Source organism: Elgaria multicarinata, chromosome 3 (assembly GCF_023053635.1).
Source record: "Elgaria multicarinata webbii isolate HBS135686 ecotype San Diego chromosome 3, rElgMul1.1.pri, whole genome shotgun sequence".
Classification (NCBI taxonomy): Eukaryota; Metazoa; Chordata; class Lepidosauria; order Squamata; family Anguidae; genus Elgaria; species Elgaria multicarinata.
Genome location: NC_086173.1, coordinates 63,611,326 through 63,898,514, shown reverse-complemented (window position 1 = coordinate 63,898,514; position 287,189 = coordinate 63,611,326). Strand labels below are relative to the sequence as shown.

The 287,189-nt window shown below is 44.2% G+C and overlaps 10 protein-coding genes across 14 annotated transcripts; 3 read left to right on the top strand and 7 right to left on the bottom strand.

Moving 5' to 3' along the window:
* Positions 1-18,110: 18,110 nt before the first annotated feature.
* On the bottom strand, positions 18,111-35,388 carry LOC134395372 (low affinity immunoglobulin epsilon Fc receptor-like). Its single transcript, XM_063121536.1, has 11 exons — positions 35,310-35,388; positions 32,924-32,965; positions 31,234-31,359; positions 28,318-28,443; positions 27,525-27,587; positions 25,642-25,704; positions 24,320-24,382; positions 22,909-22,998; positions 20,645-20,814; positions 19,267-19,379; positions 18,111-18,316 (listed from the first exon to the last, which is right to left on the bottom strand). The coding sequence occupies exons 1-11, from the start codon at positions 35,386-35,388 to the stop codon at positions 18,184-18,186; spliced, it is 1,068 nt and encodes a 355-aa protein (XP_062977606.1). The 3' UTR covers positions 18,111-18,183.
* Positions 35,389-43,510: 8,122 nt separating this feature from the next.
* LOC134396715 (C-type lectin domain family 17, member A-like) lies at positions 43,511-65,876 on the bottom strand. Of its 2 annotated transcripts, XM_063123265.1 has the most exons (10): positions 65,664-65,876; positions 64,536-64,646; positions 63,777-63,839; positions 60,620-60,688; positions 59,558-59,683; positions 58,214-58,339; positions 56,593-56,718; positions 52,753-52,904; positions 50,905-51,014; positions 43,511-44,822 (listed from the first exon to the last, which is right to left on the bottom strand). In XM_063123265.1, exons 1-10 carry the CDS (start codon positions 65,746-65,748, stop codon positions 44,693-44,695), a joined length of 1,098 nt encoding a protein of 365 aa, XP_062979335.1. In that variant the 5' UTR covers positions 65,749-65,876; the 3' UTR covers positions 43,511-44,692. The 2 variants fall into 2 exon arrangements, with proteins under 2 accessions (XP_062979335.1, XP_062979336.1); XM_063123266.1 differs by lacking the exon at positions 64,536-64,646.
* Positions 65,877-85,075: 19,199 nt separating this feature from the next.
* On the top strand, positions 85,076-133,489 carry EVI5L (ecotropic viral integration site 5 like). Of its 3 annotated transcripts, XM_063120505.1 has the most exons (21): positions 85,076-85,244; positions 97,438-97,664; positions 100,313-100,502; positions 101,102-101,326; positions 104,966-105,040; positions 105,933-106,058; positions 106,366-106,509; positions 107,910-107,999; positions 110,993-111,090; positions 111,606-111,666; positions 112,240-112,293; positions 113,309-113,341; positions 120,964-121,104; positions 121,826-121,954; positions 122,510-122,650; positions 123,305-123,463; positions 124,257-124,403; positions 124,887-124,982; positions 125,907-126,002; positions 126,774-130,496; positions 130,550-133,489. In XM_063120505.1, the coding sequence occupies exons 2-20, from the start codon at positions 97,483-97,485 to the stop codon at positions 127,083-127,085; spliced, it is 2,499 nt and encodes an 832-aa protein (XP_062976575.1). In that variant the 5' UTR covers positions 85,076-85,244; positions 97,438-97,482; the 3' UTR covers positions 127,086-130,496; positions 130,550-133,489. The 3 variants fall into 3 exon arrangements, with proteins under 3 accessions (XP_062976575.1, XP_062976576.1, XP_062976577.1); XM_063120506.1 differs by lacking the exons at positions 112,240-112,293; positions 113,309-113,341; XM_063120507.1 differs by lacking the exons at positions 85,076-85,244; positions 97,438-97,664; positions 100,313-100,502; positions 101,102-101,326 and adding an exon at positions 103,958-104,066.
* Positions 133,490-134,143: 654 nt separating this feature from the next.
* Positions 134,144-153,602, bottom strand: LOC134394783 (transforming growth factor beta receptor type 3-like). The gene is made up of 17 exons (XM_063120508.1): positions 153,580-153,602; positions 152,488-152,617; positions 150,720-150,892; positions 149,312-149,428; positions 148,681-148,849; positions 147,434-147,593; positions 146,828-146,984; positions 146,086-146,275; positions 143,686-143,930; positions 142,012-142,161; positions 139,349-139,666; positions 138,664-138,796; positions 138,243-138,317; positions 137,804-137,914; positions 136,744-136,788; positions 135,854-135,959; positions 134,144-134,872 (listed from the first exon to the last, which is right to left on the bottom strand). The coding sequence occupies exons 2-16, from the start codon at positions 152,567-152,569 to the stop codon at positions 135,874-135,876; spliced, it is 2,211 nt and encodes a 736-aa protein (XP_062976578.1). The 5' UTR covers positions 152,570-152,617; positions 153,580-153,602; the 3' UTR covers positions 134,144-134,872; positions 135,854-135,873.
* A 4,295-nt stretch (positions 153,603-157,897) lies between these two features.
* On the bottom strand, positions 157,898-194,066 carry MAP2K7 (mitogen-activated protein kinase kinase 7). 2 transcript variants are annotated; one of them, XM_063120509.1, is made up of 12 exons: positions 193,939-194,066; positions 189,171-189,218; positions 174,985-175,129; positions 172,791-172,857; positions 171,929-172,042; positions 171,468-171,587; positions 171,249-171,356; positions 170,356-170,535; positions 169,595-169,675; positions 168,612-168,754; positions 167,577-167,622; positions 157,898-166,778 (listed from the first exon to the last, which is right to left on the bottom strand). In XM_063120509.1, exons 1-12 carry the CDS (start codon positions 194,060-194,062, stop codon positions 166,641-166,643), a joined length of 1,314 nt encoding a protein of 437 aa, XP_062976579.1. In that variant the 5' UTR covers positions 194,063-194,066; the 3' UTR covers positions 157,898-166,640. The 2 variants fall into 2 exon arrangements, with proteins under 2 accessions (XP_062976579.1, XP_062976580.1); XM_063120510.1 differs by lacking the exon at positions 189,171-189,218.
* Positions 194,067-197,251: 3,185 nt separating this feature from the next.
* Positions 197,252-203,449, bottom strand: LOC134395371 (volume-regulated anion channel subunit LRRC8D-like). Its single transcript, XM_063121534.1, has 2 exons — positions 203,347-203,449; positions 197,252-198,453 (listed from the first exon to the last, which is right to left on the bottom strand). Exons 1-2 carry the CDS (start codon positions 203,369-203,371, stop codon positions 197,252-197,254), a joined length of 1,227 nt encoding a protein of 408 aa, XP_062977604.1. The 5' UTR covers positions 203,372-203,449.
* Positions 203,450-208,302: 4,853 nt separating this feature from the next.
* On the bottom strand, positions 208,303-219,406 carry LRRC8E (leucine rich repeat containing 8 VRAC subunit E). The gene is made up of 3 exons (XM_063123264.1): positions 219,235-219,406; positions 212,190-212,328; positions 208,303-210,989 (listed from the first exon to the last, which is right to left on the bottom strand). Exons 2-3 carry the CDS (start codon positions 212,325-212,327, stop codon positions 208,749-208,751), a joined length of 2,379 nt encoding a protein of 792 aa, XP_062979334.1. The 5' UTR covers position 212,328; positions 219,235-219,406; the 3' UTR covers positions 208,303-208,748.
* Positions 219,407-245,390: 25,984 nt separating this feature from the next.
* Positions 245,391-254,234, top strand: LOC134396713 (CCN family member 1-like). The gene is made up of 5 exons (XM_063123263.1): positions 245,391-245,617; positions 246,461-246,674; positions 250,523-250,849; positions 253,198-253,403; positions 253,894-254,234. Exons 1-5 carry the CDS (start codon positions 245,564-245,566, stop codon positions 254,200-254,202), a joined length of 1,110 nt encoding a protein of 369 aa, XP_062979333.1. The 5' UTR covers positions 245,391-245,563; the 3' UTR covers positions 254,203-254,234.
* A 3,091-nt stretch (positions 254,235-257,325) lies between these two features.
* Positions 257,326-264,445, bottom strand: LOC134395370 (sterile alpha motif domain-containing protein 1-like). The gene is made up of 2 exons (XM_063121533.1): positions 264,086-264,445; positions 257,326-257,361 (listed from the first exon to the last, which is right to left on the bottom strand). The coding sequence occupies exons 1-2, from the start codon at positions 264,443-264,445 to the stop codon at positions 257,326-257,328; spliced, it is 396 nt and encodes a 131-aa protein (XP_062977603.1).
* A 7,288-nt stretch (positions 264,446-271,733) lies between these two features.
* LOC134395369 (proline-rich protein 36-like) lies at positions 271,734-280,959 on the top strand. The gene is made up of 5 exons (XM_063121532.1): positions 271,734-272,204; positions 272,828-272,882; positions 274,673-274,827; positions 275,946-278,501; positions 280,547-280,959. Exons 1-5 carry the CDS (start codon positions 271,814-271,816, stop codon positions 280,957-280,959), a joined length of 3,570 nt encoding a protein of 1,189 aa, XP_062977602.1. The 5' UTR covers positions 271,734-271,813.
* Positions 280,960-287,189: the final 6,230 nt, after the last annotated feature.

Sequence of the window (287,189 nt, the reverse complement as noted above, 5' to 3'; positions counted from 1 at the left end):
TATGTATCTCTGTGACTGTCTTCCTCTGCAACATCTCTCAGACCAATACCCACACTAGTCTTCTTTTCATTATCACCTCGAGTTCCATCTGTGGACAGGAACTGCTGTGCTATGACCTAAGTGAGCATTTTTTTCTTTCACAATTGTTTTATCTAATCCAAGAAACCATTTGAAACAACATTTGGAAGGAAGAGAATGGAAAGCAATATCATGCTATTTTGGTGAAGCATGCTATTTTGCGGAAAACTTCACTAGAAGCTGAATTCTAATCTTAGCTGCTCTGCATGTGTACAGGCAGCTTCTTTTTCTGATGTGTTACTATTTGCAGGTATAAAAATGCATAATTATCGAAGGTCTTCTAGTGGAATCCTTTGCTGTGATCTTACACAGTGCTGCCATGTCCTTATATTTTTTAATTTTTTATTGCATTTGTATACTGCCCCATAGCCAAAGCTCTCTGGTAAGTTCACATAAGATAAAAACACTTAAAAACAATATATAAAAATTAAAAACTACAAAAACATGCAATATATACATACATTTAAAACCACTATAACAACTTTAAAAACAAGCCAAAAACAGACCCATTACATATTGCTAAATGACTGGGAGAAGAGAAAAGTCTTGACCTGGTGCTGAAAAAAAATGACAATGTCAGCGCCAGGCAGGCCGCATCAGGGAGATTGTTCTACAGTTAGGGGGGCACCACAGAGAAGGCCCTCTCTCTTGTTGCTGTCCCCCGAGCTTCCCTCAGAGTAGGCACCCAGAGGAGGACCTTAGATGTTGAATCTAGTGTGGCCTGTTTTTCAGACTACATGAAATGATCTCTTTGTAACCAAAGAGCATCACAGAACAGAACAGACATTTGCTACCATGGGGCTTTTGACAGCTTATATAGCAGGGCTAATCCACCCTTGATAGGCCTTTCCCTCACCTGCAGAGTTTGCAGTAGTGTGAAGGGTTAGTTGAAACATCAGGATCTGTCAAGCTGGTCTTTGTTGGTCCTGCAAATAGCCAAACAGTGTCCTACCCAGGCTAAGCTGCTGATATGCCTCATGTTCCAAAACTTCATCAGATTTTCAGTCCATTTTCTTTTCTTGAGACTGAGCTTTTTAGCCTTATTCATCCCAACCCAGTGCTTCAAACACAGGTGAGCCATGTTCATTTCCAAAACCTTTCCCAGCTGCTCTTTTTTAAAAAAACAAAACAAAACATAATACCTTATTCCAAATGCCATATTCCAGCCTTCTCCAACCTGGCACCTTCCAGATGATTTAGACTGCAACTCCCATAATTCCTAACTAGCATGTTCATGGGCCATTTTGCTTTTTTATATTCATTTGTTTTCTTAGAAAGATGGCATTAAAAGTCCATAAATGAACTTTCAGGCTTTCCCCTACACATCAGGAAATCACTGCCATGGACCACACCAATAATAAAATTAATAATAATGCAATTTGATGGCTTCTTTAAATGTACCATGTAATTTTTACAACTTTAATCTTATTTGTCATCACAACAATCCAGCATGGCAGACCACTATTGTTTCCATTTTACCAATGATTAAGGAAGAGTAAGAGAGACAGAAGCGTCCCTAAAATTACATATGCAGTGAGTAAATAAGTTGTCCTAAGAGATTAGTCCCGGTTCTGCATCTATGTCTACAGTTGCAACTATATGTTGTGTGTAGTTCTGATTATTTTTGCTGAGGTTGTTTTAAAAAATAAATTCAACTGAGAAGAGGACTGAGGGTTAATCCTTTCCATGGCATCCATTTGCCCCTACCCCCACCTAGCTACTTTCCCAATCATGAGGGGAAGAGGGCTGAATGGACAATTGCTGGCAAAGAAATAAACATCTCCTTTCCCTTTAGCACTTGTCTTGCCCATTGTTATGGAACCACCTTAGTAATTGTTGAGTTAAAAATAAAGGGGTATGTTATACGTCACTAATCTTGTTCCTTTTGCAAGGCAAGGAAATTGTCTGCACCATCTGTCACTTCTGTTATGACCAGTTGCTACAGCCCAAATAGCAGGGACTCATCCGATGAGAAATAATGTCTATATATTGTAATTAGTGGTTGATTTCATTTCAGATTGATAATAATTGCTCTTTTCCAAGTCCTCATCCTGGAATACCTCTAGCTTTATCATTGCCTGATGTAGCTTTTCCTCTCTCAGCAGCTCACTCTCCACACTCTGGAGACTGTTTGAAACTGCTGAGAATGGCTATTGTCCCCTTCAGTCCACAGTAGGCATGGCACAAGGGTCCTCATCCAATCCTGGCTCAGAATTAAACCAAGTACTTTGAAATATCGAAGTCGAAACCAGGCTCAAGCCTTCCAAGCCATGAACCTACTTTCACAACTGCTTAGCACTCAGAAAAGGAAGTCCTGCAGTGTCCCACCAGACCTAGTGTTGGTGCTGCTTTGTGCCATTAGTGTGCATGGGAATGGAAAGACACCGAAGAGGCAAAATCATGGTGAAATTCACTTGTGGTGGGAAATGATGATGGGAGCTGAAAGCCAGTCCCACAGGTAATACATGTGATGGAGACATTTGGCCCCAAGCCATTATTATTAGTAGTAGTAGTAATAGTAATTGCCCCCACTATATGTTTCCAGTCCCCAATGTAACAATGGTAACATCTCCAGTATTCACAGATTTAATTCTGGGAAGAAGAAACCCTCGGTGACAGCAGTTCAGAAGCATTGGAAAACACAAAGTATTGCTGTTAGAAATGTATAAAGTCATGTTGGAAGCAACTAATATGAGTGAGTCACAGTGCAGTCCTACACATGTCTGCTCAGAGGTAAGTCAATAAGACTTACTCCCAGGCAAATGTGTATAGGATTGCATATTCGGGGGGGGGGAAACATCAGGAGAAGTAATTTAATGCCACAGTTATAGAATGGAAATTGGTATGCGATAAATGATGGGGGTTGTGGGAATGATGGGGTTTGCAGTCCAACACATCTGGAGGGCACCAGGTTAGGGAAGGCTGGTGTAGGGTTTATTCAGTAAACTCCAGCTTGCCAGAATGTTTTGAAGCTGAGGAAAATAATAGACACTTCGCGGAGGAGTGCAGCAATGGCAGCTGCTGTTAGCCAGGCCTCTAGCTTTTACCACTGGTACTGAGTCCTGAAGGCTCCACGTTAAGGAGAAATTCCAGTGGTAAACTGCTACCCACCAGTCTGTACTCCATTCTCCCTGTCCCTACCTCCCATGATTTCTGGGGCCTTGGTTGTATACCACAGTAGCCAGCAAAGGGGAAAAGGGTGTCCACCAACCTGAAATTGAAGGCAAAGGAGGAGACATCAAAGGTGTGCTGGAAATGATTTATTGGCCCAATGCATTTCATATCTTGCTGTTCTTCTGGGTCTTAATTTGTTCCACATACTCACTTACCTGGGAGTAAGCCCCACTTACTTCTGAGTAGACAGATGCTGGGAAATAGACTTGTATTATTTACTATTATTACATTTATATCCTGCCTTTTTTCCTCTTGGAAGGAACCCGGCAGCTTACATAGTCCTCTTCCTCTCCATTTTATCCTCCCAACAACACTGTGAGGTAGGTTAGGCTGAGAGTCAGTGACTGGCCCAAAGTCATCCAATGAGCTTCATGACTGAGTCCCAAGTTCCAGGCCAACACTAACCACTACACCACACTATCTCAGGGTTGTCTTTAATGTTAGTCCTATTTAGAGTACACTCTTTGAAATGAATGGGACTTAAGTTAGACTATCATTGAATACAATCCTCATGGTAACTTTTGCCTGGGAACTTTGTGAAGAAGTGGAACAGAAATTGAAATCAAGCAATCCTGTCAGCATTGTGATTGGGCAGCCCTGGTATTTTTTAGCTACAGAAAACAAAAATTCACTGTTGCCACATACTCAAAGGCAGATGGCTGAGAACTGAAGAGGAACTTATTTCTACAGCTTCCAGAGAACTGGCAAAGCCTTGTCTCGTGATCCCAAGAGGACAGGGAAAGGCAGGAAGGAAAGCTGGGTGGGTGGGTGGCACATTCTGCTCCTGAAGCAGCCTTAGTTGGGTTAATAGCAACAGCAGCAGCAGCAGCCTGCTCTATATCCCATTGAAACCCACTGAGCAGACCCTGGATGGCCAGCCAAGACTCACAAGCTTCTTGGAGTCCCCTCACTGATGTATTTGCAGTCCTCTGGATTATACCTTGTCCTTTTCTACAAGGAGACAACAGGAAGCCCGTGTGCTGGTTCCTAAAGAAGGCCTAATAACACTCTTTGTTTAGCAACTTTTCCAGTACTCTGCTGTGCAATTGCTAACCATGCTGAAAGGTGCATAATTATCCTCTCCTTGATTTTATTCATTTTATTGCATTTATATCCTGCTTTATAACAGAACCTTCTCAGGGCAGCTCACACAATACAATAATAAAACAAGTACAATAATAAAAATCAAAAATGCTGAGGGAGAAGAAATGTCTTTGTCTGGCACTGAAAAGATAACAGTGTAGGCACCAGACAAGCCTCCTTGGAGAAGGCATTCCATGAATAGGGTGCTCTCTTTTGTAGCCACCCACCTAACTTTATTTGGCAGGGGCACCCAAGGGAGGGCCTCTGAAAATGACCTAAGAATCCAGTCACATATGCATGGGGGGGGAAGAGTTCCTTTAGATACATGTGGAGGAGGAGAGTAATTTTCCTAATTTATCCTCCCAACTCCAACTCCACGTTGCTTGTCTTTCCTAGTATATATGTGACATAGGGAATTCATGTAGAGGTTCAGTGGGACAGAACAGCAAAGATGAAAAATTAGGAAAATAGTTTCTTACCTTTCTTCCACATCAGTTGCAGATGCTTGGGGTGGGTTCTGGTAACACCTTTTACCAACTATTGTGGAATATGTACATTCAAGTGGGTTTAACAACATAGTTCATCTTTGTCAGTGAGTTTATGGGGAACTGTGAGGCCAGCTGTATAGCTCCCCCCCCCCCCCCCGCTTCTTGATCAACCTCGTGAGTTTGGGCCATGGAGCTGTTCAAGGCAATGAAGAGCCCCTGAGTCATCCATTGGCCAGGTGTGCAGACAGGCCTGTCTTGTAGCCTTGCTGGGACAAAGCTCCTGCCTGCTAGGCAGCCAGGCTTGGTAAACAATAACATAGAAGATCAGCAGCTGTTGTTTCAATGACCAGCTTCACAAGTACTTGGAAACAGAGCTGCTGTAGTCTCCCCCTATGCCAAGATATGAACTCAGTAATTGCTCCCATAAAGCAACATGTTTGTTCCAGGTTAACCCTTCACCTGAATAAGAAGTGGCCTAAATGAAGAGCAGCAGGTAAGCTTGCGGACAAGAAAGAAATGTCCCTCCCCCAGTCTGCTACAAAGCAACCTGTCTCTTACAAATGCTCAGGTTCACCAGAGCTGGTTGGAATAATAATAATAATAATAATAATAATAATAATAATAATAATAATAATAATAATAAAATCAAGTGCAGTCTCCTTGAGAACCAATTTTTAAAAGATCCACTCTGCTTAATCCTAAAGAAACATTACCAATATGTGAGATTTAGATGCAAAAAAAAAAAGGGGGGGGGGAAGCAAAGAACCCCACCCCATCCTAACATAAGAGCCATGCTGAATCAGACCAAGGGTCCATCTAGCACAGCACTCTGCACACAGTGGCCAACCAGCTGTTGACCAGAACTCATAAGCAGGATATGGTGCAACAGCACCCTCCCACCCATGTTCCCAAGCAACTGGTGCACACAGGCTTTCTGCCTCTGCTACTGGACGAAGCACATAGCCATCAGGGCTAGTAGCCATTGATAGCCTTCTCCAGGAATTTATGCAACCCCCATTTAAAGCCATCCAAATTGGTGGCCAACACCACATCTTGTGGTAGTGAATTCCATAGTTTAACTATATGCTGTGTGAAGAAGTACTTCCTTTTATCTGTCCTGAATCTCCCTCCAGTCAGATTTATGGGATTAAACAGTGGTCACACCATAGATTTGTATAAAGGCAGTATGATACCAGCAATTCTCAAGGATGCCCAGGGGAGGCTGGTGGCTCCAGTTTCGGTGGGATTTTACTTACAACCTGCCGGAACTCTAAAGGAGCTATTCAAGGTGCTGGATCCATTTGGGGCTAAGATTTAGCACCTTGGATAGTTCCTTTAGACTTCTGGCTGGCTGTAACTAAAACCCAGAATGGAATCTCTGCACCACTGAAACTAGAGCCACCAGCCTGCCCTGAGCATGTCACATAAATCAAATCACCAACTCCCATAACCAGTGCTATGCTTCTTTGTCTCTTCCATCATCTCTCCCTCCTTCCCCCCCCTCCCCACTTCTTGTGCCACTGTTCTATTCTTTTGGCTTTTTCTCTCTGTCCAGCTCTCATAGAGGAATTGCTTTGTTATGCAATGAAACCTCTTATCCAATCACCTGAAAGTGGGATGACTCCTTTAATCTCAATTTCTCAATCTCTGTTGGCTTTACAATGCAATCCTCATGCATGTTTATTACTCAGAGTTAGGAAAGGGTACATAGAATTGCAGCCTTAGATTGAGGGGAGGCATGATAGCACTCTTCAAATACTTGAAAGGATATCACACAGAGGAGGGCCAGGATCTCTTCTTGATCATCCCAGAGTGCAGGATGCAGAATACTGGGTGGGCTCTCCCACACTAGAGGCATTCAAGATGCAGCTGGACAATCATCTGTCAGGTATGCTTTAAGGGAGAGTCCTGCATTGAGCAGGAGGTTGGACTCGATGGCCTTATAGGCCCCTTCCAACTCTACTATTCTATGATTCTATGAGTGTCTACCACCTCCCTATGCAGAATTCAAACTACTTTTTTTTTAAAAAAAAGACAGTACAATGATGCATTGTATCAGCAGCAACATTGCTAAACATGCATGTAGTGCCAACATTGAGCTAAATGCTAAGCAGAGCACAGCCCCAGCATAGAGCTCTTCAATCTGCATATGATGCAGAAGATAGGAAAGTGGGAAAAATCAGGTCTTTAGGAGACATTGCATAGTTGGGAGAAGTCAGGTGACCACAGAGGAACAAGTAAGATGAGAGTAGAAGGATACAGAAAAGCCTTTGTAAAAGAAGGTGGTCAGGAAGAACTTGAAGGACAGCAGAATCGCCTAAGGAAGACAGAGCAGAATCATTTCCAGGCAGCCAGTCGAAGGCATCTAATGAAGGTAACGTATCCCATTGAAGTGATGAGCCTCCCAAACACAAGGGCCTTAGCTAGACCTAAGGATTATCCCAGGATCGTCTCGGGGTCATCTCTGTTCATGTAAATGACACACAGGATATCCCAGGAGTAGGCAGGGACAACCCCGGGATAAACCATAGGTCTAGCTAAGGCCAAGGTTTCCAAAAGCCAAAGAAAAGGGTAAAGATTTCAAGGGGATTGGAGGAAGTCAGAGTTGCAGGATGACTACCGGGAGCATGAGAAAAGGAGATAGGGAGAGAGAGAGACTTTTAAACTGATGATTAGGGATTAATACTGGATTGCTATTATTTATTTTTTTAAAAACCACCAACCCAATTATTTGTGCATTTTTCCAAAGACCTGCCTCTTCTATTCCTTTGGAGTATAATTAATACATCCTGGGCAGTGGAAGACGAGGGAGGAAAAGACCCCAGGTAACTGATCCCACCAGAAAAGGACAGCTGATAAGGGCTCTTGGATTTCCCTTCCATTAATACTATTCCTGCTATGTTGTGCAACCCAGAGATCCACACTCATCCTTTAAGTTCCCTGATGCAGTGGGAGGGATCATAGCTGAGAAGGAGAAGCACGTGCTTTGCGTGCAGAAGCCCCAGGTTCAATCCCCAACATCTGCAGTCAAAAGGATCCAGTACCAGGTGCTGGGAAAGAGCTCTCTTGGCTGAAGACCCTAAAGACCCACTACCAGTCAGTGCAGATGATACTGGGCTAGATGGACAAATGGCTTGGCCTGGGATAATGCAGCAGCTTCTTCCCAGGTAGGATGCAGATGGCAAGATCAGGGAAGGCATGAAAAGGATAAGTGTGTGTGTGTGTGTGTGTGTGTGTGAACGCGCCAGTCTCCGTCAGAACCAGCCAAGGAGCTATCCAAACTGCTGAACCCTATCCTAAACTAGTTTCAGCACCTTGGATGATTCTTTTAGAGTTATGTCTGGTTCTGAATGAAACGTGGAATGGATTCACAGCCCCACCAAATTCTGAACCACCATCCTCTACTGGTGCTGTGTCTCCCATTGCAATGGGGAATTTAGCGATACAGAGCAAATCACTGGTTTGCAACCTGGAGTACTGGCATTAAATGATGGTAGTAGGTGTGCATCATCAAATTTTATATATTACCGAAAATCCATAAACCAGGGAGCCCTCCTCCTGGGAGACCTATATTGTCTGGCTGTAATTCTGTTTTGGAAGTCTTATCCATGTATGTGGATCATTTTTACGCCCCTTTGTTGAGGAAACATCAGCATATTTAAGGGACACAAAGGATTTCATTAATAAGATTGAGGGAATGTCTGTTCCGGATCAATCCATCTTGGTTACGTTGGATGTTAATTCGTTATATACTAATATTCCACATGATGAATCACGTATGGTCATAACAACTGTTCTTGATAAAAGATCTAATCCTCATCCACCAACGTATTTTCTGCTTAACCTTGTGGATATTATATTAGAAAAAAACTACTTTAGGTTTTCAGATCAATTTTATTTTCAGATAAAAGGAGTGGCTATGGGCAGTCCATTTGCCCCGAGTGTAGCCAATCTGTTTATGGCACATTTGGAGGATTCTGTTATTTGTAATCCTAATAACAATCCATTTTACCAGGAATTTTTTTTCTATAAACGCTTTATTGACGATATTTTTCTTATTTACAAGGATGAACACACAATACAGGAATTTTATAACTGGATGAATACCATTCACGCGAGTATAAAGTTTTCATCACATGTGGATAAATGTGAATTATCCTATCTGGACACGGTGGTTTATCGCGAACAAAATATATTATATATTAAGCCTTATACAAAACCCACCGATAGAAATTCTTTGTTGCATTTTTCATCATACCACTCACCATGTCTATGGAGAAATTTACCTTATGGACAATATTTGTGTTTGAAAAGGAATTCCTCAAAACCACGAGACTACATGAGAAGCAAACTGGATTTAAGACATCAACTTGTTCACAGAGGTTACCCTATCGCAGTGGTCCATTCAGCAGAAAGAAAAGCAGCATTGGTACCACGGGCATCCCTAATATCACATAGGGTTACTCTTTCTGTCAATAGATTTAACATGTTCATTCACTTATTCTCGATTGGTGTATCCCATTATTAACATTATTAAAAGACATTGGCACATTGTCAAAGAACTTCCAGGATGCAGTGATTTTCCTTATTTTGGTTTAAAACGCTCCAGGAATCTAAAGGATTTACTGGTACATACTGATGTTGACCAGCCCACAATGAGAGTGGACCCTACTTTTGGGCATTTTAAATGTGGAAGATGCTCTGTGTGTGCATTGACTCTGGAAACGAAAACTTTCATACACCCTGTGGATCATCATCGCTTTGATTTGGGCCATTTTTCGAACTGTGCCACTAAAAGGGTTATTTATTTGATTATTTGTCCTTGTGGCCTTATTTACATTGGGAAGACGACACGTTCGGTTCGGACGAGGATCTTGGAACATAGATATAAGATTAAACATCAGATTATGGAGGCACCTCTTGTGCAACATTTTATGGAGATGGGACATGGATGTAATGATTTTAAGTTTCTGGTAATTGAACGAGTTTATGCACACAAATACAACTGGCAGTGTTATGACAATGTCTTGCTTAGAAAGGATGCTCAGTGGACATTTAGGTTAAATACAGTGGCCCCACAGGGTCTAAATTCCAGTCTGGATTTTTCTTCTTTCTTGGGAACTTGAGTCTGAGCGGTAGATATCACTTTAAGAACAGAAGCCTCGGTTGTGAGATCTATGCTGTGGTTCATTATTTAATCAACTGAGCAGACGCTGTTGTCTGCCAGCTGAAAAACGGAAAACAATGTGACGAAGCGAAATACGGTTTACTGATTTTGGTATGTATGTAAGGTCTTAATTTTGTGTTGTCTTCCTGGAATGTTAAAGGAGTATAATGTTGTGCAATGTCACAGACCTTTGCCTGTTTAGGAAAAATATAACTAATTAGCTTTTTGTATATCGTGTAGATATAATTCCGGAAGATGGTCTCACCTTGAAAAATTTATTAAAGAGAGATTGCGTGAGCTTTCCACTGCCTGTTGGCGGTAAGTTATCTGAATAAAGCAAGTCACGGTGTTCTTATCTTGTGAACCAGCCAAAAGAATAATAAGTAAATGAGAGTTGTTACTGTGCAGTAACTCTAATCAAATGTGTTTACTTGGAATTGTTATTTTTTGCAGAGTACAAAGACCAACGTTTTTGAAGAAGATACTTCGAAACAAGGAATAACATGAACCTTGTTGACTAAATTTGGTCTTAATATACTGTTGTGATTAGATTAAAGTGTTTGTTGTCTATGGGTCTGATTTTCTGCAATGATTGTTTAAAATTTGGGTTGAAATGATTGTTAAGTACAATTGAATGCTATTGATATGTAATGAGATGCTACACTGATGTGGTAGTTAATTGTTGTAGACTTGTATTAGCATTGGATTGTAAATAGTTATTTTAGTAAAAACAAATGTGTATAATTTTTTGAATGACAATTTAATTCATTAGGTTTATTTTGTTTCTACGGTGGTCGCCTTTGGGGTTCCTTTTGTTCAGCTAACATTCTCACCAGGCATCCAAATATCGGTAGGAATTGAGGATACTAGAGGTGGGGGGCACTGGGCAAAACCAACATTGTCATCAGCCAACTAGTTTTATAGCAGCCTGTTCAAGAATGTGTATATAAATGAACAAACATAACCATTTGCAATACCACCATAAATAAGAGATTCTCTGAAACCTGGTTTACATGATCACTGCTACCGCTATATTGTTTTATTTATTACATTTTTATACTTCCCAATAGCCGAAGTTCTCTGGGCGGTTCACAAAAATTAAAACTATGAAAAGCATAATAAAATGACCAACAGTCTAAATACACAAATACAAAATACAATATAAAAAGCACAACCAGGATAAAACCACACAGCAAAATTTTATATAGATTAAAATACGGAATTAAAACTGCAAAGTTTAAATTTAAGTTAAATTAGGTGTTAAAATACTGAGAAAATAAAACAATCCGCCATGGTTTGTTTAAGTCTCAGTGAGCCGCAATACATGCTGGGTGGGTGTTTGGTTTTTTAAAAAAAATTAAGCTGTGGCTTGTCATGTGGTCTAAATCTGGAGAGCATGGGATATGCAAGGGTTAAAAAATTCTCACAAAACCCAACAGACCAGGGATTATGTGAGGGTTGTTTAACCCTCTCATGACCCATGGTCCCAGGTTTCCAATGACATGACAAGCTGTGGCTTGAATATTCAAAATGGCTGCTGGCACGTTCACAACCCACCATGGCTTCACTAAGCTACTGTCAGCTGTTTGATCACGCAAACTGGCCCTTGTGTGCCAGCAATCATTACTGTTTGTGAATAGAGCCCACTCTTTATGTTGATTCAAAATAGTTTAAAGACACAATCCTATGCATGTTTAGACAGAAAATAAAGGCCTACAACTCCCGGGAAACTCTGGGAGTTGTAGGATTTTTTCCTGTTAAACATGCATAGGATTATGCCCTGATTCTAGAATCTTTGCTTTTAAATAATTAGCCGCTAGGTGGTAGCATTGCTACATTTTCTAGTACTGGTGCAGCTTCATAATTTGCAATTTGTTTCACTAGTATAAACACTATGCTCAGTTGTCTCCAGTATTCATAGTTTACCATGGGCCCTGTTGGTGCATCTGTAGCGCAGGAGTAGACAACCTGGTGCCTACCAGTTTTGGACTACAATTCCCATATTCCCACCCAAATGGCCATGTTTCCTGGGGCTTGTGGGGCTTGTAGTCCAATACATCTCAAGGGCATCAGGTTGCCTACCCTGGTTTACTTTTGCTGCTGGAAATTTAGGATTACTCCAGATCAAGGTCTGTTCCCATGGGAGTAACACAATGTAAACCGCCCAGAGAGCTTCGGCTGTGGGGCGGTATATAAATGTAATGTAATTAAATAAATAAATGTTCTCAGTGCTTTATCACTGCTAGCCATATAAAGTCCCCATCCTGGGCAGAGACGGCCTGATGTCAGCCCTGGAAACCACTTGATTAGATTACGGCAAAGCGCTGTATGTGGTGCTGCCACAAAAATATCCAGGAAATGCAATTAGTACAAAATATGGCAGCCAGCATATTGACTGGAACTGGGCATTATGGACATATTACACCAGTATTGTACCGTCTTCACTGGCTCCCATTTCACTTCCAGGCCCAATTCATACCTATTAAGTACTTCACAGTTCGGGGGCACAGTATCTGAATGACCACCTCTTTCCATAGGTTATTGCCATGCCTGAGATCATCATCTGAGGCCCTGATTCAAGCTCCCCCATATATTGGCATTCGGTGGGTGGCTACTCCAGGGCCGGTGCTACCATAGAGGCCACTCAGGCGGCCGCCTAGAGCGCCAAGCTAAGAGGGGCGCCGGGCACAGCACAGCACTTATGTGCGTTGACTGTGAGCCGGGCTGACCCGAGGATTCAGCTGGGCCTGGGCGGGCGAGAGGCCAGGAACGCTGGGGTAGGGGTGGGGCGGCTCCACATTCGGACTTCCAGAACGTGCCTGGAAGAGAGAGAGAGAGAGAGAGAGAGAGGGAGAATGTATAGGTGAATGGGGTGTATGGGGTCTTTGAGTGAATGCATGTGTTCACGCGTGTGTTTGGAGTGAGTGATGCTGAGTGTGTGTGCGCGCATGTGTGTGAGTTGGGGGGATGATTTGGAGGTGATATTCCTATTAAATAATGCATTTTAGACCCATAGACGTTCCTTTCCAATTTGTTTGCTATAATTGGCATGGCGTATTTCTTGTACTTTAAAATAAATTTAGCAGTTTCAAGTTTTGTGCTTCTTATTTTTTCCATATGTTCTTAAAAAATCAAAAACATAAACATATGTTCTTAAAAAATCAAAGTTCGCATTTTGGGGTGGGTGGGGGGTGAAAGTAGCTCACCTTGCCTAGGGCGCAAAATAGTCTGGCACCAGCCCTAGGCTACTCAAAAACAGGCCTTTTCTGTGGTAGCCCCCAAATTGTGGAATGCCCTCCCTTGAGAGGTCCACCTAGCATCTATATTGTTGACTTTTCAATACCAGGCAAAGAAGTTTTCATTATCCCAGGCCTTTTTAAAGTTTGTTCCTCCTAGCGAAGCCCTGGTTACTTAAGTTGCTCCCACTGGTCAGAGTCAAGAGCCAGGAGCCAAGTGAGACCGATCAGGCAGTGTGCACCAAAGTCCTTGTTCATGAATAAGCCAAGTTTCTCCAGTGATGTGTTTTGTGCAGGCACTACATGGGAGAAAGGTTGGTTGAAGTGGTGGGTCTTGAAAAGTCACTTGGAAGCAGAAATAGATGACTGTGTGTTGACAATAAGAGAAAAATGGGGAGAGCTGGGGGACAGACAGGGCTGGCCATACCACTAGGTGGCCCGGGGTGGTTGCTTCAGGCGGCAGATGCTGGGAGGAGGCAGCAAGGCGTTGGAGGAGAGACCTGTGCCTGCCAAGCTAGCCTGCTGCTCCTCAGCTGTGGTTAAGGATGCTGCCACTGCATTAACATTTTAAAAAGCATGCAGTGCCAGTCCAGTTGACTGTTGGGAGGGTGTGCCATCGTATTCTGTGCCTCTCAGGCAGCAAAATCTCAGGCTGGTGTTGGGAATAGAGGCTGTAGCCTTAAAGCTTTATCACACCAGCGTTATACTGTGCAATCACTGCAAATTGCAAGCAAAGGACTCATAAGTTTTCCACCTTATAATCTGCTTTGATTGTGAAGTACTCCCATGCATCCTGCTTTAATTGTGCTTCAAAGCCAAAAGATTTGCTGTATTTAGCCCCTACTTTCTGAGCTTATCTTCCGAGCCGCCGCTGGGGCGCAGGAGCAAGATTTTAAACAAATGCTTACATCTGCATAAGCTTTAAAGATAAAGACACCAACATTGGCACATTAGTAGATATTAGGGGGAGCTTTAAGCATACCAAACTTGAATTGAATTGGGTCATCCGTTGATTTTTTTTAATGATTTTTTTACATTTCCCCCCTTAAACTCACTTCCTGGTATGCAAAGGATTGCTGTCACCCGGTAGGAAAAACAACAACAACTGTGAAAGCTTAGCGCTATGGGGATAATCTGAGGGAAGCAGGTACGTGGGATGAAGCTCTAGTCTCACCTAAATGGACAGTGTCAGAAGAGCAAAGGGCCCAAGGGACAGCACATAGAGGAAGGAGGAAAGAGATAGTAAAAGAGCAAGGTCATGAGGATATTTCATAGTAAACACAAGAAGCGTAAGACAAGAAGAAAGAGGAAGTCATCCAGTTTCCAGCTCAAGATGTGGTGGCCACTTGCTTAGAGGGCTTTTTAAAAGGTAGGCAAAAATGGCTATTACATGGTTCATGTTCAGAGGCTGAGAGGAGAAAAGGGGTGGGAGAGAGAGTTATTGCATTCATGGCTTGCTGGTGTGCTTCGTGGAGGCATCTGGCTGGCCACTGTTGGAAGGATGCTGGGCCACATGGACTCTTTCTCTAACCCAGCAGGGCTCTCGGTATGTGCATCCCAGAGACTTGCTTATCTGGTATCATTTTTTGCTGTTATTGTGTATCTCGCCCTTGGCTATAGGGCAACTCATAAACAGAATGAATGAATAAATAAAGATGAACATTAGGTCCAGGCATCTCATTTTTAAGACTTTGTGTGTAGGAACTGGTTATGACACCCAGCAATTAAGGATACAACTGACATGTATAGGCGTCTCTGTATTCCTGCCTCACTGATTTTCCTATCCAATACAACGACCTAAAACAGACATGAATGATCAGGTTCCCATAACTGCACCATGTTTGAACAGAAATTTTGGGAGAATACCATGCCATTGTTACAGTGGTAACCCAACTGTATTATCAATTTAAAGGCACAATTCTATGCATATTTAGAGAGAAAAAGTCCTACAACTCCCAGCATCCCCCCGCCAGTTATTGATCTCACGTAAGTGAGTATGTACTCTTACTTTGGAGAAAACAGCATTGTACTCATTGAGACTTAGCTCTGAGTAAATATGGATGGGATTGCAATTTACCTGGTTAATTTTAACATGAGCTTTTATTAGATAAAGCTATTAAGAACATTCCTCTAGTCAAGCCATAGATCATTACAATGAGATTTTTTATTGAATAAAAATGAAAATAACCTATCAAACAAAATAAAGATCTAGTACAAAGCTGTAAACAATGAACTACTCAATTACACTATTAAGAACTAAATAAGAACTAAATAATTTCAGAAACACACACAAACAAGCAAAATAAAACCTGAGCAAAGTTTGATAAGGCAATCAAAGTAACTTTGCAAATTTTCCACTGGGAATTATGCAGAGAGCGTTAAACAACGTGATTTTCAAAAGTGAAATTGCCTCTTCTCTCCTTAAAAATAAAAATAGCAGTTGCATACCATGTGACAATCCTACTACCTGTGCAGGCAACATGATTAACCCAACAAAATTACTCTCTCAGCAGTAATTACTGCTTCTATTTGCATCACCTTAAAAAGAGCTTCTACTGATTGTACACTGGCATTTGGAATGATCATGAACACCTACTTCCTTTCGCTTCTGTCTCTCCCTTTAATATTTCTGCTGACTTTTACAATCATGTGAATACACACAAAACAGTGCCTGCTATCCTACTGTGGTGGTCATCTCAGTTGTGACTCTGAACTCCCCTGACGTGCTCTTCCAGAAGAAATGTGCACATGGTCAAGGAAGAAAAAAGAAATAGGACAGTGCTTAACGTCATTAACATTTCACATATATATGAAACTCTAGCCTGAAGAAGAGAGCTCAAAGTTTGTGTCTTAAAAGATGCTTACCACTTATTAAGGATAGCAGGGGATACAAATATCTTTCCTTTAGTTAGCACATCCACTCCAGCTAGTTCTAGCAGTCTTTGGGTATTTCCAGATAAGGCTTTTACTGTGCAATCATCCTGCCTCATTCATGGAATTTAAGGGCTGGGGAAGGGGGAGAGCTTGTCATTTCCCATTTATTAAACACCCATGATTTCCCTCTGCTTTCATCTTTTTTTCTTACTAGAAAAAAATCCATTAAGGAGGGAAAGATGGAATAGCTGCACATAATGCCTTATGATTGGTATCTCTAGGTAGGGCCAGCCTTAAGGGTGGGTGAGCTGGGCAGTCAACCAGGGTGCAGACCTGAAAGGGGCACCAAGCTCAGCTCAGCTCAGTGGTTGTGTTGTTGTTGTCATTGTTGTCGTCGTTGTCATTTTGTTTTAATGTACTGCCTACAGTGAGCTAGGTTGCCCAAAAGCAAGTGTCTGCAACCTTCCTTTCAAGGTTCTACAAGTTGCTTGGGTACGAACTACAAAAATTACCTTCTACCCATTAGCTTTAAAGTAGGCTTCTTTTTCAGTTTCCACTTTGAAATAATTTGTGCTAGGTCAAAAGGAGTGGAAAACAGCTTTACTGTGAGGCAATGCTACCAAGCACTTAGCACTTCAAATATTGGGAAGAAACACTATCAGCACTAAATAAATAATAACAAAATAAAGTCATAAATTGTAAGAGGTCAGCTGGATACCTTTTTTATTTATAACCTTTCTTTATTATTTTTAAAGATAAAAGTAATGAATATTCTAAACTGAAGAATGCTTATCAAAAGATGGGAACTGCTACAAGGAAAAAACTATTATAAGTAAAACCTGTGATAGTTCTGCCATGTTGCGTAGGACACTGCCACTGCTCAGAATGTGCCTTTTCAAACTTTGGCTTGTGCAAAAATATAGGCCGGGTTCACACAACAAAACAATCCAGAGGTGAGTGTGGGTTGTCATTGCACCATGGGTTGTGGGGTTGTGTGAACCCAGCCTATAACTTTGCACAAGCCAAAGTTAACCATGAACAAGCCACAATGACAGGGTTCTGACATCAATACAATTGTAATTTCCTGCACGATCTAAGCCAGGGGTGGCCAGAAAGTGGATTTCCAGATTTTTGGGGACTTCAACTCCTAGCATTCCTGATCAGTCTCCTATGCTGGCAGGGGCTTCTGGGAGGTCCTTCTGCCCACCCCTGATCTAAGCTGATCATTGTTTCATATGTCTGTTTATATGACAGGGTTTGCATGCCACCGATGCTCAGTGCTTAGCTTTCCTTGTTTCCTCTTTGTCCTTTATTGGACATTAACGTTGGAGAAAAGCTGTATGATGCACCAGTAAATGATATCACATTAAGTGTTCCCCAATACTTTTTTTAATTCCTTCAATTCATCCGCAAACTTAAAATTCTCCTGGACACCTGAAATTTGCTGCCCTCGGTAATCGTTCTAAGGACCACATTCGACAATAGATTAAAAGCGTGCATATGTTTAATGTGTCTGGTATTTGTTATTTATAGTGCACCAGGAGTGGCGGGGTGAGCAGGTTCGTAAACATGTTTATGCAGGGAGATGGGTGTTAACCCTTCCCCGCCATGCCCTTGCTAAAATCAGCCCACTGAAGTTGCTCTTTGCACAGAGAGCAATGCTTCCGTTGGCACCAGTGTTAAGATGAATTTGCCCAGTGCTTGCTTGTGCTTAAAGCACTGTGTCCAGTTCCTAGAGTCTCACTAGGGTGGTCTCATCTCCCATTCATGTGTCTGACCAGGATGACTGCAGGACCTCCGGGGAATGTTGGGGCAGGTGTTTATGTTCACTGAACTTGCATATGAGAGACAATTGGTTTCAGCTGCCACACAATCAGCCCATGAGTTTGGCTGTGGGCTGATGTGGGACAATATGTCACGCATTAAAAAAAGTTCAGGACCATCAGGACTATTCCATGATAAAACCTACCAGGAAGCAGCAATCCATTCCAAGATGGGGCAGGGGAGGAATGGAGGGAAGAGTCAGGGGCAAGCAAAGCAGCTTATATACAATCCTGTCCTATGAGCAGGCTCAAGAGGTATTTCAACAGATCAGCTTCTGTTTACAAATCCAGTGATAGGGAAGGGAACACATAGCAGAAGCCCATGTCCCATTGGGGTGTATGACACCGCAGTTCTTGTCTTCACTCCTCTGTGGCTGTCCAATATCCCAAAAACTAGAATGAAGACCAGAGAATAATTATCATCAACATATAAGCAGTAATAGATGCCAAGAAACCTTTCAATCAGTTAGAATGGCAGCCTTATTTCAAACTCTGCAGAACAATATATTTTTCATTTTCTTGAATACATTAATATACAGGCATTCCTTTCCTAAACATAAATTTATTCTTCATAGAGGACCTTCTCAGGGTTATCCTCCATCTGTTCTTTTGTTTGCATTAAGTATAGAACCATTACCTGTCTCTTTAACTCTTCATTGCCATTCCTTGGACTTCCCTAGGGAGATTATACTAAAGGACTTGAGTTCTTGATGGATTGTATTATCAGAATTGGATGGCTGTGGCATTATTGTAGATTTGTTATAATGCACTGAGGAATTGTTTTTGCCGTGCATGTCTTAAAGCAGGGAGCTTCCCATTTAATTATAAGGCTTTGAGCTTCTCTACACGTGTGATTTATAGCACACTCATGATTTGCCACTCATGGAAGTTTGCGGGTCCATTACAAGCCATCATCAACAGCCGGGGCACCACTTGTGCCATCCTTGGGAAACGGTGCATTTGGAAAAATCACAGATAATGTGGTAATATCTGGAAAAAGCAAGATCACTCCACCACTCAATGGCACTGCCTCATTAAAACACAATGAGGCCTTTCTGAGAAGGGAACAAATCCTGTGGTCACATGCGAAGGAGCACGTCATGATGGTGGGATTACTGCAAGGAGGAAAGCCATGGTAAGGTGTGGGATTTTTCCTGTGTGTAGAGAAGCCCTTTGTATAGTGGTGATCTCGAGAAAAAATACATTAAAAGCTGTATACATCACAATCGCAAAGCCTGGTTATTCCATTATACTGAAAACTAGCTCAAAGGTCATCTCCACGTTATATGAAACCATTAAATACAAGGTTTTTAATTATTAAAACAAGAACAAAATGTACTCACGATGTTGATGCAGTCTGACCTCCTTCTCTCCATCTCCACTTTCCTTCCATTTCTAAGTCCGTCACACCCAACCAGTATATCGAGCTGTTATCAAGGTTATTTATCAGAAAATCCTGGAATGAAAATGAGCCTAACATAACTAACTAGTCATGCTTATTTAAGGTGCCATCTTGAAAATGCACCAGAGAAGTCAGTCCTGCTGAACTCAGAGCTACTTCTGATTCAAGATGCTTAGGACTGTGCTGTTATACACACCTGATGGACATTTAGAAAAAAGAATGTACTCCCTACTTCTCTATTATTATTATTATTTTTTAAAAAAACACTCTTGCATTTAGATTTATTATTTTATTTTTACAGTATTTATGTATTGCCCAATAAAGAAGATTCTCTGTGCAGTTTATAAGTATGAAATCTAAACAGAATAAAACCAGAAAGAGAAGAAAGAGAAGAAAGCCAGAAAGAGAACAAAGCCAAAGTAAAACCAGCCACATAGAATGACGTTGATACAAAGGATCTAAAAAGCATTAAAAGATAATAAGATTGAGACACTTCACCTGGGAAAATAAAAAGGCCTTTACCTGCCACCAAAACGACTACAGTGTAGGTGGCCAGGTGGGCTTCTTTAGGAAAGACATTCCACAACTAGGGTGCCACCACTGAGGAGGGCCCCTCTCTGGTAGCCACCCACTAGACTTCATTTGGTGGGAGCATTTGGAGAAAGGACTCTAAATGTGATCTTAGAATCTGGGCAGCTATATATGAGAGGAGACAATCTTCAAGTAACCTGGTCCAAAGCCATTTAGGTTTTAAAAGGTAACATCTGCACTTTCAAATGGCCCAAGAAATGTACTGGAAGCCAGTGTACGTGGCATAGTACTGGTGCAATATGATTGGATTGGCTGGTTCCAATTAACAAGTTTACTACTCTGTTTTGATCCTGCTGAAATTTCCATATAGTTTTCAAAAGGAACTCTACATATAAAACATTACAGTATCCACATATAGTACAATCCATGTGAAATAGATTGCAGGAATTCTTTTGAATGCTGAAAACAACATATTATAAAGTAGTGCTGAGCCGAAAATGCCTTCCCACTTTCCCGAGTCTGTCTGCAAACTGCAAGACATTTATTGATAATTCTCTGGTGGGGAGAGAATTAAAAATAATAATAATCGATATTCTACCCTTCTGGTGCAAAAGCAGGACTCAAAAAGCAGATGCTTTTAAAATCTTCTTTTTCTTTACATATCATTTCCCCGCTGCTTCAAAAGGCAACAGAAATGTAAGCAACAGCCTAGCGGCAGCAGCCATACTGAAGACAAATGCCTCAGTGGGAATGATGCTAACGCTACATCATGATATGCGGGCACTTACCTCTTCAGCATCAGACCAAATACTGAGTAAATGAGCCCTGTTATTAATACAGTACCACAGAGCCTCAGTCCAGCTTTTCTTTGCCATTGAAAAGTAATAACAGTTTCCCCCCCACATCTTCCATTTGGTGGGGCACGAATTATTGATTGAAGAGCTTCTACAGATAGATGCTGAAAAGCAAAGGCGGTCCATCACTCTGTTAACATTTTGCCCTGTTTGGAGACTTCAGAGCAAACAGAGGCATCTGGCAATTATGTTTCCCAGTGGCCAGGCATATACATCACCAGCCTTCCTAAACACTGGGGTGAATTTACATTTGTTTCTGAGTTCAGTTTTGACTTCTAAGGCATGTTGAGCATGGAGGACTCCTTCTGGGGCACTGCTTCCTAAATACCCCGGAGACAGACTGTTCCGGGCTTCCCCATAACGCCCTGTGCCCAAGCCAGTTGTATTCCCATTATGGCAACTGGGGACAAGACATCCTACATGGTCACACAACCAAATACCAAAGTTTGCCAAGAGGGACTGTGACTGGCTATTGCGCCCCAAGCATCAGGCACAGTCCGAGGTTCAGATTTTACCTCTATCTTCTCTGTCGGGGATAGGGGTGGGGGTAATTGGTGCCTTAGTTACCATAATATCAACGGTCATTTACAATCCAGAGCAGGTTAATGATCAGAACTGCTCCTATAAAGCTTGACATTTGTGCTGCATCTAGCTCTTTGAGTTTTATCACACCAGCGTTATACTGTGCAATCACTGCGAATTGCATGCAAAGGATTCAGAAGTTTTCCACCTTATAATCTGCTTTGATTGTGAAGTACTCCCATGCATCCTGCCTTAATTGTGCAATAAAGCAAAAAGATTCGCTGTATTTAGCCCCTACTTTTTGAGAATATCATCCAAGTCACCGCTGGGACGCAGGAGCAGGATTTTAAAGAAATGCTTACATCTGCGTAAGCTTTAAAGATAAAGACACCAAAATTGGCACAGTAATAGATATTAGGGAGAGCTTTAAGCTTACCAAATTTGAATTGAATTGGGTCATCCGTTGATTTTTTATGATTTTTTACATTCCCCCCTTAAACTCACTTCCTGGTATGCAAAGAATCGCTGTCACCCGGAAGCAAAAACAAGAACAACCGCGACAGCTTAGCGCTATGGGGATAATCCGAGGGAAGCAGGTATGTGGGATAAAGCTTTTTGTTAGTTTGGAAATTCAGTTGCATTCTGATTTGCACAGGCTTCTTTGCTAAATGGATAAACCTGAAAAATATGTGCTCTGAATAAAAACAAGCAGGACTAAAGTGTATCACTTGCATATGTTTCAGGATTCCCACTTAACAACATTTGGTGTACAGTTAAGCAAAGGGTTGAGTTGCCATGGAGAAGACTGAGGTCCTTTCTACACCTAAGGATTATCCCAGGCAAATGGAGGGATCGTCCCTGCCTGCTCCCGGGATCCTGTGTGGCATTTGGATGCACTGGGATGATCCTGGGACGATCCCGGGAAGAAAGGCAGGTGCAGAAATGGCCTGAGAGGCTTCCTGTTGCAGCAGTTAAAAAGAAAGTCTGGAGGTACATCTGCCAGGGCTGTGTACCCTCTTTAATAAACCCAAGGTCCCAATGATTTCCACTCACTCATTCCAAGGGTGTGTGTTCACTCATCAGTCTCAGTGGTGACCTTATTGATAACTTTTGAACTATGACAGCCTTCCCCGGTCTGGTGCCTTCCAGATGTTTTGGACTACAACTCCCAGCATTCCTGACCAATGACCATGCTGGTTGGGACTGCTGGGAGTTGAAATTAAATACATCTGGAGAGCAGCTGGCTGGATAAAGACTGAATGATGAGGATGTCAGTATTTCTGAGTTTCCTTCCTGCTCTTTATGCGTCATCTCTGGTTACCACCCAGCCCCTTTCATCCCATTCTCAAGGACCCTCCTGGCCTGCTACCTTCCCTTCTTCCTATTCTGGACTGATGAAAGGAAGGCCAAAGCATGCCTGCCAGGTTGCAGCTGCACAAAGAACAATCTGGGTGGAATTGGATCCTCCCTCCTCTTTGATACTACACTGTTCCGCAGGGGAGGTCCCCAGGCTGGAAAGGTGTTGGTAGGAAGGAATCATGTCTGCTTCTCCTGCCCTCATAATGGCTCAGCCCATTTCTGACCCTGTGCTGGATTTCTCCTACGTTTTCTACCACAGGATGATCAAACAAGAAGAAAAATAATCCAAATATAAAACCTTCCCAGTGGTGTCTCACCTGTAATGTCCTCAAATTGACTGAAGGTGTTGCTGACGGTTCTTTCACTAATCTTTTGTGTTTCTTTTACATGATTCAAGTCCTTTTTCACTGAAAAACAGTTTAAAATGCCCACAAACAGCAGTGAGTTGGTACCCTTAGGCTGCCAGTGCATCATCATCATCGTTCAATAGTGCAAAAGGGCTGCCAGAGTGAAACATTCAGTATTGTAGATTCTCACCAGAACTTTAAATTGCCAAAAACTGAAGTGCTGTCGTGGGCGGGGGTGAGGAAAGTGGCTTGAAGAATTAGGTCTGGGAATGGAGAAAATCAGCCCTAATAGGATGGAATCAATGATGCCAGGCAGCTAATAACGGTAATAGAGAGAGCTCTATCTGACGAGCGTTTTATTGCACGCTCTTTACTGGGCACTCACGGAGTTTTCTCAGGTCCCTCACATGATGTCGTCTGCCTCCCGCTCCTCTTCCGCCCCTTCTGGCCTTCCTTGCATGACAAAAAAACTCCACTAAGTCTGATGTATTTTTAAGCTCGGAATTGCTGCCTTCTCCTGCTGTGTGCAGGAGAAGCAGCGCCATTAGAACAGCGGGCTCAATGGGACTCATGCTCGTTGTGTACTTCCTCTTTTGAAAGAGGAAGTAACTGAGGAATGAAAATACAGGCGGAGAAGCGAAGGTAGGGAGCGTGTGTTCCCCCCGCCCCGGTGTGATGGAGCTCATAATCTTGCTACAATGGAAATAATGGAGTCTTCTACTTCACTCTAACACTGCTTTAAAGAGTAGATGCTGCTTGCTTTTGACCTTGGGCAAATCTTCATGGTAGATTTAATGTGGAGGGATAGCACTTTGAAGACATTCGTGACAGATGATGCTGTCGACAATCCTCAGCAACCCCAGAGCTTCCCTGTGGGAAAGGCACATTTTCCGAAAGTCCTTTTAGGGCGTCATTTTCCCTTAAACACAGCTTCCAATCAGTTCCACCAGAGTGTTTCTGTCCTCCCACATTAAATCCTGGCTCTGCCTCTGTGACCTGGCAGTATCGTGGTCAAGGCTGTCCCATTCCCTCTTTAACACAGTCGTTTCTCTGCCCTTTCACCTTATCTAACCTGCTTTTCCCACTGATAAACCCCCATCCGCTGGAGCAATCACCCACCATAACACAAGTTTCTCTGTCTGTTTATTTTATCTTCGATAGTCTGTTTTTCCCATTCATAAAACCACATTAGGGCCCTTTTAATCATTCAAATATCCCAATCCACAGGTCACATCGGGAACCCTGGGCTAAAACTTCTCATGTTGCTCTATAAGCCTTTATCGGGGTTTCCAACACCAACAGATAGCACTCCCACATCCCTCTTTGCCACCCTCATCCAAGAAGTGACGCTGTGGACGTATTAAAGAGCCATGGTACCTACCTCTCTTGAGCATTTCTGAGAAGTTCAAGTTAAGGGCCTGTAGTTCCTCAGATAGCGCTGAGTCTGAAGAAGGAAAATTAGACCCAAAATTGGCTTTCCTATTCTTTGTTGTGCTGTCAGAATAAACCTTGCATTGAACCAGTTTTCTTGGGACTCGTGTGATGGCTCTCACCCCTATTCTGAACGGATTTAAGCAGATTCCTGAATTTGGCCATCCGCACCAGATCGCTTATGGATGTTGATTGCGTTTAAATCCACAGATTAGCAATTTTATTATCTATATATCCCTCCCTTTTTCACTATGCTAGGCCCCAATAACCCAATTCTGTCTCCTTTTCAGAAACCAACAAATAACAATCTAGTATCTTTAGTGATTTTGTAACACTCCTTCTTTTTTATCCCTACTCTGTATTGTTTTATATAACGGTGTATCTTCTTGTTTTATATTGGTCTGTTGACTGTAAATAAAGAAATACAAATAGAACAGCGGGCTCAATTGGGCTCATGCTCGTTGTGTACTTCCTCTTTTGAAAGAGGAAGTAACTGAGGAATGAAAACACAGGCGGAGAAGCGACGGTAGGGAGCATGTGTTCCCCCCCCCCCCCAGCCCCGGTGTGATGGAGCTCATAATCTTGCTACAATGGAAATAATGGAGTCTTCTACTTCACTCTAACACTGCTTTAAAGAGTAGATGCTGCTTGCTTTTGACCTTGGGCAAATCTTCATGGTAGATTTAATGTGGAGGGATAGCACTTTGAAGACATTCGTGACAGATGATGCTGTCGACAATCCTCAGCAACCCCAGAGCTTCCCTGTGGGAAAGGCACATTTTCCGAAAGTCCTTTTAGGGCGTCATTTCCCCTTAAACACAGCTTCCAATCAGTTCCACCAGAGTGTTTCTGTCCTCCCACATTAAATCCTGGCTCTGCCTCTGTGACCTGGCAGTATCGTGGTCAAGGCTGTCCCATTCCCTCTTTAACACAGTCGTTTCTCTGCCCTTTCACCTTATCTAACCTGCTTTTCCCACTGATAAACCCCCATCCGCTGGAGCAATCACCCACCATAACACAAGTTTCTCTGTCCATTTATCTTCGATAGTCTGTTTTTCCCATTCATAAAACCACATTAGGGCCCTTTTAATCATTCAAATATCCCAATCCACAGGTCACATCGGGAACCCTGGGCTAAAACTTCTCATGTTGCTCTATAAGCCTTTATCGGGGTTTCCAACACCAACAGATAGCACTCCCACATCCCTCTTTGCCACCCTCATCCATCCAAGAAGTGAAGCTGTGGACGTATTAAAGAGCCATGGTACCTACCTCTCTTGAGCATTTCTGAGAAGTTCAAGTTAAGGGCCTGTAGTTCCTCAGATAGCGCTGAGTCTGAAGAAGGAAAATTAGACCCAAAATTGGCTTTCCTATTCTTTGTTGTGCTGTCAGAATAAACCTTGCATTGAACCAGTTTTCTTGGGACTCGTGTGATGGCAAGAGCTTTATTCCCCAGCAATGACGCTGGCAGCTGATTCAGCAGTGTTAAGTTATTGGGGTGGATTTAGGGAGGCTTGGAAGGCAGAGTTTTTGACAACAGAAGGTATCAGATCTTTTTTTAAAAAAAAAATTGAGGGGGGAATAAGAAACATTTCCAGGAAACCTTCTTCTTTTTTTGAAAGTGATTTAGAAATAATTATTGTTGAGCCATAGGCAGCTGTCAAGTAGAGCCAGAAATTAGATGCTAGGAATCGTGTTAGGATAAAAGGCTGGGGAGTTCAGCGTCTAGGGAGAAGTTCCCACTTATATCCAGGGTAGCTCACCATACAGGTCAGCTGTGCACAGAATCATGGCTTTATGCCGAGTCAGCCCATTGGTTCATCCAGCCCAGTATTGTCAACACTGGCTGGTGGTGGCTGTCCAAGGTTTCAGGCAGGAGTTTTTCCTGTCGACACCTGAGATTGAACCTGGGACCTTCTACATGCAAAGCAGGAGCTGTGCTACTGAGCCTCAGCTCCTCCCCATACTAACCCCAGCAGTTCCTCACAACATCATTTAAGCTCCAGTAAATCTACCACTGAGCAGGTGGCCAAATTCCTGAATTTGGCCATCCGCACCAGATCGCTTATGGATGTTGATTGCGTTTAAATCCACAGATTAGCAATTTTATTATCTATATATCCCTCCCTTTTTCACTATGCTAGGCCCCAATAACCCAATTCTGTTCCCTTTTCAGAAACCAACAAATAACAATCTAGTATCTTTAGTGATTTTGTACCACTCCTTTTTTATCCCTACTCTGTATTGTTTTATATAATGGTGTATCTTCTTGTTTTATATTGGTCTGTTGACTGTAAATAAAGAAATACAAATAGAACAGCGGGCTCAATGGGACTCATGCTCGTTGTGTACTTCCTCTTTTGAAAGAGGAAGTAACTGAGGAATGAAAACACAGGCGGAGAAGCGACGGTAGGGAGCATGTATTCCCCCCCCCCCCAGCCCCGGTGTGATGGAGCTCATAATCTTGCTACAATGGAAATAATGGAGTCTTCTACTTCACTCTAACACTGCTTTAAAGAGTAGATGCTGCTTGCTTTTGACCTTGGGCAAATCTTCATGGTAGATTTAATGTGGAGGGATAGCACTTTGAAGACATTCGTGACAGATGATGCTGTCGACAATCCTCAGCAACCCCAGAGCTTCCCTGTGGGAAAGGCACATTTTCCGAAAGTCCTTTTAGGGCGTCATTTCCCCTTAAACACAGCTTCCAATCAGTTCCACCAGAGTGTTTCTGTCCTCCCACATTAAATCCTGGCTCTGCCTCTGTGACCTGGCAGTATCGTGGTCAAGGCTGTCCCATTCCCTCTTTAACACAGTCGTTTCTCTGCCCTTTCACCTTATCTAACCTGCTTTTCCCACTGATAAACCCCCATCCGCTGGAGCAATCACCCACCATAACACAAGTTTCTCTGTCTATTTATTTTATCTTCGATAGTCTGTTTTTCCCATTCATAAAACCACATTAGGGCCCTTTTAATCATTCAAATATCCCAATCCACAGGTCACATCGGGAACCCTGGGCTAAAACTTCTCATGTTGCTCTATAAGCCTTTATCGGGGTTTCCAACACCAACAGATAGCACTCCCACATCCCTCTTTGCCACCCTCATCCAAGAAGTGACGCTGTGGACGTATTAAAGAGCCATGGTACCTACCTCTCTTGAGCATTTCTGAGAAGTTCAAGTTAAGGGCCTGTAGTTCCTCAGATAGCGCTGAGTCTGAAGAAGGAAATTAGACCCAAAATTGGCTTTCCTATTCTTTGTTGTGCTGTCAGAATAAACCTTGCATTGAACCAGTTTTCTTGGGACTCGTGTGATGGCTCTCACCCCTATTCTGAACGGATTTAAGCAGAGGCAAGAGCTTTATTCCCCAGCAATGACGCTGGCAGCTGATTCAGCAGTGTTAAGTTATTGGGGTGGATTTAGGGAGGCTTGGAAGGTGGAGTTTTTGACAACAGAAGGTATCAGATCTTTTTTTAAAAAAAATTGAGGGGGGAATAAGAAACATTTCCAGGAAACCTTCTTCTTTTTTTGAAAGTGATTTAGAAATAATTATTGTTGAGCCATAGGCAGCTGTCAAGTAGAGCCAGAAATTAGATGCTAGGAATCATGTTAGGATAAAAGGCTGGGGAGTTCAGCGTCTAGGGAGAAGTTCCCACTTATATCCAGGGTAGCTCACCATACAGGTCAGCTGTGCACAGAATCATGGCTTTATGCCGAGTCAGCCCATTGGTTCATCCAGCCCAGTATTGTCAACACTGGCTGGTGGTGGCTGTCCAAGGTTTCAGGCAGGAGTTTTTCCTGTCGACACCTGAGATTGAACCTGGGACCTTCTACATGCAAAGCAGGAGCTGTGCTACTGAGCCTCAGCTCCTCCCCATACTAACCCCAGCAGTTCCTCACAACATCATTTAAGCAGGCTTAGTTTCGTCTGAGAAGGATCACTTACACTTTATCAGGACCAAAGAGAGGACCCCTGTGCACATCAGGAAAGATATGGCGACCAAGAAAAAAAGAATAAGTATATAGAGCCTTCTATGGTCTTTCTGTTGTACAGGCTCAGAGATGGAAGGAGCTGTGGAAGAGAAGATGGGTGGATTTAATTTACTCCCATTAAAATGTTTATTAGGATGTTCATTAGCGTTTCTTTTCAAATGAGTAACAACCACTGAAGCCTGGGTGAGTTTGGAGTCAAGGGCCTGGGCCTCCTTGCTTCTCGAGGAGGGAGGGAGACTTTCTCTGTGCACTGTTTGGGTCACCTCTGCTGAAAATGTCATAGCAGAAACGGGGAAGTGATGGAGAAATTCAGACAGTGACTCTTTGCTTTTCACTCTCCCTGTCTACTATATGATTAGATCTTTTCATCTTAAAAAATAATACTGAAGATGTTCTATTAAAGTTTATAAAGTTCCACAGATGATTTAGAATCTATATTAATAAACAGGGGCTTGCGGTTTTATATAATGTCAGACCTAGAGGGTATCCAGTGAATTTAACTAGTGATACAACACGCTCGTTGCTGGCCACTCACAGATTTTTGCAGGTCCTTTTCATGATACCATCTGACTCCCACTCCTTTTGCTCATTTTTCCATCACAAAAAAGACCTGGAAAATCCACCTTTTGGGGGGCTGCTACAAAACTCACCTCCACTTCCTGCTGTGTGCTACAAATGCCCACTGAATGGACCATGTGGTCGTTGCCACTTCCTCTTTCTTCCTCATGTGAAGAAAGAGGAAGCTGTTCATCCCTCTTATGGGACAGAAGCAGGAGGCAAAGCAATAGGAGGGAAATGCGATTTTCCCCCATCTGATGACGCTCATGGTCTCCAGGCTTTGCTCTGAATTCCTTCCATTCTTGAGTCTATGGTCTTCTAGAGCAGGGGTATAGATAGGCTTCTAGTGGTAGATCTCTGGATGATTTGTAGTAGATCAGCAAGGGTTTCTTGGCAAAACAAAGCACCTTCTTCCCTTCTAAATCAGGTTGTTAAAATTTCTGATCTGTAATAACTCCGGTGTGGATCTGTACTTGTATATGCAGTTCACCTCAGTACATACTGCAGTTCAGTAGGTGATTGGCCCTACTCCTCCCTCAGCTAACATTTTTCATCTGGCTACATACTTTTGCACATGGCTCCTTCTCAGATTCTATTCTAGTAAAGAAACAAACAAACAAAAAAAGTAAACCCGCAAGCTGGAAGCCTGCCCATACCTGATCAACGGCAAGGCCTCTGGAGAGGAGTTGTGGAATGGAGAGAGAAAAAACATGTAGACTATAAAGTAGGTGGGTAGGAATCAGAAACAAAGGAAACTATGGGTAGGATCCAACGGTACCTTATTGCTGGCAGCCAGCACCACCAATTCCTGGTGCACATGGCATCTACTACTGGTGGTGATGATGTAGCACTTCAGGTGGCAAGCCCCCAAATGACCAGAAATACTCGTTTCTGGAAAGCACTACCTGTCCCTTCCAGAAGCAAAAAATTCTGGTTGTTTGGAGGCTTGCCCAGGAAGGCCTACATTGCCACAGTAAACAGAAGTAAGACCTCAGAAGTAAGCATGGGGTTGCAGAGCACTTCTTTCCAGTTTGCTGTTTTAAGACTGAAAAAAGAACGCTTCTGAGAGAACACACTATTAAAAGTCAGTTCTATATGTGTTTACTCAGAAGTAAGTCTCTCTCTATTCAATGGGGTTTGCTCAAAGGTAAACATGCATTAGTATGAGTGGGATGTAAATGCAGTTGAAATTAATGGGATTTACTTTTGAGTAAGGGAACCAGAAGATCTGTAGTTTATGAACTTGAAGATGCACAGCTTTGCATGATCAAAGGAATGGAAGATCGATCCTTTGCATTAGTGAACTACCAGGAAAAGGGTTTAAGGGTGTGTGTTTTTAAAAAACACACATAAAAAATCAAGGGATGACCTGATTTAAATTTGGCATGCTGCAAGACCTCCTTAAGAGCTATCACTGTGCCAATGTTGATCTCTTTATCTTTAAAACTTACTCAGATGTAAGCATTTGTTTAATTTCCATTTTAAAAATCCATTAAAATCAAGGGATGACCCAATCTGATTCAAACTTGGCATGGCTAAAGTCCTCCTTAAGAGCTACCACTATGCCAATTTTGATCTCTTTAGCTTTAAAAATGAGGGCACTGCTGGCAAGGAGGGTGCATTTTTCACATTTCTTTTAAGGTGAAAATGCCTGCTGAAGAAAAGGCACACCCCTTGAAAACACCCCTCTCCACCCCTTGAAAACACACCCACAGAACATTGGATTGAAAACGATGAGGGTAGCACATTGTCCTTTTGATTTACTGGAAGAACCAGACTTTCCCCGCACCAAAAACAGTGCTAAAGGGAGGAGCAAGGTCAGGGCAGGACATGGATGATGTCATCTGAGTCCTTTGCACACAACCCACGTTGACAGTGGGCTATAATGCTGGTGTGATGGAGCCCTTAGTCTGGATGCAACCCACTTTATGGAGTTCACTGCCCCAAGATGTGGTAATGTCCACTAACTTAGGTGGCTTTAAAAGATGATTAGATACATCCATTCCTGGAAGACAGCTATTGATATAACTATTAGCCATGATGACTAACATGGAACTCCTATGGTGTGCTTTGCTGAGATGGGATCCCCCAAAGGTTTTCTAACTAATGTTTTAGACTGGCAGGGGTTGATGGTAACTAAAGTACAAAATATCTGGAGTTTACCAGGTGGGAAAGGCTGGCTTAGCTCATAAGTCTCACAATGAATGAATCCTTCCTAACCATTTCAACACTAGTGCTTAATGAAACCGTTCCTCAAATACTACAATCTGTGCATGCTAAATAAGACTAGAAACTCTAGTAATTTCTACACCTTTCTGATTTTCCATGTTTCTTTTTTCTTCCACAGTGAAGGGAGTCATCTGAGTTTTCTGAACCATTGGAGTCACAATACCGCAGTCATCATAATCATCACCATCATCCAAATGATTGAGTGAATCTGAACAGAAGAAAAGTTCATTCTGAGAAGCTGAGAGGGTCATCACATGGGAAAATCACATTTGCTTACCCGCCTGGACCTTTGTCCCTCATTAGTTCCTCTTTCGAAAGAGGAAGTAAAACATGGGCTGTTTTGATCGCGCTGCTTCTCCTGCATACAGCAAGAGATAGCAGCAACTTCCGTCTCAAAGACTAGAAGGGGCGGGAGGTGCATGGGAAACAGATATCACGAGAGGGGCCCGCGAAAATCCACAAGTGCCCAGTAATGAGCGTGCAATAAAACACTCGTCTGATGGAGCTCTCTGTCACTCTTGCAAATGCACTGCTGAGAATTTTTTACTGAGCCAAACTGGTATACAGAAAACTTTACATGACTCCATTTGGTATGAGCAAGTCAGTAATTTATCTCCAGCTTCCCCCTGTCCCTCTTTACCCAGTGTTCAGATGGAGAGAAAAGACTGACCTGGACTGACCCAGGATGCTGCTGCCCTTAAGTGACTTCCACGTAGGATTCAAGAGGATGTGTGGTAAAACATATCTGGAGAGTGACAGGTTGAGAAATGCTGCTCCAGTTCATTGGGCCAATGTTAGGGCCTTTTTCTTTTTTCTTTTAAAGAGCCAGGCATTATATTTTTCTGTTGGGATGGGTTGTTCTTACAGAAAATTGGGTCATATTTGTCCCAAAAACAACAACCCCCTGACCCCCCCCCCCCCAAAAAAATACCAGGACAGCTCAGCATCTCTTATGCAAATCTAACTCTAACATGCTCAACTAATAATGCCATAAATGCAAACATTATACTGTGATATGTACAAAAGTATTAATTTCTAAATAAAAGTTTCAAGGCAACTGTGGGATATCTACAAAGCAAAAAGGGTTACAAATTGCAAATAACATTTGTTTGATTTATATTTCCACACCTTTGACATGCAATAAAGATATGCAATAAGAGGAAAATATGAGTTTTATGCTTAAAAGCCAAAGGGGAATCATTGTAATTCTTCATTTAGGCCCTCAGAGTCCAGTGTGTTGTTGTTATTGTTGTTATTAAAGTACATAATATATGATCAAAACAGTTATAAAGCACAAAGTAAGCAGAGCATATTGAAAGTTCATATTAAAAATAGTATAAAATAAAATCAGGTATCTATTATTATTATTATTATTATCATCATCATCATTATCATCATCATCATCATCATCATCATCATCATTCCGCCTTTTGCCCAATACTGGGCCTCAATACTATCGTCTTGTAGTAACTTACAAAGGGCACAGTCTTTCTTCAAGCGAAGGGACACAGTTCCAGATACTTTCTTCATCACTTCAAGTTATTTTAATTTAAACTGCTTCTTTGGGAATGCAAGCTGCGACAGGCTTAGAAAGAGGGGAAGCAGTGAAAAAGTTCTTTAACCTGGGATTAGCAGAATGTTTATAGAAACAAAGTCCTGGAGAGGACACAACAAGGTAACCTCATTGTTGAAGCCTATGTATAATTGCTAGAAAGTTGGGGTTTGATGGCTACTCAAGAATGGGCATGAAAGAGTAACCCTACTAAACTCACCTTTGGAAGGTGGAGGAGGTGCTGATGCCAACACATAAATCCCTGCTGACATAAAAAAAAGAGAGAGAGAGAAAGAGAGAGAAAACATTTGGGAAAGTTTTTTTTGTTTTTTGTTTTTGCAGATGTCATTTCCATTGTCGAAGAAATTTCTGAAGACCAACACGAAAGGGGGTATTGTGATCTTCCCCACAATGGCCCCTGCCCCCAGGATCACATGTAGTCCCACTTATTTTCAGATGTTCCTGTTTAATGGCAGACAGCCTTTGGCCCCTGTGTCATGAAATCATTCAGTTCACCTGAAACAGCTTCACTGCATGAATTATTGGACATATCTCGGTCTCTTAGCCCTTCACTTCTACTGCTGCACTTGTCCGTTGTCTCCCTTGCAGAGCACACCTATCAAACTGTGAGATCCTAAACACACTTACTGGGGAGTAAGCCCCATTGCACATGATGGGACTTGTTCCTGAGTAAACATGCACAGGATTGCACTGAAAGTGTCCTGAAGGGGATGGACCAGTGTTACTTAGCATTTCAAACCATTTTTAAATAATAATAATCAACAGCACTCTTCAGCCCAAACTTCAGTGTTACTAAAAATATGTATTTCTTGGAAGAATTATTTTGGGCTTAACTAGTGAAACTGTTCATTGGTCCATCTTTCCTATTTCATTCTTCTTGACAGCAGGTCTCCAGATTCTCAGGCATGGGTCTTTTCCCATCATCTTCTGCTTGACGTACTTTGGATGGGACCAACATATTATCCCATAAGAAAACAGAACCCAAAGACAGCCAAAGACACTGCAGGGAACGACTGTACGTTTCAATGTCAACACAAGGACACTGGCGTTGACCTAAAGAGGAATGGTTTAGAAGGAAGCATTTCATAGCCTATGGCAGCCTTTCTCTATCTGGTGCCCTCCAGATGTTTTGGACTACAACTCTCATCAGTCCCACCCAGCATGGTCCTATGGATGTACAATAAGACCATAAGAAGAGCCATGCTAGATCAGACCAATGGTCCATCTAGTCCAGCACTCTGTTCACACACTGGCCAACTATCTGTTAACCACAAAGAGGACATGGTGCAACAGCACCCTCCCACCCAGGTCCTTCAACAACTAGTGTATTCAGGCTTACTGCGTCTGTTGCTAGAGGTAGGCCAGAGCCCTCAGGACTAGTAGCCATTGATAGCCTTCTCCTCCAGGAATTTACCCAACCCCAAATTGGTGGCCATCACCATATCTTGTGGTACAAGAAACAGATGTCAATGCACTACAGGCCATTGTTTTTGAAAGAGACTCAAACTGAGGTGCATAGCAGCTTGCAATGTGCAAAGAATGGTGCCAAACCCCACATAATAATGACCATGATACTGACTAGATTTATACATGGATTGAAGGTGTCAACGTTTTATGGTTTAGAAAATATATTAACTTTTACCTAAGGATCATCTTTAAACAAATTTATTTTCCTTGGTTTCCACTCCCACAGATTATAATTCAATATTTGAAAGCATAAACAGAGCAAAAATGAAAATGGTCTTGACCAATTCCCCGTTCCCTTTGCAACCTCCAGCACTGCATCCTCCATTGTTCCAAAAAGTCCCACAACCCTCTGGAGCAGATTTTCAGAGAGGATGGGGACTGCAGGAGGAAGAGGGAATCAACCAGTGTTACCTTGCTCCATCATTGGAACAAGGATGGGAAGACTTCTGCACATGGAAAGAGACATTTTGTTCATGGAAGGACATCCAAGGATCCAACCCAATAATTAGTTTTCTATTCATCGCACATGTTATATAACTTTAATGTGACTTGAATTAATTGCTTCTTTGTAATATATTTCAAGGTATGGAAGCTGCTCACTTCACTTAATATTTTTGGTTGCTTTATTATTTCTATTGTCCAAGGTTTTGTGTCCCCACTTCCCCATTGTGTAGCTCTCTTCCTCAAAACCAATTGCATCGTCTCTCACCATCGTCCATATGTTTATTCTATTTTAAAATCAATAACATTGTATCTGATCAAATCAGCTCAGTCCAATGAAAGCTCCTATTACAGCACATGTGTTAGTCTTTTTTTTTTTTAAGGGTGACAGGATTCTGTCACTTTTGCTCCAACTATCTAAATGGGCTACTACTCCAGCATTCATTCATTCATGCATTCTAGGCAGGGGCAGCACAATGATGACAAAGGGGATGAGGAGCAAGAGAAGCTGGGGACCATGGCGGTGAGAAGGTAGACTCACTGAGGGAGGGGGATCATTGAGGGCATTCTGCCCAAGGGACCTCAAAACCTGGAGCAAGTAGTCCAGATGTTCCACATGCAATAGCAAAGCACAGCCCAAATGCAAAGTTCTATATCCCCCCCCCCCCCAGACTTACCTGCCTGCTGTAATGCTGTCCTGGAATGTGGCTCTAGGCGAGATGACAACCAGTTTCCATATTGAGTCTCCTCAGCCATAGGTCTGGGTTGTGTGGATTTTAATGTGGGAAGGACGTTTCCCACCCTTTAAATGCCACTCAATAAGTGCCCCACTACTGTACTGTAGTTTTCATTGCTCCACCAGAGTTTTGTTACCCCTAGTTTCAGTTCTCTCTTTTAGCGTAGCTGCTGTGAGTTCCACTATGCAAATATCTACACCAACACATATTCTGCTATTTTGCTATTTATATGAACATCCATCAACAGCAATAACTAAAATGACAGAAGTGAGTTTAATGCAACCTGCATCAATTGGGGGGGGGGGTTTGGACAAGGTGGCCTAGCCTACAAGAGCTTCTTTGACTCTATGGTTCACACCACTGCCATTAGAGTACCAGAACTTAACCTACATTTTTCTACTGTTGATTGAAAGTGGATCTAGTTTATTTAAGAATACTGCAGATAAACAGCAATGTCAATGGGATGCCAAAGATCAACAATGGCTTCCGCCAAACCATCACAGAGCCAGTAAGATGCAGCGGAGAGAAACAAGGACTGGGAAGACTCAGGTTTGAATCCCATTCAGCCATAAAGCTCACTGGGTGACTTTAGGCAAGTCCTGGGGCCCTGTTTGCATGATCACGGAGGGGGAAATAAACCACAGTGGCTTATTTCCTCTCCTGAGCATGCCAGTTGTGTGGCTTAATTACATAATTACCCTCTCCAGTGGCACTTGTTGTGTCATGCAAATCTGGGGAGGCTGGTTTGTTGCTGTGGTTAACAAGCCACCCCAGAACCCTAAAACAGACCATGGTTGCTCTGTCTCCAGGTTATTGTGACATCTGAACCTGGAACTCTGGGTTGCTGGGGGACAAACAATGTGAGTTTGAACCCAGTGCTAGGGTGACCATATTTTGGAAACCAAAAAGGAGGACTACATGGTCGCCCCCAAGGGGGCGTGTCCAGTACCAAGGGGTTGTGCCCACCCAAACATAGCCTTGGTCACATGTCTGATTTTACAACACACATTTAATAGGGTGACCATATTTGGGAAACCAAAAAAGAGGACACCTAGTGTGTGTGTGGGGAAGCAGCTTTCTGAGTCCTGCAGAAAGTACGTTATTCCCCCGCCACCTTAAAGAACCCGATTGGAGTGGAGGAGGGGAAAGGATTTCATTCTGCACCACCACCATCCACTCCAATGGGGGCCTTTTCTATAATGTCCACGAATGGCCCACTTTCCCCTTTAAGACCTCAATTGGAGCTCGGGGTGGGGGAATGATGTGCCTCAAGAAAGCATGTCACTCCCTCCTGCCATGCTAATGGCAGCCTTAAAGGGGAAGGTGTGTCATTCCAGGACATTATTGAAACTTATAGAAAATCCCCCCTGACACCATGGAAAGAACAAAAACCAGGACAAATCCGGGGAAATCCTGACAGTTGGTCACCCTACCCAGTGCAGCTTCTCTCCGCCTCTTCATTCTTCTTTAGTGCTCTTTTAAAGCCCTGGGGGCTGTCTTTACAGTGTCGAGTTGGCGCTGCCTTCCCCCCAAAACCCGCAGTTTCCCTTACCCGAGGCGGCATCAGGTAATCACAACACCAAGGAGTGCGGGATTTCGGGCAATCATCTGGGTACCAGCCCCCCCCTCCTAGTTTCTGGTGACCAATCCCCAGTTGTCTTCCACCAGGACCGCCCCCTGAATCAGCCCCGAAAAAGTTGGGGTAGGTCATATAACTGACGCAGCACAGTTTCGCAGCTTTGGCCATGTGTAGACAGCCCCCCTGGTCATCCAATGCTCCAACTGTCTCCCTAGCTCATACCCTGTTTCTGGTGTATTTAATTATTTCAACCATTGGTCTTAATGGCTAGTATCCAATGTTAGTTATGCATAGAGTAGACCCACTGAAATGAATGAATTTGTATTAGTGACGACTAAAATAAGTCCAGTTCATTTCAATGGGTCTACTCTAAGTATAACTAAGGTTGGATATTACTCAATGTTATTTGTGATATCTTTGTTTGCATTCCTCATTGTCTGCTTGCATTTCCTTTGTGCGAGTATTTGATCCTTTTTGTTCTCATTTGAGCAGGAATTTCATTCTCTGAAGGAAGCCTCCCACATACACACACACACAATAGGTTCTTCAAGTGCTTGTTAACTATGTTGTATTGACCTCTTGGATTTTGTGCTACCTTTTCTGGCCTGCTGAGGTCCCATTATTGTGGTTTTCAGTAACCCCTGAGCATTTTGGAAAGATTTGATCCTTGATGTCATGCCCCATCTGAGGGACTCCTCTTCAGAGAATGGCCTGAAGTTCCCCAAGCTGAATATGACACAGAGGATCCTGGGCCCTTGGGGGAAACAGCTGTTGTACCTTCCACTCAGGACACACCTAGTTCCCCACAAACTCAGAGGCAGACACTGAGCAGCCATTTAGCCTCAGGGAGTGCAAGCGCCTCAAGGTGCTGGTTCAATTAGGGTGACCATACGACCGGATTTGCCCGGGTTTCTGACGACAAATCTGGGAGGGGGAGGGGAAATCCGGATCTTCTCCAAAGAGCAGCTCTAATGGGAATTAACAAAAATGCTTATAACTCTGTCATTTTTTAAGATAAAGACATGAAACTTGGCACAATGGTAGCTCTTAGGAAGGGCTTTATTCTTACCAAATTTGAAACAGATCCGTTCATCCATTGATTCTTTAGGGATTTTTTAAAAATTGAGGTTTTAAAATTCTTATTTTTAAAATCGTCATTTTTAAAGATAAAGAGATGAAAGTTGGCACCATGATAGCTTTTAGGTAGAGCTTTTGCCATACCAAATTTGAAACAGATCCATTCATCCATTGATTTTTTAGGGATTTTTTAAAAATTGAGGTTTTAAAATTATTATTTTTAAAATTGTCATTTTTAAAGATAAAAAAATGAAAGTTGGCACCATGATAGCTTTTAGATAGAGCTTTAGCCATACCAAATTTGAAACAGATCTGTTAATCCATTGATTTTTAGGAATTTTTTAAAATGTGAGGAATTAAAAAAAAATTAATGTTATTTTTAAAGATAAAGAGATGAAACTTGGCACCATGATTGCTCTTAACAAGGACTTTAGCTATGCCAAGTTTGAAACAGATCTGTCCATCCATTGAGTTTTAGGATTTTTTAAAAAAAGTTTGAGTTTTTAAAATTATTATTTTTAAAATAATTTTAACATGTCGACCATGTTGTCCTCCTTTTTGGTTTCCAAAATATGGTCACCCTAGGTTCAATTTGCTACAAGGAGTAGGCCTGCCTGCCTGAGGGGCTTAAGGACGTCTCATGAGTAGAGGCATACTCATGGGCAGGGCTCTACACAAGAGCAAACCATTCTTCAGGTGGTCCTGATGGCCTGTGGCTATGCTCAGGGTAGGACTCTGAAGCTTCAGGCTTAAAAGCCTTCAGTTCTAGGAACAGAGTGTTGGATCAACATCTGTGCACTGCCTCTCAGATGCTTGCCTTGCTCCTTGGACTGTCCTTAGCAAAATCTATGGAGTTCTGTCCTGGTGCCACTGTAGAAATGACACTGTTTATTTTCCCCTTCATTTTGTTTATCATATTTCTATACCACCCATCACTGAATCTCTCTGGGCAGTTCACAGAAATTAAAAACCCTTGAAATACATTATACAAAAAAGTATATTTACCTAAAAAGTACAAAAAGGTATTTACATAAGAAAACACAGACAAGAAATATCTAAAAACAACTGTTAAACAATCAGCCAAAGATGATCCAAGACCTGATTAAAAACTAATTATATGCTGCCAAATGTCTGCAAGAAGAGTGCAGTTTTAATCTGGCCCGTCTTGACAGGGTGCTTTGGCGCCGCGAGGTACCTTGTACCCGCACTTGTGTTCCTTCCCACCATCTGCACGGGAAGGAAGGCATGTGCAAATTTTCCGGCTCCACGCCTCTGGAAAAGTTTTTTTAAAAAAAAAATCCGAGGGGAAGAAGAGGAACGGGGCCATTCCTTCCCCCCTTTTTAAAATTTTATCATCTGTATCTGCGGAGCTCTGCTGATACAAATAATAAAAATAAATATGGGGGGAGGGACGAGGCAGCCAGAGGAGGATGTGAGAGGGACTGGGCGAACCACGTCTCCTCCTTCTGGGTGCCCATTCCTCCCCACCCACCCTCATTTTTTTTTATTTTTATTATCTGTATCTTCAGAGCTCCACAGATACAGATAAGAAAATTTAAAAAGGGGGGAGAAACAGCCCGTTCCTCTCCCCCCCCCAATTTTTATTTATTTTTACTTCTCCAGAGGCGCAGGGCCGCCCATGGCAACCAATCAGGGGGTGCCATGGGCTCTGCTGCCAAAAAAGTCAGGGTAAGTGCCTGACTTTGGGGGAGCGGACTTTCTAGGGTTTGCCCCTGGATGGCTCCTCAATGGCGGCTGTGTCATGTAGATGACGTCCAACTACTGCAAAGCCACCCCAGGGCAAACCTTTCATGTAGACGTTCTCCTGGAGATCATTCTACATTCCATAATTACAGGGGCACCACCGAGAATTTCAGTTTCCTTTTCCCCAGTTCCCTTGTTTTATAGAAGTTTTGTCTTTTGAACTCAAATGTGACTATTGGACTTCCTTGGCCATTTCAAATTTACATATACATTAAAGTGGATAGCACTGTGGTTCCTGTTTTCAGTTGGTTCAACAACACTTGCACTAGTCATGGGCACCATTTAGGATTAAGTTCGGCATGGCCTCCCCTCTGGCTGCTTCCATAACTAACTGTTCCAGGCTGCAATAGTTTAGGGGATCTAGAAACGTTTCCTCTTTGTTGCAAGCAAAATGAAGCATGACTTTGCCCAATCTATGTGAGGGTAATTGAACTCACCCACCGCCATACCCCTTTCTCCTATGGATACCTCCCTAATTCCATCTCCAGATCACCCTGAGCATTTCAATCAGGGGGGATACAGCATATCCACAGTACTAAATTACCTTTAAGGCCTGTTTTTTTTACCCACAGCAATGCTGTGGAGGAGTCTGTCCTTTTCAAGGTTTCTTATTCGTTTGACACTAAGTCCTTTTAGATGTACAGGAGTCCTGACTTTATGCACCAAAACAATATTGTCTGCCTGACAATACTGTTAGCTAAGGGGTCACTGTTTTATGTAGATTAACCCTAATTTCCAGTCAATGTGTCTGATAAATGTTGTACAGCAGGGGTGCAGGTGCACCTCTGCCTCAGGTCCCAATCAGGCCCTCCATGGTTCCCAATGAGGCAACGCCCTCCCCCCCAAACCACCAATCGGTTGGTGACTTCCTGGCTTCTGTGCAGTTTTTTCCCCATTCTAAAAGGATGAAATGTCTCTCCTAAGGGCCAAGTTACAGGCAATAAGAGCTTTAAGGTAAAATATGCTAGTCTGTTTGGTCCCACCCACCCTTGGAATGTGGTCCTTGAGAATTTTTCTGCAATGGAATTCAGCCCTCAGGCTGGAAGACATTCTGCACCCCTCTTTTAAAGCTTTCTTGTTGAAAGAAGAATTCTTTTACCTCTCAGTTAGCTGCTTTCCCCCAACCAACATCCTAGAATCATAGCATAGTAGAGTTGGAAGGGACCTATAAGGCCATTGAGTCCAACCCCCTGCTCAATGCAGGAACCCACCTTAAAGCATCCCTGACAGATGGCTGCCCAGCTGCCTCTTGAACGCTTCTAGTGTGGGAGAGCCCACAACCTCCCTAGGTCACTGGTTTCATTGTGTTTTTTTATTATTATTATTATTTTTATTGACTTTTTACCTACATCAATACAATTAACAGAAAAAGAACATAATACATAAACTCAAAGTAACATTTATATCATATATTCACGCTTAATCTATTTAACATAATCATACTCAACATAAAAGTGCACCCCCCCCACCTCGGGATCTCATTCCTGTTTCCAAAAACTCATAGTTTCTTCTGCTGGTGGTTTCCCGCTTCCCTTAGAAAACACAAATACTAGAAACTTTTTCCAGATTCCCTCAAAATCGTTCGTTTTTACTATACCTCTTCTCACTTTAATATTACATGTCAATTTATCATTAATAGCAATATCCCACACTTCTTTATACCATTCTTCAATACAATAATCACCTTGAGTCTTCCAGTTCCTAGCTAAGACTAACCTTGCAGCTGTCAACAAATTCGTTATCAATTCCTTAATTTCTTTACTACATTTAAAATCTTCTTGCAGTGAGAGTAATGCAACTCTTGGTGTATCTTCTATTTTCATTCCAACAATCTCTTCAATCTCTAAAAACACCATCTTCCACAGCTTTTGCACATATTTACATTCCTACCACATATGTAGATACGTTCCTTTTTCACCACAGCCCCTCCAACAATCTGCTGAATGCTGGTTATTGATCTTGTTTAATCTAACCGGGGTTAGGTACCACCTCCATAAAATTTTATAATAATTCTCCTTTATTCTCACTGACATATTTCTCAACACTCTCTGTCTCCATAGTCCTTCCCAACTCTGCTGTCCTATCTGTATCTTCAGATCAGTCTCCCAAACCGATTTTCCTACACTATCCAACGAACCTTTCTCAATTAATATATTGTATAATTGACTCATTAAACCTTTTGTCACTGTATTCTCTCCCTTATCCATTTCTTTTTTATCAATTAGTTTCTCAAACTTCGTCATCTCTCTACACTCTCCATTTTCTCTTACCCAATGTTTAGTCCATTGTTCCAATTGCCAATAATTTAGCCAAGTTAATTTTCTGTCTTTTAGAACCTCTTCCATCTTCTCTCTTGTATTCATCCCTCTTAACCATTCTCTTAATTTCATTTTATTTTTCTCTATTAAAACTTTACTTAATCTATTCTTTAAATCTTCAGGAAAATTCTTTAACATTATCACCGGTGTTAAAGGGGAGCTGCTTGGAAGCAACTCCTTTTTATATTTGCTCCAAAGTTCCCAGTGGAACTTCAAGAGCTGATTACCTATATCATCAACCCATTTTTTCCCTCTTTCCTTAAAAAATACATTATGCAAATTTAATTCTATATTGCTTGTAGTTTTATCCTCCATCCAGTCTAAATCGCCTACCCCTAAAATTGCTTCTACAATATGTCTTAGCCTAATTGCTACATAATAAAAGCTAATGTTTGGGAGTCCCAATCCTCCCTTTCTTTGGCTTAAATACCATTTGCTTTTATTTATCCTAGGTTTCTTCTCCACATTACAATAATTATTTATAATATTCTGCCAACTTTTTAACTCTGTATCTGATTTTTTTATTGGTAGCATCCTAAAAACAAAATTAATCTTAGGTAAAATCTTTATCTTTATTAATGCTATTCTTCCAAACCATGAAAGTTCCAGTCTTTTATATTTTTTTCAATTTTTCTAATATCTCTTTTTTCAAACCACTTAAATTCTCTTTTTCTAAATCTTCTAAATTTTTAGTAATCCTGATTCCCAAATATCTAATTTTTTTCTTTAATTCTCGTTTCTGTAACTTTCCCTTCCCACTCCTTTTCCTCCTTTTTAGTATAATTAAATAACATCAAGGAGAAAGGAGACCAGATCAGTCCCTTCCAGCCACCCCTCTCCCAAAGTCATTTTAAGGGTGAGCTAGGGGGCATTAACAACCCAGCCATGGGTTGTTAAGGTGGCTTCTTGCCCACATACAAGCCACCATGTGGGAAGCAGTGCTTATTTTGATGACATGACAACCCATGGTGGCTTGTTACCCATGATGGGTTGTTGCATCATTAAGACGAATTCTCCTCTTAACTGAGTGCTGTGATTGGTGGAAGTGAGCAGGCCGGTAACAAAGGGAGAAAGGCTGGTGAGGAGCAGCTGCACAGCTTCAGCATCACCATCTTCTTCCCGGGAGGGGACTGCTAAGCCAATCAGCATGTTGATGGGGTGGGGGCAAACAGGCAGACCCAGCAGAGTGAGATTTCTTCTTTGTTTTACCTCCAGTTCAACCTGAGGCTCCTAAAGGCAGACCTCCCATGTGGCCCCAGGATTGCAGTTGCTGACTAAATAAGTTGATCTGGACTACCAGTAAATTCTTTATGGATGCTTCATTTTATTTTATTTTATTTATTTATCATATTTATACCCTGCTCCTCAGCCAAAAAAGGCTCTCAGAGCGGCTTACACTTAGCAAAAAAGACAGCCCCTGCCCTCAGGCTTACAGTCTAATAAAGACATGACACACAAGGAACAGGAGTTCAGGAGGGAGTTCAGGATAAATTTTAGAACATTTATCACAAGTTACATAGGCATGATAGACATTGGGCTGGATCCACTGGCAAGGGGGAAGTGGGATTGGACTCCCAGCTCTCCCATGGTGAGGGTTCCCATAAGGGATTTTGTGGACGTGGCACCAAGACCAGACCAGCATAGAGGCTGCAAACTGGCCAAGACTGGGGTGGTGGAAAGGGGTGCACATTCGTGATCCATGCTGTGGTGTGGCCCTGGCCTTTCCATCCATCACCAGTATTGCTGGAATTCAGGCCAGGAAAGGGAATCAGTCAGCAGATAGGCTGGCCAATGACAGGATCCTCGCCCTATGCCACTGCCAAGCCTATTCAAGTGAGTCAATAAAGTTGTGGCCAATTTAGTATCCCAGCTATATCTGTGTGTCTATTTGTTCTCATCCCTTCAACAGCCAGACCCAATGAAGCGCTGCCCACACAAACTGTTTCTGTGATTTTGCATCCGGGAAAGATGAAAAGGAGATCTCACTTACCAGCTAAATATATGTGCGGGGTGGGAATCCTCCTCACAGAGGATATACGCTAATATTCACACAAAAACACAGATCCCTGCAGATACATTCTATCATATACTCTGGGACATTCACACTTGGTAGCACCTGCACCCAAACAGGCATGTAAATAGGTATATATGTGCACATAAATTCAGCGCAGGTGTTCTCCCAATGCAGCAGAAGCAGCAACTGCACTAGCAGATGCAACTTAAGTGAAATTCAAAGAGAATCCTGCAGCTACCATGCTTCAGAACAGACACGACGTGACTGATTTGCATAAGGGAGGTTTGAAGTGATACAAAGTGAAATTAAATGTTTGTTTGTTTGACAGAGCATGAAGCAGAATTTGCAGTCAAGCATTCTAGGGGAGGCTTCAGAAAATGAAAGGACGGAAACAGGTGAGGATGGCTACTCAATGACTATAAACTAATCAACCTTTTCAGAATGTGAGATGCCGCATGCCCGTGATGATAGCAAATAAGCCCCCCATGCCCTAAAATAACCTCCGGGGTGTTATACAGCCAGTGGTTCCCTCAAGTTGGAGTAGAGGTGTTGCGTAGACAGGAAATCTTGACTAGCATCTCCGCTCGCAGATCCAGTAGTCCACTGAAGAACACACTGCATCATTCCACTTCCCATTGAAGAGCAGCGTAGCACAGTCCTCGCCATGTCCAGCATCATTGGGTTCTCCGGCCCCCCAGAAGCTGATGGTGGCAGTGAAAAGGTGGTGTTCCATAGAAGGAATCGACAGGGAAAGGATTAAAAAAAACAGAACAGCAAGTATCCTATGCCACTGTATAAACCTTTGGATCACCCACATTTGGAATTCTTCACACAATTCTGGTGGCCCCATCTCAAAAACTAGTTTGCACAACATTGGGACCATATTACACCTGTCTTGAAAGACCTTCACTGGTTGTTAATTGTTTTCCACCTTTAAAACCCTAAACAGCTTAGGACCTGCCTATCTAAGGAACTGCCTGTCTCGTTATGAAACTGCCCAGTTGTTAAGTTCTTCAGGAGAGGCTGCCTGGAGGGAACCATTATGCACAGAGCACTATTCGTTGCACGAAAGGGTTTCCTCCAGGATTGTTCCCAGTTGACCCCCGGCTCCCTTGACTTTTAAAAATGGAATAAAGACAAATCTTCTTAATTTAGCCTTTTAAATTATGTGAATGTTCTAATGTTTTACTGTTTTTAATATCCTTGAGGTTTTTTTTATTGTGTTATGACTAAAGTGGTATACAGCCCTGATGGCTTTTTAGCAAATAAGGTAGTATATACAGGTTAATTTTTTAAAAAGGCAGGGGACTGTAGTAGAACTATAGATTGTACAGGAAAGATGAACAGAAATGGCAGTGGGATGGGGAAGCCTTCGAACAATGGCTTAAGAGGCTGGGACTTCTTATAGTTTCAGGGGGAAGACGGAGACAAGGGAGACATTTCATGGAGGAGAAGGCTATCAGTGGCTACTAGTCATGGGAGCAATGCATTTCCCCCAGTAACAAAGGCAGTATGCCTATGTATGTACACCAGTAGCTGGGGAACATGGGCATGAGGGTATTGTTGCACTTACATCTTACTTATGGTTTTCCTTTGAGCAGCTGGTTGTGTGAACAGTATGCTGGACTAGGTGGACTCTTGGTCTGATCCAGCAGGGCTCTACATGTTACATTAACAGTGTGTTTCAAATTGCATGTTTAGGCTACATCTCTTTCTTAACAAAAGACCAGCCTTAGAGCTCCATAATCCCATGTTTGCTTTTTGTTACAAAGTGGCACGGCCAGTCCTATTTTGAATACACTATTAATCATAGAATCACAGAATAGTAGAGTTGAAAGGGGCCTATAATGCCATCGAATCCACGCTCCTGTTCAATGTAGGCACCCACCTTAAAGCATACAATGCAATATGTTCAGAAATGTAGAACTTGCGCTCTTCCATGAAACTGACTGGCAGCAGATTCAAGGTACATATAAAGAAGAACTTTATAAAACAACAAAAAAGGACCAACTGATGGGATGAGCTGACTCACAAACAAGAATATATGGCTTAAAAATCAGTCCTAATAACAAAGAATAAAGCCTCTCCATCTCTCTCTGACTATCAGTTGCTGGAAACTAACAACCGGTTAACGGCTGTTACCATTATGCCCTGTTTCTGTGCTTTGAGAAACATCTGATTGGCCACTGTGGGAGACTAAATGTTGGTTGGGGTGGGGTTTTGATCTGACTTTTATATCATTAGCAACTTGGATTTTGTGAAGAGAAATCTCAAAGCTGCTGCTTAGAACAGGAAACCGCAAGCATTGCCACAAAACTGATGTTTCCTGAGATGAGAGCCCATTGAGGATGGAGAGGGCACATAGCTCAGTAGTAGGGGACCTGCTTTGCAACCAGAAAGTCCCAGGATGAGTCCTGGGCATCTCCAGATAGGGCTAGGAAAGAATCCTGCCTGAAACACTGAACAGCCACTGCCAGTCAGTATTGACAATACTAGGTTAGATGGACCAAGGGTTGACTTGGAGCCTACATGAGTGATTTATTGCACACTCATGACTGGCCACTCACAGATGTTTTCAGGTCCTTTACACAATGTCATAAACCTCCAGGATGTCTCCTATGCTTTCCCCCATAATCTCACTTTTTAAAAGATTGAAGATAATACAGTACTTAAAATTAACATGGGATATCCACAGAGTGTAAAGCCAGTGTTGTGCTGTAGTACAGCCATTAGATGCAGCTGTTTCACTGAACATAACAGAGATTCCCAAGAGCGGAAGTTTCCAATTCCAAATCATGTAGTCACTATCTATAGGAGTCCATCATAAACCCAAGCAGGTATATATAGCAGGGGGGTTGAACCTCAGGCCTGCAGGCCAAGTTTGGCCCACCTGGAGTCCCAATCTGGCCCTCCCCAGATAATCAACCCACCCACCCCGTTCCCCAGTCCTGCTCCCAACTGCTGACTGTTTGGTGGTACCCAAGCATTTGCACAGTTTTTTCCCCATTCTAAAAGATCGAATTGCCACTCCTAAGGATTGATTACTAGCTGTATGAACTTGAAGCTAAAGCATGCTGGTGTTTTGGGGTACCTTTGGCTTTATGTCTTCACCCGCTTTGCCTTTGACCCCTCCTACCCTTGGAAGGCAGTTTTCTAGAGCCTGTCCGAAATTAAATTCAGCCCATTCATTTGAAAGATTTTTGACACTCCTGGTGCCTGGCACTGTACAGAATTGTAGCTTAAAGATCCATTTAGTCCAGCATCCTATTTCTCATAGTGGCCAACTTAGGTCTCCCAGGAAGCCACCATTGGGGAATGACGGAAAGACCCTTTGCTCAGTGTTTACCACTCCTCAACTGGTAACTCTGCCTGTGGAGGTAGTGTTATTTAGCTATCATGAAGGGAGCGAGAAAAACATCTCCCTGAATTTGTCTAATCCCCTTATAAAGCAGTCTGAACCACTGACCATCACATCTCGTTGCAGCAAATTCCTTAAGCTATTTATGCAATTCATGAAAAAATGTTTTCTTTTCTTCTTTGTTTTGTAAATCTCCCGTGCATCAATTTCATTAGGAGTCCTCAAATTCTAGAGGGAGAAATCTCAGAACCAAATACATTCATCCATTGTTAAGATCGTTCAAGGGAAGGCCATCCCTTGTTAAGACTTGTTTCCTATTGTCTGATGCTGAGAAGTATGTATCATTTAGAACTTCCAAATTCCTTGTCAATGCTCTACAAATACGTGCCATGAAGTCTAAAAGCTGTATGGGAAACTATTCAACGCTTAATGGTTTGTTGGTGGAGTTTCAAATTGTATTCTGTGTTTGTGTATAATGGCAATTTGCTAAGACACAATAAAGAACTTTTTCTTCTTCTTTTTCTTCTGGATGGAGAAAAACATCTCTCTGCCCACCTTCTCTACATTCTGTATGATCTTATGGTTTATCATCCCCTCCCCCACCCCCTTAGTTCTCTTTTTTTCCTAACCCCCTAATGCATTAACCTTTCTCCTTAGCCTTCTGTGCACAGGAGGCTAACACAGTCATATTTGCCTGCAAAAGAGGAAACTTCTCTAAAATGAGGGAACAGGTAAAAAAGAAGTTGAAAGGGAGCGTCAAGAGGGTTGAATCCCTTCAAAATGCTTGGAGGTTACTCAAAACCATAATAATAGAAGCTCTGGTAGAATGTATACCACAAGTTCGGAAAGATAGCACCAAGTCCAGGCGGTCACCGGCATGGTTAATGAGCAATGCTATTTGAGAATTATTAGAGAAAAGAAGGCTATCTTCAGAAAATGAAGTCATGCTGAAATGAGGAAAACAATAAGGACACAAGCTTGCATAAGGGAGATGCAAGCAGAGAACAAGAGATTCAAAAAAAGTATCTTGAGAAACAAAGCTAATAAAATCAAGGGCAACAATAAAGAATTAAATACATCAGTAGCAGGAAACCAGCTAAGAAGGCAGTTAGATCACTGAATGACAATGGAGTTAAGAGAGTACTAAATGAGGATAAGGGGATTACAGAGAAGCTGAATGAATTCTTTTCATCTGTCTTCACTGCAGAAGATATAGGACAGATACCTGTGCCTGAACTGATGTTTTCAGGAAGGGAGTCTGGGAAGTGAAGCAAATAATGGTGACAAGAGATTAAGTTCTCAATCTTATTGACAGATGGAAAGTAAATAAATCTCCAGGTATCGATCCTAGAGATCTTAAAGAACTCAAAAATGAAAATGCTGATCTTCTAATAAAAATATGCAACATGTCTGTAAGATCAGCCTCTGTACCAGAGGACTAGAGAATGGCCAATGTAACACCAATTTTTAAAAAGGGATCCATGGGGGATCTGGGAAATTACAAGCCAGTTAGCTTAACATCTGTTCTGGGTAAATTGGTTGAAAGCATTATTAAAGATAAATTAGTAAGCATATAGAAGGACAAGCCCCGCTGAAAAAAAGTCAACATGGCTTCTGCAAAGGTAAGTCATATCTCACTAACCTTTTAGAGGTCTTTAAGAATATCAATAAACATGCAGACAAGGGAGATGTGGTGGACATTGTTTACTTGAACTTCCAAAAGGCTTTTGATACAGTCCCTACCCAAACACTCCTGAGCAAACTTAGCAGTCATGGAATAAGAAGAGAGGTGTTTTTATGGATTAGTAACTGGTTAAAGAACAGAAAGCAGAGAGCAGGAATAAATGGTAAAATTCTCCCAATGGAGGGAAGTAAATGGGGGGAGGGGTCCGAAACGGATCTGTATTGGGACTATGCTTTTCAACTTGTTCATAAATAATCTGGAATTAGGAGTGAGCAGTGAAGTGGCCATGTTTGTCAATGACATCAAATTATTTAAGGTGGTTAAAACAAAAAGGGATTGCAAGGCGTTCCAAAAGGATCTCTCCAAACATGTGGTCCTCCAGATATTTTGGTCTACAACTCCCATCAGCTCTTGCCAACATAAGGTTAGAGAAATTCATCATTATTCCCACCATTTTGACATGTGCAAGGTAGCCCAGAGATAGCCCACCAGGGCAAGGTAGCCTAGAGGCAAAACATTAAGCATAATCCTCCTTGAGATTCCAGCGACAATGCTTGGAACTAAAGTGCAAAGCCTCCAGTATATAATCAGGTGATGTAAAACACCTTAAATGTTTAAAACCAGATAGGGCTGTAGTTGGAATTTCATTTTTGTTTCTTTGTTTCAGCTTTGCTTTGTAATTGAAGTAGAAATGACAGGTTGCTACTGAACATAAGAATATAAGAAGTGCCATGCTGGATCAGACCAAGGGTCCATCTAGTCCAGCACTCTGTTCACACAGTGCCCAACCAGCCGTCGGCCAGGGACGAACAAAGCAGGATATGATGCAACAGCACCCTCCCACCCATGTTCCCCAGCAACTGGTGCACACAGGCTTACTGCCTTGAATACTAAAGATAGCACACAACCATCAGGGCTAGTAGCCACTGATAGCCTTCTCCTCCAGGAATTTATCCAACCTCCTTTTAAAGCCATCCAAATTGGTGGCCATCACTACATCTTGCGGTAGTGACTTCCATAATCTATCTATGCACTGTGTGAAGAAGTACTTCCTTTTATTTGTCCTGGATCATTCAGATAGAACTGATGATTCCTCAGTGAATGGGAAACATCTATGTGGTAAATGTGTGTCCCCCTCATTCATTTAATTTGGGCATCTCTGGTCCAGATGATCTTCATAGTATTACAGGGGTGAGCAACTAGCAGGCCAAAACGCTGGGAGAGCTACAACTCCCATCAGCCTTATACAGCAGAGCCAACGGTGAGGGATTATGGGAGTTGTGGGCTGAAACATGTGGAGGGCCACAAGTTGCCCATTCCTGGCATAAGCCTTGAGAAGCCATGTAATTTGTTGTGGCAGGAGGCATCAATGGATGGTGGCACTGTCATGTGTGAAATGATCCTTAAGTGGAACCTAAGAACATAAGAAGAGACCTGCTGGATCAGACCAAGGGTCCATCTAGTCCAGCACTCAGTTCACACAGTGGCCAACCAGCTGTTGGCCAGGGACCAACAAAGCAGGACATGGTGCAACAGCACCCTGCCACCCACAACTAGGCACCACTCTTGTTCAAACAGGGTTGAAAGCTCTCTGGGCCCATTTATATGGAGTTTTAGCAAAAGGTTTGCACTAAAGAACCACATAGCTCTTGTTCAAACAGAGTTTTTTCTGCTGAAAAAACAGCAATCTTGAAAGGCTGCAAAGAAATGCATTAAATCAACTTAACATGGAATTACTTACGAGATAGATAAGGGAGTGCCATCTACCCAGATCCACTTCTGTTCCTTGTCAATGTCACTTAGGCCAATCCAAAACACCTGTTCATTGGCTAGTTGGTTTAATAAAAACTTCTACATGGGGAAAGAGAAAACGTGTCCAGTGAAGGCCTCATCCATATACAGGGCCGGTGCCAGACTATTTTGCGCCCTAGGCAAGGTGAGATACTTTCACACACACACCCAAAATGCAAACTATGATTTTTAAGAACAAATGTTTCCTGGAAAAAATAAGAAGCACAAAACTTGAAACTGTTTAATTTATTTTAAAGTGCAAGAAATACGTTATGCCAATTATAGCAAACAAATTGGAAAGAAAAGTCTATGGGTCTAAAATGCATTATTTAATAGGAATATCACCTCCAAATCATCCCCCCCAACTCGCACACGCACACACTCAGCATCACTCACTACAAAAAAACACATGCATGAACACATGCATTCACTCAAAGACCCCATGCACTCCATTCACCCATACATTCTCTCTCTCTCTCCCTCTTCCAGGCGCGTTCTGGAAGTCCGAACGTGGAGCCGCCCACCCCCACCCCAGCGTCCCTGGCTTCGCTTCAGCTGGGCGGGCGCAGGGCGCCATCTCGCCCGCCCAGGCCCAGCTGAATCCTTGGGCCGGCACGGCTCACAGCCAATGCGCATGAGTGCTGCGTTGTGCCCGGCACCCCTCTTAGCTTGGTGCTCTAGGCGGCTGCCTGAGTGGCCTCTTTGGTAGCACTGTCCATATAACTGGGATATGCATGTTATTTCCCTTCTCTTCAGGGATTAGCTACTCTGATTTATGGTAGAGAATACACAATGAACCAACCAGCAAGGTTTACAGAGAACAAAGCTAGAATTACCATTTGAATCACATAGCACAGTGACATAGGCCATAGCTAGATGGGGTGATATCCTGGGGATTGCCTTGGGATCGTCCCTGTGCATCCACATAATGCACAGGGGATCCCGGGAGCAGGGAGGGATGATCACTCCTTTTCCCCAGGTTATCACCCTACCCTTTAGTCATGGTTTTTCCACGGTGTCGGGATGATCCCAAGACTGCAGAAAGCGTGGCCCACCATCACAGTTTGTCCTGACACAGGGACAAACCAGCACAGGGACAAACTGGGAACTGCACACGGGGCACAGAGCTCCTCAGGAGTTCTGCGCCCATGGGGGTGGGGTGGGGTGAGCAGGAAAATAAAAAAATAAAATTAAAAAAACCTACCTTTCAGTGCACGAGCGTTCATGCGCTCCTTCTGTTGTTTTTAAAAAACCAAAATGGCGGGCACGATGTCCTGTTCCTCTGAGGTCCTCGCATGCCACATGTAAACAGAGGGGGAGATCTCACGATAACAATATTGCGAGATCCTCACCCCTCCATCGTGCTAGACCTGTAGGTCTAGCTGAGGCCTTACACAGGGCCTTTTCTGTGTTAGCACCCAGGTTCTTGAAGGAGCTTAGGCAGGCAATGAAAACATGTTTATTTTGCTTGGCTTTTAGGTTTCTAATATATGATTGTTCTCTTATGTAAAACACTTGCTGGCTGGGGGCGGGGGCTTGTTACGGCCAAGATGCAGTACAAATTTGCTTTTATAAATAAACATTATATATGAACCAACTGAATCCACTAGCTGGAAGATGCAGTTTGCAGTATTTGAATAAGAACAGGGCACTTTTATTAAACTCTACCTGTAAGTTCAGTACATGTAAGTTCAGTATATGTAAGTTCAGTACATATGGAATGACTCTTCTCATAGGCACAAGCTCAGTACAGAACCGCAGTTCCCACTAGTCTCTCATTGTCCCAACAAACACTCACCTGTTCTGCCCAATGGTTAATAATAACCAGGTGACCCCCTTCATTCTCACAAGACTTGTTGGCAGCCCTCCAGGGTTTGCGTAGTGTAGAAAAGAAGTAGCAGCTTCGCTGAAACGTCAGCCAATTTTCTGGACACCTGGTGCAGACGAGCTCTAGAAGCATTCAAAGAAACAGTGATAAGAAACACTGCGGGATCTTTCACACTGTAGAGCAGTCGCTCCCAACCTGACTACCTACAGATGTGTTGGACTACAACTCCCATCACCCCTAGCCAGCATGGTCATGAGGCATGAGGGCTGGGGTAATGGGAACCGTAGTCCAAGACATATTGGGGGAAACCGCTGTAGAGATCCTTTTGAAACAAGTTGCTTTTCTTGTCATAATCATCATCATCATCATCATCATATATTTCTTACCCGCCCCTCTGATTGGATCGAGGCGGAGAACAACAGCAATCACAAAATACATAAAATACTCGTTAAAAACATAGCATACACTGTTAAAAGCATCCTAAAAGCATCCTAAAATTCTACTGGATAGGCCTGCCGGAAAAGATCAGTTTTGATAGCTTTCTTGAATGCTAAAGGACTGTCAAGCTGACATATGCCTGACATATGGGCTCTCTGAGCTGTTTCCTACATGACATTTAGCCTTGGTGGAAATAGTCTTTGGATAGCCATTACGTGGGGCTTCTCTCTTTGGCTGGCACTCACCGAGCCACAGAATGAAGGGGAACCTGGAGAAGGGCTGCCATGGATGACCTTAAGGCATGGCCTGGTACATATGGGAGGAGACATTCGATCAGGTCCCAAGCCAAGTCAAAACCAGCACCAGCCTTCCAAATACTAGTGTTCATCAGATGTCTTGGACAACTCCCACCATCCCCAGCCAGCATGGCATTATTATACACACATCCTCTGCTATATGCACATAATTGTGTCCAAAAGACACTATCTTTTGTAACTATTTTATTTGAAATATATATATATGCAAATATACTTCCTAAATATATGCTGCAATTTCCTGTCTAATGTGATGCTGGATGAACTGTACCCTGGTGTTTCCCCTAAAATGTGTCTTCGTTTTTCAATAATTCTATTACAAAAATTAATGCATAGGGGTTGGATTCAGATTTACATGGGATCATCTGCGCTGCCAGGTGAACTTTCCTGCCCCCCTCATTCTCACAGAAGCCCCCTGAAAATGTGACACAGAGTCAGAAGACCCTGTTGAAGGGGTGAGCTGTGGTTTGTGTGGAGGAGGGGATTCTCCCCCAAATCAGACTGACTGATCTTCTACAAGCACAGCCCTTCCTCTTGTGGAAGGCAGATTCTGGATCCAAGGCATAAATTCTGCCTGCTCATGCTCACATGGTTATATGACATTTCCTATGAAACTGGGTGGTGATTCTGCTAGGCTTCATGGAGAAGAACATAAGAGCAGCCATGCTGAATCAGACCAAGAGTCCATCTAGTCCAGCACTCTGTTCACACAGTGACCAACCAACTGTCGACCAGAGACCCACAAGCAGGCAGGGTCTTGCTATTTACTGTGTAATCTGTACAGCACCATGTACATTGATGGTGCTATATAAATAAATAAATAAATAAATAAATAAATAATAATAATAATAATAATAATAACAACAGCACCCTCCCGTCCATGTTCCCCAGGAAGTTGTGCATATAGGCTTACTGCCTCTGATACTGGAGGTTGCACTTAGCCATCAGGACTAGTAGCCATTGATAGCCTTCTCCTCCAGGAATTTATCCAACCCCTTTTAAAGCCACCCAAACTGGTGGCCATCACTACATCTTGTGGTAGTGAATTTCATGGTTTAACTATGCACTGTGTGAAGAAGTACTTCCTTGTGAGCTGCTTCTTTGAGTATAATAAAATTACTGTGCTTGATGATGCAAGATCCATTACATTACATTTTTATTATGCGGTCACAGACCAATATGATGATGCAACATATAATCTCGCTATGTCCTTAGTTTTCTATTGTTTTATGTCCCTGTCGTGTTCTGCTGCTTTTTCTTTTCTTTTCCTTACTAAAATGTTTTGTTGGAAGCTGGAAGGATTTTCATTGTTGTGAAGATTTGATTTAAAAGAATACTTTGATCTGCATTCTGTGCTTGAGCTGCTACTTTGAATTCTTATCAAGTGGTGACTCCCTGATCTAAAGGTCTGGCTGCTATTGTGTATAAGAACATAGGAAGAGCCCAGCTGAGTCAGACCAAAGGTTCATCTAGTAGAGTGGTCTGGTGTCCTATCTGAAAGGCTGTCAGAGGGCATCCCTCTGTCTGAAGGACTGTCCAGTCCAAGGCTCTTTTAAAGATAAAGAACTGTCAGCAAGGAGTACCTGAGCAGCAGACTGAGCATGTACACAGGTCAACTGTTCACAGTCTTCCCCTCTACCGTGAGATGTATCGTATTTCTATCGTTTCTAATTTTTTATCGGTACATATATGAATTAGCATATGCAATTTTGATGCAAATGCGTGTCCTCTTTTGCCTTCTTTTTTTAGTGATGCATTTCTTCTTTTTGGGATGATGCATAAGTGGAAACCCTATCACCTAGACCAGCATCCTAGCTCCAACAAGAGAAAACAAGATACCTCCTAGAAGCACACAAGAAAGGCATGAAGGCAGCACCCCTCCTCCATTGCATATGCTACATCAGTGGATATTCAGACGCAACCTACCATTATGGGCTCAAGTTAAAGGAAGCCAGATTCCAGCTGGACATCAGGAAAAACTTCCTGACTGTTAGAGCAGTACGACAATGGAATCAGTTACCTAGGGAGGTTGTGTGCTCTCCCACACTAGAGGCCTTCAAGAAGCAGCTGGACAACCATCTGTCAGGGATGCTTTAGGGTGGATTCCTGCATTGAGCAGGGGGTTGGACTCGATGGCCTTGTAGGCCCCTTCCAACTCTACTATTCTATGATTCTATGATACCACCTCTGAACATGAGGGTGGGTTCCACTTAGATATCACGGCTCACCGCTGATGGTAGACCTGCCTTCCATGAATTTGTCTAATCCCCCTTTAAAGCAGTGTAAGCCACTGGCCATTGCTGTATCTTGCGGCAGCGAGTTCTATGTTAACAACATGCTGCGTGAATTTGTACTGTCTTCTTTGGTTGCTGGTAATGATCATTGCTAAGCCTCATCAATCCGCACCGGGGGGGGGGGATCTACACTATTGCTTTTAAAGCGCTTTGAAAACGTTTTGAAAACTGTATATGCAGTGTGTCCTGGGCCCCAACAGTTGTCAAAACTGTTATAAAGCACTTTAAAGTGCTTTAAAGCAGTAGTGTAGATCCTGCCCAGTTCTGCTGGAGTGCAGAATAAGATGGTAAAAAGGGGTGTGAAACCTTGGGCCCAGGCAGCACATTTGGCCCACCTGGGGTCGCAATATGCCACCCCAGGATTTTCCAGAAGGCCATGCTCCTCCCCCCCTGCAATCATTTGGCTTCCCCCCCCCTCATTCTACAAGACTGAACTGCCTCTCCTAAAGTTTAGTTACTGACAGCAAGAACTTTAAGCTAAAACATGCTGAGATTTTGGGGCATTTGGCACTACCCTTTTCGGCTTCATCCCCTCCCTCCACTGGAATGCAACCCCAAAATGGAATTCAGCTTTCAGGCTGAAAGAAGTTCAACACCCCCTGCTTTAATGCTAGGCCTTTCATTCCATTCCTTGTTCCTTCTTGGCAGCAAACAGAGATGTGAACAAGATGCAATTCAATCACACCTTCAGTCTTCAAGTTCATTTGCAGTTGTTAGATTGTATCTTAGGTTCCTGAGCAGTACCTCTGCATGACATCCCTCACCTGTGAAGTTACGCAACTCTTCCAGTACCTGTAGCACATCTTTGGTAATTCTACCATTTTCCCTTTTCAGTTCAGCCAGTTCTTCTAGCACAGAGGGAGACCAAGTCCTGTTTGTCGTCACAGAAACTGAAAAACAGCAGATTAATTTCACAGTGGTGCCTTAGAATATTCTTCCAAACAGCTGACTGACATATGACTCCCTCCCTTCTTGTCTATAAACACCTTTCCTAATTGTGTCTTGTTTTGTTGAGAACATAAGAAGGACCCTGCTGGATCAGACCAAAGGCCTACAAAGTACAGCATCCTGTTCGCAAGTGGCCAACCAAATGTCCTAATGGGAAGGCCACAAGTAGGACATGAGTGCAATAGCACCCTTTATGTCACAAGTGGGCATGATGCAGTCCAATATTATTGGATTTTAATTTCAAAAGCCCTTGGCATGCAATTAATTCAGAGTTTTGGCAAAAGCAATTTATCTTTTTCCCTGCAACAGGAAAAGAAAGGAAAAGGGGTGGCAGAAGGAGAGAGAGAGAGAGAGAGAGAGAGAGAGAGAGAGAGAGAGAGAGAGAGAGAAGAAAGCAAAAAGGCGTGAACTACCCACTATAAGTTCTGGTCCTGCCCACCGTTGGCTTTTTTCATGACCCGCTTCCAACATGTGGCCCCTGAAAGATCACCCATTGAAGGAATGTGGCCCTCAACAGAAAAAAAGGTTGCTGACTGCTGTTTTATGTTATACATTATATTACAGGACTGGATATGCATGCCCAGCACTATCCCATAGTTCAGGCATGTGAACAGGATTCCCACATACTTATACAGCTCATCTTACTTCATACAATGACAACATTTTCTTTGTTCCTTTATGGAATTTCACAAGGCAACTTACCACATAGTAAAAGCAACAGTATAATAATAAAATATAAATAAAAGACCAACTTTCAAAAACTGAAGCCACAATTAAAGGGCAGCAAAACCAGATAAAACTCTCTTGTACATTACAAATGATGTTGTGTAATGTGTCGTTACTTGTACAGCGTAATTTATGGCACAATCCTTCACATGTCTATTCATAAGCAAGTCCCATTGAGTTCAATTACTCCCAGTTAAGTATGTATAGGATTGCAACCTTAGTGTAGCGGTCATACATTAGCTATGCAATCCCATGCATGTTTACTTGGGTGTAGATCCCATGTGTTCAACAGGGCTTACTCCCAGCTAAGTATGCACAGAACTGCAGCCTAAAGCTATTTGGTGGTCATGTACTCTGTGGTTAACCATATAAATTAGTACTTCCTTTTGTTTTACTGAAGAGTTGAGAGGACTGATGAGTCAACAATTCTGCTGGACTACAAAAGATGATGATGTCAGAATCCTTTAATGCTAGTTTACTATTTATTTTAGGCATTTAACCCCCACCTTTCCATCATTCAATGCTCAAGGCAGATTACATAAAACTATAAATATTAATATCAAGACTTCGATTACACCCCTTCCTCCTCTTGGGGAAATGCAGAGCAAACAGAGAGATGTGAACACACTTATAACCTCCTCCTCCATTTGATGGCTACTGTAATTTATTATTATAAGCATTCAAACACTATCAATATATGATACCCCTCACCTGTGAAGCTTTGCAACTCTTCCCTCATTTGTGTTATGTCTTTGGCAATTCTTCCATTCTCCTTCTTCATCGCAGCCAGTTCTTCTAGCACTGAGGCTGTCGAATTCCCTTTTGCCATCAGAGCAACTAAGAACAGAAAAAGTCGACAGAATAAGCAGATGAATTTGACAGCGATACCTGGGGATATCCTTCCAAGCAGCTGACTGGCTTATGCCTCCCTTCCCCGTTCTTTAATGGATACCCACACCCTCTTTCCTATTTAGGGCTGGTTCATACACCTAGTGCAAGACTTGATAGGCATTTAGCACTGTACTAGTCTGTGATTTTTTTATTAGTTTAGACACATCCACCTCTATTACAGGTACTCTTACTTCATGCCATTACTACAAAGGTACATAATTCTGGAAACTGTATTCTCCCTTCTTTCTGAGCCCAGCTTTAATGCAATCACATCTATTGCCTCCTCCTACATTTGCTGGATACTGGGTTTTCTTTTCATACTGTTGCCGGTTTGTCTTGAAGAGATTTTGGAGCACAGCTGAGTTTTCCCAAAAGACAGCTGAAGGGCCAGAATGAGTAGTCAATGTTCTTTAAGGGTCAGTGAATATCTCTTTGGGGGAGGCGATTGTTAAAAGATGGTTTCTTAATAGGAGATCTGTCTGGAACATTCTGTATGGAAAACGCTATCCGACGTTTGAAGAAGGTGACTGCCATTTTGTGACAGGAAGGCAGAGAACTGACTTAGATCCCTGGAAGTGTCTTGGATTGCAGGTAACTTTCTCTGAGGATCCAATCTCATGTGGGGATTATTTATTTCTTTAATACGTTTCTATACCACCCAATAGCCAAAGCTGTCCGGGTGGTTCACAACAACTAACAGGACAGAACTCCTGTTCTGTTAAAGCATTGTGCTATTTGCCTCCACCTATGCTCCTCTATATGGTTATTGGTAAATAAACATAAATACAACACAAACGGCATAAATAAGTGTGTGTGTGTGTGGTGGTGGGAAACACGTGTCCCTTTCTCAAAAATGACTCTTCCTTTCCAGAACAGTCTTTGGCCATTTCCTTTGCCACTGTTAGGACTATCTATTGAAAGCCAGCCACTAATCTCTCTAGCACAAGGAAGTTACTGGACTACTTTGCTAGAACTATTAACAAGCTCAAGAGTCTGACCAGGTATGCGTCTGGCAACTTATACTGATACAAACTCATTTGCAGGAATCTTATGAGTCAAGAATCACTGACTTGGAAGGGACCCTGAGAGGTCATCCAGTTCAACCCCCAATCCTATAACAATATCATAGGTCCTCAAACAGTATCAGCGCATGATGTTCCTCACCTGCGAAGCTTTGTAACTCTTCCCTCATTTGTGTTACGTCTTTGACAATTTTACCATTCTCCCTTTCCATCTCAGTCAATTCTTCTAGAACTGGGGCTATCAAATTCCCTTCTCCCTTCAGAGCACCTAAGGAAAAGTAAAGGCCAACAGAATAAACAGATGAATATGACAGCGATATTGCCAGATATCCTTCCAAACAATTGACTGACTCATTTCTCTCTTCATCAATGCCCACACCCTCTTTCATATTTAAGGCTTGTTTGTACCTTATAGTACTAGACTCCCCATGCCCTGCACTATCCCAGGTGTGTGAGAATGAGCCCCGTACTCCTATGACAGCTGTTCCTCACACAGCTCCTACGTAATACTCTAGTACATTCCAAATTACTTTATGTTTTATATAATTACTTGTACAAGAACAGGACAATGGATTCTTCAAGGGTATGACTTAAGGGTGGAATCCTATGCACGTTTAGACAGAAAATAATCCCACAACTCCTAGCATTCCCCAGCCAGCCATATTTAGGTTATAGCCAAGCATAATCTCTTTTTCTTTTACTGTACAGTAAGTGCATATGGCCCCATGCACTGGGAGAGGGATTAAACCTCCTCCATGAGTGTGTGTGCCCCCCCCATTTAAAAAGAGGAAATCTTTATTTGTGTTTCGCTCTCTCTTTCACTCTGCTGTGGGTGGGGGGGGTCGGTTTCAGGGGCAAAATGGTGGCGGGAGAAAAATTAATCTGAATTGGGGTCATGTGCACTTACTCCAGTGTAGGACAAGATTATCTTTCGTTATGTGCTATACAATTAATGTAATGTGTACTTTGATCCTAAGTGTTCAGGATAGTAGTGCAAAGAATGGTGCTGAGGTCTTCTTGGGCCAACAGTCATAATTACTGAAGCATCCCGGCCAACCACCACTCACTTTTCAATTCTATGAAGTGAGTTGTGATTACTCCAAGTGCTGCTCAAACGCCACTGAGGATACTCCCTCCTGTAAAGGCACTGACATCTCACACCAGCATCCTAGAAACTTCTGGACAGCAATCCACTAACTCTTACCCACAGATTCCTGGAGATATGACAGCTCTTTCTTGGATTCTGACTCAATTTTCAAAATGGTTCCAGACACTGCAGATCACAGATGGGGGTTTATTTAGAATCACACAGGAATCACACAGGAAACATTGCACTGGGAAATTATTCTGACCAAACCACATTGAAAAGAATGAGAGCACCGGTGTACAATATTACTGCTACTTAACATTTGCATAGTACTTGCAAGTGTTTAAAGTGCTTCATGTAAAAAAAAGATTTTGTAGAGCTGGAAAAAGTACAGAAAAGTGCAGATTAAGGAGCACCTCCCCTATGAGCTGGGATTGATTACATTGGAAAAACTGCATAGGGAGAGAAGTGACAGAGGTGTACAAAATGATGCCTGATGTGGAGAATATGGATAGGGAGACATTTTCCTCCCTCTTCCATAATATTAGAACCCAAAGGGGTCATCCCATGAAGCTGATGGGTGGGAAATTCAGGACAGTTAAAAGGAAGTGAGAGGGTAGGATAGCTGGTGTGGCTGAGATCCAACCATCCCTCAGGTGAGAGGTGAGGGGTGAGGGCAACTGGCTAGGGTGAGAGACTAGCCATAGTTTGGACAGCAGCCTTGTGTGAATGTGTGGAACTCCGCTTGAGGAGGGTGGTGATATATAAGGCCTGTTCAAATTTTTAGGTTGTCGCCTCACTTTCTTACTGGCCTGGCCTCCCTGCCTGACTTTACTGGTTTCTGGTTTTCTTTTTATTGTTTATATATATATGCATATGTGCCCAGGTGAATCCCAGGGGAGGGGGGAGGAATGGGCTGCTTCTATTGGTGTGATCTCGGGCAGATGGAGGTATGGCATTGGGGGCTGGACACGCCAGGTAAGGGAAAGGCGGGAGAAATATTTGAAATCTGTCCCAACTTTCAGTCCTTCCCCAAATCTCAAGATCCAGGTTGCCCTATCAGCCCACCCTCTGATCTGCTGATGCTGCTATTGAACGCCAGGGGCTTGTCTACATGGGTGCTTTACTCTGGGGTAGCTTTGGAGTGGCGGCAGGTGATCTACATGTTGCAGCCACCACTCCGAAGGGATCCAGGGGCAAAGCCCCAAAGCTCCACGCCAGGTTAAGACATGGCTTTTTAACAAAGCCTTTGATGGCTAAATCCACCAGCCTGCACACTGTCTTGTTTTAAATCGATTTTACTGTTTTAAAATTTCATATTGGTTTTAATATATTAATGGTTTAATTTGTTTTAGAATAGTATATTTATTGTTCTGTTTTATATGTATGATTTTATCTGTACACCACTCTGAGATCTTTGTGATATAGGGCAGGATAGAAATGTTTTAATAAATAAATAAGTACTTCTTCACACAGCGCATAGTTAAACTATGGAATTTGCTAGCACAAGATGTAGTGACAGCTGCCAATTTGGATGTCTTTAAAAGGGTGTTGGATAAATTCCTGGAGGAGAAGGCTGTCAATGGCTACTAGTCCTGATGGTTATATGCTACCTCCAGTATCAGAGGCAATAAGCCTGTATACACCTGTTGCTGGGGAACATGGGTGGGAGGGTGCTGATGCACTTGTGTCCTGCTTGTGGGATGCTAGTCGACAGATGGTTGGCCACTGTGAGCAGAATGCTGGACTAGATGGACTCATGTTCTGATCCAGCATGACTCCTCTTATGTTCTTCTTATCTAGTTGTAAGAATGACAACAACCCTTTAATGTAAGTCAGTATTATAATTTTTCAGATGTGTGGTGCAAGTAGGACTGAAGCTAAGGGCTTCTCTACATTATGGAAAAATCCCACAACCTTACCCGGAATTTCTGCTTCCGTTTCTATGGCACGATTAGGATGGTCTTCTTTACATGACGAATATGTGTCATGGAATATGAATGCCCCTTCTCAGCAGACTAACCCGAATAAACAGGGAAAAGCATTGAAGATGTCCTGGAGGTTGACAACATCATGAAAAGGATCCACAAATATCCGTGAGTGGCCAATCATGTGTGTGCAATAAATTGCTCATGTAGAGCCTGCCTTTCCTAAGTCTACATAGTTACTGAGTTAATGGCAGAGGCAAGATTTGAACTGGGGACTTTCTGATTCATAGCTTTTATTGCATGCTTGTGATTGGTCACTAACGGAAGTTGGTGGGTCCTTTACATGACATCATCAGTGTCCAGGATGCCTACAGTGTTTTGCCTCCTTTATCGCACTTTCAAAAATATTAGTGAAAAACTGTAATAAAAGTTAATGGTGCTATATCAGCAGTGTGAAATGCTGGCATTGTGCTATAATTCAGCCACCAGATGACGCTGTTTTCTTGGACATATAAAGCATTGCCAGAAGGGAAGTTTTCAATTCCAGATCACATGTTCGCTGTCTAAAGGAGCTCATCATAAACCCAGAAAGACTCCGGAAGAAAAGATGCCGGTAAGCATGGGGGTGCTTTTGCTTAATGTGGATTAGTGTGATCAATCTTAGAACTGACCCAAGGATTTGTTTGTATTAAGGTTTAATGTAAGACATGAACTTACTATTTTAGAACATCTGTAACCACTGAGATTTCATCCTGTTAATATCTTTTGACATTGCTGAGTCTAGACATAAGAAAAATCTTTCAATCTGAAGATCAAACATATTTGAATCCTAGAGGCCAGTAAAGGTGGGGCTGGTTTTGCTTAATGTAGAAAAGCTCTCAGTCTTTTATCCACTACACTAAAGCAACAGTAGCGCTCTTGTGCAGTTCCCATTACTTTTAATAAGGCAATGTTTTCATTGTGCCCACAGGCTTATATGATATGAGAGATGAAGTGCACCTCAAATTGTGTCTCAGCAAAGTGCCTTTAAATCAGATTATCTTGGCTCATACACTGGCTACTGCTCTTAATCTTATATTTCCTTAACCATGTTTAAATAAGTAGGGATCCACTGAAATGTAAATTTGGTATGAATCAGCAGCCAATAAAAGCCCCAGATCTTCCAAACTTTTCACAACCTTCCACACAGTGGCATACTTGCACTTGACTTTCCAAGACCAGTGTGATCAACCAGATTTTTAAAACATGAAATCTAACACTACCTGCCATCCCACTTCAGGTCTTGGAAAGAAGACTAGAACTGACCCAAGAATTTGTTTGCATTAAGGTTTAAGAGATGAACTTACTGTTATTGGACCTCTGTAACCACTGAGCATTCATCCTGTTGATATCTTTGGACATCTCTGAGTCTAGACACAAGAAAAATCTTTCAATCTGAAGCTCAATCGTGTTTGAATGTGCACACATCTCAGAAGGAGTTCAAACACAGTCATAAAGTGGCCAAGTAGTAATCCCATTCCACCATTGATTTCTCCATGGTGTTCAAGCAACTTCTTCCCATGCTTCTAAAATGCCCCACTTGAGGGAAATTTGGGGGTGATAACACAGATTGTTTTGGAAGTGGCATAATTAAGAACAGCTTTGGTAGGCTGGGAAAACAGACAAATTATTTTGAGAAGAGGTGTGGGGGAAGAGTTGATCATTTAGAGCAGAATTGGGAGATAGATAGATATTGGTTAATTGCCCCATAATATAGTTCCACTCTCACTTTGGATTGCTGCACTGAAAAGCAACCAAGAATCTTGTGGTACCTTAAAGACTAACACATTTATTATAACATAAAGCTTTTGTGGTTGAGAGTCCTGAAAGTTTATGCCACAATCAATGTGCTAGTCTTTAAGGTGCCACAACAAATCACTATCAAGCGACACTTCACATTAGATAGGTGCTCTTCAAATCATCAACAATTGCTCCATTAGAGAAAGCAGCAGCTCACTGCTGCTATTATATGCCCATAGAATACACCAAAGGCTTTTTAAAATCCTGGATGCGAGAGGCTAGTGCCCTCTCCTAAGCACCGTATTTCTGCTTTCTGAAATACTTACTATTGCTGAGGATCTGAGAGAGAAGAGCTGTAAAAACCACAAAGATAATGCCCAACATGGCCCAGAGAATGAGAACATGCTTCCCTTGGATGAACTGAAGGACACGGAGAACTATGAAGAAACGAGATGCAGGAGCCAATTAAGTATCAGCATTGGAGAAGAAATGGGAGGTAGTGGGTGGGGCGGGAAAAGAGAAAAGGCAGCCTTTGGATTGTGGCTTAAACTGACACATAGCATCTTCCAGAGATGGAAGACCTTACTCAGACAAAATACTTGGCTTATACCAGAGAACCATACATTAAGGTTAACTTTGATCTACAACTGATGTAGAATTCTTGTTACTTCATATCTCTTGCAGCCATAGGAATGTAGGAAACTGCCTTATACGGAGTCAGACTCTCAGTCCATCTAGCTCAGAATTGCCATTGATGACTGGCAGCAATGGCTCTCCAGGGTTTCAGGCAGGAATATTTCCTACCTTGCTTGGAGATACCAGGGATTGAATCTGGGACATGCAAAGCATCTGCTCTACCACTAAACCACAGCCCCTCCCTGAGTCAAATTTCTCCACATGGGGGTATTGTTTCTTAAATTTGGTACATTCTAAGCTGTCAAAAAGTCTATATGCTAAGTTTTTAATAAGTCCCCAAACTTTAAGGAACCTCCTCCCCACATCACCACCCCCCTCCAGAACTAGGCAAGTGGGAATTTGAAGAAAGAGAAAAGAAAACAAAAGTAATATTATGCAAATGCACGTGGGTGCACTAAAAATATTTAGCAAGTTGCAAGAATTTGGTGGGTGGTGGTGGTGGTGGTTAAACCCACCAAAGGACAAAATATAAGTGGCGTCCTCTGAAGCAAAACTGAGAATTGTTGCTTGAGGGCCAAAAGTAAGCTCTGATTTTTAGAACCGGATTGTATTCCCATCCCATGACAAATTATTCCTGTTCCACTAGGCAAACTCGATCAGGAAAATGTTGCCAGTGTGAGTTCAGTGTAGCAAAATCCTTCGTCCCACTGGTTCCTTGGTACTTTGCTTTTCTGAACTAATGATTTTTGTATGTCAATGCTGACAGCGGATGGGCTATACAGAGAAGCGCTCCTTCCTCCCTGGTTTACTCATGATACCTTTTTTCTGAGATGTATGACGCTGTTCATCCATTGACCCGCTTGCTTGCTCTAAGCAGTCCCATTCCGCATTCGTCATTTCCATTTCCTCAGCTGTGATGAAAAGTTGAAAACCCTTTGGAGAGCTTTGATTCCAGTTCCTGAAGGATAGCTGTGTCTGTCAGTTACAGCAAACACGTGGGGGGAAAAAAGGTTCCTGTGGCTAATAGATTTATTGAGCTGTAAGCTTTCACCGACTAGAAACTCTTCTTCAGATGCCTTTTATATCAAGAAGCTGATGGAGTGGCAATCCAAGAACAAATGACTCATCATCTGATCATACTTCCCATATTCTGATTTTGAGTGTTGTGAAATGAGAGCAAATCGTTTTTTATTTACACTTTCTCTGTAATGTCCCTCCTCCTCCCCCATCTGTGGGATGCTCTCCCAAGGGAGATCCGCCTGGCCTCTTCACTGGGTACAATCAGACACCAGGCTCCTTGGCTGTTCTCCTCTGTTGGAGGAGAAAGCTGTTTATGCCGCACAGCCGGGCTAAGACCTTCCTCTTCCAGCAGGCATCTGCCATTTGGATGGTATATTAATTTATTTGGTGATAACTCTAGTTCTCAGGGCTAAGTATAGAATTTTAACCCATTTCAAAACTTACAGTTAAACGATATAAGGTAAGTCTTAAACTTTTCTCAAGCATTCCCATAAAAAGTTCTACATAATGTAACATTTAGATCATTGTTTGTATTACAGAGCACTTGTTAGAAATTGCACGGATCACTGATCAGTCTGCACAGAGTATTGGAAAGATGATCTTGCAAATATTGAGAAGTGTGGGGATTGATGAAAAACAGATTATATGAGCGTTATGCTCGAGTTAGTGTTAAGTCGGGAAAACATGGTGATGTTCAGAAATTGCTGCAAGATAAGTGTTCCCATCATCCCTTGCTTCAACCACCGTTTATGCATTCTGCGTCAGCAAATATAATGCTCAGGTTTTTGCAGATTTTGTGTATAAGTGTTAAGAGAGCTACAGCTAACTAACTATAATAAGTTAGGGTGCAATCTTTTGCCGATGATTGTCCAATGCAGAGCAGAAGTGGCAGAGGCAATCTTTGCCTCCCTGTTCCTCCTGCTCTGCATTTTTGCTAGATGGGCTTTTTTGCTGTGGAGGGCAGGGAAGGCAGCTGGAGATACTCTGTAATCCAGCCTTTCCAGTCCCCTCCCCACCCACAGAAAGCCCCCCTTTACCTCCTCTCAGAGGTTGTTTTTGCAACCTCAGAGAGGCAGCCAGTTCCGTTCTCTCTGTGCCAGCTGCGAAGGGGAGGGGAGTGCAGTTCCCTGGATCTGAGGTCAGAGTGCTGTCTCCAACCTCAGATCCAGGAATCCAAAATTTCCTATTGCCCCCCCCCCCCCCAAAATGTTGTTGATTGCTCACTCCAACACTTTAGACAAAGAATACACTTCAAATCGCCACATCTTGGGTTCAATCTTGGTATTTTTCTAACAAGAATCAGTAGGGGGAAATCTATAGATTTTTTCAATTTTTTTAATTAAATAACATATTTTTTAATATTTTTGACTGACAACAAAATACAACCATGTGGATTAAAACAGCAGTTATAAGAGTTATACATTTCTAAAATCTTAGTTTAAGATTTTAAGAGGAGAGCTCTCCAAGTCCAATTCTATTATCCTGCTCTGAATAGGCTGTCCAGCTGATAGACAGGTGCACAGGCATTGGTGAGCTTCTAGATCGTTGAGCATTTGTACTCTTTTTACAACATTACTTCATTATTCATTACTCCATAGTTTTAACTCCTCATAAAATACCATGAGATTACTGCCTATACCACTCCAGCTACCACAGGTCTGGGATAGTACTGTGACTATCCTTGGATGAGTTCCACCACATGAAAGAATGTTAATAAATTATAAGTAAATAACTTTCCAGTCATACTCAGAGGTATGTTCCATTCCTAAGAACTCTCTAGCCAAGGGTCCCCAATCTTTTTGGACCCATGAGCACATTTGGGGATTTGAGAAAGTACTGTGGGCACTACCACAAAATGGCTCCCACAGAGGATGTGGTTAGTCACATAATGGCTGTTGTGGGAGGCTGACTAGTTAAAAGTAAGCTAAAGAGGTGGTGGTGGGGAAAGAAATGGTGAGGCTAGAGGATGGGAGTGGGGAGAGAGTGCACAATGGGGAAAGGACTGTGTAGGTGAAAGAAGACTGGGCAGGGCCAGTGTTGAATGCCAAGCCTTCAGGCCTCTTTATAGTCATGAAAGAAAGACATCCTCTTAGTAAATAGCTTTTATTATGCAAATCACAGCCAGATCAATAGGACTTTCAATTACAGACCTAATCTGTATCCAGCATCACAGACCTCTAAGTTCTCTAGTCAGCTTTGCCCAATATTATTATTATTATTATTTATTTATATAGCACCATCAATGTACATGTACAATACTATGTACAATATACAATACTAATTAGACTACAAGAAGATCCCTTTGATGAAATACACTATGCTAGGACTTTGTGAGAAAACTGGCGCCCACCAGCAGTATGAAATCTGAATGGTTTTTCCAGTCCTGTGCCCTAAGGAGGGTATTCCCTGAGGGACCTCTTTTGAGAGTCCAAGGCAGGATCTACACTGCTACTTTAAAATGGTTTATAACAGTAGTGACAACTGTTCAGGCCCAGGACACATTCCATATACAGTTTTCAAAACATTTTCAAAGTGTCATATCCTGCTTGGTTTAGATCTGGCCCAACTTTTTAGACCACCCTCCTTCCCAAAGCTGCTCCTCCCTCTTAGCTCAAGGTCTGATTCTTGGGTCCATCACTCCTAACTCCTCCCCACCATAAACTCCTGTCTTCCCAAGGATGGAAAGGTTTCTGCTGGGTTTTGATCCAATGGATTAGCTGGCACCTGCTGCCACTGTCTCTCCCCTCTATCTCCTGCAATCTTGGTAGTTCCCCTAATGCTTCACCCTCTTCTTCTTCTGACTCTGACTCCATTCCCACGCCTTCTTGGGATGCTGCTGCAGAGATGTGGAGCACAATCCTTCCAGCCAGAGAGCTCCTCTTTCCTTCTCTGCTTGCCCACCCACAGTTGATCCGCAGCCGGCGCAGAAAAAGGAAGGAGCACTTGCCCCTCCTGTTTTTCAGGGGTTTTATTACAAATAATTTTTTAGAAGGGGGCAGGGAGGGACAAGCTTCATGGGTGCCTTTGGAAGACCCACGGGTGCTGCACTGGGGATACTTGCTCCAGCCTACTCTGGATGAGGGGTTGTTGTAATTTTTTAAAGTTTCTATTGAGTTTTTCATATCATTTGTGAATGGACCACTCAAGGTTGATAATATACACAAAGGAAGGGAAGAATACTCTTGCTATCTCCAGTTCAAAGTATCAAAAATACGCTACAGTGAGCAGCTCAGATGTTGCGGGAAATGAAAGCTCAAAGAGAAGAGACTGTCAGAATTCTCCACGGGACAAAGAACTGCTTGTACCAGTCTAAATCGCAGCATGTGCAGGAAAATGTATGAGAGCCAGAATCAAGAGATGCATCAGCTAGTAACCTCTCCCAGGCTAAATCTACTGCTTTATAGTGGTGTTGAAGTCACATTCCACATATGCTTTCAGAGTGTCAAATCCCGCTATTTTTATTCCACATTTGTAATGATTTGACACAAAGTGGCCCAAGGCCACTTTGTCAAATCATTATGACACATTGTGACTCATGTGCCCAAGGCACATGAGAGTATGGGGAAGTGGGGAGCCACGGAGGCTATTGACATCAGTAGCACATTCTGTTGAAGTGCCAATTGCCCACAATGACCCAGCAAAGGTGGAAACTCAGCTTGTTTCCAGAGGTTGTGTTCTTAGAAAAAACTGAGCTGTTTTAGAAGCTCAGCAGTTTCACCAGATGGAAGGTTACCATGAGAGTTTTGGCAGGAATCAGCAAGAAATTTTCAAAAGCCACCCTAAATGCCCTGCAGACCGTAAGGCAACAGGAACTAAGAACCAGAGCGTTCTCAAGAGAGCAGGCCTCAATTTCAATCTTGATTTCACTCAATTACCGTGCAACTTTTACCAATGTCCTGTGTCAATTTGCAAGGTTTTTTAAAAGACAATGTGGAAAATATGACATTCGTATTGTATATTTGAAGCTGCGTCACACTGAGCCAGACCACTGATCCTTCTAGACCAGTATTGGTCTTGGCATATCTCCAGAATTTCAAGGAGAGGGCTTTCCCAGCCTTGCTGCTTGAGATCCTTTCAATTACAGGCTGTGGGAATTGAAACTTGGGCCTTATGCGTACAAATCTAGAAGTGATGGTCCTATGTTAGGATCCTGCCTGACCCGGGCCTCTGGGAGGCCTCCTCTAGGAAGAAGCATGGAACCTGCCAGAGAACCCCAGTACAACTGAGGACCTGGAAAAATCCACTATAGTCTTTAGTACTTCATCTCATGGACATCTCATCTGGACTCCCCAGTGACCTCTCTGACCACTGTCTCAGCTGCTATCCCAGCTGCTGAGCAAAGGTGGCCGTGGGCCCTGTGGAAAACCCAAAGTTGACAAAGGAGTGCTTGTCTTGCTCTCCAGGAGGCTTTAATCACCAGGGGATTTCTCAGGAGGAAGGGCCTACTCAGAGAAGTCAGAGAAGTCTGGTTCCTGACTTGGAGCTGAGCAGAAGCAGGGAAGAGCAGCTGGCCCAGCTCAAGTAGGAGCTATAAAAGTAAGCCAGATTCCCAAGGAGGGAGCGAACAGGAAGAGCAAACAGGAGTTTGACAGGGGGAGTGTAGGGGAAGAGGAGACCAAGGAAAGGGGAAGAAGAGAAGCCTCAAGGAAACCCAGGAGGCTGCCAATTCAAAGAGGCTGTGTGCTTGCCATGTGCTCCTGAGTGCTGAGTGAAGAGGGTCGGTGTGGATAGTTGCTGCAGGAGCTGAAGGGGGAGTGGCCTGATTGTCAGTTGGACTCAGCAATCAGTGCCTGATTGCTGTTGATTGTTGTTGGCCTTTCAGTGACCTCATTCTGGTTCCTGACTTGGAGCTGAGCAGAAGCAGGGAAGAGCAGCTGGCCCAGCTCAAGTAGGAGCTATAAAAGTAAGCCAGATTCCCAGGGAGCGAGCGAACAGGAAGAGCAAACAGGAGTTCAGCAGGGGAGGTCAAGGGGGAGGCCTCTAAAAAAAAAAAAAAGGTGGGAAAAACAAAGAAAAACATAAAGAGAAAAAAACCCCACAAAACCACCACCAAAAAAAACCAAAAAAAAAAAAAACCCAAAAGATTTTACTTTCCCTTAAGACATACTCATATAGTTGTGCACCTTCAGAGAGGACACAACAAAGCAAAGACAAATTGTAAGCCTATGCGGCAGAGTCTTGCTATCTACTGTTTTACTCTGTACAGCACCATATACATTGATGGTGCTATATAAATAATAATAATAATAATAATAATAATAATAATAATAATATAATCAAAAAGGAAAAAAAACAAAGCAGAAATCAACAATATGGATGGAAAGGAGTCCCTAGAGGTGGTGACCTGCAAAGGGAGTGCAATGTTCGTGTTTCTGCCTGAGCTCAACATGGCGTATACCTGCAACAAGTGCAAGCTGGTGGCACTTTTGGAAGAAAAAGTGAGAGGACTTGAGCGGCGAGTGTCCACCCTCTCTGTGTGGCCAGGCCTCTTACTTCATGGTAATAAATAAATGACCATTAATCACTGACAATTTGGTCCTTTTAATAGCAGCCTCAATTTCTCTCTCTGAGTTGGGCTGCAGGGCTGGTCATGCCCTCTAATTGTTATGAATGGGGAATCATGGAATAGTAGAGTTGAAAGGGGCCTATAGGGCCATCGGGTCCAACCCCCTGCTCAATACATGGTTTCACCTTAAAGCATTCCTAATAGGTGGCTGTCCAGCTACCTCCTGAATGCCTCTAAGGTGGGAGAGCCCATGACCTCCCTAGGTAACCTAGATGGAAACCTAGATGGGCAATGTTGTTAAGAGTTCCCAGACCAGAAAGAATTTCTGTATTATGACAATTAGCGAATTCCATGATCTTTGGAGTGTGCTAACAATGGTGAGATCACCACACATATTTTAATGACTTACAAGGCAGAAGTAACAACTTCCAGAGGAGGAACTATGTTGATGTGCTCCAGCAAAAGACAGCAAAGAGTCCAGAGGCAACTGATATAATAAATGTCTTAGTCTAACCAAGCAGAAGGAAAACTCTGCTCACTCAGCTGGGGGAACTGATAAAGTTTGCAGAAGCTGACAAAGTTTGCAGAAGGAAAACTGTGCTGATTCAGAAGTTTAGGAAACTTCTGAATCAAAAACTCCTCTCTTTCTGTGAAGTGTGTATCTCCTCTTACCACTAAAACCATTCGAGTACTCTACCAGTACTCCAATCATTCCAAGACTATACTGAGGAAATGAGTATTTGCAGTAATGCCAGTAATAGTATTGGCAGGAGCAAATGGAATAGTGGAGTATTTCTCCTACCAATATTCCACCTGCCACAAACACCAATATTCCCAAGGTATGGGCTGAAGGCACATGAGGCAGCCAAATTAAGAAGGTCTGGGTCTAGTCAGTGCTGTGAGGGGAGACCACCTTGGAATCACATGCAATAAATACTCATCTCCTTCTGCTGTTAACATCAGAAATAAACTTTTTTCTTAAATGCTGAGAATAAAATGTAAAAAAAAAGGAACCTGCAATATACAATAAATCTGACAGAAATAGCAGTATGTTGTTGGGGCAAAAAGAGAAAACCTTTGAACAGCCCTCAGATGCAGAGAAAGAAACACAGAAGCTCTTACACTGTGTTGTGAAAAGAAGAGAGCCCAGAAAAGGTGAAGAATATCTTTAAGCCTAGAAAAATCATGTACTTTGGGTCCAAAGTATGAAACTTGGCACTCTTATGCATACTAAACTATTTTTCAGATGGATCCCACTATACAGTTGCCCATTGTGTAGGGGAGAGACAAAAAGCTTTGAAGAGTCATGTTAATAGCTATCTCTCTAGATAAGAACACACGTGTTAATTGCCTGGCCATGTTGGCTAGCCACATGCCAAACGTTGGTGTGGTGTGTAATGCCTCCTTGGCTACATTCTCCTGACATCCATATATTCAATTTAATATGTGAAAAAGGCCCCTACAGCATATAGCAGTACAGGGTTCCAAATTCCCAGGAGCAACCAGGGTTCCCAGTTGCATGGAAGCCTCTTTGTGGATACAGCTGTTAGCAGAACGTGTTATCCCACTGAAAAGAAAGCAAGAGCACATGCAGCACTGTTGGGATCTGAGTATTATATGCTTGCTAGGCAGAGCAAATTCAAGTTACATGGAGCCATGCTTGCACATGAAAGGCAACACATAACTGGATCATGGCCAAGACAGTAGACACCATTGTGGTTGTCATTATTGTTGCCCTACTTGCAATGTATTGCAGGGATTAAATGTGATGGACAGCTCGTAGCACTGAAATCAAAAGGCATCGACCAGGTTTTCCACTTTTCTCTTCGTGTGTGTGTGTGTGTGTGTGTGTGTGTGGTGATGGAAGAAATGGAAGATGACAATGTCTAGAATCCCCATAAAATTCTGTGAATGACGCAAGATGATTGCCCAATAAAAGCTTTGCCTAGAAGCACTCTGAGATGTGGGTATTCTTTGGGATGGGTAAACATTAGAGGTACCATAAAGCACATGAACCTGCTGCCATGATGAGCCCGAAGAAAGCAAATGCAACACTTTGGTTTCATGCATTTGCTGGCATGATATGTGACCTTATTCTTTGCTCTTTGTAAAGTCAGTAAAGGAAAATTAGTTAGATCTAAAAGCTTCTGCCTTGAGCTTGCCATCTTCCTTGGTTTTAGACACCTCTGCCATCTTCTAAACTTCGATAAGCCACAAACAGTGTGTGTGTGAAATGGTGGACTGTCCATCACTTCCAAAGCCCAGCCAATTTATACTGGCCCATTAAAACTGATGGGAGGGGGTGGGGTAGAACAGTAGATCTACACCTGTGGATTTTTCGGTAGCCATACTGGCAGCTGCCAAGGCCATTGTACCCCTGCTAGCAAATCAGCTTCTCTGTGAGGGATCCATCCATGTAAGTTAGAATGGTGATTATATTGGACAAGGATGCTTTGGTAACCAAACGCTTAGTGGCTGCAAACATATTCCAGACTAGTTCTTATTTCTGTGGTTCAATCTGGCCTTCAGGTTAACCTAGTAGCATCACTGATTGATCTAGAACCAGGGTGGACTGCATGTACTGTATTTGTGCACAGGGTGGCAGGGAGCCTTGTCCCTGCTAGATTTACAGCAGCAGCAGCAGCGGGGAAAAGGCAGTGATTTGGGAAGAAAACAAGGTATGCAGGGAGAGGCTTGGCAGGTGCCAGACAATACCTGCAAAGATTGTAGTAGCCTCCCATCCATCTTCACAGAAAACTCTTCCTGTTTCATGTAATTCCCATCTATCAATATATCTTTAAACCTTATTAACTGGTATTTAACTAAAGAGATAGTTACCATTTGTAAATAATTCATTATACGTAAAGTATGCCAGCTACAAGAGTTCTGGACATAGTTTGTAGCATCTCCCCCCTCCACTTTCCTTTGCTTACCTGGATGGAGTGCTCAGTCCTCTATGAGTATCACCTGTATGTGAGGGACACACTGCCCCTCGCTGTTGGGAGGGAAGAGTTAGAGTAGTACAACTCAGACAAGTATTCACCTATGGCAAAAGAGAGGGGGAGACATGTATTTTCCCATCCCTTGCCTACCTATGTTGGGTGCTCGGTCTTGGCAGCACCCTGCCTAATTATTGTAGTAGGGTTAGGTGTTGACTGCTTGTATCTAGAGTTTGGAGGCAGGGGTACCTTATAGGGTTTTAGGTAGAGGAGTATTAATAATGTGCTCAAGCTCTCCTGCGTATTCTGCAGACAGGTGGTTTTGTGCAAAATCCCATCTTTTTGCACAAAATGCCCTTTCCCCATAGTTCCCCATGACCAGAGTTGATGGGAACTCAAAGTGAGCACGACATGGAGCCGAAGAAACATAGCCCCCATCCTCTGACTCATGGCCTCCCTGGAGTTCATGTACTGGCAGTGGTGTGCTGGGATTGGCTCCTGAGTTACACCACATCCTATACACTGTGGTGACATGGGCAGCGCAGTCATTGATGCACTAGGTAGCAATTTATTTTTTAATCTCTCTTTGAAGTTAACAGGAGGGACATTTCTTGTGTAAACTTCTGGGCTTTGTGTAATGTTATGCCAATGGCACAGCTATGAAGGGGTACTGGCCTAGTCCCCTGTGCCATTCTCCCCTCCAACCCATTTTGCCCCGTCTGTCTGCATGTCATTTCTGTCTGCGTGGTATTTCTGTCATGTTCAGGGTAGGATTTCCATTTGCATAACAGGATTCCCAACTACTTTTGGCACCTCTAAGCCAACGGATCTCAAGTAGATAGAAATCCTGACATACCCGCACAAAGGAACGCAAGTTTTTGTTGTGGACAAAGCTTTAAATTAAGTTAACAGAGTAGCTGAAAGGAAGATACAGCCGTCTATAAACAGACTGCCATCTCTGAGTGGCAGAACTCGTATAATATTAAGTTGGACTGGTTAATAAATAATGCTTACAAAAGTAATGACAATACACACGAAGGCAATAAAACGCACCACAAAATGAAAAGCGGAAAAAGAGGATCCCTCCGAGTGAGGCATTTCAGAGAGAGAGGCTATCAACATATATTACCCATTATTAATAATGTATATAGCATTTTAATATGAAGAGCGCTTTAGAGACTTGAATTTGGTTACCTGAAAAACAACTCTATGAAATAGTTAGTATTGTATGAAAGAAGGGCCACTTAACAAATCTATGGCAAAGGTAGGTTTTGCACATGTATCTTTTGAGTCAACAAGTCTTGCTTAGTTAGTGGTTGAAGAAATTTGGTTTAGAAGTTTCTATATAGAGTTATAAGAGGTAGTGTGGTTACTGATCTAGATGTCTCCAAATACATATGCAATAACTCAGTTAAAACACATTTTGAAGGACTCTGGAAATGTACTGTAATAATACTGGTGGTTTACAGCATTGTCAAGACTACACAGTTAAAGCTACAAGCTGTTAGAAAGAGTGGTGCACCATCTACAGGCTGCTAATTATCGCTAGTTTCAATTTAAAAAAACTATTCTAGTGAGTCTTCTGTCACTGCATGTGCTTGCTTGTTCTTGGAGCTAGTGATCATAGGCCCCCTCTGTCCATGATTTTTAAAATTATTATTATTATTATTATTATTATTATTATTATTTCTCTTTCTCGCTCATGGCAGTTTTTCTAGATGGGCATGACGGGCTTTGCCAAGTCATGCTTTCTTTTACAGATTCAGGAATTTCCTGACAATTGAGCATGTTTTAATTTTGACTGCTTTCTGGATGTTGGTGTGGATGTATTTTGCTAGGCCCAGTTTCTGAAGGTTTTCTGTATAGTTTTTTGATGTGATGCTGGTGACTGATGTGACTAACAGAATAATTGTGACCTTTTCCTGTTGCCATAGTTCTTTCACTTCCATGGCGAGTAGTGTATATTTTTCTCTTTTCCTCTTCCTTTTCAACAATATGTTTGTCATTTGGTATTGCTATGTCGATGAGGTATGTATGTTTTTCTTTTTTGTCTATGATTGTTATGTCTGGTTCATTACAAGGTTTTGTGTTGTTGGTATGAATTGTTATGACCCAGTATATTTTATAATCTGCATTTTCCAAGATTGTTTCGGGTGAGTATGTATAGTATGGTATAGGTTGTTTGATAAGGTTGAATTTGATGGCCAGTTGTTGGTGAATTATTTTTGCAGCTGTATTGTGTCTGTCCATATAGCCCATTCCTGCCAGAATTTTACATCTTGCTGTTACATGGTCTATTGTTTCTTGGAATTGATGGCATAGGTCTGTTGTTACAGTGTTAACTTTTAAGATGCATTTTGGTAGTTCCTGGTTGCTATAACTTGAGCTATTAGGAATGCTTCTGTTTCTGGAAATAGCTCACCCTTCCTCAGCCATTTGTACGATTGTTCATTTGTGGGTTCAGTATTATGTTGTAGTGCTTCCCATGGAGTGCTTTTTGTTCCCATTTTTCTTTTTTCTCTGCGAGTGAGAGTGGTTGTGTTTGGTCTTTGTTTTGTAGTGCTAAGTTGAGTGGGGTGTAGTTTTTATCTTCTTTTACTTAGGCTTTATGAATGGGAGTGTTTTTAGTGTGGAAGAATTCTATGAGTGATTTTATCTGTTCAGCATGGATTGTGCTAATGTCTAGCAGACCTCTTCCTCCTTCTTTCTTGCTGATTGTTATTCTTTCAAGGCATGAGTTGGGATGGAGCATGTGGTGTTTTGTGAGTTCAGTGCGATTGAGTCTGGTGTTTATTTCTTTGAGTTCAGTGTGTGACCAGTGTATGATTCCAAATGAGTATGTGAAGATGGGTATTGTGTAAATGTTGATGGCTTTGAAAATGTTTTTAGAATTGAGTTTGGATTTTAGGATTTGTGACAGGCAAGTTTTATATTGCATTCTTAGTTGAGTTTTTACTGTGGGGTGATTGATTTTTGTGTTTTGTTGGAATCCTAAATATTTGTATGTTTCATTTTCTTACATGTTATTTAGTATTTCGTTAGTGTTTCTGCTATTTCTTCTTTTTTCCTCTTTCTAAGTGTAGCAACTTGCATTTTCCTATCCCAAATTCCATTTTCATGTCTGTTATCAGTTCTTCAGTGATTCGAAGGATAAGGATATAGAACCATCCTGCTGCCCTCCAGATGTTTGAGATTACAAGTCCCAGCATTCCTGACCATGGGACATACTGACTTGTAATAATGGGAGTTGTAGTCCAACGCTGCTAGCATTGGCCTACTTAGCAGGTTCTGCCTTGGGGGCTAGCTGCTAGCTCTGATTGCCATAATACTTTTCTCTCTCTCTCTTGGTTATAATGGTCCTTACCAGAGGAGATAAATAAAATTCTGAGAAAATAAAAATACCAGTTAATGAATTACCAGACATTGAGTCCAGGCCAGCTGATGAGATTTTGGACTGGACACTGGGCCCTCATTGTATAATGAAGCCCTGGAACTAGAAACTCAGGAGGCAGGTTCAGCCTAGCAGCAGAATTGGCTTCTGCTAGGGAGGGCCTTTCAGCATGCAATCAACACTTTGCACTCAGTGAAGGAAGCCCAAATGATTCCATTATTCTGTCTCCCTCAAATGACTGTAGGGAAAAGAACTGTGATTCGTCTCCTTTTCAACCCACTATTCATTTAACTTCATCTGTCGACAGGAATGTTGATCCACACTTTGTAACCAACTTACTCAGTAATCAACATGAGTTGATTAAATCCCTCTTTAATAGATATATCTCAGATAAAGAAGTTCCTGTCTGACTACAAGGACCTTCTGATCACCATAATTTACTTTGTACTAACTAAACTAAGGGTGGAGGACATAGCTATCTTAAGAGAACCTGAATAAAGAAAATCGAACAAAAGTCTAAGCTAAATAGCCCATGCTATAACAGTTACTGAACCCACAGATCAAGTATACCAAATTGGGAGGGAGGGTAAAACAGTTGTTAAAAGAAAGAAAGACACACACACAAAAACATGTTTAGGCAGCAGGAACTCCAAACATAAAAACACTAAGGCCCCAAACCGAACTGAAAAGAAAACAAACAACAAAAAAAGTTCCTCTAAAAGCTCCATCCGACAAGCATTTTATTGCACACTCGTTACTGGGCACTCACAGAGTTTGCTCAGGTCCCTCACATGACGTCATCTGCCTCCCGCGCCCCTTCTGGCCTTCCTTGTGCAAAAAAAACCTCTCCACAAAGTCCAATGTATTTTTAAACATGGAATTGCTGCTCTCTCCTGTTGTGTGCAGGAGAAGCAGCGCCATGAGAACAGCAGACTTAATGGGCCTCGTGCTCCTTGTGTACTTCCTCTTTTGAAAAGGGGAAGTAAATGAAGAACAAAAACACCATGTATAAACATGACCCACGTAGTGTCCTACAGTCAATGACTGTAGTACCCAGCATGAACCTCATAACCTACATACTCCAGCCAGATCTGGTGAAAGAGATTTGAGTTCTCTTATGCCGGCCTTCCCTTACCTGGTGCCCTTCAGATGTCTTGGACAACGTTGCATAGGAACACACATAGGAAGCTGCCTTACACTGAGTTAGACCCTTGGTCCTTCTAGCCCAGTACTGTCAACAATGGCTGGCAGAGGCTTTCCAGGGTTTGAGGAAGGAGTTTTTCCTGCCCTACCCTGAGATAGCAGGGATCTAACCTGGGATCTTCTACCATGTACTCTCTACTGCTGAGCTACAGCTCCTTCCTATTGTCAAAGATAATTTCCCATGACTATTGGGAAATTATCTTTGACAATATTATTATCCCATTGACCATGCTGGCTGGAGCTGATTAGAGTTTAAAATATTTGGAGCACCCCAAGTTGGGGAAGGCTGTCATATACTCTCTGTCTCTCAATATATATCACACACACACACATTCTGAGAAAACTTTATTCTTTTGGCAGAGAAACACAAACGAATACACAGGGAAGGGTGACCAGTCCAACACAACACCCAGCCAAGTGCCCATCTCACTTGGGAGGAAAAGACATAAAGAAAACACAGCCTCCATAGAACAAGAATGCAAGTCCCACCAAAGGATCAATACCTACTTGAGACATAGGACACTTTTGCCATGGAGTAACCATGAGAAGCTACAAGGGAATTAACAAATACATAGTAACAGGAAGAAGCCCTGTTAGAGAACTGGAATTGCAAATAGGCAGTGCGGGTTTGTGTTTGTATTGTTGAATGATGGCAAACACAGTTTCAATGCCTGGCTGGCAACACCCATGTCAAAGGCAAAGGAGAGGAATGCAGGCAGGGGTAAAACATGCTTCCTCTTCAGACAGCCATAGGTGAAAGAAATGCACAGGTGTATTTGTTGACCCCGAACCTACAGAGCCAGCAAAACTGAAGTAACCAGATAGGTATTATTTGTTTCATTTATATCCTGCTTTTCCACCAAAATGGCACTCATGGCAGCTAACAATAAGATACAGGTAAAAACAAAATCTTAATTAAAACATAAAAAACAAAAGCATTTAAAACCACAATTGAAGAAATTAACAGCACCCAACCAATTAAAATCCCCTTCAGCAATGAACCACTTTATATGCCAGTGCCTGCTGTTGCAAGGACAGCAGAGAGGGGGCCAACTTGGCCTCCCTTAACAGGGAGTTCCAGAACCTGGAAGCAGCCACTGAGAAAGCTCTTTCTGTGTAAGGTCCCGGATGCATCCTGGAGAGAATGCAATCCCAGGACCAATCAGGGTGTGGGGCATCCCTGTGCCTAGTAGCTCCTTTGCTGATTGATAGTTTCTCATAGGATACTCTTTGTTCCATGCAGTGGCCCCCTCACTCATTTGCGTAACTCTGAGAACCTCAGGTATAGGAGAGTGTTAGGATCCCGAGGGCCAAATCCCATGTTCTTGAGAGATCTGTGATTGTATCTTGCAATATATTTTTCTTCTACTAAAAGGAGATTGGGGCTGGGGCATGGGTATTTCTTCCTACCTGTGGTGATTTTCTGATGCAAATCATCCCGGCTTCAGTCCCAGTGGGGGGGATTTGCATTGGGGTGGTGATTAGTTTAAAGTAAAGTGATTAACCCCTTCCTTAATGTGGCAATCCTAATCTGAATCCAATCTCCCCTGCCCTTTGGCTGCTTTAAAAAGGGAAAAAAAACAGATCTTATCCCAGATCTCCCAGATCATGCTTAACTTGGATTTAAGTCTCCCCAGCTGGAGTAAAAGGAACAGAAGCTTGTGTTTTCAATAATTTCATTACAGAAAATAAATAGGACAAACCCTTAAAGAACACTACTTGTTAATTCTGTCATTGCTCTGTTGAATACACATCCATTCATTTCTAGTATTTAGTTCCAGCTTTCTAACCAGTTGTAAGCCATCTTATGATAATGTTGTATGTCTATGCATGTAGACCTTATGAAAAGTTTTCTTATAAACTACTGCATTACTTAATGAAACCAATTATCCTTTCAAATGCATTCAGCAACTGCTCTTATCAAATCAATATTGGCTACTAGTAATTTTTACAGGGACTGAAAAAGGTGAGCTTGAGTTTAAAAAAAAAACACAGAGAAGAGTTTAGCTGGACTGAAAGCCCGTGTGTGTGTGCGCGCGCTTTCTACACTGTTGCACTCCAGTGATCTGATGCAGGCTGCCTATTTGCTTCCACTATGCTCTAATTTCTACGTATATTAATAAACACATCAGATAATACAAAGACTCTGTAATTGCCCAGTGCCCTCTCAGCCAAAGAAAATATAACCCAGAAGAATTACTCCTGGACATCCCATTGCTTAGAGAAGAGGAAAGCAGGCAATAGAAATGTGCTTGCACTTTACATGCATGGAATGGGGGAAGGCCCTGATCCTGCTTACAGTCTACCAAGCTATTTAGGACAATATAGGTTGAACTGGGCACAGAAGCAAATCAACGATTCGTGTGCCATGCTCTGATTGACTCACTAGCAACCTAGTGGCAGCATTCTGTACTAGATGAAGTGTCCCCCGAAACTATTTCTGCAAAGTGGCCCAGAAGGATCCCATAGTTGGTGGCATTAAATGCTGCTGAGGGTCCAGTCTAGGGGGAAGGGCTGGTGCTCCGTGGTACAACAAGTGTTTTGCATGCACAATGTGTTGGGTTCAGTCCCTGACATCTCCAATAGGTCTGGGAAAGCCCCCTGTCTAACATAGTGGAGAAGCAAACATTGGTCTGGCCCAATTTTCCATATCCCTACACTCCACCTGTCCATCTCCTAGTACAAGCCATCTAGTAGGGTTACCAAGGCAGCCTGAAAGAAGATCTTCGCTATCCAGGAAAGCCCTAGACAGATCTAGATATTTTTAATTATTAAATTTCTATACCGCCCAATAGCTGAAGCTCTATGAGCAGTTCACAGCAGTTAATTATGCGAAGCTGACAAGAGCATCCTCTTGCATTGGCCCAGTAAGGGATTTTCCCCCAGTCCTTCTTAAGCTATTTTCAGGACTGGGATTAGGGAGGTGAGGGGGCATACCAAGCTGAGCTGAGGGAGGCGGCAAGCTGTGCTTAGTGGCGAGTTGTTTTAATGTACTGTCTGCAGTGAACTACTGTGGCAAAAAAGTAAGTGTCTAACTTTTCTTTCAAAGTTGCTTGGGTTCAAACTACAAAAATGATTTTCCTCCCATTAACTTTAAATTAGGCTTCTTTTTCAGTTTCCACTTTCAGGTCATTTGCACCAGGTAAAAGTCAGTGGGAAACAGCTTTACTGTGAGGCAATGCTATCAAGCACTTAGCAATTCAAATACTAGAAATATTATAATCAGTTATATAAATAATAACAATAAAGCTGTAAACTGTAAAAGATCAAATAGATACTTTTTAAGTTTATAACTTTTCTTTGTTATTTTTAAAAGTAGAAATAATGGAGATTCTAAAATAAAGAATGCTAACCAAAAGATAGAACTGCTATAATACATACAGTCATGTGAAAAAGAAAGTAACCCTCTTGGAATTGTATGATTTTACATATCAGGACATAATAACAATCATCTGCTCCTTAGCAGGTCTAAAAATTAGGTAAATACAACCTCAGGTGAACAACAACACATGACATATTACACTGTGTCATGATTTATTTAACAGAAATAAAGCCAAAATGGAGAAGACATGTGTGAAAAAGTAAGTACACCCTTACTGCTTCCATAGGAATTAAGATGCTAAGTAGCAGACAGGTGCTGCTTATCAAATGCCCGTGATTAATTGATCATCAGCAAGTATGACCACCTCTATAAAAGCCAAAGTTTTTTCAGCTTGCTGGTCTGGAGCATTCAGGTGTGTGTTAACACAATGCCAAGGCGGAAAGGCATCAGCAATGATCTTAGAGAAGCAATTGCTGCTGCCCATCAATCTGGGAAGGGTTATAAGGCCATTTCCAATTTAAAGTCCACCATTCTACAGTGAGAAAGATGATTCAAAAGTGGAAAACATTCAAGACAGTTGCCAATCTTCTCAGGAGAGGACGTCCCAGCAAAATCACCCCAAGGTCAGACCATGCAATGCTCAGAGAAATTGCAAAAAACCCAAGAGTTACATCTCAGACTCTACAGGCCTCAGTGAGCATGTTAAATGTTAAAGTTCATGACAGTACAATTAGAAAAAGACTGAACAAGTATGGTTTGTTTGGAAGGGTTGCCAGGAGAAAGCCTCTTCTCTCTAAAAAGAATGTGGCAGCACGACTTAGGTTTGCAAAGTTGCATCTGAACAAACCACAAGACTTCTGGAACAATGTCCTTTGGACAGATGAGACTAAAGTGGAGATGTTTGGCCATAATGCACAGCGCCACGTACAGTGGTGGAGGGGTGATGATTTGGGCTTGTTTTGCAGCCACAGGACCTGGGAACCTTGCAGTCATTGAGTCGACCATGAATTCCTCTGTATACCAAAGTATTCTAGAGTCAAATGTGAGGCCATCTGTCCGACAGCTAAAACTTGGCCAAAATTGGGTCATGCAACAGGACAATGATCCCAAGCACACCAGCAAATCTACAACAGAATAGCTGAAAAAGAAAAGAACCAAAGTGTTGCAATGGCCCAGTCAAAGTCCAGACCTCAACCCGATTGAAATGCTGTGATGGGACCTTAAGAGAGCTGTGCATAAACAAATGCCCTCAAACCTCAATGAACTGAAGCAACGTTGTAAAGAAGAGTGGGCCAAAATTCCTCCACAATGATGTGAGAGACTGATAAAGTCATACAGAAAGATTACTTCAAGTTATTGCTGCTAAAGGTGGTTGTACAAGCTATTGAATCATAAGGTGTACTTACTTTTTCACACATGGCTTCTCTATTTTGGCTTTATTTCTGTTAAATCATGTCACGGTGTAATATATGTGTTGTTGTTCACCTGTGGTTGTATTTACCTAATTTTTAGACCTGCTAAAGGAACAGATGATTGTTATTATGTCCTGATATGTAAAATCATACAATTCCAAGAGGGTGTACTTTCTTTTTCACACGACTGTGTGTGTGTGTGTGTGTGTGTGTGTGTGTGTGTGTGTGTGTGTGTGTATGTATATATACACATACATACACACACACACACACACACTTGTGATAGTTCTGCTGTGTTGCCACCGCTCAGGATGTGGCTTTTCGAACCACTAAAGCTTGTGCAGACTTTAGCACAGTGGCTGAGAGAACAAGGTTTTGCGCAATGTCGTCCTTGATGGACATCACACCTGCACCAGGCCCCACAAATCCTCTGAGTGGCCCTGCAAATCTCACTACGGGGTGGGGGGTGCGTAGCAGCACCAAAGGCACTCCTCGCGCAGGGCGCTGTTGACCCCAGGGCCGGCCCTCCCTGGCGATTTGGGAGCCTTCTGTCTTGCCACGGCGCTGCTGCATCACCTGCTAGAAATGTTTGGAGACGAAGGTTCATGGCTCGGTGCTGGAGCGAAGGTAGAGAGAGAAAAGGGCAAGGGAATTTGCATCTCCCTCGCAGCCCGCGAACCTCATTATTCTAGATCTAGGTTGCACGGAGGGATGAAGGAGAGCCGCCCTTTATAAAGCCCATTGGCGGTTTTTTTTTTTTTTTTTTTTTTGTCATTCAGGTAGGTTTCTACAACGCGGCCAATTTCCTACCAACCAAACTATTGGACCTCAGAGCCGGGGGCACATGTATTATCTCTCTCCTCCCCCTCGCCTATATCTTGACGTTATTAGCTTTTTATACGTAGCTCCACACACACATAGCCGCTCTCTAGTCCTTCTGTTTAGTCCCAGGAGCGAAGGGGGAGGAGCACCTCCTCCCGCATTTTGCTCTTGGAAATTTAAGTCGGTGGAACGAGCTGTCTGTTACTTCTTTCCTAGCTCCCTATTGGTCAAAATGAGATGGACGGGGTTAATATGCCCGCCCCTCTTTCAGAGCTTCCTTCCTCTGCCGCCGCAGCGGTAGCTTTCCTATCGCGCTCTCTTCTCTCTCTCGGCTCGCTCTCTATGAACGGTGGCTGGCGGAGGATCCGGTGCCTGGGAGAATCCTGTGTTCCGATTGGAGGATGCGGCTGGGTAGGCGGGTTCCGAGTGAAGAGAGCCCGGAGCAGAATTGGCCACTCAGGGGAAAGGGTGTGGAGGAGGAGAAGGAGGGAGGGTGGAGCCCGCTGCCTGTCAGTGAATTGGGGTTGCCGCGGGAGGGGAAGAAAGCGGTGGAGGGAAGGAGGGAGGGGGGGGAGAAGGACGTAGCAGCGGCGGCTCCTTTTGTACCGCCGCCACCGGCAGCAGCAGCTCCTCCATGGCTGCTGCAGCTCCCGGCGTGGTTACCTCCGCCGTGCTGCATGTGCTGACAGAGGGGGAGGCGGTGGCCGTCGAGGCCGGGCCCGGAGGCTTAGGACCCCCGCCTCCCTGAGGAGAAGGAGCCGAAATGGCAGTGCCGGCCGAGCAGGTAGGAGGACGCGGGCGCTTGGCTCTCCCCTCAGGAGACCCCTTTCCCCCGCTTGGCGGTCTGGCTCCTCGCCAAATAGCGCAAGGTGGGGATGGGGGGCACGCTATGCTTTCCCCCCTCCTCCCCCGGCGGTTTTCTTCCTATCCCTTTCCACCCCTTAAAGAAGTCTCCCTTTACCTTATTCGAGGGACTGGGTCTCCCCACCCCAGAGGTCTGAGGGAGCCAAGTTAACAGTCTTACTCTCCGCCTGTCCCCCCACCCCACCCCCGCTTGCAGTGTGTAGGCAGGGCCCGAAATCCTTCTCTCCTAGCCCCCACTTTGTGGGGCACCTGACCTAAATGTATTGGGACCTTTGGATTCTCTCGAGTTGCATGGCAGCCTTTCTTGTACTTGTGATAGTCAGGTTTGCCTTGTTCCATGGGAAGGTTAGACAAGCCTTCTTCTCCCACCATCCCCTTGCCCTGCCCCTCAGGGGAAAGAACAGTATTCTCCCTGAGTCTGTATTTGGCAAGGGAAGAGGTTTCCTTACCAAACCCTGAAGGTGTGTCATAATCTCTGCTAATCCCCTGTGGTAGTGACTTCTCTTTTCCTTCTGTCTGCCAACAAAGGAGTGGTTTGCTCTTCCTTTCCCTTAGGCAGGCCAACAATTACTATTTGTCATATATTCTGAATATACAGAGTGTTGTGCAATCCTTTTACTTTATTTCTACAACATATAGGTGTCATTAAAACTCAGACTAGATACTGAGACTGAAAATGGCAACTGAAGGGCAGCCAGTATGCATGCATCTAATCTGAGTTTTGAACCCAGGTTAACAGAGGATAAGACAGTCAATGGCTACTAGTCCCGACGGCTATATGCTGTCTCCAGAATTAGAGCCAGTATCTATGTACACCAGTTGATGGGGAATGTGAGTGGGAAGGGGCTATTGCCCTCATGTCCTACTTGTCGGTTTCCCTTGGGCATCTGGATGGCCACTGCGGGGGCTGAATGCCGGACTAAATAGGCCTTTGGTCTGAACCAGCAATGCTGCTCTTATGTCCATGTTCAGCAGCAGTTGGATCACATGGATTTCTTTGCTTTGGTAACTACTTTCTGGCCCATCACTGTTGTCGCCCTTCAGGAGAATTAACTATCCTGGGGACAAGGATGCAATTGACCCAAGCTGCATCTCTGTGCAGCTGTTCTATAAGCTTATTTCCTTTTCTGTCATTCCCTAAGATCAGTGAAGAGAGAGGAGACCTCTCATGGCCCAAAAGAGATGACGCTATCATTGCCTTTACCACAAAGTTCTTGGAGTTAAATGTTAATTGGCAAATTTCCTTAAAAGAGAGAGCACTTAACTGTTTTAGGAGATATTACCAGCCTCCTTTGGGTTAAAGAAAGCAATCTAGTCTGTCAGCCAGGGTGACTTTCTTTTTGCTAAGTCTCCTGTGCCATAGAGTGATTTTGTCTATTTGATCCCAAGGAATTTTTCACTTTTACTCTTTCCTACCAAATTCTTTCTGCTGAATGGTTGTTACTTCTCTGTGAATGCTAATTTTTAGGTTGCTCTTTGGTGACTTTGACATTTTCAATGACTAATTGAATGCACCCAGAAGGTGGGATGTTATTGTCCTGTTGTTAATTGTGGGAAGCTTTTTATTGTGTTCATTTCTGGTGGGCTTTAGTAACTACGTTAGAAATGTAGGACACTTGTTTTTCTTGTTAACGTTTTTATACAACTGCTTTTCATTGAAAGATTAGTGCACTCATTTGGCTTTATTGTTAATGTCTGTAATGTATTTGTCTGAAATGGCAGCATTACTTGTTTTGAAGGTGGGCAGTAGGCATGGGTAATCGTATTAATGTTTGATGTCCAGGGCCTTGCTGTCTTGGCATTAATAAAACCCTCAAGAAAGCACTGCTGTTCTACTAGCCTACATACCATCAAGTACCAGTGGGAAGCTTTCTAATATTATTAGACATTTGTTTTTAGCTGTAGCTGAAGTCCAGTGTTGCAGCTTAAACAATGGAGGAACTGTTTCCAACAGTGTGCCTTGAATGAAAGAATTAATGTATGCATGGGTGCAGACTGTTTCTATGGCATACTCAGTACTACCAATCCATTTTTAAGCATCTATTGACCATATCTATCTATTAGACAATGAAAATCAATGAAAATCTTTTGGATACCAATGTAGTGTAGTAATATAGTTTGAGATAAGCTGCTTGCCTTGCTGATGCTGGCTCATGGATGGCTTGTTCTTGGCTTCTACTTTGGTAAGAGTGCCTTATGTCTAAGCTAATGTCTAACATGTGGTGGTTGTAAATAGGCATTACTTTCTAGCCTAGGCAATACTGTTTTATGGTTAAGAGTGAATGATTGCTTGGAATCTCAGCCTTCAGGTGCCCTTAACACTTAATATTTAACCTCTTCACTCTTGATGCCAGCAATTTGTAGTCCTGTCACAGTTGAACTGAAAATGGAAAGTGATTTCTTCCCTGAAGTGTACCTGGGGTATCGAAGAATGTTAGACACTAAGAGCTTTTCAGAATATCACTTTGACATTCACAGAGCATTGGGTCCTTTGGAGAATGTAGGTTGTTAACAAATGGGAATGTGGGGAGTTTATCAATCTCTTATTCATCTGATCTGTTGAGCATACCTAACCACTGTTTGGATCACTCCTGAAATGTATATATTGGAGCACTTACAAGAGTGAGCACCATGACAAAGATGGCAACTTAGGATGGCTAGATCAGAAAGGCCTTTCCCATCTCCCCCTGCCCCCCCTCACCCCAGCCAAACTTCTTGTCCAGTTATGAATTGTAACTTTGGGAGACAGCAAGTCTTTGGTGGCCTCTCTTGGTTGCTCACGGAATGTTGATTCCAGCATCTCCCTCACTATTGCATACTCTGGCTGTGCAGAAGTGTGCATATATAAGGTTGGGATGGAGAAAAGGCAGAATGGAGTGAAAGCCTAATGGGTACTCTTCCTTTTATCCCCTCCTTGTTTGAACACTGAAATGTGTTCAGTTTCTACTGTAGCATTAGCAGTACATCTACAGAATGTAACAAGCTCACAAATATTTACAGGCGTACCTGCTGACACATATGTACTTTCATCTTCCTTGGCATAAATGGAAAAGAACCAACTTGTGTAAATCTTCCTTGCATGGTTGATTGATTACTTGCCTTGGAAGACTAGACTAGACTCCCAAGCTGATTACTTGCCTTGGGAGACTAGACTACTGGCTAGACATAAGCTGCTATAGTGTGAAATGGTGTTATTGATGTATAGTGAGTATTTGGTCCTCTGGCTTTATCTGTATCCACAGACTTTGGGGGGAAATTCTAGAGGGGTAGCAATGTTACTCTGCTATTGCTGTGGCTGATGACACACAGCTCTCCTTCTCATCCTCATCGGGTGAAGCTGTAGATGTGCTGAACTGGTGCCTGGCTGCAACAATGGACTGGATGAGGGCTAATAAACTGAAACCCAATCCAGACAAGACTGAGATGCTGTTATTGGGTGGTTCTTCTGACCGGATGGAGGGTGTTCAACCTGTTTTGGATGGGGTTGCACTCCCCCTGAAGGAGCAATTTCGTAGCTTGGGGGTTGTCCTAGAACCATCTCTGTCACTTGAGGCCCAGGTGGCCTCGGTGGCATGGAATGCATTCTACCAACTTCATTTGGCAGCCCAGCTGTGTCCCTATCTGGGCAGGGATAACCTGGCTTCAGTTGTCTATGCTCTTCTTACCTCCAAGTTAAATTACTGCAATGCACTCTATGTGAGGCTGCCTTTGAAGATGGTTCAGAAGCTGCAGCTTGTGCAAAATGCGGCGGCCAGATTGGTAACAGGGATAAGATAGTTCGAACATATAAGACCAACTCTGGCCTGCTTGCATTGGCTGCCTGTATGTTTCTGAGCCTGATTCAAGGTGCTGGTCTTAACCTATAAAGCCTTACTTGGCTTGGGACCACAATACCTGATGGAACGCCCCTTCCGACATGAACCTACCCGTACACTACACCCAACTTCTAAGGTCCTCCTCTGGGTGCCTACTCCGAGGGAAGCTCAGAGGACAGCAACAAGGGGGAGAGGCTTTTCTGTGGTACCCCCCCAATTATGGAATGATCTTGATGAGGCCCGCCTGTCGTCAACGTTACCGTTTCAGCACCAGGTCAAGACTTTTCTTTTCTCCCAGGCATTTAACAGCACATGTTGAGTTTAACTGACTCCAGAACTAGCTTTGGCCTGACTGAGTGTTTAAAAGTTGTTTTAAATGTTAGCTGCTTTTATGGTTTTAAATTTTGTATATTGATTCTTAATGTTCAGTCTTTTAATCTTCATAAACCGCCCGGAGAGCTTTGGCTATGGGGTGGTATATAAATGTAAGAAATAAATAAAGGTACTTCCAAACAGAGGGATCTCCACACTACCAGTTAGAAGGCACTGTGCAGCTATTCCAACTTTTTCTCAATGGATTTTCTACAGTAAGATATTCTACATTAAGAAGAAGTGGTGGCAAAACATAGGAGTGTTATGAATAGAAGAAATTATGTCTGCCCCTACATAAAATTCCATAATCAGGTAGCGTAATGGCATGATAAAAGCCTCATCCGGAAGCACCCATTGTCTGGTGGCACCTTAAAGATGGACTCTTACTGTGGCATAAGCTTTTGTGGTCCTGAGTCCATAAAACAGGAAATAATTTTTGTACAATGAAATTGACAAGCTTTTATAGACCAGGTGCTTGGTATAATGAGGTTCTTGTACAGAGAACTAAGCATGTAATGTGTCTGTAGAGAGACAGATCAATATATGGTTGAGTTTTTACATTTAAGACAAGTGGAGCCCTGCAACAAAATGTTACAGTGTGGAGTGTTTCTGTTCAGTGTCCCAGCCACTCTATTCCCTGTCCTCAACCAACCTGCTCCACTTCCTTCCCCTATCCTCCTCCAACAGTTGGTCAGCATTTTGGACTTACTCCTTATTGGGCTTACTTTTTTTTTCCATTTGGTGATTGTATTTTGGAATGTGTCCAATCCTGGCACCACTAAAACCTTGAATTTCTATGGGCAGCTCTCACTTAGTCCCTGTGGAAATTCACTGTGGTGCTGTGGGAATGTTTGTATTGTTGTTGAGTGTTTTCTTTTTCGTGTGTGTGTGTGTTCTTGAAAACCAATAAAATATATTTTAAATAGTTTCTTAGTGTGAGAGTATATTACCTAGCCAAACTATTATATGGTGTTCTCTACCTTTTTATTTCTGTCTCTTCCTCATCCTTCTGTCCCTTGCTAGTCCATTCTATTCCTCTTCCCACAAGGCTTTCTTTTCTTTTCCAGCCTCTCCATTTCATTCCCCCTCCCTCCAAGTGGCCATTTTTTCTCTGTTTGTTGACATGTTATGCCACTGAGTTATCATTGGGCTGTTTGCGGGGAGGGGAGGCTTCCCCTTCGGGTGTTTTTTTTAAAAACCTTTGCAAATCTCAGGGTTCCTGAGTCTATTGAAATCAGCATCTTGTGTTTGGTGCAGTTTTGGCTACATTCATGGAAACATGGGTAAACTTAAATCTGTATTTGAAGGAATGGTAAGAATAATGATTCTGTCAAAACACTTTTCATTTGTACTTAATCAATTTGCTTTTGAGGCTACCTTTCGGCTTAAAATTCAGATCTTGAGGTTATTATTGTTAGTTTGCTTCTTTCAGAAGGTGGTAGGCTGGGAGGTCACTGAACATCAAAGTAAAACAACTGCAATTTTAGCAATTGATTGGATGTTGCTATAAGACAGCCTTGCAAAGAAGGTCACAGAAGTGAACAATTCACCTCTATGCAAATGTTTGTGTAGATCATAAGTATGGAGGACCTGCCTTCGCTTCGTCTCTTCTAAGGCACCTAGCTTGATATAGATGCTTGAAACTAAAGAGCAAAGTTCTTTGCTGGTTTCCTTCCCTAGTTGCTTGGAGGCAACTCGTACTCTCTTGATATATTCAGGCAAGTACAACATTTTGTTACTGTCATATAAAGCCCTAAACAACTTGGGACCAAGATACCTAGCAGACTGCCTTCCCTTATACATACCCAGGTGACCTTTAAGATCAGCAGAAGAGGTCTTGGTGGTCATTCCGAAACTGACAGAATGTCATCATGAGGTACCCAGATGGCAAGCCTTCTTTATAGCAGCACCCACCATTTGGAAAACCTCTCTTGTGTAGTTCGGGAGGCAGAAAATGTGGCATCATTCAAATGCCTCCTGAAGACACATTTGTTCACGCAGGCCTTCCCAGGGCCTTAGTTAAATTAACTATGTCACTCCATTTTACTGTCCCATTTTACTGCTCTTTTATTGTTGGAAGTGTTTTAATGCTGTGTTCTATTATATTCAGTAATATATAAATGTTACAAGTAAATAAATAAAGCAGCTATTTAGAAGCCTGCTGTAAGAATAGCTTAAATTTGTAATGTATTTTATTCATACCGGAGCATTTTGCAACTACATAGGGGAGCAAAATGTGTTGGCCTCTTCTGCATCCCTTATTTTGTATGCACTTCTCAAATACTGATAAATTCCTTTGGAATTAAATAATACTTAGAAATATTATCACTCAAGTTTTTAATATTAAGTCTAAAATGCAATATCAACCAGTTATTGTGATTTTAGGGGTGGAGTTGTCATCATATGTGTCTTTACTATTCTGAAGTGTGTGGCTTGGAGCATGCATAGACTTTCCCACCATATCTAACAAGTGCACTGGATGGCATTTATTTCTTGGAACACATTTGCAGCCCAGTTCTATGTGTTCGTACTCGTTAAGTCCCATGGAGTTCAATGGGACTTACTCGCAGCTAAACGTGCATAGGATTGTAGCCTTGGAACAATATTTTACCACAAATTAGCTCCTTTAAACATGTTTCGCAAAAGGAAATAAGAAAATTCAAGCTGAAAATGCTGCCTTATGTCCAGTACTAAATACATAAGTATGGATTCAATATTTTTATCTGGAGATTACCTAAAACATCTGAGCCACGCAGGCTGATGTGATGAATGGTGGCTGCTGTCTTCTCATGAAAACATTTTCCATCTCCAGGCTAAGTGTTTAGATATGGCCGCAAACCAACCCTTTGTCGTAAATCACCGTTACAGAGATAAGCAGGTGAGAAATGTCAATAAATAGTCCGTAGTGGAAAGCCAAAGTATCTGTCTGAAACTGGGTCAACAATACTGAAATCAGGAAAGCGTCAAGGCATAGTCAAAGTCCAGTACAAGGTCAGGTTAGGTCCAGGCAAGGTTCAGGAGCTGGTAGGCAAGGAACAAGGGCAAAGGCAGGGAAGAACAGCAATTACTTCCAGCAAACCTCCCAGCATCTCAGGCTTTCTTTATTTTGTGCTGCTGATGCCTGAATGAGGCTAGCTGCCTTGGATTACAGCTAGCTCCTGTGAAGGGCTCCTCCCCAAACTCTCTCAGGCTCAGCTGTTCAGCCTTTCTCCTCTATCCCAAGCAGAGGCAATTAGAGACACAACACTCTTGATGTCTTATACCTCCCAAAGGTACTTCTGTGTGCAACCATCCATCAGGAATGTAGGAATGTCATCCAGTTTCTTATTGATGCAGCCTACTACATGAGTGATAACATGTTCTGTGTGCATTTCTGCTCTATGTAGACATATTGTTTCAAATTGGATGGAATGTATCTTCAGTATGTCCTGTTGTTGGGGAAACTTTGATGGGTGCAATACCTCCATTTAAGATCCACAGTTGGTAGTTTTACTTGAAGCTACTTTCTCCCAGATGAGAAGAATGTTTGCCCACAGTGACTGGCATATAGGTCTTCTACCATTGTCTTTCTTTGCTTGGAGCCAATGGAATCTATCTATTAGATTAACAGCATTGTGATTGAGGATTCTGGTTCACACCCTCACTAGTAATCATTTGTCATAGAGAACAGGATGTGATAGCTACCTTGGTCCCAAAGGCTGACATAGTAGTAAAAATGGCATAATTTGTGAACAATGGCATAATTTGTGAACAAACATTTGGAAGCTTAGAGCATTTGTAGGGAGGTCCACTATAGAGTTTCTGTTTTAGTACTCCTTTTCTTTTATAAGCTTTTGGGCTTATAGGTGGTTAACCTGTGTTGCTGTAATATATTTATGGATTTTTATAGATCACAGTTATATCAGGTTTTGTATTAGGGAAATGTATAAATACCCCTCCTGGGTTAGAAATCTTAACAATGAATACTGGCGTTAACCCTATACTGCAGTTAGGCAAGTTAGATTTGATCACAAAATCACTTCAGGATGAAAGGATCAATGATGGCAAACTGCTAGAGATATTGTGAATTGTACATCTGTCATACAAATTTATATTTTTTTTACCCGGCAACCAGCTCCTATTAGTTACCAAACCCTCCATTGTAGAAACTGAGCATATGCAAATCATAGGTTTTTTTAAAAGAAGTGTTTCATTTTACCTAACCACATATCTAGTGTTCTGTTCAGATCATCACTTGCATTATACATTTGTAGCCACAGGACCTTACTTTTTGCTTCCATTTTTCTTTGAAGGTATACATGCTATGCGTCTTCTGCTACTAGCACAAACATACACCTAAGCAAAAACGATGTCACCTTACCCCAGGTACTTGAACCGAAAGAAGTGTACACTTGCTTTCTTTTAAGCAAAACACTTCTAGATGGCACATGAAAGAAGGGAGTGAGTAAGTCTGACTTCTGGTGCACCTTCTGTTATTACCTAATAGTTAGGTACACAATAAGGTCCGATCCTTTGTCCTAGAAATCAGGAAGTGGAACAGAGGCTGAAAGAACTGAGCAAGAAATGGAGTCTTTATCCCTGTCTTCATTTAGACCTAGTAAATGATCTTAGCCCCAACTATTTGATCAAAATATCCTAAGTTACCAAATATTACTCAGAGAAGATTTGAGAATAATTGCTTCTAAAATCTATAGCAGCCTTCCTCAACCTAGTTTCCTGCTGATGTTTTGGACTAAAACTCCCAGCATTCCTGACAATTGGCCATGCTGGCTGGGTTGGAGAGAGCGCCTAAAATCTGGAAAACCATATAGGTGCAACAAAGTGTGTTCACATTGAAATAACTGCAGCATGACCATACGAGAGAAAATATTTATGATAAAGCTACTGCTGCCATCTTGCAAGCCCACTTTCCTTCACATACTTTGGCTATTGGGCCTAAGACTTAAAAAGACTAAGGCCTTAGCTAGACCTATCTCATAGTCCGCGATGGAGGAGGGAAGATCTTGCATTGTGATTAACGTGAGATCCCTCCTCTGTTTACACGTGAGGCACGATGACCTCAGGAGGAGAGGTGTCGTGCCCGCCTTTTATTTATTTATTTATTTATTTTAAAGAGGAAGGTGTGCACAAATGCTCATGAGCTAAAGGTAAGGTTTTTTAAAATTTTAATTACTTTTCCCGCTTCCCCCACCCTACCCCCGATGGGCGCAGCGCTCCTGGATCCGCGTAAGGAATCACGCAGATCCGGGTCAAACTGCGTTAATGGGCCACATGTTCCATGGCAACGGGCTCAGCCCGGGACTGCGGAAAAAGCGGGCCCAAAGGGGAGGGCGAGATCCCAGGGCAAGGGAGGGATCATCCCTCCCTGATCCCGGGATCCCCTGTGCATCATGTGGACGCACAGGGACGATCCCAGGATTCACCCTGAGATTTCGCCCAGTCTAGCTAAGGCTAGCTAACCGGTCTAGCTAAGGAGAGAGTGTATGTAATAATAGAAAGAAATGATTCAACAACGCCTGGAAGACAAGTTTGTTTTGTTTTTTGGGTTTTGTTTTGGGAACGTCTCAATGCCACATTAACATTTTATGTAAAATAGATACGGTGTTTGAAGTAAGTGGTTGCACGTGAAGGCAAAGCAAGCCCCGTGAGCCAACTCAGCAGGTGTTTGAGTTGTTGTAGTATATTATACCAGTTAGTCTAGTGAAAACCCTTAAGAATACAGCATGTTGGGAAATAGGGCCTTACATGGGAGGGTGTCTCAGGGGCTTGCAGAAAAGGAGATGCAACCTCAAATCCCTCCTCCCAGCCCCCGCAGAAAACTCAGTAGTCTTTACCTCTCCATTGGAGAAGAGTGAAAGTAAGTGTGATGGGGTCAGTCTGGGTATGGTTGTGGATCATAAGGATCCACAAATTTTCTGGTTCCTATATATCCCCCCCTTCCAAACCAGCTGGTAATCTATATCCCCCCTGGTGCTGGTAGAGACTAATTCTCAGTGGTCTCAATTAGAGGGAATTAAATTAAAAACAAACGATGGCCTGGGAAGGGAAATAAAGAACAGAAACACTGCTCCACCCTTACTTCTGCTCTACTGACATGAACCTGGAAGGGCTTCGGATATCTCTGAGACTCTGACATCAGAGCTCATTAAGGTAAAAGTTAGGATTATGATTGCTCCACCTATCATATAAGACTTTGTAGTACATTCACTGAGTTCACCGAGTCTACACTTCATGACATAACCAGAAACATTAAAAAAAAAACACCAATATTTTCAAGTGCCTTAATAAAATTATGAGTGGGTTGGGAGTGGGGAGTAAAGCTCTTTGGGAAATATCTCTGCAAATCTGCAGAAAAGAATTTAACAAAGTCCTATGATCTTTGTACAACAACTTAGCAGACTAAAGGAAGGTGGAATGACCTCTTTATTTCAAAAACCTGGGAAACCTTTGTGCCTGAATTATTTGTGGCTTTAGAAAAAAAGTGTTTCATATTCTTGATAGGGATATTATTTATGTGTTAGCAATCAGTTTACAATAATAAAACCAAACAACAAAATACCAGCATATTGTAGCTTAAAACTCTTACTGCCGGTAACCAGGCCTTAGGAGAGGGATTTCAATCTTTCAGAACGGGGGGGAAAACTGCACAAAACATTGGAAAGCACAAAATGATCACTGGTTGAAGGAAAGGAGATGGGGCCAGGTATTAGTGGTGCTATCGTGACCACTAAAACATATTAGCATAAATAATTCAATAGTTATAAGTTATTTTATTCTTAAAACCAGGCTCTGTATCTGTTTGTCAGACTGCATATATTGCACTTGCTTTTCTTTTCACCTGTAGGTGGAATGTCTTTAAAGTATTCCTACTTGGAGTCTTTCTTAAAACCATAGTGATGACAGTATGGAAATATGGGAACCTGCACACTGGACGATTTTGGCTCTGTTTCAGTGTTGCTCCTTTCTGCTTCATTTTATTTGGCCAACTTCACAAAAGCAAAAGCAAAGAAAAATAAATTGGCCATGACTAATAGGTCTGATAGTTACAGGTGAACTGATTAGTTGATTTTTATCAAGTGAAATTGAGATGCTTATGTCGGTATATAGAGTGTAAATAGTCATATTTGAGTAATGGTCAAATTGGCTTTTCATTTAAATAGATTGAGATATATGAGGCTTTTTTATCTGGTAGAGGTATTGATTCTGTTTAGAGATTAACTGTAGGGCTAACATGCTGTTCAGCTTATTTAATGTTTATCTGACTATTCTTTAAGAAAAACTTGGTATTTAGAATTAAAAAATCAATCAATCCTTTTGTGCTTTTGGTTTAGCGCTACAGCAGAAAGTATCCATGTGAATGTGCCCTTGCAGAAAAGGGCCTGATGTAGATTTGATTATTCAACCATAGCATAAATTGAATGTGTAAATTTTGGTAGAATGCAGTACACTAACCTGACAGTTTTGTAAAGACAAAATGTGTTACGCTGCCTGTTCTATCTTGCCTATTAGTGAAGTGAATTGACTTGTTTTGGGGGAAACCCAAGTTCAGATTCCCTCAGCAATTCACAATTTCTCAGCCTAACCTTCCTGAGGATTATTGTGATGCTAAAATGTTTCTCAGAATTTCTTAGAGACAGAGTAGGATTCAAATGTTATATATCTAATTCCCAGATGCCAACCATGAACAGTGGCAGGAACTACACTACTGCTTTAAAGTGCTTTATAACAACCGGTGGGGGCCAGGACACACTGCATATATAGTTGTCAAAACTATTATAAAGCGCTTTGAAGCGCTTTAAAGCAGTAGTGTAGATCCGAAGGATCTTGGTCTGGTCTTATCAAGGCAGTTCTTATGTTGACATTGATTAGGGGACAGATGCAAAGAAAAGAGATGGTTGCTTTAAAAACTGTGTTGCCCCCTTTCAGGTGATACTTTGACCTTCCTGCAAACTGTTTCTGAAGACTTTTTGAATGAATATCCCTGTTACTCTCAAACTGCCTGAAATGGCAAGTCCAGCGATCAGCCCTGACTCTTCCTCCCATGAAGCACTCTCGTCTGTCAACTCCATGCCTGCATGCTCCCCCACTTCAGATTCTGAGAACCTGAGCCCAGATGAGCTGGAGCTATTAGCAAAGCTAGAAGAACAAAACAGGTGAGAAACTCTGAATTTGTAGTACCGAATGAATGTCTGTAGATCCCTCCCCCCACTTCATCTTGGGATTCTGAACATGCAGTCCTCAAATCTGGTTTTCTCCCTTGACCCCCATCCCCCGCTGCTAAACCTGCTTTTTGTCACATCTTGCCTGATGAAGAGATCTCGAAAGCTTTCACAGTTTTTGTGGTCTTTTGGTAGCCTAATAATATTACACTAATATGGATTTTGGAATTTTTAGTAACAGGTGGTATGGAACTTTGAAGTCTGTCTGATCTAACAACCTACCCCCCTCAGATGAATGAAGTAGACTAAACTTGAATATACATACACGTCTGGCTTTATGTTAAAATGTGGCTATTTTTTAATATTAAAGCTGTAAAATGGATTCTGCTAGTTGGGTGCTCCACATAAATATACAATTTAAATTATTGTGGGGGCATCAAAATATTAATACTAAACAGTCCTGTATCACCAAATGGAAGATCTGCTTTGGTAGTCCATAATGAGACCAACTGTCACTCCTTTCCCCCCTTTAATTCTAATGTTGTTATTACTGGACCTATTAACATGAGCCATATTATTATTATTATTATTATTATTTATTTATTTATTTATATAGCGCCATCAATGTACATGGTGCTGTACAGAGTAAAACAATAAAATAGCAAAACCTTGCCGCATAGGCTTACATTCTAATAAAATCATAATAAAACAATAGGAAGGGGAAGAGAATGCACCAAACAGGCACAGGGTAGAGTAAAACTAACAGTATAAAAGTCAGAACAAAATCAAGTTTTAAAAGCTTTAGGAAAAAGAAAAGTTTTTAGCTGAGCTTTAAAAACTATGAAAGACAAATTTGCCTGCACATTCTCTAGTGTTGCTTACGTCATCCCCTTTAGAGTCGCTCTCAAAAAAATAAAATGGACAGTTGCAATAGTGTGTTGTGGTGCAATTTGAGAGTTTCTCCATTTGAATAGGGATTGGCTGTTCCTTGCTCCAGAAATGTCCTCCCTTGTAGCAATTATTTAACAAACTGCATGTATTTTGGAGCATGAATGATGAGCAAGAGTGGTGGTGATAGTTAGTCACCCAAATATAGGTCTGACATAAGAACCCCTTAATAAATGAAAGCAATATTTCATATTTTTCAGGTACTGTTGCTTATGGGGGCTATCTAGATGAGGCTTAATCCTAATTAGGGTCAGAACTTTTGCCCAAGTAGGTGAGATCCAATAGGTGGGTGTCAAACTTGAGTAGGTAGGAAATGAAAATCCTATTTTGGATTTGCCTTTCAGTTTCTTGTTACGTTTGGATTTGACAGCTACTCAGATCATATAAACAACTGTAGATCTGTTAGTTTCAGTAGCTCTAGGTTTGCTTCCTTCTGAATGTTTTGTTTGATTTCTAAGTGGCCACATGGTGGCATCATAACACCAAACGATTATTACAGCATGAGACCTGCAATGGTAAACAACTAATGTTGAGCAGAGTATGGAATAATTTCTCAGTAAGTTGTCCTGTGTTTCATTGTTTCTTTGAAGTACTTGATTTTTTGGTGCAAGGTATAACAGCTGTTTCCTTAGTCCTAAAGCAGTTTTATTTACCTGACCATTTTTATTATGGTCCCTTAAAATGTGATTATCAGAGAAGAAGAAAATAAGTGAAAAGCCCAAAATCCTTGCTTGGATTTATTCTGGTTGTATTTTTATATTGTGTTTTTATATTGTGGTTTAAGTTTTACAGTTTAAATTATTCTTTATGGTTTTAATTTTTGTGAACCACCCAGAGAGCTTTGGTTATTGGGTGGTATAGAAATGCAATAATAAATAAATAAATAAGAATACCTTGTTGAATAATAAGCAAAACACCTGTTATAGTATTCTGTGGAATCAAGTTCTACTGAGCTATATATAGTGAACAAGGCTTTCTTATTTTCTTAATGCAGAAATATATTCTGCCTTTTAAAATGAATCTATGAGTAACAACTGTACAGCGTTTGGCTAAAGGCTGTAGGAATTTAGCACGTTGATATGTAGATCGACCTAGTTGGCGTCTGATTTGAAGATGATTTGTAAAAGTAATAGAATTCAATTTGATTTAATTCTCTAGTATGGTTGAATACAAATACCACCTTTACCCTAAAGAAAGGATTTAATATTTGAAATGAGATGAAGCCAAGATATTCTTAATTCTTACTACACATTTTCTTAAAGTTAAAGTAGCATCTAATAAATAAGTCGTGTCCTGTGTCTTTTCTTCTTCCCTGCCCCCCACCTTTTTCTCATGATAGTGACCCTGAGAATCCCTCTATTGTCCTTCAGAGGTGGAAGGCTTTTGGAAGCTGTGTTACCTACGGAGGTGGTTTGTGTAATCCTGGCATTTGTGTAATTCTGGTATCACACAAAGCACCTCCATAAGTACTGGCATGATACAAGGTTTGTGTACAAGAGAACTTTGACTTCGTTTGATTTGCAGCTCTGTGCATAAATCTCTGCATGTGCAAAATTACCCCCCTTGAATGAAGTAATAGGGAGGCCCATTTATGTGTCAGGGCCATTGGTTGCTGGAACGCATGTGACATTCTGGGATCTAACCTGTTTGTGGGGCTGTTAGGGATGCCACTAATTGGGGATGACATTTTCCAGGCTTCTGGAAGCAGATTCGAAATCTTTGCGCTCTATGAATGGTTCACGAAGGAACAGTGGATCCTCTTTGGTCTCCAGCTCTTCTGCCTCATCCAATCTGAGCCATCTTGAGGAGGATACTTGGATATTGTGGGGAAGGATTGTCAATGAATGGGAAGAATGGCGGAAAAAGAAGGAAAAATTGCTGAAGGTGAGGGAAGTGGTTGTCTCTAACAGTGGCATGTCCATGATGACATCAGCATATTCCCACTTTTTATAAAGTATGCTTGAATGCATTACCTTAATGATTTTCCCAGCTGTGTATCCCTACTTCATAATCATGGGCCAGCTGAGCCTTTCCTAACCTGGCAATTTCCAGATGCGCTGGATTACAATTTCCCATCATCCCCAGCCAGTGGGGGTGGGAGATAATTGGAGTTCTAAGCTACTACATCTGCAGGGTGACAGGCTGGGAAAGGCTGGGCTAGAACATCTAATGATGGGTGGGGGAAACAGCGCATGGATTTTTCATCAGGGGTAAAACATTAAAGGGAAAGATAAATTATTAGTATTTCTTTAGTACCACCTATACTCATAACACTTTACAAAGATTTAAGAGAAATTGTGGTATAGTAGGTTTGTAGAGGTAAAAAAGGGAACTATTCTGTCCAATGCCCCCCTTAGCTCATGCCAAAGGTTTAAAATTGGCTATCTCCTTGTGGTATAAAGTTGAATTGTGGAAAGGACTTGGCCTATGGAGTTCTCTCCTATAATGTCACTTAGGATTTCTCATGCTTTGTTTTTCCTCAGGAGCTCATAAGGAAAGGAATCCCCCATCACTTTCGAGCCATTGTTTGGCAGCTTCTCTGTAGTGCCACTGACATGCCTGTGAAGAATCAGTATTCAGAATTGCTGAAGATGTCTTCTCCTTGTGAAAAGCTGATCAGAAGGGACATTGCCAGGACGTACCCTGAGCATGAGTTCTTTAAGGGACAGGACAGTCTGGGTCAAGAGGTCCTCTTCAATGTCATGAAGGCAAGTAGAAGGCCCTGATGATAAACTTGCTGTGGAAATTAGCATCTAATGTTTGTTCCTTTGTATGTAAACAGAGGACTATTTTATGAATTTAGCTGTAGTCACTCAGCTTGACATTAGAGGAAATTTTCTAGCTGCATCTATCTTCCTATGGTTATTATTTCCCTTGCTTGTTTATAAAACAAATGATAATACTTCTAAATTGGTCGCTGGCCTTGCAGATGGGATTAGTCCCACTTGGGTAAGCCTCACATCACATGGTGATTGCAAAAGCTACTGTGAAATGAGAGAGAATGAGGCTGTCATTTCCTTGGTAGCAGTACAGCCTAGGAGGACTGTGATGTTTCACTGTTGTATGCTATCTGTTATGTAAATGCTGTTTAAACTTCATATGATAAAGCTGGTAAGTAGTTAATTCTGTTGGGAGGGGGAGTGAGTGAATGCTGATTGGCTGTTGGATTTGAGTGTGTGAAGGGGAATGACAGTTTAAAAAAATAAGTTGGTAGTTCGTAGTTGAGGAGAGTCAGGGTCAGTCTGCTAAAGAGGATAGATTAGTGTAGGGTCTGTGGTTTGTTTTAGGAATAAGAGGGAGCAAGAGGAGTTAGATTAGGACTTCAGAGGGTAGAGTAGGCAAGGATACATGACGTTTTTATTGTAACAACCAAGTAATGAAACAAATGAAACCACAAGCTTGATAAAATGCATTAACTTCTTGTTAAATAAAAGTTGTTTTTTCACACTGGATTGTATTCTTTAAGTACCAGAGGTAAGGTATTGATTTATATGGTGGCAGTGGTAAAGTAAAAGGTGAATAAAAAGGTGCACAAAGTGCCAAGCTGGTTGCTGTGGGTCCAAAAAGGGGTCAGAATTTCAGAACCAGTGGGAGAGTAAGAGGAGAGGCAGGAACAGAAAGGAAGATTAATCCACAGAATACCGACTGTATTCATGGTTGAGATCCTTTAAAGAAAAAGGTTAAAAGGAGTCTCAAGGTGAGCGGGTCGTGACAAGGATTTATTTCAACAATGAGGCAGACCTGGATTTTGTTCAATCACCCAATCCCGTATTAACATTCATAATCCCTGAAGTACAAAATGTATGGTACTTATGCACTACTTTATCAGTTCTTTGTTTTGATGCCAATTTCTCTATCTTAAATTGATAGAACCTTATCATGGCTGAGATAATGAATATTTAAAGACAGTTTAGATGGGGTACTTGAATCGCTTTTCTTTTATTTAGAAATTCATTCATAAGACAGCCCTGACAAGAAGTCATGCTCTTCAACTCTTAGTATGATGGAATATACCAACCATTTGATAGTTTAAGTTGTTGATTGACTTTTGTAAGGGGGGGGTTGGATGGGGGTGAGTGGGTGGGGGAGTGTTTATAGGCTAGTCAAACCCCCCTTATTTCCCCCCTCATATTACTGAACCTAGTCATTGGTCTCTGCATAATGCACACTGTTATATCAAATTATTTGTGCCCAAGCTTTTATAGTAATAAGTTTAAAGGTTCAGCTACAGAACATCCCCTCAAAAAACTGTGCAGGAGAAAGTAGATAAACTTCTAGAGAAGGGGTGGAGAACCTCTGGCCTAGTGATGTAACATTTCCAGAAATTTTGAGGCCATGAGGCCATGAGTTCTTCCCCCCTCCCCATTTTTTTTCTGGCCTGGGAAGTATACAGCCTACAGGGGTTCCCATCTGATCTGCCAGCTTCTTGCCAGGTTCTGGCAAAAAAAAACGAGCTGGTCTCCAATCTGCTCATTGGAGAGAAGAGCTGTTCCCTGCTGGGGAGTGTGGGCAGGGTCTGGGGAGGAAGCTGTTGAATGATTCAGGCATGCTTGTTTCTGAGGCTTGTTCTGCAGAGACTTGCTCTGCTTGTTTGGGAGTAAGCTTAAAATCAGTAATCACATTCTGGATCCACCTACAGATGGAATGCGCCCCCCACCCCAATCACAAGATCTTTCCTTGATTGGAATTCAGCCCTCATGGTTGAAAAAGATTCCCCAATCCTGCTCTGAAGGATATGCGTTGTAGGGAGCAGAAGGTGATAAAGCCAGTGGATAATAGCAAACACCCTTTCCAGTCTCACTACCATATCCTAGAACCCTGTTCTCTGCAACTTAAGAAAAAAGCCCAGCTATGATAGGTAAGACCACTGCTCCAGGCATGAGCTAAAAGGCCTCTGTCCTTCACTGGTGTGTGAAGTGTGTGTGGTCATTCTCATTTTATGCCATACTTTGGAGAAGGGAAGAACCGGCCCAGGTCCCTCTTGTTGCTCTCCCTTTCCCCAGTGCTTCCTGTGCAGTGATTCATCTATTATTAGTTGTGTGGATCAGTGTTGACTGCACAATTGACTACTAAGCCAAGCCAATTTTGTGGAATCCTGTGGTGAGGGCAAAGGAGGGTATAAGTCTGATAATTCATAAAATATGAAGTTATAGGACTGAGATGCTCCTGCAAGTTGCACTTGTATGATATGTAATTAGACCAGTGGTAGACATGTGCAGTGAAATTTGGATAGCTTAGTAATGTGTTCATCCTTCCCAATTTGTCTTATAGACACGAGTGGCTTGTTGACTTGCACTGTGGAAAGACAAATGCTTAACCTGCTCTACAAAGAAAACAGTTGAAAGAATACTATAGCTAGGCCAATTCAATCTGGAAATTACCCCCCTCCCAAGGATAAAATGCAGGGGGTACATCCTGAGCTACTTACAGGAAGGGAAAGATAAAAATGTAAGAAATACACAGTCAGAAGCTGTAGTTAATCACAGCTAATCCCTATAACATGTGCTTGATTCTGTGCATTGCAGCGAACAAAATGTTGTTTTCTTCTGAGACCTTTGAGATAGACACGTTACTTTGAAGAGACTTTTACCTTTGCTTCATGCTATTCCTTTAAAAATGTTTTTAAAATTAGGGCACACATTTTAATCTTCATTTGTACTTTATTGAACTGATTGGGTCCTGTGTTTTTTAAAGGTGCTGCAGAAAAGTGCCACAGTAGAGGGTGTGCATACCTTTATCTTGGTCCTCTGGAAGAAATGTCTTGGAATATTAGGTTTTATCTTCTACAAAAATAATCTGTGGCTTTTAGCTTAATTTCTCATACCCTCTTGGTACCCCATTAATTACTCTAGCTATCGTGAAGCTGCATTTCTTCTTCTTGCTGTCTCCATCGCAGGAGTGCATAACTTCTCTCACATCCCTCTCTAGTTATGTGAGATCTGTCATCTAATTCCTCTTCAGTCAATCTCTCATTTGCCCAACTGGGCACTAGTATCCTTGGTATCATTCCATTCTTACCTTGTGTTTCTGAGAAAATGTTTTCTAAATCAGTCCCTTGGTGTAAATAGGGACTTCAATGGCAACCCGTCCCCTTCTCAACACCCTCCCCAAGTATTGTACCAAATGCCCAACATGGCTCATTTCTAGGCATGTTCCTCTTCCACTGCTGATATTTGAAATGTTCAGTGTAAGGAAACAAAATTCTGTGGCACAAGGCTGGTTGAGCAAATACTGCTAGGTTTCAAAATGTTACCTCATAGGTGTGTATTTCTAATTGTGCTTCAACTCTTCATGGCTGTTGTGTGAATTCTAGGCATTCTAAGTTAAGCATTGTCTTGATTTTTCAGGCTTACTCTCTAGTAGACCGCGAGGTTGGGTATTGCCAGGGCAGTGCATTCATCGTGGGACTGCTCCTCATGCAGGTTTGTATAACATGGGGATAAATGTCTGCCCTGAACTGTTCGTCATTAGTTGAGATTTCTAGACCAGTTCAATATCTTACAAAATGTTACAGTACAGTCTAAATCTGTAGTTCATAAACTATTTGCTTGAATCTTAATATTAGTGTGGATTTGTTAAATGCAAACATTAACAAAATTTGGTTACTTTAATAAAATAGCTGATATAGTAGAAGGAAGTTTTCTTTTAATATGTCCCAACTCTATTAAAGCTTTTGGTGTTTGCAGGATAAGCCATACCAAAGCTAGAGAAATGTAATCATATTTTTCTTCTAACTATTATTATTATTAGTAGTAGTAGTAGTATCCCGCCTTTTGCCCAATACTGGGCCTCAGGCTGAATTATTAATACAGTGTATGAATTTTTTTGGTTGTACTCGTGAAATGAGTGAACCTGTGTTTGGACAAGGAGCTGGATTTTCAGGGCATCTGTTCCATGTCCAGTAATCACTGTCCTGGTTCATGCGCAATGACAACCATAGGGTTTAAACAAGTCAGCATGCTAGTTATTGCAGCTCAAGCACTCCATTTGGTTCTTCTTGGCAGCAGGAGTGACTGAACAACCAAAATGTAATAAATAAATTTAACCCTGGGTTCCAACTCTGGCTTTTTGTGGGAGAGACAAGCCAGAATTTGGGAGTTGGATGCCATGCTAAACAACCCAGAGATGGAGCATCAGAGGGTTGTTTAGGCACTCCCACTAGCAGCTTCTCCTTGTTGCACTTTGGAAGAGTGAAATCCTTGATGAAATTCGTATAATGCATCTTAAGGTTTTGTCTGTTAATATAGGAGCCTTTTTCCTTTTTCCTTCAGTGGGCTTTGAAGAAGCTTATGCAAATGTCTTGTCTGATTCTAGATGCCTGAAGAAGAGGCCTTCTGTGTGTTTGTACGGCTGATGCAAGAGTACAGATTACGGGAGCTGTTCAAACCTACTATGGCTGAGCTAGGACTCTGCATCTACCAGTTTGAGTACCTGCTGCAGGTAAAAGATTGCATCTGACATGCTTAAAGAAGCTTCCAAATTTTATGAATTGCTCCCTTCCAACGTGCCTTCTACAAATCCTCTAGAAGTCTGACATAAAAAAAGCTTATTGCTCTGGGGAGCGGTTAGGGATGCTTGTTGCTAACCTCCAAGGCCCCTAGTGTGACCAGTGTTAGGAATATTAAGAATCCATGTCTTTGAGAATCCCCTGTCCTGTCCTTTTCAGGAGACTCTCAAAGCCCAACCATGATGTTGGAGGCTGGCTGGAATTCTTCATGCTTAAGAGCTGTGTTCTTTGTTTCTTTAGGAACAGCTGCCTGAACTGAATATCCACTTCCGTTCCCAAAGCTTCCTTACCTCTATGTATGCATCATCCTGGTTTCTTACCCTCTTCCTCACCACCTTTCCTCTGCCTGTGGCCACTCGAGTGTTTGACATCTTCATGTATGAGGTAAATGTTTGATATAAAAAATGGAGGGGTCAGGGGTCTGGTGGAGAGAAAGGAAGAGAAGTGATGAGAGCATGACCACTTTAATGTGACCAAATACAACAAATTTGTAGGTATCAAGGAAGGATTAATGGCTGTTTTTAAAAATAACACTGACACATGCCATTGTATGAGGCTTTTGCAAGCGTTTTAGAATAAATCTGAATGAAAATGAACTTGTTTCTCTTGGAGTTTCCTTCTACTGTTGGAAACAGGCCTGTGCTCAGAAAGGCAAGAAGTTGCATGTGAAGAACTGATTCTGAGATAAGTTTCTGTCACGCTTGCCCCATCTCCCCTGCCCTGCTAGAGCTCCATCATACGAGTATTTTATTGCACACTCGTTGCTGGGCACTCACAGATTTTTGCCAGTCCCTCTCATGATGTCATCTGCCTCCTGACCCTTCTGGCCTTCCTTGCGCCACCGAAGAAAAGGGGAGATGTATACTCTGGTGCTGAGAACGGTTTAAAATGTTTAATGGCAATTTCTTCAATAAAAAATAATACGTAAATTTAAAAAAGACAGATTGACGAGTACACTAGCTCAATGTTTTGGGCCCTTAGGTCCTTCATCAGGAGCTGCAAACAGATCAGACAATCAATCAGAAATCGTTTCCTTAGAAATATGCATACTTTTTACATATCATTTTCAATATACAATATAAACACAGAACAACACTCATACAAACAAATGCTTTTCAATAATCAATTTTTGGTCAACTTATCTTTCTCAAAGCTTTCCTCTGCCCTGAGAACTAGAAGCCTAAAATACATGCTGTACATCCTTTCATATATATATGGCCCACCAACCCGTGGGTTATTTGCTCCCTAAGCAAATTAACTTTGATGAACCAAGATTAGCTGCCAGCTTTCCCCTAGTGAACTGGAGGAGGAAAGAGAAGGGGTGAGGTGGGGTGAGTGCAATAGCAGGAGAGCAGACAATAGTGGCAATCGTGAAAGGGACCAGCGTTTGCCGCGCTAATGAAACAGAGATCAAAATTGCGGGTACATACTAGGAAAAAAAAGTAGGTGTGATGGAGCCTCTAGTTTAGCACTCTGTGACAGAATATCTATTAATGCTAATTAAAACAGGCATGGTTAAACAGGGCATGAGGGCAATGGTGCTTTTCTCCTGCATTTCCCCAGTGACTAGTATTCCAAGGCATGCTGCCTCTGATCCCAGAGGGAGCACATAGTCACAACTAGCAGCCACTACTAGCTTTATCCTCCACAAAATTATCTAATCCCCTTTGAAATCTATTTAGAATGTATCCAGAATGCTCTAACCATATTTGCTTCAGCAATTATGCTAGCATCTATAGGCTAGCATATTTGCAATCATTTTAATTTCTGCTAACTTCTTATAGGGACTGGAAATAATCTTCCGTGTAGGGATGGCTCTTCTGCAATTCAACCAGGCTGAACTGATTCAACTGGACATGGAGGGGATGTCACAGGTCAGCTCTACAGTGCACTGTGGGACTAGAGGTAGACTTGCTAGATGTTACTAGATACAATTATTTTCAGATATCCATTTTGGGGACAGGGTGAATGGGAGAGACCTGAGGGAGAATTGAAATAGATGGTGTTTCTAAGGAAACTGACCCTTCAGCATCCTTGGAACATAGTATCTTTAAGACCATCTTACCATTTGGATCTGGCTGTTCCCTGAGGGCAGAGGCTCACAGCCCACTTCTGGAGAACAGCAATCCCAAGACTCCAAATACTGGCTGCTCCCCTTTCCTTTACATTTTGATTTGTGTGATAGGAACATAGGAAGCTGCCTTATACTGAGTCGGAACATTGATCAATCTAGCCCACTATTGTCGACACTGGCTGGCAGCAACTTCCAAGGATTTCATGCAAGATTCTTTCCTTGCCCTACCTATAGAAGCTGGGGATCAAACCAGGCATCTCCTGCATGCAAAACAGATGCTTATCACACTGAGCTACAGCCAGCCATTTCCATCAGCTACTGGGATCTAGAAGCAGTTTCAGGGGATAAAGTCTCCCAAGGCTTCTAGTATACCCAGTGAGAGATGTGAAGAAGCATTGTCTTGCTTGGGCACTGTCCACCTGCTTTATTCCTACCTCTGCCTTGATAAAAGCTCGTAGATGTTTCTCCATCTTCTTGTGATACTATATAAATATGCCAAATGTTAAGCATGTAGTCTGGATAGCATGTCTGCACATTAGGGTTCCCTTTAAGATACTAGACAACAGACTCCTGTACCAATATATTGGCAAACAGCAGAGGTGGGGGACCTCTGGCCTATTTGCCCAATCTGGTCCTCCAGGATTTCCCAGAGGGCCACACCCCCTTCCCCTAACCACCAATTGTTTGGTGGCCTCCCGGCTTTTGTGCATTCTAAAGGGTAGAAATGCCTCTCCTAAGGCCTAGTTAGTTTAAGTTAAAATATGCTGGTTATTTTGGCCCCATGCCTTTGGCCTTGCCCCCGTTGCCTTTAGCCCACGTCCACCACTGGAATGCAGCCTCTGAGAGCTTCTCTGAAACGGAATTCAATCCTTGGGCTGAAAGAGATTCCCCACCCCTGGCATGCAGGATCCACCAGGAAAGGGAAGAAGGCTTCCCACAGGAGGCTGGTTGGCCACTGTGTGAACAGAATGGTGTACTAGATGAACCCTTCATCTGATTCAGCATGACTCTTTATGTGGGAACTATGCAGGAAAACAACTTGCTGTACTGACCTCATTTGGGAACTTCGGTTTGTTCTTTGCGGTAGCTTAAGTTGAAATATTCAAATGAGAAGGAGAGTGTATAGTGAAAGTTGCAGGAGCTTATAAAATGCTCTCATACGCTGGTAATTCAAACATTGGAGTATTCCAGGTTTTGAGACTGAGACGAGAGATGGGCATTTCCCAGGTGAAGAGAAACAGTGCAACTACTAGGGTAGATATTGGGAGTGACACAGGAGGGGTAGCCTGGTTTATGTATTTGCCTGCTTACCTGGGGACTGCTGCTCATGCAAGTGAGTCATAACTTGTAGGGTAGAACTTATAAGTTTCAAGTCGTCAGGACTGCAGAGAAAATATTTGCAAAACTGTTGAAGGGTCAAAAACATGACAATAAAAAGGAGTCTAAATTGTTTTGCCTTATAATGTTAAATCAGGGGTCCCAACCTTTTGGGATCAGTGGGCACATTTGAGAAAGAAGAAGGGGGCTGAGAGGTGCCAAGAAGTATTATCTATGGGCACATTGGTGCCCACAGGCGCTACGTTAAAGACCCCAGCTTTAATAAAGTATTAAGGTGTATTGAAGGCAGATCCAACTTTTCACCGTTGGTGGGTGATCTGATACTTGATATTTCCACCAGCTGTAGTCAGACACCATGTGAATTTATGAAAAACATGCAGATTGCTTGATTGTTCTTTATATAAGCTACACTGGGAGCCTTTTTGGATGAAGAGCGGGGTAAAAATGCTTTAAATAAAAACAGCTTTTCCATTTTTGATATTTCCCCTCTGGGATTAGTGCCAAACAATTTTTAACTCCTGAACTAAATCTAGACTGCCTATATCAGATTTAATCTGTGCTGCAGATCAGCCCATTTTCCCATAAGGTGGGATGCTTTGAACAAGCTTAATACTGTATTGGGTGTCTTTCTTGCCTGACTCCACAGTGTGTTCCATTTCTGTTTTCTCAGTACTTCATCACACATCAGGATAAGCTGGCTGAGGAAAAATGTTTTCTTCATTGTTGTAGAGTAGTATTAGCAGATGGCAAGAATTAGGATCTGATGCAGTCAGTTCACCTTGACTTGCTTAATTCGAGCATTAAGCATCTCTACTTACTGCTGAAGAGAACGTAAGGCAGTAGAAAACATGAACAGCTGTTGATTGTTGCAGTAACCCTTGAGAATACCCTGAGAGTCTCCTACTTGCTGCAGCAGAAATCCCAGCACTGCATTTTGACTGTCTCTGACTGCACAGGCCTGGCACACACATGCACAGAGGAAAGATGTATGGTATTCCAGGACTTAGTGAGATAGGATATATCATCAAAATGTAGAAGTATCTCATAGCAATGATCTGAGATTGTAGGCTAGGGAAAAGCACCCTGTTCTAAGGCCTGCCACTGTCTGTGCACACACATGTATCTCCAGAGTAGGGAAGGGTTAAGCTGCTGGAATGTTTTTAATGAGCTGTAATGAATGTGGTCAGTAGTGCTTTCTCCACCCCCTTCCATTCCAGTGGCTGCCTGACTATAATGCTAGATTGTGTAATTATCGGGAAGTAAAATTCAAGTGATGAACACTTGTGGCAAGACTCTTACAAGAAGCATTCCAAAGACTGGCGACTCCTGTACTTTCCTCTCCTCTGTGCTAGTCGGGAAAGAATAGGTACAATAAGGCAGGATGTTAGGAACACGTTTGCTGATGGGGGAATGTATCCTAGATGTGTTCTGACTTGTGTATTGTCTTTCTCACAGTATTTCCAGAAGGTGATCCCTCATCAGTTTGACAGCTGTCCTGATAAGCTAATCTTGAAGGCCTATCAGGTCAAATACAACCCTAAGAAAATGAAACGGTAAGTTTTTATCTTCACATCCTCATGTCTATCTGAAATGTCTGGAGAATGCGGAGCCTAGGCAAAGCTGATGTGATGGATCAGCTCATCGTTTGTGTCTTCATGCCACTTTCTTTAGAAAGCTGTGTAGGGTTTTATGGGAAGCCTTGCCAATAGGATGGATTTTTCTTGGAGCTAAACACCATCTCTGATGGGTGTTCCTCTCTCTCAGATCACAAGACCTGCTGACCAGAATTGCTTCAATCTTGTACATGTTCATTTATTTCATTAATTTTGCTTCGTTAATTTTAACATTCCCTTTATAATTATACATTATATAATTAAAACAAAACTTACCCCGCACCCCAAATTGTTCATACATTGTAACCCCAACCTGCCACTTGCTGTGTGATTGCAGCGGATCACACAGCAAGTTGAAATGCACAGTCACATCACATTTATCCTTCATAATATGCCCAAAGCTTGAACACTATGCAGGAAGAAGCAGGGTGAACTGCATTCTACCTATGTTACAGACTAGAGAAGGAGTACACTGCAATCAAAAACAGAGAAATGGAAGAGCAGATTGAAATCAAGGTAAGCCCTCTCTCATCCTTTCCTGTATTTGTCTTGTGCGTATCAAAGCAATATACAGTGCTTTGTTTCCCAAGAGAGCGTATCAGCTTACTGCCTGTGTTCTCTAGAGGTCTCAAAACGTAATTACCTGAAGGTGGTCCTCGTTGATCAATACTTGGATTGCATAGATTATTTCGTTCTCTCAATCATCCTTTCATAGCTATGCCTAGAATTCTTGGTATGCTAGTTCTTCCTTTATCTAAAGTGGGGCATGTATTCTTCAAAAAACAAACAAAGCTTAGCATCCTCTGCTGTACAGAAATTGTCACAGTTCAGGAAATGTATTTCGCTTGTGATCTGTGTGAAATACAATGCACTACAGAAACAAGAATTCTCTTTTACTAAACTTTAGGTCTAACCATGTACATGTGTGGGTGTGGTGTAATTTGTGCTTTTCTGGCTACTCAAGCTGCTGGTTGTGCAGATGGCTCTAGCTTGTTCTGGTTTTCAGCATGGTTTTGTATGCTGGCTATCGCTTAACAAAAGCTCATGCTTTCGCATTAGACCACATGCTGATTTTGATCTTGCTTGCAGAGGCTCCGTACTGAGAACCGTCTTTTGAAACAGCGAATTGAAACCCTGGAAAAGGTGAGGAGTGTACCCAGCCGCATGAGAATCCACTTCCTCCGCTTCCAGACTAGTATGGCCACCAAAAACGAGGCTTTAAACAGCTGTCTATCCCAGTTGACTATAGACACTACTCAGAGTGCCACTGTCAACCATTAGTCTGTGCTGTGCATCCTCACAGAGATTAATGTGGGTATCTCTAGAGCCACTCCTAGGAGAGGGAATATACTGTATGTCCTCAAGACATACTTGGCTTCCTCACCCTATTCTACTGGTAATGAAGAAGTAAAACCCTAATGACCTGCTGCCTGGACTCCTTAAGATGGAAAAAGTAATCTGCAAAAGCTGCAGACACAACTACATTGTGTATCCCCAAAAACTTTGGTCAACATGGTAACTTGTACAGAAGTAACTGACACTTTCTGGGTATGAAGCCAGTTATTCCACATTGTGGCTGATTTGATTGTGCAGGATTGAAACTTAGAGCTGTTTTTCAGCCATGCTGTGCCATATACTTGTGTTAAATATTAAACTTTTACATGAAAAATCCTTGGCCCCTTTTTGTAATGTGAAGAGAGGGCTACATGGACAGTCACCTAAAAGAGATCTTGTAGAGATGTCCAGAAGCACCTACTCCTCGGAGACTGCTAATTGGAGACTAGCATGCACCTACCCTATATCTCGTTGAACTACAGAGATCTCTTCCATTGTTCTAATGAGCAATTCCATTATGGGCTACTATAGCAATTGCAGGGCAAAATTGATGTATGACAAGCTGTTCTTGGGGGATCCATCTCTGTGTTCCTTATAGACAGCAAAAACTGTCTTGCTCTCTCTGTGAAGGGAAATTTTATACTGCAGATTTGGGACTGTTCTGGAATGGAAGTTCTCTTCTTGGCCTCTGTTGGGATCTTTTGTCTGTTTCTTCTGTGCTTCTAGCTATAGGTAGAGTTGCTTGTGTGACCTTGCTGTTCTATCTTTTTTCTTTTCTTCATCTTTCCTTCCTTGTCTGGATCTTCCTCTTCTGGGTCTGTAGGAGAGTGCTGCCTTGGCAGACAGATTGATCCAGGTATGGTACAACTTTTTTATTTCCAACTCTCCTCTTTGTACTTCATTTCATTTCAGTCTAGAACAAAAACACTTGCAATCTTGTCTCTATACAGTGTTTGAGCTAACTTTGTACTTCCATCCAGAAGAGTTTGGGCTAACAATTCTGTATTGTGTTTGAATCTCCTATAATCTTGTCCTGAAGTTCTTAAAAAGCTCTTCATTTTAAGAGCTGCAGCCATTAGATTGTGATGATGCAGGATATTTTATACAGTTTAAGGATGTGAACTCTGAAACCGTGGCCTTTTATGCCACTGTTAACTAATCAACCTTTTGCTTGAACAATATTGCCTTATACCAGCTGAGAGATTCCGGTTCTTAGCAGGTTAAATATTTTATTGCAGGCAAATGTAGTCAATGTATGCTCTGGCTAACGTATCTGGTTTTAGGATTCAAACCTATAGAGACCTTAGACTTCTGTAATAACACAGTCCTAGACTACATTTTGGGAAGGGTATCTATGGTATCTCTCCCAAGTGAAAATTTCTATAGAGGACATAATGTTGTATACTATCCTTTGTGTCTACTGTGTTTGCGTGTCATTTTCTACAAGAAAGTTCTACCTTCATATGAAATTCATCTCATGTCTTAATATGGATGCCAATGCCTTTCTGCAGAGTTTGAGGAGAAGAAAAGGCTTTGTTAAAACTGGAGTGGTGCTATTGGAGCGTTCAGACTGATTCTGTTAAAGCTGAGCTGCAAATGTAGATTTTATTTATTAATTATTTATTTATTTAGAATATTTATATACCGCTCCCCATTGAAAAATTTCAGAGCGGTGTACAAGATAAAATGAAAATAAAAACAGAATAAAACAGTTAAAACAAAATTTAAAAGAAGCAAAAACAGATTCAAGGCTGCATACTAAGGAAAGGCTGCATATTAAGGAAAGATGTTTTCAGGAGGCGCCGAAAGGAGTACAAGGTTGGCACCTGCCTGACCTCCAGAGGCAGGGAATTCCACAGGAGGGGTGCCACCACGCTGAAGGCTCTTCCCCTGGTGGATTCCAATCGGAGGATAGATCTATGTGGAACCACCAGGAGCAGGCCCTCGGATGACCTCAGTGACCGGGCAGGTTGGTAAGGGAGAAGGCGCTCTCTCAGGTATCCTGGTCCCAAGTTGTTTAGGGCTTTGTATACAAGTACAAGAACCTTAAACCTGGCCCGGTAGCGAATAGGCAGCTAGTGCAGTTCCCTCAGCAGAGGAGTTACATGCTGGAAAGGGGCAGCTCCAGACAACAGCCGAGCTGCAGCATTCTGCACTAGCTCCAGCTTCCGGAGCAGCTTCAAGGGCAGCCCCACATAGAGCTCATAAACAAGTTTCTATCCAGTGGCCTAAATGTAACCTGCCATTAGCAGAAGAAATCCACTGCCTCTTATACAAGTGCTAGCAGACCACAATCTGCACATGACTGTGCAAATTGAACTTTAGCTGGATTCTCCCCTTGCACATAGTTTGCAACCTGGGTTCTGCTAGCGCAATGACACTGATGGATACAACCCAAACCCCAAAAAATTTCCATCTAAGGATGGATTTTCTTCCAGAGTACCAAGATATAAGCTGTTAGGATGTTCAAAACCAGAAAAAAAACTCTACTCTTATTTGAATGTCTCCTTCTGAATTTTGGAGGGAAATGAGAATAAAACCTTTTATTTATTAATGAGTTCCTCAAATTCAGTTCATCTAGGGTTTAAGCTTTGGCTATTTAATAGCAAAGTGCTTTGGAAGTGTGTAGTCAAAGGTTACATGCCAGCGTGTTTAGGATTGGAAGGTAGGTCAGGTTGAACAGTAACATCAGCTTGGCTCGGCCTCAAATGACAGAAGTCATGTTGTATGTGCCTGCAGGCTACAGACGTCGGAGGAATTCATCCAGAGGGTGCAGCTTGCTGAGCTTTAACCAGCTTGGCTGCCCAGATTTTGACAAGTTGGGCCAATTCCCAGATATCTGTGATTTTTTATTTGTGTAAAAAGCAATTTATGCAAATTGCAGCTGCAATTTGTGCAAATTATGTGAATTTTTGCTGTAATTTGTGCAAATTGCTTTGTACTCAAATGTTGTAAAAAATGAAAAAGTTCCTGGATTTCAGGAAGAAACCCTGCAGCTCAAATTGCAAATCAAAGCTGAGTTGGAGGCACCACAGAAATCCATCAAGCCCAAAAGGTCCGGCTGTCTTTGCGATGGACATCTCTACTGTAGACAGAGTATCAATTCATAAATGCTCCCTGTATTGACACTAAGGGAATCCTTTGCTATAAAATGCAGATGTGGGAGGCTTAGTATCTATCCAGAATATAGGGCAACTTCATTCAGAGTTAAGCATCAGTGTTGCAAGCAAGGTATGGCAGCTAATGGTGGAAATAGCATAGCCAAACATCAGTAATGACAAAAGTGTACATGATGCGGGCCATTCTCAAGAAAGATTTTGGACAGGGCTCTTTCACTAGGGTGGAATCTGACCACTTATTGTACGATGATCCTGTATTCAGGTTCTACTCCAGAGGAAGAACTCTGACCAAAATGCGGAGGGCATCTTACTTTCTTGGATAACTAATTTTCATAATAACAAGTACTTCTGAATTTCATAAGTATTTAGGGCTTTTTTTTATTGTGGTATATGAATAAGGAACACTTAACACTGACAAATCAGAAACCTCCCTTCCTGGGCATGTGAAATCCTGGTCACATTTACCCATGCCTAAGGCTGTGATCCTATTTAGTTACTTGGGAATAAGTCCCATTGAATAAAGTGGGACTTTGTTCTGCGTCAAAATGAACAGGTTTAGACTTGAACTGTATGGTTTATACAGGGAATAAAGTGATCTAAAAAGGAGCAGCTATATGAGGAAACTACAGAACGGTAAAACACTCCCCTACCATCAGCTGACCTGATAAAGGTTGTAGGGGAATGGTATTAGCACTGAATGTAAAATATAAAGACAGGTAACAGTGAATGCTGTTCCATCCTTAATGCAGGTGCCCACAAAGCAAGAGAAGGGCTCTCTTATCTATAAATTAATCAGACACTTTACCATGAAGCCTTCAGCATTCTTCTGTTATGTCTGCGCCTGTAATTTAATTTACTAGTCCTCTTATGTAATTTCTATATTTCTGCCTCCCCCCCATGCAGGAATTGAGAGAGTTCTATACTTGGTCTCTCCCCATATTATAGGAATTGGAAATCATAAAACATATTACAGCAAATGTTCTCTAACAAATATTTTTGGCACAAAAAGGAGATGAAATGTTTCCTTCCTCACAAATGTACATTTTTCTCATCTGTCACTGTTTGAAGGCTCCATTGGTTACTGCTTTGACACTGTTGTTCGTTTTAAAATCCTGATGGACACGTCACTTGTTAGAAAAATAGGGGCTCTGAAGAGGCTCACAATAATAGAGCATTGCTGCCTAAGCTCCCTGAATGTGGGGTGAGAGTGTGGAGAGGAGATGCTCTTTTATTATCAAAAACTGAAACATATACAAAACTGTTTATCCTAAAGAAGCTTGAAATAAAGGGCCACAAATCTTAATAAAGGGGAGAGAAGAATTATAACAAATCAAAAATGACAACAACAAAAAGGGTCACAATACTATTTTGCATAAAGCATCCCCTGTTTGGAGCTCAGCTCTAATATTTCATGACAGTTGTTGGCAGGTGACCATAACGCATAGAAGGCCGTTACATTGAGGGTCTGTCCTGAAGAAGCATTTCTAGTAGGGAAAATGCATCAGTGTCTCCTGACAGATCTATGTCCTAAGGATGGAGTTTGCAGAAATCTTTGTTACGACGAAGTCTCAGTGTCTTCCTTCTCTCCTACATGCTTGTGTTGCCGTCCATATTAATACACAACTGAGGGTAGTTATTTTTCAAAAACATGTATATCCATATAAAACCACCTAGAAGCAAGTGCTTTTCAGTAGTATGGTATTGCTAAGCATGTTCCTCGGAAGTGTGGGTCCTAGTGCTGTGTTACCATGTTTGCTGGTTGACACACTTCTGTGCATTCACACTTTCAGTACTGAATCTTTTAAATTTTTTAGTTAACGGGCACCACTTGGAATAGGCACCTTGTTTAGGGAATAAAGGAGCCGCAAACAAGGATTTTCAAAGAATGGGTTACGTGGGGTTCTACAAGTTGTGGCTGAATTTACTTGCCAAGGGGCCAGCTGCAAGGATACTTAAGATTATGCCTTAAATGGCTTTCTAGTCCTATATAGGCGCTTAATAAATCTACTGCTTTAAAAGAGTGTAATCTGTGCTTGTTTATTCAGATGTAAGTTGCACTTTCTGTGAGCTTTACTCCAAAGTATGTATGCATACCATTGCAGCACAGCATTGCAGCCAGGGTTAATTACTAATTTTTGCACCTCGTCTCACCTTCTCCCAAGCCTCTGACTTGCACAGCTTTTAAAGAAAACAAGTTTAAAATGTCGGAAGGGGGAAGGGGAGGGAGAAGACATGCTCTTAGGTTTCTTTCACAGATTGGCTCTTCTCCACTGTCTTAACACCATACTATATAAGAAGAGATAAGTGAGCCTGAAACCTTCTATCTTTCACTTTCTAAGGCACGGGTAGGCAGCTAGATCCTTTGGATTACAATTTCCATCGTCCCCAGCCACCATGGCCAATGGTAAGGCATTATGAAAGTTGTAGTAAAAAACACCTGGAAGCCATCAGGTTACCTATGCCTGCTTGAGCTAATCCCCTATACCAACCTTTCCCAACTGGGGGTCCTCCAGATGTTTTGTACTATTATTCCCAACATTCCTGACCATTGATTAGGGGTGCTGGGAGGTGAAGTCCAAAACATCTGGAGGCCACTGTGTCAGGGAAGACCGCACCTATACAAACAATTCAGTTAAGGGGCAAGTCTCAGAAACGCCCATACCAGGCAAATGTGCCAGTTTTCCACTAGCTTTCCTCTGACCTTGCTGTTTCCACATATTTACCTAGAAAATGGCCTGGTTCAGACAAAACGCTAACCCATGCTGTTTAACCACAAAATGGTTAATGAAATGCATTGACCTTAATGCATTCCATTTACCATTTTGTGGTTAAGCAGCATGGTTTAGTGTGTTGTCTGAACCAGGCCAGTATCAGCAGAGTGCTTTTAAACAGGCCCTCCTCTTGAAGGGAAAATCAAGAAGAACTCAAGCGGGGGAGGAAGCTTGGTGGGTTGCCATCCAGAACTGTGGAACGTGGTCTCCCTTTCCCAAAAATCCACACTAGTTTTTTTCTGGCAGCTTGATGTGGCTGCTGCAATACAACCTCCCTCTAGAGGTCTGGTCCCTGGACATTCTTGCTCACCCAAATCAAAGTTGACTATAATTGAAGCATACAACGTTAAATAGCTTGTTTAAATGAGAACTGGCATTTACAGAGTTATAAACCACCACCACGACTGCTGTTAGCAGTCCATGGTTGTGATTGCCACGACACAGGCTCTGAACACCAGACCTCATGTCTGCCCCCACTTCTTATGGGGCGACACAGGCTCTGAACACCAGACCTGGCCAAGGCTACTCCCTGCTCAAGCCAAGCACCACCACTTGATACGCCTGAGGCAAGGGATAAAACCCACCTTCCTCCAAACTATGTGGAGAAAGGGGTTTAAAATGGAGAATGGATTTTAATATATATAATAATGTGCTGTGAGTTATATCTGCTGAGGTGAATGATTGCCAGAGTGGGTGCTGAATGTGTAAACTTAAGATGATAAACGCCAAACAGACACGTGGGATTTTTGTGGTAGTTTTAAAACAAACAATCAACATTTATTTTTAAAAGTTCATAAGCTTTGTTTCAAATAACATTTAAAAACCTTTTTGAAACCTTCCATACAATCCGGTCACTCTCACATTCGCGCTTTCCTTTTTCTCACACAATCACTCTTGAACTTTCTTTATTATCAGTGTTGATTAATATACTTCCACTACGTGCACACCACACTCTAAAGACACCACTCACTACACTGACTCTCAAATTTCCCAGAACTTAAGTACCATAAACACAGAGAGCAACACAGACTCCAAGAGTACCCAACAAGTCTCCCTGGAAAGAACATCTAGTGTATAGCCTATTTTGGAAGAGCAGAGGGTCTTAGGGTTGTAATACTGTAATTGAGTGGGTTCCTGGGCCAATATAGGTAGTGAAGTTTAGAGCAGATTTTAGGGTGCAAAAAGATTTAAATAGGGGAAGGTTTTGAGAGCAGAAGGAAAGGTGTTAAGGATAGGGAAGGCAGAGTGAGTCAGGATGAGAAAAAAGGGGAGGGGGAGGGGGAGGAAGGCATGTTTACAGTTCAGCAAGGTGTTCACCGCTTGAGAGTGCTTGCAGACATTAATGAGAGCCTTTCAGCCAACAAACCTTGGTCAAAAGCTATGATACACCCTAGTAAGTGTAGGGGTGGGGTAGGGGTGGGGAAGGGTTCTGCTAGCTAATGGACTGGTTGGGGAGCTGACTGGGATTGAGAGAAAGAATATACCTGTACTTACATCTCCCCTGCTTGGGATCAGAGCTTGTAGGTGAGAACCTAGCAGCAACAAGAAAGGGACTGAGAAAAGGGTAGGAATACAAGATCTCTTGCAATATCCTTGATTGATTGATTGCATTTATATACCGCCCCATAGCCAAAGCTCTGTGGGTGGTTTACAAAGATTAATGTCTCGGTGAGGGTTCCTTGGAGAAAAAAATCCTAAAATTCAGTGGCTTCAAACCCTTTTTTATCCCTGTTCATGGGTTTCATGTTTACAGCAAAACCAGTAGATGTGTCTCAATTCCCTGATGGTTCATCAGATGCAGAGGGGGATTGACAGTGATGCTTTCAATCTAGGTATTGATAAGAGGGGGTGAGGTACATTAAAATGTAATTAAAATCCATTTCTAGCCAAGTGGCAGGAGGAGCATGTTTAACTTTTAGTAAGCAATATGGGTGAAGGCAGCATGCAAAGGATTCAGCAAGTAAGATGAAAACAGTATGCTGAATCAGAGAAGATGATGCAAAACTTGCAGTCTTAAACAAGCCAGGGGACACCTTCCATTGCAAAGGTTCAGAATATATATATATACATATATATACACACACACATGCACACAAAGGGTGTGGACACATCTGATGTTAGCCACTATACAAAGAGCCAGGTGGTAGTGGGGTCATCCAGTCCCCTTGTACATCTGGGAATTGTACTGAGTGGGCCTGTGCAAATTTGGAGGGGGTGCTGTGAACCTTGGGTGGCAGTGATACAGTCTGCTTGGGTTGGCAGCTACACAAAAATGCATGCGGAAGAGCACGGCCATAAAAACACCCTCTACATCAAACTTGAGAGGTTCTCCGAAATGGAATTGAGCCTTCTAGCTGAGAGAGATTTAACAATGCTGTGGTAACGCCTTCTCCCACAATCCTCTCTATGTATGGCTGGTTCTAGAGCAATGCTCTGGGAAGGATACTTGATGAATGCTTTACATCAAAGTGGTCTGTATTTTGCTTACCTCCCTCAGTTAATTCCTCCATCCTACTTGTGTCACGGATAAATCTCACATGGGTCTGCTTTTCTTGAGGAAAATAGCTTCTAGTCACTCTCCTTTTCAGGGCCAAGTTACCCGTGCCCAGGAAGCTGAAGAGAACTACATCATCAAGAGGGAGCTGGCAGTAGTTAAGCAACAGTGCTGCTCAGCAACGGAGAACTTGCAGAAGGCCCAAAGCACTATCCGGCAACTGCAGGACCAGCAGGTAATGGAGTGACATTGTCGGCTAAACAGCAATGGGGGAAATTAAAGAGGTGCAAGTTAATTGCGTTGATAGCGGTTGTCTTTCCTGACACCAGGCTCTGCAAGCACAGGGCCCTCCCCTTCTCCTCTCCTGCTATGAGTTTACAGAGAAGAGTGTATGTGCTCAAAATTCTGTTTGTGTTTTTACCACATGTTGGTCTGTACACTGTGTAAATGTGCCTGCCTGTTCCTGATGGCTAACCACAGTCAATTACAGCTCATTACTGAAGACCAAACTACCCATGATGTGAGAAGCCTGTCTAGAGAGACCCTACACATTAAAAAAAAAAGCCCACACAAATTGAAATGCAGCCCCATGAAGGCTGCAGCTTTGACAGAGTAAGCAGAGTGCTCAACCCATTTCCTGATCAAAATCCTCCTCCCAAAAATCCTTTTCCCCCCCTGAGGTTGAGAAAGCAGCTAATGGGAAAGGGTGACATGTAAATGGTAAAATGGCCCACAGGAGAAATGTTAAGCCCCTCCCCCCTACTTGCCCACCCCCAAACAAATTCAAAGCCCCCAGCAGCTGCATTTCATTTTAAGCAAGCAGACAAAACAGAACACTGAGAGACTGTTCACGGGTCTCCCACCTCTTGTCTAACTTTGGCTCAGTGGAGGCTTACAGCTGGGCTGCGGGGTCTAGGGAATTGCATTGATTTATCAACGTTCCTCATTCCGTGCAGGGAAATCCCCGCTTCTCTGAGGAGTTTGTGAGCCACCTGGAAACCGAGCTGGAGCAGTCACGCTTGAGGGAGTCTGAGACCCTGAGTGCACTGAAAGAGATGCAGGACAAAGTGCTGGACATGGAGAAGGTACATCTACTAAAGGGACTGGCATGGAAACGCACGTGCATTAGGAAGCAGCCAAGACAATACCAGGCAGCTAGAGACTGTACTGGTTGAAGCCTTCTCTGCATTGCTAACATAGATGAAGATTGTAAGACAAGGGTGAATCTATACAATTGGTTTCAGTAAACAAAAGCCATGAGATTACATGTCTGTGATGCATCTTCCTTTTTTGAAAATGAGGTCCCATGAGGATGCATCAGTATTTTCCCATGAAAAATGAAACAGATTTTGAGGATATGTTTCTGTATGGCTTTTATAATATCAAGACACATTCAGGCCAAACCTTTGCCACAAGAAGATAACAGGGAAAGGTCAACTTTGAATCAGAATCAGAAATAATTGGAAATATTTGCCCTGAGGCTCTATAGCCTATGTTTTACTTACAGAAGTTAAATGCACCTCTTTTAGATAAAGCACAGGCTATAGAACCTCGGGGTGAATTACAGTGTTTTCAGAAGTTTGCTTACTGGAGTTGGCCGAGATGCTTACATCATCTCTCTAACTGCCTTCCCTTTGCAGAAGAACAGCCTGCTTCCGGATGAAAACAATGTGGCCCGTCTGCAGGAAGAGCTGAAGGCTATGAAGTTGCGGGAGTCTGAGGCTATGAAGTCCTTCAGGGAGCTGCAGCAGCAAGTGAAGGAGCTCAATGACAACTGGCAGGTATGTTGCATTGGAATGATTGTCTACTTAACAACTTCCCAATTCCCACACTCCTGTTTTCAACTGTGTTGCTGATATATTCCAGCCTATTTTATAAAGGCCTGCAGGGGCTCATTCTGTAAACTATGCAGTGGTAAATCAGTATTGAACAAATGAATAGAATGAGGTTACTCATATGTCTAACTGGTAGTCATAATATCTTAGGGAACAGTTAGCATGACCCTGAAATTGGTGTTTGTTTGTTTTTGAAGTAGCAATAAATATGTGGTTATTGGTGAGACAGAAAGGGGCATAGTTTAGCGATAGAGCAGCTACTCTTGATGTAATAGATACTTTCTTGTGTTCAGGATGCACCTAAATTTTAGAACGGTGGAGGATGGGAATAAGCAGTTTGTCTAATATTCCATTATTGCCTGTGTGCTCTTAATTTTCTGTGAAATATCGGAAATAGTCCCTACCAGAAGCAAGATGTTGGGCAGATTGGCTTCTAGCCTGGCACAGTAAAGTTTCTGTTTCTGTGATCTGGCCCATGTCTGATTCTGTATAGTGTCAGAATGCAGCGTCTTCTATTCTACTGTACAAGCATTGATCACCATGAGCACAATAGGCTTGTACTGCGACTTAGAGGTCATCATTCTTCCTTTCTTCCTCCAGGCCCATCTGAGCCGGACAGGAGGGAGATGGAAGGATTCCCCTCGCAAGAACACGATGAATGACCTCCAGGATGAACTGATGAGCCTCCGCCTGCGTGAAACACAGGCCCAGGCGGAGGTCCGGGAGCTGCGCCAGAGGGTGGTAGAACTGGAAACCCAGGTCAGTGAGGGCTTGTTTGTCATTTATTTATTTGCAAAATTGATAAACTATCTTTATTTTATTTATTACATTTATGTCCCGCCTTTTTTCCTCCAAGGAACTCAAGGCAGCATACGTAATCCTCCTCCTCCTCCTCCTCTCTATTTTATCCTCACAACAACAACCCTGTGAGGTGGGTTGGGGTGAGAGTTTGTAACTGGCCCAAAGTCACCCAGTGGGTTTCCATGGTTGAGTGGGGACTAGAACCTGGATCTCCCAACTCCCAGTCCAACACTTTAGCCACTACACCACTGGCTCTCTTCTATTCTCTTTCTTTCTCTCTCTCTCTCTCAAATTCCCAAGCATTGAATAGTTAAAAAAAGAAAAGGATCAAAGTACAACTATATAAAATCAAGTTATACAAGAAAACCATGTCACCAAATGAGGTTTTATTGAGTTTTAGTTACGGTAATTCCATTAAAACTCAATGAGAAAATTGTTCTTTTCCCCCATCTATTCTTATGGCTAGAAACTTAACTGAGTTCTTTCCACCTGCAATATGAGTGTGTTTCTTCCTTTCCTAACCTGTTTCGGGCTGTTTTTTGTTCTTTAACTTTCAAACAGTGTTTTTATATTGAGTGCAAGTGTGGAGTTTTGAAGTGTGTGAAAGTGAGCACGATAAGTCCATTGGTGTATTTTGAATACTCTCAGAGTGTGCCATGTAAGGGTGTAGTACACACAGATACGTTTGTCGTAAGCGCGTCTGAGCTGGAAAGTGCCAGGGTATCAGCTTGCCTTCATTCCTGTCTTCCAGGATCAGATCCACAGCAACCACCTAAACCGGATGGAGCAGGAATGTGCTGGGCTGCATGAGAAGGTACAGTACCTCACTGCCCAGAACAAGGGACTGCAGACCCAACTGAGTGAGACCAAGCGCAAGCATTCCGAATCCGAGTGCAAGGTGAGATCTAATGTGATGCCGTGCAATTGCAATGTGCTGTTCTCTCCAATGAGGCAATGAACTAATCTTTCTGGATTGCTGCTTTGAGGGCAGGAGCTCAGTACAGAAATTCCGTGAGGTTACCAAAGCTGTAAAGATGATCCTTCCCCCCTCCCCCTGCCCTTAAAACCAATCCTTCGGCTTTCTGGAATTATCTGGCACTGGGGCACTGCCGTTTGCAGTTTTCCCTTATTCCAAAGATGAGACTTGGGCCCTGACCACCTAACATCCTTGGCTTGAGTCACTGTCCTACTTTGCAGTGTTCTCTCTAATTGTCCCTGGGAATTCTGGACAGTTTAGTGACTCCTCTTGGGCCTCATGACAGCTTCAGCTGCCACAAGGAGCTGCAGTTGATAAGCCTTCTCTTCTGTCCCCCCACGTGGGCTGGTCTCCTTGCTTGCGCTGTGCTGGGTCACTGCTATGGGTCTCTGTTTTCTGTTGCAGAGCAAAGAAGAGGTCATGGCTGTGCGCCTGCGAGAAGCTGACAGCATGGCTGCTGTGGCAGAGATGCGGCAGCGGATTGCTGAACTGGAGATTCAGGTTAGGGGCCCAGAAGGATAACTAGCCATGAATATAAACCATGGACATTCTTAACAGAATACAGAATAACATTGACTATGAAAACGGGCATCATAGTATTGTGTGAATTTCAGTTTCTATAACCTCATTTTCGTACTTCTCCCTGAATTAATTCTCTTGAGCACAATAATGATAACTTGGGACCATGCTACATGTTCTAAGAGATACAGAGATGCCATTGTTCCAGGTCTCCTTGTTTGTTCTTTCTTTTTTTAACATTTATGGCAACACAAGGCATGGTGTGATGCTGTGACAGGTCTCCTTGCCCCTGTCTTCCTTCATCAATGGGTACGGAAATGCACAGCATGGTGATTTAAGTCCTACATTATAAGGGAGAGGAAACAAAAAGACGCAGAACAGCCATGGCTTTAATTTCACCCTTAATCTAACTCACAAAGGGGATGAGTTGGGCCAGGAAGAATTAGAGGCTGTTTTCATAATTCATTGCTCACAGAGTTCCCTGTAATGTTAATGTTCCTAAACCAGGGGCAGAAAACCTCAGGGCCAGGAGCTGAATCCGGCCTTCCTGGGGTCTCAGTCTGGCCCTCTGGGATTCCCCAGGGGGCCATGCCGCTTTCCCATGACCACCAATCAGTTCGGTTCTTTATGAGGTTGTTTGTTCAGGCCATGGAATAATTGCATACACTGAGAGAAAGGTATAAGTGATGGCTGGGGACTGTTTGGTCCTCCAGATATTCCACTGCATCTCCCATCATCCCTCACCATTGGCTCTGCTGGCTGGGGCTGATGGAAGTTGCAGTCCAATAACATTTGGAGAGCCGCACATTCTCCATCCCTGGTAAGCAATCATGGCCCCTCTCCACATCCCTCTCCACCAAGGATCTGATCCTTCCTAGCTCCCTCTCCTCTTTCTTCCACATGCAGAGGGAAGAAGGGATGATCCAGGGCCAACTCAACAATTCTGACTCCTCCCAGTACATCCGTGAACTCAAGGATCAGATTGATGAACTTAAGGCAGAGGTGAGCCCAAGCTTGTGGGAGAAAGAGTGGGGAAGCCCCTCAGGGGTTGTGTTGTGTGGGGGGCTTCTGATGCTTTCTGTGTTAGTCCCTCTTAGCATCCTATACCCAGTCACAGCTGCCCATTTCTGCACAGGGGCCTCATACCAGACAAAACGGGCTCAGACTTGCAAAACTACTGCTTTCCTCTGGAGCTCACAGAGATCAGAAGTCAGCTTTTAAGGTGTGAGTGAACCAGGTGGTCGACATCAAATGTCAGTGGAACAGAAGCCTTTTGAGGACTCCATGGGCTTTGATGGTCTCCCACCACAGTGGGGCTGCACAGACTCTCAGCACCAACCTTTGTCAGATGCATAGCTCGAGTATTTGGGCAAGAATTAGGGTAGTGATGGAAGGCACAGAGTTCAGGTACCCCACACCTATGTGACTTCAAGATTCTGCCTGTCACAAATCACTCTAAAGAGAGGAATTGTTATTTCCTTGTATCCTTTACATCCCTGAGCTCTTGCCAGCCCAAGAACAGGAAGCAGATGTTTATGTATACCCAAAGAAATGTTCGCTACCATTCCACCCAGGGTAGATGCTCTGTCTGTTGTTTGTGAGAAGTCGTAGGTAGGCAGAAGCTTTTTTGTGTATGTTAAAAGAAGCAATTCTGATCTGTCCACTTTTGGGTATTTTCTCCGCACCTATGTTAGGAACACTACATGGGTCCCATTGTTCTAAGTCCCAAGCCCATCAGGGCTGCCCCTAATGCCTTCTCTCTGTCTCCTGCAGATCCGGCTGATGAAGGGACAGAAGCCTTTTGAGGACTCCATGGGCTTTGATGGTATTCATATTGTGAGTCATCTGGCAGTGGATGATGACTCACTGCATTCTTCAGATGAGGAGCTGCTGACCAGCCCCATGGTGGTGGGTGCCCTGCAGGATGTCTTGTACCCACTCTCTCCCCATAACACTCACTTTCTACGGGGTGCTGAGAGCTCTGGTAAGGAGAGTGACGGCACCACAGATAGCGATCCAGATGACCCTGCCTCCGCCACTGAGCCCAATGGTGAGATCATCTTTGCAGAGGCCCTGAGCAAATGAGGTGAGATGCTGCTGCCATCCCAACTCCGTCTGGAAGGCACTCGGTCCTCTGGCCAGGCTGGACTGAGGGGTCAGAGACAGATCACACAAGATGCAACTGAGTCCCCTAACCAGTAAGTACCATGTCTCTGAGAAGGCACACGGGGAGCAGATAGAGTTCTACAGCTGGCCGGCATTATTACATGGACCATCTCTATTGATTGTTGTGTGCACTGCCTTTTTCCAGCTCTGTCGTCACCGATAGTTAAAATCGAAATCCATGTATTGGCCTCATTCACATGCCCCACCCCAACCCGTTGCCACACCTTCCCCCCCTCCCACACACACACTCGATTTGCACACTCAAGAACTTTGAAGGGACAGCAGAAGCAACCAGTCCACTGGTTGAATAGATTGCAGTCCAGTAGCAAATAATCTCTGTATCCTTGCTGTGCTTGGAGAGATGAGAAGGGTCGGTCTTCCCTTTATTTATATGTGTCCTTGTACACTCCTGTTCTAAATGCAGAGGAGAAAACTGAATGACTCCACACTCTTTGTGATTTTTCAACCCAGGGAAAGGACAGGGAGGGGTGTGTGGAGAATGTTCTTCTGAAGAGGTGATTTGGTTCAAGAGAGAGAGAGAGAGAGAGATTATATTTTTGTTCTTGCATATATTATTTATTTATACTGTATAATTGCCAAATTCTCTCCTTTAGAGGAGCCTTGGCATAAAGCTTTAATTTCAATGATCTTGAGGGCTTTTATGGAGCAGCCAGTACTGCTTCTGTAGCTAAAGATACATAATTTGTTTTTCCTTTTGAGTTGGACTGTGGTAAGGGAAGTGCTCCACATGGTACCTTCTATGGCTAATTTTGCCTCAAGCTGTAATTCAGTTCTGCTGCATCCATGACAGGGCATTTAGTTGTTGTTTTGCTCCATATGGTAAACAGCAGTTTCCTCCAGAATTCTTGGCCTGGAATTGTATGGATTGAGAGCATATTCTTCCTTAACTCCACTTTTATGGCCAGCTCTTCAAACCATGATTCTTGCAAAGTTCTGGCCATTGTTTGATTTGCTCCAGGCAGGCAGAACACCCAGAAAATAGGTTTGTTTTAGGGAAGGCAAGTAGAATCCTACTTGAACTTCTCTTCTGTTCATGATTTACAAGATCAGAATAAGTGGCTAAGTTTTCAGACACATGAGAGAGCCTGGACATTAGAATGCTTTCTTGCTGGCAAACAAAGCTAACATGTCAAGAGAGGGGAATACTAGGATATCCCGAGATCTGATCCTGCGGAGATAAAACATGGAAATGCCCAGACTCTCATAGTGGAACTACGCATGAAGCAAACACGAGGGTCCCAGCTCCACCTAACATGGGAGAAACAGTGGGAAAAGTGTGTTTAATCTTTTGTGCTCCTACTGATTATCCTATGCAAACGCTTTCCTTCCCTCCCTCCGCATATATGTTAACATGTCTACTTGTACAATATGTAGCTCTGCTCCAAGACATAACTCCTTGCAGAAACAGCCCTCTTTTCTTCCTTAAGGGGTGGAGGGCGGGGGCAGAGAAGAGACTTTGGCTTTTCAACATGTTAGCTTCTAACTTTCACTTAGCATGAAGACTGCTGACACAGCCCAACTATAGCAGTGGGTGAATAAAGAGTCCCTAATCCGCAGGCAGGCAGGCAGGCGTGAGCTCATTGAACATTTTAAATAAACTGTACAGTGATCCACACCTCAGCTGGAAATACTGCTCTGTCATGCTGTTTGGGTGTCTACATTGCAGTATGAGCTCTTGCAACTCAGTAGGTGTTTATTCAGTTCAGCCCAAAGAGGCTTGCTTTCAACAGATGGGTCGATCGCCGGCTAGGGAAAAAGCAGTGGGAAAACTGGGAACATGGCATGGGGCTGACTTCTCTCAGTCAAAGATCATTCTGAAATAGGTATTCATGATCCTTCCCTTAGTTTCCAGGGTGGACACCTGCTAGTTTGAATCTGCCCCCTTTCCCTTAAATGATGCAGTCTGGGTTTAAGGTCAGTAAAGCCCCTCTCGTGTAACATGTTCCTCAGGGTCGTGTGACACCACAGAAAGGCCTAGGTTGCAGCCCCCATTGAAAAGAAGGCAAGGCCATGGCAGCTCTGCAGGAAATCACTTTGAAAGATGTTCAGGGCTGTTTCCTTTCCCATTTGAAGTGGGGAGATCTCAAGGTTGAGTTGCTATGAAATGTTTATTGTTGCAAGGTGTCTGAATAAAGGCATTGTTACTAAGGGAATGAAGATCAGTTGACATTCGGAAACGGAGAGGGTTTTACAGAAAACCTGTGGAAGGGGTGGGGATGTAAAATGCTGAGGATGCAGGGCTTTGGCCCTGCCATAAAGGTGAGCAATCTCATTAGGCCACATCGCTGACTAATGAGGGTGATCTATGGACTACTTTCTGAATTGGAAAGTAGAGTGTTTCTGCTTTCAGGGAATGGGAAGCCGTTCTTGTCATGGACTTACTTTCTTTTCTTCTTTCACTCAACACTATTTCCTTGCTCTGAGCTGTTACAAACTAATCTCTAAAACCTGCATCATTATTTAAATGTTCCTGTATCAGACATACGGATCTCTTTCTGAAACATGTCTCCATGATTCTTCCCTTGACATGGGTTTCCCAATTCATTTGGTCCATAGTGAAGGAGGAGTTCCGTAAATTTTCCAGTTATTCTTGTGCGTGCCTCTTAGCAACAGGTCAAACTTTGTCGGTCATTTTGAACTCCCAAATCCTGGACTCCTCTAGTGAAGTTAAACCAGCATTTGCGGAAGCAGCAGGACAAACCTGCACCCACTTGGGTGGCCCTGAAGTATTACATATATGTATTTATATAAGTATGTCTGGGGAAAGGCTCCAGTTTGGTATAACCTTACATATTTTAATAGATGTATTCTATATATACATGCTGCACTGTATTGCCAAATTTATGTAATTTACTCTGCCATTATTCAGTCTCCCCCAGAGATCAACAGCATAATATGTGGTCCAAACAAGAGTTCAACCCGCACTGTTGCTTTGATCTGCTTGTGTCAGTCGGATGAATTTTATTTTATTTTATTGCTAGCAATGGGCACACGTTTGCAAATGTTGGATGGCTTGTGAAACTGTTTGCCAGTTTGTGCATATTTCCTAGCAGTTGTTGTTGATATTTGTTTGTGTAGTGCTACCCGAATGCTCGCTGCCTCCAAGATTACATGTTAGGAAGAATTTTAATAACTGCTGTTTCTAAATCTGAAGTAACCCCATTGACTTTAGTGTTTTCAGATTCACACTGGAATGAATGGGAGAAGACTGTGTTCATTAGACAGGATCAAATCCAAACTGCTTCCTCAGCCTGTTTTAGTCAGGGTTTTGGGTTGTTTTTAATATGAAATGCACTTAGACATTACTCAGTAATTCACATAAACCTTTCTTTAGGTTTGTTCTGGCATGACTCTGACTGAAGTGGAGTTTGTAACATTTGACGTCTAATAATCTACAGTAATTATTCACACTACTGCCACTTTGTTTGAGACCACGGCTGTAGAACAGTATGATATGTTTTACCAAAAGTTGCCACAAATCCCAACCGCTGCTTCTGTATCTCCACGTGAGCTCTCGTACAGGGAGGCCGCAGAAACTGCAATATGTCCAAAATGTTTACATTCTCCCAGAGATGTCTAACCTCTGAGACTAGATCCATGCAACATCAAGAGAATAAGGGACAAGCGTTTTGACTTCTGCAGCTTCCCAGCAGGGAATATTTATATCCTTCTCGACTGCAGGACATATGATAAAAAATAATAATATTCCTCGTTATAGCCTAATTGACTCCTTAGTGCCATGGAAGAATTAAAAGTATTTGGAGCAAGGGGCTGGGTGAGAGATACCAATTCTAATTTTACCATCGATAACAAGGTATTCAGCTGATTTCAAATTTAGTGTTCCTTCCTGTTGAGTTTGGATAAATAGCAGATGGGGATCCGCCCCAGTGAACTGAATGACATTAAGTCATGCTATACCTAATGAAAACATTAACTTCAGTTATTACATTGAGGCTGATTTACTTTTCATACAAATCTGGCCTTCACCTCTTTAAAAATAATCCATTTTTGCCAAGATGTCCCCCTTCCAGAGTATTTAATTCTAATAATACCACCAAGGGGTTTGCCTTTTTGTTGTAATCACTGGCTAAATTAGTAATTATGTGTTTGGGGGCTCCTGAAATGGAGAACTATGTATTTTTGCATACTATCCACATACAAAGTGCAAAGCAAGCTTTTGCCATGGCATATGTATGTTAAAAGACAATGTCAGGCCAGCTAGTCTGGTTGGCTTCTTTGAACATCCTCATGACGTATAGGAATGTCATCCCAAGCCAGCTGCCGTCCCTCTCTGCCGTCCCGACCATTTTGCTTTGCTTTTGTATTGTTCTTAGCCCAAATGATTGTGAATGGATTTCAAAGGATGAATCCAATTATTCTTGCAAGTAGTGACCCTTGTGAGCTCTCCTTCCCTGCATTTTCCCCCAAATGAACGTGCCAAATACTGTAGCCCGTTCAGTGCTCTGGAGCACCCTTCCCCAACCTGATGCCCTCTAAATACATTGGATTGCAATTCCCAGCCAGCACAGCAGGTTAGGGAAGGCTGCTCTGGAGCAACGTACCCAGAAAGGCAGGAACCTGGTGAGGGAGGAAATGAAATGTGCCTGTGCACACAGACCACTCTCAGGTACATACCTGCTTCTGTCCTAAAATGGGTCTGCACAGACCTTTCCTCCTGTCTCTCTCCTTATCCTTTCTCTGTGCCCCATCAGTATTTTGAATAGCACCGGGTCGTCAGGAATCTGGCTGATCCATCCAAGTTCCAGAGTAAGCTGCAGTTTCTAATACCATCAGGGTGTCTGGTCAAGCCAACATCTTAGGGCCGCCTGTTATGCCTGGCCCCAGCAGGTTCTCTGGGAGAGGATAGGCTGGAGGAGGTGGTGCTTTTGTGTGATCTTTGATCATTACTGACATGGTTCAGTTTGCACTTTAATAGTAGTTCTTTCCCTTCTTCATAAAGGGGAAAACAAAGTGGTGCTGTATTTAAACTGGGGTTGGGAATATTTCCTCTGTTCTCCTCCCAGCTGTGACACTTGACTTCTAAGTCTTTCTCTAGCTTAAATGCATCTATTGCCCTTTTGTGTGCCACAACGTCGTCTTCTGTAGAAGCAGGAGAGGCTGAGCTAACTACTGTGAATAATGTTTGGGTGGCACCCTGTCGAATACACTAAAGAGGGTTCCCCAGGTTCAAGGTGCTCCAGGGGACAGAGTGGAATGAAAATCAAGAGGTTAAAAGAAACTGGGCTGTTTCTTTCAACATGGTGGGATTATTACAATAGGAGGATACCTTGAATGGTACCAAAATTAGGGTTGACGAAGATAGCTTTGCAAGAGAAAACACTGTAATGAGGGACTTCGGTAGAAAGGATGTGTTAGGACAGGTAATAGTTTAATGGAAGGAATGCAGAAGATTAAGTAAAATGTCTGAAGTCACACTACATTGTATTTATCTCTGGGTTATGAATATATCTGGAACCAAGTACGTTAGATATTGTAACTACACAAATATTGTTAAAGGTTGGTTACTAACCATGGGGTAAAAGAGCTTCACTCTGTGGCATTGTAGGATCATGAGACTAGTTATGAAAAGATTTTCTGGAAAATCCCAAAGCAACATAGCTCCAAAGCAAGAATTCTGCCACATGTATGTAAAAGTATAAAGTATTCTTGCTGTTCCTGAATCTCACCCTAAAAGCCAGGACCCGCTCCCCAGCTGGTATAAATCAGCGACAAGGCATTGAAATTAGTGATAAACTTGCCAGACCTTTAGTCGCATATCTGGCTCAAATTTGTGCCATCTTGTAGAATAGTATAAGTGAAAGGACATGTGGTTGAACGCAGAAGAGTCAAGTGGGGCCAGGAGCACCGGGCATTTCAGTGTTGAATGAGGCCTTGATAGTAGAGCCATGCACCCCTGCTGGAATTCTCACATGCACAGTGGGATCCCCTGGCAGAAGCAGACTGGCCCATGTTTCATCTTTGTATATTGACTTGCCCCATAGTATGTGCAGCTTGATCACTAAATACTAGCAAAGAGCAAGCTGCTCCTATCCAGAAGGAATAGGCAGGTTACCGTGTGTGGTTGCTTTCCAGGTTGGAAGATAGATTTTTCTCTTCAGAGCCCCAACTGTTCCTGAAATCATGTGTATAGTGTAACTATGTACCAGTGCCCCTTCTTTTCTCCTCAAACTATAACTTCCATTCTTTCTCGCCCATGCCCATGTAAAAACAAATAATGTTGTACAAAATATCTGTACTTTCAACAAAAGAAACCACCACCACCCACAAAATAAACTATTTACACTGTCTTAACAACTCTGTGTCTCGGGCCTTGATGGGGGTGGGGGAGAAGGAGGGCGGTGCTCATCATGTGGGTACCAACATGTGTAGTGCAAATGAGCCTAGACTGTTAAGCTCCTCTCTATCCCAGTCGGCTACAAAAGTGTTTCGTTAAAAACCCTCCCACAAAGGAGTTCCAGCTTAAAGCTATGGACTTCACACAATTTCCACATATGGCAGGTTCAAGGAGAGAGTTCTGTAGTGAAATAACAGCAGCATCCAGGCGTCATGCAAAATATCTGGCAACATCAAGAAGGCTGCTACAACTCTCATCATCCATGCAGGGGTTGAAGTACAACCTCTGGGGGCGGGGGCATACATTTCTCACCCCTGCTCTTATAGATGAAGCTGCCCTATGATGCTGTAGAGTTGTAGTACCCAGGGGGAATGGATAATGCCTTATTTCTCTATGCATTATTAAGAAAAGACCCCAGTTTAACTTTTTCCCAACACTTAAGACCACACTTAAGGTTAACCATAGCAGGCAGAGTATACAGCCTCTAGAAATTCTCATGTACAATAATGCAGACATTTATAGCCTCTCCTATTGAATCAGGCTTTCGTACACAAATTTGGCTGCATAGTTGGCAACGTACTTACTAAGGTAGTAGGAAAACACTGCCTGTTGAAAAAGGCACCATGCACTTTTGCAAGTCTGCTGCACAGCAGTTTAATAGAAAGTTACATAATTTTCAAAGTGGCTTACAAGAGCAGTCCCAAACATTTGCTAAGTTTGAAGCTCGTCTTTTGGCAGCCATCTTTGTGCCCTTGGAAAGTTGGGGAGCCTCTACTTGGCAGGTGCATGAAAACCAGCATATCCCAACATAGCATAAAATTCAGACTAAGATTGAAAATTATTACTACAGTCAGATAGGTAAAATAGCCAGATGATGTATTGTCTATGTTTCCCAGTGGGAATCTCAACCAAAATACACCAGAGTCTTTGCCTTCTCCTAAAGTGTACTCATTGAAAGCGTCTCTACAAGATGAGACAGCAAACTTGGTAAAAAGTAGTGGAATGTAATATACATCTGCAGAGATTGGAGCAGGAGAGTTCCTCTTTATCCACGCAGAAATGGAGAGTGAAATTCCATGGGGGAGCACCGCAACACTCCAGGAAACTGCCCAATTATGTAATGACAAAGCCTTACTACTGCTGCCAGTAAACAGAATTGCTCATTTATGCTAAAACATAGAGGGTGAGCTTATACAGTGTTGGAAGTTATTGATTCAACCAGTTTCAACACTGGACGAAAGGCTGAAGTTATGAAAAGGTTGGATACTGGGGAATGCAGGTGAGTCCACTGAAATAGATGCTTGGTCACAGGCAGAACACATTCCAGAACCTACAATAGAGACAGTTAATCAACATAGCTAAACATGTACAGTTCCCTCTGACTCTCGGGCCTTCCTGTTATGTTCCCAGCTCACTCAAGGTCCCCATTCACCTCAATCCCTGCATATTTTTACATTTCTCCTATTTTATTGCACGAGAGACCTGTCAAGTAACTGCTGCACCACATCAAGTTATAGAGGTAAATTTTGACAATTTATCCTAAGTATGACCTTTACTCCAAGTTGTCTCATTTGTAAATATTAATATGAGAGAAATAGCAGAAAAGAACCAGTTTAAAACATATATTTTAGTGTAGGTTTTCATCTCAGACATGGTATGTGTCACTTGTGAGAAGAGCTTAATAAATCTCAGGAGATGCAATCCATGGGAAGGTTCAAGCTCCATTGAAATGAGAGGGAGTTGTGTGAAAGCACATGCTTAGTCCTGTGGACGGCTATTCATTTCAACAAATCTGTCCGGGAAAAGGTACCCAGTACATTGTACCCCAAAACAACAATCCATGGAACTTGCAGGTGCTAGTGCAAAGTGGCTCCCATTTAGCTCTTTACTTCAAAAGACTCAGGTAGCCTCTGTGGCTAAAAGGCTGAATGATGTTTGAGGACTAGTCGTTTGCAGAATCCCTTCCAGAGCCCAGTTCCTCTTTCTTACACCCATCTGCTCCAGGGTTCTACATCCCCCACCAAAAGTTCCATTCCACAGAATAATGAACATGTTCAGCCAAAATCAGAGACAGTTCTACATTTTCCTTATTGTGCATGATAAGCTCTTCATGCATTTGGATTTCTTGTTAAGTTGTACTACTGATATGCCAGAATTTAATGTTTTGATGGAGAAGTATACTGAAATGGAAGGAAGCCATCCCATCCATGCAGCAGGTTTGGTTTTTTTACCAATATGTTTTTAGCTATTGCCCCTTTTTGCTATGACAATTCCTCAATTTCATTTCTCCCATGAACTTAAGTCCAGGTACCTGTGGTCAAGCTAGACCTCTTAGGGCAAGGAACCATGTGCAGGACCAACTGCATTCAGAGCTGAGGAAACATCTAGGAGCTTTGGAACAGCTATTTCTTCAGGATCTGGCAGGCGGAAAAGAGATAACATGCAAAGGTGCCGCTCCTCCGAATTGTACTGCAACCACCCCATAATCGTTGTTGTTTTTCATGATTGGCTTATTTGCATATGTTTATTTATGTATGTCTTTGCACATTTATAGTTTCCTGCTGTTAAGAACTGAGACAAAACCAAACTGGTTGAGATGTACAACAGTCCTGGCTTGGGTATATTTAAAACTGACTAAGCAGCTGCCCTTAGCCCTAGAGCAATGAAGTGAATCTTTTACATAAAATACAGAGACAGTAAGAAGGGCTCTTTCTTGAACTCCAAGCCCTGTGTGCCTTCGAACTCGGGATTGCTCAAACCAGGCCAAGTACCCTCAGGGGAAACTTCTACAGGGGAAGGGGGGGGATTAAGGATCACTTAACAGCCAATTCTCAACACTCTTGCCAAACTACAATGCCCATGATTCTTTGGGAGAAACAGTGACAATTAAATTCTTGTTGTTTATTCGTTCAGTCGTTTCTGACTCTTCGTGACTTCGTGACCTCTTGCCAAACTACAATGCCCATGATTCTTTGGGAGAAACAGTGACAAATATAAACCCAATAAAATGTCATGTAGACATTCCTATAGTGCAGAGCAGAAATTCCTTCACAACTCTGTACAGCACCATGTACATTGATGGTGCTATATAAATAAATAATAATAATAATAACAACAACAACAACCAGGGACAGAAATGAGGATAAGATAAGAATGAGTGCCACTAAGGATGATTTCTCGAAAGCCAGTGGGCCACCTCACCTGTCTCAGCTGCAGGTTGGCTTCTCTTTCTGACAGCTTTGTCACCTAAGAGTTCAAGGCTGGCATTAAAATCTAGATATTCTAGATCTCACTGTTTCAAAGAAAAGCATGAAAATGTATGATCAGTGCCTACTAAAAAAAATCAGAAACAAACAAGAAGCTTGTGGAATGAGGATCAAGACTTCAATATGCACGCAAATCCCTCTTCCTCTCCCTCCCCTCTGGTCTCCACTTTCTGTCACTCTTGCAACTGTTTGGCCTTTTCATTGTCCCTGGTGGGTGGGGAGAACTTGACAAATATAAATATGCAAAAAAAGAAAAGGGAAAAAAAGAAGCATGGCTGTTTATATTGGTCTTCTCGTATCATACTGAACATTGAATGTGCTAGACACATAATTCCCTCCTTACCACGAGGCTCAAGCATTTCTATGCCATTGATTCCAATCTGTATTTAAGTCATTGTATCATACATCACCTAAGGACCATGAAGCCTTTGACTGATTTTGCAAGGACGTCATTCAGTTGCCAGTTTCAATGCCCTAGTTTTGTAGCTAAGCCTGAACACATGTCACGGAACAACTTATATTCTTCCCTTGTTTATCCCTGGTTCTGCTTTCCTACCCTTCCTCTGTTGTCTTCCCAATGTCAAATGTTAGACTTTAAGCTCCTCTGGGCAGGGACCTGCCTTCTCTGTAAAATGCATGCAACAAGGACACAGAACCCATTGCGGCAGGCAGAGGGAAAGCCCTATAGATCAAGGTGGAGGAAGAACTCCACATGCTTGCTGTTCTCGGGGAAGTTGCATTCTCTGGGAATTGGCAAGGCTGCCCAGAGCTATACTGAGTTTGGGGATTGCAAACTAGCTCCTATTTGAGGGCACAGGGGCAGACATATGGCATGCTCCACAATTCTAAGATTTCAGCTTGGGCATATTCTCCAGTCCACATTCACACAAGTCTGGCTAATAGGATGAAATGCTCTTCCCCACGTTTTGCAAGATCAATCGCTAAAACAAAGTAGGCGGCACCTACGGCACTGAGAGCACCATCTTCATACCTACCTGTTTGGGAATGAATGAACCAGAGCCCACCAGCAAGGGAGATACCGATGACAAAGGCTGAAAAAGCGATGCCAACTACAGCTGGGAGCTCCAGCCCTGGCGCAGCTGCAGCTGCAGAGAGAGTGGGAACAGAAAATTGAGAAGGAGGGGAAAGAAAACGCATTGCGTTTCTGCATTCAATAAGACCTGTTGATCAGGTGTCTCATAGGATGATACAGAACAAAGGCCCAAATTCCGGACTCGTGCTCCAGCCCACTTCCAGAAACATGGAGGAAGACCCTCATTGCTCTGGGAGAAAGTGCCTTTCCTTCTTCCAGCACACAAGTGTAGTCGTAGACTACACTTCTCTTCTAGGTGGCATCCAGGTTTAGAACCAATTCCACTCTCCGAATACCAGGGAAACAAGGCTAGTGAGGCAGCATGGCAATGTTTAACTTACTGGGGACTGGCTGTGCCTTCCGTGAGTGGTTTGCACCCTTCAGCACTTTTCCGTGCTGGTTGAACACGGGATTATCTACAGAAGAAAGAAAGGAATAGGAAACAGGATACCCAGAGGACATGTTTGCAGAAAGTAGGCTCCAGAAAAGGAGCACGTGATTCTGGGTTACTTCTTGCCCAGCATAGCTCCTTCGCTTCTCAGTATAGACAAACAGTGGGTCAACTGGTACTTTCTGAGCGTGCAGTTTGATGGGGACAGCCTCGCCCATCCCAGCCTCTTCTTTCACTTCTATGGGGCAACCCTCCCCAACTGCAGCCACTGCTACCCAGTTTGGAGACAGAGGTGCTGAACTGTGACCCACCCACCCTTAGCCAACCACCCTCTTTTGGCTACTCTCCAGAACCAATGTCAATATTCCCACCTGGTCTCAGACGTGGAGTGGGAGCCCTGAGCGGAATGTCCACCGTCACAATGATGGGTTTGGTGACTGTGCGCTGGAAGCGCCCACTGGCCAGCTCCTCTTCTGCCCTGCAGGCCTCGTCCTCGGACTGGCACTGAAACGAAAGCTTGTCTCAAAAGAGTGCCTCAGCCTAGCAGTGGAAAACAGCCTAGCTCCAGATACCATCCCCCTTCTCAATAAGTCCAGATACCTCATTTCCCCGTGTAGATTCTCAAGCAAGTGGCAGAGCTCCTGCACAGAAGCACATTCCAGACACTCTCTCTCCCCCACCCCTATCTCTGCACCCCATCCAAAGAGTTTCACTTTCAGTTTGATCCCATCTCTTCTTAGGCACTTTCTTTCCAACCCAAGAGCAGGGATGGAACTCAGATTGTGGGAAGTGGGCATAGCTTAGTGGTAGAACACATGCTTTGCATTCAGAGGTTCAGCCTTTGGCATCTCCAGGTAAACGGATCAACTGATGGGGAAAGAACTCTGCCCGGGACCCTGAAGAGAAACTGCAGGTGGGAGTAGAGAACACTCCGCTAGATGGACAGTCCAATCGGTTAGAAGGCAGATTCTTATACAAAGTTGTCCATTCAGGGCAGCAAGGTTTTAATAGCACACTGGCACTACAGGAGAGGCCCGGGATCCCTAGCCCAGAGACCTTGGGGATTGGGCCCTTGGGTTTGCCGGGGTCATGAGGCTCCCTGCTGCAGAGTGTCAAGCGGCAGTGCAAGAAATGAATGGAGTCATTGGAGCGGGGTTGCAGCACAAAGCTCAGCCGTTGGCGTTCCTGGTATCCCGGAGGCAAGGCCTGACCCCAGGCCTCCCGCTCGGACTTGGACAAATTGACCCGGACATCAGCCGCACAACCGTGCTGGACCAGCAGGTATGAAGATGTCACCGAAGAGTCCGAGGAGGGGGAGATGAAGCACTGCTGGATGGTGAAGCCAAGGCACAGGTCATGGGTTGCCAAGGAAGCCTGGAGAAGGAAGGAAACACCATCTCGTCTGCAAAGCACAAAGGCTGGAAGAAGAGGCTGATCTGCTATGGTACAGATACATCCAATCATGTTCTATAGATTTCTGCATGAGCCAAACTGCAGCTATTTCCCTCAAACTCCGCTCTTGAGTGCATAATCTTGCCTGTTGCAGTAGCTCCATACCCTCATTGATATGCAATGCCTCAACCGTAAATTAAAGGCCCATTCCTGTGAGGTTCCCTGGTAGACGAAAACCAGCATGAAGAATGCAGATTCAGCCCACCTTCTTCTGCCACAGCCGTTATCCAAAAGCACACAGTGAGTTATGTCTGGTTCCCAAGTGACCTAACCCGGAAGTGCACTGGGATGGGGTTATACATTACTGGGCTTTTGAGGCTGATCCATAAAGGGGGGATTTCACAGGTTCCTGAAGGGTCTCTCCAGTTTTCTGCAGGATTAAAATCCACACTATGGGGAGGTCTCTGCAACACCAACACCACTATCTTCACTTATTCCGTACCAGGAAAAGTGAAACTTGACAAGCTGTGTAAACTATACAAATTGAGAAACTTCGTAGGATTAATTTTGGTTTTGGTGATCATGCGGAGAGACGAAGAAGTCTACAAGCCATTGAAACCTTGTTCCCAACTCCTGGAAAAGGAATTGCCCACTTTGAAGCACATCTTTGCTGCCGTGAGGTTAGAAACTTGCATTTTTTAAAATGAAATGCTGAGCTTCTCAGGGAACTGAATTCTGCTCCCAACACAACGTTCTGTTAAGTTCTTTGTGTTCCTGGCAGAATTGCAACACACACACAAATATTGTTTTAAAATGTTTTCATCTGTTTCCCTGAATACATCTTGCTTTCTTTAGATTGCCCATTTCATCCTGATGGTTTAGTACACTGAGCACCTCCCATTTGATTCTTCTCTTTTACTATTTAGGAGTGAACTGGGAGGCTAGAAATCCTAACATACGAATAAAAGTATTGCTGGGATGGATAACTTTCTATTTATTTATTTATTTATTTATTTATTACATTTATATCCTGCCTTTTTTCCTCCAAGGAACCCAAGGCGGCATACATAATCCTCCTCCTCTCCATGTTTTCCTCACAACAACAACCCTGTGAGGTAGGTTGGGCTAAGAGTCTATGACTGGCCCAAAGTCACCCAGTGGGTTTCCATGGCCGAGTGGGGACTAGAACCCGGATCTCCTGACTCCCAATCCAACACCTTAGCCACTACACCACACTAGCAGTCACTGGTTGTATAGGTGACAGAAGGTGGAGGTGCAGTTTGTCATGGCACAGTGGGACAGAGATTTCAAAAGGCGGATCTCCTAAAGCACACTAAACTACTAAAGGTACAGAAAATTTAATGCTGAAGGGATGGGCTGTCCCTAGTGCAGCCTTTTCAAACCTGGTATGTATGTATGTATTTATTACATTTTTATACCGCCCAATAACTGAAGCTCTCTGGGCGGTTCACAAAAATTAAAACCATAATAAAACAACCAACAGGTTAAAAACACAAATACAAAATACAGTATCAAAAGCACAACCAGGATAAAACCACGTGGCAAAATTGATATAAGATTAAAATACAGAGTTAGAACAGTAAAATTTAAATTTAAGTTTAAATTTAGATGTTAAAATACTGAGAGAATAAAAAGGTCTTCAGCTGGCAACGAAAAGAGTACAGTGTAGGCGCCAGGCGGACCTCTCTGGGGAGCTCATTCCACAGCCAGGGTGCTACAGCGGAGAAAGCCCTCCTCCTAGTAGCCACCTGCCTCACTTCCTTTGGCAGGGGCTCATCTAGCATCTAGATGTGTTGGAATACGACTCCCAACATCCCCAACCAGCTATTGTGAAGGCTGCCCAAGTGTATAGACTTTTGCCAGTTCCACAATACTCCCCTCTTGGTATTTCTCAGGTCTCTTTACCATCCTGGGGTTCAGTATCAGATAAAATGGTGGCAGTAAGATACCCCTTGCATTGGGCTTCATTATGAAATCTGGGGAATCTCTATCTGGCTCTTTTTGCCTACAAAAATCATGACCAGCACTGAGTCTGAGCATTGCCACTCTAGGCAGGCCCTTCTTGTTTTGGAAAATGGCTCACGCTGTGTTGTCCTTTGAGTATTATTCGTCACTTGCAGAAAGCAGGCCAACTGCCTTATATGAGGCCTTGAGAGAGATGTGCGGCACTCAGGCCACCGCCGCTGCCACCTTGTGCTAGGATGGTGGAGGAAGCCCACTGGCTCAGGCTCATTTAGGGATAGGGCTCCGGATCCTAACCTCCGCATCAGCAAAGCCTGTTCCTGTAGAACCAACATCAGATTTACCTCCACAAAGACCCGGCTGTTGGCTGGGACTGTACAGAGTCCTGGTTGTTTGGTAAAAGCCTCAGAGTTGTAGACCTCCAGGCTGAGGAGAACATTCCCATGGTGAAAAAGACGGTCCTGAGAGGCCATGGTGGCTTCTGGGGGAGACACCTGGGTTGAAGACAATGAAACACGCAAGGAGCGCTGTGGGAGAGAAGCAGGCCTGGACAGTGGGGCTGATGTACAAGAGGACCTAGGCGAAGAGAGCCCCTGGGCATCCGGATCAGGGCTACCCGCTGAGCAGAAAACACCCCTATGCAGAGAACTATCAAGCCAACAGCAGCCCAAATTTCTGGTACCCTTCCTTAACAGGAGTCACATTCACAAATGCAGTTTAGAACCTTATGGAGAAAATCCCTGGTTCAATTCCCAAAGATCAGACAAGCAAAACGAAATCAACAGATGCTAAAGAGTACACATCTATGATACAGTTAAATGATTTCTCCATATATACACACTTTCTTTAGTTCTTTCCCCAAAAAGGACCATCAGCTGCCAAAAAGCCAAGGTCTTTTTAAAATGCCTTCTCCAATGTTCCTTCATTCTCTTCAATCACTTAAAGACTGTAAAAACCCACTAAAGTCTATTGTCTGCTGTTCAACATGGGCAGCTGATCGTCCTTTTTAGGAAAGAATTGGAAGACGTGCATATATGGAGGAAGAAACTTGGGTGTTCAGTGGTCTTCACCGGATGAAGTTCAACAAAATAGAACATTACCGGATGCCCGTAGCTTTCCTTTCTTTGTCAATGTACACTATAGACTTACCTATTCAGGAATTTAGAACTTAGTGTATTTTAGTTGTTTGATTTTGGGGGATGGGGTTTATTATTCATTAGCCTTTAGGTATTACCGTATTTCTTCGATTCTAAGTCGCCATCGATTGTAAGACACACACTAATTTCAGTACTACCAACAGAAAAAAGCTTTGATTCTAAGAAATAATAAACGCACCTGCGATTCTAAGACGCACCCCGTTTTCAGAGATGTTTATATGGGGGGAAAAGTGCATCTTAGAATCGAAGAAATACGGTATATATCATATATATTGATACATTTATAATAAAATGTATATAAAACTTTGTATTCATTGGAGAGTTCAGTGGTTTAATTACACTCATTCCGTGCTCTGTAGCATTTGTGGCTCGTTTGGTTCAGTTCCTAGCATCTCCAATTGAAAAATTCTTGGGTGTCAAGGCTGGCAAAAGCCTCTGGCAGTCAGAGCAGGGAATACTGGACTAGCTATCTGCATTCTGGCTGGACATCAGATTCCAGCTGAACATCAGGAAAAACGTCCTGACTGTTAGAGCAGTATGACAATGGAACCAGTTACCTAGGTAAGTTGTGGGCTCTCCCACACTAGAATCATTCAAGAGGCAGCTGGACAGCCATCTGTCAGGGATGCTTTAGGGTGGATTCCTGCATTGAGCAGGGGGTTGGACTCGATGGCCTTATGGGTCCCTTCCAACTCTACTATTCTATGATTCTATCACACTGTTTTAAAAAGCTCCACGGAGGTCTTTAGGGGCAGGAGAATGCTTCCCACCCCACTGCTGCTCAGCCCACCCACAAGGAAGTGCACTGTAGGAAATTGATTGGTCTCTGCTGATCTGGAGATGCCCAGCTTGGTTACTCACTGTCTGAGGATCCTTATTTTCATGCAGGGGTTTCTGCTCCCCAAGACACAGGAACGATTCCATTCCCTCTAATTTGGCTGTGGGCAGTGGATAGATAGCAGAACCATCCTCCCCCATGATCTCCTGCCTCATCTCCCAGCCTGCTGTGACAGCCTCTGGGAAGTGATGACTCTTGACCGTGAATCTGAGGGGACTCAAGATGGGCCCAAATAGCTGAGGATCCTCTGGAGGAGTAGGTGTAGCCTCTGCAAAGAAGAAGCAGATGTGTTAGTGTGAGGCAGCCATATGAAGCATGGGCAGCTCAAAGATGATCTCTTCCATCTATTACCCAAGTGAGGGGTGTAAGAGTTGGGTCATAATATGGGGTGCCTCCTTCCTCTCCTCCATAGACTAAGCTAGCCTTCCCCCAATCTGGCGCCCTCCAGATGTGTTGGACTACACTTCCCAGCATTCCTGATCATTGGCCATGTTGGCTGGGGCTGATGAGGGTTGTAGTCAACACATCTGGAAGGTGCCAGGTTCCTGCAATGAGCAGGGGATTGGACTCGATGGCCTTCTAGGTCCCTTCCAACTCCACTATTCTATGATTCTATGAAGCATTCAAGATAGAACCAAGAGCAGTGGGGGAAATTTCCATAGACCACAGTAGGACTGAACCAAAACTGGGGAGTAAAAGCTTTCGCATACACTCACGCACTGTGAATAGCATGCACACCATTTTGAGAAGTGGGGCGGAGGAGGGGGCAGCACAGAAAGAGACAAACATTTTCACCTACTGTGCAGGAGCTGGTTCTCTCTGCTTTACCAAGACAGCCCTGTCTTGCCACAATGCCACATTGCAGGGTAGCAGTTTTATCGCCCCCTGTGATGAACCCCATATCCTGGCAGACCAACAGTGCCCCCTAGAGAATCTATGATTGGCCCATTTCTCTGGAGGCCTGCAACAGAGAGATATTCTGCATTTTGTTGGCCAATATATCTTTGTTCACCAATATATCCTTTCACACACACCCTTTCTTTACAGTGCCTCAGCTAGTTGACACAGGTCAGTCCTTTGAATGGTTAAGGAGCTGGATCTAGCCTCGAAATAAATGTGTGACTGGCTACTTAGACTGCTTTCATTCAAAATGGAACTTCTTTCACAATTGGCCGGAACAACAATCCATCTCCATACAGGGGATGGCTTGTACTGGTCTTAAATCCCCATAAACAGTTGAACCTCCTGGAACCAGCCAGCCAGGTGACCAAAGGTTTTTTTTTCTCAAACCACCTTTCCTGCAAGGAACTCTGCACTTGATCCGAAATCCAAGACTGCTCAAATAGGTAACATGTAACTACTAGGGGCGTAACCCTATGCATGTTTAGACAGAAATAAGTCCTGCAACTCCCAGCATCCCCCAGCCAGTTATGCTGTCTAGGGGAGGCTGAGAGTTGTAGGATTTATTTTTGTCTCACCAAGAATAAGATTGCACCCTTAGATTGACTTAATGGCTTTTTGCCAGCCTGTGTGTATGGATAATGGCTTTTCCCTTTTATTTCCTCTTGTCCCCTTTTCCCAATAAACTTTTTTGTACCATGACATTTGGCTGCATTGTTTTAAAAGAGAATATCTCACTACTACATGGGGTGATTAACTGTTGGCCCTCCAAATGATGTTGGACTGCATTTACCATCATCATGCCTCACTACTGGCTACGAGGCATGGGCTGAGTAGGAACTACTAGGGAGTAGGAATCCAAGAATGTCAGGAGGAAGACAAGTTTGTTTGTTTGTTTAATTTACATCCCACCTTTCTACCTGGAAATGGGGGTCAAGGCTGCTGCCCACCCCTACACTAATTCTTCCCCACATCCTAAGACTGCAGAGTTGTTAAGCCACTCCCTTGGGCTCTTAGGCTATTTCACAAGCTTGTGCAGTTTGGTGTTCTCCGGGCTTTGGTAAAAGTAAATTCAAACCTCCTTACTGTTTGGTATTTCTAGAGCTGGGCTAAATGGTGGGACGTGGGCATTCGGGCTTAGACTCTCCCCAAGCAGCTGAACAGCTTAGGGCAGGGCAGGGCAACTTTGGCCTACAACTTCCACCAAGCCTCAGCATTGGCTATGCTGGCTAGGGCTGATGGGAGTTGTAGGTCAAAATATCTGGAGGCCTACAAGTTGCCTCCCCTGGACAAGGCTGTATCAGAACCTCAGCCTGACTGCGGCAACGTGTCGGAATTCTTTTTGGGAGAGACCCTTACAAAAAGGCAGTCCAACCCAGCCTCCGATTCATCTTACAGCAAGGTAGGCCTCCAGAATACGGTCTAGAAGAACAATGCCAGGAAGCTCTAGTGGCATATTCCCAATCTCTCTGGTGGACACTTTCCTCATTCGTGTCCATTCAAGCTCTCTGTATCTCACCTACCATTCATCCCAACAACAAGGAGAAACCTGTTCACCCTCTCAGCCTCCGTGTAGGATGTAAAGGCAGGCAGCTTCTGCTCTGCTGCATACTGCAAAGGATCCCTGGCAGAAGCCAACGCAGGGGATGTACGCTGGGTCACCGTCAGAGGCAGGTCCATTTCTGTGCTGCTGACGATGACTTTGTGTGAAGCCTGCAAAGAAAACAGAGCCCAAATGGCAAGAGCAGAGCGCAGGAATGGAGAGAAGCCACCGGCAACACCACTGCAGGCAGGCTTTTGGAAAGGTAATCTCACCCTTCACCGACAGGGAGCAAGCTTTGGGGGATGGAGAGGCCCAAAGAGGAAGCCAGAGTCCTTGGCCATTTCTACACCTGCCTTTTCCCCCAGGATCGTCCTGGGATCATCCCTGTACGTCCAAACGACATACAGGAGATCCCAGGAGCAGGCAGGGACGACCCCTCCATTTTCCTGGGATAATCCTTAGGTGTAGAAAGGGCCCTTGGCTCACATCCACGAAAGGGGTAGGCAAGTGTGGAGTTATTCGCAGCCAAGGGAGCAGGGGCTGGCACCCCGGGAACAATGGAGAAGGACGAGAAAGTGGTCAGGAAGGCTACATCCATCTATCCATCCAATCTGTGTGCAAACATGCCCCCTTCCGGGTCCCTGCTATCTTTGGCGAGGGGGAGACAGAGCTCTCTAGCCTGGAGTGGGCAAAGCTATCGCTAGAGCGGACCCTGGCCATACCAGTACGAGCAGTTGGCCAGTGAGGCGAGATGCCCGAACCATCCACTGGGCAGCTCCTTCACTCTTCAGTATCAGAAGCAGCCCCTGGCGGGGGGGCCTCCTGGCAGCATGGAGCTCCACCGTCAACTGGGCCAAGCTGGGCCTGGAAGAGAGCATACTGCCACCCCCAGCCCCACTATCAGACCAGGGAGCGAAAAAGGGCCAGCCAGCCCACCCCAGCTCCCAAGCTCTGACAAGGCTTCTCAATCCACAGCCCCACAACATTCAAGGCCTAACATCCCCAGACACCCCCAATTCTGAACCCCTCTAATCTCAGACCTACTAGCACTGCCCCTCCACCTCCCCCCACCCCATGCTCCAAGCTGACCTTCCGTCTTTTGATTTTTAATTTTTTTTTTTACTGACGTCTTATTTTAAGAAAAGCCTTGCACGAAACAGTTTAACCTGTACCTTCCCCGCTCCATGTCATTCCCCAGCCATCTCCCCTCCCTTCGACAATGTCAACTTCCCATAAAGGCTCCTTCCTGTTAAAACTCTGGGCCTTCTTGCAATTTTTACATGCTCGCCCTCACAAACTCCGGCTTTGGCGAACGCCCGGGCAAATACCTGGGAGCAGCTCCTTTCGAGAGGATGATGTGAACCTCAAGGTCTTGAGGAGGGTCAGAATTCAGGCAAACTCTCACAGGCCGGCGCCGGCGCTCGGAGGCGAAGTGCCTGGATGTCAGGAAATTCCGACGCAGTCGGCAGGTAGCCGGTGCCGTCCTGTCTGGAAGAGAAAAGAAGGAGGACATGGGAGAATGCGATTCACTTGTAGGTATAGGGTCACCCCAGGGAAAACTGCTGTGATGACCAAATGTTTGCACTGGCCAGATGAGCAAAACACACCTTGTCTATATTTATTTATTTATTTATTTATTTATTTATTTATTGCATTTCTATACCGCCCAATAGCCGAAGCTCTCTGGGCGGTTCACAAAAATTGATCTGGCAAAGGATCTCCCATTGATAAGGACAAGTCTATTCATTCATTTCGTGTACATTCCACTTTTTGTCCATGATGGAGCTCAAGGTAGCAGACCTTGATGTTCCAGCTGGTCTTGCATCCAAGCAGTGGCCAGACCCGGCTTCAGCAAGTTTTACCACACCAGACTGTGCCCTGTAACCTAGCCCCCTTCCCAAACTCTTCCCCAATTACTGCTGAGAAGCTCTAGGTACTAAAAGTCCTGCCTTTCAAGGCCCTGCTGCCTCAAGACTGCTCCCCACCCTCCCCAGGGATGTACAAGAATTCCACTTGCTGGCTGCAAACTTGATGGGCTTTTCTGGTTCAGTCCTGCGGATTTTGATCTGTTTTCCTTCACTGGTGTGGACTCAGTCTGTAGCAACCAATTGAAATGAGCCAGTATGTGGATTCCATTTCTTTTTTAATGGCAGCAATTTGCACAATTTATACGTGTGTGTGTGTGTGTGAAGATCCTGAAATGTGTGCAAATCGTGACATAATTATGTTTTATTTTACTTAACAATCTTGTGCAAGTGGCATATTCCCTTCTTGTCAATATCCTTGCCAGTTTCATTCTCTCCACACACTTCATTTAAGCCCCTCAGAGCCATATCCCATATTCTTCAAAGAATTTGTCAATTCTCCCCAACCCTCTTTCTCAAGAAGTGCCAAAGTGGAAGGTGAAATTGACAAGTTCTTTGGGGATACACAGGAAATGCTTTTCTCCTGTGTTGCCCCCAAACCATGGACTGCACCCCCTCAAGAACAAGGAGTGGAAACACATCTTTTCAATTTAGCCTTTCAAAATGCGGGTTTTGGCTGTTGTTTTTTTACGGTCCCTCCTTGCCCATACCAGCCCCCAGGCGCGTGTAGATTGTGTTGATTCCACGGTACTCAGCCAGAGAGGTAACCCCACCATGCTCCCTCCATGCCCACTTTAGCAGGCCTCGGGGTGTCTCTGGGAAGTCGGTCTCAGCGGAAGCCACTGGCCCAGGGGCAGAGACACTGGATCCTGGGGAGACCTACAGACAGGAGGAAGGACAAGGGTAAAAGATTCTGGCCTGAAGGACGTGATCCCTCTCTGATACCCCTGGCGGGGAAGCACTAAGGATAGACAAATAGTGTTGGACTTTAACCTGAGAGATCTGGGCTCAAGTTCCACCTCAGCCATAGACTCCCTGGGTGGCCTTAGGCAAGCTTCCCTCAGCCTCAGTTTCCCCCAAATGTAAAATGGGAATAATAGGAACTTACTACAAAAGATGGTTCTGAGGACAGGCAAGGTTAGGTGATAAAGCCCTTGGTATGTGTTAAAAGGCTTATGTAGGTCATGTATTTGGTTCTTCTACCCTTCCTTCCTTCCTTCCCACAGCACATTGCTGTTGCTCAGCCTCTTTTTTGGCATAGGGCTGGGACCCCAACCGTCCCCCTGAACCAATAATCCTCATGATGCTGTGCAGATTCTTTAGCCCAACTTCCATTCTCACCTGGAAGGTCCAATTTTTCCCAGGGGGAGACGGCAGCACCCAACTCACAGGTTCCAGGGAGTGCAGCACAAAGATGGAGGCTCTGTCGAGGGGATCTGAGGCCAGCACGAGAGTGACCTGAAAGAGAGGGTCAGGCTTTTCGGCAGATGGTCAAAGGGGGAGTGGGACAAGGAAGAGAACAGGAGAGGCAGAAACTAGGAAAGGTGAGCCCTGCGACAGAAGTGGGCACAGATACAGGGATGAGGGATGTGCAGGTCTCCTGGGCACTAAGCACTTAGGTCAATAGCAAGGAAAATGGCGGCCAAAGATTGGCTTCAAAGATTGACTAACATCTTCCTTCCTTCCTAAGCCTTCCTTGACTTTGGGAGATTGCTTGACGGCGGCAAAGCAGCTGTGCAAGGCCAGTGTGATGCTTCAGGTTTGTATAACCAGGATGAGGAGGGGTGGGTTGCAATCACCTTAGACACAGGCAACTAAATATTTAACAATGTTTTCTTTGCTTAAGAATGATTGGTGGATAATAATATTAGCAACACAATTAACAGAGCTATGAACCAAATATATTCAACTCCAATTTCAACCCACAGTTCATTCTGAACAGCAGCGTTATTGTTGCTGGACCAACAGCAGCAGCTTAATCCCGTTCCCTAGTCCTTGGTTGCTTGTCCTTGGGTGAAGGTGCACTCTCCATTGAGCTGCAGATGGTCTCCTTCTCCACCACGCTGCTGGTTTCTCCGTCCTTCCTTCTCTCTCTTCTCCGCTTTCATTCCCTTTTGGCCTCTTCTCTGGCTCCAACCTCCCTCTTCCCGACTGGCATTTTGCTCCCTCCTCCCTCCATTCCAGGCCCCTCCCACTTCATGCAAACCATATTCCAAGGCTCTTAGAGGCAGGCAGGACACCAGCATTACTTCAGATTGGAGCAGAAGAGTCTTGCCTTAATGTCTGAGACATATTCCGGCGCAGCGCTCTCTGGGCTGGGAGGCCTGGCTCGCGAATAGAGCCAGAGCAAGAGCGCTCGTATAGCTTGTCATGGAAAGGCTAGGCAGGACCTCAGGGGTGCAGAAGCTCAGGCCTGGGGGACAAATTCAGCTCTCCCATCAGCCCCAGCTTACCCATCTCCCCAATCAGCAGTTGTTTGGGAGTTTCCTAGCTTTTGTGCAGTTTTTGTTCCCATTCTAAAAGGTCAAAATGTCTCTTTGGAAGCTTAGTTACAGGCAGTGAGAGATTCAAGCTAAAATTTGCTGGGAATAGTTGGCCCACCCTTTGGCCTTTCTTAGACCACTGGAATGTGGCTTTGTGAGCTTTTCCAAAGTGGAATCCGGCCCTTGGGTGAGAGAGGCCCATTGCCCCTGCACTACACGAACCAGAAGGTGCAGATGAGCTTCCCCGTGAAAGCAGCTCCCTGTACCTGGCCATTTGCTGGCACTCCCTTGTGCAGGCTGATGACATGCACTTCTTGCCCCCTGGTAGAGTGTCTCCGACTGGTGCATCCGGTGCCTCTCCGCAGTACCTCCCTGAAGCCCAGCACCGGATGGCGGGTGGTGGCAGACGTGGAGAGACAAGGGAGGTGGTGCCAGGCAGCTGCAGCAGAAGGAAAACAAAGGTTGGTCCACCAGAAGAGAGAGGTTTCTACTGGGATCTACTATCCACTCTACAGTGACCAGGTCTGGACAAGGCACAGCAAAGGGACCAGATAAAGGATCAATGCATGTTTTGTAGGCCATAGTTTGGGATCACTCGAAATTGCTTGGTGATAGACACACGGTCGAGCAATCTTTTTTATTTTGTGTTTAGATTGCAGAAGTGGGACCTGCAACAAAAATGTTGTAGTGTGTCATCACTCACCTAACAGGGAGGGTTCAGGGTTTCAGCCAGCCAGCTGTGCCCTCCAGAAGGACTTAAGCTATCAGGGGCTCGGTCAGGCCAATTTCCTCTCCCCTTCCATTGGGCTTCTGCTTTTCTTTCCCAGCTGACACTCTCAACATGCCATGGCTACTGAGCATGCTTTGTCCTCATCGGGTATAATTAGAGTGGGTGAGAGGTTGCCCCTTTTCTGTTTTGTTTGTTTTTGTATTTCTGCATAATTCTGGTCGCTTCCTCTTGCTTCTCGGCAGCTGTGTTTTGGCTTCCAGTCCTGTTGGCACTCAACTACCTGAATTTGCTATTAGAAGGAATTATTATTTATTGTCCCAGCATGTGCCTTTCCCTCACCATTCAGATCAGAAGCTATCCTAGGCAAACATGGGTGGCTGGGATCTTCCCTTTATAGAAAGCAGCCACTGTCTGCTAGCAATCAATTCAGCCGGTAGTGAAGGATCTCCAACAATATGCTGTGCACCACCCACGGGAACCGCCTACAGTTTGGCTCTGCGCTTCTGTCCTCTGCTAATCAAGGTCGAAAACAAATGCTGAGTACAGAGTGGGAGCGTTACCCTGTTCTTCACTTGTACGCACAAATTACAATAAGACAAGAAACCATGAGATGCATCCAGTAGAATTAAGAAACACCCTGAATACCAGTTAAAAGCATTTCAACTTTTTAACATCTTCATCGACTTGTTCTATTGCATGGGCAGAAAAGTTGATCAGCTTAGGGGCACCATTTTAGATTTGGGGTGGGGTGGGGGAGAGACACACGGGGGACATTAAGCAAGGTCAAAAGGCCTGCTTTAAAATACAGCAAAGTTAATACCTCCAAGTTTGCAAAGTAAAATATATTTTAAGTGTTGAGATTACATATATAAACATATGGGGGTATATATATTCCAGATATCTACAATGTTGTGTACATAGTACTGTCTGCCCCTCTCTCTCTCATTCACACACACACACACACACACACACACACACACACTTCTTTTTTTTAGCAAAATGCTAATTCCGCATGCCAAAGATTTTATGCCTTTGGCATACGTAATTGGTACACATTCCGTTGCATTCTTTATAAAAAGTAATAATACTGCTTTGAGCCAATAAGCTGGACAGAGACACAGATGCTCTTGAGGAATAATGGTCACATGAGATGTATAGCATTCCGTGACAGGGGCCGGGGGGGGGGACGACCCACAGGACCCACGCTGCTACTCCCTCCACCGTCACCTTCCTGGCACTCCTGCATCAGCCCTAACGGATCACTCAGGCAGGGACAACTGCACCTCAGCAGCTTAAGATTTTACCTGTTCCAGAGCAACCCCATAGGACAAGCAGCAGCAAACACCGTCTCCCCAGGTGGCCTTTTGGCTGGCCATTCCCACGCATGGCTTCCCAAACGCCGAAACAGGGCTGCGGATCTTCTCTAGCTCCACCCTAGGTAGGAAAACAAGTCTCAGGCGAGAGAGCAGGGAGTTGAAGGGAAGCTGCTCCAAGACCTTCGTGCTCCTTGGAAACACTCTCTGAACAAGCCAGCTTAATTTCTTGTCCAGATTTCAGGACAGGACGCCAAGAATTTCCTTCCTCGCTCTTGCCCTATCCACTACAGACACACGCATACACACACACTCACACCACCCTACACAGCTTTATTACTGCGTAAATCCCTGTAACCCATCCTGGCACAGACACAATGATAGTGGGTAAAGAGCAAAGCCCTACTACCCCACTCCCAATTCTCTGCAGTCCTTTCTAGTCCCTGAACGTCGGAAGCTTCGCTTTGACCGAGCCAGACTGTTGGTCCACCTAGTGGTGTGAAGTCTGCTCTGACGCGCGGCATCCCTTCAAGACTCTCAGGAAGGGCTTTCCCCAGCACCTGCTTCTCGGTGCTGGAGCTGTGAGTGAGGATCCGACAGGGGATCTTCCTGCACTCCCAACTTCAAGCATTAGACAGCAGGGGAAGGGCCGTGGCTCAGTGGTACAGCAAAGAGTTTGCACGCAGACGGTCCCAGCTTCAATCCCTGGCATCTCCAGGTAGGGCTACCAAGGATTCCTGCCTGAAAAACTGGAGATCCACCACCAGTCGGCCCTGACAACATTGGGCTAGATGGGCTGAGGGTCCGGCTCAGCAGAAGGCAGCTTCCTGTGTTTGACGATGAAGACTTTATCCCCCAATAACCTCTCTATTCACACCTCCCTCCTCACTTTCAGAGCTGCTTTCTGGTGTCTGACTCTAGTTTGGGAATAGAACTACATCAAGACAGCAAGACTTGGGGTTACAGGATGAGAGGAGCGCTAAACAGAATTTCTGACACACACACACACACACACCCTACAAAGCAAGCAGAGCTCAGCTTGCAAACTCCACATGTCGGAACGGATAGCAGGGAAACACTGACCTCGCCCAGCAGAGCTGCTCCAGTACGATCTAGATGCCGCTTAGGAGGAGAATCAAAGAGGAGGTCGGACAAACTGCTACCTGGGCGGAAGAGTAGGAAGGACGTGGGAGGTCTCATACGACTCCAAGGGATGCAGAAACCACGGACAACTCCGTGCCTCTCCACACTGGAGCGGTTTAGCAAACAATTTTTTTAAAAAAAATGCGATACAAGTCTACGTAAGGTTAAAAATAACCGTAGGCCTGTGGGAGGGCCAAGTTACAAGTGAGAGGGAGGGGAAGGTGCAGGGATTAGGTGGAGTCCTAAGGGAATTCAAGGGTGGGGAGGAAAGGTGTTAGAGGAGCAAGGAGTTGACTCTTGCAATAGCAGCAGCCAGGTGGCCTCGTGTCTCTTCACCTCCCTCCCCTGATTTCAAGGACCTCGCCAGTAGCAGCTTCATCGCTCTCTCGCTCTCTCTGGAGCAGGGAGAAGGCTCCCTGCCTGAGCCAAGCGCCACCAAACCAGCGACCTTCACCCAGACGATATCCCACAAAACAAGAAACACAAGGCAAGCACCTGGGTTGCCAGGGAGATGGGTGGATTGATGATTAACGCAGGCAGAGGAGGAGCCTTCCGGAGGCACTGACAGGTATGTTGAGCCCCATGCTGTGCGGCACTCTGGGTCGGCGTGACCTGCTGCCACCCCCATGAGGTGGGGCTCGGAAGGAGACATTCCAGGAAACAGGCCTGGCTTGAATGGATCATTGGTCAGGGGACAGAGAAACAGGGGAGGGATTTCAAAGGGGAGGCAGCAAAGAGGCCAGAGGGGAAGTTGTCCCTTTACACCCCATTCACTTTTCCTAGAAGAGTGTCGCAGACTTTGGGACATGCTCCAAGGTCCTCAAGGAAAGTATCAGGCCTCACAGGGAGTGATAAGCTGCATAGATCAAGTCACGGGATGTGACTTGTCCCAGCCAAAACAAAGCAGTCAGCAGCACCTTAGAGAAGGGGTGAGAAACATACAGGGGTGGGGCGCATCACCCTACCATTGGTTATGATGGATGGGGCTGATGGGAGTTGGGAGTCCAACAATATCTGGAAGGCCACAGGTTCTCCAACCCTGCCTTAAAAACTAAGAGGTCTACTGTAGCACAGGATTTTTATGGACTAGAGTTCATTACAGCAGTGGCATGGAAGGATGGCACCTGGCAGGCAGCGCTCAGGGCTGGTTCATTGGCTGGCATTAACTTTGGGTGTCAGTAAGTCTGGGAAAGGGACTGAACCTGTGGAAATTTAACACTCAAGTTGCTCGATTCCCAACTGGAGAACAGCACTTGTCACCGTACTCCCAAATATCCAACATCAACCTGTTTTAGAAGAGAATCTCGAGTCAGTGGGAACTCCACCATGCCAGTATCCATGTTACATACTCTTTCTGGTACCCTGGTCCTAGTCAGTCACACTGTTTCCATAATGGGCATGTGCATTCCAGCTTGCCACCACTGTGCATCTAGACTGCTGCGCGTGAGACATCAGCATTTAGAAGCCTTGTCTCTGTTCCTGGGGAAATCACAGCACTGTTTGCTCTGAACCCATGATCTTTAGAAGTATGTAACATTTTTTTAAAATAAATAAATCATTACCCGTGAAAACTCAGTACCCCCAACTGGCTAGCTTGCCTAGTATTTTATCTCAGACCAGGAATTCTGTTTTGCATTTTGTTCCTTACTCACCATCTCTCACCCACTGGTCTGTCCTCCTTAATCAACTTTTGTTTACTGTAATTGTACACCAAGTGTTATGCACTTCCTCCTGGAAAGCATGACTGGCTGGGCAGAGCTCTTCTCGGTCACAATAAGGTAATCCTGGAGCATTTCTCTCATGGTGATTAAACACAGAGCCAGCCTTGCTTTTGCCCTTGCAGTTCATGGTCTCCCACCTGCTGTGGATATTGGCCATTCAGTCCCCACATTCATCCCTTTCCCTCCAAAAAACCTACCATCCACCTCTCCCAGGATACATTTCTCAATCACAGCTGGGCTGTGGCTGTATCAGCATACCTGACCCTGGTGCCCCTGTATGTGTTGGACTGCAGCTCCCAGCATTCCTGAACAGTGGGCACGCTGGCTAGGGCTGTTGGGAGTTGAAGTCACAAACACCTGGAGAGGTCTAGGTTGGTGAAGGCTTGGTTTGATGCCGCCTTCTGCTATGCACTTCTGGGTCATAGGCTCTGGGGAGGGAGATTAACCCAGGCAAAGGGCACTACAGCAGCAGGCAAGGGGAGAAGAGAGGAAATATATAGGGAGACTGATGTGTCTCAGGAAATGCCAACATTGATCTAACATAAAACTAATATGCCAGAAACATTAGTAAGGGATGAGGGCTTAAAATATTGCAAAAACGTATTGCTTTACTTCAAATTACTACTAAGTACATTTTCTAGAGTGCAACATGTTAACTGGACCTTTTTCACCTTTGCAAGACTGCATTCTAAAACTATTTTTTCAAAAGTGAACTGGAGAATGGGACAGTTCTAATTGCGCACAGGAGGGGAAAACAATGTATTAGGTGAGGCGAGCCAAACCTTGCTGCCCTGAGCCAGGGACAATGGCCCATCCAGTCCAACATCCAATTTCTAATGAGAACCAGAGGGAGGCAGTATTTCATGTCCTCCCAGGAGCTTCCAACTGCAAACAGTTTAAGGAAAGGTTCAATATGAACCCATTCTCCTTTGCAAGGGGCCATGACATGCCTTCTAAACAGCATGCATCCAGCTAGATGTATCAAGCAGCAGAGACAGGTAAGACTAGAAGGCCTAGAAGCTTGGTCAATGCCAGTCAATGTACTGGGCTGCATTGACCAGTGATCTGGCTTAGCATGGCAGCTCATTTCTAGTATATTATATGGCTCCCATGCTATTTTTTTCTAGATCACAGCCATTAGTCTAGCCACTCACTGGAAGGGTTTCATATATTACAGTGTTTGTATCGCAACTGTCCTCCAAGGAACTCAAGGTAACATTTTAATCCAACTACCCACCCTGTACAATACCTTAGACTGAGATTGACTTCTTGAAGGGTCGTAGTGAACTTCACAGCTCCCATTTTGGACTACATCTCCTAGGATTCTTGACCACTGGCCATGCTGGCTGGGGCTGATAAGTTGAAGTCCAGGCATCTGGAGAGGGGGGGAAACTGGTTGGGGAATACTGCTCTAACCACTGCAGCAGCCTGGTTTCCCAAGTAGGTCCCTGATCTCTTTGGTGTCATTTGTATGGGACAAATACAATAGCCAGGTTTCAAAGATGAGGCCAAAGCCCACCACCATCATGAAGGAGTAGCTATGATTAGCCCAAGCGCCCTTTACTAAGAACACTAAAAAAAGCCTGTCTGCATAGCCCTATCTATGGAGAAGCAGTGATACCTATTGGTACCAAAATGTGTATTGGGGGGCACGTTAGTGAGGCATGTTCAGTTATACTGTACCTAGTCCCCTCAGGCTACAAAGTACAAAATATTTAACACAAAATAATTTTTAATTAAATATTAGTGTTCTGGTAATGGAAGATGTTGCCAAGCAAGATTTAAGGTCCTGATGCAGAGCTGAACTCTAAGAATAGACTGCACACACCAGGCTCACAAGCTTTTCGGCAGATCAAATCATTGAACAGGGCATTTAAAGTAAACCCCACTCAAGGGCACTGCTGCTTTGCAGCTGCCAGCGCAGGAGGAAGAACTGTGCGATCTTGACACCTGATCCTCTATTGCCAGAACACCCACCACATTCCCGGTGTTGTTTGATAAGGGGGATGTGGGCAAGCTGGTTAGAGAGGGCAGGGGCACCATTTAAATCAACTACGGACACACACCGGTTACGCAGGATTTAAGAGTCCAGATACTGGAAGAGCTTGGGACCTAGTTGACACTTAAACACATGGAAGTCCCACTAGTACTGGTGTGATGTGTAAGCAAGATTGCAGGGAAAGCTTAGAGATTCTTAACACTTACACTTCCCTCACCACCATATGCTCTAAATATTGGCTGTAATACGTAGCAGTATTATTTTAAAAAAGTCAGAAACTGAAGTCCAAGTATGGGGCAGCTGGAGAGCAGCCACTGGCCACACCCCACTTCCCACTTGATGAGAGGATGAATGCACAGACCTTTTAGGGTGCCTCAAGGCTGCTTCATTACAGTTTTAGCATGTATGGTATACATGCTGAGGATGCAAGGTGATGCAGGGAAACATGCCCCCGTTTCCGGACAGCACATGACAGATGTATTCATCCCCGGTCATCCTTGTAGTCCATGAAACTCACCAAATGGAAAAACACAGACACTTAGGGAAAGAAAAGTTTTATTTTTAAGCTTCTATGAGGATTTTTACAAACAGAGTAAAAAAAAAAGCTTTTCAAAAGTAATGAAGAATGTCATTTACTTTACACTATTGTAGGTGTGTTTTAAGTTCCACTGAAATTGACCAGACTGACCTCACTACTTGGGAGGCAGGCAACTACTTCTGACAAGCTGTTGGGACTACAGGAAGGGAGGGGAGGTACTAACTAGGAGAGGGAAATCCCTGTTCTAAGACTGCACACATGCCAAGTAACGGGCAATGGGATTCAGGACAGTGAACACCCACTGAGAGATGGCTAGCAAATAACACAGGGAAATGGGTGGCCATGAACTGCCTTAGGATGTTGGATTGAACCTACAGGGTGAGTTACTTCCTATGGGGCACAGAAAGGAGCGCTTCACACATGACTCTTGAGGTACTATTCTCCAATGAACTTTTAAAAACCAAGCTACAAGTGATATTCAAAGAGAATAGATAACTATTTCTTTTCAGATTCTCAGCCTGTAGGAAACGCCATGAGCTCAATCAACTGGTCAATCACATGTGCAGAAACTGATCAGAGGGCCCAAGGCAGTACACAGGATCTGTAATTATATGCCAACCAGAAATTAGCTCATCTCTCTTCTCATGCTTGCCACATGGATCCCTCTAGGAATATCAGGTGCTGGTGAGAAAACCCTCTAAGATCAATGGGATCCATATGCCACACTGGACTAGACTTTATACGGAAGTGAGGAGAGCTGGCATCCTCAAGTGGCTTCCTGTGGGGATATGCAAAAAAATCGACTGGCCCTCACTTATTTGAGAGGCGAGGAGGACAATGAAAGTTATGCAATCAGGTGTTTCCAGCCCCCACATTTCAAACAAGCCATTGAAGTACTTTGGTATAAATACCATTACTTCCTTTTAAAACATGGTTTGGTTTTCAGCACCAAAGTGGAACTAGAGCTGAATTACTCAGAAACACTACATGATAGATATATTATATATAAGGTGGTGGGTTGATTTTTTTAAAAGCTTCCCTCAAGAAGGATAAATGGGATAGGGCTTCTCTTCAGACCTGATCACAAAGTGTTTTGACAGACAAATGCAGTTCCTCCAGTGTGCTGCTAAGAGTAAAATACAATCCATGTCTAAAAATACAAATGGTCAGAAACAAGTCATGGAAACCACCTCTCCTGACATAAAAGATATTATTACGAAGCCTCATTCCTGTACGCCAAACCAATTAATGTTGCACACTCCTTTTAACCAATTCCTGCATTGCAATCCTGAAGTTTGTATTCCTTCGATTTTGGCTGAAATTCACTATTTAAGATGGAGATGGCAGTAATAGGGCTCTCTCCCTACTTGGAAGAGCATTGACGGATGCCTGCCATCTCTTCTCCCCATCCCACCCACTGGCCAATGAACACAATTCTCGTGTGTGTCTTCATCCGTTTTATGGAGCCCTAAGCCATTATGTTGTTGACTGCAACTCTTGTGAATCAGGTTTATGAAAGATAATCTAAAATAGCTTAATTTACATTAGGAAGATTTTTCTTAAAAACTTTGTTGGTAACTGAGTATAACATTTGTTCTACACTAGAAGTCTGAAACCAGCAGGAAAGCAAAAATATTCAACATCAGTTTCAATTATGGGTTTAAAGCAAATCTCATGATTCTTCAACAAGAGTTTGATCAATCTACAAAATCACGACTATTCCGATTCCCAGCCTCAGTCCTTCTTCCCCTTCTCTCCTTTGAGCAATTCCACTGGCCGTTAGCTCTAAGGCCCAGCAGAATAGAAACCAATCCGTTGAGCCACCTTGTACATCTTTGACCCTGTTTATGATCTATCTTTTTCTGGGCCCCTTGAAGACCATGAAGATTGGACATTAAATCCTGGGAATTTCAAAGTTCCATGGTTCCAGGACTTCTCATGCCCATCTACAAAATAGCCTGAGCACTGCAAGTCTCTTTGAAATCAATCACGTGTTGAACAGAGGTCTGAAGACTTCAGCCTGAAATTAAGCCTATTTGCTATGCTCCATCTCTCCACTTTGATGAACAGCCTACTCAGCAAATACTATCAATGAAAAATACACTCTCCATAAGAAAGGGAAGTTTAAAAAAATAAATAAACACACACACACATACAGAGTTCCCTGTGGGCAATAAATAAATGTGCACAAGTGTAGCTTTGATTACTTGGAAGTAACAAGAGGAAGGTTGGTTGAACAAACAAAGCTAAACTGAAACCTTCTGACCGCTCGCAAGAGTACAGCATTGAGGACAGCATTGTCCAGGTGGACTTCAGTGGTACAAAACCTTCAGATGTTTCCATCACGTAGATTCCAGTATGACAGGCCAGCAAAGGAAGATACAGTATTTGAGAAGATGCAAATTGACCATTAGTTTCATGCTGGCTGTAACTCAATTTTGCTGCTGCTGTTTAGTTGCTCTGCTCTCAAACCCCTCTATGAAACTTTGGATAAATTATGCCCTTTGTCATGAAAAGGCAGCAAAGCGAAAGTTTGGTGGCTACCAAAATAACAAAAACCAAATACAAAATCAAGCAGCCCCTAAAGCTTAAGGTGTTCAGGCAATCCTGAATCAAGACAAGTGACCAAATTTACAAGTAATCCAAAGTTAAAAGTCCCTTTCCATATAAGATAGAAGTAACTTCTATTTACTTTAACATGCAAATTTATAATATATGATATATAGAGAATATAGTGAAATGCTAATGCCTAGAATATAACCCTCTACCCAGCTAGTCTCTGCCTTACCTTTGGCATGATTTTTTTTTACAGTTTTGTTTGTTTTAAAATCCCCCATTTGAATTGCATGCATCACACGCTGCACACATGTGCCCCCCCCCCAGCCCCAAGACCACCACCCCCACACACACACTTTAAGAGCAGATGTCAGGCAGGCGATTGTAAACATTTAGCCACCCAGATTAAAAATAACATTAACAAAGATTTGTTCTAAATTAATACATTAAAAAAATAATTCTAAAAATGCAATAAAACTGCATTTTTTTCTCATTTTTTCTTGAAAAGACATCCCGTGCTTTTGAACATTTGAAAAAAGCCTTTAACACTTCCCCATGACCCTCCCCACCATGCCAATCTAAATTTTAACCTTATTTTGAAAGTGGAAGACATCCTTCCATGCTTGAAAGTTCGGTGATCTCCTTATAAGAGGTTATTCTTGCTTTCTCTCTTGAAGTCAAAGGGAGGGAGAAAAATGCTTTTCAAGAGGCCAAGCTTTTTAAGGTGGTTTGCAGTGTTTGGGATCTTTAAGTCCAAAAAGAAACAGAGTATCGAATCCAAACTAATTTCTTGCAAGGGACAAATGCAGCACCTCAACGGTACAAACATTTCTAGTGAACCTGGAAGCTTCCACTTAAAACCTACAGCAACCACCAAACCATTCTGAACCTCTTTTTAGGAACATAAACCACTTCTTTTCTGATGTTCTTCATCCTTCTTTCCTATACCTGAAACAAGACGTGTTTTCAGCCTGAGAAAAAATATTTCCAACCTAGAATTTTAACCTTAATTGTTACTTGCATAATTTTCATAATAAAAATCCTTTTGTTAATTCTAGCACTTTGCTGATGCCTTTCCTCCATTAGTCATTTGTAAATACTCAACCAGAGACTTCAGCTCCACCATGATTGCACTGAATTACCTAAGCGCAAGACAACCTAATTCTGCTGAAGCCTGTTATCAGTGGCATATTTGGCTTGGAAGGACAGTGGCAAACTCGTGTGACTGAGCTCATAACATAAAAATGCACAGGGGGGAGCTCCCCACTCCTGCACTAGAGATATAAAAGCCATCGGATGCATAGTACAAACTTCCTGTTGAAAAGTTAAGCATTGCTTTAAGCAACTTTCAATAATGGCTGATTTCTTAGATTCTGAAGTCACAAAATGCAACACAACAGATACTTAGTTGGCACCAACTTAAACAGTTGTTTTTTAAAAAATCTACTGACAAAAATGGTCAATTACTAGGAAGCACTTATTCACTGGACCCAACAACTCCTGCATCTAGGTAATTTAATTACATTACCATATAGTCAGATGTCTCCCAACATTTTGCCACCTGATTAAGATTTCCTAGCCAGCTACTAGTAATCATCCAGTGGCCTGGTGCATCTTTTGGCTTTTAGAGCACAAAATCCATCAAACCGCATTCATGCTGGCAACTGATAATAAATCAGTTTGACCAATTTTGTGCTCTAAAAACCAAACTGGCCCTTTTCTGCCAAGTCAGAAGGCAGATTCACCGCTAGCACCTTAGTGAAGATCTCCTGCTCACGTTAGAGCGGTGACAGTGCAAGCTGATATCACATATCACCTGTTCCCTCTGCCAACTAGTATGTTTACTTTCCTGAAGTACATTTAATAGTGTAGTAAAATGGAAACACAAGCTGCAGAGCCCAACAAGCTATTAGGACAAGGCTATTATTCAACTGCTTCCCAGGAGACTACGCCCGTTTCTACACCTGCCTTTTCCCCCGGGACTGTCCCTCCAATTTCGGATAATCCTTAGGTGTAGAAAGGTCCGACTTCTATTCACCGCCTTTACCCCTTTCCCTTACCTTCTATACATTCTGAGCTTTCCCCCAATGTTTAGTTTTGAACCCCACTCTCTTCTCCATGCAGCCCGGAGCCTCTTTCAACTGGTACATGCTTCTTCAACCTGAATTTGGAAGCCCACTTCTCATTCTTCCCTCTCTCTCTGCGCCCTACCTTCTCCCAACATTCTCTATCCAGGGTATTTCATTTCCCCTATCAAAACACTATGCAAAGACCTGCCCAGACCTCTAAGCTGTGGGAATCAGCAATTTGCTAGATGGATTCCCCAAGTGGTCAATAAAATACTTGACGTTTCTGGTGACCGGTACACCTAGGGGTGACCACATTACACCAGTTTTAAAATCTCTTCACTGGCTGCCAATTAGTTTCTGAGCAAAGTATAAAGTGTTGGTTATCGCCTAAAAAGCCCTACATGGTTTGGGTCCAGGCTACCTGCGGGATCACCTTCTCCCGTACAATCCGCCCCGCACACTCAGGTCCTCTGGGAAAATCTGCTTCAGCTAGCAAAAACTAGATTAACAACTATTACCCAGAAGACCTTCTCTTCTGCAGCTCCCAGACTGTGGAATGGCCTGCCGGAGGAGACTCATCAACTTAACAGTCTACTAGCATTCAAGAAAGCTATAAAGACTGATCTCTTCTGGCAGGCCTATCCAGTGGACTGTAAAGATGTTTTAAAAATGTTTTTAGGATGCTTTTAACAATGTACATTATGTTTTCATTGAGTATTATGTATTTTATCGTTTGTTGTTGTTCCCCGCCTCGATCAAAGTGGAGAGGTGGGCAAGAAATAAATAATAATAATAATAATAATAATAATAATAATAATAATAATAATTATTATTATTATTATTATTGTGCGGTGCCAAAACTAGCAGAAGAGTGAAGGCCTGTCATGATCACTAACACACATGCAATGGGAATTCTACTGCAATCCTACTGCAGCAGTCCCACTAAGCAATCATCAGGGCCTTAGTTCTACTAAGTATTTCACATCACATCTTCCAGCCACTTAGACCTTAGGCTTTTGCATCTGCCCCACCCTTTCTCTAGCCATTTCAGTATTTTGACTGAAATCTGCATTTCCCTTTTGCCACTAAAACATGCAGTGCTCTTCCCATTACCTTGTGGACGATGCTCCAGTGGGCATGCATTAGTTTGTGCAGCCCAATATGTGTCCCCAGTGTTCGAGACTGTGGCTTAGCAAGCCGTGAATGTGTACATCTAAACTAGGCCAGAAGGCCTTTGGAATTATTTCCCCAATTTTCTTAATATCCTGGGGATTTTTTTAAAAAGACATTTTAGGAAGCATACCTCCACTTCACAGATGAGGTGTATACAAATAAACTTCTCGTAAAGGGAATCCATCTTAGAAGCTAAGCATCTCTCAAGTGTGCTGCTCTTTAGCTTATCTCCTGTTTTTTCTTAGCCACACTTTGGACGACTTTTCTGTCTTGATTGTTCATCCTATTTTATTTCCATCAAATCCACAACTATTCATTCCTTGTCTCAGCATAGTTTCTGTCCATCATAACCTGAAACCATCTATATCAGCTCTATGTTCACCATCTCTTCACTTCCTACCTTCTCTCATACACTAGGTCTCTCTCTTCAAATAATGCATTTCATACAGTTTCCTCTCTGGCACAAATTCAGCTGTAAAACCTATGTGCAACAGGATTTTCCTCCATATTTTTTTAAAATGCTGCCATGTTAACAATCTCCAGTGAGGTTGGTCAGTACAGGAAACAAACTCCTACACTGTGCTCTAACCATGTTCCAGCTACCTGGACTGAGGCCATTCATCTTATATGAACAGAGCATTCCCTCTTCTCTACGGTATTTGGCAACTTGCATTCTTTGTTAACAATTGTCAATTTTTTAAAATCCTAGAACAGTCCTAGAACACACTCCTGCTAGCGACGCCCTCCCTCAGAAAAGCAAGCAACTTCATTCTGCCATTCTGACAGCCCTTCCTGGGACAGTCTGACTTTATGGAAACATGCTTCTCACATCCAAACACCGTGACTGAGCATGGATTATGCTAACATTGCACCTTCCTCCACTAATTCTGCCACCAAACAAACCTACGTTTGGCTCTTTCATTCCTACAACCACAACTGCTCCTCTTGGAAATGGCCAGAACATAGGCAAGTCTTGATGCGGCTTATGCTGTCTCAGATAGTGGTACTAGGCAGATATCCCTGGATCAATGACCACAGCTGCATCCTCTTTTTAGGACATCCCAAACACTGCAGGACCTTAGCCTCAAACTTTTGCAAAGTTTTTGATTTTTGGGGGGTTTGGTTTATAAAACTTATCTATATGGTACCCTAATATGGCCCTTGGCATAACATCTGAAAGCACAGTACAGTGAGGTGCTGCCATATGGAGCCCTTTCTTACCTGTGCCACGAGTTAAAACACTAACTCAAAAATTAAGCTGATCAGAGTAAGAGTGCAAAGAACACAATATTCAAACCTTTGCTAGCAGGAGAAAGCAGGAATGAGCCTCACTTTCAGGTGAACATGCAGAGCTTCAGGGTTGTGTGTTAGCCTCTGTTAGTGAGAGATTGACTCCAGAAGAAAACCAGGACCCATTCCCCAAAGTCTCTGGCCACCTCTCATTCCGAAAGCTGCTGGTGACAATGGCTGCCCCTAAACGATGACATGACAACTTCAGTGACCCAGACAACTCGGTTCCTGAGGAATGACCCCATCAAACTGGGAAAGACTGTCAGTCTAAGAGGCACCTTGAAATTATAGGTGACTAGAACTTGTCCCTCCAGTCTTCTTATCCTGTGGAAAACACGAGCAGGAATGAAGCTGTGTTGTGAAACGAAGAAGGACTGAAGTGAGTGCTCACCCTCCTTCATCCGCTGAGCCTTTTGCATCGTTTAGGAACCCGCCTCTGAGAATGCACACAATTTGGGCATCCAACCAGGCAGTGCAGATTCTAGCCCACAATCTCCAAAGAGCAAACTGGCAATTCCTCAACTGGAAATACACAATTGTCTCCAGTTAAGAATCTAGCCTAGAAACTCCACAAGAGATCAGAGGGTATAAATGTGTTACCATCTAGTTGGTTTTTTTTAAAGAAAAGAAAAAAGAATCCCCAAGTCACAGCAGTAAGAGATCATTTGGGCTGAATCTTTTTTAGAAATGGCTTTCTTGATGCCAGGATTATCTTTAAGTTTTGCTGTTCCTTTTCTTAAATACTTGAAGAAAATGAACAAGCATTTATCCTAGCACCAAACACACACTTTGGTAAATAAAACACCATTGACAAAACTTTGTTCACACTCAAAACAAAAGAATAGGAACCCCTGAGATCAAAAAGAATTGAAGAGGGAAAAACAATCACTTTAACTGAGCTACTCTTGGGTGAGAATAATCTTCAGACTTTCCCTTTCCTGTCCCCCCAGCCCTAAGAAAAAATGAAATCAAGACAACAGCAATAGTTAAGCTCAGAATCTAAAGCAGCAGCTGACTCATCTACCCCCAGCCCCATTCCCCCTCAGCAAATACAAACCCAAAAACACAAACAAAAACAAAAAGGACATGTAATAACGCAGGGATTGGTGAACGGGTGCAGCAGGCAGCCCGCAGCACCAGAAGTCCAAACTTAATAAATAAGTGGTAAAAAAAATATCTTTTCTTTTTCCTTTTGTGTGTTTTGTGTCTGTTCACAGTGCGTGAGCCAGGAACACTGTTGCACAACCTTGAGCCTCCAGTACCGGTGGAGGGAGACAAGCAGGGAGCACGTGGTCACTTGGTGACAACTCCTGATGGCAGACGCTCAACCACAGAAACATACAAGCACAGGCTGGAAAAGGCCTTCTTGCCCAGAGCCTTGTATTCTTGGGCTGCTCAGTGCCTGAGATGCAAAAGGCTCCGGAATACGCCCAAAGTTCCACAAAGACCAGACAACTACCCCCATCTCTTCCTGGAAACACTGAAGAAGATGAAATGGGCAGGGGTGAAGGAGCAGGTGAAGCAAACCATTCATGCCACTGAAGAGTTGCTCTTGTGAAGACAGGTGCCTGCTGTGGTGCTCTCTCGCTCGCCCCACCTTGTGAGCTCTGGCTGCCAAGGGGCCCCTGCCCTGGCACAACCACCACACTACACAGCTACCTGGTGAAGAATGGCAGGTGGTGCTGACTGAGGATGCTGCTCGTGCGGGGGGACTCCGTCTTAGCCATGACATCCTTGAACCAGGAGGCCACGTCCACTTCCAGTGTTTCGTAACGCTTGATGAAGTTGTGTTCCTGTAAGGGAACAGGCAAAACGAGACAGAATATAAGTAACCTGGTAAGGAGCCACACCTCCCTGCCCACTCTGCAGGACAACGAGAAACAACTGCCAGCTAGACCCAAGTGGCACGAGGGTGCACAAAAGTGCAGGACATACATGGGCAAAAACGGACAGAAGTGATGTAAAGTACAAGTAAACATAACTTTCCTCTACTTTAAAGACTATATGACCCCGTTCAGACAACACGCTAAACCATGCTGCTTAACCACAAAATGGTTAACGGAATGCTTAACCATGGTTTGCGGTGTCGTCTGACACACATTTTTCCTAGCCATCTGCCCCGTTAACCAATGGCCCCCCTGTTCAGACAACACGCTAAACCATGCTGCTTAACCACAAAACGGTTAATGGAATGCATTCATTCCATTAAACATTTTGTGGTTAAGCAGCATGGTTTAGCGTGTTGTCTGAATGGGGCCATTGTGGTTAGGCTCACTAAGGAAAACTTAACCACAAAAGGGTTGAAATGTCGTCTGCAAGCATTCCGCATGTGGCCAGTGTTAACCACAGCTGAACATGGTTAAGCTAACCACAAAGCCCAGAGTGTGGTCTGAACCAGGCCAATGTAGATAAGTAATTAATTTCAGCCTCTGTGCCACCTGACACAAACAAATGCTGCAAAAATTTCTTGGTTACTTCCTGAAATGACCACTTCTAAAGTTTAAGGGCTAGCAGAAGCAGCTGCTGTAGCTTTTACCATACTCTGAGGAAATTTCTAACATTCTCAATGAAGGGGTGCGCCTCATACTCACAAGTAGCTTGTTGTACTTTGGTCTCTTCCTGTGATCTTTAGTAAGGCTAGAAAGACAGAAACACACATTCAAAAATGTTGATTTTTACAGAGAGAATAAGAGGAATTATGCAGCAATCCCCATAGCTTGACATGTGATGGGTCCTTACAAACAGAACCCCATATTAACCTCAGGTTTACTCTACCTGAAGACCTTTGCAAGCTAACAAGATGAAGTCCTTCATAACAACAATCTACAGAGGACTACACCCAATATCCCAAGACAACTTGCACCAGTCTTGCTGTGCAGGAAGACTGCTCAATGAAATTTAGGAGGAGGGACAAGTGGGCCACATAAGTTCAGAGCGATCTATCACAAAATAACCACTCTCAAAGCTGGACCTACCGTGAGACAGTTTGTATAATTGTTCGCCTCAGTTCCAAGAAGCATCCTTCATCCAGCTGCCAATACAGCTGACTTCTTGTTGGTAGGAGTGGAAATGTGGGCTGCAACCTAACCAACTTCCTGCCCTAGTTCCTTCATTTATGACAGGCTGGATGCCAGTTTCAGGACAATGAAGGCCTCCCTCCCCACTCCACTAGAACCAGCCAAGAAGCTGGCCAGGAGCTAAAGCATAGCAGTTAGAGAAAAGCAAGGGACAAAAGCCAGGAGTGCATAGGGAAGAAGAGGTATTATACAACAGTGGATTAGGCCAGAATCTCTGCAGGGCCGGCATGAAGGCAGATGCGATTTACCTTGCGGGGGAAATTACCAGTATACATTGAGCTCTGAATTTTTGCAAGAGCATGTTACCTGTTTGAACAAGCAAAACAGTTCCAATGCCCTTAAGTACGCTGTTAACTGCAACAGAGACAGAGCTGCTACAAAATGAGTATTAGCCAATGTTTGAGAGGGCAACTGGTGCGCAAGAGCCGAGGAGGAAGGTGAGAGAACAGTAGGATTTTAGGAAATGCAAGGCTCACTAGCTATGTAAAGGATTGTGGACTGCTAATTCTAAACACCCACTGCAGCATGTCTCTGAGACAGTTCACTCACCAGTCTTTCACAAAGGACTGGAAATCCACAGAAAATCCCATGTTGTTTGGGAGAAGGGGAGGATCTTCTTGCAACACCTTGGTGAGGACCTCGAAATCTGTTTTGCAGTTCTTGTAGGGAAACTGACCTGTAGCCAGCTCAACCTACAATGGAGGTGAGAGCAAAAGCAGAGATCAAGGGTTAAAAAGGCCAGACAATTAGCCCGTCCCTTCTTGATTTTGAGGCAAGACAGGTTTTTCACACTATAATTTTCACATTATAGATGGAAAACATAGAAACAGAGTTATCACTTGGTTTGTCAAACCTCAAGAGCACATAGAAAAGTGGGTTCAGGATTTCTTAGCCCAAGAAGTCAGCCTTCTTTAAATAAGACAGCTGTAACTTTGCTTTCATGCCCTTCTCTTCTTTAACAAGAAAGAAAGGCCCTAAAACCTGCTGCCATTTCCTTCATGTATTAAGTACAGTGTATATTAGGACTGGGCCCAAGGGCCAAATTTCCACCCAAAAAACATTCTGGGGACCGCATGCAAAAGTGGCCATGACCACCTCACTCCCCATCCACATGCATCCTTCCCAGCCACCCATCCCAGCAGATCAGTTGAGAAGTCTGGTATTTCTCAGCTTCCTTTCTTGGCACTGAGCAGGGAAAAGCTCTTATCAGCAGCTGATCAAAGATAAGAGCTTTTCTCTGCTTAGGGAAGGGAGGATGGGCCTGGGAAAGAATCTGGCAGGCCAGATGGGGAACATGCCTCCCCCCCAAGGTCAGAGGTTCCCCATGCTTGCCATCTACGAAAGGCTGCTTAGGGCATGATCCAAAATCAGAAGGTCCCAACAAGACATTAGGATAATCACTATTTCACTAAACATTAAGGAGACTCAGGCACCCATGCAGGCCACGCAGACGGCCTATAAGGGCTGCATGCAGCCCATAGGGCACGGGTTACCCATATGGGCCTTAAAGATAGGGAAGAGGTTTCACTTACCAGAGAGATGCCCAGGCTCCACACATCTGCACGGATATCATAATCTGGTTTTGAGGGATCAGGGGGGTCTATTCTCTCAGGCTAGAAACAAAAAGGCTATTACAAACTTGGCCAAAAGAATATCTCTTTGCTACTAGTTTTTCAACTGCATCTAGCAAGGTTCCCCTAATTATAGAAACCAAGCCATGTTACTGACAAAATTCTTATTTTATTTATTTAACATTATTTTAGGCTGTCTTTAAGAGTGGAACCCTCCCAAGGTGTTTTACATAATAAAAATACAAAATAGTAACAATTCACTAAAAAAAAGCAATTACAACTAAAACCAGGAGTCCAAACTACAATTAGCAAAAAGGCAAACAAGAAAAAGTGGGTCTTCAGGCCTGCAAAGAAGGGGACCTCACCCACCCCTGTGTTCATTCCAGAAGTATGGGGCTATAAATAAAAATGCCCTCTTCTGATACAGGAACTGCATAATAGTTATAGCATAGTTTCGAAAATCTTAAACCAGATTCTTTTGATAATCTTCTATAGTATAACATACAAGAGATTTAATCTTCAGTCACAGAGAATGGTCTCAGGCACATGGTGCGTTTTAACTGTTGAAACTGAACAAGTCTGGCCCAGAGTGCTGCGTCAATGGAAATCATAGGCAAACGATGACGAGCAAGTTGGAGGAAGAGTGGGGCACAAATTACTTAATTCAACCATGCCACAGTAATATTCCTGGTGGCATCCCCTGGCACCTCTCCGACCCTTACCGCCATATATGCCGCACAACCAGCACTTCGGGTTTTGGCTTTCGAGTCCACCAGCCTCCCACTGATCCCAAAGTCGCACAGTTTGATTTGCCCCCTCTCGTCCAACAAGATATTGGAAGGCTTCACATCTCTGTGGATGACACCATGCTTCTCTTTCAGATAGTAGAGTGCTTTGACAATCTGAAAGCAACACATCGAAAACAAACGCTGAAGAAATTATCAATTGTACACTATAAGCAAATCAACCCTGTATTAGTCTAGAATGGATTAGCATGTGCTGCATGAAAAACAAAGGTTATTCATTTACTCTGAGACTTGCATGATATTTGAAAGAGGGAGTTTTAGTTAAATAATTTCAAGTATATAAAATCACACAAACCTGTAAAGTTAGGGTAAAAGCACGGACCTTTGGCCATACAGATTACAAAGCCATTTTCAAGAATACTATTAAAAAGGGGGAGATGCATTTGTGCAAGAACGCTCTTAATATTTCTTGGAAGGAGAGCTCTACCAGCCACCCCTAATGACAATGAATTGTCTTAGCTTTCATAGTTTCCATTGGGATCCGATAACACTCCAAAACCTTTCAACTAAAGCCTGGATTTGATCATACAGTGCTAGAGTGGGTGTATGTGGAGGAAACCAGCCCCATTTGTATGGAATACTTCATGAAATTAGAGATAATAAACTGGCCTCATAAAGCTGCATGCAGCTGTCCCTGGTGCACAAGTGAGGTTTTCACATGCCAGGCATTTCCGTTGCAGAAATGGAATATAATCTGGCATTTCGTCATGAGCATAAGGGACCATTTCCTTTCTTAGTTGGGCAAAGTCCTTGGAAAATCTTTGCTCCCTTCTAGGATCCCTGCTGCAAAAGAGATTGCAAAGACTCACTGCCACAGTCATCTTTCCTAGGATCCTCTCAGGGATAGGCCCCTGAATGCGTTTTTTCAGTTTCTCTGCACACGTGCCCATCAGCTCCATGGCTATAAAAACGTCAGTCTACGGCGCAGGAGGGGAAAACAAAAGCAAAAATTAAGGTTATTATGACTGGCTTGATGTGTTTAAAAATAAAGACATACTAGAGAGGATGGCAGAACTGGGATCACTCACATTCGTAATGAAAGTCCCAAAGCACTGAACAATGTAGGGACAGTCGTGACTCTTTAGCACCACATCCAGGTCCATCAAGATCCTCTTGTTCTCCTCTTTGTTGCCCGAACGACGCATTTGCTGAGCAAAGAAAGGGGAACAGAATGGGGCGTGTGTGAGCATTGGGAGCAGATTGGGAAAGAGAGAAAGACGTTGAAGATGGTGACACTTTGCCTCTCAGCCACTGAATGTTTTATGGCTAGTTCAAGAAGCATCACTACTTTTCATTCATGTTTACAGTAAACCACTTCACACCATCCAATCCCACCCTTTCTCTCTCAACAGCTGAAACAAGAACCAAATAATCCAAACTCCCCAAAGTTTCCTCTGATTACCAAGTGAATCCCTGAAGGATCACACCGTGCTATCTTTTCCATTTCCTATTCAGATACCTGCACCTCAACATCCAAGTAGTGCCTCACCTTCACAGCTATGATGTGCCCTGTCTTCTTGAAACGCATTTTCCACACCTGTCCACATGTCCCACTTCCAATCTCACCCAGATTTTCTAGGTCATTGATTTCTGCTTGGTACCTCTGCAAGAAGTTAAACACACACAAGTCAGATACAAATAGGGAAGCTATTTAGCAATCAACTGCATACTGAAAAAGAGGAGAGCGCTTTAACTTTTAGTGCAGTCAGCTCTTAACCCAGTCAGGTTTGAAGGTATTTTTAAACCACCACACCTCTCATCTCTGTCTGTTAAATTTGCACTATGAAGCCACACCATGGAAGTTAAATACAAGGTGAAGCTTCAAACTGCCTCAAAGTTCTGATAGGAAACACAGTTGTGAGTGTACAAAGGCAGTGCACTCTCTGACTGAAACGCATACTTCTACCTTAACTTCTCTTTATTTTGCACCACAATAAAGGGGAATGAAAGAAGCAAAATAAAGAGCAGTACGACAATGAAACAATGGAACCAGTTACCTAGGGAGGTCATGGGCTCTCCCACACTAGAGGCATTCAAGAGGCAGCTGGACAACCATCTGTCTAGTATGCTTTAGGGTGGATTCCTGCATTGAGCAGGGGGTTGGAGTCAATGGCCTTATGGGCCCCTTCTAACTCTACTATTCTAGTTTGGGTTGTGGGACATCTTCTATGAAAGATGTCCCACAACCCAACAAAGCAGACTGTGCCATATTAGACCTAGACTAATGGGCTATCCTGTCCACTAACATTCCCCAAAGGTCGCATTTAGGTTGGCATGCCTTTATTTATAACATTTATAGCATTTAGGTTGGCGTGCCTTTATTTATAACATGCTAGATCAAGTCGGCTCACCTGCCCTCCGATAGTCAAGTAACCTGTTTGCTTCATAATTTCCTGCAGTTTCTGATCAATCTCTATACTAGGAAGGGAAAGGGAGAAAACGTAAAATAATGTAGAGCGACTTCCATTCATGACACAGCAATATCTCAATACATTATTTCCTGCGAGAACAGACACCATGGAGGACGACAATCTCCTGTTCTTAACAGGGGCACGTAGGCAATCCTATTACATGAAGATCTCCACAAAGAAAAAATTTTAAAGTTGTGAATTCCAAGCTAGCAACTGACTCGACAAATTCACAACAAGTCCCCTAAACCTCTCTCCAGGTGTAAGTAAGAACTGTGCAGGATAAGTAACACGTTTTTATTACCTGATGATTCCAAAATAAGCAGCATCTCCTCTCTCAACTGTCAGGGCCATTATGATTAGCATTTCTACTGCTGCATACTTTTGTGTCCATGCTACATATCACTCATCAAATAGACAAAATTAACGCAATAGTTCATAAACAGGAGACTTACAACTTCTTATGGCTCAATATATATACATTTCTTTAAAAACAATTGCACTTCAAGTAAACTAGGATATGAAAATACCACAGCTATCATATAATCATGAGCTTATTTCAAAAGTTCTGCCACTTATATCAAAAGAGCAGTTAGGGGCCTCTTGAATTCAAACCATTACACAGCGCCTCACGAGAAGCAGCTGCTAGCAATGAGCACCACGATTAAGGTACCAAATGAACATTCAGGGTGCGTCTGGACGACACAATAGCCCACCCTGCCCTTATTGTCCACTCCACGGATGAGTATTGGCATGTTGTGCTTGGGCGACATGCTGATAACTCATCTGTGGAGTACACTGTAAGGGCAGGGTGGGCTATTCTCTCTCCCCTCCCCACCGAATGGTGGCGCTGGTTCTCCCTTACCTGATCGGGGTGCCGCCATTCCGTGGGGAGGGGCAGAGGAGGGTGAGGGAAGCTCCCTCATCTCCTCCTTGCTGCGGGGGAGCCCGTGGTGCCCAACGCAACCAGAACCAGGGCACAGGGAATGAGATTGTGCTGCGTCCTTGGGTCTCCCCCACCTCCATCCGGCTGTAGCGGCACCTGGGGCACCCGCTGTAGCCAGAAGGAGACAGGGAAGCCACACCAGGGATGCACACACTGTGGAGGGATACCAGCCCAGTCCCGCTACAGCCAGAAGGAGGCCCCACCAAGGGACAGCACAATCGCCGGCTCCCTATGTGCTTCCTGGACCGGGATTCTTTCCCCTGCCCTATAGAGCCCCGCTGTGCAAGATCGACAGGGGGTTCAGCTGCTCTTGCCTCATGACTCTGTAGGCAGGGGAAATAATCCATGGAGCCTGACAGACGACACAATAATCAATAGTTGTGCAGATAATCAACTCTGCACAGCGTTGGGGTGGTTTTTGCCCCACAGACAAGACAATAGCCAACCGTTGACTATTGTGTTTTCCAAACCCAGTCTCAGTCTCTCAGCATGCTATTATCCAATGCTACATGGGCATATGGTTTGCAAACCCTTGCAGGAGTGTGCACAGATCTGCCAGACCAGATGAGGTCCACTGTCACGCATGCTAGGGTTACCAACTCATCAGATATTAAACAACATAAATGCTTTTCTTTCTCTCCTAGTTTGAATACGAGAACACAGAAGATGAGCACAGCATCTGCATGATGAAAGGCCTGAAACACTGGAATAAATTCAACAGAGGACACCAGTACCTGATTAAGAACATAAGGAATACATAAGAAGAAGAGTCATGCTGGATCAGACCAAGGTTCCCTCTAGACCAGCACAAGCAGCCACCTGTGGGGAGCGCACAAGGACGACACAAGTACAATAGCACCCTCTCCCTCGTGTTCCCCAGCAACTGGTATTCACTGGCAAACTCCCTCTAATATTGGAGGTAGCAGATAGTCATCAGGACCAGTAGCGATCAATAGCCTTATACTCTATGAATTTGTCTAATCCCCTTTAAAAGCCACTCAAATTGGTAGCCATCGCTACATCTTGTAGCAGCGAACTCCAGTTTAACTATGTGCTGAGTGAGTAAAAAGTGCTTCCTTTCATCCGTACTGAAATGCACTGCAGGCCACAGCAAAGACTGGTTTAGTTCAGCCATCTGCCCACCTGGTGCCTTCCAGTTGTTTTAGACTAATTTACTCTAACTCTGCTTACCTCTCCATGCTCCGGGGGAGGAATGATGGCTGAGGAGGCAGGCCCAGCATGTTTCGGGGGCGTGATGGGTGAGTGTGGTGCTGGGGTGAGTTCTCCAAAGAGGGGGATCGGCTGCTGCCATCATTGGCTAAGGGAAGCTGCAATGCTGAGAGGAAGAGAGGAAAAGTCAGACAAAGAGGTAAGCAGTACTTAGACTCCCGGTTTCAAGCTGGATCCTTCTGCAGCCTAAGACTTTCTGCGTTGAATGTAGGGGTGCTGGGGAAGCAGCCTATCAATCATAAGAAAAAGTCCAATATTACCCTGACTTCTGAAGTGCAAGCTTTGTACTGCAGCCCTCCTACCTGCTCTCAAATCCCACAGCTCCCTCTGGACAGTGAAATCCTCTGCATGAAAACCATGCCTTTCTACCTTAGCACAGAATGCAGGTCTTCCCCCATACTGCCATGAGGGTAGCCAGGGCTAGTGTGAATTGAAAAGCGCCTTAAAGCCTAGCAGCAATTGAAGTCATTCACATTATGTCTACTCCTTCTTTTGAAAAGAATGGATGGTGTGTTCGTTGTTTGAACTTTCATTAAAGATCATTTTAAGATCTCCCTAAATTTGAATGGGACAGCTTAGCAATTTATTTCAAAATGAGTTTAATCAGTATTCAATTAATCCAATTTCTGAAGGTCTCTGCTTAAGCAACAACATGATCATAAAGTGAAAGCAGCACCAACATCTAATAGAGAGGCACTGCCCTTTCCCATCATATTCTACTCTTAAATTTAAGAGTCACCTTTCTTTAAGAGCCTTACACATGTACTAATTTGGTATGGAGCTCCTTGTGGATGGATTCTGAAGAAGGACCATGAGTGGTTGGAATCTAACATGTCCTTCTAATACAGTGCACTCATGCCAGGTAAACAAATGTTACTCATGTGGGGATGTACATAGCAAATATCATGGTTAAATCAAGTTGTTGGTGCCTATGCATGAAGCATTAGCATGTTAGGGATCTATAGACTGGGAATGAGCAACACTAGTATATAAACTTGCATAGGTGATCTGTTTTAGATACAGTATCAATGCATAGATAATATCTGGGTGAGGAGTTTGCAAGATTTAAACCTAAGTGGAACAAAGGATCTGGAGAGAAAGCAAGTTTGATTTAAATTCAGCTCCGTTTTAAACAAAGACCAGCTCCTGATAAGTCATCTGCCAGGTGCAGGAACTACAGAGGAACTGTTCTTCTTGCTTGGTTTCTCGACCAAGTACTTGTACTGGCACTGGACAGAGGTAAGAGTTCTGTGAACTAGACCCAGGAACATTCTTCCTGCTTGATCTCAGCACAAGCATTTTTAGATTGAGGTCTCTGCTAATGCTGAAAAGAGCATTCCAAGGGCAACCTTCTATGTTAAAAAAGACATACATCTAAAAGAGGGAACCCTTAAGAACACCTAGAACTGGATCGCAGAATTGCATTATACTGGGAGCGTTCAAGGCAAGCCAGTACAGGAAATCATGCTGCATAGATTTTAGAAACAATGGTTAGTAGCTGAATGGTTAGAACTGATGTTTTTCCAGCAACGCTATGTATACAACAAGATGTTTCTCATCTCTCCAATAATGATTTGGTCTTGTTTCCTCTATCTGAATAGGCTTTAACCTATTCAGATAGGGGAAAGACTTGGACAATGCAGCATGGAAAGCTGCCAAAGTGCAGCTAACTCCTAACTCACTTCCATTTGACCCAGGCTAAATAACGTCTCATTCAATCAAGCAGAATGCAATGTAACAGCTATGCTGCAACTCATATTCCTTGTGTCGTAGATCATTTCTAAAAATGGAACAGGAGCAATGTCCTTTTAATCACCTAGTAGTGGCCTTAGTTGTGTATTTATTTATTTATTTATTACATTTTTATACCGCCCAATAGCCGAAGCTCTTCCTCAACAAAAAGCCCAGGTCTGTACTGCCAAAGCAGAAATACTAGCCTCCATATAATGGCTTTGGCACTGAAAAAGTTGAGGTTGCTCAACAAGATTTATTAAGATTATGCTTTTCCCCTCAAAGTTGCAGAGAAACATTTGGCAATAAATGCCATGAATGTATCATTCAGTTACCATAGGTTTCTGCTACTAGACTGATGTCCCTCTCATATCTCCAGGTATCTGCACATCTCCTGGTACTTGGGCACAAGTGATGATTTCACAGCAACCACGGTTCAAAATACAATTGCACCAAGAGAATACTTGTCAAGTGTACCCACCCTCCATAATGGGAGTATCCCCAAGTCTCACCAAGAGATTGTCTGTGTCAGCCATGCATTAACGGTTTGAAATGCAATTCACCATGCTTGCTAAAATTCTGTGCTGGGATATAAAGAGATATGAAGAGCTTGCACCAATCCAGTAGAATTTGACTTTGCTTTGAACATCTGATTTCCTTATCAAATCCAGAAACTGCTCTTGAAATTCTCCATGGCTTCAAAAACAATGCATCCTGTGACATGGGAGAGGAGGAGAACTGCTCTTTGAAGAAAGCAAGGCAAGTGGCCCCTTAGCCTCTCAGAATTAATTTCACAGTTCTTTGGCTCTTGGCCCTGGGACCAAGATGCATGTGCATCCCTGACCTAAACGAAGCAGGAGTTTCATCCAATCGGTAGATGGAACGCTCTTGTTCCAGCAGAGGATTCCATTAGTGGAATGGAGAGGGAGGCCATTTTTAGCCATTCCCTCTCTGTCCTGCAATCCGCCAAACCACTTCGCACACTAGTTCAAAGGATTTCCCCAACACTCCAGGGCAGCCCCACAGGCCCACCCACTGCAATCTGATGGATGGATGGAGAACCATTCAAACAGTGTGGGAGTTGTCATGGGGGGGGGGGCGTTGCAAGGTGGAGGGTGAAATCACCAAAAATCACCTCCCTCCCCAGTCTGCTAACAGAAGTCATTGCTGGATCAAAGAACTCCAGCTGGATATAACCCAAGGAACTTAAAAATAAAAACACAGAAACTCTATTAAGATAACAAAAAGAATTGCAGCCCCATATATTTTAAGACCACAATCTATTATTACAAATTGGGGAAAAGGTGCTGAGGCTTGCCTAAGGCTATCCAGGGTGATCCTGGGTGGTGAGCTTTTAATTGGATTTTCTTGACACTCGCATCAACCTTTCATTGTAACATACAGTGTGGCGCATGAAGCATGTGGCAAAGCTGAAAAGAAGATTTGGATGAAGAGAACACCAAGGGGAACTTAAATACAGACCTTCAACTTAAGAGTAAGGAGTTTTCATATCCCTACTGAAACCTCCTCTTTAAGTAGCCCCAGTTATTGAAAACTAATAAATATGAAGTTGATGGCCACATCTGCTGAAAGTGACCATAAAACATTAATGCATATGTTTTAGGGAAAGCAAGCAGATAAGGATATCAAAACAATTGAGTGCAGATCAGCTGATTTCAACAAAGGAAGCTCCCTTGGCTAGAAAAACTAAAGAAAATTAATTAAGGAGAGCGGGTTATTTCTGGAAAAAATGTTTTAAAGGCATCTGCTGTCATTACTAAAGACAGGAAAACTCTCAAGAGGCCATTGCAGTTTTGAGGATTATCTTGTTTGAATGAGTGTTTAACATAACCTGAAAGCAAAAAAGAAAAAAAGAAAGAAAAAAAGAAAATCAAACTTACAGGAAAAGGATAGGAAGGCATGAACCTAAAATTTTCAAAACCACAACTTGTTTTAACATCAGAAAGAAAGGCAAAGGTATAACCAGAGTTAAAATAGATGCTACAAATACCACACAGTAAAACCCGTTACTGTTACCTCTTAAGACATTCTCTTGCAACAGTAAAAAGAACACATTTCCTATGAAAAGTTTATAGGATGAGTCACTAGGGTCAATTCTGTGGAAAGCGCAGCACAAGAATCTAAAAGGGGTTCAATTTTAGCTACTTAAAATCTAGAATTTACAGATGGGCCCAGCTAAACAACAATTAATTTTAAAGTTATGGCCCAGTTCTCATAAACAGCAGATGCGGGAAACCTGCAATTGGATCGTATCACTTCAGACTACAGGTAGGGACTCATAATGGAATGCTCTTTCATTAAAACAAGGATTTAAAAAAACCCAGGTACTATTAGTATGTACAGGAGAAGTCTAGATGAGAATCCTCTTTCCTGACATGCAGTTTTCTATAAGTGCACTTAATCATATGAGCCCACACCTAAAAATCTAAACTGGTACAATCCAGACACAGGTTTAATACACATGCTGTTTTGTGAAAACTAGGCCTGTTACACAAAGCCATACATGCAGAATACTCTCATTGTGATACACAACAATGCAAGAGCTGGTTACAGAAGTACAGAGCAAAACCCAAATCAAGACCGGGCCAATCAATGGTAGAAGCATAAAAGTGTCATATGTGCTTCTGCTTTCTAGATCCTCTCCACCTGCAAGATATGAAGAACAATTAACTATTTGCTCATTTCAGGACATAAACACTATTTAGAAGAAGTGCACATGTTACTACTGAGGCGGGGAAAGTTTTTGGGTTTTTTGTAGTTCTTCAATGATAGAGGAAGCTGTATGCTAAGTTGGACCTTCAACTATGTTGAAGCCCATACAAGGTTAAACTAATTTGGCAGACTTTATCTTACATAACAATACTCCTGTTTGGTTTTCACTTTTTCCAGAAACTTTTTACTTGCTCATAGAATAGCTACATTGCAAACATTTTCTCATAAGTATGCAGACTCCATTGCACAGGTTTTAGACTCAAAGGAGCCTAACAACTATACAATAGTTTCCCTGGTCACACAACCTATCTTGGAAGATGAGGCCTGTGGAACAGGTTGCTCAGGAACAACACAGAGACTCCACCCATTTAACTAAAGAGAGATTTATTCTGAGTGTATTATGCATTTATTCCTTTAGCTGGTTTCTTTTCTTCATTTTTTATTTGGCTGTTTTTCCTGCCCCGGAGAGAATAGGCTAAAGAAAGAGTATGCATTATTATAAATGGGGAAGCTGGGGGTGGCGACAGCCGACAGAAAGCTCTGGCGTGGGCTGGTCCATGAAGTCACGAAGAGTCGGAAACGACTGAACGAATAAACAACAACAAATTTAAAATCAAGGTGCAGTAGCAATTAATCTCGTTAATAGAACTCTGCATTTAGAGGGAAATCCATTCACTTCAAAAATCAGCACTAGAAAAATTCACACTGTGGACCTGTGCCATTTCAAAAGTTTATTGGAATATAGTATTTTAAGCCTCCAAGGTCCTATTCTCAAACATTTATGGCAGCCATCTAAAGATGTGCATAATGTCTACATTTATGCAGTGATAAAAAAAAATATTCAGACAATATTCTCTTGAGCAGTTACAGGATCAGGGCTAATGAATTATTTTTTTGGATCTCAAAATGAGTCAGGTGCCAAAAAAGAAAAAGGGAGAGGCAGGTTCATGACTACAACGAACATATGTTGGAATAAACTAAATATAATTTTCATAAATTTTAGGGCAAAAAATATTTGTAGTGAACTATTCATGTGCCCCCCTACTCTAAGCCTTACACAGATCAGAATTCCACCAGGGAACAAAGCCTCAATCTCAATTGTTTACTTCTAGCTTCACTTTGTAAAACATTTTCCATATTATATGGTCCATACCTTAGAACCTCTGAGTAACAATATAGTTAGAGGCTACCCACTCTTTGATTTGCCCAAACAAGCAAGGACAAATAGGACTGTGTCTATACTCCAATAAAGATGCAGGCAGAAGGTAGGTTGGAACGTAATAGTAGATCTCTGGATGATTTGCAATGGATCAGAACAAGGATTCCCAACGCCCAATAAGTTAAAAATAGTGACAACAAAAAGGCTTTCCACCTCCTAAATTGGGGTGGGGGCACGACTTGCAGGAACACAAGAATAGATTTCTGTGTTAAAGAATTGGTGTGTGAGCTCCAGTTCTGATACTAAATCAGAATCAGTATCCTCCTCTCCATTTTATCCTCACAACAACAACCCTGTGAGGTAGCTTTGGCTGAGAGTCTGTGACTGGCCCAAAGTCACCCAGTGAGTTTCCATTGCCGAGTGGGGACTAGAAACCAGATTTCCGGATTCCTACTCCAACACTCTAGCCGCTACACCACACTAGCTCTACTAAATGAAGATAATATCACCAGCCTAAGTCTGCCAACCCCAGTCTTAAAAAAACTCAAAGCTAGAACCAATGGCCAATTAAGTGGCATAAATGAATTCCAGAGGGAAGTGAGGCCAAAGATCTCACATTACAGTAGAAGTGTGAATGACTTTCACATCCTCTTATGCTGCTCTTTGTAACATATGAAACGGCTCTCAGAGTCAAGTCTTTGAAATAAAAAGACAGGGGTACATTGTGAATTTGTACATGTTCCCTCTAGCTTCAGTGGCCTTAAGAGAGCTAAGGAAGTCTGCAATTTTAAAAATGTAGCCTCTCCAAATCCAAGAACAGTTAGGATGCTTCTGTAAACACATAAAGATGGTGAGCAGCTTCTTGGGTTAAAGTCATTGAGTCGGTTAAAGTTTCCACTGAACTGTCCTACTCGGCATGGCCCTATTAGAGAGGAGCCCTCTGGAGAGCAGCAGAGTTCTGCCTGGAAGCAGACGGACATGCTCACCATGAATGCAGAGGATTATCAATCATCCTGTGCAGAACAAGAGGAGCATAAAAATTTAAATCATCAATGTTAGATATTAATACACTAATTAAAAAACAAACAAACGTTAATGCTTGTGGAAATACTGCAAAGAATAATCTAGCTGCTACCCACACTACCTCCCTTCGCATCCAAGTAAATACATTAAATATCTGTCAAGGACAAATACATTCTTATAGCACTCAAGCTCTCAGTCCAAGAAGCCTGCATGCTACTCTACAGCTAAATCATGCAAACCTATCAGCCTCCATCTGCCAAAAGGTGATCCACAGCAAAGGAGAAAAACATGCTGCTGAAAAGGTCAATTACTCCAGTGCATGACTGGAAAAGATTACATTAAAGGGGAAGAAAATAACTGTAGTGGGAGGAGGAAGACAGGACATGGAAGAAAGCCAAAACCGAAGCAGAGCAAAGCAGGAAGGTTCTATTAATGGGCATAGGCAGGTACTGCACACAGGATGAAAGCATATAAAAAACACAAACAGTGTTGAGGCTGCTGGCACTGGGATATTTGCCAGAGATATTTCAGGAGATTTTGGTTGCTAGGTATGTGACATGACCCACAGCCTTTCCAGAACAGCAGGGACTGAATTCAATGTAAATTCCAATCTGAATGACCACGGTCAGGACTTCTGGAATAGGAGGAGATGCATAACTGCAAGCACAGCCAACTTACATCTTCTGCATCTTCCTAGATCAGTTAAGATGATGGTGATAGCGATGGCTAAACCAAACAGGCTACACCATGCCAGATGCTAACTTTCCCTCTATAACAGTGGTTAACCAGACTTGAAGCCAGGTTTAACACACCAATCAATGTGTACTGCAGCATGGGGAATAATGCAGATTATGGGCTTGGGCGCACACATGTGGCACACACAGAGATGGGCAGGAAAATGCCATTATGGCTTCTTCCCTCGCTGAGACAGTCCAAACACAGCCTTGATGTTAAGGATCAATTCTCATCTAATGGTATTAAGTCACAGGAATTATTCTTGTAAGAACATATACACCTAGTTATTCGTGCGAAAGATGCCAGGCATTGCTTGGTATAACCATGTTTTCTTCTGTATAAATATCCCACATTGCAACTTTAGATACACTCCCTTAATACGACTTTAAATAGCTCCACATGGTGGTTGTCACAGCATGATGAGCCAATACTTTCTCGAAACAAAGAGGAGGGGAATTTAATGTGATTTAATTATTTGGATATTTAAGTATGCATCAAATAATCACACGTACAGTAACAGGTTAAATAGTAACTAACCAGCATTCTTGACATGCCCTCAATTAAACATGTCCAACTATGCAACAACAAATGTAAAGAACTTCAATGAAAATAATGGAAGCTGGAAATGTATACCCACAATTCTGTGCTGTTGCATGCCTTAACATGCTAGGAGTGGTAGGGCTTTTTCTGTCTAAACATGCATTGGATTGTGGCCTTAATATTCAATAGAAATAATGATAAATGCTGAAAACGTTGGTAGGGAAAAGGAGGTCTGCTACACTGTCAGTGTACTTGTAAAAAAGTAAAGAGATTTTGGGGTACAGATATTATATACGATCAACAAAACCTTAAAGGTTAATTTGATATTGGATCCTAAATTATGTATGTTGATATATTTGAAAGGATCAGTTCCAAGGGATAAAGAAATACTGCCATTTTACATGTTAGTATCCACTAGTCTATGGTAAATATTGAAAAATTAGGGAAGTACCAACATTGAAAGAATGGGTATTATGATTACCATAGCTATTATAAATAAAACAAAAAATTATATGTAAAAAAAAAAAGGATGACAAACCTCAAAACACTTTGAGATGCATGGAACAGTTTAGATATTACTGAAATATTTCTTATTAAGAAAACATATTTGAATTTTACAAGCATTTTAAGTGTGACTCAGAACCTGCAACTTTCTGACAATGTCTTGTAATTGTACTATGACGGATATTTTTAATAATTAAATATATTATTATAAAATAATGTTTTGTTATTTTTAATAATTAAAAACACTCAATATTCATAAGGTGAACACTCAGCACTTATTAAAAACAGCACTGGTTCCTTGACTGGGATTACCCACGCTGTGGTTTGCGGTGTCATCCAAACCTGGTGTACAGTACAGGCATCGTACATTTTGACCCACCCTACAACAACGCCTTGCAGAATGAGTTGTAGGGTAGGTGAAAATGAACTCTGCCCATGCAACCCATGATGCAGTGTGGGTAATTCCCAATCACTTTTAAGATCAAGTTCTCTCAGAGTAGACTGAAACATATGCAAAGTCATCTCAGCTATCCAAAAGCCAAAAAGGAAAGCCCCAATAGATATGTCATAAAAGCTAATTTAGGATTACCCTGAGGAAGGACCCTTAGGGACCAAAACACGTCAGATTTTGGTTTTTAAATACTACAGCCTTTGTTCCACCCCTTTGCCCTTGGTTGTGTTTTTTGTTTTTTTGGCATTTCAGCTATCCAGACAAATTGGTATTCATGAATCCTTGAGAATTAAAACAAGAGCTTGCTAAACTGTATATTTGCCACATTTTAAAGGGATGTATTTTAGAGACAAAGATTTGTTCCTGCCCCTTCCTGACACTTATTGCACAGTTGCAGTGCCACTCAAGGAAACACAGGTCTGATGACGAATGAGGGCCAAGGAATGCCACTCATAAACAAAGAGAAGAAAACAAACTAAGGCTAGATTTAATGTTCCTTTTAGCTTTCTAGCTGAACATTTTAAATAAACATTACATGGGAAAAATGGAACAGCAATACAAGTAGCACGGGGCAAAATGTGTCTTATCCTAGGCAACCTTTTCAACCTACAGTAAATATCACTAAACCAAAGGACTAGGAATGTAATAGGCAAGCATATTCCATCTTCTAGAGTAATACAGGATTTGTATCAACGTTTTACGTGAACTAATGTTTAACAATCAAGTATGTGGAAAATAGCGGACAAGTTAAAAAGGCACTTTGATTCAAGGTAAGAGTCCAGTATGACTCTTTTTATGCAGTAACATTTTGGAAACAGATATTCCCCCATTGCCAAGAGGGGATAGATATTTTAATAAATAAGTTCAATCCACAACCTGACATTTTATAGGATGACAACTACTTCCTAATCTTTTTTTCAGGGAGCAACTGGCGGCCTTTTAAAACTACAGGCCTTTGATAGTTCAGTCATCTTGTGATCTAGAGGTTTAGCTAAGTGGGCACAGGCCAAGACAGCATCTGAATGAAAGAACGAACTAAAGCACTGACACAGAGGTGCTAGTCATCTGCAGAGAAACAGGGCCCTGTGTCTTTATGCTCTGGCAATTTGCCTACCATAACCAAGTACAGAGATGGTTTTGTTTTAATGCTAGCAGCTCCATTCTTTCTCCTTAAACCCCAGCCTCACCAGCAAAACCTGGTGCATTTTTAAAGCAAAGCAATCTATTACCTATCCCAAATGGAAATGCAGCCTGTTGTCCTTAAAAGGTGGTTGTATGACAATGCTGGATGAATTAACTCAAACTTGTATTCTTGCCTACATTCAAAAAAGTATACAAGCTGCCTGAAGTCCCTTAGATGGGAGTACTATAAGAATACTTCCCTAGTTTTGTTGCACTTCCTAAATAGGAAGCTCTGTTAGGCAAAAGCAGTTTCTCTGATTATGTGCTTTCAAAAAGGTTCCTTGAATTGAATTTCCCTGCACCTCTCTCCTCTCTGTTTGGAATGCATGACTGGAGTGAACTTTTCTATGAACAGTTGCTGTATGGTACAACACGTTAAAAGTGTGAAAAAGTTACAGAGAAAAATGTGTGTGAATGCCATAATTGAACTCAGCTTCTTGTCATCATTCAAACAACAAGAGCTACAGATTAGAATATTGTGCTTGTTTGCACACACAATGCATGCCCAGGTTCCAAATCTGTGATCATAGCATTAGTAATACTATTACAATACAATTGTAATGTAGTTTCTATGATATACTCCTAGGCATTCTCTCATGGACTGGGATTTTTTAAAAATAGCAGTTAAAAGAATGAGGACTCCTACGATCCCATCTATCATGCCTGATCTAGGCCAGGATGACTTGTTGGAAACTGACACCCCCAGCAACTCTGGATCCTCCAGCATTGACAGACACTGAGGAATCCTATATGAGGCCCCTAGGGACCATACATCCCCTGTAGAATCTGAGCTGGAGGCCAAATATCCATCCAGTCTAGAGCATGTTGGCATAGGAACATAAGAGGCACAGGATGCCACCCAGAGTAAAGGCCTCGTCATAAGCAAGGCCCTCCTCATGAGTAGGACTTTTCCCAGAGGACCTGTGATGAACTGTAGCTGAGCCCTGGGTGGGGCTCTGGAAGTTGCAGCATTTAAGCTTTCAGTTTAGACTTACTAGCTGCTAGAAAAACTCCTCAACTCAGCTTCTAATGCTCTGAACACTTGTTTCTCTGTGATTGAACCTTCATGCTACTGACCTTTGGACCCGTGCTTGACTCTGCTTCTTGGGCTGCTCAACCGTGTTTTAACTTTGCTACACCTCAGACCTGTCTTCTGGAGACCATCCACTTGTCTGGTAATTCTGTGCCTTGACCTGATCCCATACTGGTCTGATACCTCTGTGCTTAACCTTTTGCCTGTTCATTGACTTGTCATTGGATTTGCCCATCAACTGCCTTAACATTGGGTTAATGAGGCTAAGAGGGACAGGGATCCATCTTTTTAAAATGTTGTTAAGTTTACTAGAACTAGAGGGAAGGAGCAGCGCTGCTTTAATCTCCAAAGGATTCACTTATCCAGCAGTGAAACACATGAATTCCTCTGAAATTCAAACATCAAATTGCCATATTTCTTCTTCAATATATTTATCTGAGAGGAGGTATGGAATTGTACCACTTAAATAACTGATATTGTGTACTGCTGCACTTCCGCTGCGTTTTACTCATAGAGAGGAATGGCAGTGACCCAACTGAGTAGAAAAGCAGCTACACAATAGATGAATCCCCAAGGAATTTGCTCTTTGCACTATCTCATCCCCTCTTAAGTAAACCTTCTTCAGGAGAAGAAAGGTCAGGTTTTTAGATATATGCTAAGCATTGTCTCCTCAATAATTGTAAAGAACAATGAGTAGGAACATGCTTTTTTGAGACCTGACTAATGTATTTTATCCATGTGTTTGCCAATCCCACTCATTTACAAGTGGCAGAGAGAGAAAGCTAGTTGACAACTCAATAGCTTGCAAAATAATGCATTGTGGAATAATTATTTGCCTTTTGACTTCAGGTCAATAAAGGAGCACAGTGATCTAACTTTTCTAGGAAAACACAACAGCTACAAAACATTTTTAAAGTCGAAGCTGAGAAGGGATTTTGTGGCTCTACTTAATCAGCCTCAAGTAAAAAACCAAACAAACCACATTGCCCATGAGCTGCTCTTGTAATAATTGGGCTTGGTTATCATTTAGCTGCCTGCACCATGTGCACTTCAGATGGCTGCAAAGATACTGGCAAGTCAAAAGTAACAATATGCTTAAACCTAACAGTCATACAAATGGTCAATATGCTGCCTACAGAAGAAAATGTTAGAATAATAACTATTTTTAAAGGAAGGATAAGAAATTTTGCTGGATGGTATCTGCAAAGAACAAGTGGCATAGCACAAAAGCACAGGTAAAAGCTAGTGGGAGGCAAGGTTGGGAAGCACTGGAAGGTAATCTAATTACACACATTCCCATCCTGAAAGACTTCAAAGCACTACCAGGCAAGCATCTGCGAGACAAAATGACATGCCGGTCTCTCCGTATTTTATACACTTAAAGATTGCTGCCTCTAGGGTAGAAAAAAACACAGTAGCTATTTCACAATGCATAGCTACAGTAGCTCAGGGCAAAAGCTGAAGAAGTCAATTTGCGTGAGCCAAAAAGAGCATTTGGCAAGGCAGGCATATGAACATTTACAGTGTAATCCCTTCTATACCATTTTGGATTCTTTAATCACAAGTCTGCCCAGGTGTTGATTTATTCAGAAGTCTCAGTAATAGGTATCTATCACCAATGCTAACTTATTAAGAAAATAATGTCAATTTAATCTAATAGATCTGTATGCGGTAGGGAAGATTCCACCACCACACAAGAACAGGGACAGACTCAGAAAATCAATAACTAGTTTTTAATATCTGATGGGGATCACCATAGTCATGCAGGGCGTAGCATTAAAAATGCACTTCATTCAATTTTATTAACTCTTCGGTAAAAGTTCTTGGCCAATGAAGTAAAACTAACAATCATTTCATCTTTTAAATTATCCAATTAAAGCATATCTAGGCAGCAATTATATCTTTATTGCATGCACATACAACAGCTAAGAAAATGTCAGCATCAGTCTCTAATTAAAGAACTACAATTTAAGATTGTTCCCAGGATTCATAATAGTTGCAGCTTGTTAAGGTGAGAATAATTTTCTCCCTAATATGAAAAATGAACAAGTTCAGTCCTTTGCATTGCACATCAGTTTTTAAATAAGCTGACTTAGTGCTATTAACCCAGAAATATATAAAAATCCTAGTGAATAACATTCATCCAGAGAATGGTCTGAAATCATACTTAGATCCATTCTCTGAAGCTTGGCATGCTTGGGGCAAGGCAATACTTGGACAGGAGTCTGCCTGCAAACCTATGAATACAGCTACAAGTTATTTTAAGGAAGAGAGGCATACATATTAATTCATGAGATACATATAAATGTTTGCCTCAGAATATATCAAAACCACGCACAGTTGTGGGATGCCGCAGACTTTGTTAATTTTAGGATTTCTTGCCATCTCTTCCTATTGGATATCTCATAGCCATTTGAATCCTGCCTAATTCTAAGGTGTGCTACTATGCTCCTACTGTAAAATCCTGAGTTGCCCTTGACTAAGAGAAAAATCTTGACTTTCAGCCCTAAAGCAAACTGGTATTCAACAGAACTAACAGTTTACTACTGGGTTCTACCTTAGAGGCAATTGCACTTAACACAGGAGAGATCCACTGTTTTGCTATATGCAGTTTGTCATTTTTAAATTGCCTTTCCACCCAAAAGTATCTAGGGTAATGTATGACAATATGAATTTCTGCCACATTCCACCTGAGAGGTCTGGCACATGAAGAGGAAAGGAGGCTGTTAGGGCAAGGTCTGACATACACATAATTTAATGGTTACCTTCTTCATAAAGTGCTTTGTCATCATCAGGAAAGGATGGCGCTAAGCAACTACTGCAGTTGTGGACAATCAAGCATGTTCTCATGCATGGCCTTATGTACTGTTTTGCCTAGCCAGTCTTGGTGAGTTAGGCTAGGTCAATGGTAAAGGAGAATACCAAAGTGGGGAAAGAAGCAGGGTCAGACACACACTTGGAGGAGAAGCAGACAAGTGGCAATTCTATGCAGTTGAAGGAAGCATTAAGTAAATGATGCAAGAAATCCAAGCTGCGATGATAAAAAGTTCTGGTACCTGCACGTTGGGATGGAGCGGGAGCAGGGCTTAGAGTGATCACAATAACTGGATTGGGAAAAGGAAGAAAAAAACACGATAAATCACAACAGAAACAATCAAGTCATCAAAATGAAAATAAATCATATTCAAATCAATTTCAGGATAAGGAATGGAGGTGGTGAGAAACCAACAAAGGGGACAGACAAGGTGAAAATGAGATGCATTAAACAAGTAAAGACTCAATTCCACAGAAGTCACATCCTTAGCACTTCTAATGTGAAGGAAGCAGTAGTGTCCTTCCTCCACATGCATTCTATGGACCCTGTTCCATTAAGCTCTGCAGAACTCCATTCCCTTGCACAACAATATTCCTGTTGATGGCCTTCCTTCCTTCCTGAAGAAAGAATCCATTCAATAGAAAATCAACACACTGATCCACCTGATTACTATCATAGACACAGATGAAAAATATTTAAAATACCTAGGGGACAGCTTTATTATTTTTCTTAGGTACTAAGAAAAAGTTTAGGTACTAAGATTGCACAGGGCTGACTAAATTCCAGGCTCCAACCTCCACATATTTAAGAACTAGCGATGCACAAGTATTTCAAATTCCTAGGTGCCCGGGAAACCTTTTATCTGTGATATTTCTAACCCCCATTTCAGCATAAAGATTGCTTTAAGGCCCATGATATTACTATGCTCCTCCAACATGCAATGTATTCATAGAATTCTAAACTAGATAATATAATTGGGATAAACTAATAAAAAGCAAAACCAAGAAACTCCTTGATTTCTTTTTATCTTAAATTGAGCTCTTATAATCAGCTTCTTATACATTGGCAAGTTGTTCAAATCATTAACAGAACTCCCTTTCAAAACTTTATTTTTTCATCCACCTTTGTCCAACTTCCACCCATGAGATATTTTCTACATTTAGGTATTAAAACGTGCTACTCCATACAAGCATTTAGATTAGAATAACAGGCTCTTGCACCTCAACTATTTCTTGTCTACCCACCTACCCCCACTACCATACCACGTTGGATAGCAGTTTACTAATGTTTAACACTGCTTTGGTGTGTGTGTTTTATATCAGGAAGTGTTTTTAAACATTAATAATAACAAAAGTACAGAAAGAAGTACCACTGTTTTGCCCCATCAGTCTGAGTACCAAAGAGTCACTTTCTTGACCACTTACATATAGGGAGTTCACTAAGGTACACATTGGTGTCTCTGAACCACAGACCACTGCCTTTAAAACTGGAACTATTTCTAAATATGGAGACATGGTCATTTAAGCCATTCTCTCAACTTTCAGCCTCTAAAAGGTACATTACTGATACCACCCACCCACCTAACACTCAAACAAGATATGTTATACCTTAAAATGTGGAACTCAGTGTGGAATTCAGGTACTTTCTAACAGAAGCTCAAGAGTACAGACAAACCCATAGAGTAAATAATAGTATCATACTGCCTTTGTAAACTATCCAGAATAAAACAGAAAGGAAAGCATTGACCAGAGTTGAAAAAAGAATCTTCCACAAAAGTGATTATTTTGCATTCAGAATGTTGATGGACCCTCATTCCATTGAAGTATGAGGCTAGTGTGTAAAATCTATCTTGAACAGGAGATACATTTGTAAATGTTCATAAAGTAGATTTGAATATGCTTCTCCTTTTAAATCCTCTGTTACTTGAAGCGGTATAGGTCCAGACTGCACTGAAGTTGCTCCCTTGCTGCAGAGGTAATATCTCAATCATAAGCAGTGAGGAAGTGATGAGCTTTGCACATTCCTCCTTTTAGTTAACTTTAAAGGGGAATCCTCTTCCTATTTGTCAGTGACATATCTGCTTCTGGATATGGGGCAACTCTGCCTGCTCAGGGCCCTGTGTTTGCATCAGAACTTTGGACTGACTTGCATCCAAGTGCCATAATTTGCCACAACATAATTACTGCCAGAGATATCCTAATCCACCTGTTAGGCTACTGGTTTATCAGGAAACAGGTTAAATTAGATTCAGTTTTTGTTAATCTCACTATCACCCTAGGAATTTCACCTTGACTACAATGTTATTAATAGATTATCTTACTCATAGAAGCAGAATATACAGTTAGAATCATGTGCTACTTAACAGAAATCGGATTAAGAAAATATTTTGACTCTTGACAGTCACCAACATCACTATCATTCAGTTATGAGTTCTATGTTGCCTATGTGGAATTTTTACATGCATGAACATGCTCAATATTTTGTCTAGTCCAATATCATCTGATGATAATACTAGACAATCATAATGGAGGGGCAAACCCTTACTAATTCCTATGACATTTTTGACAAAGTCATCATTTTATGTAAAACCTCAGCTTCGTCCCAAAATATAAAAGTGTTCTATTAAAATTTCTATAATCATGGGTGAAATAACCACAGTTATTTCACCCATATTCTTCTCACTGAGCTTGTCTTTCTTCTTCTAAACCATTGGGAGAACTTTGCCATAGAACAGTCTGTAAATACTGCAAATAAATTCCTCCCCCAACTATCTTCTCAGTGAAGGTGTTTAAATCATTCTATTAGTGATGCCCCAACTGTTTGCTGGAGCAGATAGTGTGCCATGAAAGAGGCTTTAAGTGTGTCTTGAAAAAAAATTAAGTCACCACACTGAATGCCTGCACTATTCCATATTTCTAGGAACAGGGAGGACTGTATTGTCACTGATCCTTCCTCTCTCTGCCTATATATGGGCAGTGCCATCATCCCAGAGAGGAAGTAAAGATATTCCAGGATTCCCTGACAGCCTGAAGACTAACTAGGAAAAGAATCTTGCAACTGTGGTTGAGAGCTCAATGGAAACATATCCGGTGTATGGCCACAGTACAAAGGATAGGTTCCATGTTGGGAAACATTACTAAATGAATTGAAAATAAAACTGCCAACATGATCATGCCTTTACACAAATTCATAGTGTAACTATGAAATACTGTGTACAGTTTGGTCATCACATTTCAAAGGGATATTGCAGATTCAGTACAGATAGGAAGTACTTCTTCACACAGTACACAGCTGAACTGTGGAATTTTCTATCATAAGAAGTAGTGATTGCCACCAAAAGGGGATGAAACAAATCCACAGACAGCTATTTATCAGGCTGTCAGGTGCACAATTCTGCAGGGAAACAGGGTGTGTGGGGATGGTTCTCCTCACACGCTGTCTCGCTATGGAATAGGGTTTCTGTCAGTTCACCCAACAGCTGTTTGGAAGCCTATCCTTAAGCACCTTGTTTCACAGTGGAATCACTGGGATTTGGCAGCAACTACCTCTGCAAGTGACAGAGGAGGGGTGTGGCCTGCACAGGTTTCTAGATGAGCCAATGGAGCACCCAAGCACCAGATGTTACCCACCCCTGCCATTGATGATAAGGCTATCAATAACTATTAGACATGAAGGCTATATATTAATTCCAGTATCAGAGAGCATATGCCTCTCAATTCTAGGTGCAAGAGAGCACATATTGGAGGGTTCTAACTGCACTCATACTCTGCTTGTGGGCTTCCTATAGGCATCTGGTTGACCACTTTGGGAACAGAATGCTGGACTGGACAGGCTTCTGGTGTGGTCCAGTATGATTCTTTTTAAACCATTCTACAGCTGTCCCAGAAATAACACTATTGACCAGAAAGCACCCAGGAAAAAGGGAGGACGGTACAGCAAAAGACAATATTAACTAAGAACTATTCCGCAAGGAAGATGATTGACCATTATTCTGAGAAAATGTATACACATCTTTTCCCATAAAAAAATTCCTATAACCTTGGTACCAAAAGTTTGCAGAACAAAGCCTTATATGCACAACACACACTTTTCAATGAATATACATTAGTCCATGTATATGATCTGGTCCTGGAGATGCACGGAGGGACATTTCTGTACACACAACCAAACATTTTCAAGGCATTTTCACTCCACTACCCTTCTCTCTCCACTACATGCTAAGGGTCTTCTTAGTCCCACCCCAAACTTTGAAACATCGTTATAATAAATGTGAGGATAGGATGATCCCAAATTCATTTCTCCAATGTAACAGGGGCTATATCTGGTTCTCTGCTCCAGCCTCTTCTCCAAACACAGAGCAAGCTCTTCACTCCTGCCTAAAGCAGATGGCAACTTTGAACCCTAAGTATATTCCTTGTGTTTATAGAATACAGATCTCAGAGCACCACTAATGCCATCCCATCACAGTCCCAAGACACAGTTTTTCAGGCGAATCCATCCACCTGCACAACATTCTCAGGCTCTCAAAGTTCTCCTGACCTTCTTTCTGTACCCCTATTTTCCTTCCACACTGGATCTCCCAAAGCTCCACCTAAAAAATAAACACACGAAAGCCCTGGCATTCCTAGTAACCCACCCCATACTTTCTCTGTCCCTCGCAGAGATTTCCTTTTCAAATACTCCCTCACACCACACACCTTCGTCCAACACCCAGCCCGCACCCCGGTTCTTTCCCTTTTCCTCAGTCCTTTCCCTGCCCCAGTGCACAGGTCTCGGGCCTCCTCCACCTTTTCCACTCTTTCGTAAACAAGCGCCCCTTGATTCTCCCTGCCCTTGCCCCGTGGTCTGCCCACCCCTCCGTCCCGCCCAGGAAAGGCCTTCCCCACTGCCCCTCCGTGGCAGTTCTCCTCCCGCAATCCCGCTGGTCCCAGTGCGCCTTCCCAGGCGGGCCCATGTCATCCAAGCAGGGTCCCTTCCCCCGAAATTCCCCCTCTCAAACTCTCCCTTACTAGGCCGAGCCCGGGCCGGACTGATCTCCAAGTTGAGGTCGATGCGCCTCCGGGCCTCTCTGTTCTCCTGTTTCAGCTTGGCCTCCAAGCGGGACAGTTTCTGCTCCAGCGAGGACGCCGCCATCTTCCCCCCCTCCCCCGGAGCCGCCGCGCCGCCGCCGCGCAGCCAGAATACACAAACACCACAACACGCAGGCGCAACATGAACCAACCGAGCCACCGTAACCTCAGCCGCCGCCTCCCTCCGCAAACTAGTTTGCTTTGGGGTTGTTTTGCTTCACGGCATTTCCTCGTGCGCATGCGCCAGACTCTCAAGCGCTGCCCGCCTCAACAGCTACACAGCGCCAGCAGTACGTTTCGGATTTCTGATGCGCATGCGCGTCTCGATTAAACGTTTGATGAGGACGAGGGACATGTCTGGGAGTTGCTAAAGGATGACACACATGACACACCTCTCACGTTTAGAGACCTGCCAGCACTAAACTGCTCCAAATACGACCATTTTCCCTCCGGCCATAACAGAGACTTCCTGTGAGACTGATCTGACCGCCTACTTGCGCCTGGGTTTCCGTTTGCTTCCTCCGACCCTGTTCCCTTTAATACTGGGAAGCTCTCAGCAGCTGTTGCGGACCCGTTTTCCTGAGAAGGGAAAAGACTTCCTTGCAGCCTTTTACAGCGGGCAGGAGAGTGTTCTCCGATAACGTCGCCTAAACATCTGCTGTCCCAGAAGAAGAAAAGCGGGAGAGGAAATGCACTAAGGCTACTTGTGAAACTGTGTTTAAAAATTAAATATATATATGATTTTTTTTTATTTTGAAGTAATATTATGCACCCTCAAAACTAGGACCCCCTCTATGCTGCTTTTCAGTTCCATGATGGAAAAGAGGCAGGATATCAAAATAATTAAAAAATAAATTCAGCCTACAAAGTGCAGCTGCAGTGAGAAGACAAAGGGGTGGGGAATCCGTGTAAAAGGCACAGAATCCCAGCAGGGCATGTTCAGGATTAAACCCGGTGACCCCAGCAGAGCTCTGGGTAGTGATACCCGCCTGCAGCCAGTGCTTCCAGGCAAGGTTATTACAGTGCAATCATCCTTCCTCTTTCGTGGAATTCTACAGATTCCAGAGGATGTTGGCTTCCATTTGTAGGCCTCCCATGTTTTCCCACAGTTGCTTTTGTCTTTTTTACTAGGGGTGGGGAAATACGTGAAGGAAGGAAAAAATGAACAGCTGCACAGGTCCCAGTTGTGAATCAAATAAATGAAAATAAGGAACTCACAACTTGGAAACAGCTTCAGACTCATGAAATATAAATGGGAATCACTTGTTTTTTAAAGTCCGGTTTATGTGTTGGTAATACAAAGTACCTATGATACACTGAATGTCCCAGCAAACATTCTGTTGTAATTTAGTGATTATAGGCCTCGGAGCTAAAAGAGATGGATTCTTGTTCCTTAGAGTGGCTCTGAATCCATTTCCCATCTTTAAAATGGGAAGAGTGAGCTTATGTGGGCCAAATGTAGAAGCATATTAAAAGATAACACAGCCACCAAAGTAAAGAATTATTAGCAAACTTTTATTACAGTCCCTTAGCAGGTGATAACATCAGGGTTCAAGAAGAAAAAATGCTTATATACATATACCCATCTTAAGACACATGTTTTAATTCCATATATGTGTAATTCTTATTCATGTGCCGAGTAGCAAAACCTCAGTACAAATGGAGTCAAAAGGAAATGCACAGACCTAGCCTGTCCTATATTGAATGTACAATGCTTAAAGGAATGAGTTAATTTGGTTTTACCCTATTGGTTTCCTAGTCTAGGCCTTTGACCCTTCTGCTGCGGTCTGTCTAGTTCCAGCAAGCAGCATCTGTGGCCTTAGCTACAGTTAAGTGTGTCAACCAGGACATTGTGATGACGCAGGTTCCTGCCTACCAAATGCAAGCTGCAACAGGCCATTTAGTTCCTGTGGAGGAACTGCAATTTTTATCTTCTTGGTTCTGTTGCAGTGCTCTTTTCAATTTATATGACATACTTCCTTATATAGCTGTAAAATAAGGACACTGTCCTGATTTGATTTTTGAACTGGAGACACAGCAGAGAGTTAACAGCATTCAGGAAGGCTGTCTTGTTTTAACCAAAGATTACTGAAGTCAATTTGCAATCTGGCTTTTTGCCAATCTGTTTACCAGTTACTGAGTTTATTTCCTGTTGCAGTGTTTTTGATTTGATTGGTTCTGATGATTTTTCACTCTAGACCTCTCTGTGTATGTGTCAGAAACATCTCTTTTCCTACTTAGATGTTTCACTAACACATTTTTCATATATCTTCTTCTTTTCCATATGTTAAAAATATTACAAAGTTCAACTCTTCTCCAAAATAGGGAAATGCAGGGGGCAATGTTTTTGTCTATACCTCTGGGTAGATTTGGACGTTTCATATGTTTGCTTTTTCAAAAGGGCATGTTGAAACTACACTGGTTATTTTATTACCTTAGGAGTGGCCCAAAAACATTTTTGTTGATTTTGGAAAGTGAATCATTTCAGTGTTTTTCTGGCACCTCAAATGGGAATGACCAAATTCTGGCATTGATTTTGGTGTTGTTTGGGGTATGACATTTGAAATGATAGCATGTAGAAATTAAAATCTGGACAAACAGCTTGGAAAAAATGTTATGACTCGATCCAGATTTAAACTGGATCAACTGCTCTGGTGGAGGTGGACTTCCCCACCCCTCCTTCCCATGGGAGGCCCTCTGACCCCCTGCAAATGCTACACAGAGACTGGGTTCAGACAATCTTGGGGGTGAAAGAATCCATCTTGGATTTCTTCCCTGGCCCCGTGAATACCAGTCACGTGTCCACTATTTACGTAATTAACCATGATGCAGTACATGTTGCTGTGCTATCTGAACCTGCTCCACGACGGGGCAGAGGTGACTTTTTACCCACCTACAACCCACAGCTTGCAGTAGAGGTTGTGGAGTGGATGAGAAGCCCACCACACTACATGCTAGGTTTGGATGACACACTAACTCGTGCTGCATCATGGATAATTATGCAAATCATGGACACACGACCAGCATGCGCTGGGGCTGGAAAGAACCCATGATGGGTTCTTACACCCCTGCAATCATCCAAACCAGGCCAGAGAGTCAGGAGACTCTCACAGCTAACATCACAACTAACTGAATGGAGTTAGCTGTGATGTGAGTGGTGGGAGGGGGATCCCAAAAAACCAGGCAGAGGGAACTTATGTGAGCGGAGCCCTTCTTCTTGTGAAAGGTAAATCCTGGATCCAACCTAGAGTGTTTATTTGTTCATTTGTAAGTGCCTATGTGTTTTCTTTGAGCTTAGGGCAAGAAAATTATGCCCCACCCAATCTTCAATAACCAGCTCATGGTCAAGGCCTACATCCAGTGGGCAGTTCTCATTCATGGCTGAGAGGAAGATGGCAAACCTCCATGAGTATAGTTGGTCGCACTGGTCAGCTATGTGCAGCAGGAAAGCAAAATCATTGTACACATCTGGGATGTCTTCTTGCACTTGCTTAAAAGAGTACTTGCGCAGAGGTTGCTGTATCAGCCACAAGAGTGGGTAAGCCCCTACCACCCCATAGAGGAGTACCAAGAACAAATAGGCAGCTATCAACTTCTGCAATATGAAAGCCAAGCTGTGGGTACAGAGGAAAGTAGAGTAGCCAGTGAGGTTCTCTGTGTCTGGCCAGCAAACATGCTTGAAGGAGACGGATCCCACACAGTTGGAGGTGTAGCCTAGCACAGTTAGGATCTTGGCAATTTTGAAGATTGTTTGTCCCGTGTAGACCATGTAAATCAAGCTAGCACCTTCAGTGTGCACCCTGAATCTGCGGATCTTCTCAAACAATGCCCGACCTTGTTCCCTGTCCTTCCGATCTAGGATAGGAGAGGAGGATGAAGGAGAAATAAATTGTTCTTGATGCCCTCCAGTATCCATGGGCTTGGGTAGGCCTAGGAAGTGCTGGCAGGACATTTCAGAGAGAGCCTTGGTGGTCCAAGGTGACTCAAAACATTTCATGAGGATGGATAAAAAGTGTTCAATTTTTGATGAGGTCTTAGGGTACCTGAACCAAAAGTTGCTGCTTGCCATTAAGACCAGGGAGTTGACAAATGCAAGATAAGGAAAATACTTGGAGAACCAGGGCAAAGCCTTCTGATAGCAGACATGGCTGATGTACAGGTACTGCTGGTAGTCAAGGTTGATTGAGCGTCCACTGTTCGTGGCAGGAAACTCTTCACTGATGGCATGATCAGTTGCTCCAGCCTTCAGCATAGCTGCTGTGGACTCATTTAGCTTGTCATTCAGAGGCAAGCAAGTCATTTTGTCAACTGAAATTAGCAGAGTTCCTGAGAGAAGAGAAACCATCAGCATCGCTAGTCCCAAGTAGTCCATCAGGACATCCCACCAAGGCTTTAGAGTCTGGAACCGGGCATAGCTGTCGTTGGGAAAGGTCACTTCTGTCAGGGTAAACATCACTAGGGGGGGAAAGAGTAAGTAGGAATTCAGGAACTTCATTGGCATCTTCCACCAAAACAGGTTGGCAACTTGTAACCCTCCAAATATTGTTGAACTGCATCTCCCAGCAGCCTTAACCAGCATAGCCAGTAGAAAGGGATAATGGAAATTAAAGGCTTTAATTTTTTAAAAAAAACTAAAACTCTGAGATACTACCGTATTTCTTTGATTCTAAGATGCCATCGATTGTAAGACGCACACTGATTTCAGTACCACCAACAGAAAAAAGCTTTGATTCCAAGAAATAATAAACGCACCTGCGATTCTAAGACGCACCCCATTTTTAGAGATGTTTATATGGGGGGAAAGTGCATCTTAGAATCGAAGAAATATGGTATTACCTACATTAGAATAAGTTGGCCTATCAATATAAGTGCATTGTTTCAATGTTTCTAGACAGTGAGTGTTTGCAGGCTCCATCTCTCCCAGGAAATTGGAGCAGGAGAGAGAGAGAGCATAACTTACAGCTTCTATTACCACAGAGTTCAGAGATCAAAACTCTTTAAAACACTGATTTGCACAGTCCTTTTTATCTGGAGTTTGTAGTTCAGTCTGGAGTCTGGAAGTGAGCTCCCCTACTTTTCTACATGGGGCATTTATTGTATGCTTGTCATCCCTTATTCATTGTGAAGTGGTTTAAGAACATCAGAGTCCCGCTGGATCAGATCAAGGGTCCATCTAGTCCAGCACTCTGTTGACACAGTGGCTGACCAGCTGTTGTCCAGGGACCCACAAGCAGGACACCATGCAAGAGCAACCTCCCACCCATGTTCCCCAGCAACTGGTGTATATAGGCTTACTGCCTCTGATACTGGAAGTAACACATAACCATTGATAGCCTTCTCCTGCAGGCATTTGTCCAACTCCTTTTTAAAGCCATCCAAATTGGTGGCCATCACTACATCTTATGGTTTACAGGTTCTTTAGATGACATCATGACCCTCCAGTTTCGCTTCTGTTTGTAAACAGCATTTGTGGTGAGGGTTTTTTTAGAGCAGGGAAAATGGGTTCTTATTTCTGATGGTGAAAGGAAAAACGTTTGGGTATTTGCCCTATTTTTCTATATCACAATACCACCTAGGCAGGATCTACACTACTGCTTTGAAACAGTTTATAACAGTAGTGACAACTGTTGGGGCCCAGGACACACTCCATATACAGTTTTCAACCCATTTTCAAGTGACGTATCCTGCTTGGTATAGTTTATGTAGTGGAAAAGCAGAAAAGGAAATGCTCCTTGTGTAGAGCTTGGATCTCAATTCTGTGACAAAACCAAAAGTAAATGCAGCAGATTAACAGTTTTGTGTAGAAAAGCCCTGTCTCTCTCTCCATTTTTAGCTTTTTCAAAAAGGAAGAAAAATTTAGCTGATGTTTTCTAAACTGAATTGCTCTGAACTAGACCATTTTCAAGAACCAGGATTTTAAAAAGCATTTTTTTTATATTAGAAACTTGCTTTATTTGGGAGAGTATATAAAAGCTTATGAACCATCCAGTACTTAGCAAATCTGAATATGTAATAACATCTGTGGGCAGTATCCAAGTCAACACTAGTGCTGTAATTTAAATTATGTTTCACAAGTGTAAGCGACCTCTATAACATTATAGTAACAATAACATTAGCTGGCATGATTCTTAGAAAATCCATTGAACCAGTGAACACTATTGGCATCACACTAGAGATCACAGTAGCACAACATAATTTATGTTAATACTAGTGTTGACTTGGGCCATAGCTAGACCTAAGGTTTATCCCTGGATCGTCCAGGGGTCAAACCTGTTCATCTAGGTGACACACAGGGAATCCAGTGCTCAGGCAGGGGCAAACCCTGGATGATCCCAGGATAAACCTTAGGTCTAGCTGTGGCCTTGGATACGTCCTATGATTGGAAGTCATTAGCTTTTAAATTGCACTAGCAAACAGGCTGAAATGTGTGCAGCAACTATGAATCTGGATCATGGGTGACAACTTTGGGCAATCCGGGGGTGAATCTCCCCACCCACAATGGGCTGTACTTCCACTGCTGCTGCCGTCGCCAAATTTGGCAGCACACCAGCAGCAAAGAAAATCAGTGGCAAAATGGAGCCAAAGCCCCAAATTAGCTGGAAAACAAGTTAGATTCATCTTTCTAAGGTTCTGTAGTAGTTTGCTACTGAATTTCAGCAGCAAACCACCAAGGTGTTGTTGTTGTTGTTGTTGCAATACCCTTCTGTATTGTTGTACACCATTAAATTTGACAGAACAGCACGGACTGCAGAAGAGGATGGTGGTGTGCATGCCCACCCCTGATCTAGAAGGTCAAGTGGAATCAGTGGAAGCTGGTGGCTACAATGTCAGTGGACTGGTGAATCCGCTCCAGATTTCAATCAGAACCAGTCAGCAGGGCCGGTGCCAGACTATTTTGCGCCCTAGGCAAGGTGAGCTACTTTCACACACACACCCAAAAAATGCCAACTTTGATTTTTAAGAACATATGTTTCCTGGAAAAAATTAGAAGCACAAAACTTGAAACTGCCAAATTTATTTTAAAGTGCAAGAAATATGTCATGCCAATTATAGCAAACAAATTGGAAAGGAACGTCTATGGGTCTAAAATGCATTATTTAATAGGAGTATCACCTCCAAATCATCCCCAACTCACACACACGTGCACACACACACTCAGCATCACTCACTCCAAACAAACACACGCATGAACACATGCATTCACTCAAAGACCCCATGCACCCCATTCACCCATACATTCTCTCCCTCTCTCTCTCTCTTCCGGGCGCGTTCCGGAAGTCCGAACGTGGAGCCGCCCCACCCCCACCCCAGCGTCCCTGGCTTCGCTATGGCTGGGTGGGCGCAGGGCGCCAACTCGCCCGCCCAGGCCCAGCTGAATCCTCAGGCCGGGCTGGTTCACAGCCAAAGCGCATGAGTGCTGCGCTTTGCCCAGCGCTTCTCTTAGCTTGGCGCTCTAGGCAGCCGCCTGAGTGGCCTCTATGGTAGCACTGGCCCTGCCAGTCAGTACTCTAAAAGGGCTATTTCAAAGTGCAAAGCACTGTCTTTAGAGTTCTGTCTGAAACCCAGAGTGGATTCACCACCCCACTGACATCAGAACTACCAGCCTCCACTCCTTGGACTGTGAATGCCCTATTAACACCAAGAATTAGGCTCATTGCTTCAAAATGGATATGAAATAACTTGGATTAATCTACTTTATTTAAGAAAGCCATTCTCTCAAGAAAGGTTTGTCAGGCCTCTTCTTTGCCTGTTTTTAAGTAGGCTCTTCCAACTCTTTTATTTGGAAAAACATTTTTTAAGCTAAAAACAATTACCTAGTTAATACAAACAACAAAACAGAGAAAGAAACGCAATTATTCTTTCCTTTTCCCTATTCTCTTATGTTAACTTTGTTGCTACTGCAGATTTCTTGCTCTTGTTTATAACATGGTATTTTTAGCTTGTTTTTGTTATTATTATTTTTTATTCTGTACACTGCCTTGAATTTACCTTTGGCATAGAAACGAAAGATATAACTACCAAAATGTAATAATACTTAGTACCATGATATATGGAAAGGCAGACTATACTCAAAAATTGTTCAAAATACTTGAAAATCTCTAAGAATATAATTTATACAATGTATTATAATGGTCTGCTGAGATTCTGACTAAGCCAAACCTATCTATAAATCTCTAGGTGAATAACAACAACACTTCCTTTTCTCACAGATTCTTATCAGATCCCTGTAATCAGACTTTGTCATGTGGATAAGGAACTGAAATGGATTTTTTTCCTAAGGCCATTTTATATGCGACTTTATTGCATGGCTTTTAGACAGCTTTCCATCTCCCCTCCCCCCAATTCCAACACTTTATAAACTAGATCAGGCACATATCCAAGTGGAGAACGTCCTTGCTGTAATGAGATCCCACTATGAGTGAGTGGAGGAATGACTGTTACTTCAAATACACGAATGAAAAGTGAAGATAATACGTGAAGTGATTTGCACATGCATGCTAACAGAGATAGGAACTAATCCCAGTCTCTCTAATGTAGTCTTCCTCTGCTTAGGTCCCGCCAGACCTTTTCAACTACAACTCCCATTCGCCCCAGCCAACATGGCCAATGGTCAGAGGTGCTTGGGGTTGTAGTCCAACAACTACTGGAGGGACCCAGTCAAGCAGCAGCTATTCTTTTATCCCCAGTCCCTTTCTGCTGCCACAGGAGCTGACAATAGAGAGCACAGAATTTAGATCTCAGCCATACCGGCGGAGGAGACACACTTTTCTTTCGTGCCATGTAGAATGCCAACCAGGTGCCATTCTTCCTTGCTCATGATACTGTATGAATCTGCTTTAACTGGTGGTTAAAAAAACGGGGGGGGGGGGGAGAAAAAAAGCTCTTCTACTCCGGTAACAAAACTTGTGCAGTCCCAGCCCTAACCTCCTGCAAGACAGGACTGAGCACCCCTACTGCTGCTAAGTGTGCCCTTTTCTGCATCGGGGCTGCTCTTAAATATAATTTAGATGTGTGGTTTTAGCATGCATGTGCACAACTGTGCTTGGTTATGCTTCTAACCCTAGTCGTGGACTGTGTGCCTACCTTCCCTCCCACGGTGCTGCCCAGAGAGTGGCAGCCAACTGGGGCAAGTTTCCCTGGACCCAGCAAAGCTCCTGAGCATACTGTTGGCCGCTGCCCTGCCATATTACTTGTTAGAGCACCCCACTCTCCTGGGTCCTTTGTAGGGGAAAGCAGCAGGGGGGCTGCCAGCACCGCACCTGCCCCAGGGCCCATAAACCCCCTGGGTGGCCCCTGCCCTCCCTCTCTTGCTCTTTTCCTCCTCCATTCTGGCAGTCAGATGCTCACCTGGAAGCCGTGGGACCCTTCGCATACAATCTCAGCTCTCCCCTCTTCAATCCATGAGAGCTGTCCTCTCAAAGACCTCCTCTCCTTTGGCTGTGCTTTTAGCTTGCACGCAACTCTTTGCTATGGCTCTCAGTGCAAGAAGAGGCTTTATTCTGTTTCCATAGCAGCTGCATGCAGGGGGAAAGGATTGGGAAGAGAAAAAAAGCAAAGCGCTTGTTACCCAGGACTCATTTGCTTTGAAAGTCATTGCTACCATTTGTGACGAATTCCTTCCAAATTCACTTTCTTTCATCTTTCTTTCTTTCTCCCTTTCTCCTCTGTGCAGGCAGGCAAACAGGAAGGAAGGGGCTATGACTAAACAGATTAATCACAGAGCTGCTAGTCAAATGTTTCTTTAATTTTTACCTGTCTTAATTTTAATTATCTCCAAGGGGGATTGTACATGGTCTCCCCTCCCAAATGTTATCCTCACAACAGCCCTCTGAGGTAGATTAGGCTGACAATAACAGCCTTAGGTGGTCCAGTGAGCTTCATGGCTAACCTGGATGTGAATTCAGGTCTCCCTAGTTTATGTCCAACACTATAGCCACTACATCATCTTCATTTTCATAGACTGGAAGGTCCTTGGATGCAGGAATCATTTATAAGGCCTCTGAGGTGGGATGGGGGTGCTTAAAACAGGGCTCCCTGCTGGCAGGTTCTGGTGTCTCACTCTTCGCACAGGCAGGTCTCTGTGCCAATTTACACTGAGCATCAAATAACATAGTGGTTTGGGGGATTTTTTTGGTCTGTTTTAAAACAAAAAACAAAAACACATCCTCACCACTGCCAGTTTTATTTTTTAAGGAAAAGCAACCGAACAGCAGCATTTGCTGAGCTCTGCTGCTTGGAGGAGGCAGCATATTCAAGCAAGAGAAGGCAGTGGTTGCTCCTCTCTCCCTCTCCCACCCTCACTGGGATGGGAGAGGACTGGGCAGGCGGTGCTTCCTAGAGAGACATTTTGCTGCCTGAGGTGAAGGACAAGATGAGATCCCCCTTCCCATCCCATGTATGTCTGGAGTGGCAGTTGAATCTGTCTTCAGCGTTGATGTTGGGACAACATCCTCCACTGCACATGAAGGCAGAAGGCTAACTTAGGCAGCAAAGAGCAGGCTGCATGGCACACGGGTCTCTCTTCAAACATCTTGTTGCCACCTCCTAGCACCTGCTACCTGGGGCGACTGCTTCACTCTACATAATGGTAGGGTCGGCTCTAATTGTTTCGCTGACTTCTAAACGTGGTAAGCTGCATTTGGGGGAAATTCCTGCTCATTCTGCTGAATGGGGCCCTCGACGTTTGTCCCAGAAATCCTGTCCTGATGGCAGCACTGTTTCAGCTCGCCTTATACTGGCTCATTATGTTGGTCTCCACAGCTTGCACCATATTTAGACTTCATATTATCCATTCATTCCATGTGTGAGTTTCCCTATAGCCAAAGATCTTGGGGTGGCAAACATAGTGCAGGACAAGCCCAAGACATTTTGCTGCCTGAAGCAAAGGACAAGGGAGTGCTTCTCCCCAGTCTCTGTACAGGATCTGACTGGGCTGACAGTTGAATCTTACTTCAGCAAAGGTGATGGGACAGTGTCTCCTCCACCACACCTGAGGATACCAAACTAGCTTACTGGGTTCAGGGCAGGCTGCATGGTACAGATAAGTCTGTCCTTCCAAATCTTGTGGCCATTTCCCGCCTCTCAGCACTTGCCTCCTGAGGCGGCTGCCTCGCGTTGCTTAACGGTAGGGCCAGCCCTGTATGGACGTGGTTGTGTGCTCCTCCTTGCTCTCATTTCTAAGGAGCATGTTCTTGTGCCCATGTCTTTCTGTGGCATGCATGTCACATTCTTTAGTGAAAGTCTCTATTATTTATTCTTTTTGAAAATTGAAAGTTGCATTGTTTCATGCTTCTGCGATACAGGAACGGATCACTCACTAGAGCCAGGCAGTCGCATGAACTTGACAAGAGCAGACACCCCACTGGATGTAGTTGATTTTGATCCAAAAATCCTTGTTTTATGAAGAAGCTCGATTCAAAATTTGGAATGGACTGTGGCAACCTATTTATTCTTTGTATTTTTTAAAAGGAATATCCTGCCTGTCTTTCTGAAAGGAAGTCTATAGCTAATGGACAGTGTAAGGGAGAAAACTTCAGTTCTGCAGTCTTCAGTGAGGTTTGAGAAATTGGTAATTTGCCCTACACTTGAACATCTTTGCCTTAAATGAGCTTTGTTTGTTGTTGCTGTTGTGTAAAAAATGAATTAAAACTCTGATTATATTAGATCCCTTGGCGGTGCTTGAATAGTGCTAACCACTAGATGGCAGTAAGATGCAACATAGAGATGAAATGGCAGAGATGTGTTTTGTGGGAGATACAGGACAAGAAGAAACAGCTTCAGCAGTGGTGAAGTGGAGGCAGGGCTACCAGGAACGCATCACTGGCACTTTTTTAAATAGCAGGGGTGCTGTTGTCATCTGCTATCTCTCTCCCCTAAGCTTAGCTGCAATCCTCATAGTAGCGCTAGGTGGGGGAGGCTGTATCAGGTGGGGGAGGCTGCATCACATGATATGCCTGATCCCATTAAGCCTGTGGCCATGTCAAAAGCAGGAGGATAAAACTATAGTGACAATTCCCATAGTTTCTAACAGACCATTTTGTGGTGCGGTGCAGTGCAATACGATGTCCACCCCGTCTCCTAATCGCCAGTGTAATCTAGTGGTTATGTGTTGGACGTAAGACTGGGGAGATCTGGATTCAAATCACTGTTCAGCCACGTTTACTGGGTGGCTAGATTCACACAACATACTAACTACTAACCCACCCAGTGTGGGTTGTTGCTGATGAACCATAGGGTATTGTGTTGTCTGAAAACAGCACTTTTTCTGCAGAAAGGTTTATTGTGTTGTTTGAATGCAGGGTGATTGCCATGGGGTTGCTTGTTAACCATGAAGCATGGCTTGTTAACCACCCTGAACAACTATCAACAAGCCATGGGTTCTCAAGATGGCTTGGGTTAACAAGCCACTCTGCAGGAAAAGTGCTGTGTTCAGACATGATGATTCATCCTGCAGAAAACGCACTGTGTTCAGACAACACATTAACAAGCGACGCTAAAAAAAGAAAAAAAAAACGCTACTGCGTTCGGACAACACGATAATCCATGGTGGGTTAGAGTGCTGTGTGAACACAGCCGCAGTCTCTCAGCCTAACCTACTTCATATTTGTTATAGGATAAAAGGTGGGGATCTTGTACATTGCCCTGAGGTCCTTGGAATGAGGGAGGGATAAAAATGTAGTGTAATGTTATAACGATCTCTTGATAGCTTGAGGAAATGAATGTGGGACCTCCTTTGCTTCTGTAATGCCAGAATGTCTGTGTTTTCACCAACTGCTTTGTGAGTGGGCGCTGCTAATAATGCCTTTTCTGCATTTCATTTCCTCCTGAACCCTTTATTTTCAATTCCACCACTCCCATGTAGATACTTGTAATTCAGGATAAACATTCATACATCTGATGAAGTGGACTGCAGTCCAAGTAAACTATGACATAGGAACTTTATACGTCTTTAAGATGCACTGACACTTTTCACTGTTTTATTAGTAAGAATGCCACTGTTGACATGGATGGAAATGGCATACACTTCCACTCGTAGGTACTCTGCTCAGCATCAGCACCCAGTATGGTGGGGCAAATGTTGGGCCCCAGAGAGCCCACTGAAGCAGATACCAGCTTTCTCTTAATAAAGTAGTAGTAGTTGTTGTTGTTAAAGACCCCGTGCTTCTCTTTGCAGTGCTAGGCCAGGTGGCTGCAACCAGCAGTATCTTCCTTACCTTCAACCCCTCTGGGCCCTGCCCCCAATGTACACATCAGGGGTGGGGTCCAGAAGCACTGGGGATAAAGAAGATAAGGGTGGCAGGACCTGGAGCTTGGAGCTGGCCCATCCCCTCTTCTACCCCCACTATCTGTCCTCTCCCCATCTACTCCCTGGTAAGCTTTGCAAGGGGCCACTGGAAGGGAGGGCTGGGGGCACTGGAGGGCAACTTGCCTAGGGGCCCATTATTAGCCCTGCTAGCGGTGGCAATATAAAACAGAAGTAGTGGGTTATATGCATGGTTTAATTCCGTTGCTGTTGAGTTTCACTGAGCACATCTCAGTAACTCACTAGACACTTGGCTCTCTAAAAAACTTCCATCTCCCATGTGAACTGGACTGAATGTTAGGGTCACCTTTAGAGGCCCTTCTCCAGGCGTTTCCACCTTCTGAGTTTGGTGACAGTCACGGAAAGGAACTTTGCGGTTATGGCACTCCATGTATGGCAAGGGTGGGCAACTTGTGGCTCTCCAGATGTTTTTGCCAAGAACTCCCATGATCCCTCACATGGAGTGATGGGTGTTGTAGACCAAAACATCTGGAGGGCCACAAGTTGTCCACCCCTAATTTATGCTGTGCTCTCCCCAGGGAAGCTCACCTGGGTTGGCACCTCACAGCCTTCTAGCACCAACCACAGAGGAATCTACACAGAGGAACCTGCCCTATACCAGGCTAGACTATTTGTCCTTTTAACCCAATATTTTCTTCTCTGACTTACAGCAGGTCAGGCAGTGTCATCTGGACCTGGTCAGTGACTCGTATAGCACACTTCACCTTCCCACTTCAGCTTGTTTTGGCTATATGCCACAAAAAGAATTCAGAAGGGACCACTTTGTCTCCCCACTAGCCCTGAAGAGTGTGACTCTTCTTTTAACAAAGTACTAGCAGTGAAGAGAACTCGGCTATTTCCCTGCTATAAGGCTATCTGTCGCTCCCACCCACCCACCCACCTCTATTATATAGGCCATGACACTGCAAAGGATGACTTCTAGGTAAGTCCAAGGAGGGATCTGGGCAGGGCTGTGAGAAGAAGGGGACACATGAACCCATTTGTACAAAACAGTCTCGCAAAGCCCCAGAACATTTCAGAAATATACACAAGCAAGCACACATGTATAAAAATAACTATAATGATCATTTGGTCTGGCACAACCATTTCTTTCTTATGAACAATTCCTGCTACTTATCTGTTTTGAACAGTGGTTTTTTGTTTTTAGAAAGAGTCTCCCGTCTCTTTTTGTTCTTTGTTGTGTCTTTGCTGCACCTACATGCTGAGGTTTTCAATTCCTACCCTGCATCCCTGACTAAGCTGAAAGTGTTTCATTTCCTCCCTGGTACCAACCTGCTTTTCCAGGTCTACCCCATGGTGGTGTAGAAAAAAAGAGCAGGAATATTTCCAAGCTGTATAGATCCAGATTCAGTTAGGTTCCTCTCTGCTCCGTGTCTGCGTGGCCAACCCTTGCAGGGGTACTCTACCCCTGCTGTCATTCTCCCCATCATTCCTCCTCCATTTTCTCCCTCACCTCTGGAGGCAATGCCTCATAAAGGTGGCTCTCCACCACCAGGCCACTATGCCTGAGGACTGGGCATTGGCCAATGCCCGGGGGCAGAGCCTCAAGCGGGTTCCCTTTTAACTCTAGCCTGGAGAGCAAAGGCAGCGATGACAGATAGTTAGAGAGCTGGTGCAATCTGTTGTGTCCTGCTTTGAGGATCTTGAGTTTTTTGCATTTGAAGATTTCATCTGGCAGTTCCTTGACGGCATTGTGAGAAATGGCAAAATACTGAAGGTGTTCTAGAGATCCTATCTCGGAAGGTATGACCTGGATTTTATTGTGGGAAAGGTCCAAAAAGGTCACCTTACTGCATGAGCAGAGTTGGCTAGGGAAGGCCTCAATGCGGTTATGGCTGAGGTCAAGTTGTTCTAAGCTCTTGAGCTTGCGGATGTGTTCTGGGATGCTGGCAATGTGGTTGTACCAAAGTTTGAGGCATGCTAGCTTGCGGCAATGCTGAAAGCTGATAACCTCCTCAATGGTATTCAGCTGGTTGTCCCGCAGGTCCAGCTCCTGGAGGTTCACCAGACTGAAGACAGCATGGGGGATGCGCTCCAGGTTACAGTTGATCAGCTTCACTTCTTGCACAGAAAAGAGCTTCTTGAGGTTGTTGACAGTCATCAGCTTAGTCCCATCATTGTGGATCCTGAGCTTCTGCAGATGAGCAGCAACATCAGTCACGCTGGGTGGCAGCTTGGAGATATTGCTATGCAGTGTCAGGACCTTCAGGTTCTTGAGCTCACGCAGGCATTCCAAAGTTCCCACCCGGCCCATCTCCAGGTTGAAATGTCCCAAGATGTGCAACTCTTCCAAGCCTCTCAAGTTGTAAGTCCAAACAGGTATGTCTTTTACATCATCAAACTTCACAAGCATCACCTTCAGGTGTTCACGGAAGAACATCAGCGAAGTAAAAGACAGCTTAGCAGGGCAGTTGATCAGTGTTAGCTCTTGGAGGTTGACCAACTGAGTCACTGAGGTTGGGAAAGTAACATCTTTGAGGAGCTCCAGCTTCAGGGCCTCCACCTCAGTCAGCTCAAAGATGGTGTCAGGCAATCCAGGTAGCATGAAGAGATGGAGCTCCAGCCGGCCATGAGCATTCTTCTGAAGCTTCTGCCGCAGCTTATCTGCTGTCCACTCATGACTGAGGTTGAGCTGCTTGAGCTTGAACTCACTGACCTCAGAGAGGAACACAGCAAAGCGCTTGGAGTAGAGGGAATCATACTGGTCAATGAGATGGAGCATGAAAGCAAAGTCGTTCTTGACATCTGGGATGTCGCTGATGCCTGTTTCCTTGCGCGCAAAGTTGAAAGAGTACTCCTTGAGAGGCCGGTGGAAGAGCCAGTAAAGAGTGTAGAAACAGGTCATGCCATATATGCCAAGAAAGCAGATGTAGCAGATAGCCAACTTAGAGAAGAGGTGGGCTTTGGTGTGATTGCAGCAGAAATGGTCATAGCCAGTCATGTCCTCCATCTCAATACTGCATGGTACTACAAAGTTGATATTGCGAACCAGGACTGCATTGTAGACAATAATGATTAGAAACTTGCAGACTTTAAGAACAGTTTGGCGGATGTACATGGTATAAAGGATGTCCCCTTTTTCTACGTGGAGCCGGAACTTCTTCACCTTTTCAAAGAGTGCCTTGGCCTGCTCACCTTCCTTTTTGTCCAGCAGGCTAGCGGTGGCGGACTCTGCAACCTTCTTCTCCGCCACTGATCCCCCTGCGGGGGAAAGCTCAATTAACTCAGTGGGAGCACTACTTTTCCTTCTCCGATCTGCCTTCCCTGAGCTTCCATTCTCTTCCACAGAGACTTCTGAAATGGCTCGAGTAGTCCAGGGTGAGTCAAAGCACTTGCTCAGAATGGCAATAAAATGTTCAATCTTAGAGCTGGTCCCCGGATATTTGAACCAGAAAGAGGCACACACCATGAAGATGAGGGTGTGGATGATAACCAGGTAGGGGAAGTACTTGGCGTACCAGTGGAGGGCTGTCTCATAGCACATCTGATTTATGTAGCTGTACTGTTGGATGTCTAAGTTGTTCTTTAACCCATGCATTTCCCGGTAGGCAGGGGACTTGACCGATTCAATGATTCTCTTCTTGGTGAAATCTTCACAAGTTACATCAGTGAGGGCTGTACCATTGGGAGCATGGCTGGGGAGGCAGATAATCTTATCTTGTAGCGCCTGTCAAGTCATGTGGGAGAAGAGAAGAGAGGAAATCATATATCAGAGTCCAGTAGAGCACAATGAACTGATAGAGCCCTGGTAAGCTTCAATGGAATTTACCACTTCAGGCTGCCGATGGGGGTGGGTGGGGAATCCCATTTTTGAAAACATTTTTTAAAGACTCCCTGCAAGTAGAACCACAGCACAGCAGAGAGTAGGCTGGGCTAGAATCTCTCTCCCTGATGTACTAGGTGGTTGTTGTTACATGTAGGGAGGTTTTTCTAAAAATTAAATAAATAGGGAAGCATTAAATATGGCATATCCCAACTGTAGTATGAACTGATACAGTCCATTGATATATTCTCATTCTACTGCACTTGTAGCTAAACCAACCTTAATTCCTACTAGCTGATAATGTAGTCTTCTCTCTGCCAGTGGGGTGAGGTGGACCTGTAATAGCCTGGGATCTGCTCCTGTATAAATATGCTCAAAATTCCTCTGACTGCACTTTCTGTGCTATGCCAGCCATGGGGTGTGTGTGTGTGTTTTAATACTGGATGGTGGACTGGGTAGATATTAGAGACATGCTTGTTAGTCCTTCCCAAGGATCCTAAAACCTCTGTGGGATTCTTTGGAGTAAGTCACTGCATGGATTGCAGATCATGACGTGGACTGAGCAGAGATATAATGACAGGGAGAGGTGGGGTGATGTCACAGGAGATCCTTCTTGGCCCTGCTGCTCTGTTCCTTCCTCAATATCTCATGCCCTTCCTGAAACAAGGGATGTAATCTAAAAATTCTGCCTCTTTGATGGGCTGGATCTCACATCTGGTAATGACATATCTTCTTCCCTGCAGTGATGCACTAATCCACTATGCCCCATCCATTACACATCTTCTCATTTTCAGATGGGAGAGACTTCTATCAGCCAGGAAAGAATCGGCCCACCAGGTACTCCAATGTAGAAGACCAGACTCTCCCTGTCTAAGCTGCTGAGCCTGTACAGCATCACCTCCAGAGGGCTTCTGGCTTCCGAGCTGTTGGATGCAGAAAATCCACATACACCCTCCGAGATGAAGAAGTTGGCCATCACTAGTTCATCAGTTTTTCCCACAACTGCATCTGCAAAAGCCAATGCAATATCTCTTCCCCAGCCCACCCAGGTTCCAATGACACTGTGATCCCATTTAGATGTTGTGTAGGCTCCCCCATACTCACTTGCAGTGTGCAGCCGAAAACACCTATCATCAGCATGGCTATGGTGATGTACTCAGCCAACACATCCCACCATGGCTTGAGAACCTTGAAAGCAGGCTGCTGGTCCGTGAAGTGCTTGAATTCGGCTACCGGGATCATCCTGCCTGCCAAAAAACGGTGAGGGATTAGAAAAGTCCCGGTGGTCTCTCTCCTTCAAGCATGCCAGTGTTAAAATGAGGTTGGCTCGTGGCTGGCTTCAGAATCTATTATCTCTCCTTGTTCTTGTGGATCCTAGGTGACTGGTGGCTGTTCATTCCCCCAACCCTGCTGTTGCATGGCCACGAGGAAGGCTGCTCTAGGAAATTAAGACTACTAGAACAGGAGTGTTCAAAGAGGGAATTGGCTGCTAAATCTGTGCCTGTCCTAAATAACATTCAGATCCAGTGTTTACATCTCATATAAAAACAAAACCCTACTAGACAGAGATCCCCCAACTGATACAACCACATCTTAGCCATGGCTATAAGGATCCCTTGCATATCTTTGATATGTTGCTGCCTCTTTCATGGGCTGGCTCTCACATCTGGCAATGACATAGCTTATCTCAAGACCAGGAAAGCACTTATTTATATAAAGCTGCCACGTCCACCTCTGAAATGCAAATGATTCTAGGGCAGGGCATAGGCCTAGCTGGCCAGTAACAATGCTATAGGGTCACCATTTCCAAAGGAGAAGCCATGTTGTAGCAAAACAACAAAGAGTTTTATGGTACTTTAAAGATTAAGACATTTATTGACACTGCATCTGACAAAGTTGACAGTACCCACAAAAGCTAATGCCAGAATAAAGTTGTTCATCTTTAAAATGCCACAAGACAGTCTCTTGTTAATGCTACACAAGAATCTCCAACGTTGCCCTCTTTCACCCAAAAAAGAAAGTGCCATTCCTCACTCATGACTGCCAATGTATTTAAATATACGAAAGATAAAATCTGCCCACTTTCTACATTTGGGGCTGTTAAATGGAAGAATAAAGATGACCTGATTTGGTGCTTTTCAGAGTTTTCTGGCAAGCTTCTCTTGCCCCCAAATGAACGGATGCCGCTTGTCAATTTAATTGTGGTGGTTAGTTACTAACATATGCCAATGCAACATGGTAGCAAATTTTGGAGCACACATTTTGCAGGGGCTGGTGTTGGGCCTTGAACAAGAGAGACCTCACAGCCCAGACCCTAGTCTTGATCTGGTCTTCTTGACCAGGACAACCACAAGATGTAGTGATGGCTACCAATTTGGATGGCTTTAAAGGGGGACTGGATAAATTCCTGGAGGAGAAGGCTATCAATGGCGACTTGTTCTGGTTGCTTTGTGCTACCTCCAGTAGCAGAGGCAGTAATGTACACCAGTAGTGTACATGTACACTATGTACACCAGTTGCTGGGGGAACGTGGGTGGGAAGGTGCTGTGGCACTTGTATCCTGCTTGCGGGTTCCTGGTCAACAGCCAATTGGCCCCCTTTGTGAACAGAATGCTGGACTAGATGGACCCTTGGTCTGAACCAGGGTTGCTCTTCTTATGTTCTTGAGGATGGAACTGCTAGAGCTTCAGGACCACAGACAGTTTGCATCACCGTCTGCCTGGAAGAAGATACTCTTAAAAATATAATACCTGACAGCAAGTGTTCCATTTGCAGTCAAGGGATCAGTTTTTCTGTGAAGTTGATGCCACAGAGCTACCACTGACATTGCCTCCAATATAAGGTTTTTCCCAGGACTGCATGCACATTCATAGAATAGTAGAGTTGGAAGGGACGTATAAGGCCATTGAGTACAACCTTTATACCTTCTTTTTCTGACAGGACAAGAACTACTCACTCACCCAAATACAGTAGTCATAGTGAAGGTGGATCTGGCTTCCAACACCACCAGCAGAAATCTAATCCTTGGATGGATTAAAGTAGATATTGTGATCTTGTTTGCTATCTCTTAAGCACAGTCCCTTCATCCTCTTTCTTTTGCCTTAGGATGGGATGGCAGTGAGCCTGAATTGGGAGTTACATGTATATGGGCTTTAAATGTAACCTTCTGCAGGGATCCCAAAACAGCTGAACCAGTAACTTCGCAGCTACTTTCCTGCCCAGGGCATATGCTCTGCCATCATGGAATGAAGTAGTCTTTAGGATTCTGGTTGCTATAGTAACTGTATTCCCACTACAAATGTCAGAGGAACAGCAAGAACATGCCAACAGTAACCAAGGAGGCGAGAGTATTAAGTCTGCCTCTAAAATCCAACATCACCTTAGTCCAGGGGGACAACCTTCCTCAGCAGTGTTAGCAAAGGCTACAATCTCTTTTCATCTCCCTTTTTGCTAATCTAGTGACCCTCAACACCAACTTTTCTTAAGCTACATTCTATCAGTACACATGTAGCACCTGCCTCTAGTGTCCTTAACCATTTTTGTGCCCAGATGTTCTATGTAACCCTGAGAGGGGAGTAAAAGGAATGACACCATCCAACTTTAGAATAGCAGAAGACAGCATGGCAACAGATGGAACACCCCCGGAATCTGGTCCCTAAGTTTTGGATTTGGGGTCCCTTCCTCAGTTTCACCACACATCCACTACATGTATATGTCTGTGGCTTCCCAACACTACCACAGCTTTGCAGCAAGCTGTGCACAAACAGCTAAACAACCTGTGTTTCAGAGAGATGATCATGCAGTTTAGAAGATGTTGTTACCTGCCAAAAGCATGTAGGGAAAATGCAACATACTGAACTATGTGCAGTATAAGGGGCTTTTAGGGGGAAGTGTAGGCTAGCCAGGAATGCTTCCCTCTAGACTAACCTGGTGCATTCCAGATGTATTGGACTGCAACTCTCATCACCCTCTCCAGCCTGGCTGACAATTATGAGAGATGTAGTCTGACACATCTGGAGGACACTAGGCTGGGTTGGGCTGGCCTAGACTCACCCCATACCAACATTTTCTCATTCTAAATGGGACTCACAATACTATGTGACTTAAAGGGTGTTGAATATAATGGCCTGGCTTTCTTAAGATGCCTTGGCACTACCAAGTCAACAAATCCAACATATTTCTGGTGGGGGTTGGGCAGCTGTTGTTTGACTGAGACAGACCTGGTGATAGCCTTGGAGGAGCCTGCCAGATGGGTAGGGTGGCTGACACCCACACTTGAAGTCAAGTTCACTAGGGCACTTCCAAGCAGAGGCCATTGAAAGCAGCGGAGGAGCTGATATTCACGATACACACAAGTCACAGAATTGATGCCTATTCTGATCAGAATTGGGTGGGGTAGGGACAGAGCAACCATTGTGCAAAATCAACCACAGGACCATCAAACCTCTGCACTACTTGGTAGATTTTGTTCAGGAAACACAGGAGCTCACTTGCAGCCATGGATGATAGAGAGAATACACTACGATTTGGCTCCTTGGCTATGAATTGCGTCCTGCAGCCATTGTCTCTTGTTAAAGCTTTCCCTTGCTTGTCAAGAGTAGTAGAATTTGTCTCCTTGCAGTTAGTGATCTCTTACGAGGATCCTGGGTTCAATTTACTAAGAAGAATCTTGGGTACTAGTGCAAAGAATAACAGGAATATCTTCTATACATATTGCTCAGTGGCTGGATATGGAGAACTCATGGCCCAGGGCAGGAACACCCTCTGATGTTGTTCCCCAACAGGAATTCCTCTTACTTTCTTAAGAGATGCCATATGGGCCTTCTTTAGGTTCTTGCATAAGAACATAACTGAACAGCTGGAATAGTCACTGCCTCTAGAACACTGTGGTTGGTGTGAGCACCAAACCAGACAAGTATTTCCAGAGATTACCAGGAGCATCCAGGAAAGAAAACGAGGGAACACTGGGCAATTTCAGCAACTAGGACAATCCAGCTCTTGATGAGACTTGTAAGACATTTTAAATACCAGTGTTGCAATTTTCCATGGAAAGATATGCCTGAATAATTGCCTTGGGTATATTTTTCTTGGTAGAAAGACAGGATACAAATCAAATAAATTAAATAAATAGCTCCCAGAAATCCTAGCTACCAGTTCTTCCCTAAATCAGGGGGAGCAGACATCAAGCTTGTGGGATCTACTTTGTTGGGGAACAACATTTGTGATCTGCCTCCCCCACCCCCACCCCCACAGAACTCAAGGGTCCACCAACAAGAGACAAAACAGTGGCTGAGCAGACAGAGCCAGAAATGCTCTGGGCTAAAGGGGTGGAGTCATTTCCCTAATTCTCCCATTCCCCATGAGCCCACATACGCAAGTTTTTTTTTTTTTAAGTTTCACTACTTTCAATTTTTAATCTACTAAGAATCAGAAACTCTTGGGAGATCTATTGCAGATCTAAATCCTGATCTACCTTCTGCCTGCTCCCTGCTCTAACTCTCCAGGAAAGGAAAAGTAGAAGGTTCTTTTTTAAAAACAACAACAACAAGATGTTTTGACACTCAACCTGCTAATGCCAAGTAATACATCCCAGCTAAAATAATAATAATGCAGCATCCAAGAATCCTGTCTTCTATCTCAGCTTCCCCCTTCCCATTTTCCAGGAGATGTGGAAAAAAAACCCACCAGAGGTCCTGCTTCTATAGCAGGCCCTCACCCTCTGTCTGCTAAAATCTATGAACTTCCCAAATAGCACTCTTCCTTTCTTTCCCCATTTTGTAACTTTTGTTGTTGTTGTAAATGATACCTTAGCAGATTCTACAAGCGTCTGCATGTCCACAGAGGGTAAATCTAAGTGCATTCTGATTAGAGGGGGTTCTTTGCCAGACTGACTATACAGACCCCCTTAGTTCCTCTAGCTTATCATCCTTTGCTCCAGCTCATTTTATATTACATTCACTCCTGTAGTTGTGTCTCCATAGATCTTGCTTAAATGTGAGCAAAAAGAAGGGGTAAATCAAATTGTGGGTGTATGGCTCCAAAACATGCAACTGTATGAACATTCCCCTTAATCTGTCTGCATATGAGATTTGCCACGTGAAAAGTAGCAATCTGTCCCCAGCCTCCTCTGTCTGTTGAGAATTCTAAGAACGCTGGTAGGCAAATACACAGCAAAGCAGCAGTGGCTGGCCGCCTTTCTTCATCAGTTGTTTATCTCTGCTTATCTCTGTTTATCAGTTAATTTTCCTTTCCCCTCCCCTCTCAAACTCCCAGGGAAAATTAGCTGCTAAGCAGGGAGAAAAAGGAAGGGAATGCTGACTATTGGTTTTAGAATTCTAATCAGCAACCACAGACTGGATAAAATTGGCTACTTTTCACATAGTAACATTTTAGCCAGGCTAGGCTGAATTTCCCCTAGTTCCTCATGTTCTCACCTATGCCTGAAGGTTATAATTAAAAACAAAACCCGGAAAAGAAAAGAAAAAGGGGGGGGGGAAAGCCTGGAGAACTCTTGCAAGTATTTCGACTTTACCATTCTAACTTTCCATTGTCCGGACCTCCAGATTATTATTTTTTTTAAAAAAAATTGCCTACAACTCCCATGATTCCTCATCATTAGCTATGCTAGCTCGGACTGATGGGAGTTGTAGGCCAAAATATTGGAAGGGCCAAAAGTTGCCCACTCCTCTCCTAAAGCTATCTCTGCAACCCAGTTTGGACTGGCACACACACGGATCAGCACAAGGCTTTCAAAGCGTGATATTTAGGAGAGGCATAATGGATAGTGTCACTGACCGAAATCCACACAGTCATGCTACTTTTAACTGGATTCCATTCTCTTCCCAAAACCACACACAACCTAAGAAGTTTTTGGATGCCCCTGGCACTCCTCACTCACATGCACACACTGTGCATGTGAGTGAGGAGGTCGCTGCCAGGTCGCTGCCTGGAAACCAGCTGGCATATCTTTGCTCAATCTCTTGCCCTCAGAGATGGTTGTGCCACCATCCACCCAAGCTCACCAAACCTGTTTTCCGCGCCATGGGTCGTGTGAAGTAGTATTACGTAGGCCCCTTTGAGCATGCGCGGGTGTGGTGCCGTCACAGCCGGACTCAGGGGGGAATTAGGCGAAAAGAGTCTTCCAGAGACCGGACAGGAAGGCTGCAGTCTTACACACATTTGCCTACCTGGAAGGAAGTCGGTGGGACTTCGCTCTGTGCAGCCATGCCTGTGATTACGCTGTCCGACCGAAACTAAATGCGACGGAGAACTCCTTTTTCCAGGAACAAAAGCAGGGCAAGTCGACGGGATCTCTTCCCTCTAACCCAGCCTTCCCCAACCATGTGCCCTCCGGAAGTTTGAGACTACAACTCCCAGTGTTCCTGTCCATTGGCCATGGTTTTGAGGAGACTCCCGTTTTCTCGTCCTGCCCTCCGCGCAAAAGGCTCGTCTTCCTCAAGCACCGTCCATACAGCTCGCCCGAGGGGCAAGACACCCACCACCTCCGCAGCATCTCTGAGCATCGTTTGGGTGCGGGGAGGGTGCTCCGTTTTCTCGGAGGCTCTACACAGTCGTGTTGAACCTCGTTCACACTTTGGGGGTGGGAGTTGGCCGTAAACGTGCTTTCTGAGGATAAAGCCAACGCAAGTCCTACTTAAAGTAGACCCATTGATATGACTGGGACTTAAGTTAGTCATGACTAACTAAATCCCACTCATTTCAATGTGTCTACTCTAAGCACGACTTATGTTGGATCTTACCCTTTCTCCCCGCCTTCCCCTCACCACGCAGGGATGCCTCGAGGGGCCGAGCCGAACCGGCAGTCCCAAAGCTGCAGGGAAAGGGCAAGTGTCGCCCTGCCCTCAGAGGGGCTGCGGCTGTTTCCGAGTCGAATCGGGCCGCCAGCCCCGACCAGATCTATCCTCCTCCTCCCGCTCTACGCTGCACAGTTTCGGGAAGAAGGAACCGACCCGTCTGGTTTTACTTCCCAGAAAGTTTCTAGGAAGTAAAACGAGACGCTTCGCTTCCTTTATGGGTCGATCCTTCTCCCAAGCGGTGTCCTCAGCTGCTCTCAAGAGCCGACGCCCCCAAGCCGTCCACACACCTACAGAGGCGGGTGGCGCACCGCTCCGCTCCCCCAGCCAGCCACTTGCCTGGAGTTGATGGCCTCTCGCCGCCTGCCCCGGCCGGAATGAGGCACCTGATCCCAATCGTCTGCTTCAACCTCCTGCGCCGGGCGGCGGCGGCGGCGGCGGCCCCCCTTGCTGTCTTGCCCGGCGGCGGTGTCGCCCTGTGCGAGTCGCCCTCGTGCCCGCCTCTAAGGAAGAGCCTTCCCCTCCCCAGGCGCCTGGCGTTCCCGCCTTCCTCCCCATCGCCCCGAGCAGGCTTTGGCGAGGGAGGGAACCTGGCGTAGGGCGCTGCCACCGAGCGGAATCCGCCCCGAAGGCCCACGCACCTCAAGGAAGAACACCCGAGACTGGGAGCCACCCACGGGAGAACTGCCAGCTCCGTCCCGGCTCGGGCTGGAGGCTTCCTCACGGTAGCCGGGCGGACACGTTTGAAGCAGGTTCATAAGGGAGGGAGGTGGGAGAGTTTGGGTCCCTGGTGGATTTCTGAGGTCTGGGTAGGAAGCGGCCGCCACGTGGTGATTTTTGTTTATTTGTAATGCCCATATGCCACTTGATGTAATTAAATCTCTAAGTGGTTCACATATTAAAAAACACATTTAAAATACAGTATTAAAAACAGTTTCAGCTATAGTTACAATACAAATCACATTTAAAAGACAGTATTCGAAACCATTCCAACTACAATAATAATACAAAACAAGTGATGGTGATGATCCTTCTCTGTGAATGTGTTGAAATGTCACGGGAAAGGGGCAGGTCACGCTCCGCTTTTTGGCCCATTCCATGGTTCAAAGGTGTCCGAGCAGGAGGTGGTGAGCTGGCTGGTGATCTCAACCCTTGATGGTTGTGACCCTGCATTCACAAGATCACACAGGAACTGCAGCCATTAGTCCATCTAATCCAGTGTTGTCAACACTGACTGGCAGTAGTTCTCTGGGATTTCAGGCAGGAGTTTGTCCTATCCCTACTAAAGAAGCCAGGGATTGAACCTGGAACCTTCTGCCTACAGAGCAGTTGCTCTACTACTGAGCCAAGTCCCCTCCCCAGACTATTTGACTGAATGGTCACCACTTGTAGTGCGGGCTTAGTTGTTCATCTGAAATCACCTATAGGCTGCAATCCTAAACACATGTATTAGGGAGTAATCGCCACTGAACACAATGGGACTTACTTACTTTGGAGTAAATGTGTAGGATTGTTGCAAGAGCAGAGTCACTGGTACACAATAATGTATGCTGCCCAAGTTCTCATTCCTGGATGACTTGGCCTTGGACATGTGACCACGAAGGTTGAGCAAGTTAAGTTTCCATTAAGAAGTGTTGCATTTGTAGTGACTTCAGATTAAATAGCAGATCTCTGTGATGTTTTGCCTTGTAATGGTTGACTCATACGTAGAAGTCATCACTTGGTGTGGCTGTCCACTAGTGATGAACTCAGTTCCAGCCCTTCCCTACTGGGCTGAGTTTTTCAGTCATCTGACAGGGCTGTGTTCCCCATGGAATTAGATCCTCCTGTGGAAGATCAAAGAGGCATCTCCTTAGATCTAGGGTGCACAGCCTTTTTGGCCCAAAGGCCACATGGCATGCTGGTTTGAAGGGGTCAGAGTTGCACATGTGTGCTTACACACACACACACACACACGCGTGAGTGTGCATGCAAGCACACATTTGCAGCAGCAGGGAAAGAATAATGTATATCAGTATCACTGGGGGACTGAGTGGAGAGTATGGACAGAGGGGAATTTGGGGGTGTGGTCAGGGCTACCATGGGGGTGTGGGAGGGGGACAGCAAAGGCCTCGGGTGGCTGCAAACTGTGAACCCCTGCCTTCGATTCTCCAGCTACAAGTTATGTCATGGTACTCCAGTCAAGTTTGCAGAACTGTGACAAGTTCAGAGCATAAATGATACTAGATCTTTTCCATTTTTAGTGCTTAATTTCAAACTGAGATAAGTAAATGGGAAAGCATAATATTTATGGCAGGCAAAGCGTTGTATAGTTTGTGAACCACCCAGAGAGCTTTGGCTATTGGGCAGTATAAAAATGTAATAAATAAATAAATAGTTCCTGAGAAATTCCCCAAGGGGTTACCATAGGCCAGTTTGCTGCACATTTCAACAACGTGCTGTGTGTTTTTTCCCCATTGAGAGAAAAATGAATTCTTCAGAGGTTGGGTTGGGAAATGTCCTCTCATCTTAAATGTGTTACAAATTGATGGATGAGGCTTTGTGGTCGATACACATGGTCCTCTTTTTTTCTGTCATGAGATGATGCTTTGGAGGATTCCCCTTGCATGTGGATATTGCTGTAGTGAAAGGCTAACCATACATTCTGATTCCAGGCCGAGACCAGCTTTGCACATCTCAGTGACCAGAGCTTAATCAAAGTAGTGTTGGCTAACAACTGTGCTTGATTCTGCTGGAAGATTCTGGGTGTCAAAAGTCATTTCCATTGGGACAATAATCCACCTTCAGTTTCCCATTGGCGACTGTGTGGAGGCCCCAATCAATATCACACCATTTCAAGTCTTGTTATCAGGACTGTCAGCATTTTAAACCAAGCCTTTACATCTTTCAGGAGCTCTTATCCCCAAGCTAGAGATGCTTTTACACACCTGTGCTGATATGGATCTCAGTCTGTCCATAGCTCCTTTGTGCCAAGCAAAACAACACAAAACCCTATTCATCCAGGGCCAGCAGCATTCCACTTCCCAGGAGTGGTGTGCAATCCCTCAGCACTAGGGTACAAAGGCACCAGACGTCTACAGCAGCTACCAGTGGTGTAGTAGTCAATTTTGAAGTGCAGGGGCTCATCATGACAGTCCCCAAAGCCATGCCCCAACAAGAGCCCAAAAATTGCAGGGGGCTGTGTTGATCCATATCTAGAAACCAGTTCTAGCAATTTTTGCCTCCACCAGGAGCAGGCCGTTTGTAAAACTAGTGGATCCTAATTGCCCATTAAGTCAGCCCAAAATACTTTGCGTTACAACAAGAAACAATATATTGCTGCTGAGAAAATTAATTTCCTCCCAGCTACTATGAGGATTGCAGCTCAGCTCAGAGGGAACAGGAAAGTCTGAAGGAACTGGCAGATGTGACAGCATTCCTGCTAAAAAAAAAAAAAAAAGCAGGAAACTGGCACTGCACCCCTTTGAATCCTGGCTGTGCTACACCACTAGCAGCCACAAATAACGTGACCACAGCTTATGGCAGGGGCTACCCAGAGATCACTCAGAGCTGCTGAAACACAGCTGCCTTCAGGATTGGGCTCCATTGCAGCCAACATCCAAAGGCAGGGCAAAGGCTGATGAAAATAATCCCTTGTCCAGCCGTTACGTAAAATGTTTGTGGCGAGCTTGTGTAGACAAACTGTGCTAAATTCCGCATTTGAGGACTGGAGGGCAAGTGACCTATAAAAGGCACTTATTATGTTCTCAAGAAAGCTGATCGTTAGTTCTCTGAATGGGCTCAAAGCCTTTCATTGTCTTGAGGAAATTCAGCCGACCCTGATCTACCTCTCTAAACAGACACAACTCAGGTTGTCTGTGGCGTTTTTTTCCTTTGGGGACTTTTTTTTGGGGGGGGGGCAGTTTTCCAGTTGGAACAGACCATTTCTTCTTGAGGGCAATATGTGTGTGGGCCAGGAAGCTGGGCTTTGTGATGTCGCCAGTTTTCCCCTTGCAACAGTCTAAACAGTGTGGCTGTGTGTGAAGGTCTGGATCCCGGAGTCTCGAAGCAACTGGTGAATGAAAGTCAGCCAGCCAAAGCTCCAAAAGGCTGAGAAACGTGGCAGCTTGTTATGGCTTCCTTGTTTCCTTCTACTCCTTTTGTCCCAGTCCTGTATTACTTGGCCCTTGTTTTATGCTGAAGATTTTCCCAAGGAAGAAGTTTAGCACTAAGCACTTTGTGCTAATATTGGTATACTAGTTTTGAGAATTCCTGCAACGCCCTGGGATAAATCTGTCACCCCAGATTTGGGACATGTAGTGCAGCCCTGTACATCTACTCAGAAGGAAAACCCAATGACATAAGTAAGTCTCATAAGGTTTAAGGAGATTTGTAGGGCTGGAAACTTTGCCTTAATTCAAAGTGGGATTGGCACTTATTTAACCGATGATTAACAAAAACATTGCATCAGTACTCCTCAGCTACCTACTCAAGGATAAAATCTGTGGGTGTTATATCTGCAAGTTCCTTTAAGTAGTGTCAGGTCAAGGCAGCTTTCTTTCAGAAGGAGAAGAGGATTCCTACCCTCCCTGGCTAAGGCTAACACTTTAAGGGTGCAATCCTATGCATAGTTAGACAGAAAAAAGTCCTAAAACCCCTATCAACCCCCAGCCAGGAGTTGTAAGGCTTTTTCCCCCTCTATAACATGCATAAGATCACACTCTAAAAAGCCTAGCTTCACCAGCCTTTCCCAACCTAGTGCCCTCCAGATATGTTGGACTACAACTCTTATAATTTATTTACTGCATTTCTCTATCGCCCAACAGCTGAAGCTCTCTGGGCAGTTCATAACAATAATTCCCAGCCAGCATGGCCAATGGTCAGGAATGCTGCGAATGCTATGGTACACCATTCCGATGCCAATTCCTGGAGTGAATGCAATGTAGAATGTGCTTATTCTGGAGAGAAGGGCAATGAGCCAGAGGGACTAAGGGGGCTGTATAGTCGGTCTGGCATAGAACCCCCCCCCAAGCAGAATGCACCTTGATTTACGTTTGCCCTCTGTGCACATTCAGACACTTGTAGAATCTGTACTACAACCTTCCCCAATCTGGCACTTTCCAGATGTGTTGGACTAGAGCTCCCATCAGCCCCAGCCAGCAGCTAGGGCAGATGGAGGTTGTATTCCAACACATCTGGAGGGTGTCAGATTGGGTAAGGCTGCTCAAAGGTCTGTCACATGTGTTTCTGTTTCTAAGGCAGCCTTCCCCAACTTGATGCCCTCCAGATATTTTGCATTTCATCTCCCATCAGTCCTGGCTAGCATGACCAATGTATCAGGAATTCTGGGAGTTGTAGTCCAAAACATCTGGAGGGCAGCAGGGAGAAGGGTGTGCTAGAGCATTCAGTCATTAATTCCTGCCTTTATCAATCGCCTGTGGTGCTGCCTAAAGCACAGGCATTTTTATTTTGTGCTTATGCAGCACAAAGTAAAGCATGAGTGTAGCAGAGGCTAAGGACGGGAGTTTATAAGCATCACCACTAATTATGGACTATCACATAATTAGTGTTAGTTAATGGCAGCCAAACAAAATGCTGATGAAAATGGATGGATGACATTAGGCAGCTACAAATTGGCTCACTGTTGAGGCCTTGCCAGATGTACATTTCTGAATGTACTTCCTAATAGGAATAATAAGCATCTGCCAAGATCTATCTATCTAACACTCTGTCACCAGTAATTAATTTTTTAAAGGGCTTAAGGAAATGCAATGGAATACGCTGAAGGGGTGTTTATGTGTGTGCAGCATATGCGTGGCTTTTCACTGCTGACCATAATTACTGTGACACACCTTCCTGAAAATAACAGGGTATGAAGAAACAGCCAGCAAGGAAAGCAGGGAGAGAGGAAAAGAAACAAGAAAGCCTGAAACAGTACAGCAGGCACGCATGCATACACACACACACACACACACACACACACACACACACACACGAAAGGAAGAAGCAAAGGAAGTAAACAGATGTGATTAAAGAACAGCATCAAGGCAAAAAGAAGAGAAATCATAGAACATTAAAAATCAACAATGATGTTATGCAGTTCCCCACTTTCTTGACGTGAGAAGTTTCTGGGGCAGTGCTACCATGGTTTGATTTGCATCCAGGGGAGAACACTGGACACATCTAGTGTATCTCAGAAAATGGTTCTTCCTGCAAGAACTCTGTACTAGGCCTCACCTACACCTTGGGGCCTTTCGGGACGGGGGAGGGAGGGAGGATCCTGGGCTTACCTGCTTCCAGGATCGTCCCCCTGCGTCTAAACACCAGTTGGAAGTCCTGGAAGTCAAGCGGGACGTTCCTGGAAGTCAAGAGGCGTTTGTTTGTTTTTCCTGCATTGCAGCTGCGATCTGGGAAAAACTTAAGTTTTAAAAAACCCAACAACGCAGCACCCCAACACGCCAAGAACCATCCCGGGGATAGCGAAAATGCTGTCCACCCTACCCCCGATGGGCACGAAGCCCCCTCCCCACACAGCTCCGTGCCCGTTTGAAGAGCCATGCTACTTGCAGGGAGGAGAGAGGACCCGGGAGTGCTTGCCACACCACCTACGATCCTTGGGGTTGTCCCGGGACCACTGGAAAAATTGGGGAAACTGCAGTCCCAGTTACCCCAGCACAACTGAGAGGTTGTCCCCAGTTGACCCCGGGATCCCCTGTGCGTCATTTGGATTAACAGGGATGATCTTGAGCTGACCCCGGGATAACTGGCAGGTGTAATTCGGGGGTGTTGAATCTCTTTCAGCCCAAAAGCCAAATTCCATTTCAGAGAAGCTCTCAGGGGGCCACATTCTAATGGTAAGTGGGACCAAAAGAGTGAGGCCAAATTACCCCAAACCTCAGCATATTTCAGGGTAAAGGTCTTCCTGCCAGTAACTAAGCCTTAGGAGGGGCGTTTCAACTTCCTAGAATGGGAGAAAAACAATATAAAAGATGAGAATTGGCGGGTGGGGGAAAGATGCAGGGCCATCCAGGGAATCTCAGAGGGCTGTGACCCCAGGCCAGTGGGATTTAGCCTATGGACCTGAGGTTCAACACCACTGCCTTAGGTCATTAGACAAGGCCCTGCTCCAAGTACCAGCCCTGCCTGAAGTCAGCAGCTGAGCATGCTCAGTGGTGGAGCCCTCAAGGCGGAATGTCCACGCTAGAGAAGTTGAGCAGGTCCACTCAGTAATAGTTTTTAGGAGGTCAGTTAAGACCTTTGTGTTCCAACAGACATTTGGAGAGACATGGAATTAGCTGCAGTTGCCACTATGTGCTTGTCATTTATATTCTTTATTTTAAAGCTAATGTTAGGCACACTCTTTTGCATGTTTAGACAGACAAACAGGCCTACAACTCCGAGGATGCCCCAGCTAGTTGGGGCAACTCTAGCAGGGACACGGTGGGAGTTGTAGGCCTTTTTTCTGTCTAAACATGCATAGGATTGTGCCCTTTATGGTGTTGAAACGATTGTATTGTTTTTCCTTCTTGATAGCCACCCTGAGGCTATTCAGAGCGTGTGATAAGATATAAATGTAAATGGTTGTTTGTTGGATTGATCCATTCATTCATTCAATCAGTCAGTCAATCAATCAATCAACTGAAACAATCCAGTGAAAGGAAAGCTGAATGAGGGCTTTCCCATTACCAAGGGAATGGTGGGTGGTGGCTCTTCTGAACCCTCCTGACTACCCATGAGGATCTGCTGTTTTCTACAACAGGAGGTCAGGGCCAAGATCTGTAAGCTCTGATAACAAAGAAAAGCTACTGAAGCAAAACTTGAGATGTGAAGAATGTACTGATATCATTGTTATCATGGAAGCTGGCAGAAACTGCAGCACACCAGAAATCCAGGCATGAAGAGAGCTTTGGCTATTGGGCAGTGTAGAAATGAAATAAATAATCCCCTGGACTCAATAGTACTGTTTACCAATGAAAACCTGCACTCACTGACTTTTTCCCTGTCTCAGAAATATTAACCCAAATTTCCCCCTAAACTTTATGCAACAGTTAACGAGTCCACCTCTCTAGCTGCTTCCAGACACAAGGCTGCTAGTGCTGCTAAATCGTCATTCTTCTGCTGTAGGCTACAAGCAGAATTACAATGGACTTTCTACACTATTGGGGGATGCTGTGCATTTTATGTGTGTACTTCCCACTATGTTCTGCTCACTCCAGTGCCCTTGGTGCAACTCTTCCATCTTTTGTAAGGGATAACCGAACCCATCACAGTTCAACATGCTTTGCAGTGGGCACCATTTAGATCACATGCACACCACACTCACACACACACACAGACCATTAAATAACTTTCCAGGCTATATTTTTTTAAAAAATAAATAAATAAATAAGGCATTCTACTTGATATCATGGCAGCTGGTAAGTCTTATCAGGCTCTCAGATTCCTGGGTTGTTGACAACATGGCTCACAGTATATTGTTGTGAGGGGAAAATTGGATAAGACTCTTATCAGGAGCTGCTGGACCTGAAACCAAGAACTTGCAGATCCTTGCTGCTGCCCTAAATGGTCAGCCTCAAGGACTGCAGTCCAGAGTGTTCCTTGGCCTGGGCTACAAAGGGTTCCTCAAGACCCTGGACGTAGTCACAAGGTCACGGAGGGAAAATAAGCCCCAAAAGCCACCATGGGTTATTTTCCCTCCTGGCATGTGCCAGTCATGAGCTGCCTAATTAGCCTTCCCAGGACGCAGGTTGTTAATGTCATAACATCCGAAACCGGTGAAGGTGGGTGGTTTACAAACCACCCTGAAAGCCATGGCTTGTTCTAGGGTGGCTGGATGGTTCGGATGTCATGGCAATCTGCACCTGGCAAGGGTAATTATGCCAATTAGGCAGACTTCAATCAGCATGCTTTGCAAAGAAAATAAGCCACCGTGGCTTATTTCCCTTCTGTGATTGTGTAAACCCAGTTCTGGTCTATGTAGCCATCCACTGACTCCGCACTGACCTGGGCATTGCCTGAGTAACCGCAGTAGCTGCTGGGCTGGCACTCTTGGCTCTCACACAGAGGTTGGTTTAAGGCAGCCTTCCATAAGTACAACTCCCAGCATGCCTCCCAGCCAGCTGTATGAGCTGGGGGTTCCTGGGAGTCGTAGTCCAACACATCTGGATGGCATTAGATTGGGGAAGTGTGGGTTAAGGACTAGGATTGATACCCAGTATGCCTCTACCTGGAGAAAGGGTGAGTTAGCCAATGTCATCAATAAACAATAGAGGAAAAGTTGCTTCCAGATTTTAAAAAATATAACTCTCTGAAAAAAATATTGTTTCCCAAAATGCTGTTGCAAAAATTGTGCATGGTTGATACTGAAAATCATTTGACCAACCCTCGAAAGGGGAATGACACAAGAAATTATGGAGCATGTCAGACATGGCTCAATTCACAGCTCATTAGCCTCAAACAGAAGGGAAGCATGCACTGGAGACATTTAAAATAAATGCATTTCTGTTTTATTACTTATGTCAAGTGGTGCTTCAGTTAGTGCCAAAACAATCTCTGTGTTGATCTATTGCAACTTTAGCTCCTTTGATGATTGACCAAGGATATTAATAACATTTTATCATCACTGGTGTGTTCATTCTATTTTGTAGAGGTTTGTATTTTGCTTATCTTAATCCTCACTCGCAAATGTAACCAGATTTAAATATTTGTGACAGCTTTTCCCAAAGTCCTCCCTTTGTCCCTCCCCCTCTCTCTTCCCACCACCTTTATTTCCTGCTGTCTGTTAGGTCCTTCTGATCAGGGACCTGTCAATATTACCTCTGTAACACTAAGGCCATAGCTAGACCTAAGGTTTATCCCAGGATCATCCTGGGTTCGTCCCTGCCTGAGCACTAGATGCCCTGTGTGGCACTTAGATGAACAGGTTTGACCCCAGGACAATCCTGGGCTAAACCTTAGGTCTAGCTACAGCCCAAAGATCTGTTCAGACAACATGCTAAGCCACAGTGGTTAAGTATTTTGAGCTAAACATCAGGGCTTAGCATGTCGTGCAAACCATGACTTAGAGTGTCATGTGAACCAAACCATGGTGGCTACATAATCACGGTTTAAACACACTCGCTAACCATTTACTGCAAAAGTGTGTCATCTGAACAGGCCCAAAGTTGTCAGGTAAGCTGATGGCATGAATATATATATATATATATATATATATATATATATACACACTAATTTAATGCTTGCTGTTCTGGATTCTAGAAATATATCCTATGGTGAACTCATTCTCCAAGTTCTTTATCAACAACAAACTAGAACATGTCCTGGAGATCAAGTCCTGTGAGGGAAGGTTGAAGGAGTTGGATATACTTAGCACATATAATAACCACCTTCAAATATTTGAAGGGCTGTTACATAGATTATGAAGTTAATTTGTTTTCTGGCGTTGCAGAGGAGAGGACATGAATCAATAGATTTGACTAAATATTAAAAAGAACAGCCTGACAGTACAGGAAGTTCAACACTGGAACAGACTGTCTCAGAAAATGGTGGCCTCTTCTTCAATACAAGTGTTTAAGATGAGGTGGAATCTCCACCATTTATCAAGGGTGCTGTAGCAGTGGATTTCCTGCATCAGCAAGAGTTTGGACTAGGAAGTCCTTTCCATTACTATGACTCTATGAGGGTTGGGGGAAACCTAAGAGGGCAAAACCAAAATAAAACACCCCAACACAACCCAATGAGGACTGAGCATACTCAGGGGCTACAGAATGCTGAGTCTCGGTGGTGGTGGTGGTGGTGGTGGTGGTGGTGGGGAGCAGAGGACAACAGAATGGAGTGTCCTGAAAAAAGTCACTGTGGCTGAATGGAAAAGCAGCACTCCATACTGCAACACTTAGGGCCTCGCTAGACCTACCTGAAAATCGGTGCTTCAGGCGTGGCGAGGCCGTGCTACAATTAGCACGGGCCGTCGCGCCTATCTACATGTCAGATGCGACGAAGCCCTGTCACATCCGCCATTTTTTGTTTGTTAAAGGGGCTGCGTGTGCAGGAGCGCACCACCGGAAAGGTAAGGTTTTTTTTTTTAAAAAAAATAGGGTTTCCCGGGGGGCCCTGCCCCCAAGTTCCCCACCCTGGCCGTGAATCCCCCCCCCCGCGATCTCCCATTCCCCCCGGCCGCTGATTCCTGCCCCCCCCATGTCACCAGCCACCGATCGCGCTCCCCCCATGTCCCTAACCTCCATTTCCCACCGCGGCCGATGTCCCCTGGCCTGTGATGGCCTCTGCTGATGTCCCCCAAGACGGGGGACATCAGCGGGGGCAGGAGCTCTGTGGCCCATCCGCCACTGTTCCCAGCTATTCATGTGTAAGTGTAGTAGCCAGGAACAGCAGTGGAAAGGGCTACATGCCCGCAGTCTCGGGCTGAGACCGCGGGAGAAACCGGGCTAAATGGGATTTCACTTACCCCGCGTCCAGGAGGTTTCACCCCTGCCTGACCCCGGGATCCCCTGTGCGCCATGTGGACGTACAGGGGCGAGCTTGGGGCGAGCACCGGGCTAAACCTCCATCTATCAAGGCCCCCAATTGCAGATCCCACTTGGATTATTTATTATTATTATTATTATTATTATTATTATTATTATTATTATTATTAATATAGCACTATCAATGTACATGTAGAAATTATAATTTCTAAGAAAACTAGTATTTAATAATAATAATAATAATAATAATAATAATAATAATAATAATAATAATAATAATAATAATTCTTGATTGCCACCTATGCTCTGATACTGACTAACCAAACATTTACAGCCTCTTTTCAAAGGTACTGTCGGAATTATTAAATAGCCTAGAAAACAAAATCTTTGAGGCACTCTCAGCTATCATCACCATAATGAGGTAACTTCGCCACCTGCTGGTGGAAATGTGGAGGTTGGACAGAAGCAGACGGGTTTTCCAGTTTAGGGGTGGGGCAGAAGGTAGCTAGCTAGGGGTTTTTTTGAACTCCAACTCCCAGAAACCCCTGCCAGCATTGCCCACGGTTAGGAATGCTGGGAGTTGAAGTCCAAATCATCTGACGATCTGCTTTCTGTATCTACCCCTGCTTCAGTGTATATATAAAAAGGCAGGTTCGTGCCTGCCTCGAAGTCATAGCCTCTGCCTCAGTTTAGTGCTGCGTGCGTTTACACAAGTAGTGAAGGAAAAGCTCTTTCTCCCTATTCAAAGCCCCCCATTTGTTACTACGTTCCAGAGCTGAGCCCTGAAAATATATTCATGAATAAACCAGACCCTGAATTCTTTTACACTTGTCGTTTCATTTTTAATGATTTCAAATTAAAACTTCCTCATTGCACTGAGACTGGGCAGAACAAAGAAACAAACAAAATAGTCATAAGGCAGAAAGAATTCAGCATGGATTACATAGATCTCACCAGGTGGGTAATTCTAAGAGTCTTTTCAATAAATGCAGCCATGTATGTGGTACAGTCCTTTCAAGAATGCGAGTGAGCTCAGAACATTCTAGCATTCCCAAAATCAACATCTTCCCTCATGTGAATGCTTACATGTCAAGGAAATGGATGAGAGTAACTTCTCGTGATGCTGCTGCTACTTGAAAATGACTCTCCGTGTGACCTGCTGCTCCATAGCGTGAACAAGCTCTCATGTGCACACAGTGAATTAGGCCCCACTAGGTGATTTATTTTCACACTGTTGCAAACTGACATGAGTCAAGCCACATGGGAAAGTGGCCCCACACCAATTGCCTTTTTGTTGTGGAGCTGTTTCCACATGGAGGGAGTCTCAAGCAAGTGTTTCTACTCCTCCTAAAAGTGGGCCATCAAAATGTTTGTTTGTTTATTTATTTATTTATTTATTACATTTCTATACCGCCCAATAGCCGGAGCTCTCTGGGTGGTTCACAAAAATTAAAACCATTCAAAGTATAAAACAACAGTATAAAACCACAATATAAAATACATTATAAAAGCTCAACCAAATAAAAAGAGCAGCAATGCAAAATTACAAATTTAAAACACCAAGTTAAAATTTATTTATAGACTGTTAAAATGCTGGGAAAATAAAAAGATCTTCACCTGGCGAAGAGTTGTATGGGAACTCTGAAAAGAAGAAACAGTTGACATTTCACCAAATCCCTCTATAGCAAAAAGGAAGAGACAACCCCTCTCAGCTTGTGGTTTGGAACTGGAACTATACAGGAATGCTTACAGACAGAGGGCTCTTAAGCGTTACAAGTCAAAAGTCATTGAGCTCCATCACACCATGGTTCCCCCCCCCCCCCCGGTTGTCCCCACACTATCCGCCTCCTTTTCGACAGCGTGCCAAGTGCTGATCACTTCCATGTGTGTGCGTTGTTGCGTTATTTCATCCTTTCACCTGTGCGGGCTCACATGGCTAACATACTTCCCTGTCTCCTCCAAAGAGGCTGGGAGGGACTGTCCATGGACTGGTATACCTATCCTTGTTTCAAAGAAGTATTGTTGTACTGTGAAACTCAGGAGAAAGTGGGGGGGGGGGGAGAAAAAGAACAAACAATGCTTTCCCTAGGATCCTTATAAACAGAGTTGGAGGAAAGTACAATGGACCAAATCAGCGAACTCCATACCAACGATCCAGCCGGCGTTCCCAAGGAGAATGATGAGGAAAGGAAATTGAAATGGCATACTGGAGGAGAACCACCCCACCCTTTGCTTTCATCAGCAACACCGCCCTACACCCACGCCCTTCCACAGAAACCCCCAGCAGAAAAATCAGGACGATCTGAAATAGCATCAAAAAGGAAATTACACAGGAATGGAACAGCGATGTTATCACACAGGGTGAAAAGAACCAGATTTCCCCCCAAAAAAAATAAAACAGAAGAGGAGGGGGAAATAGCACAATCACAGCAAGGTCACAGCAGGATGGGTACAACATCATGTGAGTGCTGCTCTACAAAACCAGACACCAGACATGGCGAGAGTGTGATGGCGTTCGTAGTGTAGCTATTCTGTCTTTTCTTCTTAATGGACTATTTATTTATTTATTATTTATTTGTTGCATTTTTTATACCGCCCAATAGCCAAAGCTATTAATGGACTTATTGTGGGGAGAAAAAAAGATGGAAGAAGTGATGGGAAAACACAGGATGATTACAGTCAGAAGATGACAACATCTGAACCCCCTGTAAAAGTCCATGAACGATGCAGGGTGATTCACAATAAAAAGCCTCCTCTGGAAGCACCCCCAAACTATCAAAGAGTAGATTTGTACCACTTGAGATTGGCAAAAGATCTCTGATTCTGGATACCTATGAAGATTTCATTGTGCTTGACATCTTATGGATGGTGTCACTGGCATTTAAGACAAAAGGAGCTCCAATGTGGATGGCTCCAGTGTGGAATTCCAAAATTTGGTGGATAAACTTCTCCAAAAGAAAAGCAGGTATTTCCCACAATTCAGCCAGTACCCAGCATTGCTACAGGTTGTGGCAGAAACAAGTAAAAGATCCTACAAAATAGCTGAGGAGTGCCAGCAGAGACATATTATTGTGACATGTGATTTGGTTACTGAGAAACTTGCACTTATAATAAAAGCAGTTGAAGGTCCTAAGTTTGAGAAGTTGTTCCTAATGCTTGTTGGATTTCACATCTGCCTAAAGCAATGGTATTCCCCGTAGTAACCTATGGCTGCGAGAGCTGGACCATAAGGAAAGCTGAGCGAAGGAAGATAGATGCTTTTGAACTGTGGTGTTGGAGGAAAATTCTGAGAGTGCCTTGGACTGCAAGAAGATCAAACCAGTCCATACCCCAGGAAATAAAGCCAGACTGCTCACTTGAGGGAATGGTATTAAAGGCAAAACTGAAGTACTTTGGCCACATAATGAGAAGACAGGATACCCTGAAGAAGATGCTGATGCTAGGGAATGTGGAAGGCAAGGGCAAGATGGATGGATGATATTCTGGAGGTGACAGATTTGATCTTGGGGGAGCTAGGAGTGGCGATAGCCGACAGAAAGCTCTGGCGTGGGCTGGTCCATGAAGTCATGAAGAGTTGGAAGCGACTGAACGAATAAACAACATGGCATATATCAAAGCTGGGCAAGGACAGTTCCTCCATCAATAAAATTCCCTGAAAGAGACAGAAAAGCCAACATTGGCTGCCATGAGCAGCAGTATGCAATTTCTGGAGTAGAAATTAGAGTTTTGATTTCATTGGACGGCTAAGGAATGAGAAGTTCAAAGAGGTGCTGGTGCTCTTTCTAGTGAAAGCACACAAATCTGATGAATAAGGACTTCGTCACATGAGCAAAATAAAGCACACTCATGTCTGGCCACTCCCGGAAGTTTGCACATCCTTTTGATGATTTTGGCATCAGCCAGGACATCTCCCAAGGGGCATACCCCTCCTTATTCCATTATAAAATAGATCTAAGAAAAGCTGGAATGAGCCCTAATGGTGCAAAATCAGCAGTGTGTAGAGCTGGGATTGCACTATGAACTTTCTGAGGAAGGACTTCCCTATGTCCACCATCAAGGGAGAAGAAGATAAAATGCTTCCCTGCAACAAATGGAGTCAGATCTGATCCCCCACCCCACCAAGAGTACCCCTTTAAGTTCAATGGGGCTTACTCCCAAGTAAGTGTACTGAGGGTCTTACATCTACTCAGAAGTAAGTCCTGGCTTTCCTGAGGGCTGTGAAGAAAAAGAACAGCAGACTTCCCCTCCCCTCCTTTGCACGTATGCCAGGAAGGGAGGGAGGCGCTCTTTCAATTCAAACCTCTAAAAGAGCCCACCCCACCCACCCCCGGTAAACAGCAAGATCTTCCGCTTTGTCACCCCTCTCTTCTGGTGTAATCAGGTCATATCAATCGCGCCAAGAACCAGGAGCCACAACAGCCCCGAGTAAACGACGTTCTAAATCTCAAGGTATTGCACGGAACCCTAAAAGAAATGAGTTACGCTTTCCATAGTGTGGACCGTATTACGCAACGCAGTGCAGAGAGTTCCTTCAACTGTACCCATGAAGAGGCAGATTCCCAGCTGATTTAGCACTTTGCAATGCTGTGTACCTCACCAAGTAACATTGTCATTCACCACAATGACATAGATGGGTTGATTGTTGTTCTGAGAATGCGCCTGATCACTCCACGCTTGCAACATTCCAACATTTCAAATATTCCAGCATTTCCAACACTAAGATTGCAATTCTGTGTACAATTACTTTTTTGCAGTAGAAAATATGTTAAGGGGGAAACGATGGAGTTGCAGCACAGTGCCTTCTGACTGTTAGTGCTAGGAGCCTTCTGTTTGGAAGCATCTGGTGCTTCCAGACAGGGTAGGCATGGATGGACACCTGTCAAGGACCCACTTTCCAGGAGGGGCCCACTGACAAGAGCCCCCTGGACTCTTCACCCTTGCAACCTGCTTGTTCACCTGCCTCTTGCTCTGGCCCAGACAACAGTGATGGTGAAAAAGAGCAGCAGCAGATGCCACCACCTATTTGCTCATTGGCTCTCTGCCTGTCAAGCAGGCAGATGTAACAATGACGGGAAAGAGGATGACATTGAGGGTGTCTTTCCCTGGGGCCTGCAAAAACCTGAAGCTGTTATTGCTTTGAGACAATGCTCTTATTATGCAAACATCATGCATCATTCATGGAATTTTATTGGGGGGGGACCTGCAATGGGGTCTTCAATTTGTAACCTTCCTGTGTTTTTCCATTGTTTATTCTGTCTTTTTTTTTTTTCTTAACATAAAAAAGAACCCGTGGAATAGATGCACAGTGCCTTTTGATTGGTAGCACCATGAGCCTTCAGTCTCCTAATCACCCTAACAGTGCAATCCTGTGCAGGGCTATCCAGAAATAAGTCCTATTGAATTCAGTGGGGGCTTACTTCCAGGTAAGTGTGTACAAGATTTCAGGGCTGTTTTCTGACATGCATAGGATTACACTGTAACTAAGCCTTCTCCTTAAATTCCTGCATAACAACATCCCAACTCCCTCTTCAAGATTACTCCTGTTAATAAAATTCTTCCCACTTTCCACAAAAAAGTATCTCTTATCACCTTGTTCTTTTGGTTTCTGTCTTGCCATCCGCTGCATTTGGATGGCTAAATAGGAGCAACCACAAGGTGGGGTTCACAGGTCATGCAAGGGGAAGCGAATTGTGTCTGTCTCCACACTGGGAAGGCCTGGCCTGACTGCTACAGCAGCACACAAAAAGGACCATCCCTTTATCATGACCCACCCCGCCCAAACTGAACAGAGCACAGGAAGCGTTTGGGGTTGAGATTGCTGACTTGAATCCCCAACTTTTCCAGGAGCTTGACTGAGAGAATCACATCCCCAAATCTGGGAGGGGAGCAAGAACTAGGCATGGAAGCTCAAATGAACTGGAATGGGAGGATTTCTGAGAGGAGTTGGTACTGGCGGAACCTCATTCTAACAGTGCTGTCCTGAGCTCCATGCTGTTATTAATAGGCAGTGTGTTGATCAGGGCTGTGTTTGCAGGTAGAGATCGGGTGACCAGGCTGTGCTGACTTGCTGACTGATGCCAGGAGCTGGTAATTAGATCCTTGGGCCCAGCTCCCGACATGGCCCATTTTTATCCTGTTCATAGGAACCCACCCACCCTGACACAAACACTGCAGGCACTTTGTTTACAATAGTTATTGGAACGCAAGCTCTCCCTGGACAAAACAGAACCAGCCAAGCCCTGCCATGGTGCCATTAAGGCAGTAATCCTATTTCCCACTTCCCTGGAAGTAAACCCTATTGAACTCACTGGGACTTATTTCTGAATAGAACACATGTAGGATTGCGCTGTACACCTTGCCATGATAACAGCCCTCTGGGGCCTCCCCTTGTTTTTGACCCATAGCTCCAAACTTTCACCCCATCTCTGGTCAGGAGGCATTTTACTACCTGGAATGAAATGTCAATCTACAGAGGAATCTAGGAAACTGCCTTATACTGAGTCAGACCATTTGTCCTTCTAGCCCAATGTTGTCGACACTGACAGGCTCTCCAGGGCTTCAGGCAGGATTCCTTCTAAGGCTGAGCCCTACCTGGAGATACCAGGGATCGAACCTGGGACCTTCTGCATGCAAAGCAGGTGCTCTACCACTGAGCTGGGAGGCTGGCCTTGCTCTTCCAGCTTGCCTCAGCCGCCCATGATCCAGTTAGCTCTCTCTGTTCCCCATCCCTCCCAGCTTTTGAGCTTCTTCCCATCCATTGCAGTTGACATCAGCCCAGACTCAGGGCCTTCTGCTCTGCCTGCTGCTGACTTGCAGTCCCTTCCCTCCCCCAGGAGTGATGATGTTTGCGCACACACGCATCACGGAGGAGGTGCCAGTGATCAGCAGGGGTGGTGGAAAGGGAGTCGCTTGCACACAGGCCTCTTTGTCCAACAGGGGCTTTTGCTACACAGAAAGCTGCCTGAGGATTCCACAAGCATCTCAGGAATCCCACAGCACACACAGCCTGATGGATGGCCCTGCCTGCCTTCCTGCCTGCCTGCCTGCCTGCGTGAGAGAGAGAGAGAGAGAGAGAGAGAGAGAGAGAGAGAGAGAGAGAGGTGGGTGGAGAGGGAGGGAAGGAGGGAGAATTTGGATTGGTTCCTTTTGGTATACCTGCTCTTTTTTTTATAGTGGAGCATCAGGAAACAAAGTTCTATTCCTAATGGGAAGCTCTCCGTATTCTAGGGGTGAACCTGGTGGAGTTCAGTGCTCTCCAGATACTCGGTATGCAGCCCGATCGGTCCCCAGACATAGCATTCTCTTTGCGAGGGCTTGTCGATCCGCGTCTGTCTCCAAGAGGCCCCACTTGCACTCACACACGTTGGCATCAGAACCCTGACCTTATCTGCCCCCAGTAGCAAGCAGATTTCTCACAGAGGCCCAGCACCCCTCTCTCCGGATTCCCGACTCCCCCAGAAATATTTTTGGGACTTGCTCACTCTGCAGAGTCAGGGCACCCGACATTTGCTTATTCTCTGAAGTCCAATGCACCATAGCAACAGTCTACACGCCATTTGAAATAGAAAACAACAACAACAGCAGCAGCAGCAGTAGCAAAATATATATACTTGTTGAACAGGACGGTGATCAAGGATAGATTTTATTTTAAAGAAATAAAAAGAACTGCACACAACTAAAGCACAAAATGAAGTTTGTATTGTAATGCTATAGGCATGTTGTACAATACTTCATCATACTGTAGAAATGCCTCTGTAACTCTTTTCGATATGGCAATTCAAGTACTTTGCCTTGTTCTTCAGTTTTTCACAAGTAAGCTAGAATTAGTGAGAATGCATTTTATATTTCATTTGCTTATATTCTTGATTATGTTATCTTCCTAGATAAATTAACTTTCCTTCCTTCCTTTTTTCCTTGAATAAATTTGCCTTGATTATTCTGAAGCTCTTACCTGCATAAGTCTTAAAACCACTGGCTTCTACATTGTGCAGATAATATTCATGTGAAATACAGACAGGAAATCAGCTGTGAAAATAAGAATGGGATGCATAGACCTTATGCCGTTTCGAGGCGCAGCAGTGTCTGCATAAACCAGATATCATTCCTTACTTGAAGATAAATATGTAGTAAGATGGCAGCAGTTAATCTGAGTATAGTACCTGTGTGAAACTTCATTTGTCTACTTCAGTTCTTCTTATGTGATAAAACTCACTCCAGTCCTAGGCCTTCTTTGGAAAAGTATCCATCCACCATGTTTATATACCACTTTTATAAACGTGATAGATAGTAAACATGTTGTAAAATTCCTTAAGAGAGTAAAAATGCTTTTAAATGCATGGATGAATTAAGTTCTTATAAGACTGGCAAAATACTCAAAACTCTGGCCACTGCATTCTGTGCTAATCAAAGCTCCCAATCCATTTTCAGAAGCAGCCCTTCATATCACACATTGCAGTAATTCAGATGGGCTGTTACCAAAGCATAGATAGACATGGCCAGCATGCTAGTTCACCTAGACCTGATCCTGAATCGTGGCAAATAAATGCTCCTGGAAAGCTCTGTTACTTCAGTATACCAAAAACATATGTTGGAATCTCATTAACAAATTAATTACTGAATCCTGATAAGACAGAGGCCTTGTGGTCTAATTGTGAGGTTACCAGTGCATGAATGGCTATGGCAAGGCTATCCCTATCCAGGAATAGGCGTAGTTGGCATACCAACCGAAGTTGATAATGAGCACTCTGAGCCAACGAGGTCACCTGAGTCTCCAATGACAGAGATGAATCCAGCAGCACCCCCAAACTATGGACCTGCTCCTTTGGAGAGAGTGCAACCCCATCCACAACAGGCAAACACCACAATCCCCAGACCTGAGAACCACCAAGGGCCTTGCTAGACCTACCGCATAATCAGTTGGTGAGGAGCGGCCAGCCCGCACTAGAAGTAGCACAGGCTGTCGCTCCTTTCCACACGTCAGACGCAATGGGCTGCACAACAGCCCCATCGTGTCCACCATTTTTTTCATTTTAAACTGGATGGATGCGCAGGAGTGCACCACCACTTAAGGTAAGTTTTTTTTAAAGGGTTCCCCGTTCCCCCCTCGCTCTGATTCCCCCCCCCTGACTCCGATCTTCCTCCCCAACTCCCCCTATCTCTGAACTCCTCCCCATCTCCCCCCCCCGGCTCTGATCTCCCCCCCATATCCCCCGGCTCCAATGGGCCCAGCACTCTTATGGAGCGCTGCACCCAGTCCGCCGCATTTCATGGCTACTTGCGTGTAATTGTGGTAGCTGGGAAAAGTGGTGGAACGGGCTACACGCTTGCGGTCTTGGCCTCAGCCCAAGACTGCAGGAAATACCGGGCTACAACTGTAGCCAGATACCCCGGGTCCAGGCAGGGTTGATCCCTGCCTGAGCCCGGGAGCCCCTGTGCATCATTAGGACGCACAGGGGCAAGCCCGGGTGTTAGCCCAGGCTAACCCCTGGTCTAGCAAGGCCCCAACCCACAAGGCCAGACCAACCCACATAGAGTGCATTGGAACAATCCTATACTGGCATTACCAATGCATGGATTGCAATGGTCAAGCTATCCCTTGTCCAAGAATGTCCCATCAGAGCTGGTAAAACACACTCCTAGTTGTTGAAGACACTTGTGCCTCCAGTGACAGAGCTGCATCAATGTGGCCCCAGACTATGCACTTACTCCTTTACGGGGAGCATAACCCCATCCAGAGCAGACAACTGATCCAGTTCCTGGCCACGGGAGCCACTCACCTCCAGAATTCATCACTGTGGGAGAGAGAGAGAGATCAAAGCCATCAGAGCAATCGCTCTCCAGAAACACCCATATTGATGGCCAAAAAAGGAGTATAATGAATTGTGTCCAGCTGCCCACAGAGTCATTACTGGAGACTGTTAGACTGGCTACCACTGTTTCCCCCACTGCCACTGAAGATTCTTGGACATATGACTTCAGCCCCTTGACACAGGGGTCAAGCATGAGGCATTTGCTACCCTCTTCACTTTTTACAGTTCCATGGAAAAAACAATAATAACAGAAAACACCACCACCACGCCAGATGCTTAATCATTAATACATTTATTTGGGAGTGCCTCCTTCTTTATATAAAAATCCCCAAAGGATCTGTTTACCAGTAGTATGAGCACAACAAAACGTTTGAGTGTAGGGTGGATACAGGGTTCAAATCCACAGCCATATGGAGGCTGCTGCAGCCCTTATTATTATTATTATTATTATTATTATTATTATTATTAATTATTATTTATATGTATAGCACCATCAATGTACATGGTGCTGTACAGATTACACAGTAAATAGCAAGACCCTGCCGCATAGGCTTACAATCTAATAAAGTTGTAGTAAACAATAAGGAGGGAAAGAGAATGCAAACAGGCACAGGGAAGTGTAAACAGGCACCGGGTAGGGTGAAGCTAACAGTATAGAGTCAGAACAAACTCAATATTTAAAAGCTATAGGGAAAAGAAAAGTTTTTAGCTGAGTTTTAAAAGCTGTGATTGAGTTGGTAGTTCTCAAGTGTTCTGGAAGAGCGTTCCAGGCGTAAGGGGCAACAGAAGAAAAAGGACGAAGCCGAGTAAGGGAAGTGGAGGTCCTTGGGCAGGCACTCTGAGTAAGTCTCATTGAACCCAGTGGGACTTATTTCTGAATCTTTGTAAACCACCCAGAGAGCTTCAGCTATGGGGCGGCATATAAATGATAATAATAATAATAATAATAATAATAATAATAATAGACAAGTACAAAATTGCCCTGAAAAATAGTAAATTCTACAGTTCTGTTGAATGCAGTTCTGTCAGGATTTGGCGAACAGTTGACTACTCACCTCTTTGGATTTGGGCCAAGAGGGAAGGCCTGTGAAAATGCTGCTTTTTTTTTAGCCAGATTATGAAATTGCTTCTCCGCTCCCCCTCCCCCATATGTCCTGATATGAAAAAAGAAGGTAGGAAGGACAAGGCTCATAGATACTTATATAGTTGCAAAGTTCAGGAATAGAAATCTGTTTTCCAAAACTGAATTCCAAAGCCCGGGAGACATGAGAACCCAAGAACATGTTGTTCAGAAGAAGAGGAGCAGAAGCAAACATTTACCCCATTGCAGAAGGCCCCAGCTGTAAGACGGATCTGCAAATCCAAATGTCCTGGGGGCTAGAGCCTCCCCCACTCTTTAATACAGAGAAGCTGTATGGATAGGGAGAAGAGTTGGCTACTTACCTTTTTGGCCCCAGACCAATCATCAGAGACAAGGCTCCAAGCACCAGAATGGGGGAACTGAATGCTTCAGTGGAAGACTTCCATGAAAGGAAGAATCCACAACGTATATTTTTTGAGACGGGCTTGTCAGGGTGAATGTGTGACCAACAGGATTTCAGACAAAGGAGTGGAACTTACACAGCGATTCTAGCTGGAAACTGGCGTTGCTATCTTGCTGTGGCCAGAACAGAATTTAGGACATTGCAGGAAATTGAAGCGGGCCAGAAATCATGGTGATTATGGGCCTCAGTCATGGCAGAGCATACCCCCGTAAGCTTCGGTTAGAAACACGTTGTGTATAAGGTCGTTAATTACATTTTGACACATTTTCTCATGCTAAATTGACTCACTTATTGAGGCTGATAAGTTTTATCGACTCACAATCCATGAATACTTATTATTGGTTAATACATATGATATACAGGGTCTTAAGCAGGAATGGAACAGGGAACTGGATTGTCCCATTTTGCTTAATCAATGAATCACAACTGTATTCAGCAAAAACGCTTGTTCCAAACACCTCTTGAATAAAGGTTTGTATAAGTCAGCTAGTTGCTGGACGTGTGATGCAGCTAATGCTTCTTTAAACATATGTTTTGGTAGAACTGATAGTTGCCTCTTTTGTGGAGGGGGTTATTATTATATGGATATATGGTGCTGCATCAGTTATACAATGCAGCCGTTGACTCACAGCCACCATGAGGCTTTTCCCAGAAGATGCTTGTTTTAAAAGTCGGGGACTTACCCCAATTTTCCCCTTCAAAGCGAAGTCACCATGGCCATTCTGTTGAGTGACATCACTCTGGCATCGAGCCGGGGACAATCCAGGGTGGATGGCAACCATTGATTGATTGCCAGAAGCCGGGCAGAGGGCAGCAGATGGGCCCAATGAGCTGAATGGCAGCCGGAAAGCCCACACTGTCTCTGCAATGGGGATTACCCATTGCCACTCCACACTAGTGAAACTGCAGGGTTGAGCAGCAAAGTGGTGGCACTGTGAAGGCTAGCTCCTGGAAGTTAATGGATTCTTCTTCATGCCCTTTTGACAGCCAAAAGACTGATATTACAACATTGGAAGAATAAACGGCCACCTCCTATAATGCAATGGACTTGGGACCTTACAACGCTTTTAACATACGCTTGAGTGGTGTATATGCCACCTGTCAATGGATACTTATTTGGATATTTGTTGAAGTTTATGTATCATTCTTAGGAAGCTATATTTTTATATATGTGAATGTGTATATACATATGTTTCATATACATGCATTGAAATTGATATATTCAAATTTATGTAGCTACAAGTTTTCTTTTCCTCTTTTTGGTTTTGTTTTGTTGAAACTTCACAACAAAATCAATTTAAAAAAGAGCTTCAGTACTTACCATTAATAATAATAATAATAATAATAATAATAATAATAATAATAATAATATAATTAGACATGGCAGGTGGGAGGAGCTGTCCAAGCTAGGGAGTGCTGGATTTTTTTTTATTTCTTTCCTTCTCAAGTTTATGCCACATTTGTCTTTTGTTTCTCTTTGAAAGACATGAGGAATGTGCAGCACGTGCCTAGTGGAAACCCATATGTGGGACCCTGGCATAATGTCACCTGTTCTTGAATCTATGTTGCAGATTGGCAAGATGCCTTGAAAGGTGGCTTAGCCCATCTCGGAAGAAAATTAACCAGCAGGTTTTACAAGGGAACCTTCAAAATTATAGTGTCCAAAGGAAGGTAATATTAATGCTTAGGCCACCAAATATTGTCTGCAAGATAAAAGAAAGTATCATGCTTCCTAGCATTAGTCAGTTTGCACATTCAACTAGGAGTGATAAAGCATCAAGTCATGAAGTGCTCAGAAAGGAAGTGATGTGCACACACGGCCTCAGACTTGTTCTCAGAGCCTTGATCTCAGGAGATACATGTCATTCAGCTGGCTGCACATCTGCCACTGTTGGTGGAACCCTCTTTTTGCCGTGGTGACTCTGAGCAGCTGGATCAGCCGCCTGAAGCATGACAGCTGAAACTAGCTGCGGAAGGTGCAAAGCTCGGACCCACCCACCCAAACTGGGCCCCTGTGTGGCTTGGCCAAAGTCCTCAAGGCAGCCAGTTTTGTCATTCTAATTCTAGCCTGCCCTTTGCAAAGATATTAATGGACATTGGTTCCTATGTGTACAGGAAAGATAGGTCAAAAGGGATGGATTGTGTGTGTGTGTGTGGGGGAATCATTCTACATCTTGAGGTGACTGGTGATAGGAATCAGGGCTGTGTAAGTTGTTATTGACTAGCCAACTATTTTATGTGGCCAATAAATCCAAGAGATTGCAGGCGGTGGAATGTCATAGTTCCCCTTGTTTCCTCATGGGAAACTGCTGTGGTGAACCCACTGTGTCTTCTGTGTGTGCGGAGAAGGTTGACTTTGAACCTATAATTGGGGAACAACCATAGAGAAATTGATGGGTTGGGCCATCTGCAGAGGAGGAAGTAGCAGGAATTCTATCCTATTAATTCCAAGGATAGCTGGTTTCCCCATGCTTTGAATCTGACCCCATTCATGTCTGTGGTTTTCAATAAGTGGGAATCAAGATAGTGAGACTCAATCATGTCAGCTTTGTGTCAGCTTCAGTGAAAGGAAGGTGATTTACTTGAAAAAGGGGGATCCAACCCCATGGCAACTGAACCATCTCATCCTCTGGTGTGCAGATTTGATCTTTTTTGTGGGTTTCACCATTGGTTACACAGCTATAAAATAGGATGAATCAGAAGACACAACTAATACACCAATGCAAACATGTTTGACAAAGTATTTATTCCATCTTCCATCCAAGGACCTCAGGGCAGGGAGGGTACATGGCTTTCACCTTGCCTTCATAACAGCACAGGCCTGGGAGTGCTCGCTGCCATTGCCCCTCCCTTCAACTATTGCCATTTATGTGTGCTTAATAGTTTACAGGAGCCTTCCCCAACCTGGTGCCCTCCACATGTTTTGGACATCAACTCCCATCCGCTCCAGGCAACATGGCCAATGGTTAGGAACACTGGGATTTGCAGTCCAAAACGTCTGCAGGGTACTTGGTTGGGGAAGGGAGCTTTACAGCATGAGATTCTGCATGCTTCTTCGGAATGGTTAAGCCTGGTTGAGTGCTTACTCCCAAGTAAGTCAGTGTGCCCCAGAATCGCAAGCTTGTCCATGTCTTCTAACCCAGCTCACTTGCTCCTCCCCGGTTCCGTGGGCCTTTGATCTGCTCTCGTGTCAGATCAGAGGCTCGCGCTGGCAAAGAAAATGTTGGTCTCCCTCTAGCTGTTTTCCTTCTTCCGTGATTTTTCCTTCCCCCTATTTTTTTTTTTTTTGCATCTCAGGAATGATTGTGGCCGGGGCTGCTCCTCACACTGGTATGCCTGTGCACTGATGTGCCCTATGGGAGCAGGGACCTTATTCAGCAGTCTCCATAAAAGCGCTACTCTGCTAGCGGAACACCCTGGCCCGCGCGAGACTACGCGCGCATCGCCTCGGAATGCACTGGTCTTCTAATTTTATGAATGACTCTATTCATTCGGCCCCTCCCACCTTTCCAAAGCCCCTCCCCTGGAATGTTTGGAAGTGCGCCACCGTTGCTATTGGCCAACGAAGAGGTTCCTATTGGCTCCCAGCCCGGAAGGTGGGAGGGGCCCCGGGGAAATATAAATACAGAAACAACGTAGTTGCTTTGTAGGTATTGAAAGTTGCGCATAAGGCGGCGTGCGAGTGTGCTGAGAGCGCAGAGGGGCGAGGAATCCTGGGGATAATTTCGCAGCAACCCTAAGCACCGGCTGTCTCATCCCGATCCCCCGAGAGTTCGCTTACTTGGTCATTTTTTAAAATCCGGTTTGGTAATTTTGTCCCCTTTTCTGGACGTCTTTTCTCATCAAACAGCGATGCGGCTGGTGGCTACCCTGCCCAGCGCTGCTTTCCTGCTGTGTATCTCTCTGGTGAGTAGTTGTCCTTGGCCACCCCTTTCTCCTCCGCTTGGGTAAGTGAACTGAGCGTGCGACGCTGTTGACAAGGAGAGCAGGCAGTGACCAGCGATCAGTCAGCAGCAGGAATCATTCTGGATTTGATCAAGTCCTGGAGGAGGGCTCTCCCTAAACTCCGGATTTCAGCTTCTAGCGAGCCTGCCCCCCTCTGCTGGCTCTCTCGGCCAGGGGATCCAGCGGATCCTAATCTCTCCAAAGCCTTCCCTTCATAAACACAAGCGTCCCGGCTATACACTCAGAGCGGGTGCCGGGCGCAGGGTCCCTCTTTGAGCCTGGACCCTTTCTGGATGCTGCCACTTTATATACCACGGCCCAAAGCCCAACGTTCGTCTAAATCTGGCGGAGTTGCTCCAGAGCGGCTGAGATCAGGAATAGAACAAGCCCACCCCGCCGCGTGTACGGTGGAGTAGTTTCCTTTTCCGTCGCGGGCGTTTCTGACACTTTGGACCCGGTGCCTCTGTGGCGGGCGCTTTGATCGTGGCCAGGATTGTATTACTGAGGTTTATTCGGGATGGACGAGCGGTGTGTGTGCGCGCGCGGGCGGGGGCGGCGGGGCAGAGAATGCTGGGACTCCGTGGCACGCCGCGCCATCTAGGAAACTATTTTGGTGTCGCCAGTCATCATCATCATCATCATTTAGAGTCAGGTAGAGAGGCGAAGTCCATCATCCCCGAATAGAGCACAAGCGTGGAAAGGGGTGTGGCATAGGAGGGTTATTTTTTCTTTTAACCCTACGCGCTGCGCACAGGATGGCTTTCTGAAAGATTGCCTTCTCTCTCTCTCTCTCTCTCTCTCCAGGTATCCTGCCGCTGTCCTGGCACATGCCGCTGCCCCCCGGGCCCACCTCGCTGCCCTCCCGGCATCAGTATGGTGCTGGACGACTGCCATTGCTGCCAAGTCTGCACCCGGCAACTCAACGAGGACTGTGACGCGCTCTCGCCCTGCGACCCCCACAAGGGCCTAGAGTGCAATTTTGGGGCCGACCCCTTGGCTAGCCGGGGCATCTGTTGGGGTAAGAGGGGCGGAGGGAAGAGGGGCTCACTTACATCCTTGGCGCACTCGTGGTCCCCAGAGTGTTTTTAGTCATGCAGAGCAGTGGAGGCTGGTGGCTCCAATTTCGGTGGGACCGCGAATCCACTCTGGGTTTCAGTCAGAATCAGCCAGAATTCTGAAGCAGCAACCCAAGGTGCTGAACCCTATCCCGCAACTAGTTTCGGCACCTTGGAGAGCTGCTTTGGAGTTCTGGCTTGTTCTGATTGAAACCCAGGATGGATTCACAGTCCCACCAAAATCAGAGCCTCCAGCCTCTGCTGATGTAGAGGGTGGGGGAAATATTAGCAGGCTGCCTCCAGCTGCTCCCACATTCACCTCTGTGGCTAAATTTAATGTGAAAAACCTTGTGCTTAAATTTAATGTTCAACGGTGGTGAAGGATGATGGGAGAGCAACTTCCATCATCCCTCACCATTGGCTATGTTGGCTATGACTGATGGGACTTGCAGTCCAACAACATCTGGAGAGCCACACATTCCCCATCCCTAGATTAAGATGTTAAGCTTGCAACCACCACAACAGTCACGATTCATACACACCCTTTTTTTTACAAGAGTGATTTTGAAACCATAAATTAAATAATTCTTTATGCTGTTATAAAATAGTTTTTGCTGCTTGACCCTGTTAATGGTGGTGGTGGTGGTGATTACATGTGTTCTGTGGTTTATTTGTTCTTTTGTTCCATTGCATTTTCTGCACTGTATTAAACTCTGCAAGGAAATGCTTAAAATTACTGCTGTGATTTAAAGCTCCATCCGACAAACGTTTTACTGCAGGCTCGTTACTGGGCACTTGCAAATTACTCACATGATGTCGTCTGTCTCTCAGCTGTCATCCGCCCCTTCTGGCCATTATTGCGCCGCAAAAAACCTCTTTAAGTCCTGTTGCTGCCAGATTTAAGTCCTGTTGCTGCTCTCTCCTACCAGACTGAATGGGGCTAATTACTTCCTGTTTTCAGGAAACGACATCGGAGTGGCGACAGAAGTAGTGACGGGAGCCGCGCATTTGACTAGATATGATGGGGCTTTTATTTATTTATTTATTTATTTATTAAATTTATATACCACCCCATAGCCGAAGCTCTCTGGGCAGCTTACAGAAGTTGAAAACAGTGAACATTAAAAAGTATACAAAATTTAAAACCATCAAAAATATAAAAACAGTATAAAACAACAGTATCCATGTATGCTAGATGCTGTACATTGTTGCCATCTGGATGAATGAGATTTACTACACTACGCAGCAGCGCTTTATGTACTGAGCTGGAATCTCACTTTGAAGTGGAGCCTAATTTTGTGACCAAGGAAGGCCACAGGGAGTTTGGACCCACCCGCCCACCGTAGGCATGCTCATGCTCCATTGCGTTTAGACCTAAGACCAGGAAAGGGGGTCCTGTTGATTTACTTATTACACCTTCACAGTCAAACTGGGGGGTGCCTGGTTCTCATGCCCCAGTGGACATTTTCAGAGGAGAAGTCAGGAGAGCTGTGAAGAGCCAACTTTGAGGGCCAATGAGGGTAATTTGTGGATTCAATCTCCTCTGGAGGAGATTCACTGAGGAATCCATTGTGGTACCGCTATGATTTTAGTAATTGTTATAGTCAAGTCTTCCCAAACCTGATGCCTTCAAGATCTGCTGGAACTCCCATTATGGGAACTGTAGTTCAACATATCTAGAGGGAGCCAGATTGGCAAAAGGCTGTTATAGTCAATGGAAAGAGAAGGATGAAATGGCACATACCCCAGGGCACAGGAGATGAGGGTTTGTATCCATAGGTATGGGACTGTGATGGGGATTCAAGTTGTGGCTCCATTTGATTGTGGGCAAGTCTGTCTGCCCCCCTTCTCTCACAGATGTGGCAGGCATTCTGCCAAATGAGCCACTCCCACCAGATTGCAGAACTGGAGGTGGGGAGTTCCTGGGCAGTCCAGAGCAGATGAAGTTCCTCCACAAGCTATTTTGTGGAGGAAGCTACCCTTTTCTGGGTAATGCGTCTAGGTTGCACACACAAGAGCACATTCGCTTTTTAAAATATCGCAGTTGTCAGCTGATCTGGAATAGTTTGCATTCCATGGCTCCCTATTGTCAAGGAAAGCAAACCTGGCAATCTGGTATCCTCCACATATTTTGGACTACAACTCCAGCCAGTAGGGCCAGTGGTCAGGGATTATGGGAATTGTAGTTCAAAACATCTGGAGGGCACCAGGTTGTCTACCACTGTTATGTGCCCTTGCTCTCTCCCTGATGTGTGAGATGAAGCTGGGGACATCACTGTTCCCATAAGACCACATGTTTTCATTGAGGCAATCTCAGCTGTGTTCAGAATAGAGCCCACCAGTGTCTTTGTATCTGGGATCACTTTTTTCCCTGGGAAATGGGAGAAGTAAGGCCATTATTCAGGAGCACGTAGGCTCATAAGAGAACAAGTGAAAAGAGTTAGGAGAGCTTGCAGGGGAGGAAGGTGAAGGGCTCATTTCTATAGGCCAGGATACTTCCAACTGGCTGGACCTCCAGCAGAAGGCTCCCCAGTTCCAGGACAGCCCCAGGCTGCTGCAACCTGATCCCAGGCCATGTGAGCTCTTCACATCCTGTTTTCACACTGGCTATTTAAAGCTCAAAACACTCCTCTTGTTGACATGGCCCATAAAAACCCAAATTCTGCAGAGAAGTGACTTTCTCTCACTTCTGATGCTGGCAGTTTAAGGCCAGCTCTGTCTTTCACATCTGCAAACTCCAACAATCATTGAATTATCAAATAGTAGAGTTGGAAGGGGCCTATAAGGTCAGAATAATTAGATTGGTTAAAGAACCTGGCGCCCTCCAGATGGTTATATCTTCCATAATCCCTGGCCATTGTCCTGGCTAGTTAGAACTGATAACATTTGGAGTATCACAAGTTCCCCATTGCACGTTAGGACATAGGGTACTACTGAATGTAGATCAGGAATGCAGAACCTCGGGCTCCGGGATGGGGGGGGAGAAGGGGGGCAGCCAAATCTGTCCCTCTGGGTTCCCCAGGAAGGACACACCCCTCCTCCCAGCCCCAGACGCTTTCTCTCAATCACAAATTGTTCCATAGTTTCCTGGGTTTGTGCAGTTTTCTTCTCCCATTCTAAAAGGTTAGAATGCCTCTCCTAAGCTTTAGTTCCTGGCAGTAAAAGCTTTAAGCTAAAATAGGCTGGTATGTTTTGGCCCTGCCCCTTTTGTCTTTGGCCCCGCCCACCACTGGAATGCCCCCCCCCCAAAAGCTTCCCTGAAATGGAATTTGCCCCTCGGGCTGAAAGAAGTTCTGCATCCCTGATGTAGATGATGTCGTTTTAAATCAGCTTTTTCTAACCTGATACCTTTCAGCTGCTTGGGACTACAACATCCATAATCCCCAACCATTGGCCATGCTGGCTGGGATCTGCAGGAGTTGTCACCCAAAACATCTGGAGGGCACTGGGTTGCCCAACCCTCTGTGTGATATGGTTAGTGTCACTTCCCCACCCACTCCATCATTATTCTGTGATGCAGTAGCCATGCTTGGAAATTATAAAGATGCCTTTAGTTAGGTCCCCTCTTGTAGATATATGGTTAAGTGGAGGTACAGCAGTCTTTTTCCCAACCGGATGCCCTCCAGATGTTTGGGGCTTCAGCTTCCATCAGCCCCTGCCAGCATGGCCAATGCTCAGGAATGCTGGGAGCTGTAGTCCAAAACATCAGGCGGGTACCATGTTGGGGAAGGCTGATGTATAGTATTCTTTTTTAAAAAAATCTAGTCCCTAAAACAGAATCACCTCCATCTTTCTGTCTCCTCCTTCTCAGCAAAGCAAGAAGGTCGCACTTGTGAATACAACGGTCGGATCTACCAGAACGGGGAGAATTTTCAGCCCAGCTGTAAACATCAGTGTACTTGCATTGACGGGGCTGTGGGTTGCCAGCCGCTCTGCCCGCTAGAGCTGCCCCTGGTCTCCTTGGGCTGCCCCAGTCCCCGGCTCCTTAAGGTACCTGGTCAGTGCTGCAAGAAGTTTGTGTGCAGCAAAGGACCCAAGACCTACGGAGAGGTGACCTTGGAGTACAACTCCATCGGAGAAGCCAATGGCAATGAGCTCATCCACGTGGGCAAAGGCGGACACTGGAAAAACCTGCCAGGTGAGTGGGCCGAGAGGAGAGAGGACCCACAGCCATTGTGGCTGGAGGAGTGGGGGTGGGATTGTTATTCAAGCCCCCTCTCCCCCTTGAGGCTGGGTGCTTCCTGCATCATTCAGAGCAGTGACTCTCACACCTGCCATACTTCATGGGAAAAGTGATCCCTCACCTTGGAGACCATGTTTGCAATGTTTTGTAAACCTGGAAAGGAATTGTATGGTGGGGTGAGGGGAGGAGGGGGTTTCACAGCTTTTAAATTGTTTGGGTCTCTTGAAGATAAATAGTCAAAAGGCCTTTCCTGATTCCTGGTTTCTTTCCTATTTAGAGCAGCATGCTCTAAAAAGCTACTCAAAAGCTACTGAACGGTCAGCTCCATGACTAGCAAGCAAGGGGCAGCTTCTAGTCACTGCAAGTGATTCTGCACTTGTCTGGGGACGTTCCCTTGCAGAGTAAGCTACTGCAGGACATCAAGCCAGGATGTTTATTAGTCAGCCACATTACAAGTATAATCCATTATCAGAGGCAGTAAGCCTATAGGCACCAGTTGCTGGGGAGCATGGGCGAGAGAGTGCTGTTGCACTTGTGCCCTGCTTGTGGGTTCCTGGTCAACAGCTCTTAGCCACTGTATGAACAGAGTGCTGGACGAGATGGAGCCTTGGTCTGACCCAGCAGGGCTCTTCTCGTGTTCTTATGTAAAAGCAATCTGCTTACTGTGTGGCATTGCCGCTTGTTGACAAGTTTGCTCCTTAAAATGGGTTGTGGCAACTTCTCATCCATGCAACTCATCTGTGGAATGCATTCCCAGGCTTCTGCCTCATCCAAGCCAGGCTTAGGGTGGCAAAGCAACAGGGAAAGCAGCAATGTCATCTAAAACATTGTCCCTCTGTGCCAGCCTTCCTCAACCTGGCATCCTCCCAAAGTTTGGGACTTCGACTTCCATCAGTCCCAGCCAGCATGGCCAATGGTCAGGAATGCTGGGAATGTAGTCCAAAGCATCTAAAGGGCATCAGGTTGAGGAAGGCAGCTGTGTCCCAGTGTGGAGTTGTGGGAGGACCTGTGCTGTTGAGCGTTGGCCTAAGACTGGATCCAGTGACTGGCTTGTCTTAGTGGGCAAACCTGGCAGCTGCCTTCTCCTGCTGAGAGCAACCGGCCTGTGGATTGGGACCCTGAAATTCCCTCGCTCCCATCTCCTTCCATCCATTGATCTATTTATTTTTACTGCAACTCCTGTATTTTGTGTTTTAATCATCATCATCTTGGCATCCATCCCTATCTCCTGCCACCTGCCCTTCACGCAATCTCTGCCCACGGCACTCTGAGAAGCTTGTGCTTTGGCAAGAAGCACGTAAGATACAAGAACAGCTTTGCTCCAAGGGCAGGAAAGGAACAGAGCTGGCCTTTGTGCTGGAAGTTGCATCTAAGCAGGATGGGGACGCCCAACAAAAATAGGGGTAAGAGTGGGAGTAGCCCGTTGCCCTTTCAGGATCTAAATCTGATGCTCCTAAGGGGCATGAAATGTGATCCTTCCCTTGCATTTGCTTTCCCTCTCAGCTGCTATTTCTGCGAGGCAGGATTGTGGCTGGAAGGGAAGGCTTGGAAAACCTTCCATCTTTTCAGTGTGTGTGTGTGTGTAGGCAAAGTTTTCCTTGCTCCTGCTCTCAAGCGATTGGAGGGGGAAGGGGCTACCCTTGTACCTTGTCTGGTGGCCACATAGCAAAAGATGGGCTCAGAAGTTTCCTCCCAGCAAGATGGGGTTTGCCTTGAGGGAGGGGAGGATTTCTCCTGAAGATACCAGTTTGATTTGAGTGGGTGGGTTCCTCTATTGCCAGAGCCCCAGTGGTGCCAGGGTCCAGAGCCCCTGGCCCCCCAGGTTCCCATGGTGTTTCTCCCTCTTCCCTCCATTTCTTCTCCTCCAACCTTCTCTTCCATATTTCCCCCCAAACACATGGATTTGCCTTCACCTCTTCCAACAGTTATCCTTTTGGCAGGTCTGTGCGTAGGAATTGCTCAGGCTGAGCATCCGTCGAATTCTGCATGCTGTTCATGACAGCAGCCAACCCTGGGCCTCTGGGAAGCTGAGCAAGAGCATGTTACCCCCGGCAGCCATTTGTGGAGCCAGAGCCACCTTCCATTTATGTGTTTAATAATCCATGGTTAACTCCCTTCTCACCCTTGTGGTTGGTTGCCATCTCGTGCAGTTATTATTATTATTTATTTATTTATTTATCGCATTTTTATACCGCCCAATAACCGAAGCTCCCTGGGCGGTTCACAGTTGCTGGCAGTGCCCTGACGTCCTCATTGATGAGCTGCAGGACCATGAACTAACAGGGCTTTCCTTCTCTCTCCAGCCTGGAGGCCGCACTTCCAGAGTCATGTGGCCAAACAGCAGCACAAATGCTTGGCTCAGACCACAGACTGGTCGCCGTGCTCAAAGAGCTGTGGTTTTGGCCTCTCTGCCCGCGTCACCAGTGACAACCCCCAATGCAAACTCATCAAAGAGACCCGGCTGTGCCAGATCAGGCCCTGTGGGCAAGCTGATTTTACCAAGCTAAAGGTGAGACTGGAAAGCCAGGGAAAAGACAGCGGGGCTGCTGGTGGTGCGTGGGTGGAGGACAAGACCGCTTATGACTAAAGCCCAGCTTCAGGGAATGAGATTCACAAACATCCCAAATTGCAGCTTTCTACCGTCAAGAACAGGAGGGGAGCCAAGACTATAAAACTTTGTGCCTCCGGTTTGCGGATAGGGAACAGGGTTTATTGGGTTAAGGGGGGTGTATCTGCGCCTGGGGTGGTCCCCAGTTGGATGCCAAGATGTGCTTCCCACAACGTTCCTATAGCTAGAGTCTTATTCAACCAGATGAGTTTGACTACAACTCCCATCATCCCCAGCTGGCTGGGGGACAATGGGAGTTGTAGTCCAACCAACAGGACCAGGTTGGGGAAGGCTGGCCTAATCACTACTATCCTGGGCCACTTCTCGCCATCTCTCCCAGAGATGGAGGGCAGTATGGTGCGGTGCTAAATGCTCTCTCTTCTCCTTTCAGAAGGGCAAGAAGTGCCTGAGGACGCACAAAGTGCGGGAGCCCGTGAGGTTCAGCTATGCCGGCTGCAAGAGCCCACGCCGCTACCAGCCCAGTTTCTGTGGGGCCTGCCTGGATGGCCGGTGCTGCATGCCCTTGCGCACTCGCACCCTGAGCGTGCCCTTCCGTTGCCCTGACGGGAGCTCCTTCTCCAAGAATGTCATGATGATCCACACATGCCAGTGCAGCCCAGCTCACTGCCCGCTGCTCAGTGACGCTGCCATGGGCCCCCAGTACCAGCTCCGTGGAGACGTGCACAAGTTCCTGGAGTGATGGCGTACCCTCTGCTGGCGGCTTGCTGCGCCCTCTCCTGGTGGCCTGTGAGCCATGTTGATCTCTCAAATGACTTTGGATCACCCTCGTGGACTTGAGGTCCCTCTGCTTGTTTTAGGGAGCCAGGACATGCTAGATCTGCCCTGCTCCCATGAATGCCCATCTGACTAAAACGTTGAAGGTGACATGGACTTTGGAGGTGCACAAATTCCTCGGCATGTGGGGAAATGCACCGTTGCTGGGTCGGGAGTCTGGACATCCCAACGGTTTGAGGAACGGTTCTCATGATGCTGGATTCCATCTCTCCATTCAGTCTAGCCAGACCCAGGCTGGAACTGGGCCTCAGGCAACCCATGGGAAGATCAAACAAAGAAGTCTCCCCCATTGCCAGTCCCACTTCCCTTTCAGGCTTCCGATTCTGTGCTTTGGGCCGTAATGCAGAATGCTCGGCCTCTAGGCACCAGGGATAGCTGCAGGTCCTCTGGCTTGGGTTTCCAAATCCCCAGATGGGCAATGCTTTGACATCCTAAAGGTCCAATGGTTAGAAAGAGCAAAGTATTAACACAAGGCAGATGCACTGCAACCAAACTGGAATTAAGGGTCTGGGTCTGCCCAACGTGTCTCAGAAAGAACTACAGTTCTATTTAGATTGGGATCTGTCAATACGACCTTAGGGCAGCTCCATGAATATTGATGGGTATTCATTTATTTTCTTTTACCTTGTGAATTTTCTGAGAAAGTGCCCCCCCCCCAAAAGGTTGCTTGGAACCCGCTCCCCCATAACTGCCCACTGTTGGCACCTATGTGAGGCTTCCCCAACCTGATAACCTCAAAATGTGTTAGAGTGCAACTCCCATCATCTCTAGCTGGCTGGGAATGATGGACATTGCAGACCAACACATCTGGAGGCTGCCAAGTTGGGGAAAGCTGATCTATGCCCCTGTTTTCTTCCTTCTTCCTCCCCAGTCTGCCCCCCTTTAAATTTACAAGTTCGCCCTGCCTCCTGCTCACAGCGCACCCTAGTGGTGAGACGTTTCCTGGAGAGACCCGTTTGCAAGAATCGAAGGGAAAGAGAAATCTGCACGAAGGCAAGAGCGCATGGATGTCGTACATTCCACTTCTTCCTCTGGTTTGTGCTTCAGCAGTTTCTCACTCCGCCCGATTCAGAACTGCTAAACTGTCTTTTAAACTCAGCAGGAGTCGAGTTGGGGGCTAAGTTAAAAATGGAGGGGGGGGAAATCAAGAGTACACATGCATGTCGTGGGCTGGACACACAGCCAAAAGGAGATGAAAGTTGCATGGGGGGTGGGTTGAAAAAGGCACTGCTACTTATGATGTGTACACTCATCCCACACTGTTCAGATGATCCGCTAAGCTGTAGTGGTTAAGCATTTTAGGGTAAACATGATGGCTTAGTGTGTCTTGTGAACCATTCCTAATGATGGTGGCTACATAACCATGGTTTAAACACGCTCACTAACCATTTTCTGCAAAATGGTTAGTGGCCTAACCATGGTTTAGTGTGTCGTCTGAACAGGCCCATTGGCTTCTGGTAAATAGGCTTGAAAGGTTTTCTCAAAAATCCTGTTTGTCCAGAGAAGACAGTACCACGGAAGAGGTAATGCCTTCCTCAAACCACACCCAGTCCTCTTGAAAACTATCATTTGACTCCAGCCTAACGTAGGTTGGTTGGGCCAACTGTGATGTGCAAAAGGAATTTCTGCCCTTGACTCTCAGCAAATCAATCACAACTAGACCGAGCTGAAGAGCAAACCCTCCCTGCGATTATGAAAGCACTTTTTAAATGTCATCCTGTTCCCTTTATGTTCCTGGAGAGCAGCGAAAGGAATGCTTCGAAGAACAAGGTGCAATCTTGGAAAGGATCTGAAGCCGTGTTCGTCATTCTTGTGCCGTTGGGAAAGCCTGTATTTATGAGTGCAGCAAAGTAATTTTTGCTACAAAGGAGAATTCATACTCCCTCCCCCCCCCCCCCCCGGCCGGCCAACCTTTTTGCATCAAAGAAAGCTTCAACGCCAGATTGGAGTGACGGCTATTTAGCTTCATAATGAAGCCCCTCCGTGCTTTGCGTTGTTTAAGCAGAGCTTTGATTCCACGCTTCCTAGCTTGGATCTTTACTGTTGCTAGAGAAAATAGTGAAATGTTTTTATCATTTTCCTTCGGTGTTTTGTCTCTCTCTTCTGTCCGTCTGGAGGCTTCTGGGTCAGGTGGGAGGGAATGGGATGCTGCCATTCGAAAAGTGCTGACGTGCACAGCGGACTGGCTACCCTGTTTCCAGAGCTGAGATGGGTGGTGGGGGAGGCAAATGCTCAGGTTTTATGGTCCTCTGCTACTCTCGATTCATAGAACCATCATCCCTGATGAAAAGGTGTTAAACATGACAACAGTCTTGGTAGCTGACATTCATCCAGATATAGGATAGATGAGCAGATGCTGCGTCTGTTAATGCTTTTGGAACTGAATTCTAGATTATTTCTCCCAAATATCTAAAGGAATATTGTACATTGTTGGTGCTATATAAATAATAATAATAAGAAGAAGAAGAAGAAGGTTTTGCAAAACCAGCAGGACCCAACCACTGTTGGGAAGCTCTGTTACTTCAAAATATGTTTTCAATCCTAGGCTGAAGTTGTCACGTGTCTCAATGAAGACCATACCCCCTTTCTTGAGAGTTAGACCCACTGAGCTCAATGGGCTCAATTCTGAACAAACATGCATAGAGCTTCATGAGATGCTAACAACTACATATATTCAATTATCATCACTTGCAGCCAACATCTATTTGTTAAGAGCTGGTTGTGCCAAACTCCTTTGCTTTCCCCTTTTAGAGGTTAATTAGTTTGGAAGATCAGGCGGATGAAGTAGGTTTAATGTTGTTTGCCTTCAATGGGCCTTTCCGCATTCTCATAATTGGGGTAGATTACAGATCTCGGACAGCCGTAAGAGCACGTTTGCGGAAGACTGACAAAACAAGTAATTCAAAAATATGTATTATGCCCCCATTTGCATAAATTTCTGGGGCCAAAGAAAAAAGCTGGGGAATGAGAAGGGGTCATGATTGGAATGAGGGAGAGGCCAGGGATGGGACAGTCACACAACACGGGTTCAGCTATGCAGGACACTGGGATACTGGCTGGAGAACTACAGGGAAGGAGGGGCAGAACAAGCCATGGTGAGCCCGATCGCAGGGTGGCTTAGTGTGTCACGTGAACGCAACCTTTATGTTAGCATTATGTCACCGTTATGCAAAGGCTGGTGTGGAGGGAGGAGAAATATGCCCTTAAGGCTTGTGTCGAAAGAAAGACAATATTAGCATTGTCCTTCAGGGGATAAATCTCAAGTTTGAGGGATAAAACTGGACATCAGAAGCTGCTTTATATTGTCTGTGTTTGGATGATCATGGGGGGAGAAAAGAAGCCATTGTAGCTTCTCCCCCTGCTCGTGTGCATGCCACACACAAGCCTGCCCTTTACATAATTACCCGTGCTGTAGCACAGGTTGTCTGAACCCAGTGTACAACTTGGCAGGAACAGCTTTGAACCCACCCTACAACCCATGACTTGCAGAAGGGATTATAGGGTGGGTATGAAACCACTTCTGCCACACCGCAGCATATATTCAGACAACAGGTAATTACGTAAATAACAGGTACACATGCGTCGCACACGGGCGGAAGAGAAGCCATCATGGCTTCTATTCTCCCCTGTGATCATCCAAACAGCCCACTGACTCTGACCATTGGCCCATCTAGCTCAGTATTATCTACACTGGCAGGCAGCAGTTCTATAGGGGCTCAGACAAGAACTTCCCAGCCCTCCCTGGAGCTGCCAGGGACTGAGCCCGGGGCCTTTGGGATGCAAGCATTGTGCTCTACCGATAGACTACAGGAATTCCACATAACAAGAAAGCATTCAAATGAGAGTAGCAGAGGAGATGAAGGTAGTCTATTATAGCCATTTCCAAAAATCTAAAAAAAACAGCAGTGTTTTCTACTGATATTAGGTCTAAGGTACAATGGGATAATTCAGAGCTGGTTCCAGGTTTTAGGGGGCCCTCTAGTTTCCTTACCTAGCAGCAGCAGCAGTAGCAACCTTACAATAAGTATTTGGTGGCTTGGAGCTGCCATTTTGAAATTCTCACAATGCCCCTGATGCAGGGTTGCACCAGAGCACTTGGGAAATTTAAAAAAGTGGTGCCAAGCCATTCTGTGTGGTGGTCCTGAGCAGATTTCTGTTTAGCTGTGGGCCCTGCCAAGGTATAAGAACCCAGCAGCTGCTTAAGGGTGTCATGCACTGACGCACACCCTGGAACAATTTAGGTGGGATATTACAGGTGGGGGGGGCAGGATCCTAACAGAAAGAAGGATGTGCAGGAAAACCAAGAAATATTAATCTTCTCCAGAGATTTTTTTTCCAAAGAGAACAGATGAGCTAAGACAGAAGCTTCAAATTATGAGTGCATTTAAGACCAGAAAGGGGGATTTTAAAAAGCCTTTTTCATTTATCCTGTTATTTTAAGTTCCTAAGTACATTCTCTACAATCACATTTTGAAAGTGTAACTGTTCATACAGAAAGGTTCAAGACCTGCAAACATACTTTTTTATTAGGTCACAAAGACATTGCAGGGGGAAAAGAGAGAGGGAGGATTCTTACATCAGTGTGACTTTACTGCCATCTAGGGGACATCCTGTGTACAACATCTGGAGTTGGCTACCTGAACCATGCATGAACATGGTTTAGAGTTCATTATGGAAGACTTCTTGCTTTTAGACCTGCCTCTTTCAATGCGGGGCGAGGGGTAACAGAATCATAATATATCAAAGCCTGACCACCCAATTCTAGTCTTCTGGAAGTATTATTCTCTCTTGACTCTTCTTTCCCTACAAAGTCACTGTGTTGTGTTCTGAATTTTTTTCTTTTTAAATGTTTTGTTTCTCTTCTACATTCACTCTAAAGAGTATCTGATAGAACAAGAGTCAGCAAGTGAAACCTAAATCTGCACATCTGCTGAGATACAAGGCAGAACAAAGCAAAATCCACCTAGAAGACTGGATAATCTTTCTAGTTTCCAACCATGAAATTCTCTCACGGCTCAAGCCTACAAGACTTTCTGTAGTATGGAACTTTGCAGACACAAGTGGCCAGTCTGTAACCACTGACCACTTTGCTGAATTGCATGCTATAATCTCCCTGGCATCTCCCTACTTAAAAACACACAACATCAAACTTTTGATTTGAGATGATCACAAATCATGTCAAGGACTGGAAACAGCCCTTACATTTCCAAACGCCATTTCCTTCCCACACTCCAATCTCAAACTCTCCGCTTCACCACAGACCTACACCACAATCTTGTGCTGTCAGTCTGCAAGCAGAAATAGGTTACTGTTTATTGATCAGCCCTGGCTGTGTAAAGGCTGCTCCTGGGGCGGCAGAAGGCGTGATTCAGCCCACAGAAGCACACAGCACTGAACATATCGGTTCTAATGATGCTGCTCCTTTGTTGTGAATGGGGATGAAGGGGATGCCTAGACTAAGGGCACAATCCTGTTCATGTTCAGACAGGAAAAGAAATCCTACAACTCCCAGCATTCCCCAACTAGCAATGCTAGGAGTTGTAGGACTTTTTTCTGTCTAAACATCCACAGGATTGCATCTTAAACTGAGTGTCTCCATCCCCACAAACAAGTGATTGAGTCTGGAGCAGCACTGGTTGTGTCTGGCGGGCATGCGTGTTTCTTTAAGTGCAGTAGCTCACATGCAACTTTCTAGGGCATTGACACATCTCTGATTTAGGCCCTGGTGCTTGGTTAGACATAACATGGCAAGAACTCCATGTGGCTTGTGTAGAGATGAAACAGATTGGGGGGGGGGACCTGGGGGGTGGAATCCAGAAAAACAGGACAGGAAGAAGGAACTTCCCCCCCCTTCAAACTCCCCCCCCCAAAAAAAAAAACAAGAGAAAACAAGGTTTTTTAGGGGAGGGAACTGGTGTCTTCCCCCCACCCCCACTGCCTTTTTCCTGTTTTTCCCCCCAGGTCTTCACATCTGTAGGCTTGTGAAAAATTAACCAGGTCTATTAGCCACTCATCAATCCTTGACTCAGTAGACTGCATATCTGATTCTGTGGCTTCTGAACAAAGAGAAGAACATGCAGATGAGTTTGCCTGCCATCAAGTTTATCTGCCATGCCCAAAGGGGCACAAAGAGAAAGCTTCGAATTCATATTGCAGGGGGCTTGTTAAATGGGAATTACAAGCCCTGCTTGTAGGCATTACACATGGGGCATCTGGCTGACCAAAAAGGATGCTGGACTAAGGTTTTTCTAAGGTTCTCATATTAACATTATATAGAAAGATCGTAGCCATGGGAATGAGCATTGCTGGATAATCCAGTGCTATATTAAGTGCTGTGAAGAATTTACAGTTTTAATTATCCTTCACTCCAGAGGATTTTAGAAAAGTAGCTCTCAGCTACAAGTGAATGTAAAATATTGGTACCAAAAGTGTGGTGCAGTGGTTAGAGCGCTGGAGTAGAACTCAGAAGATCTGTGTTCTAGTCCCCACTCGGCCATGATGCTCATTATGTGATGTTCGGCTAGTAATTTATTCTCAACCTAACTTACCTTGCAGGGTTGTTGCAGTGATAACATGGAGAGAAGGAGGCCCATGTAAGCTGCCTTTGGTTCCTTGCAAGAGGAAAAAAGGCAGGATATAAGTATAATAAATCAATAAAACAAAATAAAAATACAAGACAGTCTCAGATTTTTGAAGATTATCAGGTTTTACAAAGAATAGGCCTTCATGGACTAGAGCCCTCTTCATTAAACACGTGAAATATATCCTCTGTTGGCAGATACATGGATGTTGAGAAAACAATTTTAATCAGTGGGGTCAAATACAAGACATATAGTGAGGCAAAGTTTCCTGGTTTTGGTTGAGCCCTGAATGTACAGAATAAAATTGGCTGATCAATTCTGATTCAGCAATTTCACTCTGGATTCTCCCTTTAAAGTTGTAGATATTGTTGTTGAATAATGGCGACTTTCAGGTCAGTAGTAGAGTGTCTTGAGACTAAAATATTCTTCCACTGGTTTATGTTGCTTTTTTTTTTTTTAAGTCTGATTTGTGTGTATTTATTATTTTGTATAGAGCTTGGGCTGTTTCTGTTATGATGACAACAGAAGGGCATTGTTGGCAGGTGATAGGATATATCATGTTGGGTGTGGGAGGTGAATGAGTCCCTGAGGGGGTGGCTGATTACATATATCAATCATATAATAATGTTCCCTGAGTGGATATAAAGCTAGAGATATCAGCTGGGTTTGTTGCAGGGCTTTCTCCCTGGATTTAAGTCTCCATTAGGCATTAAGCATTTTAGATCAGGGGGCTGTTTGTAAGAGAGCACAGGCTTACCATCCAAAACCAGTTGAGGAGGAGAATGGAAGCTGTAGTCCAACCTTCCCCAACCTGGTTTCCTCCAGATGTTTTGGACTACAACTCCCAGCACACCTAGCCATTGGCCATGCTGGATGGAGCTAATGGGACTTGAAGTCCAAAACCTCTGGAGGGCATCCAGTTGGGGAAGGCACCATATTGTCAAAGGCTGCTTGTAGATAATTGATGATACACTGGACTGGATTGAGGTGATAAAAGGTGATGTTTGGCCATGTCAATCCATTTCTTCACTTCACTGAGTGAATATTATAGTTTTAAGAATGCCGGATGAGTTGTGAATCCCTGTCTAAGGAGCCGGGCCAAATGCAGTTGTTATCATAATGGCTTGGCAATAGACCAATGGGTTGTGTGATGTGCTCTGTAGGTAAGTGTAGTGGGCAGTGGCTTTTTGATTGAAAGTGGTGCATAAATGTCCATCATGTAGTTGTACAGTGGTGAAATTTCCTCAAATTTGCCTCTTTGACCTGAGATATATCCATTACACTTTTCATCATCTCAAGAAGGAAGCCCTTGGGAAATTCCACGAGAATATCAACATAAGAAGCACCCTTGCTGGATCAGACCAAGGGTCCATCTAGTTCAGCACTCTGTTCACACAGTGGCCAACCAGCTGTTGGCCAGGGACCAACAAAGCAGAACACGGTGCAACAGCACCCTCCCACCCATGTTCCCCAACAAATGGTGTATATAGGCTTACTGCCTACATACAATTTCACATCAACCAAAATCTGGACCAGTTTATGCAGCGTGTTCTACCAGCACATCAGGATGAACCTTTTGCATGTCACGTCTTGTTGCCATCACTGGTCATTTTTTTTTACTTTACCCAAAGTGTGTGTGCATGTATGCATGCCTAAATAATATGCCAATGAAGGATGTGTATCAGGCGTTTCATCTGGTGTAACCGTATGAATCCGTATACCACAATAAATCTGTTAGTCTTTAACAACACCTTGCTGTTCATTGTTGCAGCAAATTAACATGGATACTCTCTGAAAAATTTATGTTGATATTGACTGAATTCACAGGGACATTGAATAAATAATAGGTTCATGCAGCTCAAGGGTATGGGCCAATTCACATGCACGTCCGTTACATCTTGACAGAAGCACCAAGTGATAAACAGCATGTGTCAACTGAGCAACCACAGATCAATTCAGCCAGAACTTTCACATCAGCCAATGTCAACTTGAACACAGCCCTGGCGCTAGCATTCAACAGGTGCCACGGACCCAACAGGGGCTACGATTGATGACCCCAGGCTTGGTCTCAGCCCCCTTTTAATCTCTCCCTCACTGATAGGAATACAAGGAAAACATGGCTGGATGTACCCACAGCAGATGATAGTTGTGTTCTGGTGTGCACCAGGATTGGGGGTGGGGGGAGGCTGATATCCAACGCCTGGAACGCTCTTCCAGAACACTTGAGAACTACAAACTCAATCACTGCTTTTAAAACTCAGCTAAAAACTTTTCTTTTCCCTATAGCCTTCAAATATTGAGTTTGTTCTGACTCTATACTGTTAGCTTCTCCCTACCCGGTGCCTGTTTACACTTCCCTGTGCCTGTTTGCATTCTCCTTCCCTCTTTATTGTTTACTACAACTTATTAGATTGTAAGCCTATGTGGCAGGGTCTTGCTATTTACTGTGTTATCTGTACAGCACCATGTACATTGATGGTGCTATATAAATAAATAATAATAATAATAATAATAATAATAATAATATGCTGAATTGTGGGGGGGGGATGAAAACAGCAGTGCTGGAAAGTCCAGCTGTGCAGGCCTGGTTGGTGCTCCTATCAGCATCACTGCTGGCTATGCGCAGCACCACTGAACCACCCACCACTAGCTGGTGGCTTCGATGTCAGTGGGGCGGTGACACCGCTGTGGGTTCCAGTCAGAACTCTTTAGAGCTCAGTCCACCAGGAGGACTCACTGAGGAAACTTTGCCTAGCCTCCACCACCACCACCACCCCCTCTAATAAACTTGGAGCCGTCCCTCCCTGCTCCAACACGATTCTTTTCCGTGAAGCCCATTCACCCCTTCCGGCTCAGGTGATGCCCGCGCATGTGTGAACCGGCCCGGTGTTCCCTTTCGCGCGTTCCGGTAGGGGAAGAGTTAACAACCCCCTCTGCCCTCCCCTTTTGCCAGCTGAATTAATCTATTTACCAGCTGCCACATTCGCAAGGGACTGGTGTGGGGGGTGGGGGCACAATAGCTGCTGCTGCTGCTGCTGCCGCCGCCGCCGCCGCGGGCAGCCCCAAAGCCCCCGGCCCAGCCCAGCCCTTTTCGCGGGAGTGACATCATCCCTGCCAAATCCCAGCCGGCGCCGCCATTGGCTGATCAGGTAATTGAGATGGGCATTTGTGCTTCCCCCCGCCCCATCCCCCTTCCCCAATGCCTACTTTGTGTCTGTGGCGCTCCGCTCGCTCCACGCACACGCCCAGTGCAAGCGCCGCCACCAGCAGCGCCCCGCAGGCCGCCGGCACAGACAAAGCGCGCTCCGGCGGAGGAGAACGGTTGGCTCGGCGGCGTGGGAGCGAGGTAACAGCCGGCGGTCTAGGGGGCGCCCGGAGTTCCGGCGGCGGGAGGGAGGGTGGAAGGGCAGGCGGCCGTCCCCTGGCCGGGGCTCGGGGAGCTGCACGCGGAGCCGGGAGGCTGAGAGGGGCTGGGCTGGGCTGGGCGCTTCCTCTCCCCGCGGTTCTTCCCGTCTCGGGCGACGCGGCGGGAGCGGGAGGAGGATGCGTCGTCGCTCCGCTGCACATGGAGCCGGCCCGCCCGCGCGGCAGGTGCAGAGGACTGAGGGGGGGCCAGGGGGAGACACCACTAGATCCCGCGATGTGTCTGGCCGGGGCGGGGGTTGGCTTTGTGAGGCTGGGCAGTCCTTGAAGGGATCCTCCGGGCCAAAGGGGAGACCAGGCGCCGGAGTGAATCAAGCCCCTCGTGGTTCTCCCCACCCTTTCGAGCCAGGGGCCGCTGTAGTTCTCCCCACCCCACCCCACCCCACCCGTCTCTTTCCCGGCTTGCTTGGCGCCCCCCTCGGGCTAGAGGAGATGCCTCTGCCTTCGCTGTGTGTTGTGGCTGCGCTCCTGCTGGCTGGGGGAGAGGGATCTGGGGCGGTTTTCCAAGAGGGAGTTCGGTCGTCCTCGCTCGCTGAATGAAGCGGGCGAAGCTTTGAGCGCGTTAAAGAGGCCAGCATTGGAAGAGAGAGGCGGGGCAGCGCATGAAAAACATCTTCCTTAAGGTCTGGGGGAAGGTGGAGCGGCTCCCATCATTTAAAAGTCTCAGATGAGAGCAGGAGGTTGACCGGTTCCCAAGACCCAGGCCCCTCCGTTCCCTTTTCTTTGTTAAGGGAGGGGTCTGCAGTGGTGATGGGCAACCAACTCGTAGGAACACAGAGCCCCACCCAATGTTGCTTTGTCAGAAGGAAGAGGCCTCTCTCTCTCTCTCTCTCTCTCTCTCTCTCTCTCTCTCTCTCTCTCTCTCTCTCTCTCTGTGTGGTATTGCTGGGTGAATCAATTTTATTTTATTTTTCAAATGATGCAAAATAAAAGCAAACTGCACCAAAAATGTATCTAGCTGGTTATTCAAGAGGAAACATCTTTATGTTGTTGTCAATGGACAGACAAAGGGTTTGCTTTTCTCACACTCTCTCCCAGAGTGCAGGAAAGGAAGCCCGACCGCTAGTCTAAAAAGTGCAAAAAGTAGGTGGGGTGGGGTGAGGCCCCTGTGACCTCTTCCTACTCAAGGAAAAGGGCTCCCCCTCTTCTGATTTACCTGCCTCAGAATAAAAGGCAACCCCTGTTAGGAAAAATTCCATAGCAGGTAGAACGTAACTAGCAAGGTGGAGTCAGGTGAGTTAGCTGCACTTACCACAACCCCGAAGTACAGCTGTGACCAATTCCATTGGGAAGGAGATGCTTCTGTGGGGTTTATAGAATAGACTTGGAAGGGGCCTATACGATTATCGAGTCCAACCCCCTGCTCAATGCAGGAATCCACCTTGGAGCATACCTGACAGATAGCTGTCCAGCTGCCTCTTGAAAGCCTCTACTGTGGGAGAGCCCATGACCTCCCTAGGCAATTGGTTCCATTGTCATACTGCTCTAACAGGACGTTTTTCCTGATGTCCAGACGGAATCTGGTTTCCTGTAATTTGAGCCAGTGTCCTGCACTCTAGGATGATTGAGAAGAGATCCTGGCCTTCCTCTGTATTACAACCTTTCCAATATTTGAAGAGGCTATCATGTCTCCTCTCAATCTTCTACAGACTAAACATGCCCAGTTCTTTCAGCCTCTCCTCCTAGGGCTTTGTTTCCAGACCCCTGATCATCCTCATTACCCTCCTCTGAACCCCCTCTAGTGTTGGGAGGGAGGGGTGGATAAAAAGCATTGAGGTGTGTACTGAATATCCATTAAGCTGAAGAACTTTGTTACAGAAGTGCACGAATGTATAGTGTGAGCACTGAGGGATAAGGAAAGGCATCAATGAGGTCAAGTGACCAAGAATCTTTCTTCAAGTCCATACAAATAAGATTAAAAGAAGTTTGGGCACTACTGATCAAATAATGTGAGCATTTGAAATGGTAGAGGACAGTGCTAAACATAGTGTCTACCTAAACTTTAAGCTCTTAATGCTCTAGTGGAGGAAGATGATGGGAGGTAGAGAGTTGTCTCCAATGTTAACCCTACTGAGCGTAGACTCATTTAAATTAATGGGACTTAAACCAGCATTGGATGCAATCCCGAAGGCGGGAATAAGGGGAAATGGTGCTGGAAAAAATGGAATACATCCTTGCACCTTGATCCTTCAAGATCTCTCTCACTGGCATTTACCTTGGAGAATCAAGTTAGATGGATGAAGTTCCAGTAAGAGGGGCATTGTGTTCCTCTTCAAAACAGAACAGAGACCATAAATGATAGACCTGTTAACAAGCAGAGTTCTTCCTAGGATGGTGAGTGGGGTGGGGGTGGAGAGAGGCAAAATTGGTAACTCAATATTGGAATAATCTGTGTTTCTCATCAGATCTGACTTCCACTTCATGGGCAGGTGGGTTGAAGGTAGAGAGCATAGTGACAAATTTCACCTGATGATATCAAGTAAAGAAGAGCGGGAGAAATACAGAAAAAAGGCTGTAAGGAGATAAAATGGGTTGTATCCAACTTTAATCCTACTTAGAGTACATTATTATTATTATTTATATAGCACCATCAATGTACATGGTGCAATGTACATCCATTAAAATGAATGGAATTAAAGACTAGACTAGCATTAGATATAACCCATTGTGGCTAGATGGCTAGAGTACTGCAATGTTCATCATCAAACAGCTAGAAAAGCAACATGTTTTCCCACAAGCCTGCCCTGTGCTCAGATGTGGACTGAAGTGTGTGCTTTACAGCTTCAGATGATGCAGAATTGTAAACATGCCAGAATGTTTTGCTGAATTATAAGGAACTAAACAAAATATCGGAGACAAATGCAAACTATTTATTGGGGGCATGGGTAGAATGTAAATGGGGTAGGTAGAGAATTTGGAAATACTGAGTTGTGTTCATTCACACCAATATCTATGTGGAAAATCTTGGTTGTGTATTACTGGATGCTGGTTATGACTTCAAATAAACTGGTTAGCTTTTATGATAATATTTGAAGGAATTGTATAACCACATACTGCGAGGGCTTGGAAGACAAAATGAAGACTCTGAAACACATGAACAAAGAGCTGAGGAGTACACATCTTTGGGAAGGGCAAAGTTAAACTGAAACTTGGTAGCAATTCTCAAAATGCCTAGACGGGGCCCATAGAGGAGAAACCAAGTGTTCAAACAAAACCTTATCTTAAAATAATGGCAAGGAGGGTGTACTGGCTTCCTACCTGAGCCCGTTTGGCAATGGCAGTAGCCAAAATGGAATGGGAAGGCTGCAGAAACTTGGTGTTGGTTGTTTTTTGATTTGTGTTTTTTACAGAGGAATAGAAGTGTTTGTGTCAAGTGTTGTTTTAGTCGCTCTAGGGAATTGTGTTGTCGCAAGGGGTTGGTCCCATAAAGTCCCTTCTGATTGCACTGAACAACTCTCTTATTTCGCAAATACATGCTCTGTTTCTGCATCTGCCTCTCCCACATCAAACAGTGGGCTAAAGGTTAGGTATTCTTCCGACTTCAAGAGGTTTCTGGCCAAATGAGCTGCAGAGGTCCTTCTGGGAGATTAATTTAAGTCTTTAAATAACTAACTGAATTTGCAAAGGCGGATGAAGATCCTTCCCCCAGCCCTTTATTGCATTATGTTTTAACTTACTGAGTGTGATGGGATAAATGCCTACTAGCTAAGATACAGTGCAGCTGTTCACACAACACACTAACTGAGACTAGGTGGTTAACTGTGGTTTGTTGTTGAACTGTTGGTTAGCATGTTGTCTGAACCCAGGACATTTTCCACAGGGTGGCTTGTTAACCACACTGAACAACCCAAGGTGGATTCTTTGAGAAACACCGTATGGTTAACAAGCTGCCTTGCTGAAAATGTCATGGGTTTAGGCAACATGCTAACCTACAATTCAACAAACAACCCACACTCAACCACTGAGTGTGGGTTAGTGTGTTGTGCAAACCCAGTCACTGCCTTAATTTCATACCTGTGTAGGCTGTGGCCTTGACTTGTTATAAATCTGAACATTTTGACATCATATTTCAGATTCAAATGGGGCTTCTGTGTGATCACTTCAAACCTTTGTGGCTTCTGGGAGTTCTAAAGCTTGTATTCTGCAGGACAGAAGAGCTGCTCCTGTGAACTTCCTTAAGCCTTTGTCTCTAACCATGTAGTATTTTTCATCGACCACTGAAGCATTCTGCTGATGGCTTCTCTAGAGCGTTGTGTTTGGAGTTTCTGTGAATGATCTAATCATGTCTTGCATCTAAGCTGCTATAACCATGAGGTTGCACTACTTCAACCTTCTCCAGCTGGGTGTCCTCCTAGCATTTACATAGAAACCATTATACATGGTGTCCTTCCCCGTTTGCCTCTGGCTTGTACATGGTACTTAGGCCTCTTTGATTGTCTCCTATTGGTTTTCCCTTATGGTTTAATTTAAAAGCTGTTCTGCCAACCTTTTTCTGTTCAACATTGGCAATCCGATTCCATTTTGGTTCAAGTGCAGCCCGTCCCTCTTGTACTGTCCTGACTTGTCTCCAAATGTGCCCCATTGTCTAACAAATCTGAACCCCTCCTCTCTGTACCACTGTCTCTTTCACACATGGTGACTCCTCAGCTTCACCTGTCTAGCTGGCCCTGCACCCTTTGGACATGTAAAGTCCACCTCTGAACCCTTTCCGAATTGCCTACACCCTTTTAAAAATGGGGCACAAAGAACTTGACACAGTACTACAGTTCTGGGTGATGTACTTTAAAAAGGATATAGGAATGGGTTCCAAGGAGGGAAAGGAAATAAGGTCAGGAATATGGAAAACCAGTCCTATGAGGAAAGGCTGAAGGACCTCACTAGTTTCAGCCTGAAGAAAAGACTGATGGGGAATCTGATTGTGCTCTTGGAAGAGTGCTAAGGTTTGTTCTCTGCTGCCCCAGAGGGCAGAACTAGACCTGCTGGGCTCAGGTTAGAAGAGGGTAGATCTTGGCTAAGCATTAGGAGAAACATCTTAGTGATAGGAGCAGTTCTTCAGTGGAACCAGTTTCCTAGAGGGGCTGAAGGAGGCTCTCTCTCCTTGATGGAGGCCTTCAAGCAGAGCTGGGGTGTTCTTGCTCTGGATTTCTTTCAATGGAGCAGGAGGCTGGATCAGAAAGGCCTCCTTCACCTCTTTGAGGGACATGCTCTACATTTCTGAGCATGACTCCGTGATAAATCACAGCTAACCCTAGAATAGCTGGGATTGGTTGGAAGGGCTTCTAGGTCTGTGAATGGCTTGAGGAAGACTTGAGACCTAGCAGTTCGTTCAAATTCTGCAGTGAAGTGGGCAGAACTGCCCTGTAACCCTTGCCCAAGCAAAATGCCTGGAGGCTTTCCAGGGCCTGTGAAGGCACGAACTGCCTTCTGTGCCCCCATAAGAAGAACAGGTGCTGTCAACTTTGGGCAAGTGGGGCTGGTGCGTCTCTCCTTGCCTTCTACCCTGGAGAGGAGACTTGCTGTAACTGCAGAACTTAAAATATCTATTGCAACACTTCTGCCCAGGTGCAAAATTGCCACGGGTGACAGTGCTTTGAGTAAGCGGCCTCAAATCTGCTGAGCAAACTTCCATCACGCAAGCTTTAATTGGGGTTAGGGAAAACAGCCAACTCCACAATCTACTCATTATTTAATACATGGCTGTTACACAAGGTCTTTGACTCCTCCGCTCCTACTCTACTTATCAATCCTGAAGGCATCAACTTTGGATATAATCCCTTCTGATTTCATTAAGTGGATGCCAAGTAGATGTGTTTAGGAGTGAGGCATTTAGCTGAATTATTTCTATCTGCTGTTTTGCTCTTCATCACGCACCATAGGCTTTTCAACTTTCTCTGTACAGTTTTTGAATCTCCTTCCTTCACATTTTTTTGAAGGTGTTGAGCAATCTTCAGCTAATCAGCTTTAAAAACAATGGAAAACCTACATCTAAGATATAGCCCACCCTTTGGTTGTGCCAAACAGGCGTTAGATGGAAGATCTAACTCATCTTGTTTTCCAGTACCAAATAGCATGGCAATGTGAATGACCTCAGTTTTGAGGTACAACATTTACCATGGAATGAGAGTTTCAGATTAGATGGCGATTGTGAGCGCTTTTATACTGTGACCTATGAAATGCCTCTTAGCTCATATGAATTGGCAATCTAGGAGAGCCTTCCCTTAACCTGCTGGTCATGCAGACTGGGGATGATGGGAGCTGTAGTCCAACACATCTGGAGAGCATGAGATTGGAGAAGGCTGGTCTCAGGGATGCTATCTAGGAGGAGTCTTTCTGTCAAGGTATGTGCTAGCTTAATTTGCCCCCGCCTCCTTGTCTTCTTCCAAGAAGCTGGGTCTGAAGAGAAATAGACCAGAGCATGGTCAACAAACATTTTTCCTCTGCTGATGTATGTGATTTCTCTCTTGCCACATCCCATCTTGAGTGGAAAGGTGCAAAACAAAGCCTCTAAATAACCCTGAATAAGCCTCTAAATAACCCTAAACAGGCTGCAAAAGGGTGTGTAGACCAACCATCCTGACCTGGTGTCCTCTAGATGTTTTGGAGTGCATCTTCCATCAGGCTCTGCCAGCATGGACAGTAGTCAGGGATAATGGAAGTTGTAGTCAAAAACATCTGAAGGGCAACTGGCCAGGACAGGTTTGTGTAGAGCTGGAGTTAGTCTTGGTGGCTTTAGGTGGAGGGTTTGGCCGTCTTGTTGCATTCGAAGTAGCCGACTAAAGTAATTGCCATCTGTGGTTATTACTTGGGACAGTTGCATTCCTACCTTGACACATGGGGTCTCTTGGGGCGTACTGGCATGAGAACAACAGATGGGACTGCAAAACAGAACAAATCGGGCCAGCCCCATTTTCGTAAACACTGCTCTTTTGTGCATGTCACTCTTTCAGCTAAGGTGGATCCTAACAACTTAGTTGCTGTTCAGTGTTTTACTGATTGACTTATGATGCAATACTACAGCAAGTCCAATAAGACTCCCAACTAAGCCAGCTGTTGCTGTGATCTTGGCATTCCCAGGAGATGAGCTTTGTAATACGTTGGGTTTTTATGGGGATTTGTTGTTGGAATCTACCTATGTAGAACTATGGTACAATGTATAATATGTAAATCTCCCTCTTTAAAAGCATGTGACAAGCTGAAGATACTTTCAGGTGAATAGATGGCGGCATGCCCTTGTTTCCTCATGTATATTTTCTGTGCTGATTGCATTCCTTTTGCATCTAGGTTCAGCTTGCTGTGTCAATACTCTCTCTGTGTGTGTGTGTGTGTGGTCATTGTTGCCAAGAGTTGAGCCCATCTCCACAGCGTCCTCTTGGGGGCTTCATGCATGGTATCGACCGCATCATAGCAGTGTTTCTCTCTTTCAGGCCCAAAGTGATAACGGAGCACTGTAACTTGCCCAGCACTTGAGAGGGAGACAGCTGGCTGGCCTGTCCATTGCCTGTGGAGGTGAAGATGGAGGACAGAGCAGCTGCTAGCAGAGATCCCGCTTCACAGGCAAATGGTGTGACGACGGCCAGTGCAGAAGCAAAGCAAAAATCCGGCAAGAAGCCTCAGCCAGGAGCCCCTGGCAAGAAGCAGCCGGCAGCTGCTGCCCCTCGCCTTCCGACAGCTCCCTGCAGCGCTCCCAAAACGCTCAGCAACGGGACGGCTCGGAAGGCCAACGTGTTGCAGCCCAGACAGCCAGTGTCCAAGGCTAGTGGGGCTACCAACGCATCTGGTAGAGGGACCATGAAAAAGGCAGTCGGGGACAGACCCAGTAGCTCGAAGAGTTTGGAAAAGATCGGCTTGGACAAGGAGGGGCAGCGAAACCCCACAAAAGTGACAACACAGTCCACAGCTTCAGGTATGCCCAGCCAGTGTAACTTTTCAGCATGGGCTTAATAACGTGATGCTAAGCCCCGTCGTGTTCTGCGGGTGTCCTTCGGGCCTGACCCTTGGATCCCGGTCCTCCCCATTTAGGGAAGCCTGCGATTAAGGCAGAGTCCTCTCAAGCACAACAACTTTACTAGTAGTGTCTTGTACACACCTTTGGGTTGCACAACAAAACAACCAATTCTGCTGCTAACCCTTCGGGAGAGGACAGAGCAATGCAGATAACTAGTGGGTCCTCTTTCCCCAAGTCATTAATCTCTTTTGGCCTCTTTCTAGGTGTCAGGGGTTTCATTGGACACTGTTTCCAGGCTTTCATTCCCACCGCATTAAGGACTAGAATGTTTACTGTCCTCAAATCACAAGTGAAGGTTCTCTGGGTGAGAAATTCTGCACTTCCCTTCCAAGTGTGGTCATGCAAATCTGTGCCATACTCACATCCTGGGCGAGAGACAGGTTTTCACAAGCCTTGCCTGCTCTTCTGCCACTAGATAGGACATCCATTCAGCCTTGTCCAGTGAGGGGCCCTTGACAATTTGTTCAGTGCTTTGTTAATACTGTTGCCTATGCCAAGTGCCTTTTTTGCTCTTTTCCTAGCACCGAAGACAACTGCCGCAAAACCCAAGAGGCCTGAACAGACGAAACCCACCAGGTAGGTTAGTTGCTGTTTTTACTGCCGGTTATGGATGTACCATTATTAACATTTATTTATAAAGTGCCAACAATGTTCATGGCGCTGTACAGAACACCAGCCAGAGACGTGGTGTTTTATTTTATTGTAAATCCTGACCTGTTAGTAATTGCCAGGCTTTTGAGGCACAATGCAGTGCTTTGTTAGAGGGCAATGCTGTGAGGTGATGAAGAACACAGCCTGTTGCCTTGTGTCATGTTTATATCCTGGTTTTCCTCCAAGTAGCTCAAGTTGGCATACAAGGCTTCTCCCCTACCCACCCAGCACTGTGAAGTAGGCTATGCCAAGAGGCCATAGCTCAGAGGTAGAGTTTTGCATGCAGAAGGCCCTGAATTCAATCCCCAGCTTCTCCAGGTAAGGCTAGGAAACAATCCTGCCTGAAACCCTGGAGAGCCATTGCTGCCAGTCAGTGTTGACAATACTAGGTTAGATGGAATGGTGGTCTGACTCAGTATAAGGCAGCTTCCTATGTCTGGCCCAGCGACCCAGTGAGCTCCATGGATGAGCGGGGGATAGAATCTGGGTCTCCATCGTCCTGGTCTAGTACTCTTTCCACTACCCCACACTGCCTTGCTATTGTCTTAGCAATAGGATCAGACCCTGCTTGCCTTCAAAGGAAAGAATAGAACGTGGAACACGGTACATCTGGAGGGGTGTGTGCGCGTGTCCGTCATGTAATAAGGGCAGATGGTGCTAAAAGCAAAATGGAGGACTGCCAGCTTCTTGTAGCTAAAGCCAAGCAACTGTCCTAGACCATGACCAGGATCTTAACTTCCCTCCCATTTCAAACTAAGCATATTCTGCACATGATTTAGATAGGCAGAAACTGGCACCAGATATAAGGAGGGCCCTGCCTACGCAGTCGCTGAACAGAATGGTAGGACACTGACTTGGTGATAGATCCACGGCCACCTAGTGACTGCAGCATCACGTTCATTCTGATGAAGAAGACAGATGTGGCCCAGCAAACTCCTCCAGAGGACCACATTCAAACCGCATTGTGAGGCTAGGCTGGATCAGATAATGTCTTGAACTGCATTTAGAACAGAGCGCACTGTGTCCAGTGTTAACGCCAGATTTGAGTGGATCTACCCAAGCCAAAGTGGCTTCTCGTTTTTTGAAAATCTAACCTTGGCTACTGCCTACCTGGGGGCATGGTCTGTATTGGGGAGTTTACCAAGGCGTGGCGAGAAACATGTTCTGAATTCCAAATTGTGCAAACTAGAGGTCAACCCATTCTGCTTATTTTGCTTGAAACGCTTTCAGTCTTAGAAGGGAGGGACGTGTGGGAGGATACGTGAGCGATAAGGGGATAGGGACAGGTTACAGTATCATTGCATTTCTTCAGGGATATCTGCAGGGGCCCTGATTCACATGTTGAAAACAAATTTGTGCTCCTCCCCGTGCTTGTTTCGAAGCTGCTTTAGATGCAGGAAGTGGAGGGGTGGCTAGAAGGAATGGATTCCAGACTCTTATCAAAAGCGATGAAGTGACCTGTTTTTTTATCTAGTGGCTAAAGCGTTCGTAGCTTTCCAGCTTTAGCCCTTTTCCTCATTACTGCAAGTGTCAAATGCTGGTATTGCCAGGACAGCCTTGGCGCACTGATCCCAGCTAATTGCCAAAGACATGCAAGTGCAAGCATTTGTGTTGATGTACCAGGATGCTGGCACAGATGTGGTCCCTGTGTGCTCTGAAGGCTTGAGCAAAGTGTGTCTCTTCCCCCTTGCATGATTCTTTGCTCTCTGTTTCAGGACTTGGTTACCAGGGACTAAGAATGCAACTGCATCAGCCCTAAACAGAGCACCCGCCAATGACAGAAATGTAGGCAAACCTAAGCAGACAGCACCACCTGCTGGCCAAGCCATGGCAGTGCAGCAGCAGAAAAACGCTCTGGCTACGCAAAGAGGTATATTCATTCATTACATTTCTATGCTGTCCAATAGCCGAAGCTCTCTGGGCAATTTACAAAGGCTAAAAACCATTTAAAAAAATTGTATGTAGTATAAAAAAAACCCTGCAGATTGCATAATGCTTTTGCATGTTGAAATCATTTAACAATATCTTGTAACCCAAGGGTTACAGCCCTTGCAAGGTAGATCAGTATTATCCCCACAATTGAGGCTGGACAGAGTGGTTTGCCTAAGCCCACCTCATGAGTTTAGGAGGGTTCATAGCCCAGCAGTTAGAGCAGCTAACAGTTGCATGCAGACGGTCCCAGATTCAATCTCCAGGTAGGGCTGGGAAGGAATCCTGCCTGAAACCCTGGAAGAGCTGCTGCCAGTCAGTGTCGACAATACTAGACTAGGTGGACCAATAGTCTGACTCCATATAAAGCAGCTTCCTATGTGTTCATGGCGGATATGAGATCTCAGCAAAAAACTTCCTGATCTGTTGCTTAATCTCTTGGCCACTGCTACTCCAGAGCGTTGGAGCTCCCACCTTTCTACAGGGGTGCCCATTTGCAGGCTGACTTAATATTGGGCCCATTCAGAAGACACCTTAAACCTTGACTTTATCCATGCTGGTTAAGCAAAAAAGCCAGACCATGTTCAGAAGATGCCTTAAACCACGGCTTTAACCACGGTGAATAAGACTTTTTGCTTTATTCATCATGGTTAAAGCCGTGATTTAAGGTGTCTTCTGAACACAGCCCAGCTTTCTGTCTTAACCACTGTGGTTAAAGCCATGGTTTAAGGTGTCTTCTGAATGGGGCCAGTGTAGTTTATTTCAAAAGTGGTTTGGGACCAGTTGAATGCCAGCTTAAGTGAAGGGTTGCCACAGTACTAGGTCCCTTGAGGGTATGGGTGCTATTTACTGAAGCATTAACTACTTCTTTACTGTGGCTTCTATGCTGCGTGGCACCATACCAATAGGCAGGTAGGTCATGTCAGAATGCTAGGGAGTATGAACGGTATTGAGGCCTCACAGCTGTTTGAGGATCCCCGTGTGTTTTGCGGAGATTCTGTATGAAGCTCAGCTTTTCCAGTCAGTGCAAAGGACTGCAGGTGTCATTTCTTGTTCCAGATGCTTCCAAGGGTGCCACCATCCCCAAGGCCAAGCCTTCAAGCTCAAACCCCACCGCGAAGGTGCCGTCTGCCCCAAAGCACCCCAGAGTGCCAGGCAGCAAGTTTCAGTCTGAGCAACTCCTTGGACAGAGGAACACAGCTGCCTCTGTGAATCCCAAGCTTTCAGCCAAGAAGTTTTCAGAACCCACGAAGCCTCGACCTGCTGCCAAGGTGGCAGGTGGGAGTGTCCATCCAGCCATGCCACCGCGGCCACTTCCCTCCAAGGCCCCCCCTGCAACAGGCAGTCTGGGCAAGAAGTTCCAGAAGAAAGATGCTCTTCCCAACCAAGGGCGGGCCCCTGCTGAAAATAAATTCCAGAAGGTGGCTTCCAAGGATGGGAACACCAAGTTTGCCACTAGAGAAGCAGAGGGCATCTCCATAGAGGATCCAAAGCCTCTAGAAGAAATGGAGCTTACCATGAAGGTGGAGACTGGCCAGCTGCTCTGGCCAGAGGTGATGCCGGAGACCTCTGGGGTGGAGGTGCCGGGGAATGAGCGAATGGAACCCTGCGGCTTGGAAGGGGAGGGGGTGGCTGGGCAGACCAGCATGGCAGTTCCAAAATTGCTATCTTCAGCAGAGCTTGAAGTGCCGCTGGGCTCTCCTGGTCACCAAGAGGTAGAGGTCTCCCAACTTAATGGGATGCCTTGCTTTGCTGCCAGCCCCAAGGCCCTAGGGTCCCCTAGTGGGGGTGATGAAACTCTGGGTTTGGAGGTTGCTCTCCCTTGTGAAACCTCCTCTCCTATTCATTTGGAGCTCTTTTGCCAGACTCCTCCGTCACCATGCCTGTGGCCTGGTGGTGAGGGCATGGACTCTAAGTGCTTGGAAGGACAAGCATCGCCATGTCACGATGTTCCGGTGGTGGCTGAGCAGCCAAGCCTGTTGCTTGGCACTGACAAGTCATCTTGGGAAGACCTCCGCCATCTCTCCATGTCTCCGCCGATTGAGGACTCCCGGAGACTGATTACGGAAGTTGTTCCCATGCTAAGCTACGTAGAGGGACACTCTTCCCCTGGCTCCTGGCCCCTGGGGGCTGGGTTGCTTGAAGAGGCCCAAGCAGGACCAGAGGAGGAGCCTCCCCTCCAAGCAGAGCTGCCTCCATCAGCCAGCCAGCCAGGTCCTCCCCTGGAAACAACAGCAGAACCCCTGTCAATGGTGCATAGTGGTGGGCATAGTGCTGAGGAGGAGGAAGACGAGGCCATAAGCCTGTCTCGGAGCCTGGAGGAGGACATGGCCTCTCTGGTGGTAGAGAATGAAAGACTGAGGAGCCCCCTAGACCTTGCAGATGAAGGTAGCCGCATTATGCAGGAGGAGAGGCTGCATGCTGCTGTTGCAGGTGAAGAGTTGGAGGACGTGCTGCAGGTAGCAGAACATTCCGCAATCGGAAAGGTCGTGGAGGACCAGACGCCTCCCTCCCTCCCTACAGCTGCAGCCTCAGTTCCTGCCGAGTTGGCTGGAGAGCTTTCTCTAGGCTGTGGTGACCAGCAATCCAGCTCTCCTGGTGAACATCCCAGCATTGGAGGCCTTGCGGACGATGCACTGGTCCCAGAGCTGTGTGTGAGTCACCTGAAGCAGGAGGCCCCTCTGCAGTGTGAAGCTCTAGCTCTCTCCCCCCCACCTCCCGAGGAGATCTCACCCAGTGGTGGAGGTGGCCTTGTTCAAGTATCTGTGCCCAAACCCCAGAGCCTGCCCTTGAAGAGCCTGGAGTTGTTCCAGGAGCATCCCCACCCACTGGTCGATGAGCCAGGGTCGCCTCTCAGCAATGTGGCGCTGCAGGGCCACTCCCCCGAGAGGGGCGGCGGTGCCTCCTCCTCCAAATCCAGCACTTTAAGTGGCCCCGATCTGGCCGGCAAGAGTAGCAGCGAGACCAGCACCCCGGAGGAGCTGCGGGAGTATGACAGCAGCTCGGGTGTGGAGTCCAAGTCGGACGAGAAGCTGGAGCAGACCTGCCACCAGCTCCTGAGTCCCCTGGAGGACCTCCCTGGTGAGCTGGACCTGGGCATCCACATGGAGAAGGGGGATGATGAGGCGGAAACCCTGCCAGCGGATGAAATCCTCGGAGACCCCCCCACGGAGCCCACGGTGTCCTCAGAGGAGGAAACGGAGCTGGATGTGGACCTCCTGAAGGACAGCGGCTTCCCCAAAGCGGTGTGCCTCTCGGCCTCTCCTCCAGGCCAGCCGCCCTTGCCCCACTCGGTGGAGGAGTCCGACGAGCCCGGCTCCGGTGACGCCGGCACAGAGACGCCTGCCTCCACCAATTCTGCCGCCTCTTGCGACGTCTTTGGGGCCTTCCACCTCCATTCGACCGACAGCTGTGGCAAGAGCCCCGGCCTCTCTTCCCTGGAGAGCGAGGAGCATTCCACGGAGGGCGGCAAGGACCATCTCTCCAAGGAAGCTGGCAGCAAGATACCCACGGATTGGGAGCATCCTTTGCAAGCCCCTCTGGCTCCCCAGCAGATCGGAGGGCCTGGTGAAGAGTCCTCCCAGCCTTTCACGGCCACTCCTAGCCTGGCTGCAGGTAATGTATAGAGGAGCCTGCCGTGTCTTGTGTCCAAGTGCCAACCTACGGCCTCTCTCTCCATGTGCAATAGTGCCCTGTAGGGAAGGGAGAAGGGGGCCCTCCCGCCCTCCCTTCGTCTGTATCTGTCCCGTCTGTGTTTCCAGCCCAGCTGGCCTATTCTCTTCTCTGTGTGTTTGAGACCTTTCCCCTCGACCCCTTACAGACTTCCTTGGAGGGGAGCTGTGTGTATTTTAGCGTGTTTCTGAGAAGGGTAAACTTCTTAGCCTTTTGACGTGTCAAATAAAGCATCACTTTGTCTATCTGATCTGGCCTGTCTTGTTTTTCCAGGAGACCTGGGTAGGGGCCCGATCGAATGTGGCTGCAATGGCTGGCTTCTTGAGAACTCGCCAGGGTCTGCCCGCATACTTTTCAAGCACTCGGGCATTAGGAACAGAACACGGCTTCCTGTAATTGGGAAGTGGCTTCTCTGCTCTGTTGCTCAATAGCTCAGATCAGATATAACAAGAAATCTTGGCGGGAGGGGGAAGTGGGCCACTGGCAGAAGCCAAACATGGAAATGCTTGCAGATTGGCATGGAATGTAGAATTTGGATCCATCAGCAGAAATAGACACGCTCCCCGGCCTTGAACCTAGTAGTGGTTGTTTCTAATCGCTCTAGAGCAGTGGTCTTCAACTGGTCCAGACCTGAGACCCACCTTGGACTCCCAACCTGCAACATAGGGCCCACTTTCATAATTTTCTCCATGCCCAACATGGCAGGGACAGCTTTGCTGTGAACCATCTGGACTGATCTTGCGAGCCACTTTTGGGTCACGACCCACCAGTTGAAGACCACTGCTCTAGAGCCCTTCCCCTTCTTTGAGAATCCTCCTTTGACAAAGTTGTCTAGTGAGATCCCTTCATGCCCTGGTGCCTTTGCACCTCTCTTGTGCGCTGGATCATGTCCTGCCATAGAAGCTCTGCAGGGCATCTAGGTGGTGAAGGCGTAGCAGTCCACTGAGCTGTTTGGACTGGCTTTGCAGGCAGCTCCCCTAAACTGGCTCCTCTCTTATCAAGTACAAGAAGCATTCAGCCTCAATCAGCCTCTCCTAACGTAGCTAGAAGACAGGAGGAGAGGGCAAAGTTTTGTTCTCTGCTGCTCCAAAGGACAGGGCTAGTTTTAATGGGCTTCGTTACAGGAGAGTAGATCTTTGGGAGAAGCTTTGTCATGGTACCGTTTGTAATGGCAAGAGCAGACTGAGAGTGGAACTGACTGCCTAGAGGAGGGAAAGTTGGCAGCGTCTCCCTCACTGGAGCTCTTTGAGCAGAGGCTGGGCAACCAGCTGTTGGGGCTGTCCTGGATTTCCTGTACTGATCTGGGCTAGTTGGGCCAACAAGCTCCGCTCCAACAAACTCTGATTCGATGAAGCTGACCATTGCTGATCTAGGCAGACGCGCTTTAGTGCAGTTTCGCCTTTGGAACGTAACGCATGATTGCGTTAAATCTGAAAGTCCTGCATGGAGATAGGTGTAGGATTAATGGAGGGAAAGCTGTTACTTTTTGCAAACTACCCCGAGAGCTTCAGCTATGGGGCGGTATAAGAATGTAATAAATGAATGGAAAGAATGAATGAATGCAGCCGTCCTGTTGTGGGGAGAAATGAGGCTGGAGTTCTACTGGCCCAGCAAGTTCACATGCTGAATGTTCATTGGGTTCCCAATGCCGGGAAGAGAAGGGCTGTGTGTGTGTGTGTCCCCGCGCATCATCACTGGCCAGAAGAGGAAGGCCCGATGAGGGAGCTGAGCCCAATGCCAAATGAATGAGTGGTGCCTGCACAGCACCAGCGGGCCACGCGTTGAAACTGTTGCTTGGGTAGATCAGCTGTAACATTGGGACACAGTTCTTGCTAGGCTGAGAAGCACCTTGGAACAGTCTTAATAAACCTGGCCTCTCCCCCACTCTCCTGTTCTTGTCTGTCACTTCTTCTCTTTGTTTGTTCCCCCCTGCAACCCCCCCCTTGAGGGCCACTCTTTCCAACCCAAGCTCCTTGCCCTGTTTGTAGGTGACAATGGGGCCAGCCTGCCCTTCCCTTGGGGACCGTGCCCGACAGAGATCCTCTCCACTATCTATGAAGTGGAAAGTGGTGCGGAGACGCCTGGCCCAGAGGAAGAGGATGGAAGCCGCTGCTTGCGGGCTGCCTCCCAGGACCAGGCTCTTCACCTGGGGAGCATCCAGGCCACGGTTGTGCAGCAGCTGATCGGCCGGACGCTGCTCTTCTCCGCGGAGGCGCCTCCGGGGGCTGTCGGTGGGAAGGGGGCCGTGAGCAGCGAAGCAGAGATCGGCAAGTGGACAGAACTGATCTCCCCTCTGGATGAGTCGCGGGCCAGCATCACATCTGTGACGAGCTTCTCCCCAGAGGACATGTCATCCCCCCATGGAGACTGGACTGTGGTGGAAGTAGAGACCTTCCACTGAATTTCCCTTGAAGAAGTTAACTTCCCCTGTGGCCGCTCTGGCTCTTCTCTTAGGTGTGAGCCAGTTGCCTTCTGCTGGCGCCTTGGAGCCATCAACCCCTAGCTGACTGGGGCTGCCTCCCTCCTCCCCTACCTCTTGGGCAGCTAATGACACAACCTGAGTCAATTGATCTGTTGGCTCTTACGGTAGTTTAGCACCTGTGAGCGGTGACTATTTTTGTCCCTCTTGAGCTCGTCTTGCCTTAGTAGAGCTTTTAGCCCTCTACATTTGTTTGAGTTTTCAACCACGTGGAGCCATTTCTTTCTAACAGCATAAGGCCACACTTAAATCAATCCCATCCTTTATATCATTGCCTGGTAAATATTGCGAAAACCAAACCCCCACTATGTTCTTTCTGGTAAACAGAGCAATGCCATTTCTGTTGTGTACTGGAGGTTCCCTCCCAGCTGTAGAGCTGCAATCGGTCTGATGCAGCTGCTAGCAGTCCTGAAGGGTGTATGGATTATTATTATTTTTTGCAGTTTCCTGCTTACAGGAATCCTAGGTTGGCAAAAAGTGTCAAATGCCTGTGAACAAATTTGACTAGAGTTTCCCTTCTTAAAGCAAACTCTTGGGAGAAAGGGGTTTCTCCTCCCTTGAGGGGAGTGGGAGAAGCACATGAAGTTGCCCCCTCGGTGGCAGAAGAGCCACCTGCAAGTGAAGACGATGTGTGTGTTTTAACGAAGGAAGGCCAGTCTCTGCTTTTCAAGCCTCCTGCCCACTTCCAAGATGGATTCTCTCTTTGGAGATGTATCATGCACACCAGCAACCCAACCTGTTCAGTGACTGAATGAGCCCTTGAGCTCTAAAGCAGGTGGAAATGTGCACCTGGCAAAGGGTAGGGAAAGAATGGGGTGCTAAATGAATCAGCCTGGGAATTCTCCTGCGGGGTGGGAGCCTGAGCTCCTGTCCACAGTACAGCAGGTTGGAGAATTTGGGTAGGAGTCTTGCTGCTGCTCTGGCTGTTTCCTTTTATACCTGTGCTAGACCCAACCTCTGCCCCACGCAGGTATAGCAGTAGCCTGCTGGACATTTGCACCAGTGTGGATGCCTTGACGGTACAGCTGTGTCCTGAGAGAGGCTTCTCTGCCTTGGCTATGGGCAAATGCAATTTATCGTTTTATGTGGGGTTCCATTGGAACAGATCTTGTGGCGATGCAAAGCTGAGTCTTTTTATTCTGGTAAGGGACTCGTAGACTTTTCTAATATAAATCAGATAAAGGTACCACCCATAATTCACATGGCAGCCATGGGAAGCTGTGTTTATCAGTGATTATTATTTTTAGATTGGCTCCTTCCTCTCACCACAGCAGCTACTTGGGTATTGCACAACAGCTCCAGCCTTTACTCTTCCACCTGAAGACTCAGAAGATCTTCCATAACGTAGCTTAAAAAAAAAGGGGGAAAAAAGCTTGCTGTGCCTGCTTTGCATATAGGGACTGGGGCATCTCCCCCTTAATTACCTGGACCAACTGGGGCTTGTATAGTAATATCATTGGAAATGGAGCTGTATGAACTGTAACAAGGTCTTGATCTAGGTGTGTGACTGATTTTGTAATTAGCAAATTGTTACTGATAAATTATGGTAGATTTTTCTTAGTTTTCTAAATAAAGATCTTGAGTTTCTTCTGTTGTCCATCTTTTAAAGCCAGAAAGCATCAGGGTCTGGGGTGTGGGTTGTGATAGTAAGTTCAGAGTACAAACTATCTCTATTTCAGTTGGAAGCTGGGGATCATTTCAGTCCTCTTAATACTGCTTATGGATTAGCCTCCTTCAACTTTATCTAAAGGTAGGCAGGATAGTAATAGTTCCCTGGCAGATACACTTAAATATTAGTAAGTTTGTGGTTCTTCAGATGGCATATTGCATTATGTAGCTCTACTGTTGGGCTGGAATCCTGCCAGAGATGCAGTTTCTACATTAGGTGTGCGTGCATGTAAAAAACAACACCAAATACCAACACAGAATGGTTTTGGATCCTTTAGATGATTGGAACTTGGTTTTAAGTTCATATAGTTTCTGTTCAGGCCTGGAAGAGCAGAAGTTAACAATCTAAGCCTCCCAACGATGTATTTGTGGCCTAACCTCATGGAACATGGGCTCTCTTCCTTTTGTTAATGGGAGTTCTCTCTCTCTGTGTGTGGCCTCTAATTCTTCTGCCCACATTTAGCTGCTATGCTGATCAACAACAAAATGGTGAGTAAAGCTTATCGCTTGAAGGCAAATGAGACTACGTGGCCGAATTTTAATTCTCCCACAGGGACTAGTATCAGATCAAGAAGATGAGGAGGGGATTTAAATATTGTAACCTGTATATGCAGCCTTCCCAATCCTGGTGCCCTTCAGGTGTGTTGGGAGCGCAATTCCCATTATTCCAAGCATGGGGAAGGCTGCCATTTCTGGCTCTAGTTTATGCATAAGCATATTTGTTATGCCTTGCCCTAGTTTACAGCCGCCGTTCATGTACTGAAAGTGGGTTTGGCACTGTCGGAAGGTCCTTAACTCAAGACGCTGCTGCTTGATGCACCATCTCCACCTTTCTAAACTAAACTGTACAGAACCAATCTCTATGCATGTGGACCTAGAGTGCAGACTTCCATGCGTAGATCAGGAAAAGCAGCATGGCTGCTCATTCTGCATAAGGGTAGAGACTGGTGGATAGTTCCTACTGTACCATGCTTCCATTACAGGATTTTGCGAGAGCAAATCATTCAATGAGATGTGATTACTTTGAAAGTCATTCTGACTTGAACATTTTGAATGTCTTCAAGTTGGCAAGGATGTGGTGGCAGGTTGTTTTTTGTTTGTTTTAGAGGTGCCTGAGACCCAGCATCAAATATCCTGTCAATCACCTTGATGCAAGGCCATGAGGAATCTGCTGGGCCTAAAGCCTAAATAGGACTCCAGCAATGCTCAAGCATAAAGCCTAAATCGGGCTCTAGCAACAACAACAGATACTGTGGTGTAGCAGCTGGAGCTAATGAAGCACCTTGCATAGGCCAAGAGTTACTTAGGATTATCTAACCAAAACCTCAGCCATTCCACACATTCCTTAGCCAGTATGTGGCTACATGTCGCTAAAGGCAGGCATCATTTGAACACAAAGGGCAGTAGGCAATCATTTCCCAAGCAAAATGGAAGAGTAAGGGCCAGTCCACGAATCACAGCATGCCACCCTGAAAATAAACCATAGTGGATCAGCTGTTCACTTACTAAGCCCTGATCGCTGATCCTATTGGGAGTAATGTGGATTACTTAGTTTCCCTTGGCCCCAAACACTGAAAGCAGTGGCTGAACAGGAAAGTGATTGGGGTGGGTTGGTGTAATTACTGCAGGAGTATGGGTGTAATTACATGCAGCCTTCCCAATCCCACCCTAATACTTCCATTCTGTTCAATTGCTGCTTTCAGAGTTCAGGGCCAAGAGAAGTGACAAAGCGGAGGAGGAAACTGATGAGTGTGAGTTCAAGTTTTACTGGCGGATGAAATGACGGATTCCCACCCCACCCCCTTTATGGAGCAATTACTTTGTTAGCAAGTTTTCCCCCCTTTTCAGGTGCTTCTTAAGTGAAATTTTTTAATTATTATTTTCCTGGTCCTTTGCAAGTGTACAAATTTGTGTATCCACTATTTATAGTAGTACACTCACCTTGTAAATTACGTACTCCATTTCAGTGCTTCCTTTGACACAACCCTGAAAACTGTCAAGAGAATCTCCAAATTGGACTAGGGAAGTGACAAGGTAACTGTACTACTGAAAGACTGTACATACCGGAGAGGCAGATCTGTGTGCTTGCGCAGGATCGGGGGGTGGGGAATAATAAAATACGAAGCCATTTGTGCATTTGAGAAGCACCTTTAAAAAAAAAAGTTGTGAACAAGTTACGGATGTTCCCTAGTGCCATTTTTGGTATCGATGGAGGAGTGGACATCACTGGTGAGAGAGACTGGAGGCAGCACTAGCGAGATCATGAGAAGCCAGGCTTTTCACTGTTCTTGCCAGGCCCTGTATCTTATGCTGAGAAGCCCCTGATGAGCTGTGCTGCCCGATTTGCATGTCATGAAGCCATTCTGCAAATAAGCCATGGGTTCTCAGGGTGGTTTGTGCATAGTTAACAAACTATGCTTCATCAGCTAGGTGCTGGGTTTGACCATCACAGCAAGCCACACAAACAGGGTTCACAACCTACTACGGCTTATTGGGATGTGTGAACCCAATCGAATTGTAAACTTGAAGTTGACCTCATCGAGAAGGTTAATTTTCTGAACAGACCATCCTGATAACATTAAAGTACTCTACAATTCTTCTGTTTGAAGCAGAACCCCCTCTTATAAACCCTAAAGTTGCAACACTGCTTGTTTTTATTGTAGTTTTTGCAGGAGAAGGAATGCTATTATTGTCCACTTCCATAGCTATTTTTTTAAGTCATGAGGAGACAAACATAGTCTAAAGATTCCATTCAGTTGTCGTGGCTAGTAAGATAAACCTATCCTCCGTGAAACCTGTGGCCATCACCACATCTTCCAACAGATGTGTAGCAAAGTACTTTCTTTAATGTGTCTTGAAGCTACTGCCAGTCAATATAATTTGGTGACCCTGAGTGGTATTCGAGGTGGGGTTGGGGAGAGAGAAGAGTTATCTATCGGTACACATGCAGGATTCATCTGTCTCTTCATAAGAAAAAACCTAAAAGCACCAAATGCTTTAACCTTTTCTCATAGGGTGTTTCAACCCATTGTTCACTTGGTTGCCCTGTGTGTGTTGATGAAGGACAACTTATCAGCCCCCAAAATCAACCACAACCAATGAGCTTAAGTACTCCCCAACATATAAATATCCTGTGGTTTGCTGGGGCAACTTTTGGCTAAAGGCAGTACTTATTTATACCTGTGGTGTACAAGTAGCTGAATGAGTTCCCCTGCTTCTGTAGGGATACCCGTTGTTAAATCCCAACTCCATGATTGTTCCTCTCTTTAAATGCCAGTAATGTTGAAAATAGTGAAGTTAGGTTCCGCAGCAATATAGCCAAAAGCAGCACACTTGACAAAAACATATCCAGAAGCACACATGTCTAAAAAAAAAAAAAAGCAAGCTACTGATAGGCTGCACTATGCAGGAGTAAGCCCTATGGAACTGACTCATATGCACACCTTTGTGGGAGTAAGCCCTATGGAGCTGAATGAAACTGGCATACCCAAGCTATGATAGTTCTATGAATGACAAAGACTACTTTTCTAGGGGCCCAATCTCCTTTTCTACCACGGAAGCTCACTTTCACCATGTAGGTCTTATATAAGTGCCTAATCTTGCTTTAGAAGCAGACCAATTAATATCAGTATTTAGTGATCAGCCTCTGATTCACTTTAACCAGGGTTAACAGCTACATCCAACCCAGGTAAAGGAGGCTTGTGTGGTATGTGTGAGAGAAAGAGAGAAGGGTGAGAGGGTGTCAACAATCCTGCAGCCCCATCCCAAAACACTCGTTCCAGCATTATATCGAAACTAGGCTTCAAGTAGAGTTTAGATGAAACTATGCTGAAGTGAGACTCATCCAAAGTGATGGGGTAGCATGTACAGGCTTTTGATGAGATGCAGTATTAAGATGTTATTTCTTCCTCATCAGAGTGGTCCAGATTAATTCCTAGTCATTGGTGTTTATTTTGCCTTCACTAGGAAGCTACATAGAACCAACACTGAAGACTCAGATACTGCATCCAACGTAAGTTGGATTCTTCTGTGGATTTAGGCCATGTTGAATAAGCACTGGTGAATGATTCCACACATGTCCAACTCAGCACATCCTTAGCTAAGCCCACCTTTTCACAAGTTTCTGAGACTTATGTTGTGACCTGAGCAAGTGACAAACCAGTTACAACACTAGTCTGACATGCACAAATCACTTTTAAAAACCTACTTGCATTGTCATCAGCACATGAATGACCATGTATATCAGCCCTCAGTCTATACTACAGTACGTCTGTGAAAAAAGAATGCATGATCATGAATCCATCTCAGCCTTTTCATACACTTTTTCAGTCTTGTGTTTCAAAGTATTGCCTTAAGCTCCTCCCTGCAGTAAAGTATTTAAGTGAGCAATCTTACGCATGTTTAGACAGAAAAAAAGTCTTGAAAACTCATACCATCTCTTAGCCAGTGTGGCTGACTGGGGGATCCTGGGAGTTGTAGGACTT

Excerpts from the sequence above, each read along its gene's own strand:
- LOC134395371 (XM_063121534.1), bottom strand. The coding sequence starts at position 203,371 with ATGCGAAGGGTCCCACGGCTTCCAG. Across the intron at positions 198,454-203,346 it reads AAGGGTCCCACGGCTTCCAG|TGATGTTTACCCTGACAGAA; the intron begins GTGAGCATCTGA and ends TTCCCCCCCTAG.
- EVI5L (XM_063120505.1), top strand. The coding sequence starts at position 97,483 with ATGAATATCCCTGTTACTCTCAAACTGCCTGAAATGGCAAGTCCAGCG. Across the intron at positions 106,059-106,365 it reads AGTTTGAGTACCTGCTGCAG|GAACAGCTGCCTGAACTGAA; the intron begins GTAAAAGATTGC and ends TTGTTTCTTTAG. Across the intron at positions 124,404-124,886 it reads ATTCCGAATCCGAGTGCAAG|AGCAAAGAAGAGGTCATGGC; the intron begins GTGAGATCTAAT and ends TTTCTGTTGCAG.
- LOC134396713 (XM_063123263.1), top strand. The coding sequence starts at position 245,564 with ATGCGGCTGGTGGCTACCCTGCCCAGCGCTGCTTTCCTGCTGTGTATC. Across the intron at positions 246,675-250,522 it reads TAGCCGGGGCATCTGTTGGG|CAAAGCAAGAAGGTCGCACT; the intron begins GTAAGAGGGGCG and ends CCTCCTTCTCAG. Across the intron at positions 253,404-253,893 it reads CTGATTTTACCAAGCTAAAG|AAGGGCAAGAAGTGCCTGAG; the intron begins GTGAGACTGGAA and ends TTCTCCTTTCAG.
- LOC134396715 (XM_063123265.1), bottom strand. The coding sequence starts at position 65,748 with ATGGAAATGACGAATGCGGAATGGGACTGCTTAGAGCAAGCAAGCGGG. Across the intron at positions 59,684-60,619 it reads ATATCTCCAGGAATCTGTGG|GTGCTCTGAAGGGAGAAGGG; the intron begins GTAAGAGTTAGT and ends ACTTTTCCTTAG. Across the intron at positions 56,719-58,213 it reads AGAGTTGCAAAGCTTCACAG|TTTCTGTGACGACAAACAGG; the intron begins GTGAGGGGTATC and ends GCTGTTTTTCAG.
- LOC134395370 (XM_063121533.1), bottom strand. The coding sequence starts at position 264,445 with ATGTGCAGCGGAGCGACGACGCATCCTCCTCCCGCTCCCGCCGCGTCG. Across the intron at positions 257,362-264,085 it reads CGGAGCGCCACAGACACAAA|TTCTCCAGCCAGTATCCCAG; the intron begins GTAGGCATTGGG and ends CCTTCCCTGTAG.
- LOC134394783 (XM_063120508.1), bottom strand. The coding sequence starts at position 152,569 with ATGCGTGGGAATGGCCAGCCAAAAGGCCACCTGGGGAGACGGTGTTTG. Across the intron at positions 138,318-138,663 it reads CACTCCACGTCTGAGACCAG|ATAATCCCGTGTTCAACCAG; the intron begins GTGGGAATATTG and ends TTTCTTCTGTAG. Across the intron at positions 137,915-138,242 it reads GAAGGCACAGCCAGTCCCCA|CTGCAGCTGCGCCAGGGCTG; the intron begins GTAAGTTAAACA and ends CTCTCTCTGCAG.
- LOC134395369 (XM_063121532.1), top strand. The coding sequence starts at position 271,814 with ATGGAGGACAGAGCAGCTGCTAGCAGAGATCCCGCTTCACAGGCAAAT. Across the intron at positions 272,883-274,672 it reads GAACAGACGAAACCCACCAG|GACTTGGTTACCAGGGACTA; the intron begins GTAGGTTAGTTG and ends TCTCTGTTTCAG. Across the intron at positions 278,502-280,546 it reads CACTCCTAGCCTGGCTGCAG|GTGACAATGGGGCCAGCCTG; the intron begins GTAATGTATAGA and ends CCCTGTTTGTAG.
- LOC134395372 (XM_063121536.1), bottom strand. The coding sequence starts at position 35,388 with ATGGCTGAGGAGACTCAATATGGAAACTGGTTGTCATCTCGCCTAGAG. Across the intron at positions 19,380-20,644 it reads TTTGGTCTGATGCTGAAGAG|GATTTTCTGATAAATAACCT; the intron begins GTAAGTGCCCGC and ends TTTTCATTCCAG. Across the intron at positions 18,317-19,266 it reads GGTCAGACTGCATCAACATC|TTTTTGGGATATTGGACAGC; the intron begins GTGAGTACATTT and ends TCTTCATTCTAG.
- MAP2K7 (XM_063120509.1), bottom strand. The coding sequence starts at position 194,062 with ATGGCGGCGTCCTCGCTGGAGCAGAAACTGTCCCGCTTGGAGGCCAAG. Across the intron at positions 167,623-168,611 it reads CAGTCCTTTGTGAAAGACTG|CCTTACTAAAGATCACAGGA; the intron begins GTGAGTGAACTG and ends CTGTCTTTCTAG. Across the intron at positions 166,779-167,576 it reads CAAAGTACAACAAGCTACTT|GAACACAACTTCATCAAGCG; the intron begins GTGAGTATGAGG and ends GTTCCCTTACAG.
- LRRC8E (XM_063123264.1), bottom strand. The coding sequence starts at position 212,327 with ATGATCCCGGTAGCCGAATTCAAGCACTTCACGGACCAGCAGCCTGCT. Across the intron at positions 210,990-212,189 it reads TTTTCGGCTGCACACTGCAA|GCGCTACAAGATAAGATTAT; the intron begins GTGAGTATGGGG and ends ATGACTTGACAG.